We start from the raw sequence: 222,549 nt of genomic DNA, 5'->3' as shown, positions 1-222,549 counted from the left end.
GTTTTTGTTAAAGGACCTTCCTCTGTACCAGTCATCCACATGGCAGCAGATGAACTTCATCTTATTTTAGGAATACCTTTATAGCTCATCTGGTTGCTTACATTACACAGAGACAATAAGATCAAGACTCTATTGAGATCGATAAAAGCTTTTGCCTTTTGTTTCAGTAGTCAGGATTTCACTTAATATGTAGTCAGTGCATCATTTGGAGACATGAGTCAGAGCAGAGATTCAAAAATAAGGACCTGCACAAGCCTCTGACTTTGCAGAGCTGTGTGTGAGTTAAAACCATCAGTTCTACTGATATGAAGCTGTACTGGGTTTGTGTGGCAAGGTTTTGGTAGCGCGGGGGCTACGGAGGTGGCTTCCAATGAGAAGCTGCTGGAAGCTTCCTCTGTGTCTGATAGAGCCAATGCCAGCCAGCTCCAAGACTGACCTGCTTCTGGCCATGACTGAGCCCATCAGCGATGGTGGTAGTGCCTCTGTGATAACATAGCAAAGATGGGGCGGGGGGGGGGGAGAAAATTGTGCAGAAACAGCAGTGGAGGAGTGAGAATATGTGAGAGAAACAACTCTGCAGACTCCAAGGTCAATGAAGAAGGGGTGGAGGGGGAGAGGTGCTCCAGGCAGGAGCCAGAGCAGAGGATTCTCTGCAGTCTGTGGTAAAGACCATGGTGAGGCAGGCTGTTCCCCTGCAGCCTATGGAAGTCCACAGTGGAGCAGATATCCACCTGCAGCCCGTGGAAGACGCCATGCCTGAGTAGGTGGATGCCCGAAGTGACCCTGTGGTAAGCCTGTGCTGGAGCAGGCTTCTGACAGGACCTGTGGCCCCGTGGAGAGAGGAGTCCATGTTGGAGCAGGTTTGCTGCAGGGCTTGTGACTCCATGGGGGACCCACGCTGGAGCAGCCTGTTCCCGAAGGACTGCACCCTGTGGGAAGGACCCACATTGGAGCAGTACGTGGAGAACTGTTTCCTGTGGGAGGGACCTCACACTGGAGCAGGGGCAGAGTGTGAGGAGTCTTCCCCCTAAGGAGGAAGGAATGGCAGAGAGTACATGTGATGAACTGCCTGCAACCCCGTTCCCTGTCCCTTTGTGCTGCTCAGGGTGGGAGGAGGTAGAGAAAATCAGGAGTGAAGTTGAGCCCGGGAAGAAGGGAGGGGTAAGGGGAAGGTTCCGTGTAAACTGCACTTGATCATGTATTGTACAGCAAAGATAAAAGCCATCCCTTCCTGCATTCCTTTTGCATCTGACAGTTGCATAGCTGAAGGACAATAAATGTGTTGCGGAGTTAAATTGTTGTTGTTGAATCTGAAATGTTGATGTTTGACCCTGTGGAACATAAATTAATTCTAAAGCACTGGTATGAAGGACGTATTAGATGAAAAAGCTCTGGTAGGAAAAGCTAGGCACAGCGCATTGCCCACATACGTCTGAGGTGCTTGGAATCATTCCATGATTCTTTAGCTTCATGGTGAATTTCTGAGGATTAGCACATTTTTCCTCTCTTTTTTTTTTCCCCAATTACGATACTGACTTCATTTGTTGCTGCTAAACGTTACTCAATTATCTGTACAGCCCTATAGCTCTTCAAGCTGCCCTTTGGTAGCCCTTCAGAAATCTCTGAAACAAACACATTCAGATTAGCTTTCTGCAATATGAATGTTTAATCCTAGACCCATCAAATTCAGCAGCAAAATTCTAGCTGCTTTCTATAGTATTGAATGGAAATAGCCTGAAGTCAGTGGAAAATTTCTATTTACTCCAACAAGGTAGGATTCTAATACAATAACCAATAGAGATTATTAATACAATATGAATTTTCTTACCTTTAGGCTCACTCTTTGAAACAAACACTGCTAGTGTTCACACAGCATTTTTAGCATCAGTTAATTATAATCTATAACAAGGGGGAGTCCTGGGCAGGACTGGGGTAGGTGGGATGGACATCTGACAGGAGCCTGATTTGTCTAGCCTTCAGAAGAGAAGGCTTGGGGAGACCTTGTTGCTGTCTACAACTACCTGATGGGATGATGTAGAGAATATGTTAAGACTCTTCAATTACTCATTGGGTGGAGGAGAGGCGATAAGCACAAGCTGGAATTTAGGAAACTTTCATTAGAAAAAAAATTTACTGTCGGAGTGGGCAAACACTGTCCCAGAAGGTTGTGGGATTGAACCTGTTCTCAGCAGGGGTTTGGACTAGAAACCCCCAGAAGTTACTTCCAGCCCTTCACCAACAAGAGCCCCCTGCTACAGATTTGGAAACACTTTCAGACTTATCAAATAGGGGTCATGGTCATTTAATCAGAAAAATGAAGCCAGAAGGAAGATGCAGAGAGAAGAAAAATGCCCGAAGTGAGAAGAGAATTTCCTCAGGCCAAGAAGAAGCAATAAGAAAAACTGTACAGAGTTCTTCAAACATGAAAGATGAGCTTCTCACTTCACATCTCACCACCAGTGAACTACCTTTGCCGCTGTCTCCAGGAAACTTTTAATACAGTTCATGCTGATGTAGCTAGGAATCATATCCAGTCTAGGGAATTTTCCAAACTTTTCCATAAAACATCACCCCCACAGCATGCCACTGGCACTTTGCCTTAGCAGTGTTCAGCACTTCAGGTAAAAGCTTGTGCATGCAATAATTCTGATGTCTTTATTTGTAATTCTGCCCCAGGCAACACTTAGAAGGCACTGCTACACCCAGAAAATGCATTTTTTTTAAGGCACTATGTATGTATTTTTGCCAAGGAGATATGAAATTTTACAAGCTACTTTTTCTTTCAGAAGTGTCTGATCCATTCATTTATTCCCTACCTGTAATCATAATCATCCCAAGGTGCGTAATCATTCCCGCAGCAACCAATTGATTTCATAGATTATTCCTTCAACTGAGGAATAAGCAGGAGATGATGAAACCTGCAGAAAAAAAAAAGCGTCCTTGAAAACTTTCCCCCATCCCAAGCTAAAAAACAGAAGAGCAGGCAGACTATATATGTAACATCTTCAAAACTTTTTTTGAGAAACAAGTAGACAAATGATAGCCCTAATTCAGCAAAGTAATGAAGGATCTGGACAATCTGAGGACACTGAGTGCTGCTAAGCAGATGTCTCTCTGAACTGAGGCCAGTGTTGAGCTACACTGTGTCTTCTGCTTGCCTGATTTTCACTGACCAGAAGACTTCTTCTTCCTATGTGGCAGATATATCAGGAGAGCTAAGCAGGCTTCATGGGTACCACCAACTGGTGCATGTCACCCATAAGTGGAAAGTTAGCATAACTCCACGTAGCACTGCCATCTCGCATAGCAGCTGAGTTAGGCCAGACCTAACATCTGCAGAATGCCCTTTACCCCACACCCTGTGGGAATAAAGTTGGATCATAGGCCTCTATACACATCTGCATCAGGTAATGGAGGCACCTGAGGTGCAGGCTCTTCCCATATTTCCTCCCTTCTCTTTCTCTCCTGCTTCCCAGAGTAAGATATCACACTCTCTTATTAGATTACAATCCTGTTCATTACACTGACTGAATCAGAAATACAAAGAGCAGGTGCTTCATAGTGGCAGCCTAACACAATGGCTCTTAATCTCATATGTGCCACAGCCACTTTCACACAAGGTCAATTGCACCTATAATTAATTTACACAAGCCGAACCCTCAGCTGCCACCTTACGCAGCCTTGTAAATGCACAGGCTGCACAAAACTGTATTAGTAATTAATTTGTCAAGCAAATACTAGGGAAGAACAACACTGGTAATTTGTACCATAGATATTCAAATGAAACATCTTGCCTGAGTAATTTAATGTCAGAAAGTAGAACAGCAGCAAAGCAGAACAAAGAATTCGAGTCTTCCACCAGCTATTTCTTGAAGGGACATTACTGTAATCTGTTTTGAGCCAAACTCAGACACAGTAAAAATACATGCTCCTTCACTGAACTCTTCTGGCCAGATTTTGGCATTAAAAATGGTTGTGAAATTATACTTGCACATCCCATGTATAAAGACTCTGGGATGACAGAGGATGCTAGAATTCAACCGGGAAAGATCCGTATGGAAAACACTGTATGTTATCCCAAAAGGGAAGATATAGACCAACTACTGGAAGTACAGGTTGCTTTCTAGATCTTTGCAAAAAAAGCAGGACTGGTCACCCCAAACCCTCCTTACCTTTCTCCTCACTCTACCACCCCTAGTCCTATGACACCCTCATCATTTGTTACCAGCAGTATTCTCAGCAATAGGATTAGTTGGTTGTAGTAGTTGTTGTTATTTTTTTGTGTGTGAAATAGAATTTCACTTTCAAAAAATGCTTCTTGGGTGATATTGCAGTGTTTTGCCAGGGTATTTTGGATTCAGCAGACTTTAAGCAAATCAAAAGTCAGATTCCCTGGCTTCTTGACTATGACATGGGATTCATATTCACTGACCTGGGACACACTGCAAGATAGAAAGACCTAGCCTTGGAAATGCTCACAGTCCTGCCAGAGTATTGTACCTGAAAGGCCCAGAAGCTTCGATTTCAGCTGGGGCTGTACCTCATCTCTGCTGCAGCGAGTTTGGGAGCCCTGGTGAGAATTGCAGAATTTCTGATCTTGGATAAAAATCTATCTCAAAACCTGGTGTTTCAGAGTGCCACTCTGCAAAAGGACTTCCTCAAGACTTCCACCAGTACCTGTCAGAAGTCTGGGTGAGCTGACTTAAAGAAACTAGAATTTCTCAGTTCAGAATCCCACTTGATGCTTTTTGGATTCCACTGCCTGGAAAGCTCTTGCCTTAGCAGTAAAGCAGGAGGGGAGAAGCAGAAATTCTTCCTCGTGGCAGAAGTTAGGGAAAGCTTTTCCAACCTTGCTGACAATAGGAAAACCTTTTTTAATATAAACTTTGAGATATATGTCTTTAGATATATTCATAATAGATGATGGGACAAATTGCACCTCTGTGTAAAAAGAGGAAGGATTAATTGATGGTACAAAAGAGCTGCTTCATCTTCTGTGAGTGTTGCCAGTTACGATACTATAGCCATGTGAAATAGGCCTTCTCAACATCAGGATGATCCATTTTCCTGGCTTGTGTGTCTTAGGATGATTTGGTGTTGTAAACCAGTGTATTTCTGAATGAGTGCTGACAGAGCAAGCAAACTCTTAATTAGGAGAGCATAAATGACATCCATAAATACTTACTGCATTCTCAGTTGTTAATGCCATTGATCTTTTCATCCCTTTTCCTCCACTCAGCCATTTTCTTCTTCACAGGTTTTGGTGAGGTTTTCTTTGTAATAATTATGAGCGGAGGATTGCTACTGCAGAGTGTTATTGAACCTAAACAGTCAATGACACCTTTAGGTCTTGCCATTACTAACTATATTTCAGTGGAGATAACAAAACCTGTAAGTACGAAAAGAAAAAGTGAAACCTTTCAAACATCCAAAATAAAGCAAGCTGCTTGCAGAAACAGCCTTTTTTTTTTTTTTTTTGACTCATACTGTTAGAGCATTACAAGATGGAGACACCAACACAGGTTGGCACTGATATTTTTGGTGAATAGTAAGCTGGCCAAGACATAGGATCAGTTATTCCAAAACAACTGCACAAAATACTAGCTGTCTGTCTAGTCAAGAATCCTTGAAGGGAAGTAGGACCTTGGGGGAAAATATGAAAGAAACGAGGGATAATTTGGAAGCACCCGGGCCACTGTTAAAAGTTCTTTCTATTTCTTTTCAATTTAGTTGTAACCCAATACTTAAGAGTTTTCATGTATATATAATTTTATTCTATTTCATGCAAATGAGGATTTTCCAACAATCAGTATTAATTCTGTATCTTTTTTTGACTTCTTGGGGATACTTATTAGCAGCAGAATTTTGCACAGGTTTTCTGTGCTTAGTAGAAATAAACAAATGCCCATCAGTATTAATACTTTTGTCACTGTCTCTCCTTAGTGTCTTTCTCTCTTACATAATCCTAGTCTTTTCCCACATCCAGTTTTCCATTACACCTTGGTTTTATACTCCATAATTCATCCACAAACAGCAATAATCTATACTATAACATCATCCCTTCCAACATGAAACTCATTGCAATAAGGCAAAAAGCAATTATAACAGCAAACAATGTGTTGTACAGTCATATAGCCATGACTCAAGACTAGACCAGCAAAACTTGTTACTAGTCTTGAAAAAACTTTTGTTACTATAGCTTTGATTGTCGAATTCACTTCCCAATTTTTAACACATATAAGTTTAAAATAAGTCATATCACTACTAGATATTAATCCAGCTGTACTTCACTCTCTGTATTATTTATGAAATATCTCCTACTAAACAGAACATCATAAAACAAATGAAAGAAAGACAGGATGTAGAGGTAAGAAGGAATATTTTTAAAAGGCAGATAGGAAATACACTTCACATAGAGCTGAAAAGTACAGTCTTTGAAAAAAGTGAGAGGAGATGAGGGGACCTCCACATACAACTTCTACAAAAGCACGATTAGTGGATCTCCTATGTGGCAGAAATATCACTGTGTGCAGACAAGAAGTCTAGGTGTACTTCAACCATGTGAAAAGAGACCAAAAGTGCTATGCCTTGAGCAGTGTGGAGATACATTGTATAAGAAAAAACAACAAAGAAACCCTACAAGATCAGATAAAACAGAAACATCTGCTGCTGCTTTACAAACAACTGTTGGTCAGATCAAGAGTTTTCAGTAAGACAGAGTGGTGAAAATCAGATCTCTGAGAGGCTCGTTAGATTCGGAACTGTTATCCATGAGGTAAAAGAATGAATTGTTATTATGATGATAGAGGCATTTGTTCATCTAAGCCAGGCATGACCATGGTTGGTTTCTGTTAAGATGTAATTTTGGAATAAATGTAAATGAGGGATTCAGAAAGCTTAATACAAACTAGATACCTCATTGTTTATCCAATTATGAATAAAGAATGCTTGGTATAACTTATATGTAAAGTAGGTAATATGAGATATAAACCCCAGTTTTTCAGACTTTCCCTGCAGAATATTTATCGACAGTAGGTCACCTTGTTCTGTCAGAGGAAAAGTAAAACTGTAAATATGGACTCAGAAGGCAAGGCAAGGCCAGCTCTAGGCTGCTATTCTGCATTTGTGCAGATTTATAATAAATGAATGCGAATTCCTGACTCAGTTTCAACTTTACTAATTTAACAGTAGCTTCTAACAATTTCAGAGGAACTGCTCAGTCAGATGAAACTATCATTGTAACAGTGTGTCCTGGTTTCAGCTGGGATAGAGCTAATTTTCCTCCCAGTAGCTACTGTGTTTTGGATTTAGTAGGAGAAGAATGTTGATAACACTGATGTTTTCAGCTGTTGCTAAGATATCAAGGACTTTCTCCAATCTCCCATGCTCAGCTATTGAGCAGGTGTGCAGGGGCTGGGAGGGAGCAGAACAAGGCAGCCAGCCCAAGCTGGCCAGTGGAAATATTCCATACCATGGATGTCATGCTCAGTTTATGAATGGGTGTTGGCTGGGGGGCAGGAATCTGCCCTTCTTGTTTCTGGGAGTTCAAATTCTCTCTTGTCTGGGAGTTTGAACTTCTCCGCCAGTTCCGTCTTTTCCGGGAGTTTTTCAAAATTTGCAAAATTCTCAAAATTTGCAAGTTTGGCATTCCATGATCACTGCTAGGGGACTGACTGCAAATCAGTCATCAAGTGGTGAGAAAATGGTATTGTATATAGTTTATTTTGCATATTAATCACCTTTATCATCATCATCATTATCAGTATTAGTATTTAGTCTGTTGTCTTATTAAACTGTCTTTATCTAAACCCATGTGTTTTCCCTTTCATCCATTTCTCCTCCCCATCCCACTGGGAGGGAAGGGGAGGGGTGAGCGAGCAGCTGTCTGGTCCTAGTTGCCAGCTGCCAGGTTAAACCTCAACACTGCATTTAATTGATACAAATGTTTCTAATCCCCTACTGTGAGAGTCAATGTAACCAACCTAAAAAACATGGGATGGGTAAGAGGTAATCATGAGTAGCCCATCCAGAGTATTACACTCTAACCATAAAACGGTAGGTGTGTCTCATTATTAAAATATTGTTAAACTTTCTGGCCTCTCTTTGGTGCAGGATCAGTCATAAAAGGACTAAATAGCAGTCATATTCCCAGCAAGTGAAAGTATGGGTATCTTTAAAAGGGAAAAATGTAGTAGAAAAAGTAGACTGGCTTCCATAACACAGGTTTTGCGAATGGAGAGGACTGAGAGCTAACACATATGGCTTTGAAATCTCGTTTTTTTTCATTCATCTCCTGACAATCCTTGAAGTCACTTCTTTTCTTGCCTTGATTTCCTTGTGAGTAACTGGAACTGATGCATGTATGATGGGAATGTGACAATCCTGATGCAATTACTCGTTGAAAAGTGTTTCAAAATCTCATATGGAAATGCTACAGAAGTGCTGCAGTTATAGCTCTTTCCAGGTTTCTATTCACAGGTGTATGAAGGGGAGGACCAACCTTTTATTTGTTTAATGAAAATCGTATTTATTCACAACTTGGATTAATTATTTTCCCTCTCAAGAGAGAAAGATTGAGTCAGTAGCTGTTGGGAAGCTTGAAAATCATTCCAGTGGCCATACAAACCAGCTATGTGTCCATTACACTGTCATCCAATTAGAAATGCAGTACAGGGACTGCCAAATTACCAGCTGGCTAATGCTTCAAAACCAAGGACAAATAGCTTGTTACAATTCAGCAAGGAAAGAGACCACTTCTAAAGCATAGTAATTGTACCCTGAACTCCACACAGCAATTGTTTTATGGTTTTCAGCTGTAAAAATATGCTAATAGGATCAATAAACAAAGAGAAAAAAGACTTTGAAACAATAATGAATACAGATAAAATAGCTCAGTGAAGCAGAGATATTTCCAAACGGCAGCCAAATATGAGCTAGGAAGCATTGCAGTATCTGTTCTCCTGAATACAAAGAAATATGCAAGCACCCAGCAACAGACCTTAAAGCTGTACTTACACAGGGAGAGAAACTCAATATTAGTTAAGGGCAAGGACTGTGAGGTTGAAGCTGACAAATCCGTACCATCTCATCTCATTTACATTCACTGAATACCCTTTTCTCCGACACTTTGGCCTAAAGTGTTGACTGTCCTGCTATATTTTTATATTTTTACCTTTGGAGGAGGTCTATCTTTTCTGGCTGTTGTACTTCATTATTTGTTTGGATAACTTCACTTCATACCTTTTGCTAAGATCTGCCAAAACCACATTGTATTATTATTTTGGCTGAGTTATCCTAAGTAATTCTGTCCTTACTTGGAGATTAACAATAAAAACTCCCTCTGCTTTCTCTGCGTGCTCCTCAAACATTGTCTGAAAATACCAAAATGTTATGCAACCATTGTCTCTGCCCTCAAGTTACCAACCAGTACTGCTGACCAGATATATCCACACAGATGACATGACACGAGAGTTTACAATACGAGGCTGAGAAAGAACGAAGGCACAATGTCTGTTGTGGTTCAGTTCAGTGGCTGAAAATCGGTTAGCTTTATCTCATGTGAAAACCTGGCCTGTTGAGTCCATCATCTGTGAAAGTGATGGCAAGAACCAGAGACATCGTTGCAGTAGATGGCAAAACACGAGTATGCCAAGAGGAGGAGGATGGAAGAAGAAAGGACCTGCTCTTTTTTTTTTTTTTTCCCCACCAGAAAATCAGAGACTGGCCAGGCAATGCCATTGAGTTGTACTAAAGTCGCCTCCTGATCCTCACATTCTCCTCAGACCACACTGGCTTGCAGAGTTACTTTACAGGCAGCTACATCTTTAGGAGTATGTAATGGAAAGTTAGCAACACAATGGCTGCAGAGGTGGGTCATTTTGTATTAAGTGGATTTCGAAAGAGTGATGGTTCAAGGAACAATGGCTTGGATGCTTTACTTAGTGTTGTGTTAGTTACACAAACATAGGTTTGTTACTTCAAGTCACAAACCAGAGCTGACGTGAAAAGTGAATAGGTCTTGGTGTGCATGAAAGGGCCTTGCAAGTGCCTAGCAGACAACCACTGATGTTATTTTGTTTACCTTCTGGAAACCTCACCTTTCTTTTTGATAGAACATACATCTTGTCTAAAAAGCAATCACAGGTCGAGCTGGTGCTTTGAGAGTGCATTGTACTAACACAAAATAGGCTGCAAGAAGCTGAAAATTACTATAGAGCTCTGTGAACAAGATCAGATTGTTGGATGGGTCCCGTTTCACATGAAGAAAAGGGGTCACATACTGCGTGGAATCACAAAGGTTTCAATTGTGAGGACCTCAGGAAAGGGCAGCAATTCAGAGATCTTTGTTCCTTCTCATTCTTGGGGTTTTTTTTGTGAAAAGAAGGAAGGTTGAGTAGCTGGCTATGTGGAAGGATGCTCTTATTGTAGAACAGCCTACAACAGCAATTTCTATGGTGCTAGGACCTGTCACAGATACTCTGCCATGGTCAGGAAGGACACCATCTTTGAGAATAAAATAAATAAGTTAGTGAAGAAACACTTGTTCAATTATAGGACCAACATAAGGCAGTTTTAAAAATATTATTGACACATGGACTTTTCAATGTGGCATGCAGCAGAGGATCAAAATAGGTCATCCTAGTAATCATCTTCCATCCAACTACTGCACTAGTAACTAGAAAACATGCTTCTTCGCTGCCTCCTCCCTCTTTATTTGTCTCATACCATCATTTCTGTTTCCATCACTGTAACACAACCTATACGGTGCAGCTCAATGTGAGAATGACACTATTCAATCAAATCATCACTGTTATGTATAATACTGTAAGTATGCACTTCTGCTGTCCTTTTCAAGTTTAAGCTAGACATACTTCTTTTTTGTACTGGCAAGTTCAAAGGAAGAATGCGTCTTAGGGTATCCCTCATAATTTTTATGCAGCACAAATAATGGACAAAATTGAAACCCCACTGTATGCCTCTCTAAAAATTATGAAAAAAAAGAAGACTGCTCAGATCAAATATTAGTACACTATATAATTTAGCCAAATTACTTAAATCACTGAGGTCCGCATGTAATCTTTTATAGTCTTGTACAGAATATTTCACATAATTGAAACACCGACAGGAAATCTATGCTTGCTTGCTTCTCTGCTCCTAATTTAAATGTTCACCCTGAGGAATAATTCTAAACACACGAACAGTTTGTTGACTCTACAATATTATTCTTATAATAATGCAAAGAGGTGACAACTACATGTAGTTTAATGCTGTACAGCATAAAAAAATGAAAAAGGAAAGTCAGATGAACCAGACTAGAACTTTTTGTTAACAGGTTGCTTTTTCTTGCTCTTTAGGGCAGGAAATACACCTGCTTTCTTATTTGTATGTGCCCAGTGAAGATATTCTTGGCCTAAATATGGCTCTAAGGCACTACAGCAGAAAATGCAACTTTTCCAGAACTTGAAAATTAACTCACTGGATTATGCATTGGCTAATTTACTTGTGATTCCTACAAAAGGCACAAGGTGAATATTAATTTTTGTATTGCACAAGGTAACCACCAGAAAGAGAGAAGATGCATGTTTGATATTCCACAGCCTCACTTTCACTGGAGTTCAAGAACAGCACAGATTTGAGCTAATTCTGTTTACCCAGCAAAAGAACGCAAAAGGCAGTCCCTTGTTCCCTCAGCGACAAACCCAGCGGAAAGAAATATGTTTTACAGATCAGAGATGTCAGAGTCTGAAGCAAGCAAGCAAGCATCAGATGTTTTTACACATCACAGCAAAACATTTTATAATTTCTTGCAAGTCAGGTCACTCAAACTTTTGAAGACCAGTGGTTTGAAAGCGGGGGGGGGGGGGCATGCACTAGCATGTGTGTACAGACACTACAGATGAGTCACAGATGTGATTAGAAACAAACACTAACACAGAGACACAGTACGAGAAATGTACCGTTTGCCTACAGCAAATATTTTTTTCCCCCCATTCCATCCTGTATTAGTTTTCAAAAAAAGGTCCTCAGTTTTTCCAGGCAAGATTGCTGTCATAGGCAACATACCAGCCAAATCCAGTACAGATATTCCTCAGAAAAGAAACACCTTTACTACCAGCTGCAAACAGAAAACACTGACAGACTAGTTTTGCCAGATACATCTAACATTACTTTAAAATTAGAGAAAAAAGTAGTAGCAGAGATCAGGCAAACTACAAGAGGGAACAGCTGATTTACGAGTTTCAGTCTCATCTAGCTTTTGTTAATGATTCCTTGACTAACATAAAGAGGAACACCTCAAGCACTGCACAAACTACCTCCATGCAGCAATTTTATAGCATACAAATCTCACACGCTCAGTTTGGCCCTCCAACCCTACTTTATAGCTGCCTGCACAGATAAAAGGATACTTTATAGATATCCATACTTCAAGGGCTCTGATTTTTTACCATTTGTCTGGAGTTCTTCCTGTGAAAATGGAATTACAGGAACCCAGTACTTTGTTAAGCAGCTGTTAGGATTTCCATTTTATTGAGCCAGTCTATCCAACAAGCACCCTCAGCCATTCATCTGGCCAAAGTGTTATGAAGATGAGGTGTTTGAAAGGACCTTTCCTTTGCTTAAATCCTTGGCTATTATAATAGCCACTTCTCTAACTGCCTTTCTCCCTTGAGTAAGCAATGTTACAGTTTCCCCCACAGCTTCACAGTTGGATATGTCACAGTTTCCAAGATACTTTCACACTGTTGATGTGACTGACATTTCTTCAGGCAGCAGGACTGAATAGTTCACATGAAGGAAGTTTTTTTGGTCCTCAGGATCAGAAAACCTCCTTTTTCTTTTCAGGAATCAATACATTTATGAACAAAAAAGGGTCCCAGGCCAAAACTTCATCCTTTAATCAGCAGCAATGAACACAAAGGGTGAAAGTTTATCCAAATCTCTGACTATGTGAAGAAAACAAATCAGCATGAGCTTCTGGCACAAAGAGTGCTGAAAAGGGCATGCCTTCCAGCTGCACGTTTGGTCTACTTCTTCCCACAGTAAAGTGTGTGCTCCTAAATGAGGAGCTGCTCTCTCTTCCCTCTGAAACTTTACCAGAGATCTGAAGTATCTGAGATATGCATTTTGTGGCTCTTTGCCACAGGAACATCTCAGTACGTCGTTCACAGGGACCAAAAGTTTGGCCATCTCCACTCTTACAGAACACAGGCCTTTAAGTGTTGCTTTCCAGGCAGTAGGCCTGGCTGAACTGCTTCTCAGCCTGAAGTCTGCGCACTTGAAATCCAAAGGGTTTCCCCTTTTCTCAGAAGGCAAGGATAAGGATGAATAGGTGGCAGATTTTGGTTATATGTGTGTAAGTGGTAAAAGGCATTGCACATATGAACTCCACTACCTGCACACTGGTGCCTGTCCTTGAAATATGTGTCACTAGGGGAGGTGGAGAAATGTTTACAAATAAAGGCAGTAGAGACAAAGAACACTTTCAGGATCATGTATTCACACATCTGTGGATTCACACGTGACTCCTGAACTGAGAAGAAAGCTAGGTCAGCATTTATTAAGGTGAGGCTTGTTTTGGGCTGTGTTTCTTTTTAAATACAGTTGAAGCATTTCTTAACAAGGTTGGGTTTATGCTTAAGATCTTTATACTAACTCAGGTTTTAATTTGCTGAATAAGTATCTTCGGGACTTTAAACATGAGGTTTCATTCAACCGACTCAATGGCTGTTGTAACACTGTTTTCTTACATGGAGTGCTAACATGAGTGTTACCCATCTGAGCAGAAGCAGAAATCATTATCCCAGTAGAAGGATCTTGGCAGTGAGGAGCAGCATCAGACAATCAATCAGCATTGCCTAGTAGTAGTCAGCCACAAAAAATAAAATAGTCTAATATGCAAAAAAAAGTTGATTTAAAATTCAAGTAAAAGCCTCTAATCACACAATAGTATACCATGGAGACACATTTCTTTATGGTCTGAACTGGTGATCAACTTCTGCTCTAGGCTTCTAAAGGAAAGAATGCTTCCAGAACAGTACTGTAGAAATCCTATTCAGAAAAGTCTTCCTTTTGAGCTTAAAAAAAAGAGGTGACATTAACAGGAAAGTTTAACATCATTGGTTAAAGTGCCAGGAATAATGATTAGGGAAAAGAACTAGAAAATGGAGAAAATGTGCCTACATTTCCTACCACTCTTCTACTAAATTAATGATGTCACCAGTAGTAACAGATCTTCACAGAAAGAAAAAGGTATACCTAAGCTGAAACTTTAGCAGTAACAAGCCAGGGAGGATAGCTCCTGGGGGGATTTTAGTCACAGTATCACAGAACCCCAACCCAGCTCATTCTTTCGGCTTCTTGGGCAGCTGTACTTAGCTCCGTGTTGCCAGAGCAAGCTCTGCACTGCAATCACAGGGTGCTACAACTGACACTGCCGGGGACAGTTTATAACAGCACAGTGGTTGTATAGCTGTATTGTTTCTGGTATATGGAATAGCTAGGTCAGTGCTAATTCATTATCTCTGCATTGCACTACGATTTTTAGATATACCCTAAAGTTCACGTGGGAAGTCTCACAGGAAATCAAGTGCAGTCTAAAATGGAAGCCAGGTGTCATGCAACTCAATTCAGGGCTTCACCCACAAAAGTAATTTTTGCAGAATACTACAGCTCAGTCCACAGACAGTTCATTCAGTGTCCTGCCATCTTCTGACTGAGGAGGCTGGGTGTCTGTTCTTCCACAAGCCTGAGTATCAAAATCAGCAGCTAATAAGGAAGAGAGCTAATCATGCCTTTGTGCATAGTGTGGAGCTAACACCCGTCTGATCCATGTCACAGCTGATCTTCAACTATCTAGATGTTTTCTTGCCATGCTGCCATCGTTTACACCTTAACTGCAGAAGCCTTGGTTATGGAAAGGATTTGGAGTGTTTGGCAAAAATCCCAATAAGGTGAATTAACATTAATTAATTCATTAATACACCTCAAAAAAACATGTTGGCAGGGAATGTAATCTTTTATCTGTGTGCACCAGGAGGAGGGGCTAGTAGCCAGGCTTGATACCTTGAATTTGGTCTCACTGTCTTCAACCAATGCATGAGCTTCAATTATCAACAGTACTATGGCAGAATGGAGGTAAATATCAAACAGGTGAAAATGAACTCCATTTTTTAAACCAAACTTCATTAATTAGAAGACATTATTGTGCAATGCATAGAAATGAAACACACTCAGGAGATGGTGATTTAAAGTTGTCTCCAAGGTCAGGAGGACATAGCTATTTTCTGCTACCCAGACCCAACATCAAGTTTTTCATTGCTGGAATTTTCAGTCCCAAAAGAGTATCAGGTCCCTCAAACTAATTATCAGTAAATAGTACATACCAAGATATTCGTGTTGTGGAATCACAAAATTGGTGAAAAATGGGAGTGAAAGGGACTCCAAGAGGTCATCTAGACTGTTCCCTGTTCCACGCAGCAGGTATATAACTATATTCCTGTAGCAGAGATTCATGTAACTCAATTTTAAACATCTTCAGTGATGGAAATTTCAAAGTCTTCACAGGTAGCACTTCACTCTCCTTATTCTTAGTTTGTGCTAATGTCTAAGATCAGCCTGCCTCTCTGCAGTTCCAGTCTATGTTTCTCTTCTTGCTCAGCGTGGGGACGATTACTACTTTCCTCTTAGCAGCAGCCTTTACATATGTGAAGACTATTGTAATGTCTTCTCTAGTCTAAACAGCTCCACATCTGTCAGCCCTTAAATGGCAGTGAACACGAATGTTCAAATTTCAGGAGCTCTGAAAAAGTCAGAAAGACCTTTTCACTGTATCTCACACATAGAATTCCATTTTGGGGTTCACATTTTGTTAAATTATTCAATACAATATAATACAGTGAAGAGGATTCCTCTCTCTTGAAAAACAGAGATGAAAAATGTATTTGCATGAAGAGTTTATAATGCTGCCCTTGATTTTTAAGAGGAAATTGGTAACAGTAAAATAAACTATTGCCTAGTCAGAGCTGCAAGCCAGACTTTACATTACTCCAAGAGATTTCCCTTGTAGACTCATTTTGTTTCAAGGTGTACAAATTCAGCAAAATTTTCTTGTTCTGATCAGAGCCATGGGATCCACAGGTCTCCCACATTCTTTTGTATGTCAGGACATAATGTTTGAGCCTTATTAGAGCCAACTGGTTAAGAATTACAAACTCTTATGAACAGGCAGAAGTACCAGGATATTGTGTACCAGGAATATGCTTTTCATTTTGCATATTCAGAGGTAAGATATTTCAATGTTCATGAGCAGTGTCTGATACATCTTGTATTTCCTTCACTTCTTTTGCTTCTCTCTGTTCTGTTATGTATTTAAGCAGGGGGAAAATACACCTTATTAGCAATACACTTACGATCCCTTCTGGTAGGTGATTTTTATCCTTCTACAAATAAACAAAGAGGTCTCTCACTAGGGGTAGTCTCAACCTTGTTAAAGATATCATAAGAGGCCACAGAATCTGAGGTCACCAGTTCATGGTGGTTTTCTTTTAGTGAATATTCAACATGTGTAACCAGACTTGCATTGTATACACAATACATAAACCAGGAGAGTTTACTTCACATTTTGGGGAAACTGCTGAGCAAACGGGGCACACCATGAAATAAGTATCACACAGTTTCTTCTATTGTATGTCTCCAGGAAATTAATTAATACCAGAGAAGGTATGCTCTGTGTAAATGTATGTAATATGGATGGCCTGATTTTTTAGTTTCTTTTCAAGTCACCTCTGGGGAGAATTTTGATTTACTATTCCAAGAGAATATTGTGATCTCTAACTATTCTGCGTGTTAACTCCTATGTGAAAACAATCCTCCAGCATCCATGTGCCTCAATTCAGGGCTTCCTGACCACTAGAAAGATTGACCAATAGCCAACAGGTTAGGCAGGAGAAAAAAAAACATAGAAAAACGTTCTTTTCAGGGTCTATGGGAGCAAAAATGATGGATCTTTAAGGAAGAAGGCCTTAAGTCATAGACTTAGGAAAGCTTCTTACACTTCTTCAACTACTCATCCTCACGATGAAAAGAAACAAGTTGTATAAGCAGTCCAACAAGTTGTATAAGCAGTCCAATAGTTAAGCTACACATAGATAGGAAATAGAAAAAACTCTGTATTTACTTTTGCCTTTCCAGGGTTAACAAGTGATGAGATCTACAATAAACTTCTCCCTTTTCCATTTCCTTTCCCTACCCAACAACTTTCAACAAATGTTCTATGCAAATATGTTGGTCTGAATGGTTGAAAATTGTTGCCTCCCATCATTTGAAAAAAATGTCTTAAAAGAGAAGGTAGCATTGCTGGATGTACTGGAGCTTTTGATACACTGTTTATAGGTAAAGCTACTTTTTTTTCTTAATCCTAATCAGGCAGATAGGAAATTACAGCTTCAATCATTACAGTACAGCAAAGTTTTATTGAACTATAAAGCAGGATGTCATAGAGGGAAAAGTCCTTTCTAAGAGGAAGTGTTGTGAGCCAGCTGACAAAATTCTAATCTTGATTTCACTATCTGGGAGTCATTGATATGAGTAAGGTGAGTCCAAAGTTAAGAGAGAATACGGAAAGAGAGATGTGAAAGCTGTGTCATCTTTGAATACCATCAAAAATAAACTATACAGAATTTCTCTGTTTCACATTATGTAAAACTCAGAACTCAGGTACATAGAAAAGGAGAAAAGAAATCCCAACAAACTATTTGAAAAGAGGAAGAGAAGAAGCTACATTACCCCAGCTTGATCTTTGTGGTCACTCAAATCCTCTCATTTTATAAAATCAATCCCAACACCCTTCTCTCTACAAAGAGGCCGAACTCTTGTGAAAGATGCTGAATTCTATGACAACACAAATGAAAACATACAAAGAGAAAATTACTTAACAGTTAATACTACAAGTATACAAAAACCACTACATTGTTTTTTCACCACTTGTCACAGTGCTGAAAGAACTGGACACTGACTTTAACAAACTATCCTCTTCAGGAGAGTAAATTTATATTACCAGCAACCCTAAATATAGGAGTAAAAATCATTGAACTTAATCTTTGCTTAAATTTGGAAATGTGGTCATGTGTTCCTGATGTCTGGTTGCAGTGACGCTGTTCTGCATTTCTCCATACATTATTGGATTTCCAATTATTCTCACAAAAGTGTCAGTCAGGACTCTACTGCAACTACACGAGCCCAAAGTACTATGAATAGAAGAGAGTTTAACACTAGATGGCAATATGCCTTTGCAAAATATTTCTCTGAGGTGCACGTAGATATAGGCATATATTTTTCTAACTATTACAGTATTTCTTAGTTCTCGTGTAGGTTTAGGCATACAGTTTTTATTTGGCTTGCACTAAAACAAACTTTGCTTTCCTGCTATTGCATTTTTCTCATTGTTTGCTTTCAATTAAGTTTAGACAATACTCTCATCTAGACCTGACCAAACAGAAGAGATTCACAGTTTAACTGGGAGTACCTTATGAATTATTCACTACTCAGTGTGTGTGGGAAGCATGAAGAATCACATGATGAATGTTGATCAATTCAGTCATGCTTGGTGAAACATAAATCAAAAGAAAGTTTATTTTGTGAGCTACTGCCTTGCATCTATTGATATCAATCAGAACATGAACCTAATCATGTATCTATTAGACTCACGATTCCGTTGGGTGGCATTTTTCTTCGTTACATGAAACATTAATCTCGGTTGCCCATTTTGTGCTCATGCCTAAGCATGTAGCCTCTACTGAAGTCTAAATGTCAGTTATGCAGGTAAAATAGCCTCGACTGTACCACAGTTATCCAAGGTACTTTGGCTGGCTTACCTGTGCTTAGTGTAGCTCTTGCTGAGTTTGTTGGAAATCCCAACATATTATAAATCACACCTATAAGCCCACACTTTGTAAAACTAAACCCACATTATAATTATCAACTAAGCTGCTAATTAATGGCTTGCTTGGTTGTTTCCAAGAACCAAGTATTGAAGTATCTGAAGGTAGCATTAATCCGTCTCAGCAGTGGCAGCATCTCAGACAGGCCTTGGCCAATTCTCTACATGACTTTAACATATCTTCCTTTTACTGGCACTTCTTTTCCTATGAAAATGGGTCCTTGAAGCTGTTACCACTTCCATACACAACTTATTCTCCCTCCTATCAACTCAGGAAGTAACAGATTCCAAAACAAGTTAACTGCTAGTACTGGTTTGTCTGTTCAACATTTTAGCTACTACCCTCTGGATAGTTCTTCCCATATTTCTGCAAAGGGCACTTTTATACTTTTGTGCTTTATATGGATGTGTCTGTGGAAACAAACATGGACAACAGGAGATTATAGTAGATAAGAAAACGGGACATCTTTTTGAGGTACTTTGTAGAGGCAGATCAAAATACCTGACAGAACAAGCTCAATGTCACTTCTAAATTAAATGGGAGTCTGCAAAACACCTCAATTTCTGTCACCCCGATAGGCAATATTTATTTTAATTTGATTTAATGTGAGAGGAATTGGATATATGACCTAAAGCAAAAATATGAAGGTTGCTTCTAACAACCATATTGACAGTCAATGAAAATTTCACTGATAAAAGTCACACTGGAAATGCCAAGGAGAGCTTTGAAGTGATACAACCATGCAGCTTAGCTAGTATTAATAGATGCAGTGCAGTGACATAAAAACACAGTCTTCCGTTGTAACAGTTCTGACAGTTTCATTCAGAAAATGTTTGTGGCAATATTTAAATCAATCATCACACTCTCAAGAAAACACTTGATTAAAAAAGATTCGAAACATGCCATGAAAGTATGCCTACGTCCTAGCACAAAATCCTTCACTGATTAAAATGAATAAGAGCAAAAATAACCAAAAATTCCAAGAATCCAAAGCAACTGAAGAATGATAACAGCATGGGAAAAGAAAGGAAAGGGGGAAGTAGGGGATAATAGTTCTGAAGCAAACAGATAATTGACTAATTCCTCACTCCTAATTAAGGATTTAAGTACCAAAAACTAAACTATCCACACAGGCAGATGATGCTCGTTACCTGCAAGATCCAATATTTATGAGAAATTTCTGGTTTATATTTGACCTCAGCTTAGGTTTTTATAAAGGACTTTTTGTTTTATTCCAATAGAAATAAAAAAAGTTATCAAAAGAACATTTCTTCCCTTCCACATATATTTGCATTCCAAATGTTGCAGCATTGTGCTAGGACATGATCAGAAAGCATTCCAGCTGAGCAGAACAATTGCTTTAATCATAGTTACTGTAGCCTACCTCAAAGTTAAATATAATTACTGAAATTTGAAGAAAGCAGCAACCCAAATCCCTCAGGTATTCTAAGGTGCACAAGGACAATAGCTTGATGCTTGATTACACACAGGGAAGTTGTTGTTTGGACTTCTGTCAGCACCTGGATGATTCTGTTTTGTGCCCAAGCTGATGATGGCTGCTTAGAAGAAAATGTTCTTTTTCCCCAGCACAAGAAATATCTCACCTCCCACTGTCAAAACAACATGATCCTGTCAGTCCCATACAACTTCTTAGTAAGTGAAATGACTAAATAGTGTTGGTGGTCTAAAGATCTTTGTCTCCTAGCAATTTGCTACAAAGCTAATCTCTTTCCTGCAGTGGCAGTCTGGTTACATGATACAGCCATCCATCACACCCAAGCAAGGTTGCTTGAATCCATTGACAGAAGTAGGGAGAAAAGAATAAAGGACTTTTACACAGCACAAAATTCGGGTTTGTGACTCACTGATGGCCTAAGACCAAAATAAGCACCACCTCTGTGTGGAATAAAGCCAGCGAAATCCCTTTGTTCTGATATTACAGTAATCATCTGTTAAGACACAGCTACCAAACTGCTTCTTAATCTGCAACTCCTCCATGTCAGTCTTGCTTCTCTTGAGTCATGTATTTTATGATGACAAAGATGAATCAAATGGAACTGGAGAGAAAATGCTTATATTTAAGAGAAGGGAGCTTTACAGTTCCGCAAAACCCTGGAATTTGATCTCTGTTTGCATCAACACTGGGATCCATTTTCTTAATAATGCTTTTTCATCAGAACAGATGGAGGAAACGGACTTCAACATCCTCCTTTTCCTGTATTTTGAAGCCCCTGTAAGCCAGTGCAACTCTAGAAAATATAAAGAGCTAATCCAACTCATACCAAATGAGGATCTGGAGCAGCAAATGCACATATCCCAAACACAGCCACAAAATGCAGAAGATCAGAAGGTGCAGAGAAGAACATCAGTTGAAGAACAGCTGTGTAAACCTCAAGGGAAACATATTTGGAATAAGTTCACCAACTTGTGTGCAGTTACTCTATATTTGCATCGGTGTAATGGAGAAGCTGGCCACTGTGCAAAAAAGTACGTTATCTCAGATTGACATCAAGAGTGCAGCTTTGGACCCAAACAGAAGGCAGTCGCCTAGAGTGCTGAATGACCTGAGAACCACCACAGCTCCACTCCTTACAAGTCCCTGCGCCAGCTGCTGTCTCCTGTTTTCTGCTGCCATTTAAGGAAGGATCAGAAAACATGGGGCAAAAGCGGATGTCTCCTGCCAGCAGCAGCAGGAACATCATGCACAGCTCTTTAGAGCCACTGTTACCATTGCAGATTACTCTGACAAGCCTTGACCCAGCTCCTCAGGACAGTTGAACATGCCTCTAACTCTGTTAAAATGTGCTAAAAGAATATTGCATGCCAGCACTGAAATCATTAACAGAAAGCATGTATCTGATTGTGGCAGCATTCTTTTTGAGTTGGGGGTAATGTGTCCCTGTGACACAGGCATGGTGACATGTCACGCCTTTGTTTTCCTAACATAAAGGACCAAAGAAGTCTATGTTAAGCATTAGCCAAATAGAGGCAGCTGATACCTATCTATTTAGATATTAAGCAAGTGACTTGGAGTTGCAATTTTTTTTGTTCTGGTTGGTAGTTTATTGCAGCTGAGTGGATAGCCTCACTTTATCGTTTAACCACAGTGTACAAGCAAGAGACAAACTGGTACACTGTAAACCAGAGGACTCCATTTAGGGACAGATATAGCCCTGATCTGATACAGGCTGAGGAAAGAGGGCATGGAAAAGGCATGGAAGTGGACACGGACATCAGCACTGCAAAAGCCATGGAGCCATGACTTCAACACCAGAGTCTTGAACAAGCATCCCACTAGGGGACATTACAGGGAGGGAGAAGGAGGGGAGGCAGAGTGGGAAGCTTGAAGTCCTGCTACACCTGCCGCCTTCTCTCCCCACCAATTCCACACTGAAGTTTTCTCCTAACATGCTTATCAGTGTATCTTCCACTGATTCTGATCCTCTTTTACTGCCAATGAAGAAGTTGCATTACAAGCTGCAAGCCCAATCCTAAATGGTATTTAAATACCAAGCAGATTTAACCCTACACTTAATAAAAGGTGGAGGAGAGGGTAAGCATCACAGCTTGGAGAAGAATTTTTCGTATTGCAGTTTGGGTGTAGAGGGCCAAATTTTGTCCTCTGGATTAATAAGCTTTTAAATACAATAATAGCACTCAAACCGTGAACCTACTTTAAAATGTTAAAGGACTGTTAATGAAAACTTACATTCTCTAAACAAAGTCAAAGATCCAGCACCATTTCTTAACACCCTGACTTTTCAGATATCACAATAAAGGACACAATACAAATCTGTGCTTTTACTTGCTTAATAATACATGTTTATCATGATCCATAAACATTTCACCAAATTTATTGGTAAGATACAGGCATATGATCCACACCTCATGTATTTTCCTTTGTACTTTCAAGGCAGTGAGGGAGGTTCATTTATTGTCTTGATCATTATCTCCTCCTCTTCCACCCTCAACTGTTGTTTTAACGCAGGCTGCAGGGATATCAAAGAATCAGTTACCTCGACTTTGAAAGCAGCTATAGTTTTCACACCTCTCACCACCTGCAGCAAAGGATTTCTGCAGGTATGAGGTAGCTGCCAAGAAAGCTCCGTCTCCTGCTCTCTAGAGCTTCAGTCTCAGGAATGACGGTACATGGCACAGCACACTGTTTCATTTTCTCGCTACGACCTTCAGCAGGAGCAGAGTTAATCAACATGATGTATTTTAAAATAACTCCAGCCCTTTATGTGCCTCTTCCCACAGAATTAGCAGCACCAAGATCAGATCAAAGGAAGCAAGTATCAGTTTTTACACTATTATTTTGTCATCTCCAAAGTAAGAGTAATTTCACCTTCCTTGTTAAAGAAATCTCACATAAAGTGTGAGACAATGGGTGCTTTGAAAAGAGTAAAGTTAAACCTTTCTGCTTCTGTTGTCTATCTGCTGTCCCTGCTAGATGTATCTACAGTATCTGAAGAACCTGAATGCAGCCTTGTGATTCTGAGAACTTGCCCATTTTTTCTCAGCAATACCAGTTGGTCTGATTAAGAACCTTGCTTGGCAGAACAGTGTATTTTAGCAGTGGCATCTGATGTCATGTCCTCTAGAAACAGCAAAACACACAGTCTCTTCAAAGACATTTTTAAAGTATGACAGCTAGTGGAGGCAGGAAAATGTACAGGGTGTGAATAGCTTTAATCAGTTGATCCACATCTCCCCCAGGTTCCCTAATTAAAAAAAAAAAAACAACAGAATTTTCTTTCTCATTAAATATGGGCAGGTCCCCATATTTTTCTGTTTCTGCATAAGTGTGTTACACTTGTCAGGCAGAAAAGCAGAAATGACAGGTGAACCATCTTGCACCAAGAAAGTCTGATCTCTGAATGTTTCATCAAGGAATCTCTTTTGCTCTGACAGATGTGACAGATACGGCATTCTTTTCAGGAAAGAGAACTGATCCCTCTAGACAAGCCTATATCTAATAATTATGAAGGAAAGTTTCGTTATTTGTGCCTTCAAATAGCTTGAGATTATATAAACTTTTTGGGTAGCAATATGAGTTTTTTACAGTAATTTCTTTCAATTCTTACATACAGAGAGCTTTTGATCACTAAGAAGTCGCCCTTAATGTTTACATATTAACAGGACTTTCATCAACACATGAATGTGGCTGAACATAGACCAATAAGATTGTAAAATCAAGCCTGTCTCTTGCAACACTGTCTCTGAGCTAGATTGTTCCTTTATATAAAATACACTGGGGAAATGACAGAAACAACTCTTGGTTTATGTATGCTGTAACAACGAGAGGGTTTGAAGCAAGAGAAATCTGAAAATAAAAAATTTGCCTAACTGAAATTCTGGGGGATAGTTCTAGAAAACACTGGCACACATTTTGCCACTAGAGATATAGTCTACTGTGGAGACGAAAATTTCATTCATGTGTCGTATTTTTTTGCAGTCAATTTAGGCTTATCCCTGGTCCCGTGCAACAAAACCTTCTGCTGTTATTCCTTCTACTGACCACACAGCCAAATCCAGGGGAAAATCCATAGATCCTTTATAAAAGAACAATTGTCAGCTCTGCTCCTTCTAGCTTTCTAGTACAAAGTGTGTAGAGAAGACTCTGCTAGCACGAGGAATGAGGATGGTTTACTACCTATTTTGCATACAGCAAGACACAGCATACCTGCAGTATTTTCACTTTTGAGAAGGCTGACTGAGCCATACCAAATCCCAGCTTAAATAAATGAAGGCAACTTCTAGTTCTTTATGTTCACCTGCCTTGCAAAGTACCAGGGGCAGGAACTAGCAGGCTCAGGGGTTCCACTTCATGTTACACATGGGACACACAAATTGAGTACAAGTGCTAAATACACTCTTCATTTCATGAATCTCCTGAAAAGCGCTAATCCAAGAAGGGGGAAAAGGGAGGAAGAGGCAAGATAACAGCCTAGTTTTGCACTTCACTGAGCACAACTGACTCCTCCCCTCTTAGCCACATATCTACTGTACCCCGCATCCAGACGGGGACTGTGGTGTGCAAAATAGCAGAAAGCTACCCCCAGGATGAGAGCAAGGCAGCTGGTGTGTGGAATTTGGAGTCTGTGTTTCATGTTCTGCCTTTTCTGCATCTTTCTGCACCAAACCACAGCAAAAAGAAAGCTGAAGTTTGTGTCCATAGTAAGTAGATAGATCACGGGCAAATGGAATTTCTTCAAAACCTGTAACTTACTGCTTTTCCTGTATTCAAGGGTAGGGGAGAGGGGGCATCTTGTGAATGTTTAAGTGTTTCCTGCATACTCAAAATCCTCTATTGCATTCTACAAAAAAAATCCTCAATTTTAAATAAGATTTTATAATTTTGTCGCCTTTGTACAGTCCTAGATGAACTTCCTGGATTGACAAAGGATGCTTTTTTTTTATAGTTCTAACAGACAAATCAGATAGGATTCTTTTTTAAAATGTAAAACAAGATTTCATAACTAAATTTCAACTGTATACAAAAGTCCTCTTTGCCACAGAAGAGTTTCTACTCTTCCACTGGTTTCAGTGGACTAAAAAGCAAATCAGATTTCATTATGTGAAACCCAAACAAGTGTACAATGGCATTGAATCAGTAACATAGCACCAGCACTGTGAAACTAATGCTATTTGTAATGATTATGATGTACTGTATCTCTGTGGGAAGTCTGAATTTTGTTCTGAACATCGCACATGCTTGTAAATCACTCACGTATTTTTGTGCTGCAGTTTTTGATTTTGTTTCTTCCTACCTGGATTAAGAAATAAAAAGAAATCTGGTGGTAAAATATTAAAATTATGATACATATCTACAGGAGGAATTATGCTGTATAATGCCAGGATTCATTGCAGGAATGAAAAATCTTGATATATCTTTATAGATGTGTCTTTTATCTGAAGTGAAATTCCAGAACAGATTCAGTGTTTTCAGAGTAACAGTTTAGTTTATATTTAGATATTAGATGACACTTTCATCACCTCTTGTAATGAAAAAGTCAACATGTGGCTTTTTAAGTCTAATTTCTGCAAAGAAAGAGTGTTTCATGGAAGTCAGCCACAGAAACTGTATCATCTAGAGCAGTAGGCTTTTTTTTTCCTTCTGAATTCCCAGTTAGTCCTACCAAAATATTACTGTTCTAATATTTCTGGAAAATTACTTACATGCTTCTGTTTGTTTTCTGTTTATTTAATGTTGTAGTCTACACCTCCTAAAATATATAAAACTTCTCTAAAATACGTTGAGATATTTTACCATTTTTATAAGTTGCAAACATTTATATGAGCTAATTAAGAGTTACATTTGTCTAAATAAATCAAACAGGTATTGTAGCTATCTAGATTCAAGAAAAGCACTGTGAATATAGTTAGCGTCTGCCAGATATATTACTCACTGTCCTTGCATATTCCTTGTGACTGCACTAATTATATCCTTCACAAAAAGCCCAGTAATATGAAGGGAATTCCATCTATTTTATCAGGTATTTCGCCATGGTGATCATACCCCACAGGAGTTTTTTCCAACTGACAAGCACAAAGAAGTTGTGAAGCAGCAGGGATATGGACAGCTTACCAAGGTGCGTTTGCTTACCTCATCCAATATACTGAAATATTGGAATGTGGTCTGCTGATATTCAATTTTTGGAACTTTGTTTTCACATAGAGAAAGTCCATAGTAAGTTGCCATATGCAGATCTCCAATAGGAAAACCAAAGAGTTATGAGTAATCACTGATTTTAAATGACACTGAGTCAGCCTGTTCTGGTTCAACCACAGCATATGTTGAGCTGTTTGATTGCAGACTGGGGTCTTCTAGGGGGAGCCAGGCACTGGTGACCACTACAGTTCACCTGAGACCAAACATGAAGCTTTCACCATTAGTAGCAAAAGACGGCGGAAGTGCTCACAGACCACCCTCAATCCCTGCTGAGCAGGAGTGCTTCCTAGATCGTGAACTACTAAGACCAGTAATAGCAGAAACTTCTCTGATGCTGTGCCAGGGAAAGTTGATTTAAAGCTCAGCTATTTCAGTGCAGGCACCGGTGGAATACAGCAGAGCTGAGCTCACACACAGGTAGCAGCTGATGGTAGTAACTAGCAGCAGCTAAGGCAACTGCAGAATTCAGTTGCAGAAACTGTGTCTCTGCATTAACTGTAATCTGTACTAGCTGCCTTCTCTTGTGAATGGAGCCAAGGGTGAACTCCTGTTCTATCAGGCTGTAAAGGAACATGTGTACACCTGGTGCTTTTAGCCCTACTTCTGCTTCGCTCTCACCAGCACTACCCACTGTGTCTGTGCTTTGTTCCTTTTTTCCCATCCTATGACGTTTGGATGGAAAAATCCCCTAGTCATTTCTCCACGATTCCAGGAACCAGGCAGCCTCTCTGAAGTAGTTTAGACTTTCCAAAATTCTGGACGTCCCAGACAAATGGCTACTGTGCATGTGTAGGCAGACTGTGAGGTGTGTATTTCTGTTAGGCTGCTGTAGAATAAGTTTGCTCACACATCTTCTGTCCAATGGGTTCAGCACAATGTACACGTTTCTCTCTCCTGGGGGAACTAGTCACTTTCCAGGTCTTCACCAAAATCAGAACAGAACAAACTGCCTCAGGGGTTCCTCCTCCTCACCATTCTTAGGAGGCCATACCGATCTCCAATGCAAGGTCAGCTGTTTCCTCTCATGTCACATGCCTTGAAGAAACAGGCGTAACAGACCAGCTTCCTACGCCTTAAATCAGCTGTGACTCAATCACTCCACATCCACACTACGCGAGTTCAGCACTACATGCCAGTTTGCGCCAGGGCATGGAAGTCTTCAAGACCCAGGTGTCAGGATTTAACACCACATGTATTAGGCAAGTTGGGGCAGAAGCCTAGGCCAAGCATATACCCTAGGAAACTCTGGATGCACAATTCCAGCATCAGAAAGAGGTGACCACATAAACACACTGTGGGCCATGTCTGGCACTCTGGATAAGGCCCTGAGTAACTTGGTCTGACCTCATAGCTGACTCTGCTTTGAACAGGGGGTTGGACTAGAGACTTCCTGAGGTCCTTTTCAGCCTGAATTATCCTATGGTTCTATGACTTAGAAAAAGACTTCAGGAAGCAATGAGTAATCACTGTACTTGAGATCCCAGTGCAGAGTAATGTTTACATGAGCAAAGTTGAATATAGTTCAATTTAGGCCAGCAAGCATCAGGTACAAGTAAAAAGATGACAATACTGAGACCATTACAGGGACATTGTATGTGATTTTCATGTCATGTGTTTACAAAATTACGTTGGTAAGTTGGAAAATGTTCAGCAAACAGCTACTAAAAAGCTGAGGCTGGAAAAACCATTTTGTTATGAGAGTAGACAACTGTCATCTGTTTAGTTTAACACAGAGCTTAAGTGACTTGATTCCATCTTATTGATTATTATCTTATTGGGAATAAGATCTGTGATGGTAAAGAACGTGTCATGCAAAAGTGTAACAAGACCCAGTGGCTGAAAGCTGGGAACGTAGGCAAGAACCAAGAATCAAATGTCTCAAACTGCTGATAATAATTGCAGCAAAATATCTGGCAGCTTGAAGGACTTTTACTTGAAGCCTTCTGTTCAAGATTTTCTGTCTTCCTGAAACGTAAAATCTTGCTTAAACTACAACTGTAGCCTCCATATGGAATCACTGGTGATATTCTATGGGATTCATATCCTGGACGTGTCTTCACAGACAGGTGGTTGCCCTGTCTGCACTCCCAGTTCATCAGCTGTGAGCCAGCAACTAGACAGATGGTGTTGGGATATCTCTATGCCTGCTTTAAGTCACCCTGCCCCTCAGCCAGTCTGACTAGCTTGGATAAATATACACATAGCTTTCTGTAGAGCAGAATGCAAAACTGCATCCATCAGGAAGATATATCTAATATTATTCCATACTGTAAACACAGCAACTTTACTGCATTTTTCTCCTGTCTTCTTTCCTCCTTCACTTTAGAAAGGAAAAAGGTCTTTATCAAAATAATATTAAATATTATCCCATTTTTTTCATTGTGGGAATGGATGTATCGCATACTTCTTGAGCCTCTTACACTATTCTGTTACTTCTACAGCTTGGCATACAGCAACAGTATGACCTTGGCCAGTACATGCGGAGGAGATACTCTTCTTTCCTGAGTGTTGTATACAAGCAGTGTGAGGTGAGTACCACATCTGGGAGAGTGGGTATTTTTAATGGATATTAATGGGACTTCCTGAATGCATGAGAGTCTGAACCTGGTATGGTTGGAGACAACAATACCCATTGAATAAAATGTAATTTCAAAGTATCCCTGAAACTATGGCTCAACATTTATTCAGGCTGATGGTTAACTGAAAACCATGTGAAAGGGTTTTTTAGGCTGTATATCAGGTTCAGATGCCTCACTGTTGTAAGTTAGAGTCTCTGTGTTGGATATCTCCAATTCTACACTTCCATATGCAGTGCAGATACAGCTTAGTTTTCTTTTAGAGTCCAGCTGTACAGAGCATCCATGATGTCCCAAAGACTAAGTGCTCAAATGGAGTCGATCTTGTGCTTTTCAGTAGGACTCCTAAGGGAATTGCTACCATGCTGCAGCTTCCTTGTCCACCAAAATTTTATTCCAAGGCCCTATTCCAGCTTCACTCTTTCCCCTTCCCCCTTCTTTCTCATGGTCCTTCTTTGTCCCACTCCATTTTAATGCCAGTTTCCCCAGCACAGAACCAGTCCCTTTCTTTCCTATTGAGACAAAAAAAAACAACTAACAGAATAAATGGTCTTCCAAAATCTTTTTCTTTTTTTTTTTCTTGCTTCAGATTTATATTCAAAGCACTGACTGTGATCACACACTTATGAGCGCTCAGGCAAGTCTTGCCGGGCTGTACCCACCGGCACAGAGCCAGATTTGGAACCCCAGAATTCTTTGGCAGCCAATTCCAGTTCATACAGTGCCACTGTCACATGATAATGTGAGTATAAACTGGCGGCAATTGTTTTCCCTTCATCATTAGTAAAATACCCAGGATATGAGATTAAAGGGTAGGATAAAGAACATGACAAAGGCAATGAGAAATACATTATGCTACAAGTATTGTGCAGAAAGGTCTAATAAGCTGAATAGAAATATTGTTAAGAGTTTCCACAGGAATGGACTTCCATAACAGAAACCTAGAGTTAAAGAAAAAGGAAGAAGAACAGAAGTCCTAGGTACAAAGAAAAAGACTTAACCTATCATGTGAGTAAATCACTACAGAAGTAGATTAATGATAAACTTCTCACAAATGTGGCTTTCTTTGTGTGAGAAGACGAAGAACACCGATTCTTACTAGTGCTTCAACATTTTTTAGTCTGCAGACAACGGAAAAGACAAAATAATTATTCCGGTATTTTCATTACAGTGAGAGTTGAGTCACAGGATTGTTCTTCGTGCACTTTGAAGGTCAGTGCATGCACTTTGAGAGTTAGTGGAAAAAGTAAAAGGGAAAAGGAAGGAGGACTTGGAGCTTTAAGTGCATGAGTTCATAGGGCAATGTATTTATTCATCTCTTCCTCAACCTCTCACCTTGGAGCTGTAAGGAATTGTGTGGATAGCAGCTCTGTAGCCTGCATATACCTGTCCTAGAGGGGAAAGCTGGGCAGCTGAGTGGAGCTGGAGTTTCCCATTTGTGAAAAACCTATGGTAAAAAGCTAGGGAAGATCAGGAGTGTACAGTATGAGTCCCAGTTTGGGGAACGTTTGCACATGTGATGCGAGACAAATTGTGTGGCTTACAAGTCTAGTTAACATGGTCTGTGATAGGGGAATCGGGTTAAATACAGACATGGATCAATGGTTCTCACCTTGGGGTGATGAGAGCATGAAGATGGAGGCTACAGAGACACATGTCTTCCTGTTCATGCACACAGCCTGGCCTAAAGTCAGGAGCTGCTTCTGACACTGGCACAGATGGTGGTACCCCAGCAAACAGTCAAGAACACCTGGCCAGTATCAACACCACTATGAAACATAGCAAGCAGGTACTGCACCACATTCACATCCAGGGAAGCAAGTAAGCTTATTCAAACAAATCATAACACACACAGATTTTTCATACTTTTTCAACTATGTGTGTTTTAACTCTATTCATCTTTATTACATGTATAGCGTAAGCTTGAGACCACATGTATCCTGCTACCCAAAAGAAGCATCCATTAGTTATTGGTAAAGTCATGCCTGTTCATGAACTTCTAGTTACAAATCAGAAATACTTCCCTACCTTCTGGAAAAGATACATCATATTTCTAAAAAGATCAAGGAACTACTGTGAAGCTTTCCAAGCTAATTATCCCTTCAGGACTCGCAAGTTCTTTTTGAAGTTCTTTTAACTGTAGGACTATATAGATAGAGCTTTATTACTGGAAAAAATGACAAAAAGCACATTAAACACTGAGAATATCTCAGTGTCAAATTTTGTTTTAACTTTTGTTTAAAACTTAACAAAAAATTTCGAACACGAATAAATTCAGTTTAGCTTAGATAAATGAATTAACAAGTTCTTAAGCTATCCCAGTCACATGTAACCTGTAACCTTCATATGTTTTGAATTAATTAAAGACAAAATCGAGTTATAGAAAATTCACAAGCTTCTACAATTTAAATAAACTAAAGAAGCTGTAGTATGTCCAATTAATACAGCTGAGTATGCACAAAGACTCCTGTTGCAGTCTAGCTGCTGCTTGGTAATTTGTTGCAAAAAGATGACGGTGTGTTTAAAAAAAGACTGAACATCATGAGTGAAAACATCCCTGGAGAAGTCAAACACAAAGCACTTCCTGAGGGCTTGTGTTAGTCTTCTGTTGAGGGACAAATTTCATCTTCTGTAAATAAATCCTTTAACTTCGAATTACTGCAGTTATTACTCCTCTGAACATTTAAAGATTATTCTGTAAGTAATCGTCAGTATGACTCTTACAGTCCTGAAGATGAACATCCTTGGAAACTACATTCCCAAACTATTTTTCAGCTTGTCCTAACAAGTGCAGCCAATCAGAACAACAATCCTGCAAGGGTGTATTGAATTGCAGAACAAGAAGCACCTTGCCTAACTAATGTTTTGCAATTTTCTTTTCAGCTGCTGTACTTACCTTCCTCACACTGCCCAAAATACAATGAGCTTCTGAGAGAAACCTTTGCAACACGGGATTTCCAAAGGCACCTCAAGCAGTACAAGGTAAAGTATTTTCAGTTCTGGAAATCTAGTAAAAATGTAGCAGATCTGTCAACATTACCTAGCAGCTAGGTTTAAAAAATGGCAGTTAACACACTCCTTCCAGAAGTGTAATCTTCACAGTGGGTGTAGACAACATACCCAAAACCCAATTACAACATTATAGATCCAGCTGGACTGGGCTATTCCCATCAACTGAAAATTGCAAGTCATAGAACAGATAAATTATTGACTACCTTGCAAAAAACAGTCCACCTACCTACTAGCAGAGCAGACAAAACAAAAACTCAGATCAAATCAGTGCCAGTACCTCTCAAATCACTCTGATACCTCTCTCTGTTTACTTCCATGTAAAGCAACTCCTCTGACATCTCTGTCTATATAACTCTCTGGTAGTTCAGATTCCTCTTCCATCACAAAATGCTCACAGCTCAACTTCCCAGATTTTTTATAACAGCCCTGAGGCTGCTTTCCTCAAGTACCTGTTCGTGTCTCACACCTGAAGTCTTCATTCAGGTGCTCACTTGTGTTTTGTTCTTGCCTTTGTAAGGTAGCTTTTCCTTTCTTTCTCCACCATCAAAATCTTTGCCTTGAGTATGCAACCTTCTTCCTAGGTTTATTCAAAATGACACTATCAAACTCATCTGTTTTCTACAATCCTTAACCACTGATCTTAGCCGTGTATCTCTGGCTCTATATCTGGGTGTTGTCTGCAAGTAAATAATAATTCCCAGTTTTACCAAATTTACATCATACCTCCCTTCTGCTCAGTACCAACATCAGAATAATTCTGTTTATCACACTTCCTTTAAGCACTTAATGGATTTCTGCCGGACTTCCTCACGTGTCTGTGTCCCCTCTACTCTAATCCTTCTGAACATTCCCATCAAGCATAAAACACCATCATACTTCAAATCTGAACTCAGATCACCAACCTTTGTCTAGATGAGTAGGCCAAATTCTCTTACCACTAGGCAATGGTTTATTGCTTAAGTGCAAAGTGCAAAGACTATCTTGTTTCTAAAAATTACCACGTACTAGTACAGTAGCGTGTAGAAATGATGTTAAAAGGCCCTGTGTACTACAAGTTCACTTTTTTGTATTCCAGCCTTTTCTGAAGTTTTTAGCCACTCATACAGGATATCCATTGAAGAAGTTGAACACTGAAAGAATCTGTAAGCTCTCTGACACTTTACAATACGAGGTAAATAACAGAAAGACAATGCCCAAGCTCCAACAGAAATACACTTCCTTAAAACTGTTTTTAGCTCTTATTTCTATTGTTTGTAAGATGTCAAAAGAGGGTAGGTCTGTGCTTCCAAACTTTTTTCAACTACAGACTATTTTCAGCTTCTTCCCCAGAAACCCTCACCTAACATCAAACTTTCAACTGAAAATCCTTTACGCTATGACCGTGTGAGTCTGCTGTGGGTCATCCACCACCATAAAGAACACAAACTAATGGCCTACAAAATCTAATATTCTGTCAGTGACTGCATATGGAGAATTAATCAAAAGCATACCTTTGGACAAAATTGTCTTGTTACTCCTCCAAATCCCATCACAGAGATCCACAGGAATAAAATTTGTTGCTGGCAAAGAAACATAAGTATTCTTTCACAAAGATTTTTTGTAAATTGTATAAGCAAGAACAGACATTAATTGCATACGGACAGTAATGGTCAGAGTATTCTCAGGATTTAAGCAGCTACTGAAATGACACAAATGGCTATTTGTGTAAGTTTGGGAATCTGTTCTTAGCAAAGGAACCAGGCACATCACAAAGAAGCATGGATTTTATAACAAAAAAGCATACTGTAGTGCCCAACTGTCCTGGGTATCTGGATCCCACAGTCTGGTACCTCTGACTGTGATCTGAGAATATCCTGAGTGCCCTTAATTTAGCAACAAGTCCCACTTCATGTCACATCAAAGTCTAGACTTATCTCAGCTGAAGCAAGTGAAAATTGCAGTCTCATGTTAAGAATTTATTGTTGCAGGCAGCATTCACTACAAATGCTTTAATGTATAATTATCTTTAAACTCAAATATTAACGATAAATTTGTCATCTGTATCGAGATGTCCCCTAGAAAATTGAATCAGTTTTAAGGTGGATTTCCCAAGCAACATGTAATACTTGGGTGTGATGCTAATGAGTTTACCTTCTCCCCTGCAGTTTGTGCAAAGGTCCAACTTTGGTCAAAGCAGTCTTGAATGAAATGTTAGCCAGGGCCGTAAGTTAAACAAATTGTTAATATGTTGGGACACCTTACTGTAATTTCAGTGAGATCACCCTTCCATATTTTCCAAATGCAGGACAGGTCAATTTTTTATTTCAATTGCTATACCATACTGAGAAACCTGTGTCACCAGAGAAATGTGCAAAATTGACAGCTCCCGCAAGGGATCTAGCTAAATGCTGGAAGAAAAAGCCAGTAAGGGGTTTTTCCTTCTAGTGTAAGATTTGATGAAATTTGGTCTTTCATACTGCTCAGTGAAGACTCTGGGAGTATGAATTAAGACATCTGCTACAAAAGCCACTCTCACCCTTTCAAGCATACAAAGAGAGCTTTCTTACATAGTTTTTAAAACGCATTTCATGAAAACACAATAGCATGCATCTCTCTGTACTTGTTATTATTGGCTAAGTGTCATCCGACTTTCAGTTAACCTGGAGACTGAGGTGCTTGCTTGCCTACAGCACTGTCTTAAATAGCATGCAACTAGCCAATTCTTACCTCAAGACACAAATCCAATTTGTTAAAAGGAGAATTGATATATTGTGACCTGAGCTGGTTTAAGCTAACATGTTTTATTGTTTCACTTGTTTAAACAAGTCCTTTAAGCAGTTGGCATTTTCCTTAGAACTTATGTTACAAGAACACTCCCTCTGGAGAGCTCAGTCCGATGGCTCACATTCACAGAGTTTACATTGAACTAAAGGAAAGTTACCAATCCTGTGTAAACAGGAATTCAGGGTACTGCAAACCAGGAGTGTTGGGCATATCTTCCCTTCTCACATTGTGACCATTCATGTATCTTGGGCTCTATCCCCAAGGAAAGACTAATCCTTTCCACTTTAGCTTGAGGACTGCGTCAGTATCCATTAGACCTGGTGTAAGAGGTATGAATTCCATCTATATATCTAGTTCCTATACATATTCCCCATACTCTGGTACATCCAAATTACAGCTATACATATCCCTACTTGATCTCTGGATCTCACTTATATCTCAGAACGGACAGCCCTTAAAATCCTGACATTTATGTAGTATTTGTTTCAGTAAACATCTCAGGATATATCCCAGTAGGTGGCTGAAAGAGTCATAAAGTGAATTTTTTGCACCTGACAACTGCATTAGCAATTGGCATAAATAATGCCAGTTGGTTTTCGCATAGTCATTTTTAGTATTACATTTCCTCATCTTGTTGAACACTGCCCCTTCAAATTTGTTTTAAACAGTGTGATGATAAAAATAAGAATTCTACAGCTGTCTAAATGCAAAATACAGTCATTATTTTTTTATAAAGAGAAAATATTACTTGAGTGAAACGATCAGGATTTGTTCTGACAAGAACTTTGTGCCAGAACAAACAAGACTTAGCAGTAAGAATCAGTGAGAAAATCACCATGTTTTCTTTCTTCACTTTAGGATATGAACAATTACACTTTACCTCTTTGGGCTACTCATGGTGTTAGGACCAAGCTGATAAAGCTCTCAGAATTGTTATTGCAGGCGGAATTCGGGTTCCACAAACAGATACAAAAATCACGTTTGCAGGGAGGTAAGCTGAATTCTTGCTCCATTTAAAACCAAGAGTAGAATGGGAAAGAAGAAGGGGTGTATGAAAGACATTGCCATTGATTCCATAGTAGAACTATGAAAGATGCCATGATGCAGATATTGGTGATCAGCACTGAAAGACTTAGATTTTGGGAAGAGAGATGGTGAGGATACAAATCACGAATATCCTAATCCAACATTATAAAGGCGGTATCATTTTGGTTACACTGTATAAGAAATCCAAAGCACTATACAAATTCTCACTGAGCTGAATCAGCTCTGAATTTAATGTAAGCTGCCATGCTTAACTTACATAATACAGTATTATTTGCAATAATCTCTAGGATGGTAACTTTGTTGCCTAACAGTCTTCATATTCCATTACTGAGAGTACCAACTGTCACCTTTCGGTCTCAGTTTTCTTTTATATGGACACCATACAGTCAGGCTTTGTGAGCTACAAGGACAAATCACATGTAAGGATGGATTAATTTGTTTGCCTTTTTGGAGCTGCAACTTACAAAACTAAGCACAAAGTTCAAACCTCTGCTCTTGCTTTACTAACAATTTCTATTAAAAAACGTGCCAGTAGCTGAAGACAGTACATGTGCCCAATTCTGCTAGCATGTACAGTTCTCATTTTAGGATTTTAATTTGTCAGGATCCCAACCTTATGCTAACATAGTAGCACAGCCACTGATTTAATTCATTTGGCTTGTCTTACAACTTTTCAGCAGTTAACGTTAACAAAATACAGACAATCATATCATTTCAGAAGGCCCAGAATCCAAAGGATGTGCTCTTTTTTTTTCCTCTGGAAATCAGGAAGTCAGTGGAGCTACACACAAAAGAGGGTAGTGTTCATTACCATGCTCTTCTGGCACTGTTCTGCTGGCACAAAGCAGCTGTGAATTCACTGTTTGAAGCTACTGAGGGTATTAGCAACCCCAAAAACATTTTACATAGAAGTAAAATAGGCCCACTGTTCATATAAAAGATAGTGCCAGAATTAACCAGAGCACTCTGCACAGTTCACCTATAATTTCAATTGAATAAATCTGGTGCATTTAAAGACAGATTGTGTTAAAAAAGTAACAACTGATACCGATGTTAAAACAAGCATTGCTTTCATTGTCATTGCTTCCCCATTTTCTTTTAGGTATTCTTTTAAAAACTATTCTAAAGCATATCTCAGATGCTAGAAAGCCTTCACACCAGCAAAAAATGGTTATGTATTCTGTGGTGAGTCCTTTCTGGGTTTTTTATGCTCCTTTTCTGCAGCTGTTAAATACAGTGAAAGCCACGAAACTTTATTCCTTTCATGAAATATAACTATAAGCACTTTTTATTTGGTTAACCGTAAATAGCATTGGATCATTTTCATTCTTTAATGAACTGACACTACTTTGAAACCTGCAGCATTCCATTTTCCACCTGATGTCATGGCATGTTTAACTCTAGCATTGTTTTGATTGAGCAGAGAACTGGAAAAAACGTGCCTCATGTTTTATTGAACCTCTATCACAAAGATAATTTAGAAGCAAACCTCCTACCTCTGGCATCTTTTTCAGATGTGAAAGGCAAAAAAAAAGAAATATTAAGTTAGCTATTCTAGAAGGTCTTATGAAGGCAGTTACTCAACTCCGACTCTATATTTTTGTTTAGAATGTGCGAACACTGTCATTGGAGAAGGAAATTTTTGGATTTCTCTCGGTAAAAAGCTATTTCTAAACTGCAGTTAGATTGCAGCCTATCAGGTATATATCAGCCAAAAAGCTTACTGATCTGACCTCATATATGGTTCAATTAACATGCAAAACCACTAGCTCTTTGTAAAAAAATTTTTAACAGCTCCTACTATCTTTGATAAGAACAGCAAGTGACCAAGTCTTCTTAAATATTCACATATATGTATACTTTATACATGCAGCAGTTTGTACGGTCATAAAAGGACAGTATTTGCTCAATGTTACAGAGGGCAGAGGATGAATATTAATGAGGCCACGTAAGTAATGTTAAGTGGATAGATAATGTGCTGGACATATTGTAAAATAATAGGTATAAGCAGTCATTTTCAATAGGCCTTTAATTAAAGGTTTCTTTTATTTACAGCATGCAGCCACCATTGTTGCCTTACAGATGGCACTCAATGTCTTCAATGGGAAACTGCCTCCTTACAGTGCCTGTCATTTTTTTGAACTTTACCAGGAAAAAAATGGGCAAGTATCTGCAAGCTGTACTGCTAATACACACTTCTAAAAAGCCATTTACTGATACCCCAGACTAATTAAATTGGATACACATGGCTCACTACATGGGAAAATATCACAGATTTGTTTTAATTATAATAATTGGACTTGATTTAGCAGTTATTGACAGCAGCAGCACTGCAGCATGAAAACCCTCTATGTATTGCTTCATTACATTTTTGAGAGGCTTTACCCTTTTGATTTATTTAATTCCTTGACTCTCTACCAAGAAGACAAACTACATGCAAATTGGTGCTGATCATCTATTGTGTAAAACTGTCTCCTCAGAGTACTAATGACACGTGCTAACAGCCAGACAAATAAGCTGACAATAAGTTTTTCCCAAAGTACACTCACTACAACATGGAAAGGCTGTGCGGTTCTGCATACCTAACTTTATTTTGATCCTTCTGTGTTTTGAAACAGGCAGTACACCATAGAAATGTACTATCGGAATAATTCTTTGAGAGATCCTCACCCCCTCACTCTCCCTGGCTGCAAATTTCGCTGTCCACTGGAGAGATTTACTCAGTTGGTCTCCCCAGTCCTAATACACCATTGGACAAGAGAATGCAGGATGTAGGACGTACAAGCGGTAAGCTAAGTGCTTTGGGCTTATGTATCCAAAAGTAAAGTCAGGATTACATCTTTTGCCAAAAGCTCATATGAAGTCACAATCATTTTCATAAGGGTCTGGCCTGAAATGAAAAATACGCAGATCCAGTAAGACAGAATTGTACCCATCACCAGTTCTTAGTGAATGCGGATAGGCTGGACCAGCTGACCTGTACCACCAGAAAGCTAAACCAAGCTGAAGAGTGCAAAGAGTTTACAGGTCACATTTACATCTAACATACACATCTGCACATAACTGATTTCAGCTGTTTTCAGATTTGTCAACAATCACCTCAAATATCATCCTTTGCTAATGCATATGTTAATACTTTGATTATATATGCATCAGAGCATTTGACTAATAGAAGCCCAGAAATGTGATTTTTTTGAATGAAATCCAGGAGTGTGACTGAGCTCAAAAATCTACCTTACACAGCTATTCTACATGGGGATACCATTTCCCGAACACAGAGCGGTTTCCAGAAAATGCTTAACTGAAGTTTCATGGAGCTGACTTATGTCCCCAGTAAAGGAAAATACACGGATTAGGCAAGTGTCGCTATTACAGGTCACACAAGAGAGTAGCAGTATTTGAAGGTAGTGTAAATCAGAGCCAAATTCCTCCATATGACGATGACCACAGCATGGAACATAGGAAGTGAAGACAGCCCAGCATATCTGGGAAAGAGATAAAACGTTTCTCTGTGCTTTTTTGGCTGCTCAGGAAGGTTTCAGGGTGTATTGGCTTACCATTTGAACAGACTTTTCCTGATTCTATCAAAATGGGAGCAAATTTGTTAACTCTTCTGCATTTAGTCTGAGCTATGGACTTGTTGAGGTACTGTTAATAGATTTGCCATGTTTTCAGAGAATGAGTCCATATGCTAAGAACCATTGTCTCTTTTTATGTTACCTTTAGGTGTTCCCTCCATGATCTTCAGTGTGATTAGCTTTCTGAACAACTCCCACACTGTGATGTGACTACAGTCTAACATTTCTCATCAGCTTCCATTAGCATAAGCAACAGTCTCCTGATCTCTATCAAAAGAAAACATTCCTTAGTACAACAAACCAAAATTACAGAAAGCAGTGACTCACCCTTCATGAACATTAGCTTCACATTATTTTATCAAGTGGTAAAACGCAAGTGCAATACAAAACCAGAGTAATGTTTCAAGATCCATTAATTCCAAAGGGACTTTGGCAGAACTAATTCAGAATGTAATTGCAGTCAGAGTGTTTTGAAGGGCTATAGCCTTAGTTTACAGCAAAATTGGAAAATACCTCTAAAAGTGTTGCCCTCTTTTGAAGAATGAGACAAAAACTTCTAGAACTGTTGAGGGAAGCAGTCCTTCAATAGAAGGTCACAAAAGGAGAAGTCATTCCAGTGTCCTGATACTTTATTTTATGCTAGAAGTAATGAAGTATTTTACAATAACAGATCCCAGAAGCTACAAAAATGAAGATAATGGCTGTTCACTTGGTGAAGAGATGTCCTTCTTTGTCTTAAACACACATAAATACCTCACCTTTATACAGAAGGAAGGTGAGACTTATGGAAAGAATTGACCATAGATTTAGACCTAAGGGAAATCTACAAACAGCCACACTGGCTACCATGAAGACCTGGCAGGAAATTGGCTGACCCAGCAAGGCTTTCAGATATTGAACCATCTGCCTCTGTCCAAAAAGGCAGCAGCAAGGCGAAGTGTGAATTTCAAAAGAAAAAACATTTGTATTTTCAACTAGCTTTCCAAACACCTTCCTTTTGTTATGCTGCCTTGATTATATAATCTGATCTGATCATATAAAGTCTGTGTTTCAGAGAAGTCTGTAAGTCCATGATGTTCTTGACATTAACAACAACAAGATCTTATTGACAGCACAAAAATAAAAAAATCCAGAGCTACATGCTAGTTAAAAAATGTAGAATGTGCTGGGCAATCCTTCACTAGTGAGATTTTCTAATATTGCTATTGTGAAAACAATTCATGTTCCTACTACAAAAGCTGGATCAGAACAATCAGATGCCACTAAATTCTGAAGATAGTGGACACTTCTTTGCTTGAAGAACTAGGCTTTTTTATTTTTTATTTTCTCACAGCACACAGGAGCTGTGTCATCGGCCTTATTGCCGATTGGTCTGGCAGCCCTCATAGGAGAGTTAGTGTAAGCTATTTAAATGATTCATCTCAAAATCATGCAGCTGATGATCGTAACTCCCTTCACAAGAAGTAATTAAAAAAACTTGCTAAAAGAAAGCAAACAGAGAGAAAAATGTAAGACTCCATCTTTATCGGCATTAGACTACTAACAAGCTTGTAGCCTTGGCTGCCAAACCCGATTTTTTAGGCATCCTCTGGTCTATTCTGAACCTGTTTCTATTTCTCCTTTTTCTGAACTTATGTCAGCTTAAGTTGCTTTTAATGATTTTTTTTTGCCAGGTATTTAGAAATGGAAGTTCAAGAGCTGTAAAGGTGGTCTCATTCTCCTCCCATCAAATGCAAGCGTAACTTCTCTGCTGGTTTCCTAGATCGACAAGGCTCACTCAGAAAAAGAAGTACAGAGCTGAGACATTCTTCATGATTCTCTTTAGCCTCCAGTTCCCAGTTTCTCCTCTCCTTCCTCACCCAAATCCATCTCTCAAAAATTTCCAGAACCTCATTAAGACCCTTCTTCTGTCCCACATATTTGTCTCATATGGGGGAATCATGGAGCTGGACCCTGGCCTCAGCACTTCAGTTCAGCGATGGAAGTGCATCCTAGCCAAGACCACTGCTCATGGAACATCAACACAAGGTCCCTCTTTTCCATCACATCATCAAACCATGTTTTGATGCTCCAGTGAATGCACCTTCAACATTTTGATTTCTGCTGAGCAAAATTAAATTTCAAATTTAATTTCCAAAGTAAGATATTTCTAAATTATTTTATTCTCTTCATCCCTATTCAACAGAAATCCCATCACACACATTCTTTGTAATGTTTTTTGTTCTTAGGACTGTCACTGTAGAAACACAGAAAGTAAGACTTTCTTTATACCTTGTTTACTCCAAGGAAAAACAAACATCAGAGTTCATTAAGGCTGAAACATCAAGCCCAGATCTTGTTGTATGAATAAATTGAGGATGTCAGTGAACAAATAATAAAACACTCTAAATGATGCTTTTCTACAACTGCACCAGTTGACTCCATTTGAAAATCCGTCCTGTACTCTTTTGCAGGTATGAAATCATGAACAGTTTCATTTCAGTTCGTCTTAAAGAAGAAACGAGCAAAAAATTACAGTTCAGCTTTGGAACTATTTAGAATGTAAAGATTTTTTTTTTTTAATATCACGTTGCAAAAGGAGGATCACATGCAAATGCAACTCCCTCCCTTCTTCCACAAACAATGCATAGACAGTCCAGTAATATTTTAAAGAAAACTCGTTGTAATACAATAACCTGAATAGTTATAGAGGCTGTAATATAGGTGAGATGTAGCTCATGATGTTCACTATTTTTCCTGTCATACACTGAAACAATGTCAGCAAGATGAGGAATGAACAACAACAGAAAAGCACCAGTAATTTTGTGCTGCCTGGGAAATGTGACACTGGACTGCCAGAACTATAATTTTTGCTATTTTCACCACCTATTCTTCTCTTTGGGTTATTTACTGAGCTGAGTGGCAACCAAAAAAGAAAGAGAAAACACCCAAGCTCCACAAAATTCACAAATGGGGATCAAATTCATTGACCAATTTTTATTTGTTTCACAGGAATGCTAGAAATAGGTGTTACTCCTTTTTACTTAGCACTTCGGGGGCTCGTCTGAGATGTGGCAGACACAAGGTCAGGTCCTCTATCACCCAAAGGATCTGACTCTGTCTTTCAGAAAATAAAATCACCACCAGACTGCAGAGTTTCAGAGAGGAAAGTAAAGATGAATAGTGCTTTCTGCCTCTTTCTTGTTGCTGTTCACTTTGTTTACATATTTCCTGGTATGCAAATTAGGCTTCCTATGTCTCAGGCAAACAGCTTAATCGTAAGACGAGAAAGAAATTCTCTGAGTGCCCTGTAACCAGATGAATACTACAAATTTTGGACAAAATAAGAAATTATTAGCAGACACTGCGTAGACACTTTCTTCCCCCTGCCTACCTTAGAATAGTAACTTTGTGCTCAGAACATTTTCCTCTGTGGTGCAAGATATAGGTTCATGTCCTGTCACCAGCCTAAGTTAATTCTTCCTGTGTCACAAATACACTCCTTTGTCCCACTTACACTTTTGTCGCAAGTGCTTTGAAATTGTGCTCAGAAAAATGTGTCACTTTATTTACTGAAACCAAAATCGTTCTTTTCTTTCCCTTTTTCAGCTCAATAAAAGCTTGAAAAATTGGATTGCAGATAAATCCAAACCAGGTTAAGTGCCAATCTGCAAATTCAGTCAGTGACAGAACCTGAGCTGTTTCCCCAGGTGAGCAGCCTGTTCCATGAGTGCCGGCAGCAGTTTTGTATCCGGCTGCTTTGACTGCAACAACTTACACCCTTTCAGCGTGTAGGCTGTGCTCCACCAGCAGCGGTTACCTAAGGTAACCCTTGCACACACTAAAGCATGAGTTCTTTCGCAACCAATCCACTTCAAAGACAATCTAGCTACCCTTCAGCAAGCCTTCAAGATAGATACATGCACTTAAAATGGACAATTGTGTTTAAGCTAATTCTACTTAATGCTATAATTTCATAACTAAAACATATGCCAATGAGCCAAATTAATATAAACATGATTCAAATTGTTTAGGTCCTCTTGCATTATAAAGCTTGGACAACAGTAACTAGATTGATTTAGGAATGGAATAATTTTTTTTTTTTGTAAGAAACTGTTCCTGAAAAGGGTAAGGATTTAATTACTGCAGAATATGACAAGGTTATAGCTGCCAAATGCACAGTAGAAATGGAGACAATCCAAAATAAGCAAGTAAATTTCCAAAGGAAATACACGCTACCAACATACTTACAGACTACCTACAGGATTCGTGCAGGACCCTGTCTAAACCACTATGGCACACCAATGAGGGTATTCTTCCATTTCAGAACGTGTAGAGATTTATTTAAGTTGTTGTGCTGCCCATTTTTGGGGGGCATAAAATAATCTCACTAGCAAAGTATACATGCCAAAGGGAAGAGTGAAGTCACACAGAAAGCAGAAGTATTTATCATATGCTTGGTCTTGGGTTGAAATATCATTTTTAAGAGATGTTAGCAAAGGTTTTGTATAAAATGCAGTTGTTACATATTTTCAAACATTCCTGAATGATGCCATCCAGCATCACAAAAAAATTGAGTTCGTGTCTAAAGTGAAATTACTATAAGTGTTCCATAATAATGAGACTTCATTAGTCATAGTCATTCACCAAAGAAACAATAAACCAGCAAGTCTTATAAAAACATATCAGTTATGAATTTCATTGTAAGGGCTCAGGAAGGATGAGAAAAAATTCTGAGAGCCAACAAGGATTCCTTGATCCAAAAAGCTTAGCAACCACCTATCTGAAAAACCGTACAGATTAAAAAAGCAGGACATCCATTCTTGATTTTTTAGGGTATATTAATATATTCTAAAGAAAGTACATTTTATGACCTGCACTCTTAAATAATACAGGAAGATGATCAGCTTACATTTTTTTTCAGAAAGACAAAGTATTATATATTTTTGAAGTATTGATTACTCTCTTACACTTTGTTGTGGTTTAACCCAGCCGGCAACTAAACACCAGACAGTCGCTCGCTCACTCCCCCACCGTGGGATGGGGGAGGGAACAAGAAGAGTAAAAGAGTAAAAGAGAAAACTCCAGGGTTGAGATAAAGACAGTTTAATGGGCAAAGCAAAAGCTGTCCGTACAAGCAGAGCAAAAGAAGGAATTCATTCTCTTATTTCCCATTGGCAGGCAGGTGTTCAGCCATCTCGACGAAAGCAGGGCTCTATCATGTGTAATCGGTACTTGGGAAGACAAATGCCATCACTCCAAACATCCCTCCTCCCTTCTTTTTCCCCCAGTTTTATATGCTGAGCATGACATCCTATGGTATAGAACATTCCCTTTGGCCAGTCTGGGTCAACTGTCTTAGCTGTGTCCCCTCCCAGCTACCCATGCACCTCACAGCCCAGGCCAACATGAGAAGCTGAAAAGTCCTTGACTGCCTAGCAACAACTAAAAACATCAGTACGTTATCAACATTATTCTTGTACTAAATCCAAAACACAGCACTATACCAGCTACTAGGAAGAAAATCAACTCTATCCCAGCCGAAACCAGGACACACCTTCTGCATAGGCACAGTCACACTAGGAAGGACCAACAAGGAGGATGGGGGCATAACAGCGAAGGAAGACAGATGTTCAAGTAAGTACTGAAAACTGGGCATGGACTGACAAGAGTGATATGGAAGTCTGTGAGCTGTGGTCCTCCTCCCTTCCATTCTCATCCCTCATATGAAATGGATACATAAGGGCATTCACACAAATCAGAGAAGAGAGCACTTGAGGCTTAGTGGGGTTTAGGGCCCCAGAGACAGAATTTCTGGCAAACGGTAAAATACCTGTTGCAGAGAATGCTGTTGCAGAGAGCTCAACAGAAGACCCTGAGACAGGTTTGGGTATGACAGGAATGGCATGACCCAGACAATACACAGAGGATCTTCAGTTTTAACATTCAGAGAACTCTATTTATAGGTCTCTATATGGATGTCATCTATCTGGATTTTTGGAAACCCTTTGACACGGTCCCCCACAACATCCTTCTCTCTAAATTGGAGAGCCATGGATTTGATGGGTGGACCGTTCGGTGGATAAGGAATTGGTTGGATGGTCGCAGCCAAAGAGTAGTGGTCAATGGCTCAATGTCCGGATGGAGACCAGTGATGAGTGGAGTCCCTCAGGGGTCTGTACTGGGACCGGTGCTGTTCAATATATTTATCAATGACATGGACAGCGACATCGAGTGTACCCTCAGCAAGTTTGCAGATGACACCAAGCTGTGGTACGGTTGATACACCAGAAGGACAGGATGCCATCCAGAGGGACCTGGACAAGCTGGAGAGGTGGGCCTGTGTGAACCTCATGAGGTTCAACAAGGCCAAGTGCAAGGTCCTACACCTGAGTCGGGGTGATCCCCGGTATCAATACAGGCTGGGGGATGAAAGCATCGAGAGCAGCCCTGCCAAGAGGGACTTGGGGGTACTGATAGACGAAAGGCTGGACATGAACAGGCAATGTGCGCTGGCAGCCCAGAGGGCCAACCGTGTCCTGGGCTGCATCAAGAGAAGCGTGGCCAGCAGGTCGAGAGAGGTGATTCTGCCCCTCTACTCTGCTCTGGTGAGACCTCACCTGGAGTACTGCGTTCAGCTCTGGAGCCCTCAGCACAAGAAGGACATGGACCTGTTGGAGCGGGTCCAAAGGAGGGCTACAAAAATGATCCGAGGGCTGGAGCACCTCTCCTATGAGGACAGGCTGAGAGAGTTGGGCTTGTTCAGCCTGGAGAAGAGAAGGCTGCGGGGAGACCTGATTGCAGCCTCTCAGTACTTAAAGGGAGCCTATAGGAAAGATGGGGACAATCTTTTTAGTAGAGACAGCAGTGACAGGACGAGGGGTAATGGTTTTGAACTAAAACAGGGTAGGTTTAGGCTGGATATAAGGAAGAAATTCTTTACAATGAGGGTTGTGAAACACTGGAACGGGTTGCCCAGAGAGGCAGTGGAGGCCCCATCCCTGGAAACATTCAAGACCAGGTTGGACAGGGCTCTGAGCAACCTGATCTAGTTAGCGGTGTCCCTGCTCGCTGCAGGGGGGTTGGACTAGATGACCTCTAGAGGTCCCTTCCGACCCAAAACTTTCTATGATTCTATGATTCTATAAACTATAATTCATTTTCTCAGAAAATCCTTATGAAATCAAGTCTAGAAGTATTGTCATTCTTATTTTACAGAGAGGAAGTCAGCAGAGGCAAGCTGAGCAATCTTGTCAAAGCTAGTGAGCATGCAAAGAGTGTTCTCAATCAGCAACAATAAAAATGTGAGCTCCAGGGCTGCTTCACAGCAAATTTCTCAGAGAATCGAGGCCAAAAAGGAACTTGGCACAAGCAGTTACAAAAGGGGAAGTATAGATATATGCCAAGGGAAAAGAAAATCAACACACACAAATTGAAGAGCGAAATAACTGCCCAGCAAGCACCTTAAAGAACATACTTGTTGCAAGATTTATTCAACTATTTTATCTCAGGGACTGGTAATTTTAACCTGCATGAATTGTTGTTTGAAATAATTACTCTGGTTTCACAATGACAATGTAGAAGAGGAAAGAAAAAAGGGCTGAGCAGCACAGAGATTAGAGAAACAGCATTGCCTGGCTCTTGGCTCCGAGTTCATCCTCGTGGCCATGCTATAGTCCAGAAAAATTCCAGGCCATGAGAAGTAGAAACAGCACAGGTAGCTGGAAGGTTAAGAATGCTTAGCAACTCCTTCGTATTTTAACCTCATCCTTACACTCCAAAAGAGAAAAATATCACAGAGAAAAAGGAATTGAATTATGATTTGATTAAATAGAATGCAAACACTAATTTGAAAACAAAGGGAGGTGCAATTTGTTGCGTAGTCACACAACATTCCTCTTGGTTTGAAACTCACTGGCAACAGTTCCACCCCTTTTGAAAGTACAGCCTGACGCCTGGACTGTTCAGCCTGAGCAAGCTGTTGGAGCTACAAAGCCTTTTTTCATCCTCTGCCAGGATGGGAGTGACATGGATTCCCAGCCCATCTAGGATCCTGAGTTTTTCTTTTCATATTATCCTCATTCTCCTTCAGCAGACTACCGCAGAAAGAGAGTTGAAGTTTGTGGTTGTAGTAAGTAGATTTGTTTTCTATTTTGTTGTGGGGAATACAGGGAATTTGGTATGGCTGTTGAATCAAACAACATATGCAGTTGCTCTGCCTCTTTTTAGACTTAGAAATAACTACTATTGCATAGTCTGCGAGCTGGTGATTATGGCCTACCTTCTCTGTGCTTGGAAGCTGAAGCTTCTGGTGTTACAGAAGTTACCACAGAACCAAAAGTATTTTCCATTTCAGAATAACTGAACTGGCATGGCACTATACTGAGAAACAGAAAAGGGCATTTTTACATAGAGATTTGAGATACATGTTGCATTAACTGCAGTTAGGTTGAAAACAGACTGTAACAAATTTTTTTGATGGGCCATTTCTTATTTTAAAGTAACTAGACTACACTTCAATGTCACTTTCCCCAATAGCTCAGGTAAAAAAGAGATTAATTCATTAAACAATTTGGAGCATGAAGGTTGCATCATAGTTCTTTTCATTCTAATTTCTTTTTTTTAATAAAAAGAATACTGATAAAGAATAGTTAGTCAAGGGATATTTTCCATATAAAGTTGTGGGGACTGGAGTTCACATTTATAATTAGGAATTTTAAGAACTTCTTACACATTTCTCTATTTGAGACATTATGTACATATACAGACAAGAGGTGGAAGTACTGTGTCCAAAACACCATCCAGCTCTAGATAAAATATTTCATATCTAGTTGTCTATTGTCTGCATTGTAGATGTGCCACTTGGAGAGTCGCCAAAGTGTGCAGGAAAAACCAGTTCCTACTCCTGCTGAGGCTTATTGCTCTGTCAGACACTACACATGGCAAGGACTCAACCCAATTCCAGTAACGTTCTGTGCATAGCAATATACTTAAATATTGTTTCAATGATAAGAGGGACAACTGGACACACAGATTAAATCAGGCAGTCAACAAGCTTTGCAGAATTAACTAACTGAAGGGGAGGAGACTTTTATTGCAGCTGTTAGTGTGTTCTAACAAGCAATGGTTTTGCAGAGTTACAGGAAATGCTCACCATTATGGAGATGGAGGCTTCCTGTCCAAAATCAGCTGCTTACCACAGCTATGCAGCCACCTTCTCCACTTAGCAAAAAAAAAAAAAAAAAGATAGCACTTTATTTATTTGTAGGGTAGCTTAGCACAATTAATATTATAATAATAAGTAAATTTCATTTAAAGTGTCTTCCTTTTATCTCTGATACTTTTCCTCAGACTGATCAATCTGCCTAAAAAGTTACAATAGCTTTAAACTTATTATCAACATACATCTCTTTTCTCAAGGTATGGCTTCTGTGTGTTCAGTTGAATTTTGCTTTCTGAACTCACTGATTGAATTTTCATAGGAACAGAACTGCTAGCATAAATAAATAGGATAGGAGCTGGCCCCAGAACATTTCACTGATATAATGGGATATAATGAGGGTATGGCTTCTGGAACAATAAGTATAAAAGGCATCTTTCTGAGAGAATTCAATAGCCATTTTCCAGCTGTACTCTGTAAGTTGCTATGTTTTCACCTGAGAGTATTACTGCATTGTGAAAATGTGTTACAGTAATTTCTTTAAACCTTCTTAGCAGAATTGCAAAATATAAAATACATCTGCAGGGGAGAAAAAACAGACAAATGTTCTCTTTAGCTCACTTCTAGAATTGTGCTATGCTCTAGGAAAGAGTCCTGCTCTCTAGTCATGATTTCCACCTTTGTGCTGATTGCATTTTTATTCTTGGCCACAAGTCCTTCTGGCTGAAAAGCTCTAATTCAAGCCAATTTGTCAAAATGCTATTTTAATTTTCTTTCTCACATGTAAACATTAGGCTTCAACATAATTCTTGAGCACTCCATTTAAACAAGACATAAGAGAAGAAAATAGGAAATACATAGGACCATTGGGTACCCAAGCAGGAGTGAAATATCGATTTATTGCCTCTGTAACTTCTGCTTCCACACAGGCACTCATTTCACCTGTCATATATACAAAGAGGTGCGGTCTCTGAGGTACTGTGATTTCATCGTTTCTTTCTTCTTTTAATGCAGGATAGCAAGTGTTGACTGAGCACGTCATCTATTTGTCTAATCAAGCCAAGCCATTTGAAACCTTGACTAAACATGCTCAGTATTTATGCATCTATGTTTTTCCTGAACTGGCAGTATGACTGGTTCCATTTCTCTCTTGTTTCTTCATTCCTGTTCTGGATTCAAAATAAGAAAACTTTGTGTCTGAAGTTGAGTCTGTCAGTAAAGATGTCTGTAAGAGGCTTACTCGGAGACAGATAATTCACCGTAGTTCACGGCATTTCTGGATGAAGATGTCATGTATACCACACTGTCATATTCTCAGTTCACCGTCTCCTTCACACATGTTTTTCTCTGATATGATTTTTCACCTGACAACAATGGAAGCAAATGCTGGCCAAAGTCTGAGTCATGTAGCTGTTTTGATCCGAAGTGATCACCCTCACAAAGTTACAGAGAGTGAATGGGAGAACCCAGACATCAAATCAAGTTCAAGCTGTATCAGAGTTGAAGGAGACGATATTTGGTAACCATCCATCTATTGTTTTTGAGAATAGACAGAGGTGAAGTACTTCAGATAGAAGTGCTGAAATAAATATACCAAACAGGTGTGCTTTGTGCTTTTTGTGTACATCCTCCTTGCACTCCCTTCCTTCTTGATTTCTAATGTCTTTTAACCTTTTATGATGCCTCCTTGTTCTTTTTCTCTCATCCTGCCATGTTCTACATCTTCTGAAAGGAGGTCAGGAAGGCAATCTGTAGGCCAGGAGTAATAAGTGCTGCAGCACACATATTTTTAAATTACCTTGAAGGATTAGCTCCTTTTTAACAAAATCCAAATGAGAAGTGTTGAGAAATACATACTGGTGAGCAAGGCAAGCTGTCTTTATCTAAGAGTATCAAGTGTTCTAATGAAAAAGACAAACTTTCAAATACACAAGCCCTTCTTAAAGTCTTAAATTTAACAAAAAAGTCTCCTGAAATGTAGCTGACTATGACTGAATGAGTTAGCCTTTTAGGTTAAGTGGTTTTTCACAAGGCCGTTGTTTCCTTTCCAACTGCAATTGAAGCAAGGTCATTTTTAGAAGCAGCAAGCAAGAAGGGTCCAGCACAAACAAAACTCAGTTGGCTGAGAAACTTTGTCCTTCGATTTCTAAAAACAGGGTTCTGCTCTTAGAAGTATTTTTTGCTTCCTTGTTACTTCCAACTTAGTGTTAATATCATATTTATATCTCACTGTGCAATGAAGATGCAGAAATACAAAGAAGGAACTGAACTTTTTTTATTTTGTGTGGACTTAAAGAGATGTGCTGCTTCTCAAATGAGAACACCCTCCACTGCTTCCATTTCTTAAGGTTACAAAGAGAGAAAATACTTTTATTTACCTCTCCTGCTCCCACATATATTTGAATATCTTGTGATCTTTATCTCTTTGCCCTCTCACCTCTCTCCAGGTAAAATCCTACTCTGTTCTAGCTTATTGAAAGTTTTTAGGGGTTGAGTGTTGTGACAGTGAAATACACACTGACCGTAATGTTGCACATTACGTATAAAGCATCATCAACCAGTATTTAAAATCTAGCACATTTTCAGTAATTTTTCACTAATAAAAAGGGCATATTTATTGGCCAAGTGTTGATCCATTGCTACATATTGCCTAAAAAAATAGTCATTTAATCATGTCAGTCAGTTTGTGCAACTGTCAGTTACTCATAAAAATGTTTTTCTGTGAAGCTGGATAATTTAACAAGAAAGTATGCGGCTACATTGCAATTGGGAATTTAACCTTCATTCCTTACAGAGGCATCAGCTTGTCCAGAAAAGCTAATGAATCCTACCTGACACCTATGTATGTCAGCATGTCAAAATGCCAAGGAAATAAGCAATGACACAAAAGTCCTCCTCACACATTTGTCTTGCATGCAACTAAATCAATCACCAGACAACGTAGATATTTACCTATTCTCCTGTTCACTAGAGTTGCGCTGAGAAATTATTACAAAGAACCAATTAACATTCCAGATTAGTAGGAAAAGACATGTACAGAATTAAAAATTGCACAGAAATGGAAAAATAAAACATTGAAGAAAGATTTTTTTTGACTATTTTGCTGTACTTGAACTCAGAAAAAAAAGTGGTTTTTTTCTTGAAACTGCAATTTCTTGTCGATCAACACATTGTTGATGATGGTAAAAAGAACTCCTTGATTTGCTGAAAAATATTCATTTCAGGTTGGCCACGTCTTCAGTGAAATTCAACTAGCAAAGGAAAAAGTAATAAGCAGTTTCCTACGTGGTTTTAATGGTAACATCTACTCTAGCAAACCTTGCTGTCTATTGTAGAAAATGAACAGAAAGAGAAATCCGATTATATTTGCCTTTAAAGGATAGTATTTTCCATCTCTGAAGTACCTGCTCTAGCACAGATTGGTGCACTTAAGTACAGCAGGCTGATGAAAAGGGGGGGTGTTGTAATTAAAACATTAAGCCACACTGCTTGTGTTTACTTTGAAAAAAATAAACACGAAACAGCTCCCAGTGGGAGTGGCAAACTAATTAGCATGAACAAACCTCTCTGATGTTTGGGGAAGAATGATGTGGCTTAATGAGGCAATGGAGAGTATTAATTATAATCAAGCTACATACCACTGAGGTATTATGGAATAAATGTCATTTTCTGAACAAACATGCCATGCTTCCACATATTAATTTTATTCTTCAAAGTTAGGAATTAGGTTGGTCATGTGAACATTGATACAAACAAAGCTAACTTTTGCAACAGTTTGGATCAGCATCCTGGAAGATTGTCTGGAGCCCTGTGAATTTGCATTCCAGCAGCTCCTTTCATGTGAAATTTTGTGGAGTCCTTTTTCTAAGCCCACACATGACATACTTAGGGAGGGTAATTCAGAGTTTTTCAGAACTATTTAATCTAGGGTTGGAACTTTCTTTGTATGCTGGAATAAAAATACAAAAAAGGCTCAGTTAAGGATTCTGATGTAAAAATCATACAATTGAGTGTATCACACTAAAATTCACCACGCTGCAGTGTCCAGGACAGGAAAGCGACTTCTTTGCTCTCACTGAATTTAAAGGAAAAAAAAATCCTACAGACTTTCAAAAATATTTTCATACATGTATGTAAAAGTATTAATAAATATTAAGTAAGCTAAGAGTATAAATGTTTATGCTTTTTCATCATTATATTTTAGGATGATTGAGAAATCAAAACATAAGACCCATGTGTACATGGAATTACTTTTAAAGATACTGCTATGAAAAAAGCAGCTATCAAAAGTTTCAAGTGTCTATGCCAAAGTAATTAAATCCTTATATAAGCACACCTGTAATTGGTTTAATATTCAAAGGAGCTGAGCATCCAAAATTCAGTCAGATTTCTTGTCTAGGTGCCTAGCTAGTATGTATTCTCAGCATTAACATCTTGGCTAATTAATTTTATGTTCTAGGAGGAAGAATTATCAGGCTCATGCCCACTAAATTCCTATATAATTATACCTATTCTTGTGCATAAAGAACATACTCTAACCCTACTTGAATAGGTTTCTGAAGGCTCTCCAATATTTTCATTTGAAAAATGCCACTGGAAGTATAATGTATGCTTGACTTCTAGCTAGGTAAGAAAGTAATATTAACAGTAATTAACTTGATTTTATACTGGTAATTTTGTTAGGTTTTCCGACATGGTGACCGAACACCAATTGTAAACTTTCCAACTGATCTACACAAAGAAAGTGAATGGCCCCAGGGATTTGGACAACTAACCAAGGTATGTTGACTTTCTTAGAAGGGCTTATAAATACTACTAAAATTGGACGTGGGCAGATTCTATGTGTGCCTCAGAGACACTAAAAAATCCCAAGTACTGGTAGTTGGTATTACCAATACCCCGTAATTCATAAACATTTTTGCAACATTATTCATCCAACTATTGTTAAATTGAAATCTTGTTCATCATAGCTTTGTAACTACGTTGCTAAAAGGAACAGCTTCCTGATAGTGCGTCTGCATTCAAATAAACAGCAAGTTTAAACATTGTCAGTACTCCTAACATTGATCAATTTCTAATGACTGTTAAGTACTGAGTGCTGTGACAGAGTAAAGGAAAAACACCTGCCCACCAGGTCAAGTGGTGAGTCCACATCTCATCATTTGACTGGCAACCACCTACTCACAAAACAAGGGAAGTCTTACAGAAGAAGGCTTTCTCTGGGGACAATGTGTCTTCTAATAGGGCTGTTTTCAGCCCAGAGTTTCACTGGGATGCACCAAACCTACTTCTTGCTCTGGCATTTCAACATCAAGCTTTAGCTCTTTAACTGTGTTCGGCATCAGAAATTCTGGAGCAAAGAGAGGCCAACGCATTTCCTAATAATACTTCACTATGATGCAGCAGCATGAATCAGAGACAATTCAGCATTTAGTGTTTGAACTGAGGCTTGAAATATCTGTAAAATTCAGACACACAGACAACACATTACTATCCCCAGGTACATAGCTGATGTAAGAAGAAAAATGTTTAAAAGTTCCTGCTTTGGCACAGATTTTTTTGAGAGCTTTTTACTATTTTATGATCTGTTTAACAACAGTAGTAAGAATGTACTTCTCTGTCATCTGAAAGTTAAAAAGTTCAGCTCACAACTTTGGAAATGAATAATGGAAAAGACAGTGTGCAGTCTACGACAACTGCAGGTGCAGCAAGCCAAAGATGGAAAAACATTACTTAAGGCATTAAATGCAAGGACAATAATAAATACTGTGTTATCAATCATCCTTTCTCAGCCATCATTAACTGACATAATCTTTACAATGTTGATCATGAATAACTCCAGGAGCGCTACAGAGCTACAGCACTGTGGATCACCTACAACATATACAGTACATTATATTAATGGTTAATGATCACTTAGTATCAGGTTGCTGAACAGAAAAAAGAAAATAGAAAAGAAACTTGTACATTAAGACTCTCCAATCACCTTAATCTAATAGTCATCTGTATGCTTGCCTGACAGACTGGAATGCAGCAGCTATTTGAACTGGGACGGTACATGAGAGAAAGATATTCCAACTTTCTGAACAGCACATACAACCGGCAAGAGGTATGTAACAGAACTGTCTGCAGGACATTTCTCTGGCATAGCAGAACTATGGACTTGGGCTAGGTAAAAGCACACCATCATATTCATTTCATTAATGGAAAAATTAAGGTAATAGAAGAACATTTTTGAAAGCCAGTCTTTTATGCTGAGGTAAAAACATAGTCTAAAGTCTAACTTTAAGCTCCTACATTCAGTTTGTGTCTTCCATTGCCCCATTTTCCAGGGCTGAACAGCTCCACACCACCAAATGAATTAGGAATTTATACATAGGGACCCGATATTGTTCTACCCTGTTGAAAGGTGAATACATATCCATCCATGTGACGGGCCATGCTCAGATACTTCACGCTGTAAAAGAGAGGTCTAACAGTTGTTTGGATGTGCTTGTCATGCAGTACCGATCCATTGTGGGGAAGATACCACTACCATTTTGGGCTCTTCATGAAGGATGCATTTATGGGAAGGCATAAAAGACTATAGCTTTGCCACGCTTCCAAGAGGGGTTTACGGTTTTAAGTGCCTTTATTCCTGAGGTACAGCAGATGAATCATAGAATCATTTAGATAGGAAAAGTACTTTCAGATCACCAAGTCCAACTGTAAACCTAACACTGCCAAGTCCACTACTAAACCATGTCCCTAAGCGCCACATCTACACGTATCAACGTTCCCCTGAATCTCAGAAGATGGAGAGTTTCCTTCTTTTAAATCATGCTTTCTTATTCTTCTTAGTTCAGTCTGAGGGTTAGATTCCAAACAGAAAGATGCTTTGGCAATTCCATTTATGCAAATGAAGCAGGACCCTAGAAAGCTCAGTTATGGTTTCACTGTTTTGACTTCATGCAAAAACATAGAACTGAAAACAAGAAGCCAGGATTGATGGGTTGGGTAAAATTTCCTAATTATTTTTATTGTTTCCATTTTAATTTTAACTTTTTGCCATTCTATATTCAGTTTTATATCCAAAGTACAGATTATGATCGCACCATTATGAGTGCCCAGTCATACCTTTCTGGCCTCTTTCCACCAACTGGCAGCCAAATTTGGAACCCTGAGCTTCTCTGGCAACCCATTCCAGTTCATATTTTGCAAAAATCAACAGACCGGGTAAGTACTGCCTGTACACTTCCTATAACGCCTTAAAGTTTCCCAAAAGCAAAGAAGACATAATGGGGGAAAAAAGCTAAAAAATAATTTCTATTCTTTTCGAGTTCAATCTAATAGAAAACATTAACTGCAGCTACTGGTTGACAAGCATGTTGTAGGTCAACTGTAACAGCTGCATGAAAATCCTCCTTCTATAGCTGCAGAATACCTGAATTGTTCTCCACACTACCATTTTCTTCAAGGTACAGCTCTAACATTTCTCCTGGCAAGGACACTTTTGGACAGTATTATAGGGAAGTTGCCCTAAACCTTTCTAGAGAACAAGTGCTTTTCTAAGCACCAATCAGGTAGACAGACCTCCTTTCATTGGTACATTTGTTCCATAGTTTATTCAAGGAATGGAATTTTCAGCAGCCACTATAATGACCCCTCAATTATTACTTTCCTATTCTCGTAGCACTTAGGCACCCTAATTACAGACAAGGGCCCTTTTATGCTCAGTGCTATACAAACATTTAATGAAACTCTAGCACTTGCCTTGTTGTTCACAAGAGCAGACTGACCTGAATAATAGGTCTTGTAGAAGTTTTACTATATGTAGCTGTCTCTGGCTGACTCAAGTTTAGATTTTAATGTCACTGGCTTCTGTGACAAGGACTGTGTAAGGAACTGTGTGTTGAAAAAGGACAAAAAGTTATCGAGTGTAATGACAGAAAGGATAATTTTCTTCTGCCTTTGAGGACAGAAGTTGATTTTAAGGAAATGTATACAAAAAACGTATTAAATAAGTGCCTGTCCAGTCACCAGCATCAAAGGATGGACTCTGTCATTAGGGGGCGGCCGCACCTTCCTCGCATTGGCATTCTTCCATTCTTGCAGGCCATGCTAGAAAGCAGGTACAGAGAGAAAGAGAAACTGGATTTCTACAAACTGGATTTGGCACAATGTGATTCAGCTTAAAACTTGACTCTGTCCCTCAACAGAAAAGAACACTGTCGCTGTTATTGAAATGTGGGACACTAGGGGAAGTTCATTCACCAGATCAAAAAAGCATCAAAGTGGTCAAAGCTTTGGACAAATCAAACCTCAAAGCCCTTAGGGGAGCCACAGTGCAGTGCAATGACCTGTTTGGAGAAGGCAAGCTCATTTGTAGGAATCTCTAGTACCTCATCACTTCTGCAGCTGCTTCAGGAGTGGGTATTGATGTTTCACTGAAACATACCTCCGCAGCAACTCAAAATTCCTGTCAAATATGAAAACCACCTGGAAAAACCATTGTTCCCTTGTTAAACCAAGCAGATGTTTGAGGGTATTTTCAAGCTGTAAGCAAGAGAAAGTGGGAAACTGAAGCCAAGCACAATCTTGTAAAAAAACCTAATCACAGTTTATTTTTCAGCCACTGAGATCTATCAAGACCTGACAGGAAACACTACTGAGTGTGGCTTAATGAGGCCAAAGGGAGTGGCTCAATTAATAACACCTAGAGGGGGATAATTAAGCCATACAGCAAAAGAAACATTTATTATTGTGTAATTAAACAACATTCCCCAGTTTCATATTGCAGCTTTGAGCCTTCACCCTCCACTGTGCTGCTGTTACAGAAAAAAATGCACCCTTGGAAATCCATCCAAGTGAAAATGTGCTAGCGTCAGTTGGTGGCTGCTGCCAGCTTCACCATGATAAATCAAAGAGAAAAGAAAAGCAATGGAAGTGCAGCCTGCTAATGTTCATCCCAACACAGAGTAGACCTTCTTGCACATACATAAGCCATAGATATGGAAGTTAATTTCTCCACTGTATATTAAATCAGTTCCTGTTTATGATTTGTATGGTGATAGGATAATATCAGTTCCAGGTCAAAAATGCTCTAGTGATGTGACATAAAGTACTGAACCAGCACAAGCTTATTTTGCTCATCATAACTTTTTACTGACACTTTATGCTGGATCAGGTATCATCTGTCCTTCTTCAACTGGCATAAAGCATATTTGCCAGAGCACAGAGTTTGATAGACGCATACATATTTACATGTTGTTTCAGATCAAATATGTACTATCAGGTGATCTCCTAATGTGTACACTTGGAGTTACTGGAAGTGAACCAAACCCCTAAATAAAACAGAGCCACTAGAATCGCAGCTGTTTGATATTGCAGGAGTATAATTTATTTGTCACTCTTCTTTCGAGTTCTGTCCCTTAAGTGCTACTTAAAATGCTTTACCATAAAGAAAATGCTTTACCTCTAAAGAGATGACAGCAGGATGTGTAGATGCAGAAGCAATTCAGATTCCAGTACCAGACGGAGTCAAGCTACATCTTGGTGGGGATTCAGAAATTAAGAGGGACATGGTAGCTTTTCTAAATTCCGGCTCATGGACCCTGATCCATTTCCCAAAGTGATCCCCTGCAGACATGTGTAATACCTTTTTGCCAAAATCAGTTGAGCTGAGGGAAACAAAGCTATCATAGCCACAAGAAGCCACTGAAAAGTCAAGTTACCACTGTCCATTGCTTGTATTAATTGAATTCATGAACAAGGTACCCAAACAAACAATTATGGGGTAGCTGTAGCACAGCCATGAATCTATCTAACAAACATTACATCAGCAATCTCAGCAACAGAAAAACTAGAGGTGAGTTGATTAATTCTAGAACTATTCTAAGTTTTACTTCTTTTGTTTCAGTGGCTGCATTTTCCTCTGCCTGATTGTCCCTGTTATGATGAACTTCAGAATGAAACACAAACATCTAGTGAATTTCAAAATAGAATACAACCATACATGGTAAGATAAAATAAAAAAGAAACAAAATCTAAGAAGAAGGAAAGTAATTAAAATGTAGAAGTTATGGAATCGCATTGTTTCTTTTTGCCAAAAATGCAAAAATAAATAAACAAAAAAAAAAATCCTGAGGACTCTCTTAAAATCAGAAATTCAGGCCAATACGATCAAAAAGTATGTTTGATACGCTTATGCATTTCTCATGCTTTTCTATATTAATCTTTAAAAATGTGAATTTAACATTAATTTTCTGAGACTATTTAGAGCTGTATATAATTAAAGTGCAATGGTCTGAGGGGGGGAGAAATTTCTGGATTCAGCAAATTCCAGTTTTACAAGGTAGCACAAAGACAGTTCTAAAAAATTTGATAAATCTGAAACTTGGGAAGATTTATGCCTTCTTGCTGTGACTTTCTGAAGTTGACACTGCAACAGAGAACTCAAGCAAGCCCCACCAGGTGAACGATCTTCTGTAAATTTGTCTGAGATGCATTTTGGATCCAGCCCAAGAGATGCTTCTGGTTTGACCCTGACACAAATCTTCACAGTCAGAGATTCAGTATTTCCCACTCTGGTGCTGCAGCAGGATGTAGGTACATGGTTGCTATACTTGCCTCAAGCAATCATGTTCTTGTGGATGATAATTGCTCCAGATAGTGGTTATTGCTGCTCTCGTTTGCCTACCATGCACTTTGTAATAGCATTACTGCACAAATTAAGCAGGCGTCTCATGTTCCTCATAACCCCACTGCACCTGCACACATTCTCTCAATGTCACTTCAGGCTTACTCTTTGGGCTAAACCAAACGTTTTCCTTTTTTGGTTTATTTCAAATTTTTTGCTAGCTCAGCTGCTCTGGTCAGCCTCACTTACTTGCAATAGGAGGTGAATTATGACTTCATAGCTATCCTCTCTCTCAACTATTAGTATGAAACGTGATGTGGGAATAAGGGATATTAAGGAGTTCCTTCATTCTTCTGTGGTAGCACACAGCAAGAATCCCTATGGGAATTGTTGAAGAACTATTACTTAGCTATTCAGCTCCCCTTCGATGGCAGAAGGAAAACCTTGTTTCCTTTTCAATTTCTTTTTGCCTCACCCTGAATATTTACCTCAGCTCTCTTTAATTTTCTATTTTCTCCTCATCTTTTTTTCTCATGTTCCTTTTCCCTTAGTGCCTTCCTCCTCTTTATATCTGAAGGCTTGAGGTGACTGAGATAGCCTCCTGGAGCAATCAGAAGAGGGAGAGAAGAGTGCAGCAGAGAGAGAACCAGACTTATCCATTGCAGGGCTGAGAAAAAGCAGTGTCTGAAATAGAGATCGGTACTTTGAAATGGTTACAAAATGAAATCTGCAACCAAAAATCTTCTGCTACAAGGATTTCACCTGTGTAACATAAACACTGCTGTCTTGCCAGGTTGCATGCTAATGAATCTGTATGCATCTGTGTTCCACATGTATTCAGTATTTGTGGTATACTCTTCACCTTTTTTCCCCCCAGGATTTTTTACAAACAATGGCAGTTAACACAGGACTTGAACTAAATCATCTTAAAATACTGGACAATTTCCAGCTCTGGAATACATATGATACTCTACACTGTGAGGTAATAATAAGGCAACAGAGGTCGGGAAAGAAGATAACTCTTAAGCTGGATTTCAATTAAACCACGGCAATGTGGGTTCATAGGAATGAGTTGCTTTCTCTCCTTGATTTGCCTTTTTTTTTCTTTTATTTGCACTTCTAATTTAGTGCATTGGTAAAAAGGTAACCCAAAAACATGGTTTACAGCTTGGGAAACTGTTATTTCCATTTGAGGTTTTATCCTGAAGCACTGGTACCAAAATCCATCCCCTTTATTCCCTCATTTTCTTCCCAGTATGATGCTATAGAATTATTTGACCATTCTGCCTAGGACATATTTATGATTTTTAACAGGAAAATGAAACTATTTGCTTTACTATCAAGTAAACATCAAAATACTTAGATGCTGAAAAAGAGAGGTAAGATTATGATCTATCAGTTAGAAAATTAGGGGACTATGATTGCTAAAAGTGAATGTAGTCAGACTGGCTCCAAGTGTGGGATGATTCCATTTGGCCCCAGTCATTAGCAGCAGCATATGAAGGCTGTTGAACTTATCCTCCACATACTGAGGCACTTAAACACTATAAGACACTGTCACTCTTACATGACTGCAGAGTGACACTTGTCTGTATACGGCCAGTGATGGAACTGATATTTGGACAACTGTATGGAGAAGGCAGGAAAAATTGGAGCCAGGTTAGAAAGGAAGATGATAAGACATATGTCTGGAATCTTTCACACTGCAAAACCAAACCCATATATCTCTGTAGCAAGAACAAATTATACCTACAAGGGACCCCGTTCACACAGGTGTTTCCCTTCTTCCCTTTCATCTGCTTCAGGCTGATCCCCATTCCCACAGAAGGTATTTCAGGGTATGCTGATGAGTGAAACCATGCTGGGCAAAGAATTGCAGGACAGCCTCAGAGAGTCTAAATGTAGTAGGGTGAAGCTGGGCAATACGACGATGGAAACTGGTAGAAGAAAAAAACATTATTTTGTTTTCCTTTATCACTAGGATATTCACAATTATACTCTCCCTGTATGGGCCACCAAAGATGTAATTGACAAGATGGAAAAACTGGCAGAATTGTCCTTATTATCACTATTTGGGCTTTATAAAACAGAAGAGAAATCACGACTACAAGGAGGTAAATCAAAAAATGCATAGCTTTCAAAAAGGAGGACAAAATGCTTATGATAACATGCAACATCCTATGACCTCACTCATGTAATATTATTGATACAGAACCTTGATTTGTAACTATGGACACTGGATGCCGTATTAAGCATACAAAAATAAGAAAAGCATAAGAAAATATGTGCTGAACGCTGGCATTTGCACGGATGAGATATTGAAAGAAAGTGTAAACACTAATGTATTTCTTTTTCCTATAGTGTTTAAGGGATTAGGATTTTAAGAAAGGTTATAGAAATGCAAGGGAAAAAATCAAGCCTTCACGGGTATGATCATTACTTGTCTGATATTAGGTTAGATTAAGTTTAAGTTCTGTTTCTCAAACATTTATTCTAATTGTTTCCCTATCTTCATTTTTCCCTTTGATGCTCTGGTTATATATTGTGCCAGAACCTTGGCAACACACTTGTGCTCTCTGAGAGACCGATATAAAGCCGCTCCAAAACAGCTTTATCAGAATGGAAGATGAGAGATTCAAGTTATGTCTATACTGCAACAACTGGGGCTACTGCTTAGCTCCAAAATTGGGGCGCGTAGGCTATGCACATTCTGACACTCCTTCAGGACACAATCCATGCGTTTATCATATGATCCCCAGGTGTCCACGAGCAGGAAACCCGAACAAGTGAGCCTGAATATCTGCAGGCTGGACTGTTTGGGGTAGGCTTTGTAACGCACCTACCCTGCAGTCTAGGCCTAGGTAAAGAATTATTAGCAGCATCATCATCTAGGAATATAAATCACTGGATCAAGCCATATGCTAATTACAGGCTCAGACGTGCACTAAAGCCCACTAGTTGGTAGCTGGCCATATCATGTGGTTGGGACTTTTTGTCTAGTGATCACGGGCATACCAGTTATTCCCTCTTTCCCTACAACGGTATAAATAGTGCTACAGGGAATTTCTGCTGCCCTTATCCCATTGGCTTTACAACACCTCTGGTCTGGAGGAGGGGTACAAAGAAGCTTTGAAAAAATGAAGAACTGGTACTGTGTGACTTGTTGGAAGTAAACACATAAAAGTATTTCTTCAGCATCTAGAGAGGAAGAGGCTAGCACAGTTGTCACTATTGCAACACTCCAAACAGACAAAAAATGGTGGAAAGGAGGTCTCAACATAACAAAAGTGGAAGTGTCATTAGCCCCAGTTCTCAGGATAGTTCTTGATGATTTCCAGTAAATCCTGCCACTTCACTTGACCTGGATAATGAACGATATATTTCACCTCTGTAATATCTTCTCTCTAGTTATGAACTTGTAGTAAGATAAAAGGTGAGGACGAGGCTTGAGCAGATGTCTTCCATTTGATACTCAAAATCTTTTGCCTTTTTGGTTTCTATGCAAATATTATATCTTTATTTTTGTCTTCCTTGTTTCGATCTTTTTAAGGTGTCCTTGTGAATATTATTTTAAATAGTATTAAACAAGCTGCCAATTCTTCAAAACAAAGAAAAATGGAGGTCTACTCTGCCGTGAGTATTTTCATCTTTCATATATCTTGCTATGATTTTACCAGTAAAGGACCCTTCAGGAGAATAACCAAGAGTCTCCCTGTAAGTTAAATGAAAAAATAGTATAATACAGTTCAATTCAGCTAACAAGCTGAACACCTGTCAGTACAAGAATACAGCAGGAGTATGGATCTCAACTCAGCTTCAGTCAAACTGTACTTGGTAAAGAAAACCATATATTTTAGCATCCATTTTTTCTGCAATTAATGGTGCACTTTCTGTAAGTTGCATCTTTCCTTAAGTGCTCCTAGTCCAGAGATGCTGGAACATAGCAGAACTTCAGTTGCGCCTCCAAACCCTTCCTCTGTTTAGAAAAGGATGATACGTCTGTGGATTCTTTTTTTTTATTTTAGAGGATGAAGAGGGCCATTTGGGTCAGATCAAGATCCACTTAGCTCATTCATTATCCTGTCTCTAACAATGGCCAACAGCAGGGAAGAATGTGAGAATAACGCCAGCACAGAGTGATGCTTCCCCTGATACAACCTTCCAGCAATCTGTGGCTTAGGGACTTCCTGAGATAGAATCTGTTGCTGTGTGTTTAATAGCTCTTCACAGACTTTCTTCCATCAATTTATCTAATCACTTTTTAAACGCTTTTATACTTCTGGCCTCTGCAACATCCTGTGGCAATGACTTGTGTGTTAAAATAAAGAAAGTACTTACTTTTTTTTCTTTTTGAAACTTAATACTGATTTAGCTCCTTCCTAGGATTTCTATCATGAGAAACAGGGAATAGTCATTCTTTCTTCACTTTTCCTGCGTCACTCGTGAATTCACTATTTCCTGTCATGCCTCCGCTATCTTTCCTATTCCATGACAGAGTCCTACTGTATTCAATCTTTCCTCATATAGAAACCACTTGATACCTTATATCTTTCTTGATGTCTTTTCTATGTGTTTTCCAGCCCTAGTATACTATTTTTGAAAAGGGAGAGGAAGTGCATCCAGGATTTTCACTGCTGCGTTAATGCCTTGAGGCCAAGTACACTCTTATTTTTGAAACTGATCAGTCTAAAAAGTTCCAGATCCTGAATAATAATTAAAATATAGCTGTTAGACTATAATATATATAAGCCTAGCAAATATGTATATAAAGATGCTTGCAACATTTTGGCATCAAAGTGTTTGGACTTCCCTCAGCTCCTCCTCCTGGGATACCCTGCAAGAGGAGGGACAATGGGGAGAGGAAGAGAGTGCAGATGGGTGGGTGACTGATTCCATCAATAGAGAAGCCAAACTGAGATTTTATTGTATAAGTCCAAACAGAAGGAACAACATTTTAGAAAGCTCTGGAATGTTTGTGGAGGCAAAGAGAATAGTATTTTAAGCAACCATTTGTCTGATATACTATCTAAAAAAAAGTACTTGTGTCTTCACTTGAAATGCCATAGGATATACTACCTCATACTGCCTTAATCTGACTTTGGAACCAAAAACACTCCTGAAGGAAGCAGTAGCAATATTTACTAAAAAAATAGATTTCTTTCTCAGACCACATCTTGCTTTCCCCCAGTATCTCTGTCTCTGAAATACTGCCAGATGGTGGAAGACATAGCCTGCAGCAACTCTTTGGAAATGCCCCCTGCTGTCCGTAGTAACCTGTTAACATGTTTTTTCCCAATGGTGAATACACTGAATATATTTTTATGGTCAAATTTACACAGGTTTTGTTCTGTCTTGATTTCCACTCCCTCTCTACTCTTGTCTCATTATTCTGGATAAATGGTAGGTGACTTAACCGGCTTTCAAGGATGGATTTTTTTTTTTCCCAATAGCATGACACCACAATTGGGGCCCTGCAGATTGCTCTCAATATTTTCAATGGAAAACTGCCACCATATGCTGCTTGCCAGATTTTTGAACTCTACCAAGAAAGCAGTGGGCAAGTATCTTCTTATCTATGCAAGAACAAGGAGTGTTTGGAACTTGGTTCCCTCTTCCCCAAAATAATTTTCCTCTCAAATATTACGAGGAGATACAAATTCATTTTAAACTGATACTTCACTGAGCAGTCCACAGACACAAATCTATACTAAAACTAGGAAAAAAATACATTTACTGGATGTGCATGTAGCTGTGTGCTTTGAAAGACAGGAAGAAGAGGAAAACAGGCCTTACCAGCTAGAAGTAAGTGGTAAAATAAATTTTCCTGCTTCTTCAAATGACAGCAGCAACATTTCCAAGACATCTCATAAATCCCAAGGTAAACCAGTTGGCTTAGAAGAGCCTGGTGCTGTTGCCATTCAAGGAGCCTTTGGAAGGACCTTTTGAGTTGACTGCTGATCTGTGTAGTAGTGTAACCAGTTTTGGCAAAGTGGGCTTTGCAGATGTCTTTCACAAAGCCTCCATGCTTGAAGAACAGGTTCTGGAGTAGGATGTTAGAGCCTATTTCCAACATTCTGTCTCTAAATAGGAAACCTTGTATTTAAGAACCTTTTTTAAAAAAATTTTTTCAATGTTGTTAATCAGGCGATATAGCATCGAAATGCATTATCGGAACGACTCTTCAAAGAATCCTTACCTACTCACTCTGCCAGGATGCACCTCTTCTTGTCCACTTGAGAAGTTTGCTGAACTAGTTTCTCCTGTGATTACAGAAAATTGGCCAAAAGAATGTGGGAAGAAAGACAAAATGAAAGGTAGTGTAACAGCCCTGTATTTTCTACATAAGACATGAAGGCAGAAATTGTATCAATTGCTCCAAACTTTGTACCTTTCACGCAGTAGATACCTCTCCCTCTAACAAGTGTGGACCAGCTTTACTATTGACAGGGAAAGCCAACAGAAATTAAATTTCTCTGAAAATGTGAAGAGTAGACTTGCCCACCAATGTGAAGGCAGTGCTATTTTTAGTATAATCACATAAGGAGCTACCTAAAGGCCGTAACAAAAACTAGAGCTCCACTTGTTGAAATGTCCAACACCCATATGGGTGTGGGTGCTATGCAAGGAGTCCTGTGTATGTTGGATGCATCGCACCTTCTGTAGATGCAAAGCAAAAATTGCTTGCACTATGCACAGTAAGGTTGACGCATGTGCACAGTAAGATTGATGCATCTGTATTTCTGGCATGTGTCCTATGTAGTGAGGATACCTTAACCTGCGCTGTACACACAGAGTGCAGATGATCCACGCAGATACAGCAGCCGTTTGCCTCGGACTACCAGCAGCTGACAGCTGATAACCTCTTTCTGCCTGAATATTATTTCCAGAAGGGAACTGAAGGGCAAAGCAATACATGCTACCTTCCAATAATTTTGGTATTTCCCCCTTCCTGCATGTATTCAGTGTTTTGCTGATCCCTGACAAAACTCCTAGTTTGCATCAACTACACATGGTCCCTCTTGCCCTTTGAAAACCTAGGAGTAAGATTTATCCATGCTCAGGAAGCTATCTATGCATTTCCAGGACTGAAGTATATGTTTTTATACTTATGTTGCATATGTCAGTAAATGCAGGCTATGTGATCTTGCCAGAAATACGAACAAAATGTAACTATATTTCCATTGTACATATTTGTAACTAGACTGTTATCTCTATATCCAAAATTATATACATTTATGTCTTTCATTAACCCCTTTTTCCTTTATTGTTTTTTCTTCACAGATATTTTTATTGGATTTGACATTGCTGTTGGTTTGTTGTTCATTTTTGACCTTGTACTGCTCTACCTCCTTTATCATTATGGACGCTGTAGGCGCAGAAACAATTACCAAGACATTTAAAGGGGAGGTAAAGAAATGAAAGAGAGAGCAGCTAGACATCAAGCAATCCTTTAAGTTGCTTATATCCATCAGTTCGTTCTTGACAAATTAATTTCCAAAGCACATTCAAAAAACTTGAAGAGCTGAGGTATCTGTGGCCTAGCTCCTGAAAGGCTAAACAACTGCAGTGAGAAATACTGTAGAAATACATTATTGTTAAGAATTTACTTTTGTAGGAAGACAGAATTACTTCAATTTCTATCTTTCAGTTTTCCACTACTCTTAATCACTCTTAAATTGACCAGTGGGATGAAGAGATACTATCGCCTATGGGTTTTTTTTATGTTGCCTATTACCATTTAGCCCTCTGCTTCTCTCTTACCCTGCTCAATGAGTCTTTCTTGAAAATCAGTCTATAATATTTTCCTTACTTCTTACAAATGGCTATTTTGTTGATGCACAGAAAAAAGTTTTCAGTGAGCAGAAGCTGCAATTACTGTGTGAAAGAGATTCATACCAGCACTCGGGCATACTGTTTCCGCTTTTATTCATACACATCTATGCATGAGTTTTGACCTTGGCCTTCTGATAATAAAAGTCTGCAGCCTGCTTTTCAAAAGAGTTATGCTACTACAGCTCTCACTGAATTAGTGGAAACTGGGGGGAGCTCTGTCACATATCCAGGCACTAAGCAAGAAGCGTAGTGCAACAGGATCTTGGTCAGTGTCCACAACTTCAGTAATATGGATAAGTAAACACATTAAAATCTATTCTCTGTTGCTACACTGCTTTCCTATTTTTCTGAGCTCCCACTCATGAACAATCCTTTGCCCTGCATCTTTTCTATGATGTACCTGTTCTGTGTCCCGCTTCAGGCCCCTTGTATAATCTTCTTTCTTTGAGTCATCCTTACAATAATTCCTTCAAGCTATCACTCTGTTAATCACCTTTCATTTTAATTTAAAATGACTCCTTTAAATTCTCACTTTGTTCAATAGCCCCTATGTTAGCAAGACATGCACGGAAAGTACGAAAACAGTAATTCTGCTTTTTTATGTTGATCTCTTCTGTGCAATATATTTTGTTTAGATTGTAAGCTCCTAAGGGCAAGAAATGTTTTTCCATAATTGCTTTCCAGTATCATAAACTAGTATCATAAGCACTAATATTGCTGTAAAAGATACTACTTATCGTCATATGTTTCATTGGCTGAACCAAGATTATTTTATCCTGTAGTCCTGCAGAGGATACTCTGGATTACTTTACCATGGAGAAGCCTTTTTAAAAATCAAGACAACTGTACAGACAGGTGCCAACAGCAGGTTCAGCCCAACAGATATAATAAGCAACCATGTGCTCAAGCTAATTAGTCCTGTCAAGGTACAGAAGCCTAGAGAAAGCTGAGAGCTGGAGCTGACTAATTCAGGCATAGCATCGCATCAATGTGAACATGCTGCTTCTGGACTGACTTTGACTCATATCTGTCGGTTGCAACTTGGAGCCCAGGAGCTTGGGTCAGCTACCACTGATCTAGAGATCAGCCCTTAGTATAACGCAATGGACACATTTAAAATGTGATGAAGTTAGATGTATTGATATTAAATAGCACAAATCAAACAGACTAGCAGAGGCTTGTGGGAATACAGCACTTTTCAAACATCATTTTATTTTCTTGTAGTAACTTCAGCTACTGAGGTGTCCACCTTTTGCAGCGGTACTTCCCACTCAGTAAAAAGCTTTTACTAGTATCCCTGGCATTTCCATTTTACCTATTTTAGGAAATATCATAATTGAGTGATGAATTTGATTCTTACATGATAATGATGCTTTATCATATAACAATTTGGGGCAAAGCTGTCAAAAAGATGAAAGGCTACCCTTAAATCAGATCTTTCGGATGTACAAGATTCAGATTATAACGAGTAGTTCTGATCCTTGGTGCAAAAACTTGAAGGAATGTCTATATTGCAGTCAAGCGTCACAGCAGCTCTAGGAAACAAGCCTGAGCTGGCTTGGTTACTATCTGTGGTGTACTCACAGTGGGGGAAAGCTCAGGACAAACCGCAAAACTGATCCTGGCACCTGAATATATACATACTCAGTGATCACCTGAGGCTGAGCTCTGTATTACCATGGCCACAGTGCTGCTGGTACTCACTTAAGGATAGATTGAGTATGTCTTTTATCAGAGGCAGTCAGATGCTTGACAAGTGAAGATATATCATTGATGGATAATGTGTAATAAGAACTCTCTTTGAGATATTAGAAAGTCAGTCAGTTGCACTCCACCAGAAGTAGAATGGGGCATGTTTTTTCCAGGATTGCTTCTCACAAAAAGAAGTATATCCAGACAGAAAGCAAAATTTGAAGTGTCTGAGACATCTTTTGTGGTTTATGCTACTCAAGCCTAAGCTGTTACAGAGAATTTCAGGAGATGAGGCAATTCTAGCTGAGGCAGGAGCTGTCATGAAGTAATTTTAGTGTAGGAACACCTTTTTGTTAACAGATCGTCATACTTGAAACTGTCCATGCACTTTTAGAAAGGATCCCGTGAACACAAGCTACACAGAATGTAGTGGATAAGTTCAGGTGACGTAACCTCAGAATTAATGAAGCTACAATAAAGATGTAATAATACATTAGTAATGTAGGCCCTGAATCTCTGTTGTAGTAAAGATGCTTTGTCTTGCTGTGATTAAATCAAGTTACATTTGTCCAGTGGAGTGAAAGATTTTAAGTGTCAGACAAGCTTGTAGCTTTTTTAATTTTTCAGCCATGTTTACAATTTGCTTAGTATAATCTGCAGACTGTTTGTGATTTGAAAATATCTTGTCTCCAAGCAACTTGTAGTACTGCAATAAAGTACATTAAAGAAACCATTCAAAATTTGCAATTGCATTTGAGTGAAAAAGAATGGAGCTTTCAGTATGCCTAGAGTTTCCAAACAAAAGTGAATGTTCAGGTTTGCTTCTTCTGTAAGAACAGATTTTTAAAACACTGATGCTTTGATGTGAATAACGCTAATGTTGATGACGTCAAGCTCTTCCATTCACCCTCTAGCGGTGACATCATCTGCCTCTACGATACTTGCAGTAGCAACTAGCAGCTCTGCAGAAGGCGTTTCTGGTGCATATGGTAGACAGCAGTGCATACACAGCACTTTCCAGCTTAGTCAGCAACAACCTCCTCTTAGTGAATTGATTTCATTCTGGGACTTGTATATTCAGAGTCCTGAATATTGCACATACTAGGTCAGCACAGCATAGCCATTTGACTTCCAGAGTAACACCAGCTCCGCCTGGAGCACTCGTGTTCTTTTGTACCTGTAATGTAGGGACACTTGATCCAAATTATATTATTTCTTCTCACTTAAATACATTTTCTTAGGTACAGTAAGATACAGAAAACAGAATAACAAATACACTGTATCAAAAAAAAAAAAAAAAAAAATCTGTTCAGTCCAAAAATCATGAGTTTGGATTAAACCCCAAAGGACAAAGGTCATGTTTCTAAATTTTTCTCTACAAAGGAAAAATGCTAAAAATTCTACTCTGCAAAGAAGAACAAAGATTTACAGTGATGCAATTTGAGAGTGATGATGAGGGTAGAGTCTGGCTTATTCTTAGGCACATAACCTTGGCCTTTATGACTCCATGCTAAGGTGATGTCAGCAATATTACATAGGATTGTATTCTTAGCATGAAATAGCTGAAACTACTGTACTCCTTAAAGAATTTCTTATAAAGATGGGGATGAAAGGTGGACATTTACCTATAAAGGGCTGGCTTTATTGATTTAGACAATAATTCTTCTTCATCAGAAGTTGCCAAGTATTAACACTCAAATAAATAAACATGCTACTGAAATAATAGCAAATCATTTGAACTATTACATTACATGGTCTCTTCTATGACTAGGCAACTTCACTTCCAAATGGATTTTAGCACTGGCAAGGCCTGCAAGACCACACCTAGGAGATCAGGTTGAAAAGAGAGTTAAAAGATGTGTCCGAAGTCCAGTTGTGCTAATTTCTGTAATTTCTCTCAAAGTAGAATAATGACACTACTTCCTTTCATGAGACTGATAGTTTATTGTCGAATTTATCCATCCTGCAGACTGATGTTCCAGTGATCATTTAAAAAATCTGCAGAAAGAAGATGGATACCATTTATCAGTTCAAAATAGATAGAGACAAAAGAAAATTGTCCTGGCTCCATCTCTCTATATATTTAGCCAGAGTCATGTCCATGTCAAAAAAAGGTAATTTCTCTGTGCTTTGTTTATGGCAGCTAAAGCTCTTGCCTTCTTCTTACAGGGAGCCTTTGACTTCATAGGACATAGCAATTCTGCCAGCTCATCTACCCTATAAACTATGGAAAGAAACGTTGTAAGATACAGGATGGTCACAAAGGCTTTTCTTTAAGAAGATGAGAATTAAAAGAATACACAGACTCAAAAACCTGTAACTTAAGGCACAGATAGTTAAGTACGTCTTCCATTCTCTAAAATATTAGTCTTGACAGCATTTGGATCAAGAATTACAGGAAGGCTAGCAAAATTCTGTAATAACCACAATCACTGAGCTGAATGAGGACATTTCCAGCACTTCTTGGAAGTGGGGCTCCTCCATTCTTTCCATTCTAAGGCATTCTCAGAGCTTCTCCTGACTGCCCTTCAGGAAGCAGAAAGAGCTGAAGCAGATCTGAAGCCTACTTCTTGTTCAGAAGTTTTGAACCACACGCACTTAAGATTACAACAGATGTGATCAGTAAATTACTGTTTGTTGTATGACAGTTTCTTCACTTGCAAAATTAATATAGGAGTACGTTTACAGCATAGACCACCTCCTCCAGGGCAGAAGAGTTAAAAGAACAATTCAAACATAGCATGATACACTTGTAAAAAGATGAGAGCATTTGCTACTGACAGAAGCAGCCCTTCATGAGAATCCTGTGTGTCCTATGTATCCTTGTGTATGCTGGTGGAAGAGAGCTTTATAAGTCCATTTATGCACAAGAAACAAAGACTCCTCTTTTCTTGGTAAAGGAAGATGTGGATCAAAAAACATCTTAGTTTGTAAGTTAAGACTCTTCAGATAAACACATGAAAATCTCCCTCTGACAAACGAAGGCTTAGTTTTCACTCCACTCCACTGTTTGGAAAGATGGGGTTGGCAAAGACAGGATATATTAAACCACTCTATGAGGTGGGTAGCCAATCTCCAGCACAGTTACGGAGTTGTCTTCTTTTGTATGGCTATTTGCACTCACCTCTGAACTACTGGTAGGATGGAGGTGAAGGACAACAAATATATTAAACTGTAGTGAGCAATACAAGCTCCTGCTGCTTATTCTGATGTGTTTTAACCCCACAAACTATTTGCTCATAGATGTGAACTAAAAGGGTCTTTAATCCCCTCAACTCCTCATTCTAACTGCCATACTCAACCTCAGTGTATGTACCAAAGCATAGTCTCTATTCATTTATATGTCTCCCTTTCTGACCAAACAATCAGTAACATCAATATTGTAAAAAAGCCATTAGCTGAGTTGCAGCTGTCTTTGTTGGTCAGGTTGTCTGGTTGATGTTTCACCGTGATATGAATACCAATTCTCTGTACACAAGACCATTCTTCACCCTGAAGTGCTGCTGTCATTAATGACTGTCTCGAGCCTTAAGAAGAATCCTGTTTTTTGCAGAATTGCAGGCAAGAGTACAGTTACTTAATAATTATTTATCTGACGCTTCCGACAAGTATCTCTGAACAAAATGTTAGGAGATTTTCATAACCATAGCTTGCATTATCAAAAGCAGATTAAGCACTCTAAACATTCTTCTTTATTCCACTGAAGTAACTGCCACGTTGGGGAGTGCAAATGCACTCCAACTCTTCTTGAGTGTGACATTTTATAATGACTTATCTTTCTATTTTAGGATGTAGTTTTAGAATGTAGTCCTAAGTATGTTTGTTGACAGAGAAAAAACAAAGAATTGTATGAGGCTCTTGATGATGGTAGGTCTTGACTGTTCAAGAAATAGACCAAATATCCTGAAATAACAATGATAAACTCTAAAAGAACTGCATTGCTGAGAAAGAAGAATGTTACAGACTCTTATCTGTTCAAAGCAAATCCTAAGACAACTGGAACTACTATGGGAATGGTCACAGAATATTATGATTTTTGAGGTTTCTAATAATGAAATCTAACATTTGAAAATGAGCCCTTCCATCAGGAAATTATTGGGATGGTCCTGAAGCTATTCTTTCTCTTCTTTTCAGAGATGTTTTTGTTTTCCACCATGTGCATGCATCTGCTTTGGGCTCTAGTAAATGCTACTGTGGCAGGACCACTCAGGACCTGCCCTAAGTCTGAATAAGTGTGTATAAGCAAGGAAGGAGTGGAACTATGCACAGCTGGACACCCCATTCTTAAATCAATCTTTCATTTACATGCTAAGCGATCGATGCAAAACTGATAGCAAGCTAATACTGCAACTGTAAAGGAACTCATACAATCTAGATGTTTCATGATGTACAATTTGCAAAGTTGTTCCATCATGTTTTAAGGAAGATACAAGCAGGAGAAAGCATCTTGAAGGCTAACTGCAGTAGAAATGTTAAATAGCCTGAGAAGGAAAGCAAAAAGAAAAGCACAAAGTTTCTGTGCTGTCCCAGTAGCCATTAACAGAGCGTAAAGGATCAGTCTCAGAAGCTAACTTAAACACGGAAGCAGCTGAGGAGGCATAATTTTTAAAATAGTATAATCTTAATAAAAATATTCTTTCCATAATGTTTGATTATTTTATAGCTTTATAAGGTTTTCCCCACTACAGAAAACCTGTGTTTATAGATTCTTCTGCTTTTAAATCGTCTGGTGACAGAACTAGCTCTAGATAATCTGGTAAATGCTAAGCATATCATTCCATAAATCAGATCCATTCTTTTTGCATAGTAGATGGGCAGCTCCCCCAAGTGTTTACCAACCGTTGGGTTGTGTGGTTTTCAGCAGTCTTTGGGCAGTCCCCTACTTTGATAAAACAGCCTAGTCCTAGGTGGGTAATGAAATGTCTCAGTGTATGCTAGATAGAGCCTTTGGCAGTCAGCAAAATAATGGCATGAAAAACAGATGTGATAGGGGAGACAGTCTGTGGAAGAACCACAAGCTTCCCTTGCAAAGAAACTTATGAGACAAAAGCTAACAGACAAGGTATTTCCCTAAGTTAATCAATTATTAGCAGCAGGGCATTGTGGAAACCCCTCAAGCTGAATTCAAGCTTGAACAAAATCTGCTAAATAGAGAAAAGCAGATTTGTTCCAGGTTAGCATCATTTAGGGAAGAGCAAGCATAAAAAAACCCCTTTGTTAAAAGACTGGATCCCAGCTTTTTCAGTACTGTACAGAAGCTATTTTAATGGGATGTCCTGCTATTTGGAGAATATTTCAGACACATAAATTATGTCTCATGTATGTAGAGAGCAGGGGAGGCCTTGTAGACATCTTCAGACATAATAATAATCCATGTGTTGAACTCTTGTTATGGTTAGAAAAATCCTTGAGGTATCTAGACGTAAGAGGGATTTCTGAGAGTGTAAGCTACAGGCATATTGTTCTGTAGGGGTGGCAAAGCCATGAGAGCACTCACTGTCAACAGTGGCAAATCCTCCAAAGCAAGATCAAGGTCACCCAACTGCTGCAGGGCACAGTGCCACAGTTACTTCAGGAACTGATAACACAGGGTGCATAGACACAACATCCCCACTCCTGGCAAGGCCTTCCCAGAGTATCCCTGGCATGCTTGATAAAAGCATATAGCCTGTTTGAACCCTAGGAGTCTCTCCACCTTTACATCTCTCTTTACATCACCTTTAACTACAGCCCCGCGGGCATTAAGCAAAACTTGCGCCACAATTTCCCACTGATTACTGGGAGCAGTCTGCCACCTACTGCCTATACAAGCTCTCTGTATTTGCAACTTTCCACCTAAACTGTAAGAAAGCTTGTTTCAGATGGGATTCAGCCCACTTCGATGCTTCAGAACCTGGAACCAACCTCATCTTGGATGTTAAAACACCAGTTCTGCCCTTCCAGAACTACTTCTTTTTTAAAGGATTAGACAAGAGATTGTTAATGTTCTTCTAGATCATGTATGCAGGAAGTTGATAGGGAGGTTATTGTCAAATGAACAGATCTTGCTGCCTCAGAAAATAAGACTTCACTATACACTTGGTTCAGGGATTAGCATTAATGTTTTTCACAGGCAAAAACTCCTATTCGGTCATAGTCAATGGCTATACTTCAAAGGATAACTACGCTTTTCAGACCTTCTGTTACTCTGCGTCCATCTTAATCTGTGTTATATAAAAGGAAGGAATAATTATATTGTGCTTGATAGATCAGTATCTCCCTGGCGCTATGTACTACTTTTTTTGGTCTCATCTACTCTGCTGAAGTGGTGTGTGACTTTTTTCAGTTACTTTCCCCAGCAAGTTAGATGCATAGCATAGCTCTTCTTTTTTTTTTTTATAAAAACATGCAATACTGTAAGACAAGTATGTTAACTACTAGCCCTAAAGCATTTGCTTGAAATCACTAACACCAGATTTAGTTAAATGTTTAACATGTTTCATGACTTTGCATAACTGAAAGCTATCATTAAGAGTCTTTTTAATCAACAACTGAAATTTTCAAATTCATCTTGCACAAAATCATTGATGATAGTAGGGAAAGGAAAGTATCTTAAGTCAAACTGCTTAATTCCTGTAGTCAGCTAATACATCGGAATCCATAAATGGAAGAACATGAGGAGAAGTGCCTTTGATCAGAGTCTAGCTGTTGATTACAGGCTTAGGTTTGTATTCAATCTTCATGCCAACCACAGATTTTCCACCAGTATTTTCTTATTTCTTGTTATTACAATGATAAATCTGTCCCATCATATCTGGCCACTACATCTGACACTGGGAGTTTCAGCTGGGGATTTTTCAAGATTTTGTCATCTGAAGTCAAATGCTGTTGTCACACACAGATCCAAGCTTTCCATCAGAAGTCAATAAAAGACATACTTGTTCTATCAACAGATTTATCTGGCCTAGCAATCTTGAAACTTTGCAGTTCTCTGATTTTGGGAAAATCTAGAATATAAAAATCCTTTAAAATCTAAGCTATTAATGGATAAGCCTGTAGTAATTTAAGAAATGTCTCATGGCCAAAAAATTCCCACCTCCAAGTTTCCCTTTAAGATATTATACTAGTGTAACTACTGAAAAATATGATATACTGAAAGCAAGTTAACTGTTGCAACAAATTTATACAGCTTTTAACAGCTGTAATAACAGTAAAAAAGGCATTTCTTGAGGTAGCTGAATTAATGATCAGAAACTGATTACTAACTTTGTTTTGCCTTCTGTAGTACAGAGCAATGCTACTTGAAGTACATTCAGGACAACACATAGAGATACATAAGAGTACATATCAGACAAAAATAGCCAAGGGAATGTGAAGATATGTAATATACTTGCAGCCGCCTGCTGGAAATCCTCACCTGTGTGATTACTTATCATTGACTTCCATTGCTCACACAAAGAGTGCTTGCATAAGTGTAGGCTTGCAGAGGTAGGTCCTCCTAGATGTTAAAGGCATGAGCAGTTAAACAAAGAAGTAGTAAGATGAAAACACCTCAGCTTTTGGACATGGATATTACATCTCTCTATGAAGTTGACAGAAGGAAATAAATTCCTTCTAGGGAAAAAAAAAAACAACAACACAACAAAACAGTAATATTCTGCATTGGGATGTCTGAAGCCAATAGCTATCAGGAGCTAAATGTAAAAGGAAACAGAATCCCATGTGATGAGCTTGTTACAAATTGGAAGTTGTCATATCCAGCTTCAGTTTTTTAGTTTTGCTTTTAATCAGCAAAGTCCATGCTGTAGCACTGTTTATTGGTTGAACTGAAACTAATTTAGGGCCAAGACTGAACAGTTTGTCTTTTATCTGCCAAGTACCAAGTCATCACTCTGTGCTTCTGTCAAAAGCTCTCTTAGTGTTCCTAAAAAACTGAGTGCACCAGATCTCTAAGCACTAGTCAGAGAGAAAAACAAGTTATGTTCAAAGACATAGTTGCTAGTCACTTTTGCATAAGAGTAGAAAATAAATAAATACTTCAGCTTCTCTTACTGACTATCAAAATGTTTCATTTATTCAAATGCAATAAACTAACAATTCAGTTTTAGGCTATTGCTGTATAATGTATGTTCTACACCTTTCTTGACTTCAATCTTACTTATGCATACAGAAGTTTTCTTGTAAAGGTCAGGTTGCTTCAGATCATAAGATTCACATCGGATGTAATTAAATCAGCTTATCTGTGTTATGCAAATAATTAGGTCTTCATAAAAGATTCGGTTCGAACATGCTCAGTCCCCTTTTTGGTAACAAACCACTTCTTCTGCAGATTGTGGGGAAGAAGTATCAGCAAAAATCTTGAGCAACTATGAAATTGGTTTATACATTCACGAATTTTATTCCTGACACTCCAACAGCACAAGAGAAAGAACGAACAATGAATTGTCAAAATGGAGTTTGGACCAAGAGCCGAAACAAAAGAATCCTGTTCTTGTATGATAGAGAACAGGTTTCTATTCATGGCTGCTATAGCATCACCTCAGTTGGGGGAAAGTTCAAGCATTTTTAAACATCTTAGTCTACCCTACTCTCAAGTGGATAGCATTTACTTGCTGGCCAACTAATTCAACAGGCATACTAGCTAATTTCAGTTCACTGTTAAGTAATTTATCGAATAACTAATTCATTCATATAATCCAAACCTGTTTTATTAGTATAATACAAAAATAATTCAATATTTTCCAGAAATAAAGAGGTGTAAATAGAGATACATTCAAGTTTCTTTTCTTACATGCCTCTCTGCCTTACACTAAAAATGGGACAGTAGAAGCTCAGGGAAATTTGGCCAAAACCCCAAGCATTAATAGTATCATTACAAACTAGCACTAAATAAGATTACATGAGTATCCATATGCTTATGCTTAAAAACAGCAGCATATGCCTTATATACCATTTGATGGCCACGATTTGTGTGAAAGCAAAGCAAAAGGAGTGGGAACGTAATACAGATAATATACTGCCTGAAATGGATTCTAGAAATGGTGTTAACTCACTGTGTGCATTTCTGCCTTGCTTGTGCTTTCTCAGATTCACATACTTCTGTTTCCATTAATTCAGCCAAATGGCCCAGCCATCTATAGACAGACAATTTTAAGGATATTAAAGGCGAAATACTTTTTTGGCATCATCAGCAACACTTCTGAAAACTGAAATGCTGGTATCTCTGTAATACCGAGAAAATGGTAAGGAACTCAGTGATTCAGTCACAATGAGAAAACCGAAACCAGCAACAGCATGAGGAAAATGAAGGTGAAACTGTGAAGACCTAAGAAAAAAAATCTACCAACCCAAAAGAAAACAGAAATTTCCAAAGTCCTGCTTCTGCTTATTACAGAAAAAGGGAAAGAGTCTGAAAATTATGCTGACTGATGCTCTTTTTATGACTCACTGTGTCTGGCATTCTTACAGTGTAGATGTCACTCAATAACAGAGGAAAGGCAAACTGTTAGCTTCTCTGTGTCTGTGGTTTGCAGTGCAGAAGTTTTAGCATTATTGCAGTATAATGCTACACTCTCCTTCTGTTGTTAATATGAACGTAATCTGATTATCACTGTTAACAGCTCATAAGCGCATCACCTGCGTCCATCTCCTCTAAGCCTTCTTCCAAGGACGGGGTGTGTTGCCTGGTTATATTCCTCACCCTGGTTCAGGCCAGCACTAGTGGTGGTGTTGCACAGTGAGCTTAATACATTCACTGTATGAATGACCAGACCTCTTGCCTGTGCACAGCGAGGGTGAGAACATATGCCTATAGGGAATACCAGTGAGCCCTCCTCCGTGGGTTCAACCCTGTTGTTTTGCTCCACCATGTCATCATTTGCATGTGCACCAGCAATGATTCAAGTGTCAGAGACAACGTCCCAGATGTCCCATTTCTTAATCTGCTGCCTTTTCCTGCCAAGCTGAATGATCTGGCCCACAGTTCAGCAAAGTCTCCTCAGTGTGCTGCCCAAAGGACAGCAGCCATTCACCTCTGCTTATCTGGACCCTGCTTCCTCCAGGTCTCTTTGGTGCTACAGGGACAAGGAGTTTAGTGAGTTGTGGGCAAGCTGGAGCTTGTTGGCCCTGTAGTACCAAGGAGACTTGGTGGCTGCCTGTCCTACAGGCTCCCGTCTATCCAACAGGTCTGAGGTGGTAGGAGGGTTTAATGTTTTAATACCAGATTCACATATTTGAAGATATTTGACATTATGTTGGATTTTGATTTAGAAGAGTGATACAGCATTATGGTGAAATCACAACACAAGCATGATGTAACAATTGTACTACACAGTGGAATCACAATGTAAACTGATTCCCCATGCCAGTCTCTACATGCTCCACTGTCATGAAGAGAGGGATTTTGTCCTAATTAGGGGTACCAAGCCATGGACTGAATAAAAATATAGTCTGGAAATGGTCAGATGGCCTGCATAGTGAGGCATTCTTAGTATTTTTTTACTAGCAGTTTGCATCCTGATACTTAATTTGTAAGAATGAATGTTGTATATTTTTCCACGTTAAATCGTGGCTCTCATTTTAGCCAGTACTTCTGAAGGGCAACTCTTGTACTTTACTGAAATCAAGTCCTGAAAGTTGTCAGGGGGAAGAGGAGAGCCTACAGAAAGTTGGTCATTATCTGGAGATTCAGAGTCAAGGACTCTAGAGTAACTGTGCAAGACCTTTCAGATCCGAGATCTGTCTGCATCAAGGAGGAGGCACAGCTCACTTGAAACGCCTCCCAGGATCAGGGCCTTTTCTGGCTCCAGCAGGAGTTTCAGGTTTAAATGGGAATTCAGTCAGATGTACCTTTGTGCCATCAGTGTGTGACATGCCAGCTCTTCCATGCAGCGACAGGGTGGCTTTCTGTGCCACCCTTTGTGGTGGGAAGTTACAGCAGGATGTAAGGCTACAAGTGGTTAACAAAATACCATTACTAATGATTTTTAGCATTCTGACTGAAGTGAGGTGAAAGCAAAGCCACTATCATTAATTTTCAGCTTTCCATGGTAAAAAATGGGGGAAGAGAGCAGCTTAGATAAGATGGGTATACTACAAAACCATATACACATGAAGCTATACTAACCTTTAAAATACTTGTGAACAGTTTCTGTAGAGAGCAGGGGCAGCTCTTAAGCAGCAGCAGCCAAAATGTGGAGAGCGGCAGGTGTTGTGCATGCCATTTTCTGTGCCATGGTGCTGCAGCCAGAGGTGTCTGGTGAAATCTCATAACGAAGCAGTTGAATGCTGTGAGAAGTTGAACACAGCTCAGCAAAGCAGATCTGAACCACCATGGATGCCTGTCTACCAGTAAGCAGATAATTGCACTCTGTTGTTTAACTGAACTTCCATGAAAATAAAATATGTTTTGGTAAAATCCACCATGAAAATGTGTTCTGCTTGTGGATCCTGTGTATAGGGGATCAAGATATTGGCAGGTACCTTTGATATTAAAGCTTGAGCTTAAATTGTTATAAAAAAAATACAACTTCCACTTATTATGCTACTTATACTTTTTAGCCAGAAGTCTTTTCATTGCTGCTGCTGCTGCTATGACAGTGATCTGTTCACAGATGGATTAGAGTTGAGGAACATTATTAGGCCACAAAATGTTCTTGTTTTTGCAAAACCACCTTGCAGCTGTATCTTTCGTACATGGTTAGATTGCATTTCTCAGCTACCCATCATTCTAAACGGTAAAGAGCATACCACAGGCTATGGGAGGGGTTTAAAAAAAGGAAAAATGCAAGAATCCTTCCAATTCACATTCTTTCTCAAGAAGCTATCATTTCAAAGGCTTGGCCTGCAGGTTATGCCATCACAATCTCCTCTGCTCTTCTCTATGTGTTTCATGAGCAATTTTTCATGGAGGAAAGACTGGATATTCTCAAGAACATTCTTACTGTTTGACAATAACAAGGATTTTCCGATTCCTTGAGTCACTGTGGGCAAGGGTAATAATTCCTGTTTGTTGCTTTGTTCACAGTTATTTCCACTGGGCATTACAATCTCACTCATTTTTAATTCTGGGATTTGACTCTGGGCTAGGGAATCAGAGGACTAGTACTTACTTTTCCTCTATAAACTGTACAGGCTGCAGTGGGGAATCAAGCATACGTAGTTGACTCCCTCATAACTCTCGCTGATGAATGCTGCAGTGCCTAAGCAGAGAACCTGTTGCTTGGTTTTCTGAGGTCCTTTTGGTTTGGATGAACAAATCTAAATACCTGGAAGGCACTGCAGCTATAGATACATTTGAGGAATTTCACTGTTATTCCCAGAGCAGTTCTACCAAAAAATCCCTCTGACCGAGTTTTCCTACTATTCCACTAATTTACTCTGCTTGTGAAAAATTTTGCACAGTGTTCAAAATCACTTTTTTTGGAGCATTTTTTTCTGTTGTGTTACTTTAATTGCTGAACATAATTCTTGGCCACTCTGTCAACCTCCAGTTTCTCAAATTCGTAGCATTCCTATTCCTGAGCTAGTATTTAAATTTAACTTAGCCCTTTCCACAAGAATCAACCTTTAAAATTTAAACTGACAAATAAATTCACAATTCAAAGTCTTAAGTGTTAGAATTTCATAAGGTAAGAACATGATTTCAGATATGTAGGGCCCATAAAACATGACATGATATGGTGTCGCATATATCAACACATTGAATAAGCCTGCAATGTACACTATCATCTGTTTTGGTATTACTGACCATAAAAAGAAACAGGGAAAGAATCAGACAGCAGTTTTGCTTTTTTACAGGAGGAATGTGGTTTTGCTAAGAGATACATGATTTTTAAACTTGCTCTAGGATACTTGGAAATTACACACAAGAACATACAGAAGAAGAAACATTAATGTACTTTCAACTAGGCAAATATTAGAAGCAGAAGGGTCTTGTGAAAATAAATTAATTCATGTTCCTGGAGCACTCAGTGTACTGAAGAACGTAACAGAAATGTCAATATGGAAATTAATAAATCTGGAGCTTGAATAATAGAGTCCGTATAGCACACACTAAGGAAATCTTCGTCCAGCAAACCGAGCAATGTGGATAGAACACAGTATCGCATACATGTTGATTCAATGAGTCCTTTCATCTTGTGGAATGAATAAGGCAAAGTTCCCATGGAAAAAAAGATACGTAAGCATGCAACTATTTGCAAAGGCAGTCCCCATCTTCTGGAAATTTCTAACTCTTAAAGTCTTTTAGTTTTACAGTGTCAATATTGCATAGCTGTTTATGTGTGTGGATGTATAATTCTCCAGGATTATTTAAAAAGTCCACATAATTATGATATGGGATTATATCATATACCACTTCCAGATCTGCAATACAGATCTCTGCCAAGAGAACTAACAGTAACTAGCAACAGAATTAAGGTGACATCCACTAGAGAGGCTGTTAAATACATTTGGGCATTAGGATTCTCAGCTGGAGTCATCCTGGAGAAACCATGGGTTCTGTTTTAGCAGACTATTGTGGGTACTGCTTCTTTTGCCCTCTCTTTTTCAGCCTGTTGATCAGCTAAGCTGTTTCTCCCTCTCCTTGCTTCTACATTTGAATCTTCCTAGCATCTTACACTGGCTCGGCTCCTGCTCCTCACAATATTCCTGAGCTCAGTCTCTGTCTCCTTCCATAGCCATTCCCAGTCTTGCAGCTACTTGTACAATTAATAGTGTTTTCCTATGCCAGATCAAGATGTTTCCCTCCTTACTCTTCTCCTTTTACTTTCCCTCGTGTGTGGGTTGTCTGTACCAATCTTCTTGAGAAAAAGTCCTCTTCTCCCTACACAACTGTTTCTTCTGTTCATAGTCTATTTTCTTCAAATTTTCCAAAATCGTAGCCTCACAGCTCTTCCTATCTTCCCAGCTCTCAAGTCTAGCCTGTCGAAGCTAACTGGTCACTCCCTTTCTCCCTTCTCAGCTGTTCCAATATCTTTATCCACCCTATGACTGTCATATGCAAAATCCACTCCTACCACATCGGCCTCAACTAGCACCTGCTCTCCAGTTCTGCTCTTCCTTGCTCTTCCTTTCCCACGGTCCAATTTCTTCTTCTCCTAGGCCTCTTGCCTTTCTCACAGCCTACTACTTCAATGCCTCTCTGTGTTTTACGCCATTCCACTGCATGTGCTGTGTGTCAACAGTGGGAAGACAAAAAGACTGGGACATGTTCCGTACCTTCTGTCACAAAGTGGTCCCCAAGAGCCAGATACTTCAAAGAGCAGTTAACCTTAAGCAGGCTTGCAATACTAAGATGAAGCGTCCTCAGGATGAACTAAGCATTTGGAAATCTTCAGTGTCGTATTTTATCAAGGTTTCCATTGAACACGTGTGAACAGAGTTTTTTCAGATGTACTTAACCTGGCTAAATGCAATCAAAAGAGAAGGTAGTTATGGACTTTCTCTATGAAAGGGTTATTTTCTTTTACATGCTATAACCAATGTATTTCTCCTTTACTTTTTCCTTTGAAAAAATGTAACTACACATTTTTAAACAAAGTAATTCTGTTCACAGTTGTTACACCATTGTTCTTTGCTATAAAGGTCAATGAAAAGACTCACTGTACTATGAATAACATCTGAGATATTAAGTAAATCTCTTACATTCATTGTAATTACATCAGAGATACCCACATAAATTACTAAGACTGGACTGCTACTCATACTGAAACCTATCCATTGGAAGGTAAAAGAGTTAAAAGCTAATCTGCAGGTGATCGTCAAAAGACACACCAAAAAGACCAAGTTATACAGGGCTATGGGTGGATGAAGAGATCAAAAGTTAATGCGGCAGTATTTACTGCACACGTCAATGCCAAAACGAAAGCGTTATCCAAACAGAAGAGCTTACTGTAGGCAAAAGGAATGGTATGAATATGAACAGAGTTTAGCATGAATCACTGTATTGAAGATACTCCTTATTAATAATTCAACAAAATTCAGTAACAGTATCATGAAGCTAATTAGCTTACGCTGCAGTTATTATCAAGCTATTATCTGAGATAACAAGTTACCATTTAATGAGGCTATCAGGAAATATAGACTTATTAATAAGGAGCATCTAGAAGTTACCTTTTAATTAATCATGCATAGAAGATAAATTACCAATATTATCTGCATTTATTTTTAGACAAAATATGTCAAGATACATAAAAATTTGATGTGAGCTTTGAACTGCTGGCAAACTGTCAGGATAGTCTTAATGCACCTTTGGGATAAGAAAGAGTAGAACAAAGCCTGATCCAGTAAGGTAGGTCTGTTTGCCGTCAGGCCCTCTGTGTAACCTGTATTTTGGCATCTGCAACAAATAAGGTGTAAAAGTGACAAGATTCACAAGAGAGGTTTTCAAAGGCATCTTACTTTACTGGTTTCAGGTGAGACTTGCACGCTTACCTCCCCCTTGTTCCTTTGAAAATCCTTCTGTTTACCTCTACCAGTCAAGTCCTATAATTAGGCATCAAAGTATTATTGCTATTGTTATCTGGTGCCCTAAAAAATACAATTATTAAGCATATTCCCCTCTTGATCATCCCAAATGTATACTAAGCTGCGGTGTACCACTTACATACAATCTTTAAGAAGACTGGATAGATCCCCATCACTTTATGGCAGAAAAACAGCAGTCAGTCTCAGAGTGGATGGTCCTGCAACCTCCTACTATAAATATGTTGTGAAGGTGATGTAATTATTCCCAATTCTACTAGGAACTTATTTTCTTGTAAGACAAAGAAGGATGGAGGAATCTCTCCTTCCTCCAGAAAGCTGACGCAAAATCCTGCCCCATCATTAGAGACAGTACTAGGAAAAGGAGTTCATTTGTCCTGTGCTTGCTGCATGCAGGCAGGGTAGAAATTTGTTCTTTGCTACTGCTATAAACCACGATACATCTGTTTTAAAAATCATAGGAGCTCTGCTATTATAGGTTGTATTTACAATCATCGTATTTACTGTTGCGGCAGAGAATCCTAGCACTGGCTCTCTAATGTTTCAAAGTACTGTAGTGTGCTTGAAGAATTCAGCCATCCTAAACCACAGTCTTTCAGATCAGGTGCTGATCACAGAAATAGTCCAGCGGAGCGTTAATTATTTAGTAGTGGACTAGAACTCTTCATTCCTCCCAGATTTCAATAATTGGATGGTAAGGAGAGGCCTTGCTCTGTAGATTGGAGATGGCCTGTACTCTTCTGCAAATGACAGTATTTAAACTGACAAGGTCAGATTGACATTTGCAGTAATTCTTCAGACGAAAGATTTGGAAGTAATGAAGATGGGCTCACTTCTCCAAAGTGGACTGAAGCAACTGAACAGTTTATCTTTCAGGAAGGCATCAAAACAGTGCTTTTTTATTCTTATTTTAATAATGAGAATGGCTCTAATATGGCTTCTGACTCTGTAAGTGACTGGGAAAGCTAAGGGTGAAACACTACCCATGTCACAGCTAATAATAAAACTGCCATTGACATTAACGGATTGAGGATTTTGTTCACTTTCTTTTTAATAGCTTTTTAAAATAAAACTGTAAACTTTAAAATTGGAAGATGGTGTTAAAACCACAATTTTTGTATTCCGGGCTTTCCACAAACATTTCAGTAACCAGAAAAACAAGGTCCTATCTCTAAAAATATCGAGTAGTATCACCTCACAAGAAAAAATGACCAAGAAAACTAGAATGCTGTTGTCTGCACACAATCATAATTTCACATATGCTTTACAATTGTTATGAAATCCTGGTCTACTTCAATTTCTGAAAGATATTTTACCATGTTGTACAATATAATTTCTATAACTTCTTGCCTGAACTGCTAACACACCTTTCTTGTTTTTTCTCTGAATAATTATTTCAAAATGATTATTCCACTTTATCTTATATTTTCTCACTCTTAATCTGTATCTTCCTTTCCTTTTATCTTTCTTCTGCTTTAGAACTGAAGTTAACATCACTACTTACACAAAACCATGTCTCAAAATAGAGGTAGCGAATAAAAGAAAAAAGACAAGTAAAAACTAAGTTTGTTACTGAAATACTAGCTTCAGCTGAATAAATAAGCTGAAATACAATCTATGTTGTCTGATTAAAATCTGGCTATGAAAATACTGATTCCTAGTTTGTTACACCAATTTCATTATGCAAATATTTTTTGGCCTCAGGTAATAAACATCTAAGAAGCTGTTGCTTTACTTGCTGTATTTTACCTACCTATATCAACAATACAAAAATGTACTAAGTCAAAATATAACCCCCCTGAAAAAAAAAATTGACCAAGCCATCTAATCAACAAGAACAGAAAAAAATCCCTCCAAAAACTCTTCCATGCACTCAGCTGAGGAAGCTCTTCTGAATTGTATCATCTTCCTCTGAAATTAGATTTCTGCTATTCCTAGCACGTTAATAAAACATTCAATCTTTGTTCCGCCTCAAAGTTCTGTGACCGAAAGTAATTTGTCAGCTTCCTCCGTGTAACGTTATTTTCCCATTAGCGCTATTATGCCATGGTGGTCCAGATTCAGAGCACTAGAGTTATAAAAAAGAATGATTTATTAGTATTTAAATAGCTTACGTAAAATACAAGACATGAAGGATAGTTTATATAACAATGAATAGGATATTAAAAAACAGCAATATATTGCCTGTGATTTTAATTTGCTTTTCTCCAAGATAATTAGTTCCAGTTATAATCTGTTCCTCAATTCTCTCTTCATCTGCAGGCTTTAAGAACACTATTTTAAAGGAAAGGCATGGTAAGCTCGTGTGTTCTCATGTGAGTCATATTTCAAAGTATTTACATCAATCTTTAAGCATTTTAAGGAAATCATGGCAAGCTGTTATAATGCTGTCTTACGTCTTAATGGATATAAATCTTATGTACGTTACAGGATATTGGAAGTCAACAGAGCCCTGTAACAACTTTCGAGGGTGGTTAGTCAACCACATAAATCAGTGGTTCAGCTACATTAAAATGGGATTTAACGTTATTTGTACAGTCACACAAATAATACGCATAATTAAAAAGCGTACTTTGTTTTTTGATTGTTAAATGTGTCTTTCACGGCTTGATGACATACGTTCTCAAAAAGGAGACTACAGGTAACATTTTGTATGTAATTAAAGCACCTCTCATTTGCTACGTACTTCTGTGATGAGCGTGAAACCAGCACCAGGCCTCAGAAACGCAGCACCGGGGTGCCGCAGGCACAGAAAACCGGCGGTGCTGCAGCCGTCACAGCCCCAGCCACAGGACTCCGGGAGCTGGGCGCTCTAGAAACTACTGTCCAGCCCCGAACTAGTTGATCTACTCTAGACCAACGGGCTAAACTCTGTTAAAATACAGTCGAGAGCAAATCGAGGCCGGGAGCCCCTCACATCCCCAGCCGAGCCCCCGGAGCCGCCTCACCCGCTCCCCCCGCCACCTCCTCACGCCGCACCCGAGCCCGCCCGAGCCTCGCGCCGGCCCCGCCCAGCCGAGAACTGAGGCGGCGGGGAAGGGCGGGGGGGAGAACTTTGCGCACCCCCCCTTGGCAGCTTTACGCATGCGCAAGGAGCCGCTCTGCCCCCCACCCCCCAGCGCCCGCCCCTCAGGTTCCCGGCAGGGCAGGGCAGGGCAGGGGAGGGGGCAAGGGGCGGGAGGAGGGAGGAGGGAAGGCGAGGCGGCTCGACGGGCCGGGCCGGGCCGGGCCGGGCCGGCGCGGCGCGGCCGCCGGAGGGAGGGGGTATATCAGCTGACCGCGTCCCGTGACGGCCTTGGGCTTGACGGCGGCTGCGTCGAGAGGGCGGTCTTGCTGCCGGAGTTAAGATGGCGGCCTCCAGCGCCAGACTCTGAGGGAGCTGGAGAGGTGTAGCGGCTGCCGGGTGGAGGGTGAGGGGCGAGGGCTCCGCTCAGTGGCCCTTCGCCCTTATCGCCGGCAGCGGCGGGAAGCGCAGTGCCGGTGGGGGCAGGTCCGGGCAGCGCAGGCTCCCCGGCCAGGTAAATCCCAGCGGCGGGGGAGATGAGGCGGCGGCCCCCGCCTCCTTCCAGAGCCCCGGGCGGGGCCGCTGGGCGCCCGGGTGCTGTTCGAGGCCGTGTGGGTGGGGGGCGCGGCGGGCCGCGGGGGCTGTGAGGGAGCGGGGCCGGAGGCAGCGGTCGCTGCCGCCTGCGGGCCGAGGCTTCCGCCGGCAGAGCCCCCGGGTCCTTGCCTCAGCCGCGGAGCGGGGAGAGGCGGGCACCGGGGGGCGCCCGCGGCCCGGGGCGGGGGCGGTGACCCTGCGGCCCTCATCCCCAGGTGCGGTACCTGTTTTGCTACGAGCCGCTCCCAGGCCTTTCTCTTCCTGTATCTCCCAGCGGAGGAGAGGCTGGCTGTCTCTCGAGCCTCAGCCTGTCTGGTGCTTCGCAAATGAGATCTGTGACAGTGAGTCTGAGAAGATGAAGTTCAGTAGATAGCTGCTTTGTTTCCTGTTGCTTAGCACTGGTTAAATAATACTGTATTTAAGAAAATATTCCTTGTTTTGGAACTTAAGTTCTTTGAAGTCGAAACCTTTTCTTCTTGATAATTAGAAGATTGTCTACATAGGCTACTTGCATGTAGCAAGATATCTAGAAAAGGAGGAAGGCTGTCGAAGGGACTGCTAGCGATTCAAGTTTCATCTTTCAATTGTGTTGGGAAGATGCTGTTCAAACCAGTTGCCATGGCTTAGTTCGGAATAACAGGGCCAGTATTATAGGTGTAAAAACTATGCTTGGCTATAGCCAGCTTCAGTTTATAGATATGCATCTTGGTCTAATTCCTGGCTGCTGTAGGCAGCCAAGTGCCAGAACACTTAACCAGAAACTACTGACTCCTTTCCATTATTACTGACGTTTTTTTCCACTTGCCACAAATTTCTAAGTGTTTGGAGACTCGGAGCCAAGTATCCATACTTGTTTAGTGTAGACTTTCCAGGAACTTTACCTTGCTTTTTAGCCTTGCTGGAATAAACTTCTAAAAAGATGTATTTTGTATGTATTACTCGCTTCTCTGGGTGTCATGTGGTATTTTTCATAGTTTCCAGATGTGTCTTGAGGGACTGAATCACTGTGTATTTCCAGATTTTAAGCGTTATGCTTGGGATTGGTTTTAAGGGCCAGATTTGTGTTTCAGACTGAGCAAATGTCTTTCAGACTTTCTTTTTACTTGTGTTTGAAGCTCATTAAGTGAAGCTTACTGACTTTATAAAATAATTCATACATACACTCGTATTGTGAAGTTTTAATCTTCAACTGTTTAACCTCTCAATTTGCTTCTAAAAAACTATTCTCATGCCAAAAAAACCTTAACAATTATCCTACCTCACTAATAAAACTTAAAATAGAACAATATTCTGAAGAAATATAACAAGATGGCTAAACTATTACCCTTTTGTTTTGATAGTCACCTGTCTAGCTGGTGAATCAGGTTGGATCATTGATACAGCAGAATGCTAATGTAGACGGAAAATAAACAAGTGTGGAAGATTCTGGTTATCCTCAGCACTGGTCCTCAATGAGGGAATGAGAGCAGGCAGCTGGAGGATGGACACTAAAGTTGTCACCATTATTTCTGGTGATGGCGAGATTGAAATTTTCAGCGTGTTTGCATCCTGCACTACAGAATGTGGCAGTGCTGCTGTCACTGAGGCAGCTTGCACTAATCCTCTTGTAAGGAGCTGGTGGGTTGCATCTCTTCCTCCACTTACAAAAATGGCCGTGCAACAGATGAACAAATCTCAGTTTCCACAACTAATTAGGATGTAGTTCTCAAAGAGCAGAGTTCTGTTTAGGGAAGAGAAAGAAGTTTGGTGTTTGTTTAAGAAAAAAATGTCTGAAAGCAAAACTCTGGTGGTTAGCACACACAGCAGTGAAAGAGGCAGGGGATGTCTAGACAGCTAAAACATTTCAGTGCAGAAAATCTCATTTATTTAAATAATGCATTTAAAGCTACGAATGAGTACATGACTGGAAGTAAGGCTTCAGACCTTTAAGCTGAAAGGTAGGTATGTAGAAGCACAGGTTAACAGAACCTTGGGGTTCTTTTTTCGGTGCTTTGCTCTCATTTCTTTCCAGTTAGTCCCTGTTTTTATCCTGTTGGTATGTCTTCTCTCTCTCAGGGAAGTCACACTTGAGTGTGATGTGAGTATCTGTCCCTGTGTAGTATAGACTCGCCAGGAACTTTACCTTGTATTTTAGCCTTGCTGGAATAAATTTTTAAAAAGAAATCTCAGTTTATCAGCATTTCTCTTCCTCTTACCCCCAAGAAATCTCAGTTTCTTACCAGCATTTCTCCTCTTCCTCCCCCCAGTGGAACAGAATAATAATCCTGTTCAGGGCTCTGAAGTGCTACCTTAGCATAGGTTAAACCTTCACTTAAGAAGTATATAGAAGCTTTGTAATAGGAGAGGAGTAAAGTGATGAGGAGAAAAGTCAATCTGAATTCTGCACTAAACTTTGAACCCATGTCCAAACTTCTGACTTTATTTAAACTGAGGAATACTTATGTGTTAATTAGAGCTGTGCCTGTTGCTGTGATGCCTGCAAGGTCACAGCTTTGTTTCAAACTCTACAAGTGTTAGTCTGAGACTGCCTTGCCTGTTTCCTGAAATAGGTTTTGTTTTCCAAGATGGTAATTTTTTTTATTTTTTTTTTTAAGAATGTAAAATCCTGGAAAAGTGGAAAGTGTAAGTGGGTTGAACACAGCTTGTGTAATGTACCTATTAATGTAGCTTAAACTCTGAGGCAGGGGGAGTCCTGGCAGCAGTTCAGGCCCTTTAATTTTAGGGGTCGCTATTTTTGGTATATGGCAGCACACAAAAATGTGGTTTCAACTCTTCCTCCAAAAGCTGTTTCATTGCTACTTCCCAAACTGCAAGAACCAAATAGGAGAGTATGGCTGAACTTCTGCCTTGTGAAAAAGCTCACTGAAATACCCAGGTATTGGGGGAGTGCTTTAATTAACTTCTGAAAAGAAGTTGCAAGTCATGGAGAATATTTTGCCTGCGAGAACCTCAGATTGTTTGACTGTACTTTGCATTCAGCATGCTCTCTCTCTCAGCCAGATGAAACATGTTTATAACTGCTACTTTCAAAGTACTTGTTGGCTCTACTTCATTAGAAGTGGAAAAACTGAACTAGGTGTTTCTCAGTACTAAACCATCGAGAGCCATCAGTATGGCATATCCAATGGCTGTAATATGTTCAAAATAACCTTTGAAGTTGTGATTTTTCTATTATCACATACCCCAGGACCCTAAGATGATCATTAAAATTGGGTTCTGATTGTCCTGGATGCTTTTATGAGTGAAATAAGGAATTGTAACTCCATTTTTGTGTCAAGTCCGTCAACTTTTTAAAAGCCTCTTGAATATAGGAAGAAGAGGTAAAGGTTGCAAGAATGTTCTCTTATTTTGGGAAATTAATACGATGTGACTGGGCAGGCTGCTGTAGCTTACGCTGGCAATATGGCTCAACTTGACTAAGCATAAAACCTGATGTGCTCTGCAAAGTCCATGGTTATACCAACTTGGGTACTAAAATTACAGTGTATCATGCTGTAGATAGTATAGTAGGAGTGATGCCATGCTGGTTGTGCCAGAATGAATGAAGGAAGATAACTTCATGGTTTCTTCTAAAAGGTCTTTGTCTTTGGCATCAACTATTTTTTTCATCTTGCTCTTACTGTGGAGCCAAAGACAACTGAAAAATGATGCTGGACTTTGACATAGCAGCTCGGAACACTAGGCTATTGTTAGCCTTGTTCCCTGTTAAGCTGCAGGAAAATGTGTACAAGAATTAATTGTTACTAGATTTTGGCATATATTGCTTCTATGCTAGTCTTCTTAGTGCGAGAGATAGTTACAATCACTGTCCAGAAGCGCAGAGAGTAAAGCATCAAAGCTTAATCATTTTAATAGTTGTAATATAAACCAAAAAAAGCAGTATAGTGAATTTGTCACTTCTACCTCATGTACAATACTTCATGTATCAGTATCCTGAGTCTAGTTAGATGCTGGTGTTAAAATTAATGGAAGCTGCTGGTAGTTCATAAATGAGTGCTTCTCAGTTCAGTATTATTAAGAGTAGATGTTTGCCAGTATGAGAACATATTGCTCAAAATACTGTAGAGCAGGTGGTATCAGGTCTGGGAGACTTAACAGAGCTGGTCAGAGGAGTGGTGTTGACGAAACTGGAAGTACAGGTAAGTATGGTATTAGAAGACCTATTTAGTGGAGCTAGTCTTGTTATAAGCATTTTATTCTATTTTTATTAATACATTAGTCAATGTCAAGAAAATGGCTTAAAAAAGGAGATATAAAAATTGAGTAATCTGGTGCTTTGTTCTGAAAGATAACTTTAAAACACAAACTGATCAAATCTCAAGTGTGCTACTATACAGTAAGATCTGTGTAGTTTGGACCAACAGTGTACTGTTTTGATGCTTATCCATGGCAATAGTAATACAACAGAGTTCTTAAACTGGGCAAAATGGAGAACTTCAGGAATTAATGCTGTTGAATGTTTTATCCCTCATGAAACTTTGTTTCCAAAAACTGGATTTAGAGACTTTAACTTGCCACAAGTTAAGGGGCTATTAACTCTGAAAATTTGGCTCAAAGATTGAGTCCCTGAAATATGTAAATACTGTTTTTTCTCTCTTTCTAGAGGCACTACCACAAGTTCTCTTTAGTAGGTGGTGATGATTGCACTGGTTCTTTGCCTGAGGGAAGGAATTCTCAAGTTCATTTCAGTCGGGCTATCCATTCTTCATGTTCATGCCTACATAACTGCTACAGTCTTTGCTCAGAAAGACAATAGCCTGAAGTTGTAGGGGGTAGAAATTAACCATGAGCTAATGTTACAGGTCATTCATCTCAGAATGAGATATATTCCTTTGCCAAATCAAATAGTTAGCTGAATGTAAAAAGATAACTGGAGTTGTAACTAACTTTCAGTGCGGTGCTAACTGGGATTGGTTTACTTTAGCATTGCTTCAGGCAAGCTATAAATATGAATTCTTGCAGGCTAGCATAAGTGTGTAATGTTTTGGGGGATGCCACCACATTAATGGTGTGAACCTGAGAGTAGTACCAGTCTGTAATCAAGAGCAGGGAAGCCTGTTTTGACACATTTGAAAATAAAACTAATGCTGTAGCAGTAAAATGAGAATGACAACTTCACTCTTGCAACTTGATCAGGGTACATCCACTTAAGTGCCTTGTGTATATATAACAACAGCAAGGTAAAGTAAAAGGGGAGTTAATTTCCCAAGTACTCAACATGCACCTGTTTAAATCATGGAAGATAGTGTTTAGTGTTGAGAAGCATTCCTTAGAACTTAGCAGCTCCTAAAGCAATGATCCAGTCAAGCAGTTGTGGGCAAGTTTTGCTGAATTCCTGTGCATGTTTAGGGAATGGGTATTCATGTGTGAAATAAGCATGTCAGGATGCAGAGTGGTGGGATTGCTTAAACTTTTACAGCACAGAAGGGGTACTTAGTCAGCTCTTTCATCACAATGCTTGGCTAATAAGTAAGTTTCTCGACTTCAAATTCCATTTCAAACTGGAAAATAGGCTGTTCTATCTATCCAGATTTCTCCTCGCTGTGTTTTTTTTCTAAATGGCAGTAGGAATCTGGCATAGCTGGAGTTATGGACACAGGGTGCTGGAATCATTTTGGTATCAAAATTTTCAGGAGTTAAGCATTCTGGCGATGACATAAGATACACTTGAATCTGAATGTGCGCAAGTGCAGTGAAAGTAGTGTGATTTACAATAATATGGCAAATAATAGGGCATAAATTACTGTACCCTGGTACTGTTAAAAAGTAACTGGTGTAACAAAATCAGTGGGGAAACTAATAATTTATGTTCAGCTCCATGTGCAACTTAGTCCATGAATTGTTTGATAAATGTCAGTATTCCTGGGTTTTTTGTGTGTGTGTAATTGACAAAGCAGTGACTTTGTTTAAAAACAATGTCTTTTTGTCTTGAAGCATATTGATGATTAGTGAACTTTGGTTTTAAGTGAAAATCAGGAGTACTAACAGGATGTCTCTCTTGTTTTCAGGTCTTGGCACAGGATGAATATAATTAGAGAAAACAGAGATCTTGCTTGTTTCTACACAACAAAACATTCATGGAGGGGAAAGTAAGTATTTTAAAGTTTGGTGGTTTTTTTTTTTTGTGACACTTATCCTCTCCATTATTAGATTTAACTGCATGGTTCCTGTATTAATAGAGAAAAATTGAACTTAAGGCTCTTGCTGCTTGGTCTCTCAATTAGAGTCAATTTGGATGTTAAACATTGTGTCTTAGCCTTCCTCTGCACATGTTCCCACGCTTCAATGTAGCTCTGAAACAGACCACCTGGCTTACTTAGCTTCTGAGTCTCTTGAACTTACTTTATAAATCACTAATTTTGAAGTGGAAAGCCTTCTCAGAACAGGTTCTTGGAGGACTATCGTCTTACGTACTTTAATAGATGAGGGTCACTAGTCCACACATATACTTAACACATTGTATAACAGACTATCTGTTAAACTACTAACTGAGATTATTTGAAGCCTTTTGTTGCTAGAAATACGTACACTTCATCCCTAATGGGAGTCTTGGACCTAAAAATGAATTTTCAGTGATGCTTCTGTCTGCAGAAGCTAGGGAACTTCAAACAGTGTAACAGATACCAATTATGATAGTTCAATGGATTATTTTATTAGAAGTCAGCTGTTGTGCATACTTTTTTAAACTTTGTAGGACTTCCTTTGGTATCCTTGCCCATTGTTCCTTCTCACATGCATAGTAGTGCTTTTCCCTGCTACCTAAACATCGACAGAATAAGGAGGGTATGTTGTCTGCACCTCGGGAGTATAAGTACTGCTTTATTCTAATGATTATACTGAGAAGTGATGTCTGAATCTGTCGTTTGACCATTAAGTTGAAACTGGGGTGGGTGTTTTGGCTGTCTGCTGATAGATAAATCATGAATTCTTCCTATCAGAGATTGGGAATGCTGGGAAGGAAAGGAGGATGGGATTGCAAGGAGTGGCAGCCATAGATCTTTCTCAGTTGTGCTTTGAAGAACCATGAGATGGCTGCAGTGTCTAATCAAAAAGCTGCCTGCCTTTTTGTCAGCAAAAATTAAAGCTTTGGGTAATTCAGGGTCCAGAGTGGGCTGAGGAGCTGTCTGAGGGCAAAATCTTTCCTCTGCCAAGGCAGGTTCTTGATTGACCTGAAATAAGTAGTTTAATATTTAGTTTTACCTCATTAGAGTTCTAGCTGATACTTGTGTAAATTGAGTCTTACATGAGTTAAGATCCAGGAATTTGGATTTGTGTGGGCATGGGTGAAGAAACTGTTTCCTTTGGTAATAATAAGATACTGTGTCGGGGTAGAACATTAGAACAGTTTTTTCCTCTTAATCTTTCTGTTCTGCAACAGAAAATATCTAGTCCTTTGCTCTGAAGTTACTGTGGCATAGCTGCGAATTTGATGCACGTACAATTCGAGCCATTTGGTGAAAATTAAATACACAGAACTTGGATTGCTTCTCTTGCCCAGTGCTTTCCATTAAAGAGCCTATTCCTACTTGATGCAAGCTGTTAGACTAGTATGATCTTGAGCTTTGACGGTAGTGTTCTGATAAACTATGAAGTTTTCTAGAACTTCAGACTAAGTCTAAACCAGAGGTTTAGTTTAAAAGGTGAACAGCAATTTTCACATAATGAAGAGGAAAGGAGTATTTGATGAGTAGTTGCCTCTTGTTGTGTTGCAGCAGAAGCTTATATGGCTTTTGGTAAGCTTATTTGAATACTTAAGCCCACTCAGTTCATGGTTATACATTCTCAATATAAACTATGGATAACATTTAACAAAAAAGCAGTTACTTAATGTGTAGTGCTAAATAAGACTGAATCCCTTTGACCTTTTAGATGATTTGTCACTTTAATTATGGGCTGTGTGCATGGCAGTTGAAGTATTTTCTAGTAGTACAGATGATGATGCTCCAGTGTCAATCTGTAGTTCTGTAAAATTAATAAACAGTGTCTTTCTCTTGAATGTGGTGATATAAATTTGTTTGAGGTTCATCCTGATTAAAAAAAAATAGAGCTTCTGACCTACTGGGAAGAGGACATTTGGTTCAAATTCTTTTCAAAACATCCTGGCATTAGACTCTACTGCAGGGTAGTTTGAGAGGTAGTGAATGGTGAAGTCTTCAAAGGGCTGGAGGGATAAATACTTTTCTACAGATTTGAAGGTGAAGTTCTGGACAAGAGTATGTTTAGGCTGCATGTAAGAACTGACTTCCGAGTCTCCTTCTCCGCTCGTGCGACAAGATTTGGTCCTCTGAATTTGCCTCAGGAGAGACGATGAAGAATGGTAATTCAGCAAATCTGCTGTTCTGTCTTGTGTTCCTTGTCTCATCACATACTAAGAATGCTGGATAATAAATATACTTCCTAGATCTTGAAATGCTGGCTTGAGCATGAGGGGAGAGAGGGAAGGGGCTATAGTGTTTGGAAACTGGTCTTCAATTATTTGTAAATGTTGCAGATCCTTATTCTGCCACAAAGCACTATAAAGCTCTTTAGTATGTGAAGTGAGTAAAGAAATTGTAAAACAAGTAATAAAGCACTTTATTACTTGTGATAAGTTAAATTTCTTTAGAACACCATAAACAAGCCTTATTTGTAAATTGCATAAAAGACAGAATACCTACCTAAATTGTGCAACAAGAGGAGAGGACACAGTTGATTTGTTTGAAAGATTTTTCATATCATCTAAGAACTGCAGTGTTCTTTGGCAGACTGAATATAGTGGAATTATTAGCAGCCAGAGCAACTTCAAATGTTAACTTCATTACTAGACTTCTGTTGCATCTTAAATAAGGAAAAATCAACTACGTGGAAAAACAAATAGGTTTTTCAAATAGATTAAACATCTTGAAGGAGGCAGGTCACTTCAATATTACTGATTTTTTTTTTTTTTTTCTAAGCTTTGACGTTAGTAAGCACTTCCTTTAATTCCTAGACAATCTTCTCTGGGACAGTATTGACTTGAACTTGCACCAGTTTGAATAATAATGGAAATGATGGGGAATTAAGTTTGTGAAACTGACTCTGTCAAACAGATACTCTTGGCCTTGCTATTATGAAAGAGGGGAGGATAGGTCAAGAAACATGAGGGAGCAGCTTTGAATGTATCTGAAGCCCATGCAAAGCTTGACCTTACACAGAAGTAACGGCTTGTGCTGCAGACCTGGCAAGTGAGAGACAAGCGACTGCAACACAAAAATGCAGAGAAAGGGAAGAAACAACCTGCTTCTTCATGCAGTGTCTAGTATGGCATGGATCCAGATTAGCTAGTCAGCCATCTGGTTGATGCTATCCTGTTCTTTCCGTAGCAAACCCACAGTTTACCCAGAACTGAAACTTCAGTTGCTACACTGAATCAGTGTTAATGTGGAAAACTAGTCAAACTATGTTTATTTGCTTCAAGTTCAAGAAAGGCGTCCATGTTCAGATCCTGTTTCTTTGGTCAGAGAACAGTTACTAGAACTGGCTCTGGTTCAGGTTTGGCTTGACTTTCTGAGCAGGATTGCTTCCAGATGGAAGTACCCTAGAACAAGAAGTTTGTACAGGTAGTAAGGGATTGGTAATAATCCTCTATTTCAAACAGTGGTTACTTGTGTTGCAAAACTTTCTGCTTCACAAATATGTAAATAGTATATATGTGTAAAGAGTTGTTCAGGATATGCTGTGAAGACGTCTAAGAAATTAAATCATGGTAAGACTTCCATTTTGCACTCAATGCATCTATATTTCTTGACTTTAGCTCACTACTGCTTGTTTCTGATACGCCTGAAACGCAAGCAGCTACCTTACTACAGCTGTTCTTTAAGCACTGTGGCAGTTAACATATCTGTAATATTGATATACAATGACTAGCTGCATATTGAACTATAGCTTCAGTCATCTGAGCCTTTGAGTTTAGTAGTCTTACGTTTTCCTCAAGATGAAGAAAATTAGGCTTGGCCATAGTATCACTTTGAGTTGTTACAGTATTGTGACCAGGTGTGTAAATTGGATTATTTCATGTCACAACGGTTGTCTGAGACACCTTCCAACCCAAACCATGCTATGATCTGTTTGACACTACCTTAAAGATGATCTAGTTCCAACCTCTATGCCATGGGTAGGGACACCTTCCACTAGAGCAAGTTGCTCAAAGTCCTGTGCAGCCTGGCCTTGAACACTTATAGGAAGGGGGCATCCGCGAGTTCTCTGGGCAGCCTATTCCAGTGCCTCATCACCCTCATGGTGAAGAATTTCTTCCTTATATCTAGTCTAAATCTACCCTCTTTCAGATTAAAACCGTTACCCCTTATCCTGTCGCTACAGGCCCTTGTAAAAAGTCCCCCTCCAGCTTTCTCGTAGGCGCACTTCAGGTACTGGAAGGCTGCCTTCTTTTCTGCAGGCTGAACAACCCCAACTCTTCTGGCCTTTGCTCAGAAGAGAGGTGCTCCAGCCCTCTCATCATTTTTGTGGCCCTCCTCTGGACCTGCTCCAACAGGTCCATGTCTTTCCTGTGCTGAGGGCTCCAGAGCTGGACGCAGGACTCCTGGGCGGGTCTCACAAGAGCAGAGACACAGAATCCCCTTCCTGGACCTGCTGGCCACACTTCTCTTGATGCAGCCTGGGATACAGTTGGTTTTCTGGGCTGCGAGTGCACATTGCTGGGTCGTGTTGAGCTTCTTGTCAGCCAACACCCCCACGTCCTCCTCCTCAGGGCTGCTCTCAATCCCTTCATCTCCCAGCCTGTAGTGGTACTGGGATTTGCCTGACCCAGGTGCAGGACGTTGCACTTGACCTAGTTGAACTTCATGAGGTTCACACAGGTCAAGGTCTGTCTGGATGGCATCCCTTCTCTCCAGTCTGTGAGCTGGACCACACAGGTTGGTGTCATCTGTGAACGGGCTGAGGGTGCACTTTATCCCACTGTGCTTGTCACCAACAAAAAAGTTAAACAGCAGCAGTCCCAATACTGACCCCCGAGGAACACAACTTGCCACTGGTCTTCACTTGGACATTGAACCATTCACTGCAACTCTGTGACCATCCAGCCAAATCCTTATCCACTGAGTGGTCCATACGTCAAGTCCATGTCTCTCCATTTTAGAGACAAAGATGTCGTGAGGGACAGTGTCAAATGCTTTGCACAAGTCCAGACAGATGACACAGTAATCCCATCGTAAAAGGCCACCAAATTTGTCAGGCACATTTTGCTCTTAGTGAAGCCATGTTGGCTGTCACCAGTCACCTTCTCATTTTCTATGTGCCTAAGCATGGTTTCAGAAGGATCTGTTCAATGATCTTACTGGGCACAGAGGTGAGACTAACACGCCTGTACTTCTCCGGGTCTTCCTTTTTACCCTTTTTAAAAATGGGGGTTATGTTTTCCCTTTTCCAGTCACTGGGAACTTCACTGGGCTGCCATGACTTCTCAAATATGATGGGTAGTGGCTTAGTAATTTCATCTGACAGTTCCCTTGGGACCTGTGGATCTGCTTTATGAGGTCCTGTGGACTTGTGCACCTTCAGGTTCCTTAGATAGTCTTGAAGCTGAACTTCTCCTACAGTGGACAGTTCTTCATTCTCCCAGTCCCGATTTTTGCCTTCTGCAGCTTGGGCAGTGTGGCTGGAGCACTTGCTGGTGAAGAGTGAGGCAAAAAAGTCACTGAGTACCTCAGTGTTCTGCATATCCTAGGTAGCCAGGTCTCCTGTGTCCTTTCAGAGAGGGCCCACGTTTTCCCTACCCTTCCTTTTATCACTGACACACCTGTAGAAGCTTTTCTTGTTGCCCTTGACATCCCTGGCCAGATTTACTTCCATCAGGGCTTTAGCTTTCCTAACCTGATCCCTCGCTGCTCGGCCAGTTTCTGTGTATTCCTTCCGTGCTCCCTGTCCTTGCTTCTGCACTGTAGGCTTCCTTTGTGTGCTTGAGTTTGTCCAGGAGCTCCTTGTTCATCTGTGCAGGCCTCCTGGTGTTTTTTGCCTGACTTCCTCTCTGTTGGGATACATCGCTCCTGAGCTTGGAGGAGGTGATCCTTGAACATTAACCAACTTTCTTGGGCCCCTCTTTGCACCAGAGTTGTATCCCATGGTATTCTACGGAGCAGGTCCCTGAAGAGGCCAAAGTCTGCTTTCATGAAGTCTGCTGAAGATGCTTTAGAATATTGCAGGAATACCTTTTTTCCTATCTGTGTAGTCTTTTTATAATTTATTCTGGTCTGGTAGTACCTTCTAGTACAAGTTTCAAGAGTCTTTGGTTCTGACTTAGCCACTAACATAGGAAAAGATATGCATAAAGAAATGCATTTGAGGGTATTTAACTTATATGTCACTGTTGCGGATATACAGAACAGAGGAGCTTAACATATTACAACGGTAAACTGAAAACTAACAACAAAGAAAACCTCATATCCATTTTCTAACAATTACTTTTATATAGCTTCTTAACATAGTTTTTGCAGTTCAACAGGTTTTTTTTCTGTGACTTCTGGAGGAACTAACGCTCTTATGTATTCTAGGTATAAGCGAGTCTTTTCAGTTGGAACCCATGCCATCACCACATACAATCCCAACACACTAGAAGTTACAAATCAGGTAACCGTTGTTTTTGAACAAGGCTCTTTTGAGTTGATTTCTGACTTGTGTTCACTATCCAGAGTGAGAAGTGGCATTCAGTATTCAGAAATTATCTAGTCTGACAAGATCTCAGCAAAACCAGAAGGTATGGCAGCTGCTACAAAAATAAACATAACAGGAAACCGGTGTTGCCTTCACTAACTCTACAAATATCCCATAGTTTTTGTACTTCTATGCAATCTGTCTTTATTGGCCAATAAGTAGTGGTTTACTTCTGGGTGTGCTGTTCTGATTGAACTGGGATAAGTTTGATCACTGTAAGGCTATGTCCCAGAAGGGAATCAAGACACTTATTTACTTTGTAGAGTATTGAATAGGAAGCTTAAGCTAAAGCTGTCACTTAGCGTGCTAGCTATTGTCTCATTACAGCAAATCAGTTGTAGGTACTAAGGGCCTTTGAGTGGAGGAGATGTAGCTTTAAAATTACTAACAGTATAACCTAATTACTTTCAATTGTCTAGTGGCCTTATGGAGATATCTGTAGTATTTCTCCTGTTGGAAAAGGACAAGGAACAGAATTTAGTCTCACTTTTCGCAAAGGAAGTGGAAAGAAGTCTGAAACTCTGAAGTTTTCCACAGAGCACAGAACAGAACTCCTTACAGAAGCACTGGTAAGACTTTTTTTTTTCTCTCTTTTTTTTCTCTTCAAGCAAGCAGTAAGTACTTGGTTATCATTACCATTTGTGGTAGCTTACTATGCTTTCTTTCCTTACATAAGAAGGAGGAAAGCAAGTTGTCTTTTGAGCTGTTATGTTAATAAACTTGGTCTAGTGTCAGTTGCAGCAGCTAGTGCATGATTCTTAAATAGCGAGTAAAGCTACAAATACTGAATATATTAAACTGCAGTGGAACAGTGAGCCTTCAAGGAGGCTTTAGTTCGACTCCCTTAAAAGAGGGTACGCTTAAACGTAGACATTATGGATAGATTAGCTATCATATTTGCATTCATTCATGGTTAACTTTTTTTTAAAACAGAGATTCAGGACAGACTTTTCAGAAGGAAAAATCACAGGACGGGTAAGTGTCTGGCTTGTCTGGAGCATATGCAGTTTAATGAAATGATCTAAAGAACTAAACCTCTGCGTTGTTCATGTATGTTATGCTTGTCTGTATGCACTACCTAAAATAGCTTTTGTAAATTTGGATCTGAAGTCTCGGTTTGAGAAGAGAAAGCTAATAGTTTGTTCAAAAGCAATGGGAACCTTTTGAACAGTAGAATATTTGAGTTCTCTTCACTTGGCCTGAGGCTTATAGTGGTACACTTAAAGGCCCTGAATGCTACTGCTGAAAGAAAGGGCTTTGCTGTATAGAGTCCATGTTTGAAGAGAAGGAAGAAGAAAAACATAAACTTTGATTCATTATTCAATGTTTACTGCTTCCAGCGTCTTACTTTCTGTCTGTAAAGAATTTTCTGCATAACAACCTGAACACTTGATGTGGGAATACTGTTTCCTAGGAAGGCTTCTGTAGGTTAAGATTGAAAACAAAGATTGCCATTTAATGAGTCTTGGTAATATAGTAATAAACAAGGCATTATACAGGGCTGGACTTTGTATTTTGGTGTTATGTCATCTTGTCTAAGAAGATAGCATGTAAAGTAACTTGAAGCATTGCATAGAATAAACCTTCAGTGATGAGCATGGTGACACTGCTGGATTATGGGGGTCCTCTTTGTGTTACTGTAGTTTAGAACAGACCCCTAACTTTTGCTGGTTTCAGTAAGTCTGTATTTGTAATGCAGTATGACTGCAGGAGTTGAAAAATTTACACTACAGTGATAAGTTTACCTTAATTCAGTCTTGATTAGCTAAATAGCAGCATCTGGAGTAATAACTATTTCCCTGTCTAACCACAGTGCACATAGTCTGTGTGTAGAGCACTTTCTGTGGCAAGAGAAACTTACTCCTTTTTGGAGCGGCTGTTACAGGATTGCTGTTCTGTCTTCAAAATGCATTGTTTAAGCTGTGACTTCTTTGTCAGTTGACAGCTATTTTCCTTTGATTCATAGTGTTCCTAACATAGATAAGATCATTAAAGGAAGTGGTATATTTTTTTTTGTACTTTACACCCACGCTGCTTACTAGTTTAGAAAAGAATTATTGCTGTGTAGTAAAGGAGTGTGTATGTAGATGTCTAAAAGCAGCTCTCTGTGCAGAGGTATAACTGCTATAAACATCACTGGAGTGATACGAGGAAACCTGTGATTCTGGAAGTGACTCCTGGAGGTATTGACCAAATTGATCCTGCAACAAATAAAGTCCTGTGCTCCTATGACTACAGAAACATTGAAGGCTTTGTTGATATTGCTGGCTATCAAGGAGGCTTCTGTATCCTCTATGGAGGATTTAGTAGATTGGTGAGTACTGAAACAAATCATGTTGGTATGGTGCTTATGATGTTTATAGCTGCATATTTAATAAATGATGCTTCAAAGTAATTTAAGCATATGATTATGTGCATTTTTGGGACTGAGCTGTGGAGCCTCAAGGCTTGTGGACAGGTATTAAAGCATCTTTTCTACAGGAAATTAGTTAAAACATTTGAGAGCAATGGGGAGGGTGTTTTTGCTTATTAAAAAACTTATTTGCTTATTTAAAAACTACAGAGCGTAAAATATCCGATTAATTATATTTGGATAGTGAATATGAATGCAATGTGGACATGGAGTTTTCTGGCATTTCTCAAAGTTTAAAGAGATGACAGGCAGTATTACTAATCTACCTAACTCACGGAGGGATTCTAACCAGAAATAGATCCATCAGTGGTGATGCTTCCTTTTTAGGCCTGTGATCTGATACTCAGCAGCTTTACTTGGGAAATACTACAGTGTAATGTTGGTTTCAAAATCTTAAAAGGGTTTCTGTGTACTATACTGCAAGCAGCTGAAATGGATCTTTAGGAATTAATTTGTGGTTAGTAATGTAAATACAGCTACCTTGGTCACTACTAACAAAATAGGACTCTGTTCTCTAGATCAGGGTTTCCACGTCTTTTGTATTTCGTCATGCTTGTCTCTGGCATAAAACTAGCAGTATATAATTGATCTTCTAGAGCTGCCTTAAGCTTGCCTAGCAAGGCTGGATAGCAGCCCTTACAGGTGGTAGCTGGGCCTGCCACTGTGGTTCTCTGGCTCCTCACTGCTGCCAGGCTGTCAGGATCTGTTGCCAAGGGTGGCTAGGCAGGTCATACAGACCTTTAATAGTATGCTAATGTCTAGCAGGGTATTCTTTAGGAATAGCGGCTATAGATACTTTTTTTTAAAGGCAAATGTGAAATTAATAGTGGATCTCTTGTGTAATAAATATGTCTTCTCTTTATACAATGCACTTAGCAAAGACAAACCTAGCTGCTGGGAAGATTCTCTTCTTTTAGGTATATAGTGGAGGATTATTTATAGAACTGTGATTTCTGGAGCTATGCCATATTTTTCACCTGTGGTTTTTTTTCCTTGTCAAAACTTGTAGCACCTGTTTGCATCTGAGCAGAGGGAGGAAATTATCAAAAGTGCAATAGAGCATGCTGGCAACTTCATAGGTATCTCTCTGCGGATAAGGAAGGAATCCCTAGAATTTGACCAATACTTGAATCTTCGCTTTGGAAAATACAGCAATGATGAATCTGTAACATCTTTAGCAGAGTTTGTTGTTCAGAAAATAACGCCTAGGCACTTGGTAAGGCTATCAGACTGAACTTACTTGCTTTCTCTTAAGTGCTAAGAACACTCTTTCCTAACACGCCTTTTTTTTTTTTTAAGGAACCTGTGAAAAGAGTACTGGCTCTCACAGAAGCTTGCTTAGTTGAGCGGGATCCAGCTACCTATAACATTGCAACTTTGAAACCTTTAGGCGAGGTAAGAGGCAACCTTTCTCAGTATCACTTCTTCAGATAAAAGCTCTAAAAGATGACAGTAGTAGGAATCTGACAGTATACCTAAGATAGCCTTAATTTGTAGAGTAGATAAATAATACTGCTTCATGAATGTGTTTCTTATCTCTTTTAGGTATTTGCAATAGTATGTGACTGTGAAAACCCCCAGCTTTTTACCATTGAATTTATCAAAGGACAAACTCGGAAATACTCTTCAACAGAAAGGTAGCTGGAGCTCCTGTGGGTTTTAAACTCAAATTGAAGTTGCCATTGTAGTGCTTCTAGTTTCTTGGCTTCCATAAACTCTGACCCTTGGAAGTGTTAACTCCAAGCCTTGCTATTCTAGTGGTCTGCCACTTACAAATCAAGATTTGTTACAGAATCTAAATCTGCCCTTTACCTTCATTCTAACTTTAAACAGATCTGTCCAGAAGTTTTCTGATGAACATGTAAGGATGTTGAACAGTTAAATATAGCCTGTTTCTCCTCAGCAGTGTTGTTCTGTATATGTTGTACTTGGCTAAACAGTATATCCGAGACAGGGAAAGAAAGCACAATTTAAGTGATGTGAAATAGTCAAGGCTATAACCCCTATGCACCATCTGCTTGAGATGATCTTGGTTGATTCTATTTAAAACAACCAACAGAACAGTCCCTGAGTGCACTTGCAGTTGTAATGCAGTCTGATCCTGCTAACTGAGGTTTTGTAGAAAGCACAGTCATAAATCAGCTTGCAACATGTGTAACTCATTAACAGATAATCTAGAGCTGATCTCTTTAGTGAAAGGCTGCAGCTGGCTATACTGGGTGTAAGACAGCTCTGTTCTTACAGTGAATAAAGGAACACTTGAAAGTTAGTGACTTCTTCCAGAGGTGTAGCTGTTAGCACTACTGCTGGTAAGAGATTTGAAGTATTGTTGCCTTTCATTCTGTGCTTGACTTTTTTTTTTTTTTTTTTTTTTTCTTCCTCCCTCCTATTTTTCTTACAACTTGGTTCTTTAGCTTCACTTTTCTGGTCTAAATTGTACTTGTGTGTCTTTCTCGTAACCCAGAGATTCTCTCCTGGCTAGCTTGTTGGATGGAGTGAGAGCTTCTGGTAACAGAGATGTCTGTGTGAAAATGACCTCCACGCACAAAGGCCAGCGTTGGGGCTTACTCAGTATGCCTGTAGATGAAGAAGTAGAGAGTCTTCATCTGAGGTTTTTGGCTGCTCCTCCAAGTAAGATGATGCTTATTACATGGTTTTATAGTGCTGTTTAAAGCATCCAGATATTTAGTCAGGTCCTGCGCACTTAACTTCTGTTATGTCTTCTTCCAGATGGTAACTTTGCAGATGCTGTGTTCAGGTTCAATGCAAACATTTCCTACAGCGGGGTACTACATGCAGTTACACAAGATGTAAGAATAAATCCTCTGCCTATCCTTTTAAGATGTTGTTAATGCATAAAGATACTACTAATTATTATTTCTTAACTAGGGTTTGTTCTCGGAAAACAAGGAGAAACTCATTAATAATGCCATAACAGCATTGCTTTCGCAAGAGGGAGATATTGCAGCATCTAATGCAGAGCTTGAAAGCCAGTTCCAAGCAGTAAGACGACTAGTGGCTTCAAAAGCGGGATTTCTTGCCTTTACGCAGCTTCCAAAGTAAGTAAGAAGTCTCTTCAAGCTTGAAAGTAATAGGTGAGAACAGTTCTTGAACTTTTGATGATACCTTACCTTCAAAAACTTACCTTCAGTCTCACTTCTGAAAAAGACTGGAAGACTTTGTATGTGGTTGCTTCCAGTAGTATGAGACTGTCATTAGGCTTGAACATAAATTGAGAATCGCAAATGATCATGAGTATGTAAAGCTTATTCTTCCTTTGCTAAATACCCTCTGCCTTGAGTCAAATATGGTTTAATGTTTTTGCTAGTGGAAAGACTTCTAAAATGCACTTTCATCTGTCCTTGAAGTAGGCAGTTCTTCATTCTTAAAGTATGTTGATGCCATTGCTATCTTCAGTTCAACACAAGATTAAACTCAACATTAGGAAATTGAGTTGTACTCCTACAGTAAGTACAGGCTGCCTGGATTTTGTCTTAATCGGAGAACATAAGGAAGCCGAACAACTGCCTGTTTTTGTTCTGAAAATGAAAAATTCTTTGGAATATTTCTGACTCTAGACTATGGGGTAAATGAATGATGGGGAAACTTAGTCTGAGACCTTCATAAAGTTCTATTGCTCTGTGAAGTGCAGTGTCCTGTACTATTGCTATCCTGTAACTACAGAAATATGTCTTTGCTTTGGTGAATGTGCTCTTAGCATATTGTTAAGTCAATATTAATGTTTTCCTACCAAGGAATCTGAGATTTATGCAAACATCAAGGTCCTGGCTTGCCAAATGCAATGGGAGCAGGCCACTTTTGGACTCCGACTGGACTTCTGTCTTAAAACTAAGATTTCTGTTTCTTCTCTAATCTTGGTGGTTTTGCTTTCCTTTCGAAAGATTTCGAGAACGATTAGGAGTGAAGGTTGTGAAAGCCCTCAAAAGGAACAATGATGGAGTAACCCATGCCTCTATTGACATGCTTTGTGCTCTTATGTGTGTAAGTATTAAATTGCAGATTCTTTCACTTTGGAGTGTGTGAACTTCAGTCTACTGAAAGATGTAGAAATAGGGACTGACCTTCAACATGCAATGTGCTCAAACATGAAGTAACTTGTGGTACACTGATTTCCTGCTGAACTTGAACTAGGATGTGCTTTTTATGGGTTCAGAGTGTGGTTATTGGACTACAGCTATTAAGAACTGAAGATTGAAATGTGACTGCATAGTGAATACTTTTTTTTATAGCCCATGCATGATGACTATGACTTGAGGCAGGAGCAGTTGAACAAAGCTTCCCTTCTTTCTTCAAAGAAGTTTCTAGAAAATCTACTGGAGAAATTCAATTCCCATGTGGTAAGTCAACTTTTGAAAACAAATAGTTTGAAGTGCCTTTTCTAATTGCTGTGAAAAGACTTCTGTTGTACTTGAATGTATCTTTGAATGTATTTGTACCTGCAACTGAAATGCAGAAGATACAGCTATGTCTGGCACTCAAGCTTGTTCTAGATTTGGATCTTGACAAGTTAGAATGTAGCTGTCTATAGTGTGGAACTTGAGTATCATGCAACAAATGTTTGCATGTTTAACATTGAAACTGGATGTTCCTTTTTAGTTAAAATGACAAACTGGTACTTAGGAGATTAAAACTAGAAAAAATAATTTGCAGCACACCAGTATACGATGTCATGAGTCTCTGATTGGCTTTAGGAGCCCATAATTTACTGGAGTATTGCCATACTCAGAGTAATGGCATATTTTAAACTTGTAAATTTTGTTTGCAGACTATTTCATGGTGTGACAGGGAAGAACACTTTCAGCGTCATGAGTACTGAATAAAACTTGCAGGAATACTCTCAGGCAGGGGAGAAACACTGTATCTGTATTACATACCTGTCTTCCTAATTTCAGGATCATGGGACAGGTGCCCTAGTAATTAGTTCGCTTCTGGACTTCCTGACATTTGCCCTATGTGCTCCATATAGTGAGACTACTGAAGGGCAGCAGTTCGACATGTTGTTGGAAATGGTGGCATCTAATGGAAGAACACTATTTAAACTCTTTCAGGTAAGATTTGATAATTTTTTTATTGTTATTAGAGGCCTTTGGTAGTCAGTAAACATGAACTTTTTATTGTTCTCCTGAAAGAGAAATTTGTCTGCAGTTCAGCCGATTAATACGCCTAAACCTCTACTACCTTGGTGAGTTTAGTGACCTATTGCTTTACTTTCAGATACCGGACTGAGGTGGTTATTCTATAGTGGATGGTGTGCCAAATCATTGTAGAATAGACTGCATAAGCCTTGTTTCTGGAAGCACTTCAAAATACCAGTGAAGTAGTAAGCTAGATTGACCAGATAAACAGTTCTTCCTTCCTTTGGAGAATCTGCCACCTTTTTGTTTCTCTCTCTCAGTAAATGCGGGTGAAGAGTTATAAAACAAGAGTAACATCCTCTTCAGTAGTAAACCTGTAAGCAATCTAGGATTTATAGCTAAAATGTCAATGTCTTCTTTCTGTAAAAACAGTATACTCTTCTGCTTCTTAGTGTCAGCTTCCTCAGCATTATGCCAGCTTCTCTGGTATATACTGCTGTTCAGTACCAAGAAGTCCATTTGACAGTTGCATGGGAAGTTCTTGTTTAAAGGTGTGGGATAGGAACCCTTCCTGGAGCTATCTTTCATAAAACTGAAATAGTAACTTTTCCCCAGAACTGGAGGTAGAACAGCCATGTAGATGAAGTAGAGATACTAAATCACAGATGATCTAATCTTCAAATGTTGCACTTGGATAATTATTTTGTCAATGTTCTATTTTAGCACCCTTCCATGGCAATTGTGAAAGGAGCAGGTTTGGTAATGAAGGCAATAATAGAGGTGAGATTTTATCAGTGTTACCTGGGATAGCACATTAAATATGTATTGTCTATTTTGGAAGTGCAATTGCTTACAAATAGGAGTCTGTTATATTACCATCTTGGTGGGATGGGGAGAGGGTGAGTGATTGGAGGAACAGAACACCTGCTTAATGAGTGGTTTAATATAACAACTTGCTTTAGCTTACACTTGGGGGTTTGGAAGGCATGCAAGTTGGGACATTGGGTAGTGCCTTGCATGTTTTCATACTGCAGTCAGGATCTGGCTGTTAATGTTGTATGTAGCTAAGTTGCATACCTCAGAATCACCCAACCTCTCGTGCATGTTAGTTTCTGAAGGAGGAAAGGCTATGTTTCTTGGGATGCATTGCCAGATGGAATGGGACTGGGATTAGTGGGCAGTAGTGTCCCAGAGCAGACTAGTGATGTCAGCCTCTGTTCTTGCTCTTCCTGCTTCCAACAAAGGATGACTTGTCTTTGTTAGTTTCCATACCACACAATGTATGGGCCAAGTCCATACTTCTCAAGGGCTGCTCATGATTGTTGCAGGGTGACCTTGCTAACTGGCTCTCAACACTTCCTGTGTTGAAATTCAGGGCTTAAGTTAGTACCTTGTTGTATCACAATGGCTTATACATCTGAAATGCATCTAGTACTTTTCTGGAATGGAAGTGAATGAACACTTGAAACAGAGGTATTACAAATCTGCAGGTTTCCATTGGTATACCTGATAACGTTAGCTAAAAGTTGCAACGCTGTTTATTACAACTCCTGTCCTTTGAACTATAGTGGGGCATGGGCAAGTAAAAATCAGTGAAAGCTTTTTCTTAATTATTCATTGGAACTAATATGTCTTGACTGAGTGACAATCTTATCCATGTGGTTGTCTAAACTGAACAGCACCAGTTATTCTTAAAGGGTTACTGTTGACCAAGGTCAAGCAATAAGCAATAACTTCAGATGTCATTCTTTGTTTATACCTGATTTGCCATTGCAGTGTGGAAATGGTACTTGTAAATGTACTACCAGCCTCCTGATCTATGATGGGAGACGTGCATCTTACCCTATGCAGTTACTGTCTTCATAGATAAAACTACTAATTATCTGGTCCATGGCTTTACTACAACTTTTGTCAGTTGCTATTGAGAACTTGCACTTAAACCTGTCATACTATAGCTTCTGGCTTTTGGATATTAGTTGACATATTTGATGATTAAGAAGGCCTTGGAACTGTAGGCTAAGATAAAAGCAGCTTAACTAAGATTTTCTTTAGTAATCATCTTGCCCTGTTTCCAAAGGAAGGAGACAAAGAAATTGCTACCAAAATGCAAGATCTTGCCCTCAGTGAAGGTGCCTTACCTCGTCACTTGCACACTGCTATGTTTACAATAAGCACAGATCAGAGGATGCTTACAAATAGGTATGTCAGTCTCACTTGATATATCATGTTTAAAAAGTCTAAGTAATGGTCTAGCTAACATTAGAAGCATTGGGAGGTCAGGGAAGAAAACTTGCAGTTCTTCAGGAGAATATTGTCTTCTGCAGCTGATATGTTTAAATAGAGCATGCTTCAGCTGAGACTGCAGCCACTTGATTATTTTTTGGCAGAATGTGACTTGGGTTGGTTACTCATTAAATGCTTAATGTTAGATTTTTATTTTTTTCTGAAAACATTCAGGGAAATAAAAGGCAAGCAGAATATCTGGAACTTGTAAAAAGCTTTAACTTCATACAACTGTATAAAATCTGAGGTGTGTACACGTCAGACATCTGGCATGTGGTTAGGGTCACCCATCCTATCTGAGAGGAGCCTCCTCATAGAAGTCATTCCATGAGTTCAGCAGTCAGTAGAACTTGTGAGTTCTTGAGACTGAGCCTGAGGGCATGCTGATGAAGATGAGTGATAACTGAATTATTTCCACCTAAATACAAGATTCTAGAAGCTTTAACTGCATGGTCCTGAAGCGTTGAGAGTTGCTAAGCAATTTAGTGAAAAGTAGGACTTTTTACCACTGTTGGAGGTTGTTCAGAAGAAAGATAGTATGAAACCTTCTGTCAGACTAGTTCTGTCTGGAGCTACCAATGATTTGCTTGTAAGCAATACTTCTGTTTAAGTAGAACCCCAGTGACAAATGTCGCATAAAGTGTCAGTTGACATAGAAGGCAGGCCCCCAAAACAGGCTTTCCTAGCCAATAACTGGTATTAAGAGCTTCAAGTAGAGCAGTTAACAGTTTTTGATGGCTTCTAGGCTCTTTAACTGTAACTTAAGATTGACTGGATAAACTTACACTTGGTCGTTAGATGTTTAGTTTCTGCTCTATTGCTCAAGTGTTCTTTTGAGGTCTAGATCAAAAAGCATGTGCTGCTACTGTTCCACTAACTTCACTGGAACCTCTTAAAGGCAACACTTTAAAGCATGCTAAGCATATACTTGAACAATATAATGCTTTGTGCTCTTACTCAAGAGCATGAAGCTCTTGCGCATCTTCATTTCACCAGCATGGTAAGGGTGTCAGTTTAGTGGTTTAAAAATATGTTTAAAATACTAACTTGCAGTTTGTTAATTTCAATGGCTTTTTCAGGCAGTTAAGTAGACATTTGGTTGGCCTCTGGACAGCTGAGAACAAAACTGCTATGAACTTGTTAAAACGTATTTTGGTGAGTAAAAATGGGATATGGAGTAGGGAAAGAATAAAATCTGACAGCCTGTAGTATTAGAAGACTTGGGGTAGTCTATATAGTAAACACATCCCTTTTCCCCTCAAAGGGGGAAATCTTGTCTGGGAGATCAGCAGTCTGGCATCTGCTATTTGAAGGATATTGATGGCTAGTACAAAACACTTCAGGTTCTTAAAGTATTCTGTTACTTTCCTGCCACTTTTAAAAATGGTGTATGACACATAGCTTAAATAAGATGTCTAACTTTTTTCTCCATTTAAAGGACAAAAATGTGGGAGACATAGTAAACATACTCTCTAATGGTTAGTGCCAGTAAGAAATTAAGGTAACAGTTATGTCTATGCTTTCATGCCTGTCCAAATTTGTTTATAACATAGCTAAATTTATATATTAGCTGATACTTCCCATGTTCTTTCACCCCTACAACCTCCCGAGAGGTTCTTCCGTAAGTTACTTCAGTGAAACTACTTCAAAGAATAATGTTGTAAGAAACTTCTAAATCTGGAAAAACAGTAACTTTTAGATTCAAAATAGCAGTTCCTTCATTTTTGCCAAACTGTCTTGATCTTGGTCACTATCTTCTGGAAGGCTTAGTCAAATAAGGCTGTCTCATGTCTAATGTCACATGCAATGTTAAATCAATAGATGAATTCTACTGTTACAGTATTCATCCCCCTCAATTGCTGTGGGATCAACTTTTCTTCCTGCAGTTCTTCGCTTCATTAAGTGTTCCTTTTAAAAGATGTGATATAGGCAAGACCTGTGTTTATACTGAAGCTGATTATGTTCCTCTGTTGAATGGTTCTGTAGCTTTACATACTTGCTTTAGAGTAGAATGTAAATTCTGTTTTGAAATCTGATTTACAGAAGCACTCTTGTTACCTAATGTGATGGTTTCTGTTCCAGAAACATGTGTGTTTACACTGGTTTTACATGTTTTTAGCCACCAGGTTTGTTGGCATACCTTGACAGTGCTGATCCTGTTCCTGAAAAAGATGCTGATAGGATGCATGTTAGAGATAACTTAAAAATTGCAACTGTAAGTAAATGTAGCTGTCTTACCTCCTCCATTATTTATCTGTACAGTCTTAGTGGCTTTTTGTGATACATGTGCTTGACTGTTGCATTGACCTGCATCAGACATGTTGATGGACCTGCAACTGCAAATAACTAATAGGATTTATTTTGCAGGATCAGTATGGCAAGTTTAATAAAGTGCCAGAGTGGCAGAGACTGGCTGGAAAAGCTGCGAAGGAGGTTGAAAAATTTGCCAAAGAGAAGGTGGATCTAGTCTTGATGCATTGGAGAGATAGAATGGGCATAGCTCAAAAAGAGGTAAAAAGATTTGAAGTCTTCATTACAGCAACTTGACAAAGTGTAGAGGGGAACACCTAAAACTCCATGAAATCACAGGGAAGCTTGACAGTAACAGAAGTGTAGGCATGTGAGGAACTTCATCGTTCTACTTCCTTTGTTGGAATGGGTTCCAGGGAGGATGTAAAGCAGGCAATTGGATTCACTCAGCCTATGTATTAAGCTCTAGCTGCTTCTTGCTTCAGACAAACGTATCAAACTGGACTGCAGCTTATGTTCATATCTTCCAAGATAGTTATACAGGAAAACAGGAAATGCCTTGAAATGTGGCAAAACCGGTCTTTGATGGCTATTACGTATATCTTTATGGATATTCTTTATGCTAGTGCACTTTATGCTAGTGGTATTTTGGTTATGGAACCTGCTTGAAGCTGAGTATTACCTTGAATATAGGTATCTTAGTGCTTAAATAGCAACATAATGCTATACATAAACCATGGTTAAGATTGAAGTGATAAGTGACTTTTTTGATCTGATGCTACAAGACGATAGCTCAGGCACTGCTGGAGTTCTTACTGTTGGTCTCCTTTTTGCTTTCATTTTATTGTCATCTGGGTGGCAAAACTGCTTGAATCACAAGATGTTTCCCTTTCTTTAGTCTCCTGACTAAGCTTGTTTTTATGCATTCTGAAAGTGAAAAAAGCTATTATGTATGCAAGGAAGGATGAAAAGAGCAATGCAGAGTATTGAAAATGCTTGTCGTTGTACTTGATTTGACATAACAATAAGCTTTAATTTAGGAAAACCTTAACTTGGTAAAATCTAGCTCAAGTTTGATGTGGACTGTGGTGCAGAAATTTGACAGATAGTATTTCTGGAATAAATGGTGAACTAGGCTCAAAAATGTATTAATGGGGAAATGTGGAAAACAGTGGTGGAAGGGCAAATTGCCCTTTAAACATCTTGTCTAGATACTGAGTTTAAAGAATCGTTTTTCTGTCTGGAGTTCTGAGCTGTTGAATTTCTTGGTAAATGTATGCAAGTGTAGCTTGGAAAGGATAGTAGCAAGTTTGGTATTACCACTTTGAATTACTTTAGTGGCTGTGGCTTGTTAAACATACGTTTTCTTTTTCTTTCAACTTTCCGTCACAATCAGGACAGAAACAATATGGTGAGTCTTGTGTCTCTGCCACTTGTGTGGATTATGTTGCTCAGACTTCTGCTTGCATGTGGTACATCATGTAGAGTATAACACTGACTTCATGCCTGATCAAACTAGGGAACCTTTCAGTGGCCAAGTCAGGTTTGTGACTTATTTCTGTGACTTACTCTAGTTAATCCCTTTAAAGAGCAAAGCATTCTTGTTGTGGGTTTTCTCCTCTGTCAGCTTTGGAGCTGCTGAGTGCTTATGGTGATGGGAACTAAGCCTTTGTCAGGGGTAATTTCTAAATGAATGACTTGTTAAACAGCTGAAAGTTTCTCTGGCATGATTTAACTTGGTGTAAATAACACTTGTGAAAGTCTGTTACTACCACTTGCTAGAAAAGGAGTCCTTATTAATGAGACTTAACTTAGTGTGGCTTTTGAAGGACTTAAACTACCCAGCTTTTTATTTCAAAACGGGAAAATGGGGAGTATCTGTTTCTACTAACTTATTGAATTCAACTCTTTTGCAGAACATTATTCAAAAGCCAGTGATATTAAGAAAACGACGCCAAAGAATAAAAATAGAAGCAAACTGGGATCTCTTTTATTACAGGTAAAATACTAAGATTAACTTAGTGGTGGTCTCTGATACAAGTTATTACCTGGCTGGATATTTTCGTTAAGACCTTCTGAGTTGCTGTGGCTTGATTCCAATTTCTTCCTGCCTTGAAACAGTGCAAGTGCTTTGTAACAGGAACTTAAGAAAAATGAAACTGTAAGATATGCATAAAGCTTTAGCTTGTCTTTAGAAAAGGGAGGAATTCAGAAAGCTTCTCAAATGTTATCAGACTACATCTTTTTTTCCCCCTGAATCAAAGGAAGACTAAGCAACAAACTGCAGGTGCAGGTCTGCATGTTGTTGAAGGCTAAGCAGAGTAGCACTGAAAAGTGTTGTAGTATGTTTGCATCAACTTGTAAGCTACTCAAGACATTTTAACTTGAATTGGGATAAAAATGAGCTTAAGGCAGGTAAAGAGAAAACACATGGATACTGGATTTCAAATAGCTGCATTTAGGACTTGTGGCACTTAATTACCTGTGAGTTCTTACAGCTGTCAAAGTTTACAACAGAGGGGCCTTCATCTGAAAAAAGAGATTATCACTTTACTTTGGCTAGGGGTGTTATGTCGAGTAGACTATAAAGTGTGACTGTTCAACAAACTCTATGAAAGCAAGCATGGGGAAGTACCGTAAACTTAACTGCTTGATGCAGTGCTTAATGTTTCTAAAGGTCAAATATAGTCCATCCTGCCAAGTGTTGCATGAAAGGAAGATTTGCATGCTCCTAGACTTGAGTATTAAAATGCTGCTTTCAGCTGGTCTCTGGATCCGGAGGCTGTTTTATAGCTACCACTGAAGAATGTCCACTTACTGTCTTGTGATGCTTGAGACATCAACTTCTATTTTCCTGCATGAAGTACTTGTTCTAAAACATACGCTTAATATGTGCATGTCTGCTGTCCTGCATTGTTGTTCACTTGTAGCCCTTACTGGCAAGTATGGTGAACAGCTTCGTCTCCTGTCCATCAACTAGATGAAGATAACAAATTGAGCCAAAAGGGACGACAACAGGCAAGCTTTAGTCTATGCTGACCACCATGACTGAAAACACTATGCAAGTGAACAGCCATAACTACAGTAACAAACTAGAGACCACTACTCAGTGCAATCTAATTTAGGTCCACTGATGGTAATATTTCCTAACTTACCAGCTGAGTCTTGTCTGCCTTTCAGATAATGTTTTAGGGGTTTAAACTATGTCACTTCTTTCTTAGATTTCATCAGGATCATGCTAGATCAAACTTGATTTGGAACTTCAAAACACGGGAAGAACTGAGAGATACTCTTGAGTCTGAGATGAGAGCGTTTAATATTGACAGAGAACTTGGTAGTGCTAGTGTTATCTCATGGAACCATCAGGAGTTTGAGGTAAATGACCCACTGTAGGAGAAACTGCGTGTGTAAAATATGTCTGCTTAAAATGTCACTTTTATGTCTCTACATGCATGAGTCTTGTGTTGACAATCCCTGACTGCAAGCTAGAATTCTTTTGGAGTTACAGAATAAACAACTTGAGGCTTGAGGCTGTGGACAGGTACTGTTGTCCAGTGTCACTGCAAAACTGAAACCTCTTCAGCCTGACAAATAACACTGTAGAAATGAAATATTGATCAGAACCCTTGATGTATTCTTGATTAAGAGGAAAAGAGACGAGTTGGGTATTGTTTCAAGATAAGTCATACTTGTTCTTGAATGTGCTCCATCAGACTTGTTTTGGGTAGTTTCACAAATCACTTCTTCCTGATAGCAAGTTCCTTGTCTTTATTTCCACCATGTCTCAGTGATCCTAAGGCCATTAAATACTGGGTTGCCAACCGTGAATAGGTTATGGCTAAAACCATGATGTTCTGTAAATTATAGATTGAGGATACTATTTTCACATTCTAGGAACAGCAGTACCTAAAATCAAAATAACATTTCAGGCTTCTGCAAAGCAATTGATATGATCCTAATTGGCTTTCTCAAAACAACTTGCAAGATGTTTTCAAGTAATATGCTAATAAACACTTCCTGTACTCTACTCTTATCTCCAGTATTGTTATGGATCCACATGGTTTTATTTAATGTGTAATGCTGAAGTAAACTAAGGCCACACTTGAATTCAACTGTAAGATACTGTAGATATTCCCAATGCCACCCTTATCACGGTACAGCTTTCTAGTGGAAATCTGAGCGGAGGACTACTAGTGAAACAAGAGTAGGCTGCTGCTTTTGAGGAGTTCTCAGCTGACTGTTCTGGCAAATCAAAGAATTGCAAGACATCAGGCTAATGCTTTAGGAGAAAGAACTATTTTATATATGCAACTTACATTTATCACACAGCTACAGATTACTTCTTACCTTGATGCAGTAAATAGCTAAGTTTGAGTTTGGATTGGTATTTTTTTGCACTGGCATTTAGCTTTCAAAGCTTACTTCGGGTATGGGTCTTCTGGATGCCACAGTGTCTGCTATGCCAGCTCCATCTCTACTTCAGAGGTGCTAAATGAGACAGAATCAAAAGCACAGATTTGAAACATAGCGATACAGACTTCCCATCTGCACGCTGTTCTCCTGTGTGACTTACGCTACTGGAATCCATTGTTAGTATTCTTGCAGTTACAGCCTAGGATACATTGCGACTGGCTTGAGGGGGCTTCTGTAACGTGATCTTTGGACAGCTGCTGTCTGAGATTTGCTTTTAAATATTTTAAATGAATAGTTTATCAGGCTATGCTGTCAGTATTTGAACTAGCTCCACAGCGGTGACAAAAGCTGCTCTGCCAGCTGTGGAACCTGTCCCTTTGCCAAGGGGGATGGTGGGTAGTGGAAGTATACTAGTTAGTGGGACCTCTTTATATTGTGCGCTGTGGTCAAATCTGTAGATAAGTTTGTGGCCTCGTGACAGTGGCTTGCAAACTATAGATAAGAAAAACCGCTGTAGAGAGCGGCTTTTGTGGTATGTTAGAGGTACCTTTAAATGAGGTGCTTGCCAAAGGCTTAAAACCACTGAGCATTGAGGCGTATGGTTTAATTAAACATAGCTGCTGTGAAATTAATGATGGCCCTCATTGTGCAATTTCACTTCAGCTTTTTGGTGTGTATACTGATGCCTCTAGGCGTTTACTACCCAGCATAATACCAAGTATAACTAGTAATTAAGTCATGCTTGTGTTTCGTACTTGTAGTGACATTGAGCAAAGTAACTTGCAATGGAATAACAACTTATTAAAGCTTGAGTCACTGAATACATCATGTATTAGTTTAGTTATTAGAACCAGCTGATGTTAGAAACAAGTTACTTAAAGGCTGGAAGCTGGGATTTCAGTAAGATTAGAATCTTTGTTTTTTCTGGGGGGCGACAATAGCTTATGGCATGTATTCTGTTGATCTGTATTTCTTTGACAGCGAACTTGCAGACTTCAGTCTTCCTCAGACTGTAGGAGGGTTGCTAACCTTGTTGAGTTTATGGATGCAAGCAAGTACAGTATTGTTATGCAAGCAGAAACTTAAGGAAGGAGGAACAATATTTACTGTTGAGTAACTTGTTCTGTTTTACAGGTAAAATATGACTGCCTTTCTGAAGAAATAAAAATAGGGGATTATTATCTAAGATTGCTACTGGAAGAAGATGAAACTGAGGAGAGTGGAGCAATCAAAAAATCGTGAGACATTATTAAAATCCTGTCTCATTCAAAAGGTCTCTGTTTTCTTCACTAAAATCTCACCTCTTTCTTAGATATGAATTCTTCAATGAACTGTACCATCGCTTCTTGCTTACCCCAAAAGTGAATATGAAATGCTTATGTCTGCAAGCATTGGCCATCGTTTATGGAAGATGTCATGAAGAAATAGGACCATTTTCTGACACAAAGTACATTGTTGGGATGTTAGAAAGGGTAAGAATTGTTTAAAATTACTTGATATAGTTGGTAATATACAGCTAGTCCAGATGCTTCAAGTTGCTGTGGAAACTAAGTTTTGATTCTACAGAATATGAAGCTGTGGTATGAATACTTTTTTCATGCTGTTATCAAGTGTTCCTAGTATCTCCCCTTGACTCAGTTGCAATTTCACTGAAAAAAAACCAAAACCTGCTGATCATAAAGGTATTTCAAACTAGTGTCTTTATATCTACATTTTGTTGGCCTTAAAAGGTTTTCAGGCTGTACAGAAATAGGGTGAAGGAACTTTGTGTGATACTAATCTTGTACTTGCTTTTGAAAAATGCAGAAGGATAAGCTTTTTTAAGAGAACCACTGTGCTCCACACCGCATTACTTTGAAATACAAACTTCCAAGAGTAGTAGCAACAGCTCCAGATCTAATGAAATGGTAGTGTTAGATGGGTGCATGTGATGGATTAGATTTTTAGTGTTAAGTACTTTGCCTATTAAGTGTGTTTTGTTAAGTTATTTCTGACAACTGACACAGCTTGCAAAAATGTATTTCCATGTAGTCTGAAGAAGGGGTTCTTTGCTAATATCGTTGTGGGTTTTAGAGATGGCTGTCGTAAGTGAACTAATGCAATCTCTTGTTATTTTGTCTTGAGTCTTGATAGTCTCACCAGACATGTAACAAAGACTCGTTCTGTCTGCTGGCTGAAAGCATTCTCTTTTACCTTGTGTTTGTGTTAACAGGCTCGCTGGGGAATCCAAACACTGTCCCTTTAGGACAATAGACTTGGCATAGAAGTGGGCTTGAGTGTCAGACCCAGACCAACAAAGGGGACGATGGAGGGCGACAATGCCTTTCCTTTCCGGTAGCAGAAAGCTACATTGACTAGCTGTGCATGAAACTAGACACTTAATAGTCAGCATTTTTATCCTGAGCAAGAAAAAAATAAATGAGTCTTTGCAGGTGCAACTGTATTGACTTTTTGAAGGTAACTTCTAATATGTGCTATCAAATACTAATTTGTTCTTTTCTGCTGCATTAGTGCACTGACAGGCTTGAGCGGGACAGATTGATACTGTTTCTCAACAAGCTGATCCTTAATAAGGTAAGGTGGACATGTACAATTAACAGTAGTATATCAGTCTTTCAGCTGTATAAAATGGTCTGAACTAGTCTTTCAGGGTTAACTTGAAGACAAGTTCAAGTCTTAAGGAAGTCTTAAAACAGTGTTTGATACAGCTTTCAACAACTACTTTGCAGTAGTTGTTTACTGGTGAGAAAGCTGAAGGAAACATAGATATTGTGGTGATTGTACTATTCTACTCACTTCAGAGAATGTTTTGACTTTTATCATGGTCACTCTTTACTTCAATAAAACTGTTTGATACTTGTAACAATTATCTAGAAAATGCTTGTGTTAACTTGGTTCATCCATTAACAGAAAAATGTGAAGGACCTTATGGATTCAAATGGCATTAGAATCCTTGTAGATCTGCTTACTCTGGCACATCTTCACACAAGCAGAGCTACAGTCCCTCTGCAGGTACATGTCCTTTCTTTCTTACTCACGTGTTCCTTTGCTGAAAGGACAATTCTTAAGAAAAAAAAAGTCCTCAAATTTCCTGTAGAAATGTGGTATATGCACTGAAACTGAAACTAATCTTATAAATATCACCTTCTAGAGCAATGTGATTGAGGCGGCGCCTGATATGAAGAGGGAGAGCGAGAAAGAATGGTACTTCGGCAATGCAGACAAAGAAAGGAGTGGTCCTTACAGCTTTCAGGAGGTACCTGTCAGCTTCAAACTCTCAAACTTCACAATTTATTTCCATCCTGGGGACTGGGTGTGTTTCAAACAGAGGGAAAACTAAACAATGGTAAAGTATGTTCTCAAAGTAACTTTTAAAATGAGGATTAAAGCTAGATGAGAGATGATGTTGTGCCAAGAATCAAAGCCTTTTTGTAAGGCTGTCTACCCCTCCAGGCCCCAGTTATGCTGGAATTAGTCTGTCAGCTTTTACTTCATGTTTCCTGACAGATTTAGAAATATGTTGAAATTTTGTGCAACTATAGTAGTCTACCGTACAGCAGTTAAAAGCTTGTCTTAAGTATGAAAGTTTAGGAACAAAGATAGCTCTGAATGCTGAATCAACTAAATTAATCTCTAATCTTTCAATAGATGCAGGAACTGTGGGACAGTGGAAAGCTGACTGCAAAAACACGTTGTTGGGCTCAAGGTATGGATGGCTGGCGACCATTACAGGTCATCCCTCAACTGAAGTGGTGCTTGCTTGCCAGCGGCCAGGCTGTGTTGAATGAGACTGACCTTGCCACACTTGTGCTCAACATGCTCATCACAATGTGTGGATATTTTCCAAGCAGGTAAACGCTGATTTTCAGCAGAAGTGATTAACTTTCTCTGGAAAATGCATAAATTCATAACTCCTATCTTAAAGCTGTTCTTAGATGCCAATTAGTACATTAAGGAACTGTATTAAAGAGCCTTTTACATAGTAGTGATTAATTCCGTGGACAAATAGTTTGTAAATGAGACAATACTAACATTGTGAAAGGGACTGCAAGAATGAATGCACGAGCTGTATACATTTCTAATGCACAGCAGTGTAGCCTTACTCTTGCAGGTAGGCACTTGTTTAACTTGGAAACAAAGCTGTTTTAATGCATGACATCAAACCACACTAGTCTAACAGCAAACTGTGAAGTTAACAAAAAATAATGATACTGAATGTGATCTCAGTAGCCTGATACTTATGGCTTAATAAAGTTGTTCTTTTCTTGAAAGAGATAAGGCGAATGTGTGCTTACTGCTGTGCCACTTAATTTTTTTTTTTTAAGGGATCAAGACAATGCTATTATAAGACCTCTGCCTAGAGTGAAAAGGCTGTTGTCAGATAGTACTTGCCTTCCTCACATCACTCAGGTAAGCAACTCTTCAAAAATGAATTGAAATGAGTAAAAGTCTGACTTACCATCTTCTCTATATGAATACTTTAAGTGGGACAAACACATCAAATGACATCTGTTGCATCCTGAGAATTTCTGTACATTTACACATTTTATTTATTTTGCTGGGTGTTACAAATTTCATGTTGTTTCAGCCAATATCTCATTAATAAATATTTCTGTCCTTGAATATATTGAAAAGCCATCTGGATGTGGTCCTTGGCCACCAGCTCTGGGTAACTCTGCTTCTGAGCAGGAGGGTTAGACAAGATAACCTTCAGAGGTCCCTTCCAACTTTAAACATTCTGTGATTCAAACCTGTTATTTTGGGGCTGAAGTGTTCTTTACATGAACATGGGTCAGGGCAATCCTGAGCACAAATGCAGGCTGGGTAACAAATGGATTGAGAGCAGCACTGAGGAGAAGGACTTGGGGGTATTGGTTGACAGGAAGCTCAACATGACCCAGCAATGTGTGCGCTTGCAGTCCAGAAAGCCAACCGTATCCTGGGCTGCATCCAAAGCAGTGTGGCCAGCAGGTCCAGGGAGGGGATTCTGCCTCTCTACTCTGCTCTGGTGAGACCCTACCTGGAGTCAGTCCTGCATCCAGCTCTGGAGCCCTCAGCACAGGAAAGACATGGACCTGTTGGAGCAGGTCCAGAGGAGGGCCACAGAAATGATCAGAGGGCTGGAGCACCTCTCCTGTGAGCAAAGGATGAGAGACTTGGGGTTGTTCAGCCTGGAGAAGAGAACGCTGTGTGGAGACCTTATAGCAGCCTTCCAATACCTGAAGGGGGCCTATGAGACTTTTTACAAGACATGTAGGGATAAGACAAGGAGTGATGGCATTAAACTGAAAGAGGGCAGATTTAGATTAGATAGAAAAAAGAAATTCTTCACCATGAGGGTGGTGAAGCACTGGAACAGGTTGCCCAGAGAAGGTGTGGATGCCCTCTCCCTGGCAGTGTTCAAGGCCAGTTTGGATGGGGCTTGGAGCAACCTGGTCTAGTGGAAGGTGTCCCTGCCTGTGGCAGGGAGATTGGAACTAGATGACCTGTAAGGTCCCTTCCAACCCACACCGTTTTATGATTCTATGATTCAATTTTGGCTAGGTAACTTGCACTACTCAAGCAGCTAATATGAATGCTTGTGTTCTTTGATTTCAGCTATTACTGACGTTTGATCCTATCCTTGTGGAAAAAGTAGCTATATTGCTGTTTCATGTCATGCAAGATAACCCTCAGTTACCTCGTTTTTATCTGAGTGGAGTATTCTTCTTTATCATGATGTACACAGGTTCCAATGTGCTCCCTATTGCAAGGTGAGGAAAAAGAATATCTAAAAATAACTCTTGACCAGTCATGCTTAGGACTGCTGCTCTAAATGCTCCTGGGAGTGTGGCTTGTTACAACCAACGTGAATCTGGAAGCAAACACCCTCTAAAAGAATCATTTCCATGTGGTCTAGTCAGTCACTAAAAAAAGTGAATTGCTAATGACCCCACCAGGGAGGGAACAAGGGCACGTATTTTCATATAGTTCTAACAGTGCAACTTGGAATGGATTATTGTAGAAAACCAAATTGTTACAGGCACTAAAGAGTAGTAATATAAGCTACTGATATGCTAATGTAGTTTTTGGTAGTAAGCAGCTCTCAAAAATGGTGGAAAAACCTTACAGCCTGTTTTTGTACTGAAGCATGAAACAGTTAAATCGGTCTGTGCTACCTGACAGAGATGCACTGCACATGCTGGTGGCTATTGCAGTTCATTCCAGTACTCTTTCTCTAAATTCAATAGTTCATAAAAAGCTATTGTGCAATTTGAGTTAAGTCTCTTCTCTAGCAAAATGCATTGGGAAATGATTGCATGTTTACATGATGACTTTAGTGTAACAGGACTGTCAGCAGTCAGTGTAAGATAATCTTGTTTCATCCCTGCAATGATGATCTAACAATTCAGGGAGAGGTTTGTAGGGAAAGGTGTTTGTCTCTATCAGCTTCTTGTTTCCCCCCCGCCCCCCCCAAAAAAAAAGCTTTCAGGAACAAGACTTTCAAACTGGAATGGTGAACATAAGGCAATGTTTGTAGCATGGGAGTACTTAACTTGGTGGAGTTCCTAAGGATTTGATGGACTTTGTACGGGGATTCATTCCATTGTTTCAGTTACTCTTTTATCTCAGAGTAGTTGTATGAGACTTGCCAGCTGGACTATGCTGGTTTGCTTGCCTTTCAAGGGTGCCTTAAGTATCAATTAAACAGAAAATAACTGCTGTTTCTCTTCTAGGTTTTTGAAATACACACATATGAAGCAAGCTTTCAAGTCTGAAGAAGTGAGTAGATTGCAAAAGTACCTACTTTTGCTTACAAATCAGTTTTGGAGACCACCTGTAGTTGTTTTAACAGTACTTGATGCTTGTTCTTTTTCTTAAGTTCTCAAGAGTTAGAATTTAAGAACTATAAGGGAAAACAGGGATGGTGTTTTAGATCTCAAGTTGGTTAGTAAGACTGAATTCAGATTACCTTTGGGATGACAATGTGATCTCTTCTGTAGACAAAAGGTCAAGATATAGTTCAAAGAAGTATACTTGGACATATTCTTCCTGAAGCAATGGTGTGTTACTTAGAAAACTATGAACCAGAAAAATTTTCTGAGATATTCCTTGGAGAATTTGACACTCCAGAAGCAATTTGGAGCAATGAAATGAGGTAACTCTTTTCTGACAGAGGGACAAATAAATCTGAACTGCATAACATGCTGAAGAAGTCTTGTCTTTGGCATTTGTAAATAATGTCGAAAATACCTGGATTCCATTGTTTTGTTACTTCCTTCTGTTTGCCTTCTGCAAGGGCAATGTCCTGCATTGCCCTCTGCTTCTATCAAAAATAGCAGGGCAGGGAGGAGCGTAATTGGCAATGAAGGGAAATATTTCCCTGAACATCTGACAACATTCTTTACATCAGCCTCTGTCATACTTGATCAAGTTCCTTTTGTGAGTGGAGACTTCACTATTTATGTGGACTGCTTTATAGTTACTGTGCTCATTTATTTCCTAGATAGGTGCCGATAATATACCTCTAATATTACAATACATTTTTAGACTCTTGCAAAAAATAGAAGTGTTGAGGGAGGGCAAAATGTCAGTTTACACTGTTTTTAATAAACTAATTTTCATGGCATGGAAATGGCTTTGTAACAGAATAGGACTGAATCCTATTCTGAATCCGTTCTGAAACATGGGAAACTACTAAGCAAAATCTTTCCGGAAGAAATAATTGAACACAGTTGTACAGTCACTTAGTATTGAGGAGTGCTTGGCAAACGTTAAACCAAACTTTGTAACTTTTAGGCGTCTTATGATAGAGAAGATTGCTGCTCATCTTGCTGACTTCACCCCTCGTCTTCAAAGCAATACAAGAGCACTCTACCAATACTGTCCTATACCGGTTATCAACTATCCACAACTGGAAAATGAGCTGTTCTGTAATATTTATTACCTCAAGCATCTTTGTGATACACTCAGATTTCCAGACTGGCCAATTAAAGATCCAGTAAGTAAGAAGTATTTCAGGATTCATTTCAGTCTTGATCTTTCAGAGCGCTAAAAATGGAATATGTAACAAAAATTTAAGGAAATCAAATGCTAGGTTTCTTGCAAGTAACTGAGTGATCCTGACTTTCAGTTCATAAGCAAATATGTTAAACACCTTGTCTTGAAGCAGAATAGTCTTCATGCCATATAGCAACCACATGTTAAGTATATTCTCTTTATGTTGACTACTATAAAAGCGAAGTAGAGGGTCCAAGAAACTTCAGATAGTGTTTCAGTGAACCTTGAGTGATTGGTGGGGGAGAGGTGAAATCATCACTTTTTTGGTTCTTACTTGTCCATGTTGGACGAGAAACTGAGCTAACTTGGTATCAGTACATTAGCCGAACTGGTAAGATCTTTTTGGTACAAGTCTGTTGTCTAGATCTCTCTAGGCAGCATTATTTATTCAGCTTTGCAGTTTTTGAAGTATTGAGATGTGAACAGCGTATCATTTAAGTGATTCTCCATCTTCTAATGTGACTTTTACATGGACATTTTTAATCTTAAGGTGGTGTTCTCTTGAAGAAAATACAGCACTGCAGTGAAGCGAAGTCTTAATCGCTTCCTGACTGGAGGGGGAACCATCATTACTGAAGGGTTAGGTACTTGAACTTAGGGTGATGGGTGATAAGGATTCGTTAATAAAGCAGCACTTTAGTAAAAAAGATGACATCTACTGGTGTCAGCATAAATGAAACACTAATAAATTGTGATTATTTAGGTTAAACTGTTGAAAGATACACTAGAAGCTTGGAAGAAGGAGGTAGAAAAGAAGCCGCCTACCATGTCAATAGATGATGCTTATGAAGTCCTTAACCTTCCCAAAGGACAAGGCCAGTAAGTGGTTTTCAGTATTTAAAGTTGAACAAACTGAAATTTCTTATCTTGGTACTTGCAACCAATTAGTGGTATTGGTTCAGTTATGTCTGTTACCTACTTCTTTCACAGTGGAAGATTCCTTTATGTGAAAAGAAATAAAGCTTGAAAATCCAACTCCACTGTTTGAGAGAATAATTGTAAAGTGTTCAGATAAACTGAAACTGGGGGAAAAATGCTTTGAGCTCTGCGTAAAAGCATTCACTACGCTGTTTTACAAGACCAGCATTAGACTTAACCGTAGTGAGCAAAGAACGTGACAGAACTTGAATGTATTCAAAATGGAAACTGGTTTTTCTAATCATTCTTCTTCCCCCTGCCAAATATAGTCCTCTTTCTTGGTAATAATGTCCTTAGGATTTTTTGCATCCTATCTTGCCACTGGTTTCCAACTTCAGGCCTCTAGAAGAACTGACAGCACTTTGTATTTATGCTTCAATAACAGTGCCCTTACAACAAATCAAGAACTATTAACTTGTGCCACTTGTAGCTCACTTAGACTCTTTGGAAGATTCAGGGACTTTGAGCACTTTCTAGTTAGTACGTTCAGTACAAGAGGTACTAAAATACTGTCTATTTCTAAAACTTCTGTGTATTTTGTGGCCACAGGATTACCCCCATTCAGTGTCAGCCAGTGAAGCAGGATTTTCAAATTCAAATACAAGAGCTTTGTCATTTTCATTTGTTGCAGTTACTATTAGTACTGTTGTCAGAATCCAGGCTTGTTTTTCTGGCTTTTTTTGATCTTACTCAATGTAATGGGACTTGTTTTCTTGTAGGCATGATGAAAGCAAGATCAGGAAAGCTTATTTCAGGCTAGCACAAAAATATCACCCAGACAAGAATCCAGAAGGCAGGGTATGTACAACACAAATTCATGGTGTTAATAAAGTGGGGATGGATCCAGCTGTTATGTGTATTAAGAATTTTGAAATGCTCACTTAAATTGTCATTCTCCCTTTGAAAAGCTATGTGCTAGATGAATACTAGAATACAGATTAATACTACAGATGAGTTATTTAACTAATGTCAATCAAGGAATGTTAGGATTTCTACAGTGAAGTGATGCAATCGGGTCAGAGCCACATGTCAGAAATTTCGCATCTGGTTGAAAGCGTTACACAGGACCTAAATAAGCTAATTGCTCCCTTTCAAAGACAGATTGCATTCTTTGCCCATTCTTACAATCAATTAAACTGTACTTAGTGCTTTTGTCATAGTGATTTAGTTTTAGTCTCTTGCTTATGGCAGAGTTTAGGAGACAATAGAAAAGTGATCCATGAACCAGTGTTCTTAAGGTTATTTGGAGTATTTTCTGAAGGGTAATAGGGCAACAGAACTAGCATTGTGGGTAATAACCATAAATGCCTTCTACCTGCATCTAAACTGGTGCTGCAGACTTGTAGTAATTTAGGGGGGTTCTTAGCAACTCTGAAGACTATTCCTTTTTATTTGCAGGATATGTTTGAAAAAGTTAATAAAGCATATGAGTTTCTATGCACAAAGTCTGCCAAGGTGATAGATGGGCCAGATCCAGAAAACATAATTTTGATCTTGAAAACTCAAAGTATCCTCTTCAACAGGCATAAAGATGGTAAGCAAGCTGTCATGAGAATGTTTTATGTTCATTGCTTTAGTGGCCGTTGCAGTCAGTTTTAATCTCCTCTGTTCTTGCGTCTGTGTTCTGTTGATCTGGTTTCTGGCTTGCCAGAGCATTATATAGCTATGGTAAAGGGCTTCAAAATAGGACTTTTTCTTCCATAAAATAAATTAATCTGCAGTAAAACTTAATTCAAAAAAGCATTAATAGCTTGTTGAAATTCTCTGCACCACTACTAATCAGTTTGAATCTTCCTCCATATGTAACTTAGACTTAACAACTCTGTCTACGCGGAGAAGTCCTCAGTCGCCCAGATGCCAGATTCTAGGTATAAAAGAGATTGTCTCATTTTGAGTAGCCACATGAGTGTAAGCTTGCAGAAATTCTCGCGAGTGTTAGAGTGCTCTGGTGAGTGTGCTGCAACACTACCTCTTTCACAGCCCATCTGGGGAAGAAGGATAGCCTGAGTAACTTGTCGCTAGAGCCAAAAGTTTCTGCCAGCCAGGGACTGTACAGTCCCTGTCCCAAGTCTTGCAGAGTCAACACTGTTTTGCTACATAGGTGTTACATTATAATGTTGAACTAAGAACCTCGTAGGCAGTTGTGTGGAGGCAGTGACAACACTAGTGTAGACTTATATAGGTTGGCTTGCAGTTGGCTCCATGCTACAAGATAAAATTGTTTGTTAGCACTGCTAAACCGTAAAGGAATGAAAAATGTAATTATTTAAAATATATGGCTGCTGTGTCAAACTGGAAAGGTCCTTACAGATGTGTTGTTAGACAATCCTGGAGACAGACAAGTGTCATTTGCCAGGCTCTGAGCTTGGGGGCTCGCTGAGCTGGAGAAGTGTCTTAAATAAGTTCTTTCCGTGAAGCTCTGTCAGCTTCTAGTGTGAACAGTCTTGTGTGACAAGGAGTCAGATTGTGAGGACTGTTCAGTCTTGCCCCATTGTTGGCTTTCATTGATTCCTGGTCCTTCTGTGTATCTTCCACTGATAATTATGCAGTGGTTTAAATTGCTTAGACTCTGTGTATGTGTCAACTTTGACTTTTTTTTCTCTTTCAGAGTTGAAACCTTACAAGTATGCGGGCTATCCTATGCTGATAAAGACTATTACCATTGAAACATCAGATGACCTTTTATTTTCCAAAGAATCTCCTCTGTTGCCAGCTGCTACAGAGCTTGCTTTCCATACTGTCAATTGTTCAGCATTAAACGCAGAAGAACTGAGAAGAGAAAATGGAATTGAGGTAAATGAAAAGAAACTTACCGTGTTTTGTTTGGGGTTTTTTTTGTCTTAACTTTTTCATAGCTAAAAATCCTAGATCCTCAATGCATAGGACATCAGATGAAACTGAGAATCACTTCTGGTCTTATTGAGACGCTCGTCCGTTCTTACTGTCTCTTTTCTGGATGCAGTAGGAGAAGCTTCTTGCAGAGTATACCCCTTTCTGGACCTAGGCCTGTCTGAACTGTGGATAAGCAAACTACATACATGTTTCTCTGTTTCTTTACAAAACTCTATAAACCATTTGAGCAAGCAGCAGATTATGTCAAATGTTTCCCTTAGTCATAAAACATTAGTTGATAAATGCTTTTTTAATTTCTGCCAGCCTTGAGCAGTTTTTGTTGTGACTGAACTTATGCGTCATCTAATCCTCACAGGTACTGCAAGAAGCGTTTAATCGTTGTGTAGCAGTCTTGACTCGTTCTAGTAAACCAGATGATATGTCTGTACAGGTAAGTTGCAGAAACTTTAATTGTATCAGCTTCTCGGAAGACTATATATATAATACAGTATGCATATAATGTTATAATAAATATAAGCATATATGTAATATAAAATATTGATATAGTATTATATATATTAAAAAAGGATTCTAAACATGCATTTCCTCTCCACTTGGAACCAATAAAGTACTGCTTTTTTTAGGTATGTGGATATATTAGTAAGTGTTACAGTGTAGCAGCTCAGTTTGAGGAATGCAGAGAGAAGATTACAGAAATGCCTAACATCATTAAGGACCTCTGCAGACTACTGTATTATGGCAAGGTAAGAGCTCCCTTCCTTTGCCTAGGTGGGTATTTAACTGGTAAATGTTTAGGGGAAGGTTCTGTTTCTAAGGGAGATAAGACAGTTGCAGACAGTTGTCAAACCCTTCGGTAAGATCCCAGCTAATCATTATTGGGATACAAACTCTACTGCCCTGTGCTCAATGTGTGTATCTGAATTGATTTAGTGGACTTAAAATGCAATCACTATAAAGATTCAGCTACTTTTGCTTTTTAAGTGACTTAGTCTAGCCATTGGCTTACTGTACTAAATTAGCAGATAGAAGTATTAGAGCTAGATGTTATATAAGCAGATAGAATCCTAAATCAGTATAAACTCTGAGAAGAGTATTCAAGAAGTTTTGTGGCCATTTAGCTCTTTAGAACTTGCCTCATGTTACATAAATGCTGAATTCTGCCTGAATTGAGAGGAAAGCTTGTCTTGAACTCTTCATATGGGGTATGTGAAAACAGTAGACTATAGAAAACAGCAGACTGCAAAACTAGATTATGTTAATTGACTGTAGGTGCTTGTCTGTTCATTAGTCCCTGCAGAATACACGTATTGCCATAAAAAGCTCACCTTGGAATCTACCACCTTCTTGAATTGTTTTTCCACTGATTCATCAATGTTGCCTTCTAATCATCTGAAATAACTATTCAAATACCCCTCCTTTGAAGGATGCTGACTAATTAGCCATGTTTCTCGGATACCAGATGCTTAGCTTCAGCTGCAGATGTTGTTCTGTCTCCTTCAGTTTTCATCTCTGTGCTGCTTAGATAGTACTCCAGAACTAGGAAGTTTTAGTTTTAAGCCTTTGTATGGTAAGGAAGCCAGTTGTGTGTCTTTGCTCACAAGTACTAAGGCAAACTTTTTTCCTCCTGCAGAACATACCCCGAGTAGCTGCTTTGGGAGTGGAGTGTGTTAGCTCCTTTGCCTTAGACTACTGGCTACAAACGCATTTGTTCCAAGCTGGAGTTCTCTGGTATTTACTGGGTTACCTCTTCAACTATGACTATACGCTAGAAGAGAGCGGTATTCAGAAAAGTGAAGATTCGAATCACCAGGTAATGTTAACAAGGTGCATGCTTTCAGACGCTGACAGTTGTTGCTTGCCATCTCTTATTAACAAAATAAGCATATTCAAATACATATTGTTCATGTGATTCAATGATTCTAATAATGTTAACAGCAGTTTTGGAAGGGGGTTTTTGTGTAGTCATGTAAATACTGTTGTATGGGTTTTGTTTTTTGTTTGGGTTTTAGAGTAGTTCAAGCTTTGAGTTCAAATGTTAAAGCTGCCAAAACCTGTCATTTCTAATAGACTTAATGAAAGGAATTTTTGTCTACAGTGAACAGTAAAAAAGTAAATTCGTGCTATCGGGAGAAAAAATCCTTTTCTCTAGAGGTTCAGCTGAAGGGGTTGTCTGGTGATACCATGCACTTATCTGAATTTTTTGCTTTAGGACAGTATTATCCCTTTGCCCCACAGCTATGTAAGGGGCTTCACACTTCCATTTCCTCAAATGGTGGCCTTTCAAGTGTGGCATTTCTTCCTCAGCTACTGGATGAGATGAGCTTTGAATAGTCTATTGTAGTTATTAACTCTTGTACCACTGTCATAAAAGGCTTATTATGCTGATATTTGACTGGTCTAGCAGGAACTGTTGTCTGATCAAAAGCGATTACACTAAATAGCTGCTGTAGCTTTCAGCTTCTCTTGATGCCCCAATTTTCTCTACTTACCAGTGTTCATGTCTGACTGCATTTATTAAGCCCACAACACAGTGATCATATTGTGCTGTTTTGCAGCGCCTCGTGTTTTATTAGACATCAGTGCATAATTTAGTGTTGCAGATAAATAGGGAATATCAGTTCTGTTCATTCTGGTGCAAAAGTGTTGGACAACTCTTTCTAGCTAATCTAATATTTCTTCAGTAAGCTCTAGCATTTTTATAACTATCTTTGTATTTTTAGGAGGTAGCAAATAGCCTTGCTAAGCTCAGTCTCCTGGCCCTGAGTCGCCTCGGAGGGTATCTGTCTGAAGATCAAGCTACACCTGAAAACCCGACGATCAGGAAAAGCTTGGCTGGAATGTTGACACCCTATATTGCAAGGAAACTCGCTGTGGTCAGTCTTACTGAGGTAAGTGTCTGTTGGCCAAAACTTTTTCTAGTGGTTTGTGGAAGGAGTACCTGGTCACTTCTAAAACACTGAATCTTCTTAGACAAACCTGATACAATGAACAGCAGTGCGATTTTTCTTTGCAGTTGGAGTAACTGCAAGGAAAATAAACTGTTCCTGTCCATAGTGTTTGAGGCTGGAACAGTACCTTATAGAATAATATTTGCAAAACAAATACGGGAGCAAAGAAGCTGAGGTAATTGAAGGCTTAAGGATAATAACGATAATGGAGAGCAAAGATTACTCTTTAGTGGTGCCAAGGAAATAACCTACAGAGACGTGCTGCAGATAGCTACTGCTCACTGTCAAAAACAGGAGAATCTGAAGTAAGTGTGGCTTGAAGCAGAATAACGACAAATTAAAATATAGATTGTACTGTACCATATAAGTTAGACGTACTGTTTTTCCAAAATGTGGAAGAGGACACTTCAGACCTGCTTATGAAATTGGTCTGGTTGTTAATGAGATTGGGTTAACTTATATCATGAAACACACTGATTACTGCGCGTAAGGACCCAGAACTAACTTGTAAATGTGTTATGTCATGTGAATTCCTTGTTTCTTAGACTCTGAAGATGCTTAACAGTAACACAGAGAACCCCTACTTGATCTGGAACAACGGGACAAGAGCTGAATTACTTGAGTTTTTGGAATCTCAACAGGAAAGCATGATTAAGAGAGTAAGATACTCTGTACTTTAAATCCTGCTACTGTTTTTTTAAACTATTTCATGTTTTGGTACGGCTGCTTGTAATATGGTGATACAGTTAATACATGCATCCGTTGTTGTCTACTCCTAAGTCACTTTCTTCATTCGGTAGTCTTGAAAAGAAAAAAACCTAAGACTTTGCTTGTTTATTTCTTGTAATGTTTCAGTCTGTCTTGAGCTTCTGACTTCTACTAAAACTTTGTTTTCTGTTCCAGTATTGTCTATTTCATTACTGGGTTATAGCTTTAAGCTTTCTACAAGATTGTTCTCTGTCTGAGCTTGTGCTGTGTATCTCTTCTTAAAGGGTGATTGTGACAAGAGCTATGGATCTGACTTTGTCTTCAGTGACCATGCAAAGGAACTTATTGTGGGAGAGATTTTTGTTAGAGTCTACAATGAGGTCCCTACCTTCCAGCTAGAGGTGAGATGTAGCTAAAACCTTCCTGTTGAAACTAGTATTTGGAATGTTACGTCTTCCTCTTTATCTATCTCTTAATGCAAACAGAATGGGGAAAATATGAAATCTTACGGAAATTTCCTTTAACATGATCAGCATGTTATGGGATTATCTCTCTATATTTATTAAATTACAAAGAACAGTGAGTTTGTCATGGGACAAGACTTTCTTCTGCTTCAGATAGCTTAATACCTTTTCTCTACAAGCTTGCACTGCAGACACTCAAGTTGATTTAGTGATTCCAGGAGGTAGCAATTCTGCCTAGTGGCTTTGCTGTCCATCTGTATATATGGAGAAACATACACCTGAAGAATGCTGTTGACATAGTGGCAGCTTTCTAAGGGGGTATGTTTAGATATAAATAGGGTTAAGGTGCTCCAGATGTTACAGTGATCAGAGTAGAAAAGTGTTTCCTGTCTGCAAGAAAGGGGTATGTGAAATTTAGGAAAAGTTATTTGGATACACTTTCTTCTAGTATGAATACCATTGCATCACACAGCTAAAAATGCTCTCATCTCTAATTTAAAGCTTCCTAAAGCATTTGCTGCAAGCCTCTTGGATTACATAGGCTCACAAGCACAGTACCTTCATACGCTAATGGCAATAACACAGACTGGGAAAGTAGAGTCCAATCAACATGGAGATCGTTTACGGAGAGTTGAAATGGCCCTGGAGGCTCTGAGAAACGTGATAAAACACAACCCAGGTAGGCTTAAAAATGGACTTCCCTGATAGACTTTCTTGTGGACAACCTTAAAAAATGTGGACCTCTGTAGTCTTTATCTTCCACTGAGAAGGAAGCTTGTTTTTCTGGCTAAGAGACTTCAGCATTGTTGATAAGCCACGTAGGCTGGCTTTTTTTTGCCCTTGGAGAATATTATGATAGGTGTATTTAAAGTTTTGTATGAAATCCAAGCCTTACCTATTTTCTTCTCTGAAATGTTGGGTTTGAACTCTAATTTGAACTATTGCTAGAAAGACTTCAACCTCTTGGATGAAACTTTCTGTAATCCTTCAAAGAATTTTAGCTGATTCTTTTAAACTTCCTTGCCTCAAACAAGCCAAAAAGAGCCCCCTTGAGCCGAGTACTGCATACTAGTAAACACCTTTAAACACGCCAGGAGAAGATGCTTTGGGGAGTGGGTAGCTAATACCAGCAAAAATTTATGAGCAGGTATTAATGTACGGACTAGGAAAGCCTGAGACACAGGATTGGATTGTTTTCCTACTGTATTATATGTTAGTTCTGAAAGTAACTCATGTTATCTCATGGCTTCTAATAATAGCTGATTAGGTTGTTCTCAGACTGGATCCTCTGTATTTGACAATTATAACCATGAAGGCACCTGTTACTGCTGTAGATACCAACCCTGCTCTGAGCTGGGAGAATAAGAAAGGGCAAGTGTATTTGAAGACAAGAAGTACTGATAACCAATGGTAACTAAAATAACTGAGCTTGCTTAGTTGTCTTGTAAGAACGCAAGTAACTGGTAGTCCAAGAACTAGCTCCATTACTTGCCTTAGAGGGAGGAAGTATCTTCTCCTTTTGAAATGTTATTGACCTGAGATTTTGCGGAAGCGAGATTAATAAACAGGACTTCATAACTTTCTAATTCTGTAGCAGGTGCTGTCCTGTAGGAGCTGTTGTAACTACTGTGGCAGACCATATACAGAGCTGTAGCCTTGAACATCTCTCTGTATTGTGAAATGTGGGATTGGGATGTCCTGCAGTGAATGCTTTGGCTAACGTAAAGAGAATAACTTATCTGGTCTTTTGCAGGTTCTGAGTGTGAATGCATAGGTCACTTCAAGTTAATATTCTCCCTTCTGCGTGTTCATGGAGCTGGCCAGGTGCAGCAGTTGGCTCTGGAGGTGAGAAAAACAACCCATCCAAACAAAAAAGGCAACAAAACAGACCCAAACAAACAAAAAAACCCAAACTCCCCTGTCTGGATACTCTACACAATCAGCATAAGCGAACCTCTCTGTAACTGTTAGAGTTGTGCCTAAAATGTGTCAAGATTGGGGTTCCATGGTGTCAGTTCCTCCTTGGAGGAACCAAGTGATAGCTGCTTGCCTGTGTCTTTGCTCCCTTCTTCCCTGAGGTGAGAAGACAATTTGGTGGCGGGAATCAACACTGTAAATGTTAGCTATAAATGGTCAGTGTAGTGACTGACTGCATCATATGCTGCATTTTCTGGACAGTGTCTTAACAGCTGGAATATAACCAAGTGTCGTTGTGATCTTTTGCAGGTAGTGAACATAGTGACAAGTAATCAAGAATGTGTTAACAACATTGCTGAGGCAATGGTTCTTTCTAACTTACTGGCACTCCTGCATTCCTTACCTTCAAGTATGTACCTTAGAATTCTTATTCTTGCAAGGCAAAGGGTTTCCAACTCAGAAATTAATTAGAATGCAGCTGGCTGAGCTTAGTACTGAGTTTTAGGTTAAAACAGCATTTCAGTGGGGATGATTAAAAAAAAGGTTCTGTGCAACCTGTTTGTCCTAAATGTGAGTTGAAACATACGCATTGCAGGTGTTCAAATTGTGTAGTATTTCATTGACTAATTCTTTTCAGGGAATTTAGGTAGTAAACATCTAATCAAGAAGTTATGCCATACTAGAATGTATGATTGATTTGACATTCCTTGACTAAGTGAATTTAGCCAGAAATCCCTAAGTTTGCAATTGTCATAAGCTTTATTGCAGTTTTGATACAGCTTTCTGTCAAGATCAGTTTGATTTATCTTTGATTAGCTAACAGTCTGTATGGCACAAAATTCTTTAATACTTTTATTTTGACAGGTCGGCAGCTCGTCCTTGAAACTTTATATGCTTTGACATCTAGCACAAAAATAATCAAAGAGGCCATGGCAAAAGGTACAGTACTACACTGAAAGTGAATGTTTCTGCAACACTGGACTTAAGTAAATACAGTGGCCAAATCTTATTCTTCCCTTCAGAAAAATCAGTGTGGAACTGGTGAATTCATACTACTTGTGACCAGAAATGTTTTCTTCTCTCTCTGTACAGGTGCTCTAATCTACTTACTAGATATGTTTTGCAACTCAACTCATCCACAGGTCCGAGCCCAAACAGCAGAGCTCTTTGCCAAAATGACTGCAGATAAGCTGGTGGGTCCAAAGGTAAGTGTCTTAACAGCTCTCGTTGGAACTCTTACTTTGGTATTACCTGCCTCTCTCTAAAGATTGGGGGAAAAAGTCCCTGCTTCTGTGACTGAAACATTCATGTGAAGAGCAATCTGTCTTTTTCAAAATAGTGAACTCTTAATCTGTGAGCAAACTTCTAGAAGCAGTTGGATTTATTGTAGGTACTGTAAGCAGTTTGGTTTCTGTTTATAATGACTTTAACATGAGATACCTTGATTTCAGACCTGTCACTGGCTATCGCTGTTCAAAGTGATAGCACTGTTTTGTTTCGTGGTGTTGTGTTATAGCAGTTGGCATTATAGCACTACAAATAACTGTACTTCCTGGAGTTCTCTTCTGTTGGTTAGTTTGTCTTACAGTATACTGAATGCCAAGTCTGTTCATCTTTCCTAGGTTAGAATCACCCTAATGAAATTTTTACCTGGAGTATTCATGGATGCCATGAGAGACAACCCTGAAGCTGCTGTTCATATCTTTGAGGGAACTCATGAAAATCCTGAGTTAATTTGGAATGACAACTCCAGGGAGAAAGTATCAACAACAGTTCGAGAAATGATGCTTGAGTATGTGGAGACCTACTAAGTATTTCCTTAGCTGAGAGATTCTTGTAGCGGCAGTAAAGCAGAGTTGCTATAGAAAAACTGTCAGATAGGGCTCTGCCTGTAGAAATTAGAATTCTTGCAAGTCAGACTTCACTGAAAAGAAACTTGTTCACTGTTTGTATATTGTACCTGTAATTCAGCGATGCAAATGCAGTTTGTGCACATTCCAGGTATTTGCTCACTGCTATAAGATTTGGGAGGGGTTTACAGTGAGGAGAAAATGGGATTTAGAAACTGGAAGTACCTCACAATGGTGGAGGGAGACTGAGGTGTCCAGTAGGGAAGATGACTGCTTCCTTTGCTGCTCATTAAAACTTACTTTCTTTTTAAAGGCACTTTAAACTTCAGAGGGACAACCCTGACACTAACTGGAAGGTAAATGTATACTGTTTCTGCTTTGAGTGTGTCCAGGGAGACGATAAGCCAGCTGATAATATATGCATGTATGTAACTCCCCGACAGGCATTCCTCTTAAAGTACCAAAAGGAACTCACTGCTGTGCTAACATAACTGTTTTAATGTTGAATTCATGCTTTTGTTACTCTCTGTACCTTGAAATCAAATGCTTAACTGGCAGTGGTTTTGCCAGTAGTACTCTGAATTTTCTGATCATTCTGGTCATTCTAAAACTTACCAAAAGTTAGCAGCAAAGGAGAATACTGGTTTGCTGGAAAAAGTCCTGTCACTTATTACGTAGCTGTAGTAAACTTGCTTTTGGTAAATGTTCAGGAACACTAGTAAGGCACCGAGTCTCAAAAATGGATGTCCTGAGCCATTCCCTCACGTGAGGTCAGTCAGTGAGAGGTTTCAGTCTGTAGCATTTCACAATTATCTGTGAAAGGCCGGGCATGGCTTCCTCCCAATAGTGGTCTGGTTCAACATTAAAACAACTTCTAAACACGTGCAGGATGGCTGTTTTGGTATAGGTGGAAACTGGAAGCTTCCCTAGGTTGATGGTGAGATACCTTCCCCTGAAGTGCGTAAGGAAGGAAGGAAAGGGCTGGTTTATCAGTCTTCTTGGTGGTAGTTCTCTTGAACTGCTGTTTACCGCTAGTATAGTTGTAGACTCAGTCACTTGTGTTTTTTGAACGAAAAGTCTGCTGTAGTAGTACTGCCTGCACTGTTCTTTCTACTCTCACTTTTTACATCATGCTTCTTCAAGATGAAATGTTTATTGGTCTTGCGCCATTCCGTTTCAGAGAACACAGTCAGTTCAGTGACTCTTACCACTTAGTCGTGATGTTAGAGAAACAGCTACAGCTCTCACAAATGCCCTTGCCAATAACTCCTCTATTTTACAATTCAACAGCTGCCTGAAGACTTTGCTGTGGTGTATGGTGAGGCAGAAGGTGAACTTTCAGTGGGGGGAGTCTTCCTCAGGATTTTTATTGCCCAGCCGGCCTGGGTTTTACGGAAACCAAGAGAATTTCTCATTGCACTGTTGGAAAAGTTTACTGAACTACTGGAGAAAAATAACCCCCATGTAAGATGATTTTCTGACTCTGCTCTTCGAATTTGTTTAGCAGTCTTAAGCTACTGGTCTTTTAGTATGTGATTAATTTAAATTCTCACACTTTTCTTCCCAAAATGAATGACTTTTTTTTTTTTTGTCTGCCTTCTGACTCTGTGTAAAAGCATATAGATATGTTTAGGCAATTTCTGAGTATGAATCGATGCGTTGAAAACCCCTGAAGCCACAGAACTAGCTTCAGTAAGTCTTAGAGGCTTATTTTGTGGTGGACATGAGTCTTAACAAATGAAGTGTCTTTCATTATTACATAACTGGACAATCTAAGAAAATGGTACTTGTTCTACACTGCCTAGTAATTTTCAGGTCTTGACATTTCTGACGTCCTTCTGCAACACTGACTTCTCTGGTGTGAATTACATGACCTACACACGGCTGCCACCTGACAGTGTAATGCAGCGGAACTAATCTGTTACAGTTTGAATGAGAACAATGTACAAGTCAGTAATTGAATGATATTACTAAAAATTGAATGTTTAAACAGTGTTCAGACACATTCTAGGTTAGACTTGCAGGGAGGGAACTAACTTGCACATTGAATAAAGCAGACATCTTTAATAAAGATGTTCTAGCAGCTTGTATAGGCATGCGGAATACAGGAATCATGGTGAGTGCTGCTGCGCAGGCTGCAGAACCCTTCAAGGCATTTAGGTGGTCAGCCTGAACATCCATGCTATGACGTTTCCACCAAGCGTGGTAGCACATGTCCTGCTGTGCACGTAGAGGCTGTAGCCAGACACTGGCTTCTCCAGATACTGGAAATGGTGCTTAGAAATTTTTGTGTGATCTGTGTTCATGAAACTAGTGAATGCTTGGCACTATTGCAGCTGCTCATGTTCTTCTGAACTTCTTTTAACAATTTCAAAGCAAAGTGACATTGTAAAAGCATTATGGGGAAAAAATCTGTAATGCAGAGCAAGCGAGGAATGTGACTACTATGGTGATACATGAGGCTTTACTGAGTTATACTTCCTGTTGTTTTTTTGTTTTTTGCAGGGGGAGACTTTAGAAACCATTACCACAGCAACTGTGTGCCTGTTCAGTGCCCAGCCCCAGCTAGCTGATCAAGTTCCTCCGCTTGGTCATCTTCACAAGATAATCCAAGCTATGAATCACAAGAACAACGCCATTCCTAAAAGTGCCATTCGTGTCATGCACGTATTGTCTGACAATGAGGTACTGAATCATTTCAGGTGCTCACAGGGAGAAAAAAGCATCCCTGGAGTTATTTGTATTACTAAGTAGTGTTCCTAGAAAGTCCTTGTTTTAACTCTTAATACTGTGTACCAGGTGAGCAGGGACTTATAACAAATTAGTCGTATGATAATTAATGATGGATTAAAGATACTGAGAAACTTACGGTCTTGGCTGACCATATCTGCCAGAAGTGTCAAGCTTAGCATAAAGTACTCTGGATGTTTCTGTCTCTCTATAGCTTTGTGTTCGAGCAATGGCATCACTAGAGACCATTAGCCCGCTCATGAATGGAATGAAGAAGAGATCGGATATAGTTGGTGTAGCCTGTGAAGCACTTAATCGAATGTTTCAGAAGGAACAAAATGACTTGGTAGCCCAAGTAAGTGGTATATTCTCAGACTGTAAAATTGTGATATATTTGGGTGTCTAAATTGTTCGTAAGAACAGAGCTACTGCTCAACTCGGGTGTCCGGGAGGCTTCCCAGAAGCCATGTAACTAATGTGCTTTTCATGCTGGAGAAGTCGAAAGTCAGTTTTCATCCAAAATGCGGACCTGTTCGAGGATGTTATGTGAGCATTGAAGCTTAATGTGTAGGATAATGTTGGCTTGTGTCTGCTGAGAAAGCATGGTGTAGGAATGCCAGCTAATTCAACTGAGTTTACACCTAGGCAGAGCAGAACTGCTGGACAGTATCTTTGCTTTCTGTTGCATGCATTTATACAGCTCAGGAAAAATTGACTAGCCTAAACATATCTAGTAATAGCTGTTGGCCCTTCTGGTTCACAGTAGCGCTAGTAATGTAAAAGATCTGGATGGAACTTCCTAGTCCATGTTAAGACAACTCATTTGGGTATGTTTGCAGGCTTTGAAAGCAGATTTGGTCCCTTACCTTCTAAAGCTGCTTGAAGGTATTGGTCTTGAGAACCTGGAAAGCCCATCTGCAACAAAAGCTCAGATTGTGAAAACTCTGAAATCCATGTCTCGCAGCCTGCAGTATGGAGAACAGGTGAGTACTGACTAGTCCTTAACTGGGCTTTGTACGTTTGGAAGATCAAACTTTGAACATCTCTTGTTTAATCTTTACGGCTATCACATGCATCATTCCACCTGAAACGTTAACATCCTGTAACTACAAAAATCAGTATGGGTTGGAATGTCTCCATTTCTTTCTCATGGCGAAGTAATTGATGCAATGCATGTGAAGAGCACCAGTGAAAAAAGGTAAATCCCCCCTGCAGAAATGTTCTAGAAGCTAGTAGGCTTCTACTGACAACTCTTCAGAACTTTGTTAGTATTGTGAATTGCTTTTTTGTTTCCTGGATAACTGCTGTTGTAGACGACTGCAGCAGTGTTACGGATGTATATTGAAGTTCATAAAATGTGTCCCGGTAACTGTGATGGTTCTTAGTGCCTTGCTTTACCCTTCTGTTGAAAGCTTTCTCAAAGGGAGGGAAACTGGGGATAGGTCTCTGCTCCAAGTTGGCCCTAGTACAGGAATAGTCCTGTTCTGCCTCAGCTCTAGATGCCTGGCAAGTGGCTGCTTGCAGGGTTGCCTTTCCTTGTCACCTAACTGGGGAGTGAGGGAGAAAGGCAAGCTGCTAAATGACTTTTCCTTATGAGCCTTCTGTGTTATGCATTCAGCTGCATGATGCAAATGGAAAAACAAGTTGCTACAGTCTCCTTGGAAATGTGTGATTCTATATCGCAGCCTAAACTACTGTCATGCTATTTGGTAATCCCTGCAGAGTGGTTTAAATCTAGAAAATGAGTTTGTTGCCCTAGAACATCACAAATGGCACTGGCTCACTGTGTTAATCTCTTCAAATACTGCAGGTAAATGAAATTCTGTCTCGTTCTTCCGTGTGGAGTGCCTTCAAGGATCAGAAACATGACTTGTTCATTTCTGAGACGCAAACAGCAGGATACCTCACAGGTTGGCAACCCTTTCCTATTTATGTCCTGAGTTGTACTGACCTGTTGTTTAATTGTCAGACTTGACTCCGGAGATAGTGTTTATCCTCGGGATCTAGTGCCATCATGTGGCCTGAACATTCAAAGCTGTAAAAATACAGTTTTTAAAACATTTACCAAAAGCCAAACATTTTATTTTTGTTGAGAATGTATTTCTTTGGATAGTCTTTGCTGTATGTACCTACAAAATACCAGAGCAGTGCAATCTGGACTCTGGCAAGTCTTGCAAGTACCCTCTAGTGATAAAACAGAGGTAGGCAGAACTAATGAACGACAGCAACTTTTCACTTTTTGTCAGGGTCAGTCTACTTCAGTTCTAGAACAAATTGTTTTCCAAGGTTGGGGGAGGAGGAGTAAACTCTCTTCAGGATGAGTTAGACTGTCTGTATGAATTGTGCCGTGTGAATTGTGCTGCTTTAGGGCAAGGTGTGTAGCTGGAGTAGTGGGACAGTTTGAAGGTTGACAGCTTGGAGCACAAGGCCATGTTCAGTCAGGCTCCGTGCACTGGCCAGGCCCTTCTCTGGCGGGAACGGCCTCGTGCCCGTGCTGGGAGCTTGCGGCGCTTTCACACACACCCCTGTGGCGCACCCTGGGCGAGTCCCCTGCTGCTGGCACCAGGGCTGAAACGGCACCTCAGTGCCACTGGCAGGGTAGGAAGAGCGCTCCAGCTGTGCGTGCTGCGAGCACGCTGTGGGTAGCGGTGGGTGTGAACTTCCTCGCTGGTAGTGGCCCGGTGTGGACAGAACCTGCAACTGGTATGGCACAGCAGATCAAATTCTGGCTCTTCCCTGACTCGCGTGCAGCGCTTGATAGACTCGTCTTTAGTGACTACATTCTGCTGCACACAGTCCAGAACTTTGCTATCACAGATTACATAAAACATTTTCAGATATAGCAAGTAATGACATTGTAGCAAACGTTGTCTAAAGCAACAGATGATGCAAACTGCTGACTCGTCTGTAGCCATCAGCTGAACAATCATTTCGTCACAAAAATTTAGCCCCTCAGGTAAAGTTGTAAAGCCCGTTGTGGCAGGTCAGTATGCGCCCTTCCGTGTGCTGTGTAGAACCTTCCCGTCTAACCCGGCGTAGGAATCTTGGTACAGCTTCTGACTGTAACTGCGTTAATGGGGTATAAATCAGATGGCCATGTAGAGAGGAACGGTTTTCTTGCCAGATACTAGCATGTAATTAGAGAAAATGGAGCAAGAGCTTTTCAAGTCAAGAATTAAATATTCTAGAAGGAGATGCTTAATAATTTGAGAGTAGGTGTCTTGCAACACTTCATGTGTCTTTCAACGTAGGAAAGACTCTGTGCTCTGATTCTGAACGGGAGTTTTCTGTTTATTGCACCATTTAATGCCACCTTGACAGAGAACACTTGATTCAGTTGGTACTGAATTTCCTTGGTATTTCATAAATACTATAAATTGGAAACAGGAAGTAAATGCTGGCTAAGAATGGAAACTGTACCCAGCGTGGTGAGGCTTGAGACTGGGGGCGGTGTAGCTGTCCGACTGCCTTTGGGGCTGGGCTGCATTGGAATTGCCTGATGTTGAAGTGCTTGCAAATGTAGAATGAAGATGCTGTACAAATGCAAAGTATAGATGGAAACCAAACAAGCTTTTGTTTTTAACCTGCCTTATCTTGTATTCTGCCTTGTCTCTTGCTTCAAATTGCTTTGCTGTTTGCACTTCCCTTGAAACTTCCCTTGCTTATTTCTCTTCCCTCAGGTGTCTCTTCTCCTTCCCTTCTAACTGGCAGCAGTCCCCTTCACCTGAGAAGTGGGCTTTAGATCTGCTCTGCCAGGCAGCTTGCTAACTTCTGTGTAGCTCTCTAAAGCAGGTAGATACCGTCTTGCAAAACGCACGCCGCACTTGCTGCATCCCGAGTCATACGTGCATGTCACACAACTGTTACAAACATGTGGTCCCAGACTGCAGAACACTGATAAACTCGCCACCTTCCAGCACACAGCAGCAGCAGACTTCACTGCAGCAGCTGGTGCTTGCTGGTACTGCAGATGAACCGAACTTCTGAAGCATGCTGGGAAAAGTTTGAGGGACAGGAGAGCTAGTGGTGTTTTTGCACTAGGCCGTGTAAGCGTGGGTCTGGCTCTTGGCAGGTGCCACCAGCGGCCTTGCAAAGAGAAGTCCCGCTCTGAAGCCAGGCAGCTCTCTTTACCACAGGCGCTGGTTGCTTTGCTCCCTTGCTTGCAGGAGTAGCGTGGGACTGTTCGCAAGGAGACAAACCCTGCGCTGGTGTGCTGGCTCCAGGCTGTAGTGCGAGAAGGGAGGGTGGGGCATGAAGGGATAGGAAGCATAGGAGGTGAGGTGAGGATGACTTACGGGGAGGAGAGTAAAGGACCGGGCAGTACTTACCATGTGTAAGACTTAGCAGTGTAGGCTGGAGGTCTAAGACCAAGCTGATCACTGTATTGGTGCCGGAGCATGTTGTGGGTTGGCAGTTTTCTAACACCATTAGTCTGGTAAGAGCTGCTGCTGAAACACCTCGTGCTGCAACAGGAGTTTCTGCTGCATTTGTTGAAAGCTTCTGTATGACTAAAGTTTAAAGTCCAGGCTTTGAGGGAGAGGGGCTTTGTCTGCAGTGCAAAACTGACCACCCCTATAGTAACAGACAGATTGATTGGTGGTGAGGAGTTCTCCATCTCTGATGCAGAGCTTGTGCATCCCAAGGATGCCATTATTTTTGCTAAGGGAAGGCACAAAGAGCTGCCCAACCAAGCGTGAGGCAGTTGTGCCTGCTCACAGGGCAGCCCGCTGAGTCTCCCTTAAACACGAGGCTGGGAAAACCTTTGCGACACTGAGAGCATGAACACGGAGCCCAGCAGTGGAATGCGTGCCTGAACCCAGTTCCCTGCTTCAGCAGGTCCTTTCCTTAGCAAAGGAGGGACACCCCCTCTCGACTGCCGCTCCCATGGTGGAAAGCGAGATGGACAGTGCTGCCGGTTGGGGTCCTTCTGCAGCTTATCTGGCACAGCAGAATGAAAAGTGCTGAGCAAGTCCAAGAATGGTCTCCACAAGCTCCTCTCTTGGTGGACTAGGAGGCCTGAACTCCAGGTGTTCCTAGATTCCAAAGAATCTGAATGACAACTCTTAAACGTTCTCGCTTAAGGTGTCTGGTTGACTTGGATGATGCATTTGAGTGTCACCAGAGGGAATAAAGCTGTTCAATCGCTCTTTAGAATCAAAACTCATCGCCGATATTCTGTTCTCTTCCTGAAAGGCCCTGGAGTTGCTGGTTACCTTACTGCAGGGAGGACATCATCTGTAATGCCCAACGTACCGCCCCCAGTAGACAACGAAGTGGGAGATGCCAGCTAAGGACTGGAACCTCTTGTGAAAGAGACAGAAAGGCAGCCTGGCCAGTGATGAGGAACACCGTTTTCCTCCAAGACGTTGAAGTGAACTCACTGCCTTTCCAAGTGTTTAATGACAGTGTTATTCCTTTTTCTATGACTGTGGGGTTGGATTTGTTTGGTTGTTTTTTTTTTTTTTTAGGAAAAAGTAAGTGATTCTAACTATCACACTGTAACATGAGAAAGCACTCTCTGGATCAGCTGAAATGGGTACACAAGGATTTTTTTTCTTGCTGTACGTAAGCACATTTTGTTCCTTTGTATTTGTTTACAAGACTGTGAATCAAACTTTCCTAGTTTTTATATTTTGTGAATTAGCATGACTGGAGTTGAGCTACAGTCTAGAGGAATTGGGCTAAAATCACTTTGACCTCACCGACCCCCCCCAAAGGGCATCCCTTCTCTCCCCAGTCTGATGTGATCACTCCCATCGAACATAACTTGCAGAGGGTTTGTCCCTGCACCAGTTCACTGATGTCCTTAAGCATTAACATTATCTTCTTCCCAAGATCAAACAGCGTTAGACATTTGTATGTATAACTGGCTTGACCAAATTGACAAAGCTTCGACAAAAAAACAAAGTTGACATGTTATGTAAGAAATTAGTGTAATTGTGAAATGTTCTATACATTATCCAGTATATAAAAACTTTCTATATTGAGTGTACATTATACAGATCATTCACATGTACATAAAATTTTAAAATAAAGGGAATTAAGAGCCTTGTTACTGAGATAAAGGCAGTATTCTTACGTAGCTGTTCTTTCAAGGCGGGGGAAATGAGGGTGGTCAGAGACCTTCATTTGAGTTCCTGGGCCACCTTCCTTGGAAAACAGCGTTGTGCAGGCTGTGACAGCCTGGAGCAAGCTCTCCAGGCACAGGCAGCGCTGCCCTGTGGGCTCTGTGGTGCTCTGCCCCTGACCTGCAGATGTTCTCTGCTTCCTAGGAAACATTCTTGGCAGGAAGCAAGGGGAAACAAAGGTGGATGGAAATACAAACACTAATTACTGCTTTCTCAAAAACAATGATAATTGTGGGTTTAGGTACTCTCAAGGTCCTCTCAAATGAACTGAGGTAAACTCATTTGCAGAACGCATCCAATCTGAAACTGCCTTCTGCAGCCTTGGCTGGAACACCCTTCTAGTGAATGCTTGGCTCTCAGCTCAAGGGTGGAGCTGAACCAACTAGGGCCTCCCCTCTCCAAGCTCCAGCAATATGCTGGGGGGGGGGTGGTGGTTTGTTCATGCAAGGAGTAAACAGTGGTATCCTTAAGTTAATTGTTGATCAATGTAAGTTAGGTCAAGAAAAACAACTTAAGGAAACAAACACTTAAGAAAGACAACAAACTACTGGAGAGAGTCCAGCAGAGGGCTATGAATATGATGAGTGGACTGGAGCATCTCTCCTACGAAGCGAGGCTGAGGGGAGCTGGGCTTGTTCAGCCTGAACATACCCTGTGGTATGCTGTGACCTGCCTGGTTTTGTTACTCTGTGAACAAGTTCTCCTCTACCTCATCTCAGAGAGTGCTGTTACAGAAGCAGAGCTGAGGAACTCTGACCTTTGAGAACCTCACAAAGGTGCACTGGGCACACAAGGCAGAGCCTGTTTAGCAGCAGAGGAGGCCATGAATGGCCCTGTGCCAGTCTGGTTCCAGCCAGTGGACAGGAAGGTGCCACCTATGCTTAGGCATATTTAAGAAAGCATGGGAGCAGCTGGCGCCAGGAGACAGGAGGAGACTTGTGAGGATGCACAAAAGGAGAGACAAAAGGGGCACCTATAAGGTAAAATGCGAGGTGTGTTCGGAGGAAGAAAGCAGAGGAGTAAGAAGTAGGGAGTAGAAGACAAACAGCCTCGAGGGGAGGTGGGGGAAGGACCAAGTGTAGCAGGAGAGAAAAGGAGGGCAGCTGAGAGCAGGAACTGGGGAGGAGAGGGGGCTGGACTGAGGCTGAGCTTTGGAAAAGGCAAAAGGCATTACTCTAAGTGTTTAATTGTCATTTAATTAATAATTAAAAGTTTATCCCAGCTTGCAATAAACTAGATCAGGTGAAACTGCTCAGTCAAAACTACTCTGCCTACAGTACAAGGGTAAAGAGGGCTTTGGCTCAGCAAATAAAGCACTTTAGGCCCACTAGAAAATAGATTTTATTCAGTGTTATAAAGAACCCAGACAAATTCTGGTATTTACATAGCATTCTGCAAATTTTTAAAAGTAAGACTGATTATTAAATGAGATAATTACAAGTAAAGAGTGAGAGAATATGTATTGCTTCAAGCTACAATCACGATTTTTGTATTCACTGAATTTTACCTTAACACTATTGCACTGAATGCCACCTTTCCCCAATCCTCCATCCACCTGAGCTGGCTTTACGTCAGATTTTTGCAGTGAGCCGCTTCGACTGATCATGCAGTTCCCAGCGCGCAATTGTTGAGAGATGGACTTCATCGGGCCCGTCCGCCAGGCGCAAGGTCCGTATGTAAGCAAACCTGCGTCGGGAGAGCTGCCTTAAGGGTAGAGTTCTTGCCCTGCCCCAGCAGCAGGCCCAGCCCACCACGGGGGTCTCAGGACGGTTTTTGTGGTGGCCATCCCTTTAATGACAGCCTTTTCCACCAGAGCCATCACGCATGGGCCTGGCAGGGCTGGGATGTGTGGGCTGGAAATGCCCAAGGCTTGCTTCTCCCCAAGGACGTAAGGGGTAAGACTGAGTTTTAGCGACAGTTCCTCTGTGCTGCTGATAAGAACTATTTTAGGTCCGGTGCCAGGCTGGTTCCCCCCCCCCCCCTTTTTTTTTCCCTAAGAATAAAGCAATGCAATTGCACTGGAATTGAATTATAAAAGCAGTTGTTTGAAGTTTTATAGCCTAAAGGTATATGGACCGTTCCTTTTGGGCTACCTGAGGTGAAACAGCACGTACTGGGCATTAAAAAAAAGTATCTGAAAAGGAACGCTGCGGGCCTACAGCCAAAGCTCCCTTACTCACATCGAAGCCAAAGGAAAATCCTGGGAAACTCCAGCTCCACCACACACTTGGATTGCAGCGTCAATCACTTTAAGCACAGCTCGAGGGACGACCACTTTGGTCATGGCTACCTGCAGTTAGACGAGAACTCACGTTATCGACAAGGGTTTCATAAGCAAGTGGAAATGTTTATCTAATGGTTCTGCTGAAGGTCGGCATCTCACAGGGCATTCCTTCCTCTTCGGATCGGGTGGGAGCTCTGCTGTTCCTGTTCCCTGGGCAGGGTGCAACTCTTTCCAGGAGAGAGAGTGACCCCAAACCATCTCATTGTGTTGAGGCAAACAAGCCAGACCCGAACTTCTTTAATTTTTAAATACTTTATCAGGCTGCTCTCAAAGTTTTTAACTGGGAACACTTTCCAATCTTGCGACAATCAAAAGCGCACCTTAAGGCCATCTATTCCCAACGTGAAGTTACGCTCTATGATCAGAAGGATAACTTTTAGCACTATGTTTTAGCTTAGATTTCAACAAATGCACAGCTATTGCACCTCAAAGTCCTAGCCTAAGGCTGGCAAAGAAAAAAAAATTACCTCTTTTCTTGCTTTTCTATTGCCCAACACGTCGATCTTGTTGGCTGTTTTCAGCGTAAGCAGTCGAGCCTGTTCTATGCTCAGGCGGCATTCAGCAATCCAGTGGGCAACAACCTCCTGCAGAAACCAAAGCCAGCAAGCGGGAAGTCAGGGAACGCCTGCCCGAGGAAGATGCCCCTGGTCCTCTGCACGCGCCTGGTCAGTCAGTCAGAGACACCCTTGTGCAAATTAAAGCTACTTTGATGCATGTAATCTAATACGAGGGGAAAAAAAGGAAAGAAAACTCCTGACCGACAGACATATGAAAGACAGGGCCATTCTTTTCCTGGCAGGAAAGAGGAAAAGGGAAAAAACTCCTGATCCTGGCACGCTCTCATTTCCTGGTCAGACCCACTGCCTGCTGCCCATTTTCCTGAAGCCCCTCAAAGCGTGCGTTTTACTCTCCACTTTCCTTCACCCGCTGCCAGGACTCACAGTCATCGCTCTGTGTAATGTGCTCCAGTATACAAAAACTGGGGGGGTAGAAGAGGGGAATCTGCTCTGGTTTTCTTAACCTGCTGGTGGTGGTGTGGTGCACACCCCGGCACACAGCTGCAGGGCAGTGCCTGCGGCATCTGTCTGTGCACATGGATGATAAATCAGCAGCTCCCTCGAGCCAAACGAAGTCATGGTCCTGGCAGCCCTTCCCTGCTCCTCTCTGCAGCCAACATACCACAGCAGGAAAAAAAAACCATTCACGTGATGCTTCTCAGTGCAAAAGTTGTCCGGAGCCGGCCCCGGGCGCGCACACCCTCCTGCCTGGAGCGTGGATGCTGGAGCCTGGACACAGGCAAATGCACAGCACTGGCTTCAGCGCGAAGTCTGGGGGCTCAGCTTCACTCCTGCCAGCAAAGGTGGCCTGCACCCAGGCGGAGGTGTTCGGGCACGCTCCTCCGCCGCCAGCTCCTGGGGTTGTCACGGCCTGACTGTCAGCCTGTCACCCAAGGCAGCCCCGCATCTCCCTTCGCCATCCCAGCGCTGAGAGGAGCCCAGGCTGGCTATGCAGCTGGCCCCCAGGCCTTGCCTGTGGCTTCAGCAAACATCGGTTTCACCGTAACGACCTTCTGAGAAATAGAGCGCGCCTCATTCCATGCTTATTAATTCCAGGTTATGGTCGTGAATGGAAGTTTGGCAATGAAACAGACTGGAAAATTGATATGTAAGATTATTCCCTCTAGATCTGTCTAAGCAATTTTCTATAACCTGTGCCAGACACTAATTTAGTTTCCTCTTCCCCTTGCCTTTACTTGTTTTTTCCAACACAGTCATCCTGTCGGTTGGATAAGCCTGAGAAACACTCCACATGTGATGGGCCGACTACTAAATGCCAATGGTTCCTGTAAAAAGCAGACTGTCAGTCATCTTTTCATTATTCTAGCAAGGTCTCTCTCACGAAACAGCATTTTAGTTCCAGAGCAAGGTAAGACCAAAAATCCCACCAAGGCCTTGGTTTGGTCTGTACTTTCATGGGTAAGTACTAATAATTGATCAGAAAAGTAAAATCTTTAGGCAAATTTAGACCCTTGAGCGTCTCCGGTAATCATGAATGGAGATGTCTTGGTGACAAATACGATACACAAAAATGGTGAACTCGGATTATAACTACAGAAACATAAGCTGTACGCCTGAAAAAATACATGTCCAAGCTGATCAGTGAAAGCAGAGAAAAAAGCATGGTGACAAAATCTGTATTGAAATCTAGCAAAGCACTCATTGCAAGGAAAAAACAAATCCTGTAGGTTATAGTGAAAAATGGGAGCCTCGCAATGCGATTTTTTTCCCTTGCCACCTGAGGCGTTACGAATCGGAATTCGAGGCTAGGGCACATCTGTTGCAGCGTCCGTTATCAGAGACACAAAGGTCCCTGTGGGCCACGGGTGATGTCTGGAGCACCTGAACTGAGACAAGGAGGGAACAAACATGCTTACGTGGTGGTACAGTTTCTTCCCGAAAGTCTCTCTCTGTGCTGCGCGCTGGCACATGATCTGTAAAGCGGTTTCAGCGGCACCAAGGGACCTCATGCAGTGATGAATACGGCCTGGCCCGAGCCGACCTTGGGCTATCTCAAACCCCCTGCCCTCACCTGATTGGAAAGAAAAAACAGGCACATGCAGATACCTTGATTCCCGCTTGAAATGATCCATGGCTCAGAGCAGAAGTGGCCCCATAGCACCAGAGCTACATGCAAGCTTCTTAAAAGTTAATTTTGCAGAACTGTTGCTTGTTTGCTCCAACTAGATCTATACTGACAGACTGTTAATAATACTTACAGCACAAAGCACACTCTAAGATGGTTTCTGAGAGGGTCTGATTTACCTGATTTTAAATTAAATGTTAATCTTACATTGAAAAATACATCTATGAGATCTGGTGTGAGAATCTCAGGGAAAACTTTGAGGTTTCCAGGTCCTAGGGCTACTCAAGAAAGCAAGCTCTCTTGGTGAAATAAAAATAGCAGAGAGGAAATAGAAGAAATCTGCATTTATATTGAGACAAGTAGAGCAAAGTTCTCCCTGCAGAAGGTCACAGTGCTTGCCTGCTCATTCTTTCTTTTTTTCTTTTTTTCAGTTCTGCTAAGTCTGCAGGCACCCAGGCTTGGATGGCCATGGCCTACAGCAGAACGCTGTTTTTAAAGTCTGTAAAGCCCATGAGAACGGGTATTGAGGAAAGAATGCCACTGACAGTTTCTGCTTTGCTCTGCTTCAAGGAAGTGATGTTTTGCACGACAGCTACAGCTTCCCTGCTTTCTTCAGTCACCTTTCTGCTCTAAAGTTAGATTCAAGCAGCAGGTGGACTGCCAAGGGAAGAGTGAGCTCCTTCTTACATGTGTTTGAGACCCTGGCTCAACTGACCGTAGCTGTTTCCAATAACTTAAAGCATTCCATAAAATAAACCACCGTTTCATAAAACTTGGTTCACTGCTGTATGTATTAAAAAGGAATTAATAACTGAAACTCACCCAGTATTATATTGGAGACAGGTACTCGCACATCATTAAAGTGTATCTCAAAATGTCCTCCATGGATCTCATCTACAGGGACAGAGAAAACACAAAAGCAGGGTAAAATGAAGAAGGATAAAAATACAGGCCTTCAATCCCTAACCCTATTTCTAGATATGTATTATACAGATTTATTCCATATACAATATTTCTTAGTATTACCGCAGCTTCTGAGACTACTAACAAGTTAAAACACATATAGCTGACACACGTTATCACCTACCCAGGTAGCCAAACACTGAGAGGGGTCTTATCAGCTTCAGCCCTGGTGTGTCCATGGGAACAATAATCATACTGTGCTGCTGGTACCTGACCAAGACAGAATGCGCAAGTTAAGGTCAACTTCGAGCCTCCCCTCTGTCGCCTCCCTCCACCTTTTTTATTTTCTGTCTTCAGTTTACCACTCACATAAAGCCAATGTTGGGATTTACCTGTACCAGCTGCAGCCACCCTGCCTGCACACGGTGGGGCATGCATGCTTCCATGCTCCTTGAATCACCAGTCAACAAGTAAGAACACACTGCTGGCATCCAATGCGCCACGACCAAAAAACTACCCCTTCTGTCACTTCTGTGCAAGTACTTCTCTATCACCCAGCCCTTCTCCTCCCCCCCACAGTTCTATTTTGTACTCAGAACACATTTATCATCATCATCATCTTGGCTTGCCTATAGTTTAGGAAAAGAACCCCCGTGTTTAAATTCTTTCAGAATATTTAAGGTCAGTTAGTAGTCACATGGAACTGGAGGTGACATCCCAGGTCCCTGAATTCAGTCTCCAGTTCTAGCAAGTGTGGTATCATATAATCCTCTCCATGAACTTTTGTTTGGCTTCGAAAAGCTCAACAGATGCCACTGTCTGTACAGTTGTTGTTGGACAAACCATTCTGTACGCTGCAAGCAAGTTACTGTTTGCTTCTCAGTGGAACCTAGCCAAATCTAAAAACTTTAGATAAGCAGTGGAATTTGGGCTAAAATCCAACTTAGAGATATAAATGTTCCAATTATTTTGTATTACAAGCTGTGTGATTTTAACAGAATCAGTCACAAAGCATTTTATTCGTCACTTGCGTAAGTTTTCGTAAAAGGCAATTTTAGTTTGGTAATAAAATTTGAACATATTTATTTTAAACAAGAAGGAACACATATAGGAATGGAAAGAGTAGGTCTGACTCAAGCCAGGCAATGCTCTCTGCTCACACAACTTCACATAACAAACATCCCATGTTTCAAAAGTAACTTTCTGTACCTACAGATAACTTTGTGAAAAACTTGGTAGATAACTTCAGGTCTCTGATGTGCCACTTGTACTCATTCTGTCCAGGGAAGCTCTGAAAAGTTTTGGTTTTATTATCATTTAAGCAAGCAATTCTTACTCTTGATAATTCGTTTATATGCTATACTCCAGAAATAAATTGTAAGCTAGAGATAGCTGTTGGTTGAACAACTGATGCACACTAAAACTAATGTGACCAAGATAAAGTTAGCAAATCCCCCCCAAATTTCCTGATCCAGTTCATCACACAGCTGCACGAACACCAGAGCTAGTGCAGTGGAGGGGGGGAAGCTGGCAGATGAAAGCTGGTGACAAGGAAAAGGTTGGGAGGCCTCAGTCATGAGCAGCAGACAGCAAAACAAGGAGCTTGGTCAGCAACATTTTTCTCTAAACAGACATCTGCACAGGTTTAAAACTCCCCTGTAATCCACAAGGACATCCAATTGATCAAGGCAATTGATGGTATTTCACCTAATAAAATTTTTGCGAGCAGCGACTCCTCCAGGAAGCAAGTTTTAAGTAACTCTCTGAATCTCCTAGGAATTCTTACCTGGATGCTGAGGGGTTACTGGTTTTGCCCATTACAATTGCAACTTTGCAATTTGGGTTCCCAGCACCTTAAAAAAGTCACAAACACAAACATAGTTTTCAATATAAAAATCTCAGTGTAGAATCAAACGAAGTTTCATACAAATAAATCCTACTCGCTTCCTTTCGTGATACAGGAGCAAAAGCATGCGATCTACTGTTGTGTTTATACTCTGAGTAATCAGACTGAAACAAAATACACCTTCTTGCTCAACATGTCAAAGGGAGTTGACCTGTGGGGAGGGGAACAATAAAAAGCCAGACATCCAACCCCTCCAGGATCCAGCTCCATCACTTATTCCTACAAAAAGAGAACAAGAAGGTACTTGAAATGGAATCTAGTTACTTCTGTCTCCATTATGGCTAAGCAAATAAGCGTGACACAAAAGCACACCTCAAGGTGAGATGCTGCCATTTCAAAAGCGAAACTTCTTAAAACTGTAAAGACTGGAGGATCTACATGGGAATGAAATGCCGACCACCTTAAAACCAAATGACACAAATAAGGCTATCAAAAGGTTACCATGATGGCTTTGCTACTACTTAAGTGTACCTTCTCTGGAATGAAGGTTTTTTCCCCCCTTTATGTACATGAGTTTTGCAGACAAAGATCTGAGTAGAAATCATTACCCAAAGGCAATCTGCTAGCATTTCAAGCTATTGATAACACTATTTGAGACGTGTCTTTGTAGCATAAAGGTAGGATTTTAATGCACAAGTCCTAAAGAAGATTCTACCTTCTACTTCAAGAATTCTAAGATTCACTAATTAAAATGGCATCTTATTTCTAAGAGCCTTAATCCTCACTACATTTTTCTTTAAAAGTTTCTTAGTACCAAAGCATGCTCTCATTCTTTTCAAGGTCTCTCACACGGACAATCAAGCCAGGGAAAAGGGGGCAGGATTATGCCCGACGTAGGTAACAATCAGTACATTTTTACTGCCACCTCAACGCAGAGGACAAGCTTCACAGAGATTTGATTCAAGATTTGATCTGTACCAACTTGGTTTGTTTTGAGGTGAGAAACAAAGACGGCTGTTTAACTTCTCTAGCAGCTGTTATCACAATTTGGGAGCCTCTGGTCTGGACAATACAACCACCTGGCTTTGAGCTGACCTACTTCCTCCTAAGAGCAGCCACTGCGATGGCCAGGAAGCGGGAGAGAGAGGTTTATTTCATTCTGATAAACACTGCCTGTTTGGAGGGCTGAACTGCTGGCTGTTTACTTTCCTCTTTTGCCTAATGCTATTCATCCATTGTTTTCAAAGTGGGGTTACATTTATGGCCCGTGAGCTGTACAATGCTAACGAGCTGAAACACCTCAGTGAAAACCTGGGGTGGGGGGGAAAAGATCAGCTTGGTAAAAAAAGGCAGGTTTTCAAACAGCTGGCTCATTTGGGTAACGGCGACACGTGGGTGACAAACCCCAAAATAACATATGCTTTGCAACGTACTACCCTACAAAGAGAAATGCTATACTGTTAAGGGGTATTTCTCTCCTTTTCCACAGAAGGTAAAGAAATGCACAAGTGGTATTTTCAAAACCACATTTATCTTGAAGTGAGGTTTACAATAAAAGATATTTTGACTTTTTGGAATCTGTACAAAAACTGTTTTGTAAACAATCCTCAGGTCATATCCCTGCTTCAAAAAAAGGCAAATTTCACCATGTTGTATGAAAAAAAAAAAATCAAAAGAAGCTTTCATACTGAACTTAGTGAGAACTAGACATTTGGTTCCATGCTCTAAATCATTAGTACAAGTTTCTGGAAGGCAAATTAATACCTCCATTTCGTATGTAATTTTTCCTATCTGAACACAATAACGGCAGGCAGATTCCTGGCCTTTCCACTCCTTAGAGTCTGAAGTTCTGAAAACCCAAAACAGATTTTACACAACTTTGACCCATAAATGCCAGAAAAAAGTTCTGGTCTAATGAAAGGCTCTGAAAGACTCCAGCGCTTTGGAAGAAAAGCAGACTGTCTGGATGGAATAAATCCCTTGTTTCTAAATACCATTTTTACATTAATTACAGAGTTCAAAGAGGCTGCTGGAAGATGGGGGGAAGAGTCAGAGAAGCCTGTCATTTTGGCAGGAGTTCGAAGTAGTTTTTCAAGAAACTCACAATTGAACAAATAGAAGGTCAGTTTTAAGCTTATTTCCATACTGATAAGCTTTTTAATACACTTTTTTATATATATGTCTGTACAATCTGTCCCAAACTTTTAAACCACAATGCTGCCACATTGGGACACATCATAAGTTTAACTAATGTATTATACTTTTTAACTCTTTATGGCACTCACATAGGCAAAGACAATGATATTTTAAAACGTGATTAGAAGGTCAACCACAATCCTATTAGAAGCATAATCTTTGCTATCAGTGGGTGTAACTTGCTTAAGATTACTGACCTTCACACAATCAACTGTACAGTTTCTTTCTGATGGAGAGTACTAAATGTGGCACAGACACAGACAGTACAAACTTAACTTAAAGAAGCTGCCATATAACCTGGTTTCAGGAGACAACAACACTTAATTCTTGCAATCTAGTTACCTATTTTCAGCGTCCAGTCTTCAAATTTTTGGCTAAGAAGACTAAGGCAGGATTATCTCCTACTTGAATGCCCAGAATACCTGACTCTTGTCATGTTGACTGCTGCACTGGTGAGCCAGGTGGGTTACCTCTCTCTCTGCTAAAGATCAGCGGTCTGCGGTGACTTTGCAGACTTCGCAGCTTCCTAGAAAGGCACTGATAAAGACTGGACTCTCCTACAAGAAGAAACTGGACTGAGTAGGGAAGATGGCAGTGTGGTATTGTTGTAATATGAGGATCTTCTAACTGGGAAAAGGGGACCCCCCAAGGGCCTGCAGTAATTTCTATCCACTAGCACAATGTATTTCATAGTTTTACATCATCTTCTCCAGCTAACACTGCTGGACAACTGGTTCACATATGGTAAAGACTATAATGTAGCTGTGAACAAATTGACTATAACCAGTAAAGACAAAGACAATGCTGGGGTTCTGTAGCTAATCAGCAAATGCTATGCAGCCCCACCACTGAACGTGGCTGTGGGTTGCTCCCAGCTACAGCTCACAGTCCCAGATGGTGCCAGTGAGAACAGCTGCTCTCAACAACATTTAGGAATGTTTTTTCCTCACTTTCATCCCACTTTTACACAGCCACAGGTGCTTCTTAATCAAACAAGATACATTGTCATTGTGCATTCACTCTTATTAAATAAGTTTTGTTATTTCTGAGCCGATATGGCCATACTGAAATCGAGTATTACGCAACAGTATTATTTCTGTACCCTGACTGGAAGTTTCTGTCCTTCCTGCACGCTGCAAAGTTACAAGGAGCTGAAGCACTGTAATGAACAGCATGGGATTTGCAGGAACTGCCTTCCTACGGCCTGCCCACAGGACCTCTCAGCCACTGGTAACACAACCGTCTTTTCTGCAGGCAACACATGGAGATACCTCCCTGGGTCCTTTCTCAGTTCTACTCTGATTATTCTATCCTGTTGGGGACCATATTGAGACAAAGCCCATTCAGAACTGAGAGACTGACTTATTTTAAAGAGATATAGCTCAGGCCTCTAAGTAACGACACGACTTGCAAGAAGTAGACAGGCTGGAAGCAACCCAAATGCCTTATCTGCCGCTGTGAAGAACACCATTGACGTGCTGTGATAGCTCAAGATGAAAATATTGCAGAAATATGCACAAATACTGCAGTACTCTTTCTCCAGACTCCAATTTCTCTCCCAACCCATATTTCTTTCTCGTTGTGAATGCAAATGAGGATAGAAGCATGTGGAAAACATCTGCCTGTTACATTCTTAGCTGCCTATTTTGAAAAAACTTTCCTTTCACATATTCCAAAATAGCTGAAGCACAGACAGATGACTAATCCAGCCATGGCAGGTGCATCAATTTAGCCACTGTGCCAAAAAACAAAACCTGACCTCTGGTCCTCTGAAAATCTCTCTCTGTTGCTTGGCATCAATACTGCATTTACTGAAACTCATCATACTGCTACAGGATACAGGAGGATTCAAACAAAACAAAAGCTCTGGAAGATCATGGAAGGCTCCTGACACCCTGCACAAGGTACTCTTGCACAAGAGACCAACTTGAAGCCGTAGAGATTGTGGAAATTTAAGCAAGATCCAGTCATTTTAAGAATTCTTTGCACAGGTAAGTCCATGCCTCAGTGCAGAAATATTAACATCTGCATGCAAACTGCAGAACTTCTCCATCGTCCCTTTCCTGTAAAAGCACTGACTCGTTATAACGCAGACAGCACACTGCAAGTGGAAGAAACCTCACAGACAGAATAGCATCTTTTTGTTTTTCTTCTACAGCATCTGCCTGGATTGCAGCTTCAGTAGATATTATCAAACACTAACTTGATCATGAGTCTGACTGGTAACACTCAAATTCCTGAGAACTCTCCTCTGGCGTGCAGGACTATCTGCTTATACTCTGGTTGACTATTTACCACTCGCTTTCACTTCTTTTCCCTGTCATCTCCCTGCTTTTGTTTAATACCATCTACTGAAAAAGCAACCTCACCATCTTACAAAATGCAAACTCATCTTTCTATTGCATCCCATAAAAACTGACTTAAAATGAGGACATAAGGATCCCATAAAACCTTATATAGGCAGCCATCAAAAGTACAGTAGTGCCCTGAGGAAAGTATATAGCGACGCCCTACAGATAACTCTGCCGCAGACAGATCTCCTCCTCTTTCTCTCCTTTTCAAATTTTAAATGTGTGATTTCACAAAAGCCTTTTAATTATGTCAAAAAAACCCCAAACTTTTGGACTTTCGGAAATAAAACAACCACCAACAACAGTGAAATAGTAAGAGAGTTTTGACCTTCCAAAGAACACATGCATTCTGGTTGGAACTGGGAGGAATGTATGAAATGTACGTGTCCAACATGAGAAGAGTTTCCAGGAAAGCAGGATTTCATTTATTTATTTATTTATTAAAAAACTGGCAAGTCAAAATGAAAGTGCAACTGGCTTCCAGATGAGGGTGTGGTGCTTGAAGACAAAATGCAATGTCAGCCCAATTCAGATCATTTCACTGAAGCACATCTCAACTGCAGTACCTGACACTAGTCTGCTGAGAAAAGGTTAGTTTTGTTTTAATATTTACTGCTCTGTATATTAAATGTAATATACTTATCTTATTTACATAGAGAAGAGATAGAACTTAACTCTTAATTAAGTTGGCTTTACAGAGAGACATCATTTCACTAAGGCACATGCTTAGTTCCAGTCTTAAAGTTAGATTTACTCAGTAGAAGAACAGAATACTGCTTGATTCATTAAAGAAAAAATCTGTCTGTTTAAACTGGGGATATTCACTTCATTCAACATGTATTCATGTAATCCCACGTCAAGTTTAAATGCACAGAAAGGCTGAATTGGTATCTAAATGGAAGGCTGGAATAATTCTGCAAGAAAACATACAAAGCTGTCTATTAATATACCTCCTGTAAAAGAGTACTTGAAAAAACAGCTGAGGTTCTGAACTGTTTGGGTACTTGTGGGCAGTTTTGTAGGTGATAAGATTCCTTTCCACGCCTAACATTGTGAGAAGTTTCCAGCTGCAAGATGCAGCGTACCCGCAGCAATTTGATTCCTTAACAACATTCCACGGGGGCATAAGGCACCTCGCTGTGTGGGACGGAGACTAATCTAAGGCTTTTCCACGGCTGTTCAGCGACAGACTCCCACGGGACTGCTCTGCTTTACCTAACGGGCATGTATACGTGCGCCTGAGAAACAGCATTAACAGGAATGACAAACATGAATAGGTATGCTAGCCAAAACATAACTGTGTTTTAAAGGGAGAAATATCAACTGTTGCATTTTAGGTAACTTTGTTTCTGTCAGGAACTCAGGTCAGCCAAAAACCTATCAGGCAGGAAAGCATGTTCACTGTCACAGCCAAAGTCTGCGTTGTGATACGCAGACTTCTTCAAGTTCGCACTGAAATGTTTATTGTTTTGCTTTCCAGAAGATTTGCCAGTGATCCAATTTGATTAAGCATTCCCAAATGGATTCTGTAGTAAGCATTTTAGACCACAACCAAATCTTTTCTGTTTAATTTTTGATTTTCTCCTAATCTTGGCTAAGTGGATTAAACTCTCCCTGCAGCAGTTTCTCTTCTACTAAAACAAGATACATTTGCTGCTGCTGTCTGAATCTCTCCTCAAAGTACTATAAAGCTGCAAAAGATTACCCTTGCTGAAAAATCCTGCTAACATGACTTGTTAGGCGTAGATACCCCTTGCCAAACCAATAAATAGAATTACTGTATCGTTCCTTTCTGTACACTTCATTTAGACAACAGTAAACGACAGATTACAAGACTTAAAATAGGAGTAATCATTGTTTAAAGTTTAAAAGGAAGTGTTTTGAAATGGTAACAAAACAATCCAACAAAGACATTAAGGACAAAGCCAAACAAAACAGTTAATTTCTAACTAAAACACTTTTTAAAAAAAATTTAGATAGCAGATTCACTAAAAAAATCAAGCAAAAATAGAAATTATTCATTTCTTTCTATTTAATTGGTCTGCATCCCTGAATATCAGATCACTCTGTATCTTATTTTTACTGGACAGAATACATTACAAAAATTTTTAAGAGATACTGTTTACAACAAAGGTCTGGCAATGCTTCATTTATACCCTTGTCTAAAACCAGAAATGGTATTTGGAGTTTTCTCAAGCTTGGAAAAGCTCTGGAGCAGAATATGAGATAAGAATCTGCTTTCAGTAACATTGGCCTCAAATTCTGAAACACTGCAGATGATAAGAAAGGGGGATGTGTTTCTCATTCTCAGCTACTTTTTGCTACTGCTGTTAAGAAATCTTAATCCCATTTATTTCAAGAAAACAGGCCACTGTAGGACTGTAGTTTACAACAGAAGGAATTTCAGCAAATTAGTCAATGAACACAGGAAAAGAAGAAAATACTGTAGGACATGAGTTTCTTAAGACACAGTCTGAAGACACAAACACTCAAACTTCAACCTTAAGCTGGCAGTGAGAATACAGCCTTTGTGTTTATGGAATAAATCTGTCATGAGCTGAAAAAATAGCTGAGGGTCTGAACTGTTTGGGTACTCATGGGCAGTTTTGTATGTGATAAGATTCCTTTCTGTCATAACATCCTGAGAAGTCTCCAGCTGCAAGATGCAGTATACCCGCAGCAATTTAGTTGTGTAACAAATTCCACGCGGGCATGGCTCAGTGTACGGGATGGAGACTAAACTAAGTGTGTTCTGCTGCTCTCCAGCAACTGACTCCACTGCTCTGCTTTATGTCATAGGCATGTACATGCATGCCTAAGAAGCACACAGACACATTCTCCCTCTGTTCTACTCATATTCCAAATTTGCGAAGATTTATGATAGTAGACATAGAATGCTACTGCTTGCCTCTCAGCTTTAACCTGTTAGTATTCCTTATCCACTCTATTGTAATAGCATTTACAGCCTTCACCTGGTACTCCATTGCTTTGTAGGGGCTGTAGAGGGGAAGGTGTAATTTCAGTCCTATAAAGATACAAACAAATTTATTTTGCAATGCAATATTGTCCAACGTAACTGAGTCAGAGCAGTTTAAGCAATGCTGGCTCCTCAGCTGAAATGTGGAAACCAGTGAGGTGCACTCCAAGTATCTTGCAATCTCAAACACTAAGGATAATGAGAGCATTTTAGTCGAATCCATTTTACTTTGCACTGCACATGCAGTCAGTTACCCCCTTCACGTGAGAATTTGAGATGGGTCTGTTCTGCCTCCATCACTGTCTAGCTCTACTTTGATTATTTACAAATGTATTCTCAATATCCAGCTTCTTTAAAAATGAGATGTATAAGCAACCCTGAGCAAGGGGTTTAGGTTTCAACAGAGATTTTAAAACTTTAACCGAGTATTATTCCTTTGGTGTTCCCTTCTTCCCCTTTTTTTGTTTCTTGTAGCTTTGCCATGGGCTGGGATATGAACAACTCAACTGATTACTGGATTGAGGACGAGGAGGATGATCTCAACTCTGTTATAGATTACAACACATATGAGCTTCTCTGTGAAAAAAGTGATGTCAGAAATTTCAGCAAACTATTCCTCCCTGTGTTCTATGCATTGGCTTTCACTGTTGGAGTCGCTGGAAATTCATCAGTGGTCGCAGTTTATGCCTATTGCAAGAAACTGAAGACTAAGACAGATATGTACATCATGCATCTAGCCATTGCTGACTTGCTCTTGCTCTTCACACTCCCTTTTTGGGCTGCAAATGCAGTGCAGGGATGGGAACTTGGAAACTCCATGTGCAAGCTCACTTCTTCTCTGTACACCATGAATTTTAGCTCTAGCATGCTGTTCCTGGCTTGTATCAGCATGGATAGATACAGGGCCACTTCTGAACCCCGGGGTCATAGAAGAATCAGTAAATACTGCAGTGTTACCTGTATCTGTGTCTGGCTGTCTGCCACTTTCCTCAGTATCCCTGAACTGATATTTAATCAAGTCAGGAAACACAATGACAGAAATGAATGCCTTCCTGTATTTCCAAGGAACATGGAAACGCTCTTAAAAGCAACCATTCAAATCCTGGAAATTGTCCTGGAATTTCTACTCCCTTTCCTAGTAATGCTGATCTGCTATTCAGCTACTGCTCGAGCAATCTTTAGATCTGCAAATGCTAAAAGATCTAGACCTTTCATGGTTCTGCTAGCAGTAGTGGCTACTTTCATTATTACCCAGCTACCTTACAACATTGTGAAGTTCTGGCGAGCCATAGATATAATCTACATGTTGATTACTGACTGTGATGCAAGTAAAACCATAGATGTCGCACTCCAGGTCACCAAGAGCATAGCTCTGTTTCACACCTGCGTGAACCCTCTTCTCTACACCTTTCTCGGTGCCTCTTTTAAAATGCGCATTATGAAAATTGCAAAAAATTATGGACACTGGAGAAGACAACAACAGAATGGAAGACCTGAAGAAATTTCTATGAATTATGAAGACAATACTGAAGAAACAATTAGTTTCACTATATAGACTCTCCATTACTGTCATTATCTTATATAACCAACGGACTTATTTACTAATTCTGGGGGTATTATTTCATCAGCTGTTTGTCTGCAAGTCAACTTTCAGACTAATTTCTGAACCTGCAGACTAGCCAAGACACTACAGTGCAGTTCAAAGTGGAACATGTTGATTAAAATTAAGTATTAGGCAAGAATTAAATACTTAAATTCCAATTTCCCTCAGCAGTCATTCCATAGATACACTTGCAGCTTGAAATCAGGTATCAGTTCACGGCTGAGAATTGAGCGGAGGGGGAAAGCCATTCTCTATGTGTTTCCACATACGTATGGCAACAACATTATCCTCCATAAAACCCAGTAATTCCTTCTCTTTAAGTACCAAAAATGTCCTTTCACCTCTCCTTTTCTGTTCACCCTAAACTTCAACAAGCCCAGTGCCCTATGGGAAGCACATTTTACATCTCTGTAAATGTCACGTCAAATGTAAATGCCAAAGTAGTGCAGTCAAAGCATTAGCAGAAACATAAGAAAAAGTTAATCTTCAGATACAGGGCCTGGAATTTCTAGTCAGAATTTGTAAAATGAATCAAATACTACAGTAATTGTACCTGCTAAAATATATCGAGATACAATAAAAGCAAAGAATACAAAAAGTGCACTGGCTTTCATTTATTCATATCTTTTTGTCTGTTTTGTTTTAGTAGGTATTGACATCTCTCACCACAGGCATTTATCAACCAGCAAAGGCTGAGGTCTTGCTCCATGAATGAGAAAGGTTCTGACTCCATAGGAAGCTCGAGGTCAGTAGGATTTACAGTCTTCCCATGGAGAGGTACCAAAGCTGTCCCTTGCCACAGTGCTGGCGAGAATTTAGGAAAATAGCAGTTTTCCATGACTCCCTGGAAGCATTTCAAGTATATTGACATACTAGTTTTCAAAATGAAAAAAAATGGTATTACAGCATACCATCCCTGCATTCAGACATCCCACGGGCTCTGACAATATGCCTGATCTACAGCTTATGAAAGCCAACAAGAATCTCTCATTTTTAGACACTGTTCCTACTTACACAGTTATAGACTGAAAGGAAAAGCTCTAAAATGACAGACAAGAAACAACAGTAGCATAAACAAGACACAAGCCTCTTCTCTCTGGATGACAAAAGCTTACAGAATTTCTGCCCACTATTTTGAAAAATACTAGGGCGTGAATGGAGAAGTCAGAAGTGACTGACAGATGATCTACACATACACCATAAATCTGACACATTTAAGCCATACTGGATTTACTGTAGACATGCAAAGCACCCATGCAGAGCATGGTCAGAAATTCCAGTTGTTCCATGAAGCTACTGACTCCTTGCATGTGTGATTTATGACATGTCTTCACAAACACATAGTGGTTGCACCCAGGCTGAGACTCTGAACAGGCTGTCAGGCTTCTGCAATTCCCAAACATCCAAGGTCCTAATGTGCCACTCAGAGTAAAAGGGAAAAAAACCCCAAAACCCCAAACCCAAACCAAAATAAAAAACACACCCAAAAAAACCACCAGACAGAAAAGGAGACTAAGGCAGAGTTGCATGTATGCATTTCTCAAACTTCTTGAAATTGCAGCACCTTTTGTGTGTCTGTCTTTATGCAAATTTGACTGTCCTAATTATTTTTACGAGAAATCAGACAAAACAAATCATGCTTACTCTTTTGTGTTTACTCTCCTTTTTTACAATTCACTAATTTTATGAACAGTATTTTGTGTGCGTGACCTCCTACAAACTTTCCCATTACTTTCTTAGGAACTGCAATACACAGCTGAGACGCTGACCCAGAGCAAAGACAGCAGCCAGCAGTTAAGTGACAAGAGACGAGACACCATGCCTCCTTCTGCCACCAATTTTGCAGTACTAGAAAAGACAAGGAGCCCTATCTTCTGGTGACTCTAGGTACTGCACAAGCATGTAACTAGGTAGCTGGCACTCTCAAGGGTACATAAATGAAACACTTCAGTTTCACTCCAGTTGGAGTTTATTTAGTTGACTTCCAGACTCCCAGAGAATGATGATTTTCAAGTTGCTGTCATGTATGTTCTGGTAAAAAAGTAATAGTACTACAATATCAGGGATATTTACCACTTACAGTACAATCCATTGATTTTTCTGGGAAGTATAGTACAAGAAAATCACCTGTAAGAGTCAGTCCAACAGCATCACAAGCTAGTTTAAAAAGTAGCCACATTTTACTGTAACTATACAGTATGCTCAAACCTCACACACAAGCTGCCAAAGACATAAAAACAAAGTTTAAAGGCTACAGCCTTAAACATGTAAGTTAACTGACAGAAAGAGGTAAAACGTTTGAAGAACACTGGTCGCATTCATTCTGCCACCTGAATTCAGGGGTTCTCAAAAGGGCCCAAAACCCCACATTGGATTTGAGTCTTGGACTTTGCTTCATAGAACAAAAGCTTGATTCAGCTTTTTTCACTGTTTTATGTTCTATTGCCTTTACCCAAGAAGAGACAAACTTTCCATCTCAGAAAAGGAGGACAAATATTGTTGTTTTATCAGTTCTCGGGAAGAATTTTAGATGTAACCATTCTTATTTAGGGTTTCTGCACTTACCACTGCTCCACCACTTCTTGCCATTGATCACATAACTGTTTCCATTTCGCTTAATGCTGCATTGCATATTGGTGGCATCACTTGAAGCCACATCAGGTTCTGTGTTAAAGAAAAAACCCAAAACAAACCACTGGATTAAATATACAGGTAGTGCTACCACCACAAATATAAGCATCTGGATACACTCTATTGACTATAATACTGTTTTGCTCCCAATAAAAAAGCTGTTTCCAGAACCTCTCTCTGCTGGTGGTCAAAGGCTTTCTACTTGCTAACAACCTGTTGTTCACAGCCTGTTTAAACCTCCTTCCTCTTGGGCTCAGACTACTCTTTATGGTCAACAGCCTTCTTCCTTCCCTTACGTTTTTAAATCCTTCCCCCTTCCAAAGTCCTTACAGATCACAGTCATACTTCTGCTCAGCCTTTTATTTCCCTAGGCTCTTTTCAAGTCAAAATAAAGAGATTTAAACTACTCTCATGATGGTTTATGAAATAGATTACACAGACCAGTTGCCAGCAAAATGTCATCAGTTACTGTCTGGAAGAGGAAAGATTCTTCCTCTCTCCTTTCACCCTTAACTTCTTTTACAAGCCATCTTCTTTAAAGCAAAAGCATCTGTTTCCTCTTGGTGAACACAGTGAAACAGAATTTGCAAAATAAGGTCCAGCTCTGCAAGACTGAGTTCTCTCAACTCCTGCTGACATAGAAAGCTCAAGATTTTGACATCACATGTTCAACAGCTACCTTCCTAAACAAACAGCCAGGCCTTCCACAGATGCTGAATGCTACAAGCTTTCAAGAGCAAAAATGAATACAATGCTGAGCTACAGACATAAAGCACATGCATCACATGTTTTGCAAGTTATCTTCAGGTTACGTCTTAAAACCTCAGACCTACGACATACTGCAGAACTACACAACTTTAATCACAATAATCGTACTTGCACCTACATGTATGTTTCTAGAGAACCCCAAAGCACATTACAAAAAAGGGTAAGTTCCAGTGTAAATGTGCTTGGTACGATAAAATGTATTTTACTAGTACTAAAAATAAATTGAAAATATGTGGAAAGCATATACTAATTATTGTAACCATGAAAAATGGTAACTGTTGGGGAAGGGCAGTAAGGATGCTTCCCTTTGCACTCATACCTCATAGATGATTTCGTATTCCAACACATTCACAGATACAGTGGAAATTTCTGTATTAATTCCTTTACACATAACAACTTGTAGTTTCGTACATTTTGCATATGCCATGTGAAATTTCTGCCACTTGCCTCTAGCCTTGTTCTGTAGAAAAATTTACCTGTCATGCAGAAGCAAGAACTAATCTTCCCTTCTAGGAGAGGCTCCAGCCACTCTTTCTTTTGCTCTTCAGTCCCATACATGTGCAGGACCTCCATGTTTCCAGTGTCTGTCAGAAATCAGCAGTCATGTTTACTTCTTGAGACACACCACCCGTTAGGCGTAAGATGCCCAACTTTTCAGTGCCCTCAGAGCTGCAGTTACAGGACAGCGTTGCTAACCTGGTGCATGACAGTTGAAAACCTCGGGAGCAAAAAAGCATTTCCCTGTCTCCTCAGCTATTAGCGCGTAGTCAAGCTGGCTGAGACCACTGACATCTGGGAGAAAAAGGTTCCACAGACCTTCTGCTTTCGCCATTTCCTGTTGAAAGAATCAACAGAGAAAAACATTAGCAATAAATCTTTAAAAAAAGATAATTAAATTCTGGCTTGCTGCCAGAAAAAAAAGTCTTCCTTCCTGCCTAACATGCTGTCTGGTATCTCTGGTGCCTTTTTCTCAATAGCTATTTTCAACAGGTGTAGTCTTTGACTTAAAGTTCAGGCACACCCCTCACAGAACTCACTTTTGCTTTTCTCCTCCCTCACTGGTACATCTTGCCTCCTTCTGTACATTTCCTTCTTCCCTTCCTTACACTGGTCCTCACGCTGTTTCTTTCCATGCAGAGTAACTTCTCCAGCAGCATGCACCAAACTTTCTTACTCTCCATGTCAGTGCCTGCTTTTTTTACTGCTACAGTGCTGAAGAATATTTACTATCCCATACCTTCAGTCTCTCAAGCAGTGGTGGTTTCTTCCATTTTTCCTCAGTATTTCCATGTCCAGCATAGTATTTTATTATTTCCTTAGAGAAATAATTAAAAAGATGCTGTTTAAATTAAGAACACAGATAACATACACAAGTAATAAAATGGTGTCTTTTCCAGCCCTACACCCCAAGAAACCAGTAACAAAATATTCAACACAGGTTTCTATTATATAGTTGGTTGCATTATAAAAGTAAGAATATAATTGAAAATCGAACTGCAACCTATTCATTTTGCAAGACTTCAAATGCATCATGGAGATGACTCCAATCAGTATCTTCATACAGGGAAATGATGAGGGGTGGTTTAAAGTATGTGGTAATGACAGTAGAAGGTCAGTGTTTTCTGATGATACAAGTAACTGTTACCAACAGTACGCACAAGAGACATGAACCCAAACGTAAAACAATAAATAAAAACCTGATGTACTGATGCTTAAGATTCAGGTTTCCCATCACAACACTCATATATATATTAGCCAGTTAATCTCTTTTTAACTGAGAAAAAAACACTAAGAATACACTTTCTTTTCCTGTCAAAATAATTCCTTAACAGATTATGTAAGCAGTAATTCTGAGCACCAGTGATTAGTACTAAGTAAAACTAATCCTAGTATTTTCACAAGCATGTTTTAGTGAGGCACAGCACTTCACAGCTGGCCCAGAACTAGTTTTAGAACCAACAAAAGTAGTGCCCTCTTCTGAAAATCACACAATAAGACAAATTCCGAAGCAGAATTTACTAGCCCTGATTCACAATCCCTGTTATCAGAAATAACTTAGAAGCACAACACTACCCATCTGCAGAACTTTCATGGTTATTTGTTGTTTGCTTGTTTTGAAAGCAAGTACTTTAATTATTGCAAGGCTTCCTTAGACAATCCAAAATTAGTTACAGACTTTTAAGAAACTTTTAAGAGTTTCTGCTTTCAACCTCCCTTTGTGACATGAAGATGCATTCATAAATCTTTCTGATTAATATGAACTCTGCATTTCTGCCTGGTGGTGAAAAAAAGAAAAGGAAAAGAAGAAAAAAGCCAAAAAACATCTGTGCTTCTGTGAGGCTAAAAGTTGAACCAACTTTCTAAGTGGAAAATTTCTAATCTCCCTAGACTAAGAAGTAAAATGCTTCATCTCATTTTCCATTCTACTAATTAGGGACCTCTGTGGGTATTTCATTACGTGATTTCAAACCTTCACTGATATTAGACATGTTCAGGAAGAAGGCTATATTGATACATAATGGAATACCACTTTGTCACAGAAGTCACACCTTAAAAATAAGGCAAGAAACAGAAACATTCAACTTTGTATAGCTAAAAACAGCCCTTTCCATTTTTTAACTAAATGTCTTTATATTTAGTACATAAGAGTTCTAGGTTTTTGTTAGTGTTCAAAGTATTTTGGCAAATAGCTTTAAAAATAACTCTTTTTAAAAAGAGCAGTTCTTAAACTTCAAAAAGTTTAAAAAGTAACAGCTTTTATTAACAATGCATACAGAATTTTATTTCTGAAAAAAAATTAATGCAGACTATAATGATTTCTGTTAATATTTTGCAACACCACAGACATCACTGCATGAAATAAGGCTGTTTTGGGAAAAAAAAAATTGGAGGACATGACTTCTATACATAGTTTTACATTTTTATAAACTCTAGTCACAAAATGTTCATTCCTAAATAGGTTTACCAAAAGCTTTTACCTTCTCAGCTGGATATATGTGCTGCTTCATGAACTGCTTGACCTTCAGCAAAATTTCTTGGCCTTTCCTACTTTGATGGAACAGCTCTCCTGAAATGTTGTGATGTGTGCTGCTGAAAGATGACCTAGAGAAGAACATTCAATGCCATAACAAGTAAGATCAGATTTTCCCCCATAAAAGTATAAGCTGCCTTATACAGGCACTTCTTTAAGTGAAGATGTTGTATAAGCTTTGCCTTGCCTTTGACCAGTAGTTTAGACCACTCTTACCTTTTTGAGAGTTCTAACCCTCTCTCTGCCAAAGGCTTGACGATCTTAGCAAATTCATGACTATTCTCTGCAGCAGCATTTCCAATGAGATATCTAGCATATATACCCTAAAAACAAAAGAAAGGCATCTATGGCACAATTATGCACTTAAGAATGTCTTTTTAATAGATTGGTGATTTCTTCAACTATGAAAGTAACACTTAAAAGGAAAAAATTAGCACCCAGACAAATTTTACTGGGATATGTTAATATTATTTTTGGTCTGTTTCTGATATAATGAAGATGTTTGGTGCACAGGAGAAAAAAAAAAACATACCCCAGCTAAATCAAACTAAAGGCAAATTACAAAAAGCAGGAGAGAAAAAAAACCCACGAACTTCTGCATATGATACTGCAAGCAAGCCCAGCCTGTCCCTTAAGCCAGCTGACAACAGTGTACACATATGATTACTATCCATGACTAATTTACCTACCACATAAACACTCTCACTCCAAATTAATACCAGGTAACTTATCCTACATTTGATATGCTGATCTCACGCTGCAACTCATTAAAATATACTTACGCCCTACAACAGCTGAAAATCTAACTAAACTGTTACTTCTGTTAACAATGAATCAAGGAAATTTATTTTCTCCTATAATCACATCTCAAGATTGGCCTCCTATGCTCATAACAAAATGAGTTCACAACATGCCCTTTTTCATCTGTGGGTGTCACCAACAGGATCTTACTTATCTATCCTGCTATCTAATTTCATAAGAGCTGCAGAAACTCAGAAAGATCTTTGTTTCTCTGTAATTCAGGATTTAAGTTAGCCAGAGAGTGAAAAAGGTAATGACAAAATTGCCTGCATACTGGAACATCAATAAGAAAAATCCACATATTCACATTTTCTTTGGGTTTAGCTTAATTTCCTAAGGAGTTAGCTATACCTAACACAATGTACTTTATGTAGCAAGAATTCTATCTTAGAGAGTTATCAGTCATAAGCATCTAAGATACTGCTTCTAAAGCAAGAAACTGAAATACAATGGTTCCAGTTATTTTTTAAATATTATTCATACTTTGAACAAGCACTAGCAGCTACAATTAGTTGTAACAAAAACATGTGACATTTCAGCAAGTGTGAGTGTATTACCTGGGATATTGCTGCCATTTTAAAATACGACAAAGCAAGAAAAAAATTAAAGTTGGATAAAGTAGTGCTAATACCCCGGCAACGGCAGTAAATGGAAACCAGTTCTTCAAATGAAGGAGTTTCTACAAAAAAACCACAAAAGAATACTTTAGAATACTCAACATTTTCTATTATTTTTTTCCACCTTATTCTTCAAACGTTTGAATAGCTTTTCAGCTTTATGAGATACTCCATCTACATAGTAAAAAAACATGACTTGTCATTTCTCATGACCTGAGTGTGATCTGGAGAGCCAAAAGGAAATAGGAATTGTCAGAATTCCAAATAAACATAACAATTCCTACCACCCCTTGCTTCCAGTCAGGAAATTAATTTGGGGGGGGGGGGGGGGGGGGGCTTTTTTTTTTTAATAAATGATAAATTTACATTTAATTTTCGACATTACCTCTAAGAAAGGTTCAAAACCAACTTTTACAGAAGTAGCACACCGGCCTAAGGCATAACTTGTTAAAACAGGACTACCTTAAACCTCAGTGTCAGCTAGAATGAAGAAAACTATGGAAAAGATCTGTTCAAGTACAAAATGATGTGCTTATTAGTTTAACTTTTTATTATAGTTTATAAAGGTAACATATCACATACAAATCAACCCTAGAATTCACTTCAACAAAAAGATTACAGTTTCATACCTATGGTGTCTTTGAGACCCAAGACAGTTCCTTGACCTAAGTTCTTAATAGATGTAGGCCAAAAGTAGAACAGAGTGGCATATGCTAAATCTGCTAAAGGATGACCAGTAGTTGAAAGCTCCCAGTCCAGCACTGCCAAAACACGAGCCTAAAATAAAAACCTCAAGTGAATGCTAGAAGATAAAATCTCTCCATCCACAAACGCACAACACACTTAATGTCCAACAGCTTTATTTGGTTACTATGTGTTTAAAATTATAAACACACACTGCACCTGTCTACAGCAAAATGAGTTCCTTTCAGCATTACATAAGGATCTGCAGAAAATAAACATTCACATAGTGGCAGAAAACCAGACATTTTTCCAACAAAAATCTGTTTAAATTCTACATTTTTGAGTAGTGTTCTTCCTGTCAGAAACTTCTGAACTATTCTAGTCAAAATACGATTGAAATAAAATATCCTAAAGAACAGCAGCATTGACAGTTGGGTGTTTTTTTATTCCCAGTCCTGTTGCACAGTCCTTTCGCACAGATACTCACAGAGACACCACACACTAAAAAACCTAATTTATCACAATATTATGCATAGATTAACACTTACATGGGGAACTGAATTTCTTAAACAGGACAGTCAATCACTGCCCATATAGGGACATGAGACTGCTGCAAGCATCCTTGCAATGGTGCCTTCAGCTGGATGGGCTGAGACTCCCCAAACTGTCGTCCAGTGAATCCTTATAATCTAGCTGGCCTGTCGTCCTGAACAACCCCTCCAGCCTACTCATGATCAATGGCCGCTTGAACAATGTGTTAAAGACTTTCCTACATGGTCATTCCTGCACATGCAGGAACAGTTTCCACAGATTATTTAAAATTACCTATGTACAGTTCGGTCAATTCTTTCGACTACTTCAGGAACAACTGTGAGAGTTCCTGAGACTGACAGATGCTCTGCTCAGGGAGTCAGTCAGCACATTTAAGACTACAAACAATGTCTATGAACTGATCTATGCACAACAATGGGAATCCCTGGGATCTGTTGCTTTGTTGTGAGCAGGCATTGCAGAGTCTTGGTCACATGTCCCAGGCACACCTGGTCACAACACAGCAAATAGCATGGAAAAAATAATGAAAATGCAATTATGCTGATAAACAGGTAACATATATTTATTTCCACAAACTAGAAAAAAAAGATCTTCCTTTTCCCCAAAGATGAATGACGAACTTTTGGAGTCTCTGTGATCTACGTGTGCTCCATAACTTAGCAGCTTTGGCAGATTTTTCCTTGCTTCCACTAGTATCACATATCATGCATTCAGATCCTGTTCCAAAAGCCATTGTCATTAATTGAAGCCATACCACAGATTTCAACAGGCTTCGGATCAGATGCTTATGTAGTTTAATGAAGTGAGCCTTCAGTATGTCCTTATGTTGCACTGAATTCAATAGGATTTGTGCATATAAAATGTTTGTTTTGTTCGTGGACTTTGAAGTAGGGATGAGAGCTAATGAATAAATTGAGTAACTAGCTCCTGCAGTGAGCTCAATTGAGTAACTAGCTCCTGCAGTGAGAGTTTTCTTGGCCACGAGCTGGCGGGGCTCATTGAGAGGGCTTTAAACTAGGTTCGAAGGGGGAAGGGGATATTGCCCAGCTCACTAGGGATGAGCCTAGGCTTGGAGTGCCAAGGCCAGGGGTGAGATTGACAGCCCAGCTCAAGTGTGTTTACACCAATGCACGTAGTATGGCCAATAAACAGGAGGAGCTGGAAGCCATTATACAGCAGGACGGCTACGACTTGGTCGCCATCACAGAAACGTGGTGGGACAACTCGCATGACTGGCATGCTGTCATGGATGGCTACAGACTCTTTAGGAAAGACAGGTCAACAAGGAGAGGTGGGGGAGTTGCTCTATATGTGAGGGAGCAACTGGAATGCATTGAGCTTGGCCTGGGGGCAAGTGAAGGAGGAGTTGAAAGCTTGTGGGTTAGAATTAAGGGACAGGCTCACACGGGTGACATTACGGTGGGTGTATACTACAGGCCACCCGACCAGGAGGAGGAGGTTGATGAAGCCTTCTACAGGCAGCTGCAAGCAGCCTCACAGTCACAGGCTCTGGTTCTCATGGGGGACTTCAACCACCCTGACATCAGCTGGGAAGACCATACAGCTAGGCAGGCGCAATCCAGGAGGTTCCTACAGAGCATCGATGATAACTTTCTGATGCAAGTGGTGGAGGAACCAACAAGGAAAGGCGCGCTGCTGGACCTCGTGTTAACAAACAAGGAGGGACTGGTGGAGGATGTGAAGGTTGGAGGTAGACTCAGCTGCAGTGACCATGAAATGGTCGAGTTCAGGATCCTGCGTGGAGGAAGCAGGGCGATAAGCAGGATCAAAACCCTGGACCTCAGGAGGGCTGACTTTGGCCTCTTCAAGGAGCTACTGGGAGGAATCCCGTGGGCCAGGGCTCTCGAAGGCAGGGGGGTCCATGAGTGCTGGTCGCTTTTTAAACAACACTTCTTCCATGCACAGGAGCAATGCATCCCCCTGAGAAAGAAATTTAGCAAAGGAGGAAGGAGACCTGCATGGTTAAACAAGGAGCTTCTAGCGGAGATCAGGCAGAAGAGAAAGGTCCATGGCATGTGGAAAGAGGGACAGGCCACTTGGGAAGAGTACAGAAACGTAGTGAGAGCATGCAGGGATGCGACGAGGAAGGGCAAGGCTCACCTGGAATTGAAGCTGGCAAGGGATGTCAAAAACAACAAGAAGGGCTTCTTCAACTACATCAGCAGCAAAAGGAAGGCTAGGGACAACGTGGGGCCGCTGCTGAATGAGGCGGGTGTCCTGGTGACGGAGGATGCGGAGAAGGCAGAGCTAATGAATGCCTTCTTTGCTTCAGTCTTCAGTGCTAAGACTGGCCCTCAGGAATCCCAGGCCCCGGAGGTAAGAGAAGAAGCCTACAGAGAGGACGACTTTCCCTTGGTCGAGGAGGACTGTGTGAGGGATCGCTTAAGCGATCTGGATGTCCACAAATCCATGGGCCCCGATGGAATGCACCCACGAGTGCTGAGGGAGCTGGCGGATGTCATTGCTGAGCCACTCTCCATCATCTTTGAGAGGTCCTGGAAGACAGGAGAGGTGCCCGAGGACTGGAGAAAGGCCAATGTCACTCCAATCTTCAAAAAGGGCAAGAAGGAGGACCCAGGGAACTACAGGCCGGTCAGCCTCACCTCCATCCCGGGAAAGGTGATGGAGCAGCTTATCCTGGAGGCCATCATCAAGCAAGTGGAAGAAAAGAAGGTTATCAGGAGTAGTCAGCATGGATTCACCAAGGGGAAATCATGCCTGACCAATCTGATAGCTTTCTACGATGACATGACTGGCTGGGTAGACGAAGGGAGAGCTGTGGATGTTATCTACCTTGACTTCAGCAAGGCTTTCGACACAGTCTCCCATGATATCCTCCTGGGGAAGCTGAGGAAGTGTGGGCTGGATGAGTGGTCGGTGAAGTGGATAGAGAACTGGCTGAATGGCAGAACTCAGAGGGTTGTCATCAGCGGCGCTGAGTCTAGTTGGAGGCTGGTGACAAGTGGTGTCCCTCAGGGGTCAGTACTGGGCCCAGTCTTGTTTAACTTCTTCATCAACGACCTGGATGAAGAGTTAGAATGTACCCTCAGCAAGTTTGCTGACGACACCAAACTGGGAGGTGTGGTAGATACACCAGAAGGCTGTGCTGCCATTCAGCGTGACCTGGATAGGCTGGAAAGCTGGGCAGAGAGGAACCTGATGAGGTTCAACAAGGGCAAGTGCAGGGTCCTGCACCTGGGGAGGAACAACCTCATGCACCAGTACAGGCTTGGGGTGGACCTGCTGGAGAGCAGCTCTGCGGAGAGGGACCTGGGTGTCCTGGTGGACGACAGGTTAACTATGAGCCAGCAGTGTGCCCTGGCTGCCAAGAAGGCCAATGGGATCCTGGGGTGCATCAAGAAGAGTGTGGCCAGCAGGACAAGGGAGGTTCTCCTTCCCCTCTACACTGCCCTGGTGAGGCCTCATCTGGAGTACTGTGTCCAGTTCTGGGCTCCCCAGTTCAAGAAGGATGAAGAGCTACTGGAGAGAGTCCAGCGGAGGGCTACAAGGATGGTGAGGGGACTGGAGCATCTCCACTACGAGGAGAGGTTGAGGGAACTGGGCTTGTTCAGCCTGAAGAAGAGAAGGCTGCGAGGGGACCTTATAAATGCCTACAAATATCTGAAGGGTGGGTGTCAGGAGGATGGGGCCAAGCTCTTTTCAGTGGTGCCCAGTGACAGGACAAGGGGTAATGGGCACAAACTGAGGCACAGGAAGTTCCGTCTGAACATGAGGAGGAACTTCTTCTCTCTGAGGGTGACGGAGCACTGGAACAGGCTGCCCAGGGAGGTTGTGGAGTCTCCTTCTCTGGAGATATTCAAGACCCGCCTGGACAAGGTCCTGTGCAGCCTACTGTAGGTGACCCTGCTTCGGCGGGGGGGTTGGACTAGATGACCCACAGAGGACCCTTCCAACCCCTACTATTCTGTGATTCTGTGATTCTGTGATTCTGTGAAAACCAGGACTGTATTAGGTACCTAAACACCACAAACAGAGTACAGAGTTAAGTTCTCTACTGTTGCTTTCAAAGACGTATCCCTGCACTAAAACACCCACGTAAATGTCTCACTACACGGTAGGAGTACAAAAAAATGGAGAACCAAAAACTACGAAACATGTACAAACACGTCGTGAATACCTCTGTTGGGTGGAAGATGATGTTATCTATTCTGAAGTCCCCATGAATCAGGCTTTCTTCATTATCATCAGGTGGCAAGTTGTTTGCTAACCACTCAGCCAGCATGTTCACGGCAGGAATATCTGTATGAGCAGCTGCATCATACTGTCTTTTCCAAGTTGACACCTAAAGAAATACGAATACTTCAACACATTTTCCACCTGACGCACAAGTTTTCAAGAGCACAAAATTCTGAAGCACGTGCTCCTGGGCTTTGACTGCATTTACATGTTACTAGTAAATTCAGTAAAACCCAGTACCTTTGCATTTCCAAATGTCAACTGTGAGATCAAAAGATGCAGTGAAGACTACCTCTATATTCTATTTCAATCCTATTTACATACCTCAAATCTAGTATTATTCTAAAAGCAAATAAATATCATGCCCTGAGTACAGCATTACAGAATTGTTTTGAACATAGTAGTAACTTTATACTGTGCACAAACAATTGAACTAAGCGAAGGTGTTTAACAGCAAAAATATGATGGTTACTTTTAAAAGTCATCAATAATTAACAATGTAGCTTGCAAATCAAATAAACCTTCACAGAGAATTTTTGGAAGAGCTGTACCTGTCTTCTGCAGTATCCTGGTCCTCTGCCATATCCTTGGAGACCCAATGACTTTAAATTGAAAGAATGCAACAGGGCCAAAGATTCTATCATTGCAATATACAAAGCAGAACGCTCTGCTGGGCTCACTTCAGGCAGTGAGAGGTCTCGGAAGATGCGACCCTAGAAACACCATAAATCAAACATTTGGTGGGATCTACACATTAGATGATGAGGAGTAAAGCTATATATTTCAGGAACAAAAACAAACGCAGTGAAACAACACTCCCTATGCAATCAGAAACTCCTTCCTCATTTATTTCATTCCTTGTCCAGGACAGATGAAGGGATTCACAGTAATCTCACATCATTGGTATACAGGATATCTATTGGAAAGCAATTAAAATAACAGATATATTCAGTAGATGAAAGTCTAAATTAGAGCACTCAATCCAGATATCCTCAAGCAATTGAAAGTACTAGGGAAAAAAAAAAAATTACCATATTGTCTCTAAGGGCTAACTTCCAGAAAAAATATCAATGAAGACTTTGGGGGGCAGGGAAGGAGGGCAGGCGGGGAGAGGAGGGGAATGGGTGGGTTGTACATACAAAGAGGCAAACAATCCAAAGAAATTCACTTGCATTCTCCTTAAAAGCAGTTTAATACATTTAGAAATGGATGTAGTTTTCCATTTTCTCCTTCTATTTTGAGTCTGCCAGTAACAGACTGGATAAGAAAAAACACTCTTCTCTAAGTTCCTCAGATTCACAGGTTCACACGATGGCTTCAATATATTTACACATTTAAAGCATCAACAGAACTTTTTTGCTGAAAGATTCTGCATAACAAATCTAGAAATAAGATTTTATATTGTGTAATAGTTTATTCAACACACTTAATGTATGATTGTTCTCTAAATACACAACGTATTTGTTAAAAACAGTGCACCGCTGTCCATCTTAGAATGGACAGACTCAATTTACATCCTTAGAAATGTAAATATAACAGTAGCAAGGTTTCTAATTAAGGAACCACTTTGGTCTAGTCAAAACCAGAAAAATTCTCCATCTTTAATGTAAGAAAATTGCTTCAAATTCTTCATAGCTTTTACATTTTATTACTCTCGATTCATGATTTTTGTAGGAAGGTTAACTTAATCTCCAGGAATTGGCCCATAAAGTCTCACATTTCTAATTTCCTAGCGAACCTGGTGATAGAGTAGGAAGCAATGAAAGGGAAGAGGCTTGAATTCAAACCCTCCTCTCACAGGAAAAAAAAGACACGATACAGCAGACTTACACTCAGAGTCACCCAAATCTAACAGAAACATTATCAACTCAGCTACAGCACTCCCTGCATGATGGACCGCAGGCAGAGCTATGCTACGTTCTTTGTGAAAGTAGCGCTTCAGCTGGAATCCTGCTTGATTTTCGAGAAAAGGTGATTGTATGTAGATCACTATCTTCAGGTCCCAGGATGTCCAAAGATCCAGTATAACTTTCTAGCATGATTGTCCTCCCTTTGACTTGTGCGTGCTTTTCACAGAAGCAATATTCACTCATTTCAAAACACCTCAAATGAGCTAAATGAGAACAAGAGGTCAAATACTGATCTGAAAATTTTGACAAAGTGGGAAGTATTACCTGGAAAAACTGAAATCATTAATAATCTCTGATAGCTGGTATTTCTTAAAAATATCAAAGGATTATTTATGTTTATATCACAAAGCTTAGTAAATGCTGAATAAGGCACTAACAGACAGGTTTTAAACAATTTTAAAACAGCTTGTAGTAGGGAGAAGAAAAATATCTCTCATGTTGGAGGACCAACCTGCACATGCTGCATTACATAAAATTCTGTTCCAATGATAGAAACGTCACTGCAATACAACAGGGGCTCAGGCACTGGAAATCCAGCTGAAAATAAGGCTTTCTGCACACGATATTCTCTATCGACCTGAAGAAGACACAGAACCTAAGTTCAACGAAAGGCTCCCAAACATTTAAATGAGTACAATGAATGACAATGTATTCTCTTAAATGTTTAGTTATGTGTATAGCACAGAAAATTGGAAATGATCTAGCAGTTCGCTGCATTTCTGGACACATTCAACAATCTGTTGCACCATCACACACAGCACTTAACCACCTGCAATACGAAGTGTTTGGAGCTTGCTGAAGAATGTTACTTACGTTGTGAGCTCTAGGTAAAAGAGGGCCATGGGGCTTCTTCCTCAGCACATAAGCCTGCCCTTCCTTCTGAAGAAAAAAGGTTGGATTTGACTGGCCTGAGCTACAGAGAGAAAGATTATAATTACTTACTAATTCAAGTACTTACAAATTTGGAAACTTTTAAGAGAGATGATGCATAATGCACTGTGACTTGGCCTGAACAAAATGGCAAGACAGAGGAATGTGTTCTTCTCAACAGTAGTGGGATTTTTTTCAAATCTGGTCTTACAAGGATGCAATGATAGCCTACAAAATTGGAAGTCAGAGGTTCTATTCCTACCTATAAGAAAGATGTCTTCTTTCACTGCTTCTCTCACTACTTTCACAGATGCTCAATTTGTTCTCCTGTGAAACGGAGACAGCATTTACCTCTCCTCCCTAAACAGACATCACAAACATTTCCCAAGTGTGCAGTAGATAAGAAATTTAAAGCTTTCCGATCTGAAGGAAATTAAACAGAGGATTCACACTAGCCCATAATTGTATTTGTCCTTTGGCGAGCTATATTTTGAACAACGTAAGCATAGAGAAAGCTCTCCAAATAACTGATGAATTCTAGTACCAAGCCCCACTGTATGCTAGCCCGGACATCACATACACATGCTATGCTTAAGGGACTGCCTATAGTAACTGTAAAGTTTTAAAGAATGAATGTTGCAGTGACAAAGAATCATAGCAATTAGACATCTCAATCACATACACGTGTAAAAGAGAAGAACAAACTAGTTAAACCCTTCATAGCACCTTGTTCATCATATCCCTATCAAGCTCATTGATCTTTATTTTCCTCAAGGCTCTGCTAATCTACACACCTTTCTCTCCTCATTCCGGATCATTTTTAAGATGCATTGTGACCTAGTTCAGTAAAAGATCAGACAACTATTGGAAAATCAAAAGCAAGTGAATTTTTGCCCTTATGCTCCCCATAGCATTTCCATTCTCCCTGAGGCAGTCAGGGCACAGTCTCTAATTTAGTTTAATAAGTGTAGAGCACAGACAAATACTCTGCTTGGCACAGGAGAGATTTAGGTTGGTTGAAGCCTCAAAGTGCAACCGCATGACAAACAAAGTAGTAAAAGCATAAATACTGGCAATATTTTAGCAGATTTTACTATTAGCTACTCTCCTGAGGCCCCTCCTAACGTCTCCTCAATTGAAGCACATACGAGTATTAGAGTATGGCTGAGGATTCAATGGATGTTTTATATTTGCATCAGAAAATAGTGAAAAATTGTTTATTGTTTTTAGTGATAGTTGCAGATAAACCAGCCGAGGTCATATTTACAGAGGAATTAATACTTATTTTTAGAATAACTTCTAATGGTTAGCTCCCAATTTGAAGTCACACAGCCACCCTACTAATTTGCCGAATGCAAACAAACTACATGTTCTGTGCAACCGCGGCTTTGGAGCCTGGGTGTAGCACCTCAGTGGCGCAACACATTGCTCTCGGGGCTTTAATGGGAATTTCAGCATAGCGTGTCTCTCTTCTCATGGACTTGCTTACCAGGTGATAGCCAAAGGCTTTTTAAACTGATTGCTTAAGCCATACGTGTACTTCTGAACATTATTATTTGCTGTGTGATTAAAGAGCAATCAGATAAACTGATATTTATGAGTAGGCAATACAACAATTGTGCGCATACTCCAGCAGCGCTGGCACCACGGCAGGCCAAAGGCACATTCTTCCGAGGACAGCACGAAGTCCGCCCAGCACACGGCCTGCCTGCAGACGGCCACCTGCAGCCACAGGGCCTGCCTGGGCCAAAGGCCACCTCCGCCGCGAACTTCGACTCCTCCAGCGGTTCACGGGACGAGCCGTTCCCTCGATGGCCGCCATCACCGGGGCAAAGGGCCCCACCTCTGCCCACCTTCACGCCGGGCAGCGAGCAAAGCCGCGGCCCCTCTCCTCGTCCCACAGGGCCACGCTCCAGGCCCACGCTCCTCAGGGCGCCCCACGGGCGAGGGCCCGTGTCAAGGGCCCATGGCAAATGCCACGGAGGCCGCCGCTCGCCCCTCGCAGGCAGGAGAGCGGCCCGGGCTTTACCTGTACTGCCTGACAGCCAGAGCCCCCGCGGGCTGCCGAGGGAAGCCGGGCAGGCGGCTGCACAGGTACCGCTCCAAGCTCCCCTGGTCGAAGCGGTGCTGCTGCCGCACCTCGCTGGTGCCCGGCTCCACCGCCATCCCCTCGCTGCGCAGCCGGCGCACGGCCCGCACCCGCCCACCGCACCGCTACGCTACTGACGGAGGCGCCCCGCCTCGCCCGGCGTCGCCGCGGCGACCGGAGGCGGCTTGGTCCGTCAAGGAAAGCGGTCCCCGGCGCAGGGCTAGCGGGGCTCTCGGAGCCGGGCGGCTTCTCCCGGAGGAAAGCGGCTCCCGGGAGGTGGTTACCGCCCCGGCTGGCACCTGCCCTGGGCCGTCGCCGGAGCCCGCGCGTTGCCGCTGTCGGGCGGCAGGAGACCTCGTCGAGGCGGGAACGCTCCCTGAGGCGTCGGCGCGCGGAGGGGACGGCGTTCCCCGCCGCTCCCGGAAGCCGCCTCAGCCGGGGAGACGTGTCGCTGGCCTGCCGCCGGCGCGGCCATGGCGGAGGCGAGCCGGCTGGAGCAGCTGGAGCGGCGTGTGCGGGAGCTGGAGGAGGAGCTGGCCCGGGAGAAGGGCGGGCGGCGGGCGCCGCGGGCCCGCATCGAGAGCATGAGCCCGGAGGTGACGGACTCCAACCCCTACAGGTGCGGCGGGGGGGGGGGACACGAGGCTGCACCTGCGGCGGTTGGGTGATGGGGAGAGAGCCGGGGCCGAGCCACGGGGAGGAGGCCCAGGGGCTGAGTCAGGGCGTAGGGGATGGAGGGACGGCTGTGGGGTCTCAGGGCCGTGGGTTGGAACGGTGGGGTTGGGTAAGGGGGAGGGGGCGTGTGGAGGTGGACTAGGCCAGGCAGGGGTCTAAGGGATGGGGCTGGACGTGCTGAGGAGGGTGTCAGGGCAATGCTGAAGGCAGTGTGCTGTGGAGAGGGGGGGAGAGGTGGTCTCGAATTTCCCACCCGACTGGACTGGCCCGGGGGTATGTCAGGGTTACTTTGTATTATCTTGCTTTACAGTACAGGGAGGGAGAGAAGAAACTGTGAGTTGTTCAGCTAAGTTGCTAATAAATGGGACTGGTCTTGGTATTACATGAGGTCTTATTCCTCTGACTTACCTATTTTTGGTTTAGACAAGTCTTGAGCATCTGGGAACCATTCTAATGCTCAGCGCTTCTGGAAATCTAATGCGGTTTTTTTTTTTCAGGATCAATTGCTTTCATGCAAGTTGATGCTTGTACTTTCATGGGTACTTTCAGTGAAAAATGCAATAGCAGGATAAAATGTTACTTTGAAATTCTTCCAGTTAACCTCACAACTTGACATTCTCGTGTTTGGTTGGGTTTTTTTTAAATGTTATGTTGGAGTTAATCTAATCAAATTGATCAGAAAACAGTGGAATAGTCTTCAGTGGCCTACTGCCATATGGTTCATTACAGAAAACAGGGGATTCATTTACAAAAATAGAATCATAGAATGCTTTGGGTTGGAAGGAACCTTTAAGGCTCATCTAGCACAACCGACCTGCAGCGAGCAGGGACATCTTCAACTAGACCAGGTTGCTCAAAGCCCCGTCCAAACTGGCCTGGAATGTTTCCAGGGATGGGGCCTCCACTGCCTCTCTGGGCAATCTATTCCAGTGTTTAACCACCCTCATTGTAAAAAATTTCTTCCTTGTGTCTAGTCTAAATCTACCCTCCCTTAGTTTAAAGCCATTACTCCTCGTGCTGTTGCAACAGGCCCTGCTGAAAATATTTTCCCCATCTTTCTTCTTATAGGCCCTGTTCAGGTACTGGAAGGCTGCTCTAAGGTCTTCCTGCAGCCTCCTCTTCTCCAGACTGAACAACCCCAACTCTGTCAGCCTTTCCTTATAGGAGAGGTGCTCCAGCCCTCGGATCATTTTTGTGGCCCTCCTTTGGACCTGCTCCAACAGCTTCATGTCCTGGTGCTGGGGGCTCCAGAGCTGGACACAGGACTCCAGGTGGAGTCTCACCAGAGCGGAGCAGAGGGGCAAGCCTCCCTTGACCTGCTGGCCACAATAGCTATGGGTCCTCCTGATTTCAGTGATGTTAGTCATACCAGCTGACTAAGTACATGAGTTTCTGCACAGTTAGTAGTCTGTTGCTAATAGGAGAGCATTCACTGTCTCATTTAGACTGTATCTAGCTGGCAGTCACAACTGCAGTGAAAACAGCAGGCTTGGATTTGGTGCCTGGTGGGGTTATTTTTAAAGCAATAGTGATTTTAAGTATCTGAAAAGCAGAATTGCTATTAGAAATGTGGAGAGCATCTTCTGTATAATGTTGCTGTTTTTCTTCGTAGTCGCTTGATGGCGTTAAAAAGAATGGGAATTGTCAATGACTATGAGGTAGGATTCTATCTGCATTAAAACAGCCTTGCCTTTTTTCCCCCATGAGGACCGCTTTTGATATACTGATCTGTGTTTTATTGCTTTCTACAGAAAATCCGTACCTTTACAGTTGCAGTAGTAGGTGTAGGTGGAGTTGGCAGTGTGACTGCTGAAATGTTGACAAGATGTGGCATTGGTAAGGTAATGAGAGTTTTCTTCATCTATTGCTTTATAGTAGATGGACCAGTCTTCATAAAGAGTTAGACTGGATTTCACTCAGTTGATTTTTCCCACATAAAAAAGTACCATGAAGAAAGCACTCAAGAACAGCACCTGTGTAAACATCACAAATGAAGAGCCTGTATTTTTCTTATGCTAGTAAAATTGATTTACTTAGGGCTTAATCCTGTATCATGTGGATGATTCTTGTTTGGATGCTTGTCTTCTCCTTGCTTTTATATCAGCCCATCTATCTAACCTTCATACTGGATTATTGCAAAAGGAGAACAAAATAAAGAAAAAGGAGGGGGTACTCGCATATAAGATTGTCATATGTTATGAGAACATACTGATATTCATGAAATTGAAATGCAGTAGATGTCACAGATATTTTTATTACAAATATTAGTTTGTCTTGTGGCAGACTTAGAGCTAAAAATTTAGCAGCAGTTGAAAATAATTTGGTATGTGTATAGATGACAAGAACCTCCAGAGTTAATAGAACAGGATTTTTCTTTAATAGGGGAATTTGGGGAATGGCTTAGATGTTTGTATTTCCAGGCAAAGCCTGACCATTTACTCTTGGAATTTTAAAGAAATTTCTTAATACAGAGGTGATGCAATTTTTTATTGCAAAGTTTATTCCACCTTCCTCTGAAGGAGCATTTCCTGAAGACCAGCTTCTAGGTATAGAAAAGGACATTAGACAGTTGATTCAGAATTTATAATAATCAACATGCCCATGTATTAGGTGTATTTTAGGTGAATTGTTTTTGGCGAACTACATGCCAAGACAAGTGAAAGAAATGACACATTTCTAGTTAATGCCATAACAGCAAGTAGGAGTGTGGTAACACAGTTGATAGTGTTCATGTAGGTAATCAGCTGAATATTCTTAGTTTAGATCAGATGAACAGATTGCTTTTTATCAAGAGTGGTTTTCATGGCTAATCAGTTTCTAGTGAATGGCTGTTGGAATTCAGTCTTTCATGTACTTACAATCTTAGTACCTTTTGTATGTGAACTGAATGGGACGGCGGGGGCATCGGTTGTTTGGTCGGGGTTTTTTTTTGTTATTGTTGGTTTTAGAATAAGTTTTGTTGTTTAAAATGCCTTGCTGTAGTGTTCTGCTTGCAGAGTCTTTGGAGATTCACGTATATTAATACAATCTTTATTGCAGCTGCTTCTATTTGATTATGACAAAGTGGAATTGGCAAACATGAACAGACTCTTCTTCCAACCTCATCAAGCTGGATTAAGTAAAGTGCAAGCAGCAGAGCATACTTTGAGGTATAACTTAGAGAAGTGGGTATCAAAATGTACTTACCCAGGATGCTGCTCCAGAAAACTGGTGTTTCATTCTTAGTCACTTGCAAAGTAGCATGATCTAATTTGGAAATCTGAGTATAAAATAGTTGTGGGAATGATTGATACATTAGGACATTTTTGTACTGGCCAAAACCTTAATGCAAGTTCACTTTTTAAGTATAGCTACGTTTGCCCAGAAGTTTGGTATAAACTGTACCACTTTGATACATTGTGATTTTTTTTTTCTTTTTTTCATCTAATCTGTGAATTTTTGACAAATATGGGTGTATTCTAGACTTCAGACTGGAAGCTTAAGGCTGTAGAAACACCTGTGAAGGTAGGGAGCAGAACGCAAATTATCATTGTATTTATTAACATTGACTCAATATTATTTTCTCCATAAGGAATATTAATCCTGATGTTCAATTTGAAGTACATAACTACAACATCACAACACTGGACAACTTTGAACATTTCATGGACAGAATAAGGTAACATCTCTCACACCTTCTGCTGGTGTGTGGCTCAAAATACAGCCTGACATTCTAATTGTTGGGGTTTTTTTCAGTTTAATGACTTCCAACTGAAAACCAGTGGGAAATATGTATATATGAAGACATTACTGCCTAGGGCTTTTCTCTAGAATTGGCACTTATTTCTACTGTTTCATAGTTGTAGTTTTTATTAGGGCATCTTAGCTTTCCAACCAAAGCTGCAGGCCTTATAGGCTTTTCCCGTTGTAGAAAACACATCAGATCATATTTTGACTGCTCTGGAGCAGTTTCAGGTATGCTTCATAGGATGAAGAAAGAAAATAGTTATTAGCAGATTGCGCAGAGAAGTTCTGAAGCAACTTTTCCTGTTTGCAGTTACACTGTACAAAAATACAATTCTCCAATACTTTGTGCTGTGACTGTATACTGTATAAAACTTCTTTTAATCTAAAATGTCCATACATTTAAATCCCAGCTTCAGCCTGCTGTTGTTTCTACTGCAGATCTAAGATGCTAGTTATGTCCTGTTCTGCACTGGCACAAGTGTTGTTAGAAATACACTTCCCATGTGCTTCTGTACTGTAAAGCAGCATGTTGATTGCCATGTTGGTATTTTGTTCTGCCAGCAATTTCATGCAAACTTCTGATACTTTTTTCAGTAACGGTGCACTAGAAGAAGGGAAGCCTGTTGATCTTGTTCTAAGCTGTGTGGACAACTTTGAAGCTCGTATGGCAATAAACACAGTAAGGCCACTGAAGGCATGAATTCGTGGAAGTCTAAGTTCTCCTATAAATAATGCTGGGAATGGTGGGGACTAAAGAAAAGATAGGAACTTACCAAGAATCTTCTAAGAAATTTCCTCCTTGGTTTAATGAAACAGAATTTGAACTTTTACCCAGTTCTTACAAAACACATTTTATGTGTATAAATATAACTGTAGACTTTTAAGTTACTAGCAGCTAATGGTTAGTGAACGAGTTGAGTGTCATAAGCCCTCTCTGTCTTTCCAAATTATCCTGTTTATATAAAGGTATTATCAAAGCCTGGTATGTTAAATCTTACAAACTTTTTAAAGACTGTGTATGGTCTTTAAGGTGACTTTTTGTATACTAAACATGTCTTAAGGCCGCGTACCTAATCAAACTGTTTTTCTTTATGGCAGCAGCCAATGTAGGGTATACGCCAAATGCGTGTTTTCTGTTATCCTTCAGCTAGCTTGATCCACTGAAGGTACACAGATACACTGTATCCACGCTGCTAAAAGGAGTTTGTGCGATTTGATTCTGTAGTGTGCTAGTCACTGGATCACTAATGCCTGTATTTGTTCAAAAGTCTTAGGTCCTCAGGAAAGCACAAAGAGCTGGCTTCACGAGGACGACTTTAATTTGCCCTTTGATAAACAGTGTCTATTCTGCCTTTTCATATTCCTTTTTCTGATCATAGCCTTTTTGTCTTAAAGCAGGAAGATCAATGTGCTTAATCACACTCAGTTTACAATGTTTTGGGTTTTTTTTTTTCTTTTCATTAAACTTCTGCAGTGCTGATGTGCCTGTTTCTGTGTTTGTAAGGCCTGCAATGAACTTGGACAAATCTGGATGGAATCCGGAGTGAGTGAAAATGCCGTGTCGGGACATATACAACTGATCATACCTGGTGAATCTGCTTGTTTCGCGGTATGCAGTGCTCTGCTGAATGGCTCATTTGTTTTCTAAAGCGGGACTGGGAATATGAAGATTAGCTGGCTAGTGAATGTGATCCTGGCACAGCTGATGGAGTAGCTTAAAAATTTTGTGTGATATGTGGGGCTTTTTAAATACTTTTTTTAAACTTAATTTCTTTATTTCCCCTCAGTGTGCTCCTCCGCTTGTGGTTGCTGCAAATATTGATGAGAAAACATTAAAACGAGAAGGAGTTTGTGCAGCTAGTCTTCCTACAACTATGGGTGTTGTGGCAGGAATTCTTGTACAGAATGTTCTGAAGTAAGTGACTGAGTTGTTGCTATTCAGTTTATGGCACCATAAGAGAAAGAAGCCTGAAGGAACATCTCATAATGATGGGTCAGGTTCTTTTTGTGGCCTGTTTCCTAAAGGTACTGGCATCTTTGGACAGGGCTGGAATATACACTGCTTGAATCACTGGTGTGTTTACTTTGGAGCTGCTCTTTTTAATAGAACTTTTCAGATGTGAGGAAAAGTCTTCAGTTTTCCTAAGAATTTCTCTTATTGCATGCATACACACTTCCCCCCGCCCTTAGTTATGCATTTAAACATGCTCCCATCTGACATCATTAAATTATACACAAAAATGCTACAGTGCTGACTTGTCTTTGAAATTTTGTACATGGACAAAGAATAAATAATTTCTCTTGCAGTGTCTGTATTCCAAAAACCTGAGGTGAATGAAAAATAGTTATACAGCAATATGACATGACAGTACTTTTTGAAAATACTAAAATATGACTCCGACTGCTGGAAGAACTGCCATGTATTGTTAAGGAAAATTTTTGAACAACTTTGTACTCCGTTTCAAAATGATGCACCGTCTTTTACAAGCATCTTTGAGAATAGGATATTATTTAGCCTGTTTTTAGCCTTAGCTTGGTTTTATCAGTTATACAAAAGTTTCTAGTTACATAGAATAAAAGTAGTTTGCAGTGTGCCTACAAACAACAGGGCTCCATTTTCAGCTGTGCGGGGAGAGGTATTATATAAAATTGCATAGCAGAAGGTATTTTTCTTTAATGAGGAATGCAAACATTGCAGCTTAATTTCGATCTTTATTTTTGCTGCCAATATCACCCTACAGTAAAGATTATGAAACTGGTTCTGATCAGCTGTTGAAAACTCTCCCATTGTAACACAGGGCACCTGAATGTTCCAAGCAGTGGATTAAAGCGCAGGAGAAAACTGCTTACATACTAAACGTATTTTTTCTGAGACTGTAGCTGACTACTTCTCACACACTGACACCACAGGAAGACCAGGTTCTATGCTGATGCAGTTATGCTGTTGTCAGGTGACTACAGCTTATTTTAAGATAATTACAGTAACTCTTTACAACTCTCTAGTATGAAAGTGTATTCTAAAAGTTCTTTGAGGACAAAGTGCTCCTTGAGCAACTGACTGTTTAGGTTTGCACCTGTATATAAGGGCCTGCTTTCTCTGTGTTTCTAGATACCTGTTAAATTTTGGTACTGTGAGTTATTACCTTGGTTACAATGCGATGCAGGATTTCTTTCCAACTATGTCTATGAAGCCAAACCCACAATGTAGTGACCAAAATTGCAGAAAACAGCAAGAAAATTATAAGGTAAAAATATTTTTTTTTCTTTCATCTGAAAGTGTTAAGAACAAAGCAAGCTACAGATCTGGAGTAAAAGAAAACTTTCATCACTACTCCAGTTTTCAGCAGACTTGTACTCAGATGGTTGCATGTGTTTCTACAAATACAGTACTTCGAGTTACCTTAAAGCAAAGGGTAGGCAGAATGGCTTGCATTTAGTTAGACAGTATTTTCTTTTGCAGTAGTTGTTCAACTAATCTGACAGTGATGTATTTTTGAGTGTTAATGGGTTTGGGTTTAACTTGCAGGTATTCTGCCTTTTTATGCCTAACAAAGTTCTAAATGGTGACTGCATATCTTAAACATTAAAAGAAGTGTGAATATTAGATTTGATCTTCTCTGCTGTTGGTTGAAAATTGGACTATAACATATATTGTGATTTCTATTTTTTTGTGTTTTTCCTTCAGAAAAAAGAAGCTGCACAACCAAAACAAGAAGTAATTGAACAGAAAGAAGAAATAGTACACGAAGATAATGACTGGGGTAAGTAATGAACTGGAGACAAAATGATGTCCCCAGTACAGAGATTCAATTAAAGTCTTTGTTTTGGGTGACCACACTGTAGGGCACATAGGCTTCTTCTGGTTCCTGTTTTTTGTAACTTACACTGTGTAATTACTGCTGGCTTTTCACAGGTTTTGACAGTAATATTACCACAACTTGAAGATATATTTTTAGTGTAATGTGCAGGTTTTAGGCTCAAAACGTAACCACGTTTGAATATAAAACTTTCTCAGAAGATGGTCTGAAGGTATGAAAGATGTGAGAAGGTGTATTCACTGTATGTTCCTTTTAAATACGTAACTAAAGAGCATTTGTTACTTCCATAACCACTGTGCTAAGGTATCCCATGGATTTTTGTATTCCTCTGAGGGCTTTAAATTAGAAGGAACTGTCTTAAGAAATGGTAAGCGTGTTTTATATAACCATTTCAAGAATGGATATATACATTCTGTCTATTACATCATACAGAAAATAATCTTAGCTTACCACTGGGAGAACCGTCCTCATAGTAAGATTGAAACAGTAAGGACAAGGAAGTCCTATAGGAGTGGTGCCATTCTTGTCCATAAGTTACCTGTATAGAACCATTTAATATATTGCAAAGGGAAAATATTTTGTATAATAATGGAATGAAGCAGTTGAAATCAAAGGTCTTTCTGAAGCTTTTAGATTTCTTCTCGTTTCAGAAAAGTAGCTGCAGTTTTCCTCTTACTGTGATAAGGTAGTGATTAAAGAACTTTTTCTTCTTCTAATGGCGTTCTCGATTCCTTTTGATGCAAAGGCATCGAATTAGTATCAGAAATCTCAGAAGATGAGCTGAAGGCTGCTTCTGGCCCAGTACCTGAGCTTCCTGAGGGAATTACTGTAGCATATACTATCCCAAACAAGGTAATGTATTCTGTATGAATTTTTGAAATACATGTTGATACCAGCCAGTTTGGTTACCCTTTAAATCTAAAATAAAATTCCATCTTGAAATAAAACTGTACCTCAGTACATCCGATTGGTGCCTTCTGTGGTCCAGTTTTGGGTTTCTGTGAAATGTGTTTCCTTAAATATGGATGCTAGCGTGAATGTGGTTTCAAGATTGTAGGAATCAATGTATTTGGGGAGACGGGGGAGAGAAAACAAATGTGAATTTCTCAGTTGATATTTTGGTGACTAATTAAGTTTTACCCATATTTATAGCGTAAAAGCTATATGTAGTCAAAAAGCAATTAGTGTACCAGGGGAACACAGAGTATGTATGTATTGCAGGCAGAAAATTCTAACTCCTAGTCAGAATAGTTTTCAATTTAAGTTTGTAATCACTTCGGCCTAATCTTGCAGTTGAGTGCTTGGTTCTAGGAAAATGGTGTGGTATAATTGCAATACAGCTTATTTGTGTGGGGTTTTTTGTTGCTATTTTTGTTGCTAATTATTCTTTTTGTTCTTAATAGGAAGAGAATCTGATAACTGAGGAAACAGTGGCTGAGACTGAAGAAAGCCTAGAAGAGCTCATGGCCAAAATGAGAAACATGTAGCAAAACAAATACTAAGTTTTGGGAGTTTGAGAGTTTGGATTGACATTGGATTTGGAGAAGACCAGACTACATTTTTTTTTTTTTTTCTCTTTTACCTCCACTGAAGCTTATCTTTACATTTCTGACGAAATGGAACTGTTACAGGGCCAGGAAGGAAACAGACTTTCCTTGTTTATATTGTTGTCTACTGATGTCTTTAATGTATGGAGTTGTGCTACTGTAAATTTTAATTTCTCAGCATTGCTAGGGGCCAGATATTCAGTAGAAAATAAAAGGAGATGGATACTAACAAGAGCAGGCATAGCATATTATATGCAGTATCATGTCATGAGAATAGTATGTTGTATAGGACAAGCGACAGATGCAGTCTGCTGGAGTGGATGGACTAGGTCAAGGGCAGATGACAGTGCCTCACTCCTATTGCTGCTCCTGATTTTCCAGGCACTTGTACTCATCGTTGTTCACTGGTCTCTGTAAATTCTTGGCATGGATCATGCTGTGGTTACTTTTTCTGGGTAAACAGAACATTTCAGCCTTTTCAGCTGCCTTAAGTATCTCTGGGATAGAGTTTTTAAAAAAACTTCCCTAGTTTTATCCATGTTTTACTAATACTTGTTCTTAAATAGCTGCCTGTATGTTTTGTATGTGATAATGCTTCAAGTACGCTGCAACAAGGCAAAGTCTTTTGTTAGTAGATAATTATACTAGGAGACTAGGTAGTAGCATGTCACTATTCAGCTGGCAGATGCTTTTCATGACAAGATCTGTAAGAATTACCAGCAACACTGGAAAGGAGATCTTGTCTATCTCTGAAAACCTAAATATTATATTTTTGTTGGTTATTAGAAGTTTAGCTATAATTCTGATCCATCCCCGTCATATGGGCTATACTAAGGAATATACTTAATCTGAGTTTTCATAGGAAAGCTTCTAAAATTAGATGCTTTTTTTAGCGTTGCAAATATCTTTAGTGCAGTATCTGAGTTATTGTATTTGTCTTGTAAATAATACTAGTACAGTAGTATTACCTTTCCAATTATCGTGTGTTCAGCTAACCTGTAAATGTACATATCCTGTAGTGCCAGTACCCTGCAGAACTGGCAGTATCAATTTTAAATATTTTAACTACTCTGGTGTCTGATCCAGAACTTCATCATTATTTAAATCTGGCTGTAAATTTCAATCTTTGCAGTATAATATAAACATTTCCAACTTGGGCTGTTCAAAAAACACTTCCACAGCATGATGCAGCCAACACAGAGCCAGATAGTAATAGTAGTCACAGTGTCCAACCAGTGTGTAAAGAAATACTGTGGATGTGTGTCTGTTTCTTAGGGCGGCTGAATGAATGCGTAGTTAAAAAGTGTTTGATATCATGGAATCATAGAATGGTGTGGGTTGGAAGGGACCTTACAGATCATCTTGTTCCAAGCCCCCTGCCCTGGGCAGGGACACCTTTCACTAGACCAGGTTGCTCCAAGCCCCGTCCAAACTGGCCTTGAACACTGCCAGGGAGGGGGCATCCACACCTTCTCTGGGCAACCTGTCCCAGTGCCTCAACACCCTCAAAGCAAAGAATTTTTCTTCTATCTAATCTAAATCTGCCCTCTTTCCATTTAAAGCCATCACCATTTCTAAGTAACAGTTACAAACTTCAGAATCTATTTCCTCCATATGTAACACTAGATTGTATTATTTACATAAAAATAACCTCTGAAGCTAGTGAGAGAGGTTTTGGGTAGGTTTTGTGTGTAGTGCATTATACTGTAAAATGGAAGATTTTTAAAAAAAATTTAGTTCAGTTTTGCAGAAACCAGATTTCAGAAATGAAATGTAAAGAGAGAAAGGAAATAGAACAATGAGATCATTAAAAAAGTACATACTTGAATCACTTGTGTCACTAAGTCTACGTTAGCTTGATCAAAGTGTCAATTTAAGTGGTACTTATGTTTCTTTGTGGCTTTACCTTTCTGTTGGGAACAATAAAAGTGAGGCACACACCTGGCTCTGGAGATGGAGGCAAATGGTTGATTCATTTCTACAATGGCTCTGTTAACTATTTGGCTGATGTGGCTGCTATCACATGATTGATAGCTTTACAAGAGGCAGCTGTTTACCCTTTTACTTCATGTACAGTTTTATGAGCAAATTAATACCCTTTTGTGTGCCCTTACAGAGTATGCAAAATGGTTCTCCTGTTACTTTCAGGCTTTCAACTTGTATATACAAAATGAATTTGAAATAATTAGAAAATACTTTCAGAAGAGTGTATGTGCCAATGGTTAAAATTATTTAGAAGTAAACAGCATCAAAAAACTCAGCTTTAAGGATCTTTTTGTAATTAAAAAATCTACTCTGGCTATAAAACCTAATGGAAAGTTTATGACTTCTTTTGTTGTGAACTAACAAATTAAAGCATATTGCAATGGTTTAGTCCAGCTTTGTCTATCTGGCAAACTTATAGAAGAAGCTCTCAGTTTTTACAGTGTATCATGAATGTTATTGAGATGTTGATATTCTGACTGTACCATTAAATCCCCATTGAAATTGCTGACACACTGTTTTGAGGTGGAGTTCTCCTACAAAGAAGTATTATTTGGCATACACCAGATACACCAATTACTTTCTTTTAATGTCCATGAGGTCCAACTACAAAGTACATGAACAACTGTCTTAAGAGCGCTATGACTATAGCTGCATAAGCTTATAGCCAACATCTGGCCTGCAAGACCCTCCACTGTAACTCATGGTCCTGTTTTACTTTCTGTAGACAGTTTTCTTTGGGTTGACGGAATAAGTATGTTGTTTCCTCACCCTCTTTGCAAATGGACCATGGATGGTAGGGATCTGCTACTTTTTAGGAACTGATTTTTCTTCCAAAAGCAACCATGCAACCTATAAGTAAGCTGGAGAGAAGTGACTCACGGGAAGAATAGTAACAGTGCAGATTTGGAAATCACCAAGTGGGGAAAGTCTGTTACAACACCGAAGGTCTAGAAAGTCGCTTCTTATTTAAGCTAGCAATATCAAGGAAAACTAGGAGAGCAAGATGTATCATTATACATGTTAAAGGCAGAACAGAGGTGCCAAGCCAGACCAGACATCTGGTAATTCGTGACAGTGGCTTTAGAGGAGGGAATTGCCAGGTCTGAGAAGAGTAGGCAACAGAAACGCATACAAGCTGAGAAGGTTGTGGGTGTTTGGTTTTTTTTATTCCCTCTTGCCTCTCTCCTTACAATGTTGCAAAAAACCTTTCCAATTTTCAAAACTTTTCAAGGTGGCTAGAATAGAGTGGAAAAACTCTTGCTTTGATTAAAAACCCATTTTCTGAAGTAAGAGGAAAATATCCAGAGAGATAATACAAAGTGTCAACTCTTGTTGCTGTACTGTAATAACTTCAAGAACTATTTTTTATGTTTTTCAACTAAACTTTAATCTTAAACAAATTTGGGTTGTATATTTGTTCTATCTGTTTTATGTTATCTGTTTTATAGGTTACAGCCTTACCAAAATAATAAGTTCATTCTAACGAGAACAAGGGCTGAAATGGGTTATATTTACTCTAAAAGGGAAAAAAAATACTGTGGAAGGCAAGTATCCCTTTGAGGTAAAAGTCATTGGCATTTTTCAAACTGGATCAAATCATTCTTCACATCAGTTGCCTCTAAAATATAGTTTCAACATTTTTACATTCAATTTTTTATAAAAAGTCTTTTTCTTAGTATGTATGGAAATTCATGCATTTTTGCACCAAATGAGAACAGACTTCAAAGTGATGCTTCCAGATGACCAGGGTATTAAGAAATACAACAGGCAGGTAGATTTGATTAGCATCTCTCTATCTGACAGCAACCTATTTTGCATCACTAGGTTTTTCCACCTAATACAAACATTCTTGTATTGTAAGGGATTCAATGAGATTAAATAGTGAAAGTATTGCTAAAGGATTAGCAACAGTGAATCGGGTCATCTTCATTCGGATTCCTCACTGGAACTATTTTACTGAACACAGCTGAATCTGACAACAGCTTTAACTGCAGATGATGGTATATTTAGATGTATTAGCTTCCCAAGGAAACCAATTTTTGCACAAGTCCCCTGAATGTAAGTTTGCTCGAAGCTGAAATCACCCTGCAGGTGAAACTTTGGGTAGAACAGTATTTTGACTTTTTCAAAATTACTATCTCTTTAGAAACAACTTCAAAGCTTCTGAAAAGGCAGACAGGATTGATGAAGCAAAAATGCACAAATCCTTTAAGCCAGGCTCTTACAACACAGAAATAAGAACTACCCCAGAGAGTACATACAATTGGTCCAACTTTGCTTGTTATAATCCTGGCACTTAGGCTAAGAGGTATCAAATCCACGTTTTCAGTATTAGCCATAACTTCAGCTAGCTACTAGTATGCATATCTATATACAATGAAAGAAGCTCACTTTGTACCATACAGTCTGCAAAGTTAAAATTAAAGGATTTCAAGCTTAAGCATTTGTTTCCCTGTCGTTCATGAAGACAGGTGTCGGTACCAGAATAGTAGGTTATCCCAAAAAAATAGATTTTCTTATAAATTTTATGTCTGCTTTAAAAAAGCAATAGAGACTACCTTTTCTTTGAGCACATTTATATCACCTTTGTCCATGTTCCAGGAAAATGTTTGGTGATAATGCACTTTTTAAGCTGAATGTATCTCCACTCGATGAGTGTCGAGAAGTTGCTTTTCCACCTATCAACAAAGTCTCTGCTTCTTTTATTTCCATAGCCCTCTTGTAAAGTTCAGCTGCCTTCTCAAAGTCTCCCCCTTCATAGCTTTGAAGAAGAGTAAAACAAAGTTGAAGCAAACAAATAAAACATGTCTCTCAACTCATTTAAATTGAAACGCACACCACACTATCAACTAAGGGTACTTCTGGCTCTCTCCTAGTAAGTACACAAATCCAGGATGTCGTCTTTAATCCAATAATCTTAACAGTAATTCACTTTTACAGGGCTAAAGCATATAAACTTACCTTAGCACAGCCAAGTTTTTCAGAGTTTCCCCTACACGAGGATGCATGTGACCAAAGCTGTCTTCATAAATCTTCAATGCACGTTCATAAAGAGGTAAAGCTTCAATCTGCTTTTTCTTTGGGTAGTAGAAAGTTGTTTGTTACAGACACATATTATATTTGCTATTCTTTTTTCCAACACAGTATCAAACACATCTTATACACAGTATCAAAGGGGGAGAGACTGTAATGGGTTTTATATATGTCATGAGCTAGATTCTCATGGTAGAATCTGTCTAGAATATACATATTTAACCAAAAAAGGTGTTTTGAGTTCATGATACTGCTGACAGATGAGGATGATAATCGAGATTGTCAAAGCAATTGGTTTGCACTTGCAAATGTAATTCCCACTACTGTTAGAATCATTAGGGTCTAGACTTCCTAAGCATTTTTTAAAATCTCACTTGTGAAAGTTTTGAATTACCAAATGCTCTTTAATTTTACCTGAGGCAGCTTTAATACTTGTTAAAACCAGATACTCAGATTGCAGAAGTACAGAAAACAAGAAAACAATCTACAGCTCACTCCTAATGATGCTAAGTAAAGAATTCAGTAAGCTGATTGCATCTCCTTTGAATCTCATATTAGTTGCAGACTAGAAAGTCTACAGCATTCTCAGATTTTCAGTTACATGGAGTTCCAGTTCTTGACGTGGGCACCCTTCATTCATGGACATAAATTTCAAAGGATTGTGTTTCCCTCCGAGTCAGTGGTGGAGTTGCGTTCCATCATACTGCGATAACCGCTGTTATCACCGACAATGCTGCTGGGCTCTAGCTCTAGTCTTATAAAGCACAAGGGCATTTGGAATAATCTAAAGAGCATTAGCCCAAGTGTCTTTGTGAAATACCAGTCACAGCAGTTATCTGTTCCCTGCATGCATTTTCCTTGCCAAATATCCTTTCATTTTTCAGAACGGAACCTAAGAATTTGGAAGTCTTACAACAAATTTCCCTTGTAAATGTGACTGAGTGTGGTATCATTTAGGTACAAATAATCAAAAAGCCAAAGACAGGAATAATAAGCAGGCAGGACATGGAAAACTTACCATTTGACAATAAAGGACAGCCAGGTTTACCAAAGCAGTTGCTACACTGGGATGTTTTGGGCCAAATGACTTCTGTCGAATTTCAACCGCTAGTTCGTACAGAGGAACAGCCTTGTCAAGCTTTCCCTAGAAATAACAGGGAAAAAAATCATTCAGTTGTGTTCTGTCAAAATGGTAACAGTAAAACCTATTTTAAACATAAAAGCATTGAAGATGTAACTGTTTCTAGAATAAGGGTTTAACTTTGGTTACGTCATAGTTATATTCAGCATGGATTGTTTATCATGAATATTTATTAGGACCTAATTTTCCAAAATATTTATCATATTCAACTTCCAGTTAATGTGTTTCTCAGTTACGTCTATTTCTTTCTTTTTTAATTTAATTTTTTCTCCACAAGTGTCTCACTGAGAAGGCTGTTAAGAATTTTCAGTTGTACTTTTATCCAAATAATTTTCTCCATTTGTAGTTCCTCATCCTGCCATAAATGAGAGCAGAGCTTAGCTTTTGTCCTAATGGGCCTCAATTTTACTGGTGATATGGGAATGGGAATATAGCTGCCTAACTTCTGAGCAGTTTTCTGCTTCCTGAAGTGGTGTTCACACCACCTTCTTTGGAACAGCCCCAGCGTCCAACGCCATTTCAAGTAACTGCTGCTTCCCAATCACCACACTGAATCTTTGGCTTCTTGATTTTGGTTTCTCTAAGATAATCCTCTCGTATTCCAACTAGTTTTACTATACGTTATTTTTCCAGCAAACCTGTTTTCCTCCAAATTTGAATCTGCTCACACATTAACTGGATATAATCCAGAAGTATGTTTAGGCTTCTATTATTAGAATGTGAATTCTCATGTTTTGCAGCAATTAGAAATTAAATACTACAAACTTCCATCGTGTAATAGTTCACTGTAATTGCAAAATTCCAAATAAAATTTTCTCCTTACTTTTTCAAAGCATTACCATACTACAGTTTGAAGATCATAATTCACTTCAAATAAATATTTATCTATAAATAACTGTCACTTTCTATATCTGATTCCTCTCCCTCATCTTCCTCCACTCTTCCCTGTGTCACTAGCTCACTATGAATTTTAATTTATGCCCCTACAAACTAGCAAAGAGCTGTCTGATGTAAATAAGAGTGCTTTCGCGGTTTCCAGCAGCATCAAAATTAGAAGCTGCAGAGAATACGTGACCCAGAACAATTTCATGCACATAACAGCAGGTAACAATTATTGAGCAAAAATACAGAAGCATTTGATCCAAGGGATTATCTTCAAGGACACTTTTACCTTTGAAGAATGGTAAAATGTGGAAAATATAAAAGAAAAAATCTTGTCATCCTCATCTTGGTTCAACAGCTGGAAACCTTACATCACTCACACTGATGATATGGAATGGTTAGAAAGACCATCCACAAACACAAATATTCACAAAACATTCTGAAATGATGAAACACTGAAGTTTATACTACTGTTAATGTTATTCCCCATAGTGCACTTAGCAGGGGAGTAACTCATCTTTCGCTGAATCGACATAAGCAGGAGGTGGCTCTGCCAGACAGTTTATTTGTAAAGTACTACCTTCCTCACAAGCCTTCAAGTTACTCTCAATTTGACTGTAAAGTTCAAGGTCATTGTGTGAAAACAACTATTCCTACACCCTAAAACATGATTTTCCCATTAAGACACACCTGACCAAACTCTTGTATATGGATGTCACATAGCAGACAGTGGAAAAAAAAAATACAGCTGGGAAGAGCTTCCCTCACTGCCGCCTTTAACCAAATCAGAAATTCTTCATGGTGAATACTGAGCATGCAGGACACTGCAGACATTCTTCATAAACAGCTTTTCTTTAAGCAAAGTGTGCTTTGAAAAAGCTGATGGGCTTTTTGGAAACAGACTGAGGCTGCTTGACTATATCTTTTATGCCTGTGTGTAGAACACCAATAGCTGACAAAATTCCCAAGCTCCACTCCTTTCGGATTGAAGACTGTAACAACGCAAAGTATTACAGTTAATTTAGGCGATAAGAAAGGTAACAGGCTTGTGCTTACCATCTTTTTGTACAGCACTGCCAGGTGTTTCACAGTATAAGCCAGGGAGGGATGATCTGGAGCCAGTGCTCTCCTCCTGATGTCTAATGCTTTTTCATAGAGTTCCTCTGCCTTGTCGTAGTGCTTCTTCTCGTTGTACAAGGCTGCCAGATTGTTCAAAGACTGCGCACAGTCTGGGTGGTCGTGTCCCAGGACTCTCTCTCTCATTTCCAAGGAGCGCTTCAGGAAAAGCTCTGCTGTCCTACAGAACACATTTGTTCAGCAATATTTCAAAGCTGGTAACATCTGCACAGGCTGAAGTGGCTGTTTGAAACAGAACAAAGTCAGCCTTGGAAACTGCACAGATACTGACACCTGGTAATGGACTCTCCTTGGAATAAGCAAATGCCAGATCAGCAATTCATTTACGCAGTGACGAATTATACATCCCAGACATACTCCTGCCATACGTGCTAACCATAAGAATGTAGACAGAGAACTAGCTAATATATTCCTGTGCAAACCTGGAGCCCCCCTGTACAGGACTGAAATGCCAGTCTAGCAGATTTCAGCAAACATTACACTACCCCAACAGCTGCTCGTTTCTCTAATTCAACCTACATCTTCAGTTATGCAAGTAATCCTTCCTTATAGAAAACATTCTGCTGACTTCTGAGAAACTCCTCACAGCAGTCACGTACTCCCATGGATAAAGCAGTAGTGGAATGGGAGGTAACGGTTCAGAATACACCACTTCTTTTTAAAATAACTTTAAAAAATACAAAACAGTACAGGGCTCAGCAGACAGCTTTCAGATCAAAGGGGGAGAGACTGGAACGGGTTTTATATATGTCATGAGCTAGATTCTCATGGTAGAATCTGTCTAGAAGTGACAAAGTAGAAAAGAGTGTGTAATGCCACCACTCAAGCATTTCTCTATTGAAAGGGCTATTTTATCTCACTAGAGTAGCATACTACTATTCCATTACAGATTTACAGCAGTTCCTCCATCACAAACAATGCGTGATCCCCACATAATACTGGCAGCATTCATTATAACTAGGCAGTTTGTCATCCTGACATAAACACGAGTTCCGTGTGACACTACTCCCAAGAGGTCAGCTTAGTAAGTTGGAAAAAATCCATTTCACATTAGAGAAGAAAAAAAAGATCATTTATACACAGAACTGAAGGTTCAATTCTGGAGCTCTTAGATAAGTGTCAAAAGGTGTTCACTCTGTGTAAGGGCTAGAGGATGATGTGACATAACATAAAACAACTAGAAATGACATACCCTTCTGCCATTGATTTCATTCTAACTGCATCAAATGATCAAAAAATTCACATCTTGGACTTGCTGATTCAGAACAGAAACACAAGATCCATTAAAAAAATTACTTAAACCCTCACTAGAACAAAGTTTATACTTTTGCTCACCTATGAAATAGTGGAGATACGGTTACTCTAGAAGTAGGTTGTGGTGGACAGCAACTACACATGAATAATGTGGAATCTAAAATGATCTTGTATAAGATTATCTAGATATCACTCCTCTGTAATCAGTCACTTAGGCGTGACTTCATGAGGGCAAACTGATGGAAAATGCTATATTTCCAACAAGTGTTAAAAATCAGTTCCTTCACTGTGAAGGTCCTGCATTTGGCAGAAATTCTCTGTGCAGATCCTAACTTATGATACACTTCTGTAGTTATCCAACAACTACTGGTAATAGGAAGAACGTAAAAATACTTCCAGAACTTACTCTGTGCTTTTTTGCTGTGCACTTTCTTCTCTGAAAAGATTCAGTTCAGTAGAGTGGGATTTAAGGCAACTTTGCAATTTTCTCACAACACAGAGTTTTAGACTACTCTGTGGACCGAATAACTGCTTTGCACCTTTTACTCCTCTTCTTCAACAACCCCGCTTATCTTTATCTGCTTTTAGAACACCTTTGTGCTGCCCTGTCCTCTTTTGCCCTTTAAAAGGCCAACAGGGTAAGAGCCTGAGGATTACAAGCACAGCGAATATTTAGCTCATGATTTCTTGTAATACTGGCATTTTGAGTGTTTTTCACAGAGAAACAACAATCCTGCTTTTCAAGGATGAACACCACAAAGGAGGGTCACAAAATAGTGAAGCTGAGTAGAGGGGGTGTAAATTTTGAGGGAGAACTAGTATTTGCAACAAAGGCCAGGTTAAATTTAATTGTGCAACACCAATTCTGAATGCAAGAAATGCACTGACTTGGTAAATACTCACATGCTAACAGCATCAACTCTGGAAAAGATGAGTGAATTTCACAGTAAATAAAAACCAGTGGAATGAATCAAGGATGGCACTATAATGAGTATTTGATCATGCGTCTACATTTAATGCTAGTTTTCAATTCCTTGCTTCCATTTAGATCTATGAGAACAGTCAGTGGATGTGTCACAATTAATACAACTTACTCCAGATTGTTCTGCAGGTAATAGAGGACTCCAAGCTCATTGAGGGTTCGAGCATTATCTGGTGTATCCTTGCCTAATGTGAGCTCTTCCAATTGCAGGGCTCTCTGGCGCAGGAGAGCAAAGCCACACTACAGCAAAGCATAAGGTAGCGTCAACAAATCACCTTTACTTTTAAAGTGCACTACTGAAGACAGAAAATCAGAAGACTCAGTTTGGTGCCAAAAGGCGCACAATAATCCTACTTAAGTTCTGTTTCCAAGCTAAATTCTGCTTATTTACAATCTAACAGTGAATTTCACCAAACATGCTTCCAGGAAATTTAAATCACTGTGCTGTCGTACAGCTCTGTTTTCCCTGTACCATACATGCTAATTTGTTTGAACTCCACAGTTCAAATAATCGATTCAGATCAAATTCTTAGGTTTATAAGATCAAAATTAAAATCACGTTAATCTCCTATAACAAATGCCATATACAAATACATATAAAGTATTACTCAAAGGCTTTACAGAGATCTTTGTAAATTGGGCTGCCAAGCTAATGCTTACATGAAAAGTGAATTACAAGTAAGAAGCGCAGCCATTGTTACACGCTCCACCTATTCTTGATCTTTGCAGTCTTAATAAAAACGTTTGTGCAGCAGAAATTACAAAAATGGACAAAATCCTCATGATCCAAATTAATTCGTATTTAGGCACTGTGGGAATAGCAATGTTTTTCTGGCTTTCTGGCTCTGGAGTTACCAGCTTTACTCTTATAGTACAGGCACTACAAAACAGACAAACCTGTAGCTCAAGAGTGACAAGAGGAACTCTTTAGCTGAAAAACACAGAAGAAAAAATAGGAAAAAAACTTGGTACATCACCTAATATTATTACTGGGATTAAACACTGCAGTAAGCACTGTGTTCGATAGTATTTGTACGACAAATGCCTCGGTTATTTTGGAGAACAGCTTTTTACATTGACATTTTGACAGCCAGTTGTATCAACAATTATTCTGCACCCTTGAAACATATACATTCTTTCTTCTTTTCTACCTCTCTCAATTCCGTACCAGTTACACCGATTCAGAGTTCAAAGGGCAATTGGGAAAGCTGCTGGTAGGCTACTTCACTACCTAAGCCCTCAATTATCAAAGCATTTGGGCATCAGCTTACCAGAGATGCAACATGCCCTGCATTTTTATTAAATAACAAACATTTCCTTACCAGACTGCCTTTCCGCCGTGCTGCTTTTTGGCGTATTTTGAAGGACTTTTTCCTCAGTTGCTCAGCTTGTTCATACCTGAAAACAGTTATTTACAGTGTTATAAAGAATGTCAAATGTAGCATCATCAGGTATTCTGGAAAGCTTCTAAGTTACCTGAACATACAAATCTGAGGAGAATTTAAGAATCCTGAAGAAATCCACACTTTTTGTCAACGACAAAAACATCAAAAATGCTTAGAACCAGACAATGCTCCTCCTTTATGCCTAACTTTCTAGAAGTTTACTAGAAAACTAACAACAAAAGTTGGCCCCTACTGGGTGGCCTGCTACAAGAGTACAGAGAGGATGCTCACGGTTGCATTGGAAGTTACGAAACTGAACCAAAGAAACATTCTGCCTTCTAGAAGAAAATCTTTGCTGTTATTTTTGCACCACCTCCACATGAAAGACAAATACCAGTGTAGTTAAGCTTACTTGTTCTGCTTTTGGTATAAGGTCGCAAGTGCATCAAGTTCATGGGCTACCCGAGGATGTTCAGCTCCATAAGCATTTTCAGAAATTTCCAGTGCCTGTTTATACAACTGTTCAGCATTTCCAAACTTCTTCCACTGAACATAGACTCCTGCTAGCTGGTGGAGTGACTGTGCCACCCTTGGGTGGTCTGGATCCAGTGCAGTCTCTCGAATCTCCAGAGATCGCTGCAGAGGAGCTACAGCCTGTTAACAACGAAGTTCAGAATATGATGGCAACAGGCAGCATCCTGTATGCTACAATAATTTAATAACTGCAACAGAAAGCACACACTGAGTTCTGCTTAATTTGCCTCCTTGCTGTTACAACAATCTCTAAATGTACTTACCTGACCGAGAAGACCTAGGTCCTTAAGAAACCGTCCCAGGGTCTCATAAAGATCAGCCAGGCAGATCATACTTTCCTCTCCCTCACAGCTTTTTTCATATTCTTTCAGAGAGTCAAAATACTCAGCTGCCATAGAGCTCTTATCTTTCCCAACCAGCTGCCAGTAACTCAGCAGTTCTGCAAAATGTCCCCTGTTTTAACAAGGAAATAAGAAGCTCATCTTATCTCTGATACCCCTCTATTCAGACTGATGCTAGCTTAGAAGAAAAGAGCCATATGTGTGAATTTTGTCTTTATGTTACAGCATCTACAGAGACAATCCATGGAGACTAATGCTGTTCAACAGCAGTATTTAACCCTTTATCAGCCCCCAGCTGTAACAGAATAGAAAAAACTGATGATTTATATGACAACAGCATTTAGCATTTCAGCCTCTGCTATTTAAGTTCCTTTAATCTATATATGTCATTTTCTGATTTATATTGACAAAAAAATACTTTGAAACATTTACAACTGCCAAAGCAGTGGCTACCTTTGTACCTTTTGTAAAGGTTTTGGGATACAAAGAGATTCAAAAGACACTTGTGTAGCTTTTGCTTATCACCCTGCTGTTGGAAGAGCCATGGAAGTTCATCTGCACTTCTCCAAGTCACTCGGTCTTGACTATTGAAAGAAAAGCAAATAAAAGTTAAAACTCTCAGAGGCCTAATAGAACTTGCCAATTTGCTGTGAAAACTGGGCAAGCATACAATTGCCATACCTGAATGTCTACACAGATGGACTATTGTAAGACCTATGTACTCCATTTTGTTACATCTTCATTTTAATTTCACCTCAGAGGGTGCTGGAACCCCCAGGTACCCCACAGGAAGCTGCTCCTCCCTCCCACATGGGCTAACCTGCGCCTGCTAGCAGGACTGCAGCCCTGCAGCAGCCCACTGTCCCTTTGTGCCTCCTCTGCCTGGCCCACTGTGGCCCTCTTGGTTTTCCACTGCCTGACAGTGGATGCTTGGAGGAGCAGTAAGCAATAGCCCACAGCTGGGACATGCTAACTCAGGACGGTAAATGCAAATCAGTTTTCAAGTTGGATATGAACTTGTAGCTATTCACATGTTCTACTGAAACTCCATTTGCGTATGTGCTAACTGCTTGCTGAATGCAAGTGGTCGTCTACTTCAAGTTCCAAGCGGCCTCAAATTTCCTAGCATTTACTGGGAGTTAAAAGTCCACATGGGGTCAGTTACCACAAAACAAATGATAACTGTAAAGTGTAAATTCATGCTCTACCTTTTCACATGGTAACTGTTTTTATGCCCATTCCCCTCCATAGATCTCAGTCTGCCCCAAGACTAAAAAGCAACACACCAATAATAAACTGCTAAACCAACAACTAGGGTTTTGCAGAGTTATTCTGCCATAATAATTTACTAAACTGAGTCAAAGAAGCTACATGAAAAAAACAAAAATATCCACGAGGCACAAAGCCTGCAGTTTCGCACATCTTGAGAAATTCTGACCTACCTTAGCTGCATGGTGAAATACTCCACTAGTTTTTGTCTATAGGCAGAAATAACATTTTCACCTTCTTCCATATACTCTAGTCTCACCATTTCCCAAGCCTGAAAGAGATTATAATTGAAGGAGAATGCATTAAATTTGTTCATTAAGTGCTGATGATACACAGGGCACTATGCAACATTTCTTTATGAAACATGTCTCTTGTTGTAGAACTGAAAATCTTTCAATGACAAAGGCACTACAAACAGATTGTCTTATATTAGACCAAAGCTCTGGTTATTCAGATAATATTCCCCTCTCCTTCAATTCTGCTTGTTTTTTGTGGAACCAGTGGACACATGGAGTTAACTAACAGATCAGAAATTTCTGAAGGTATGAAATGCCAGGTTTTCAACTGCTGAACAGTACTGACCAATACTGGTATCACAGCTCTAGTAGTTTTTGAGATGATTCTAACATCAAACCAGATGTTAAGGTAAATGGATGAGCAAACACAAACATATCATGGCCTACCTAGCTAACAACAGAACTTCTCTAAAAGACAGCAGGGGCTTAGGGGGTGGAGTTTCACTTGCATGTGTTTAAAATAACAAAATTTACCTGGAGGTGCTGGAACTTCAGCAAACCACAGCCATATGTCAGCAAACACATTTTGTGCAGGCTGTGAACGAGCAAGGCTAACACTGCAGAAGACAGTTCAGGATAAAGTTCCATCAGCTCTGACTCACTCACACCATTGTGGCTGACACCAATGACACACAGTATCTACATAAAGCAGAAATATTATTTTACACAGTTAGCAGTATTTGCTGCAGAGTTTAGTTACACTGAAATTCCAAGAACAATACTGCGTATAACTTTGTACATCAAGGGAAAAAAAACCTGCCCACACAAGCCCTTTCCTTTTTGTGTCCTCAAACAACAGTCCTCAGTACTAATGGATTAATATTCTAATAGATAAAGCACCAAATGGGACACTCTAGGACAAACAAATGGCTCCTTAGACTTTCCTCTAAAACACTGGGGGAAAATAACTCCATTACCATAAGGAGCTTCCATCTAAGTAAAATATGCTGAAGGTCTTATGCTGCAAGCACCAAAGAACTTCTAGAAATTATTGAGTATCATGTCCTAACCAAAAAAATGTTCCATACAACAGGGAAATTCTGCAAAGGTAGGAAAAGGAATCAGAATCTAATAAGTGGTGCCCTGTATTCACGAGATACCATGTTTTGATTACATTTACTGCGCTCAATGTAGTTAATCATTGGATCAGGGTAGCAATCACCAAGGAAGTGCTAATTCTATAACACATCACAGTGGAAAAGTTCTGATTTGTTTTGCAAGATGATGACTTAGTTGAAATTTAAAACAAAGCAGTCATATGTTCTATAGTTATGCAATAGGTAAATAAAATTGTTCCTTCTATAGTAATAATACAGTAATCTCTGCATCATACATAGAAACCAACATAAATGTATATTTACTTTTAACTGAAGAAAAACACTCTTTACAGGAAAGAATGTACATTACCTGCACAAACAGGGACGCATTCTCTGCTTACCTCTCTCAAAAGACCTTTCTCTTTATCACTCTGCAATGATTCTTGAATTGATCTCAGAACAAGCCTGTACAGCGACACTGTGTCTTGACATTGGAAACACTGTTGAAGGGTTTCATCAATATTTCCTGTATTTCCAACACTGAGCACAAGATCAAAAAGGGCATGGTTTAGCATATTAAATTTGGCTGAGTAAGATGAATTGAAACTACTGAAAAGCTGTATCTCAAAAGTGCTCTGAATTCCTGCTGGGTTTAAAAGGTGCACAGCACCTGGCAAAATTAAACACAGAAGAGGTGAATTCCTGAAGCCACTTTCTGTCATCTTGTCCAATTTTTCTAAATAACTGCAACACTTTTATTAAAAAAAAAAAAAGTATGTTGCAGTGTTCTCTCCTCCAGCAGGAGTACAGAATAAGAACATCAGGTTGGATCAAGATAAAACCACATGCAGCTGTTTCATGTAATCCATTTACAAAGGATGTTTTCAGGAGCAATTAAGCATTCCAGGACATAAAACAGAAACAAAAAATAATGAAAATCAGTCACCCAGAGTAAATTATCAATCAGTGTATCATCTTCTGGGAGTCTCTAAATTAAAAATGCATCTTTCTCAACAAGATGAAGATTGGGTTACCAATAAGGCAATGCACTTATTAAGTATTCTCTTGCACAAGAGGAAATATTCATTTTCTCCACAGCAGAAATTATAGGGCAAAGTACCATATGCAGGATGTTAAACTGAATGGTTGTTGAACTTCCTTTTAGCCTTAAAAATCTATGAGGCAAACTATCTGGTACATCAGTAAATACAACAGACCTGAATTGAACTATTTAACAAAACAATGCCAACATTCTCCAAATACCTTTAAAAAGCATTGAAGCAACTGACATACCTAGAAAGAGAATAACAGAAAAATAAAATAAAAACAGAAGAGCTGAAACAGACAGATAAAACTATGTGGATTCACTTAGCATCAAAATGGAAACTGCACACTCTCTGACTTTTCTTCTCATTGCGTTCGCAGTCAGTGAAGGGGGAAAACTTGTATGCTGCTCCACTGTTTCTTCTTAACGAGATTCATTCTATGTTAAATGAATGTATTTCAAAATTCTAACAAACCTACTTGAAGTTTTCTAATCTAGTGATGAGCATAATAATTTCAAGATCATCTGAACTTACCAAGCAATCGTTTTGCCCAAGAGAGTGACATACAAAGCATTGCAAGTTGTGGCGGAACGACAGTGTCTCTCAAGCTTCTTCTCCTACAACATTTTACACAACATCTGTGAGCCAAGATGAAATTAACCATAGCAATGAAATGTTCACTGTTTGACAAGAAAGTAAAAGTTCTAGATAAGCTTCTATATGTAACATCTGAAGTCTATGACATGACTATTAGTGCATAAAATACTGCATGTTTTTCTGGCTATAGGAGCATACAAGTGAAAGTTTCCTTTTGAGTTTACGATGAAAAGAGTTAGGATCTAACCATTACATCTCTCAAGATGAGGATTACCTTACATAATCGGTTTCCACGGCAAAAAGGTAAAAAACATTTTTCCCCATTCTGCCAATCACTGTTACAGTATTATGCAATACTAAACTTTCTATTATTCTAAAATAAAATAACATGTTTACAGCAATATATGCAACTGCACTGTTTTTGTGTTAATAATTTATGCTGTTCCATCTCTGTTTCAGTTCTATGAACCATGGGGTAAAAACACTCAAATTGCATGCTACCTTGAGCAGCAGTATTGAGTTAGCTAAATATAATACTTTCTTTTGGCAGCTGGGCTTATTCCATCTTTCCATGTTTTCATTAAAAGTTATAGTTCAGTAAGGTACTTTAGAAGAACTGCAACAGACATACCTGCTCTTTGGTCAATTTAACATTTGCAGAGTTACATTCCGCACTAATGAGAGATTTAACATCTTTGGAATTCAGTGGATCAAGATGAAGAGTGGGCCACAATCTTTGGTAAGAGAGAACAAAGTCATATTCAGACCTTGTTAAATAGCACACAAAAGGAAAAAAAACACATAAAAGTTCCAGAGCTTTTTAAAGATTTATATCAAAGCAGTAAGTGAAGCTATTCCCTGCTACTGAGAAATTCTAGTCCTCACAAGTCAAATGTCCACTTTTAGCCTTCTCCTGGATATACAGTCATGGTATCATGGTTCTTAATGTGCATCTGACTGCACTTAATACCCTCCTTCATATAGTCATGTGCATAGATCCATCACAGTAAAACAAAAATCTGGTCTCCCAACAGCTAAAACCTGTCCTCACTGAAGTTACAATAGAGAAGATTTCTTTGTCCTCAGTGGTTGCAAAACCTTATCCTATCAAATCTGCAGGTCTTGACAAATCTGGCTGTCTGCTATTCAATGAGTAACTGTAATTCTTACCCAGGATACTTTGAAACATCTCAGCAATGTAACATACCTCCAAGCCTGTGGACATGTTTCTACATTCACTGATACAATCACTCTCACATTCACTGGCAGGGGATCTATCAGCCATTTCATATGCTTCTCAGCTTGCTTAAAAACAAATTTTGGTTACTTAATACAAAGGTTGTTCAAAACAATGCCAGAAGCTGATACATTTCATTAACTGCACAGCTTAGTGAAAGGAGCCTTAAATTCTCCACTGTCCTTAAAAAATGTTCATGATCTGGTTCCTGAAACAGTACTAAATGATCCATTGATATGTATCAGCATGACTGTACATTAAATAAAGCAGAGAGAATGCTATTGAAATGTTCACCTTAAAGAACAGGCAATAGGCTATTCACATGCCCAATAAGTCATCTCACAGCTTTGAATCTTTGGATAAATAATGGAACTGGACTGCTCAAAAACTAAGGTGTTAAGACAAATTTAGAAGAAAAAAAACCCACAACAAAAAATTTATTTATAAAAATTGAAAGACTATTTTAACTCGTCTGCACTTTTTGCAAAACAATTTTCTATATGGGCTCTTTAGAGGAAAGCAAACATTAATATTTCTGTTACATAGATATTGCTGAGCCTATTACAACAGTCAAGGTTTCCTTCAGCCTGACAAATGGCAAGTATTATGAAAACATACCTGTATTTGGTCAATAGAATCAATAATTATAATAATGCTGCCTTGATGACGTGCAGAAAGTTTTTCCAGCCAGCGGGGAAACTCTTCCAGAAGTTTAGCTGGATCCAAAGTCAGAGGTGACACTAACCAAGAGTGCTGCATAAGCTGTAGAATTATAAACATATATGATAAATTCTACCTTAAAAATCAGCTAGGATGGTTGAAAGAAGTCCTATAGACACAAGACGACAAAAAAAGAAAACCAATACATGATTTGGGGGCAATTTTTCTAGTCAAGTTCACACAGAATTCTTTCTTCCTGGTATATGCAGAAAGCTGGCATATGCATTACAAAGAATATTTATTGAACTCATTGTGTAAATTCAAGAGAGATAACCTGAGTTTACACAACGGGCAAGGAATTTCAAGACTTAAAGGGCTTAAAGGTTGTACACAGGCAGACTTCTAAACTACATGAGAAAATTGCACAGACAGCACAATTGATTTCATTTTTCTAAAGGTTTTAGTTCTGTGAGGTCCTTAGTGCCACCCTGTGAAGTAAAAAGCAAGCTCAGACCCTGGCACAAAAATACTCCTCACTTCTTCTCCACATATCTAACACACAATTAAAAAATAAATTAACATAGGAGAGAGACTAGTCTAGGAACAATATGGTGCTAAATGGTGAATACAGCCTCAGGTGTCTAAACACATGCACAGAAGAGGTACTACCTGCCTATCTCATTGGCCAGACAGCAGGAAATTTGGGGAGAAGCTTTACTGGTTTTATAAGCCATCAATACAGGTCATTGGAAGCATAACTGCTAATGCCAATCTATTATGAATATCCCAGAGATGCTATTTAATTGATCTGCATTCAGTGTACAGGATCAGATCCCCTCCATGCTATAATGTCTTACATTTGTATTACTCTTCACTGATGTAGAAAAAAATGTAGAAAATTTTATCTTCTGACATACACACACACTGGCATTTTCTCAAGATTCATGCAATGCAGGGTACATGTAACACTACAGCATACCTTTAAAGTCAGGCGTTTAATTATTAGTGCAGATTCTGAACTAGTAGACATGGGCCTCCCAACAAAGTGATAAAGAATTAAAGTGTTTGGTGAATGCTTCTGTTGCAATTGAATCCTAACGAAAGAAGTAAAAAAAAAATAAAGAGAGAACTTAAGAGACTATAACTTCGCAAATGTATCTCAAATTAACACTATCAGTTTTGACAAAGGAGAAACAAGTATCTAAGCTACAGGTGTTCCATGTTTATCCTACAAAATAGGGCAGATATTTCCTGAGCTGTAATTGAGCTTTTTATGTCAGATTCCATTTCTGCTCTCCCCAGTACTGACAGCCATTAACAAGCACCCTTCCTTGCACTGGACAGTCATGTCACTAAGCTTTTAAGAAGTAATGGCACTGTCAATTTATTTTTATGTCAGCAAGTTTTGTCGTAGCCTACAAGTGACCATAAAATGTATTTCTATGATAAATTCTTAGCTCTGATCTTTCCTTTGTTTCAATTAAAAAGACTCCAAAGGACCCCTCTTGTGTATCAGAGAAGGGCAACATTATTGAGCTACTGAAACCATTTACTAATGCTGTGCAAAGACAGATCTGTAGGGTGGTGCAGCTGGAGTCAGGGAAATGTTAAAGGCAATCCAGATGGAATTAGCTACTCAATTATTACAAATCTTTTCAGGATGCTTCAATAACTTCAGTGCTTTGTAAATGTTTACCTCTAATTAAACTGATACGATATTTAAATTGTAATGGAAACCTTTTTTCTTAAATTTCATTCACATACACCCAAACAAAAATTAGTTTAAACTACCATTTTGACAGAAGGAGAGATTTCCCAGAGCCTGGTCCTCCTGATACAAGCAGAGGTGGAATCGGTGCTGGTGCTGCTACTAGGTCATTTAGACGTTCAAAATACTATAAAAAAGAAACAATCTTTACAAATATTCCACTGTTTAAGGGAGAAATATAGTGCGTGGTATTGTAAACCATCTAGATACAAAATACATGTACAGATCTACTAAGGTAAGAGATTAACTACTGAAACGCAATATAATCCAAATGGAAATAAATTTTGTAATGGAACACTTAAACCACAGAATTTAGTATCCCTTTTAAAGAAAGTGTAAAATACATCAACTTTTTTTCAAAACTCTATTTAAAATGGAATTTTCAGTGCTAATAAATTGGGTTAGTGTTACTACAGTAAAGCAATTAGGTAATATGTTTGTTCAGGCTTCCTCACCCTCCCCGTTTCCCCCAACTATTCCACTGCATTGGATAGGGTTGCCTGAACAAAGCCTTCAAAGTTGGCATCTGCCATGAATGACATTTTAAGGCACTAAGCACACAAAAGAAAGGCTTTCTTCACCATGTGAAAACAACCTTTCTTTTTATCTTTTTTCTTTCACTAATGAAAAGCCACTCTTCATCCACCTGGGAGAAATGTTTTGTCTGTAAAAGAGGTGGAGGCACATTAAGATACACATAGGTATTTTTTCTATTGATATTCTATTATTTTACTGTTCTAGAATGTAGTAAAGATGGCACAATCCTCCAAATTATTGCCAATACATAAGTAGTGAAGTAAAAGAATAAATTGTGCTAGTAAAATAGGCGTACTAACAATTTAAATACAATATGACAGAAACTGCATGCTTATGTTACATCATACCAGCGAGGAATGTTGTCCAAACAAGCTGTTGCTTCACTTTCCATGACCACTTTAATTTTTTTTTCCTACATTCATTATACATTCCCTACATATAACTGTTCCTGATACCGCCAATTTGAAATGTTTTAAAAATTTTATTTCAAGTGACAAGTACTGAGCTATTCAGCAGTTCTCTACTTTTCAGGTTCCTATGTTGTTCTCACATATGTACAGCTGCATGATGAGATGAAATCTTTTCATTAGTCATCTCCAAAAGAGCGAACTTCAGGTGTCAGGAGCTTGGATTTCCTCAGAAAAAAACCCTAAACCAAATCAAACATTCCGAGCCTTTTCTATTCATGACCAAAGTCTACGAGGACACCCTACTTCCAGCACACCATTAGAACAGGAACAACAACTGCTTCCTCATCAATGTCACTGAACAATACACAAACTGGCACCTCTCCCAGAAAATACATATGCCACCTATATAAGACATATGGTTTCTTCTAGCCTAAGCAGTAATAGCCTCAAGGATGCTCTCAGACACAGCTTCTTCTGTGGAAGTACGTCTTGCCTAACAAGAGATGGAAATGAGTGATGACTTTCTCTTCATCCACATACCTTTTGAATCTACTTACTTTCTCAAATCCCAGCTCACATGTTGAATTAGAAGCCTGCTGAAAAGCTTCCATCTGTTCTTGTTCATCATGTGCATCCCACAATACATCACCAAAATCTTCTTCAGGAGCAGTGGACTCTTCCTTATTACCCAAATCCTTGCCTTCTAGTTCTGTCATTTCACACCCCAATACATCCTAAGTAAAAAGAAAATTACATGGAGAAAACTGCAACTGTAATTCTTACCAGTGCAGGCATATTTGGTATTAGTCTCAATTTCACTGTATATGAGTGCAGCTCTACTAACATCCATATGCTCATTTCCTTTTAGGGTAGCAAAGGAAATAAATAAAGGAGCAATTAGATGAAACCAAGTTAAGTCTGAATGCACAGGTCTCAAGACATAGGTTTTAGTCTTCTCATAGTGGAATCAACTCACCACAAGGAAGGAAAAGGAGAGAATGGACTATGCAATCTTTCCTTATCCTACAATATGGAAAAAGAGAAATCAAAAGAGAATTTAGGCCACAAATAGATTCCTCTCCCCTCATATTTCTGCTTCTGTCCATAAAAGCACAGCTCAGTTTTGGGTTTTCTTTTCCACTTGCAGATTTCTTTGCTTGCCAGACATTAATGATAAAACACAAAAAGACCCATTGAATTACATCTAAGAAGCATATAGTAATCACACTGACATCATTTAAGATCATAAATCAGAGTGATGCCTGAGCAAGCAGGTTTCAAAGGATCCCTGAAAGCCAGAGGGAAAGGTTTTCTGCAGGAACAGAAAAAGCTGAAATGCATCAAGTACTTCACCTGCTTAATTATCTTTTCCACACAATTATAGATTTCATACGCTCCTTCCTCCACACCTCCAGTATGATCAATCATCTGAAAAAGTAAATGGCAAAGCAACTCTGAACCGCGTCGGGAACAGTATTTAGGACTTCCAACAAAAACATTCTGAACACATTGAAATTCCAGTCTTGCATTCCTTAGGTAGAACTCACTTTGCCTAAGCTTTTAAAAGTTGGACATTTAGTTTCAGCTGTTCTCAACAGCTCTCGCTGCAGACAGAAATAAATGGTAAGTGATCTATTTTCAGATAGGAGGAATCTCTCTGGAGGTACATTTCTTTCTTTTCAGTGGCTTCACAGGCACCTTAGATAAAGAACTTTGCCACTTAAACAGCTAAGCACAGGTGAGAAATCCTATCCTTATAGCACAGAGATTTTTTTTCCAGTGAAAATGCAGTGGCTTTTTTCTCCCCTACTAATGAAAATTTCATCACATTCATAAATTTCAGCTTCATCAACCTGCGCATATAATGAGCATCCAGAGCAATGAGTGTAAAGCAATTTGTCCTAAAATCTGGGACTACTAGCACTCAACGCTGTTTATAGCAGGAAATAAACCTTTTAAAATTCAGGTCCTTGAAATGCCATACCTTCGCTTTGTTCATGTAAGAAATTTGCTCGATTAACTGTTGCACTGAGACTGAACTGACTCTGCCATCCTCCTTTCTGTGGTAAATTAGCCGGGGTTTTTCTTCTGAATTTCTCAAGAAGGCTTCTTCACAGTCCTCCAACAAACAACTAGATTGGAAATCAGCATTCTTGTGCTATATTACACTGCTGTAGTAAACAGTTCAATCAACATAAGCTCCGAAGATGGGTTTCACTGCAAAATCTAATTCAAAAGTCATATCTATTTACAACAAAGGGCAAGCAAATATTTCACTAGAGAATTTAAGATAAACTCTGAAGTAAGGACAAATTAAGAGAGAAACTTATGCTACTTGTACCAAAAACATTAAAACCATTTATTAATGTTTATGATTATTGCTTTGTAAATTAAAAGTTGATTTTCCTGTCATACCAATATGCAGGTGAAAGGTAATTGCCTTGCATGGAAAGAACATGGATTCACACATGATTAATAAGCATCACATATACACTCTGCCATCACTTATTTCAAGGCTCTGTTCAATTCCTTGACCTTTTTAGGAAAAGTCCTTTAGTATTTGTCAGATGTAGGATGGTCTTTTAATTTATAGTAGTTGAAAAGGAGAATTACACACCTCCAAACTCAAAAGCACTTTGTATTTGTATATGTGAATAATATCCATGGGTATCAATCCCAGCAGTCTACTGCTTGTCCCACAGAAGGAACCATACAGCTTGGGGTTGCTGACAATAGCAGACAGGATGTCTCAAATATTATGTTCTTTATATGAGCACTACAATTTTCACCACAGTTTTTCTAAGAGAAACTCTCTAAATGAATACTGTTGGCCAGAACAGTCATTTGTGGGTTTTTTTTTCTTGCATATTTTATTCTTAAACACTTGTGATCCACAAACAAAAAACTGGATTATGTGGCAACAGCATTCCCTTGGAGTGCCATCATACCCTCTTTCTAAAAGCATAAATGTATGGCAGCTCTAGTCCGATTCCTCTATGAAAACAAATCAACACCTTCTGTGGCACCTGGCTGTTCCCTGAAGCACTCCACTGTTGCAAATCTTAGCTACAGGTGTCTTAAACCAGTCCTTAATTCTCTGCGGATAGATATTTTATTTACAGAAACAGGAGGTCTAGTTAATACAAGAGCTCTAATAATACAACAGCATTTGAAATCCCTGGAGTTCAAAATCTACCCCTAACATGAAACTTCATGCATACCAGTATTTTCAGATTTTTGCATTCATACAGACATTTTGGAATGACAACTCTGTGATCCTTAATTTCATCTCTTCTAATCCCTTTTTCTCTCTTCTTCAGCAAAGTCCACCCCTCCATCCCTCAAACACCAAAACCGAACTCCGCCCAAAACTCCCAAATGCATAACAGACCCAGTCCTAACACAATTATAGAAGTATCGCTAGTTTGGTGTTTTTCATTTAGTAAGTTATGTTTCTTCTTCTAGAATGTTAGGAAACTACTCACTGAACAAACAGAACACCCTGCATCACCATTTGTCGTAAAACATCATGACTTCAGTAAATTCAGCTGTAGAAAGCTAGCGTAAGGCACCACACAGGAGAGCCACAAGATCAGTCCAAAAAAGAGCCAGAGACAGAAAATAATACGTGACAGAATAAAATCAAAATACTACAGACTGGTGTAAGGCTAGGTAAGGAAATGAAAACCACTTGAGAATATTTACACCAGCCACCTTGAATTTCTAAGACTCCAGCAATATGCACAACAGAGAACTCCTCTTGGGAAGTAAAACATTTCTGCATTATGAAGACATCTTTCCTACTGTATTCTAAGAGAATCTGTAGCTACAAGAAAAAGGAAATGATACAAAGCTGATATACTCTCTTAACTGTCTGCACTAGCAAACCTAAAGTTTGAAGGAGTATCACTTACAAGATACTAGCTTAGGAAATGTACTGAGCAAAGCATCACATACATTTTAATAAACTATGCACTCTGCATAAATTACCAGTTTCCATTTGCTTTACCAGTCTGGAAAACACTTACCTTGGCAAAGTTAAATGCAGAAGCAAAATGACTAATGAACTTTTTTCAATTTCCCATTTTCTTACATCCTTAAGAAGCCTTTCATTTCCTGCTGGAAAATTAACAACTTGAAAGAAGTACCCCATTGTTTCACAGATTCTTTGAAGTTTTGGTGAGTAGCTCTGAAAGCAAATTTGAATAACGGTGCTTTATTACTAAATCTGCACTAAGGACTTACTAGATAAATCTCAGTTTCTTTTCACTATGCAGCTTCTTTCCTTGAAGTCACTGACAATACTTTCACTGACTTAACTGAAATCAGGCTACTCCTACTACAGCTTTCAAGAAATATTAGGCAAATTTCTGAGTAAGTCTTATAGTGGAAACAAAACAGCATATAAGTTAACATAAGTTTGTGAGGTACTCACTCCAACAAAGATGTCAACTTCTGGTTGAGTCTCATCAGTACTAATAATAAAACATCTTACTGTGTTACTCCACAAAGAGTGGGAAAACAGAGGAGTAACCTGTAATAAACTGGCAACAGCAGCATCCCAATCATCTGCCAATGAGAAGAAACCAAAATGAAGTCTCGAGATCTTCACATCCAATTACACTGCATAACAGATACACCATCATCTCTTGATATCATGAATACTACATCTTATTTAAAATATTAGTAACATTTTTACTTGATTATTTTTATTTTAAAAATTTAATTTAGAGAACATATATCATCTGATAATATCATATAATTTGATAAAGTGGCAAAATAACAGTGTTAGATATATTCATATTATCATTTCCTTCAAATAGGATTGATTAAATATATCCACAAAATCAAGCTGATAGTTGTAAAATAAGTAAAAATATGCAGGAATAATAAAATCACTCATAATCAAACATTATTTTTTTCCTCTAGATCGATACATATTTCAGTTAGACCAGATGAATAAACGACAGCAAAACACTGTGAGAGCTTCCTCTTCTTGAGATAAAGTTCACTGCTTTCTGTAGTACCTACCGTATGTCAGTTCCCTATAGAAGCAATTTTAGAGCTTTCTGTAGTACTGTATGTCAATTCCCTATAGAAGCAATTTTAAAATTTTCTTAGGTTCTTCGTTTTGTAGCTGGTCACTCTTTCAAGATAGGAATAGGTTGTCCTTTCAGTACCACATGGGATGATGAAAGGCTTAGCGTATGAAGGTGGAACCATCTCAGAGCAGACCCTCCCCTCCCCCTCTGCAGGCACAGACTTCTGAATCAGAGCCTGAAGGGCTGAAGAAAAAAGGGACAAACTGCCAGCAAAGTCAACTATCTGCAGACGGGGTTCCAGGGCCAAGGCAACAGTGAGGGAAACAAGAGCACCAGAAGACAATATACAACAGGCCATCTGGGAAACAAAGTTCAAAAGCAACAAATAAGGACAAGAAAATATCTAACACTGATTCACATAACAATGCCTGCATCCTGGTCTTGCAATCAGATTTCCACAAATGGCCCCTCATGCAGAATCAAAACCCATGCAAATACAATGCAAAAAACCAGGGATACAGTTTATTCTAACACAAATGTAACGTTCATACTCAGGAAATAGAGAATTTGAATACAAATGGAAAAAAAGAATGCCGGCAGATATTAAAAGAAAGATCACTATCCTCCTTAGTCAACATAAGCATGGTATTTGGTTTACTCACAAGGAAGCAAATGGTATTTGGTTTACTCACAAGGAAGCACCATTCACTACTGTTTGCTAAAATCACTGCTGCACATACCATAGTCACCAAATATACTAAACATAATTTAACACATACAGCTACAGTTCCTTTTATATTTACAAAGAAGAATTCCAAACAACCCTTTAGTCAAGTTACCCAAGAATGGACAGAAAAGGAGCTAAAAACAGAATTACTTAAGAATGGATAGAAAAATGACAGACGCCTATAATTCCAGCAAAACAAACCATTACTTACCCCTGTTTATATTTGCAAATGGTCCCTCAACATCTATGGAACTATGAGCAAATTCAGGCCCTCTGAAAGACTGCTGAAGTTGCATCATACTACCCATGGATGGCTCACTTCCCAAAGCTCCACCATTCCAGTATTCAGATTGCGCCCCAGTAGCTAAGAATTGGAAAACAAAGAAAACCCTCCTCATTGTCACTAAACAAGGCAAATTATCAGTCTTAAATACTCCAGCTGAAACCTTCCGCCACATGCCACTGATCATAATTTTTTCTCCTTTAGCAGATTTGCTCACACCTCTGTGTGCTGTAGTTCTAAATGGGCGCTTGTCCAAAGTCAATGAGCCATGCTGCTCTGCTAAAGGATGAGCTTATTTGCTAATATTTGTTGTTATATAGATTGCTCACATCTGTTGGGTTCAAATGCTGTCTTGCATTACAAATCAGGAAAACAGTTCACAGTATTGCTGCAGTCATTTGTGCATACCACAAAATTGACAACTTTTGTTCAGGAATGTTCCAGCACTGAAAAAGCATGAAGGGGCTGTAGGTCAGGATTCAAATATATTCTCTGCGCTGTGTGAAAGAGCATTCACAGTATCTCTTCATAATATGCTTGGATTACTCTTCTGCCAATCAATATGCAACATACAAGACACTAAATAAATCTTCCATGGAGAAAAACAGGAGATTGAAAAGGACTTAGAAAAGTTAAGTAAGGAAGTATGAATTCAAAAATTAATTTAACACAAAAGACGACAGAAAAATATATAAAAAAGAATAATACTATTTGTACCACTAAAGTTCATCAAATGTATAATTACTATGCAAAAAGCCAATCACTGCATTCTGAAACCTTTCTACTTTTACAGATTGCATACTTACACTCCTGCCAAGATGTGACTGTTGATACATCTCAATAAGCAAAACAAAGGTTAAGCAACAGCACTTGCATGCAGTTTTTCCTCAGTAACCCTTTACAGTGCAAAAAGTAATGGTGGCCATCCTTAATAGTGTTAAGGTGCTTCCAGTCTGCTACAATTATTGCTCTATTTCTAATCAGATACAAAGTCAGAGGACTGATCTCATACCTATCTGAACGCTTCCCATGTTATCAAATACCACTTACAGCATATACAAGGTTTTGCCTTCTATGCCATTATGTTAGCCAAGGCTCCCCTTTCAAAAAATTCTTCAATAAAATGACTCTTTTGGTCAGTTCATATTTGTTAAATATCTAACCCTGCTATTCTAAAAAGTACAGCAGCCGAGACTGGCATACTTCGTCATCCATAGACAGTAAGTCTAAGATTCCCTCTAGTTTCAGGTGTGCTTTGTGGATCCTTGGCAACACGATCTCTCAGATCTAGAATCAGAAAACTCAGAAAAGACTATAAAATCCAGAACTGTTCATGGAACAATTTTTTCAAAATGTTCAAGCCAGTGTGTCTAGACAGTGCTCTATTTTCTTCATCTGTTCATTCATAAGACCAGAAACGTGGGGTTCCCACAATCCAAGCCAAGTTTGTAAAGTCAGCTGCTTTTACCCTTTAAACTACTTCATGTTGCTTTTCACCTGGATTAATAAATTTTTTTTCAAAAGAACATAAATACTTTCTTGTGCATTACTATTCAGAGACTTGAGTCACGTTCCAACACAAAATGCTGGTGATGAAATTCTCACCCGTAACATCTGTACAATTATCGTCAGAATCAGACTCTTCGGGATCAAACACTTGGATTCCCTGGGCCTGCAGTCTCTGAAGTTTTGCTTCTAGCTCTCGTTTAGCCCTCAGTAAGTCCTGAATCTCATTTTCTTTAGTTTCTCTAAAAATCTACGAGCAGGAAAGAAAAAAAAAAAAACAAACAAACAAACCATAAATCTTTTAAAATTCAACATCAGTTCCTGAATTCATGTTATCTGCTTTCAACTGGAAAAATAAATTTCTAGTATTCATTTAGCAGGCAATGGCATTAAAATGTGAACAAGAAGCCATCAGAAGCCTCAAAATGAGCAGGAAAACATAGTTTAAAATTTTATTTTTTAAAAAATTTTACCATTTTAAGCCTTAGCATACTGTTCTGAAAGTTAGAAGTCTGCATTAGTATGGGAAGTTTATTAAAAATGGCAAGTAACTTTCTCCACCTTTTAAAGTTTACTGTCTTTTAAAATCACCACATGTAATAATTTCTTTCAAAGATTCCCTTTTATTCTTCCATGTATTTATATTTACGTGCAATCTTGTATTTACTTTTTGTTGTTGCAGAAATTTAGATTTCCTAAGATAGTAAGCAATCAAGCATCTCCAGCTTTCCTATTTGTAAAATATTACCATCATATGGGGAATAGAACACGAGCTTAGTCTCATTTTCTTAAAAAAGGTCAAACCCAATCTTCCTTTTACATATCTGCCAAACATTAACATGTGTTACAAGAATCAAGAATCTTGAAAACAGTGCAAAATCAGGACCTATTGCCCTGTTTTGGGTAGTAGAAGTATCATCATCTGCAGCAAGGGAAAAGCAGAAGCATCAGCTTAGTCTTTCAAGTCATCCCTCCAGAAAGTGCAAAGGCTTTTGTCTTTCACTGGCTATCCTATTTTAACACCCAAAACAGATGCACTAATACACATTTTTCTTTAATGCAAGCTAGAAGCGTTAAACATTGCAATGCTATATATAAGGTTTATTCAGAAATACTGGAATTCTGTGTTTATACATTCCTTCAGCATGTGTCAGTTTGCAGCTCATGCTTTCTTGTCACTATCAAATATGAATATATTCCTGTGATCAAATAATGCAGGAATTTAGTTTAAAATGCCTCACCACATATTCTCCTTTTAATATTTAAAAGTTATTTTCTATTTTTTCCTCAGTTTCACAGAGTTTTGGTAGGATTATCTTAAAGGAAATAGGTAGCTACAGCTATGATACTCCATTTTTTTTTTAAGAAGAGGTCCTTATTAAAGCTATTGGAGAAGAGCTCACTGGGGGAATGTGACCAAGTGACATCTATCTTCTTTTTGGTCATTTTCCCAGGAATACAAAAGTCAAGCCATACCTTGAATTGCCTTTTGACCTTGTCTCGATCATGTTCAAAAGTAGCAGCTCTCTCCATGGCTTGGTATTTAGCTTCTAATGCACTTTCTTTCTCTCTCAGTATTTTCTGGTAAGTTTTCTGAAGTGCCTGGAAAAAATTAACACACCATTTTTCTGAGGGACAGTGATCGCTGATAAAAGGTTTTACATTACTTTTCAGGTGTTGACTACAGCAACGCTACCCCAGCACCCTCCATCTCTCCTCACTCGAGGGAAGGGCCGCGCCCCGTGCGCTCCCCGTCCCCCGAGGCACACCTTGACTGCACCCCGATGGCTCACCAGGGCGCGCACCATTTCCCCCGCACCCTGCCTTCCTCGGGAGGGAAAAGCCACCGCACCCACCACCTCGCCGCCACAGCTTTACTGGGAAGTGGGACGAGACCTTCGCAGCCCCACTTCGCCGCTCGGTCCCCTCGTTGGAGAGGGCAGCGGGAGCTACCTGCAGCTCGGCGCGCAGCCGCTTGTTCTCCCTGTCCAGCTTGGCCTCCTTCTTCACCATGGAGGCCACCTCGTTGTTCTTGCTGACGCGGAAGATCTCGTACTCCTTCTTCAGGCGCTCGTACTCGGCCACGCACTCCAGCTCCTGCACCGAGGCCGTCGACTTGAAGCTGGCCCCGATGAGGCCGCCGGGCCGCGAGGCCCCAACCCGCCGCAGGGAGCCGCGCAGCAGCCGGGCCTTGGGCTTCACCTCCACCGGGATCTCGCAGGCCTCGCCGCCGCCGTACGTGTCCTCGATCACCTCCCCGACCCCGCCCGCCGGGCTCACCAGCGACGACGCCGTCCCCATGGCCGGAGGACGCCGCAGCCGCCCCCACTGTCGGGTGAGGCTTTAGCACCGAGCGGAGGAGCCGGTGACGCCGGCGCGCCCGGACAGCGGGGACGTGCCTGAGGCAGAGCCTTCCCGGAGGCGGCAGCTCCCCGCCTCGCCCCGGCCGGCGCCCCTCACCGCTCCCCCGGCCCGGCCGAGCGGCAGGGCCCCCCGAGCCCGCGGGCCATGGTCCGCTCCCGGCGGCGGCCGGACGAAGAAGGGAGGGCGGGAGGAAGCCTCCCCGCGGGCCGCCTCCCTCCCTCTCCCCCTCCCGCCCCGTCCCACGGCGGCTCCGTCCCGGGGAGCGCTGCTGGAGCGGCCCGGGAGGGGGAGCACAAGCCGCCCCTGAACGCTGGCGCCGCGGCGGCCACCGGGGGGGCGGCTGGTGGAAGCCGAAGGGCGGGAATCTGGTCCTGTGAGGAAAAGTGGCGGGTTTTAAGGTTTTTGCTTTTAAAAATAGGAGCTAAGCCGAAGGCACGCCAGACCCTCCCATTCTCACTGGCACCATCTCAGCGTGCGCCTGGGAAGCCTCAGCCCCGCCGGGCCCTGCCGCCTTGGCTGGGCAGCGTCGGCAAAATAAATGTCCATTTTCTCCTCAGAGAGTGGGGCCCGGTAGGGCCCTGAAGCCTGCCTAAGCCCGCAAGCTGCGCCATGCACTGCGCTGCTCTACGTGTTTATAATGCCCGGTTCTCCTCGGCCAAATGGGCACACAAGTTGTGCCACAAGCTTTTGTGTGGTGGAGACCTTGTGGGGGAGTTATCTCTT

General features: G+C 39.9%; 7 protein-coding genes and 1 long non-coding RNA gene across 13 annotated transcripts; 5 read left to right on the top strand and 3 right to left on the bottom strand.

Annotated features, from left to right (window-relative positions):
- Positions 1 to 25,004: 25,004 nt before the first annotated feature.
- Positions 25,005 to 38,786, top strand: LOC104335578 (prostatic acid phosphatase). The gene is made up of 10 exons (XM_009941361.2): positions 25,005 to 25,118; positions 26,438 to 26,533; positions 29,055 to 29,141; positions 29,779 to 29,931; positions 32,073 to 32,171; positions 33,277 to 33,372; positions 35,823 to 35,955; positions 37,114 to 37,196; positions 38,067 to 38,177; positions 38,634 to 38,786. Exons 1-10 carry the CDS (start codon positions 25,005 to 25,007, stop codon positions 38,784 to 38,786), a joined length of 1,125 nt encoding a protein of 374 aa, XP_009939663.1.
- Positions 38,787 to 47,585: 8,799 nt separating this feature from the next.
- On the top strand, positions 47,586 to 69,496 carry LOC104335680 (prostatic acid phosphatase). The gene is made up of 11 exons (XM_009941472.2): positions 47,586 to 47,699; positions 53,412 to 53,507; positions 54,751 to 54,837; positions 55,791 to 55,943; positions 58,627 to 58,725; positions 60,224 to 60,328; positions 61,328 to 61,460; positions 62,897 to 62,979; positions 64,797 to 64,903; positions 65,491 to 65,660; positions 66,628 to 69,496. The coding sequence occupies exons 1-11, from the start codon at positions 47,586 to 47,588 to the stop codon at positions 66,744 to 66,746; spliced, it is 1,266 nt and encodes a 421-aa protein (XP_009939774.1). The 3' UTR covers positions 66,747 to 69,496.
- A 13,580-nt stretch (positions 69,497 to 83,076) lies between these two features.
- On the bottom strand, positions 83,077 to 84,582 carry LOC142361162 (uncharacterized). Its single transcript, XR_012763733.1, has 3 exons — positions 84,286 to 84,582; positions 84,101 to 84,190; positions 83,077 to 83,257 (listed from the first exon to the last, which is right to left on the bottom strand). It is a non-coding gene; the product is annotated as an uncharacterized LOC142361162 (long non-coding RNA).
- A 3,027-nt stretch (positions 84,583 to 87,609) lies between these two features.
- Positions 87,610 to 145,569, top strand: DNAJC13 (DnaJ heat shock protein family (Hsp40) member C13). Of its 5 annotated transcripts, XR_012763732.1 has the most exons (58): positions 87,610 to 87,854; positions 93,943 to 94,023; positions 100,462 to 100,537; positions 101,041 to 101,190; positions 101,555 to 101,596; positions 102,735 to 102,935; positions 104,044 to 104,250; positions 104,334 to 104,429; positions 104,580 to 104,671; positions 105,499 to 105,665; positions 105,765 to 105,844; positions 105,924 to 106,093; positions 106,937 to 107,036; positions 107,285 to 107,392; positions 107,948 to 108,103; positions 108,854 to 108,910; positions 110,208 to 110,329; positions 111,493 to 111,568; positions 112,533 to 112,628; positions 112,781 to 112,924; positions 114,060 to 114,074; positions 114,580 to 114,662; positions 115,885 to 116,038; positions 118,211 to 118,314; positions 118,389 to 118,548; positions 119,588 to 119,650; positions 119,987 to 120,088; positions 120,228 to 120,332; positions 120,725 to 120,927; positions 121,402 to 121,486; positions 122,675 to 122,829; positions 123,793 to 123,838; positions 124,060 to 124,214; positions 124,856 to 125,057; positions 125,820 to 125,935; positions 126,754 to 126,832; positions 127,433 to 127,568; positions 128,643 to 128,827; positions 129,243 to 129,317; positions 129,511 to 129,630; positions 130,518 to 130,697; positions 131,608 to 131,775; positions 132,381 to 132,494; positions 132,828 to 132,944; positions 133,509 to 133,686; positions 134,761 to 134,852; positions 135,234 to 135,333; positions 135,789 to 135,863; positions 136,017 to 136,129; positions 136,547 to 136,716; positions 137,088 to 137,130; positions 138,065 to 138,238; positions 139,280 to 139,459; positions 139,719 to 139,859; positions 140,344 to 140,487; positions 141,315 to 141,414; positions 143,185 to 143,296; positions 144,698 to 144,785. XR_012763732.1 is itself a non-coding variant. In XM_075418874.1 (57 exons), the coding sequence occupies exons 2-57, from the start codon at positions 93,956 to 93,958 to the stop codon at positions 144,793 to 144,795; spliced, it is 6,720 nt and encodes a 2,239-aa protein (XP_075274989.1). In that variant the 5' UTR covers positions 87,610 to 87,854; positions 93,943 to 93,955; the 3' UTR covers positions 144,796 to 145,569. The 5 variants fall into 5 exon arrangements, 4 of the variants coding, with proteins under 4 accessions (XP_075274989.1, XP_075274986.1, XP_075274988.1 ...); XM_075418874.1 differs by lacking the exon at positions 143,185 to 143,296 and having other exon boundaries at positions 105,517 to 105,665; positions 144,698 to 145,569; XM_075418871.1 differs by lacking the exon at positions 143,185 to 143,296 and having other exon boundaries at positions 144,698 to 145,569.
- A 1,386-nt stretch (positions 145,570 to 146,955) lies between these two features.
- On the bottom strand, positions 146,956 to 180,779 carry ACAD11 (acyl-CoA dehydrogenase family member 11). The gene is made up of 20 exons (XM_075418876.1): positions 180,547 to 180,779; positions 178,461 to 178,560; positions 178,099 to 178,224; positions 176,289 to 176,450; positions 175,679 to 175,843; positions 170,913 to 171,060; positions 170,224 to 170,345; positions 169,082 to 169,188; positions 168,813 to 168,936; positions 167,072 to 167,149; positions 166,531 to 166,669; positions 166,311 to 166,418; positions 165,001 to 165,099; positions 153,249 to 153,315; positions 151,647 to 151,732; positions 151,382 to 151,453; positions 150,351 to 150,505; positions 148,384 to 148,500; positions 147,813 to 147,922; positions 146,956 to 147,318 (listed from the first exon to the last, which is right to left on the bottom strand). Exons 1-20 carry the CDS (start codon positions 180,681 to 180,683, stop codon positions 147,204 to 147,206), a joined length of 2,337 nt encoding a protein of 778 aa, XP_075274991.1. The 5' UTR covers positions 180,684 to 180,779; the 3' UTR covers positions 146,956 to 147,203.
- On the top strand, positions 158,401 to 163,018 carry ACKR4 (atypical chemokine receptor 4). The gene is made up of 2 exons (XM_009941816.2): positions 158,401 to 158,445; positions 161,307 to 163,018. Exon 2 carries the CDS (start codon positions 161,314 to 161,316, stop codon positions 162,385 to 162,387), a length of 1,074 nt encoding a protein of 357 aa, XP_009940118.2. The 5' UTR covers positions 158,401 to 158,445; positions 161,307 to 161,313; the 3' UTR covers positions 162,388 to 163,018.
- Positions 180,780 to 180,856: 77 nt separating the features above from the next.
- On the top strand, positions 180,857 to 192,324 carry UBA5 (ubiquitin like modifier activating enzyme 5). Of its 2 annotated transcripts, XM_075418877.1 has the most exons (12): positions 180,857 to 181,225; positions 182,894 to 182,939; positions 183,033 to 183,122; positions 184,321 to 184,430; positions 184,853 to 184,939; positions 185,602 to 185,686; positions 186,512 to 186,616; positions 186,795 to 186,922; positions 188,117 to 188,252; positions 188,693 to 188,768; positions 189,571 to 189,677; positions 190,229 to 192,324. In XM_075418877.1, the coding sequence occupies exons 1-12, from the start codon at positions 181,080 to 181,082 to the stop codon at positions 190,310 to 190,312; spliced, it is 1,200 nt and encodes a 399-aa protein (XP_075274992.1). In that variant the 5' UTR covers positions 180,857 to 181,079; the 3' UTR covers positions 190,313 to 192,324. The 2 variants fall into 2 exon arrangements, with proteins under 2 accessions (XP_075274992.1, XP_075274993.1); XM_075418878.1 differs by lacking the exons at positions 180,857 to 181,225; positions 182,894 to 182,939 and having other exon boundaries at positions 183,029 to 183,117.
- Positions 192,325 to 192,686: 362 nt separating this feature from the next.
- NPHP3 (nephrocystin 3) lies at positions 192,687 to 221,952 on the bottom strand. The gene is made up of 27 exons (XM_075418875.1): positions 221,416 to 221,952; positions 220,939 to 221,064; positions 219,562 to 219,712; positions 217,885 to 218,037; positions 216,340 to 216,473; positions 215,933 to 216,093; positions 213,889 to 214,036; positions 213,258 to 213,332; positions 212,462 to 212,638; positions 210,981 to 211,084; positions 210,169 to 210,283; positions 209,148 to 209,291; positions 208,500 to 208,597; positions 207,924 to 208,026; positions 207,230 to 207,312; positions 206,051 to 206,189; positions 205,087 to 205,251; positions 204,490 to 204,587; positions 203,509 to 203,631; positions 202,970 to 203,159; positions 202,585 to 202,826; positions 202,110 to 202,185; positions 200,900 to 201,027; positions 198,471 to 198,711; positions 196,410 to 196,535; positions 195,320 to 195,435; positions 192,687 to 195,119 (listed from the first exon to the last, which is right to left on the bottom strand). The coding sequence occupies exons 1-27, from the start codon at positions 221,761 to 221,763 to the stop codon at positions 194,939 to 194,941; spliced, it is 3,945 nt and encodes a 1,314-aa protein (XP_075274990.1). The 5' UTR covers positions 221,764 to 221,952; the 3' UTR covers positions 192,687 to 194,938.
- Between the last annotated feature and the right edge of the window lie 597 nt (positions 221,953 to 222,549).

This window comes from Opisthocomus hoazin, chromosome 4, assembly GCF_030867145.1.
Source record: "Opisthocomus hoazin isolate bOpiHoa1 chromosome 4, bOpiHoa1.hap1, whole genome shotgun sequence".
Taxonomy (NCBI): domain Eukaryota; kingdom Metazoa; phylum Chordata; class Aves; order Opisthocomiformes; family Opisthocomidae; genus Opisthocomus; species Opisthocomus hoazin.
The sequence above is the reverse complement of the archived record's forward strand: the minus strand, read 5'-3'. Positions and strand labels throughout refer to the sequence as shown.

What these genes read in the sequence shown, in the direction of transcription:
- LOC104335578 (XM_009941361.2), top strand. Translation starts at nt 25,005, where the DNA reads ATGAGAGCAAGGCAGCTGGTGTGTGGAATTTGGAGTCTGTGTTTCATG. An exon ending in TTGTATACAAGCAGTGTGAG is followed by an intron (nt 29,142 to 29,778) that starts GTGAGTACCACA and finishes TTCTTGCTTCAG; the next exon opens with ATTTATATTCAAAGCACTGA. An exon ending in TGCCACTGTCACATGATAAT is followed by an intron (nt 29,932 to 32,072) that starts GTGAGTATAAAC and finishes TTTTCTTTTCAG; the next exon opens with CTGCTGTACTTACCTTCCTC.
- LOC104335680 (XM_009941472.2), top strand. Translation starts at nt 47,586, where the DNA reads ATGGGAGTGACATGGATTCCCAGCCCATCTAGGATCCTGAGTTTTTCT. An exon ending in AGTTGAAGTTTGTGGTTGTA is followed by an intron (nt 47,700 to 53,411) that starts GTAAGTAGATTT and finishes TAATTTTGTTAG; the next exon opens with GTTTTCCGACATGGTGACCG. An exon ending in GATTTGGACAACTAACCAAG is followed by an intron (nt 53,508 to 54,750) that starts GTATGTTGACTT and finishes CTTGCCTGACAG; the next exon opens with ACTGGAATGCAGCAGCTATT.
- DNAJC13 (XM_075418871.1), top strand. Translation starts at nt 93,956, where the DNA reads ATGAATATAATTAGAGAAAACAGAGATCTTGCTTGTTTCTACACAACA. An exon ending in GTTTTTGGCTGCTCCTCCAA is followed by an intron (nt 105,666 to 105,764) that starts GTAAGATGATGC and finishes GTCTTCTTCCAG; the next exon opens with ATGGTAACTTTGCAGATGCT. An exon ending in CGTGATAAAACACAACCCAG is followed by an intron (nt 133,687 to 134,760) that starts GTAGGCTTAAAA and finishes GGTCTTTTGCAG; the next exon opens with GTTCTGAGTGTGAATGCATA.
- ACKR4 (XM_009941816.2), top strand. Translation starts at nt 161,314, where the DNA reads ATGGGCTGGGATATGAACAACTCAACTGATTACTGGATTGAGGACGAG.
- ACAD11 (XM_075418876.1), bottom strand. Translation starts at nt 180,683, where the DNA reads ATGGCGGTGGAGCCGGGCACCAGCGAGGTGCGGCAGCAGCACCGCTTC. An exon ending in TTTTACCTAGAGCTCACAAC is followed by an intron (nt 178,225 to 178,460) that starts GTAAGTAACATT and finishes TGTCTTCTTCAG; the next exon opens with GTCGATAGAGAATATCGTGT. An exon ending in TGTCTCCAATATAATACTGG is followed by an intron (nt 150,506 to 151,381) that starts GTGAGTTTCAGT and finishes CTTTCCAATCAG; the next exon opens with GTGAGGGCAGGGGGTTTGAG.
- UBA5 (XM_075418877.1), top strand. Translation starts at nt 181,080, where the DNA reads ATGGCGGAGGCGAGCCGGCTGGAGCAGCTGGAGCGGCGTGTGCGGGAG. An exon ending in CAAGATGTGGCATTGGTAAG is followed by an intron (nt 183,123 to 184,320) that starts GTAATGAGAGTT and finishes TCTTTATTGCAG; the next exon opens with CTGCTTCTATTTGATTATGA. An exon ending in CTCGTATGGCAATAAACACA is followed by an intron (nt 185,687 to 186,511) that starts GTAAGGCCACTG and finishes TGTGTTTGTAAG; the next exon opens with GCCTGCAATGAACTTGGACA.
- NPHP3 (XM_075418875.1), bottom strand. Translation starts at nt 221,763, where the DNA reads ATGGGGACGGCGTCGTCGCTGGTGAGCCCGGCGGGCGGGGTCGGGGAG. An exon ending in CTGCATTTAACTTTGCCAAG is followed by an intron (nt 214,037 to 215,932) that starts GTAAGTGTTTTC and finishes TTTCCAATCTAG; the next exon opens with TTGTTTGTTGGAGGACTGTG. An exon ending in TCCCAAAACCTTTACAAAAG is followed by an intron (nt 203,160 to 203,508) that starts GTACAAAGGTAG and finishes TTGTTAAAACAG; the next exon opens with GGGACATTTTGCAGAACTGC.